The sequence below is a fragment of the Natator depressus genome, chromosome 11 (assembly GCF_965152275.1).
Source record: "Natator depressus isolate rNatDep1 chromosome 11, rNatDep2.hap1, whole genome shotgun sequence".
In the NCBI taxonomy this organism is placed as follows: Eukaryota; Metazoa; Chordata; order Testudines; family Cheloniidae; genus Natator; species Natator depressus.
In genome coordinates, this window is record NC_134244.1 from 13,145,062 (window position 1) to 13,376,632 (window position 231,571).

The window sequence follows — 231,571 nt, forward strand, 5'->3', positions numbered from 1 at the left end:
TACACAACTATGGAGATGCCTCTATCTGGGATGACGATCTTTCAGGATCAGAAAGTAGTAGTGAATGGCATAGTGGTGAATTCCTGAGTCCCGGCATGGTGTGCTGGAGATGGCAATGACAATGCTGGTTAATGCTTCCTGCCACATGTAAGTGGCCAAGACCTCCAGCAATATTCAAGAGGGGTTGGCAATTGTCCCATCAAAACTGACCACGCAAGAACATATAGTCTATACTGGCGAATCTCTTCCTGTGACCTGCTTGCGGCCCAATCAGCACACAGCTGCAGCCTATGTGACAGCCTCGGGGCCATACAGGGAGTATATATATTGTGTGGATGCGACCCACATAACGCACAGAGAGCTGCATATGCAGCCCACAACGATAAATAGGTTCAGAACCACTGGTCTATATAGACACTTCATTATAGCAGCATTTTGGTCTGTTCTGCTAATAATTTTGTAACTGTGGACAATTTAAGAATTAAGCCAAGGGCAGGGATTTCAGAACTGTTCCTAAGGTGTAAAAGGTATTTTGTGGGTTCTGCAGATTGCATCATGGCCGTGCATACTTCACAAAGTATGCATTTTCTAAAGTGCATTTGTTATGTGGACCTTATTAGCAACATGGAAACTGCCGTTAAAAAGAGAATATCCCCTCCAAAATTTGGCAAAGCCACCAGTAGTTGCCAAGACCAACAAATATGGAGTTTCTAAGCCAAGGTAGGAAAAATGTCACAGAAATTGACCCCAGTTTAATTTTTACACTTTTGTCTCTTCCAAGTTTTGTTAGATTTGATTAAACCTTTCCAAAAAAGCTTTTCCTTGGTAAGGAAACGGTACATATGAAACTCACATGGCTCCATTCTATCAAAAGATAGGGTGGGGCCAAAAATGAACTTTTAATGGTAATCTAGTTTCAACCTTAGCCAGACACTAGCTTCTTTACATAAATAGCAAGTCAGTCACTTCGTGATTTTTAAAAACATTAAACCCAACTTTGGAGCCTAATCTCTGCAATGTTCTTTTAAGGCCCGAACAGTGCAAAAATCTGAACCCAAATATGGAGCAATAGTTTTCAAAATCTAAAATAAAGTATTTTGCAAAATAAACAAACACAACAAAAATATCAAAGAGCAGTTTTATTTAGCATATTTGGCACAAAGCTTACAAGAACTGTTTTGTTCCCTTCTCAAATTTAAGACAACTAGCAAGAAAAAAAGGCATATAATACATTTAGTAAGTTGTACAGCATGTGAAATATGGGGGAAAAGAGGCACCAGAAAGATCTATCAAACAAAATCAAAGTGCATGAAAAATATTTACTCCAAGTGCCTCCTGGTATTGGATTAAGGCACCAATACTCTAGAATGTTTACTCGATACTCTAGATGAGCAGTTCCTGGTTCCTGTAATGTACAAGTCCTTACTTTACTTGTTATAGGACCTGACTACTACAGTTCTTTAAAATGGAATGATTTTGTATCTCTGTAAATATTAAAAGGAGAGACTCTTTCTGCTCAACATCACTTCTCAGAGGATGACAGATTTGTCATGATCATGTGCCTTGAAACGGTAGAGGAGCTAAAAGTATAAACTGATGTTTAACCTTTTAAATAATTCAGATCTTAGCCTACTCCAGCTCTTAATGATTTAAGAGCATAAAATGCCACAGCAAAACACAGAATCTGGTATTGGGAAAATTAATGGATACATTATATAAGGTCTATTGTATAGCGAATTTTAAAGACTTTTGGCATACATTAAATCAGTATCTGATAATTAGTGTTATTTGTAGTATATAATAAACAAACATATGTGACTCAAGTGAATATTATAGCAAATCTTCTTTTGGATTACTCATTAGGTCTGGCAAATTCCACAAAATTCCAGGGGCATTTTAAACACGTAGAAAAGCCCCATGAAACAGTAGGGGTGGGGTTTCTTAGTTTTGTTTTTGGTATAATTAGAAACAGCATCTCATATTTAAGATTCTGCAAAGCTAGCAAGAAATAAAAATGCTTGGCTCTTGAACAAATCGTATCATAAAGACAAATAGCTCAGTCTAACAGATTACATTTATTCATCTGCCATTTAAAATGTTACAGCCAAAACACTAAAGAACCACATTCATGTAGGTACTTGTAAAATCAGTTCAAGGTATGTATCTGCAATATTGAAACATGGTGTTTCAAGAGCCAAGCAAAGCCTATTCAGACTGGTGATTTGCAGAACACCATGAATCTTAAATATTCAAAAGAAAACCAGCATATTTGATGTTCCACGTATTCATTTTAAAGGTGACTATTTCTACAGAGCTAAACTATAACTGCAGTTTTGAAAACAGGGCCACATTTATACCTGGGATAAGCAGTTTCCATAAAATGAGTTGAAGTTGCACCTGATTACACCAGGTGTGAGTCTGGCCCTGTTGCTCAGTTGGGTCATTACTCCTTTACTAGTAGTAGAAAATTAGACGACAGACCAATGTCAGTATTAATATTCTAATGGGACACAGTAACTGAGGAGTATGGTAGAGAACTGTTGTTCAATTCCTCTACTGTAGAGGGTATGAAAAAAAATCTCAGAAGTTTGAGACTGTGTTTAACCTGAATTTTGAAAAAACAAATTTCTCCATGGAGATGCACAGGCATGTAACTATGAACCCTAAGCAGTACAATGAATTTCTGTTTTTGTTTTCTTATGGTGTAAACCTCAAGAACACAACTGTGTGTGCGCCATTAAAAAGCAAACAAACAAACAAAAAAACCCAACCCTAGAGTATTACAAATCCTAACCAGCAAGGGCTGAAAGCGGGCATTGGGAGATGGTCTAATACGGAATGTGATGGTTCAGAAGATACACACAGAGAACAGTTCAGTTGTGTATGACACTATACTTTTTTGGGTTAGTCTGGACTTTCCCTAAAGCCTTTGCCTCAATGTACAGCTGCAGCTTTCATTAACCCCTTTGCCCTCAATTATTTGCTACATGTAAAATATGCCACAAAGTGACTGTTAGGGACTAACGATTTAAGGACATTTCCTTTTTGTCCTCTATTAACACAACTACAATCAGCATAAAGAAAACTGCGTTTACTCAACTCATTTATTTCATGATTTACATGTAGATCATGTAGCAACTTAGTATCCATGATTGTGCACTTGTGCTTCTGTTCTCTGGCACTTTGTTGAGAAGAAATTATTTTCTGGATAATCACATCTTGCTGAAGCACTCCTTTGCGTTTGTCCAAACTTGAATTCCCTTTAAAAAAAAAAAAAAAGTGATTTTTGCTTATTCTAAACAAAGGAACCTTGCAACAAACAAATAAATGTGTCACGTTTGCCTACATTACCTGTAGACTTAAGTCATGCAAAACTCCCACTAATAGGGAAAAAAAGGGTACTCACCTTTGTAACTGTTGTTCTTCGAGATGTGTTGCTTGTATTCATTCCAATTAGGTGTGCGCATGCTGCATGCACGGCCGTCGGAGAATTTTTACCCTAGCAACACCCGGTGGGTTGGCTGTGGAGCCCCCTGGAGTGGCGCCTTCATGGCGCTCGATATATACCCCAGCCGACCCAGCGCCTCCTGAGTTCCTTCTTGCTGGCTACTCCGACAGAGGGGAAGGGGGGCAGGTTTGGAATGAATATGAGCAACACATCCCAAAGAACAAGTTACAAAAGGGGAGTAACCGTTTTTTCTTCAAGTGCTTGCTCATATCAATTCCAATTAGGTGACTCCCGAGCCTTACCTAGGCAGTTGGGTTGGAGTGAAGCAATGTGGACTGTAGGACCGCTCTACCAAACGCCGCGTTGTCTCTGGTGTGCCGGATGATGGCAAAGTGCAAAGCAAAAGTGTGTACCGAGGACCAAGTTCCGGCTCTGCAGATCTCCTGGATTGGCACCTGGGCCAGAAAAGCTGCCAACGAGGCCTGGGCCCTTGTGGAGCAAACAGTGAGGGGTGGGGTTGGTAGACTGGCCAGATCATAGCAAGCGCGGATGCAGGACGTGATCCATGAAGAGATCCGCTGAGTGGAGACCGGGAGGCCCTTCATCTCGTCTGCCACCACAAAGGAGAGCTGGGTTGTCTTCCTGAATGGCTTCGTACGCTCAATGTAGAAGGCAAGGGCCTTACGGACATTGAGGGAGTGCAGCCGCTGTTCCTGGCGACTGGCACGCAGTTTGGGATAAAAAACCAGGAGAAAAATGTCCTGGCTGATATGGAAGACCGATACCACCTTGGGAAGAAAGGCCGGGTGAGGCCGAAGCTGCATCTTATATTTATGGAAGATCGTGTAGGGTGGTTCCGAGGTAAGGGCTCTGAGCTCAGAGACACGCCGTGCCAACGTGATTGCGACAAGGAAAGCCATTTTCCAGGAGAGGTAGAGGAGGGAGCAGGTGGCCAGTGGCTCAAATGAGAGCCCTGTGAGTCTGGGGAAAACCAGGTTAAGGTCCCATGTGGGGATTGGCTGTCAAACCTGTGGGTAGACACGGTTCAGGCCCTTGAGGAACCTGCCAACCACAGGATTGGCAAAGATGGAGCGGCCATTCGCGCCCGGGTGAAAAGCCGAGATGGCCGCAAGGTGAACTCTGACAGAGGATGCCGCCAGACCCTGCTGTTTTAGGTCCAGGAGATACTTCAAAATAAGAGGCACGGATGCCTGGAGAGTCTGAACCTCCTGAATAAGGAGTTGCTCGTGAGAAGGATCCCTGAAGAGGGACGGGGAAGGAGGGTGGGAGGGTGGGGAGGAAGAAAATTGGAGAGAGTATTCCGCTTCCACCGTGCGGAGGACCCAGCGGTCCATGGTTATACAAAACCAAGCACGGTGGAAATGAGATAAACGATTCAAGAAAGGTGGGGTAGGATCCTGAACAAGGTCCAGTACACCGCCCCCGGGCGTCCCTTCAAAAAGCCTGTTCTGAGCCCGACGAAGGCTTGGCGGGCCCTGGCCTTGCCCAGACGGGGGTTTGGAGGGCTTTCTCCTGCCATTACACCCCCGCCTTCTATAGATATCCTGCCTTGGCCGAGGATAGGAGCATTGTTGCAGCTGCTGCAGTTTGACGGGTTTCCACTGAGTAGCCGGTGTGTGCATGCCCAGGGACTTCATTATCGCCCTTGAGTCCTTAAGGCTTTGTAGCCTTAAATCGGTCTTTTCCGAAAACAGGCCCTCTCCATCAAAGGGAAAGTCCTGCAGTGTTTGCTTAGGTTCTGGTGGCAGGCTGGAGGCTCTGACTCCAGGTGGCTATGGTCCAAATGGCAACGGGGAGAAACGCAACCCCGCCTCGGATCCCGAAGAACGAGAAGAGGAACGTGAGGGCCAGGGTGGTGCCAAGCGGATCTGCGCTGGGTCACGTCGACAAGGCAATGGGGAACAATGCCGCGACGCTGGGAAGCGGTGCCGGGACCTGCACCGGTACCTGGAACGGCGCCTGGATCTGGATCTGGGCCGAGATGATGACCGGTATTGAGAGTGGCATCAAGTCTGGGATCTGCCTCTCGATGACAACCAGCAGACAGAGCGGTACCGCGATCGGGACCAGCGCGGGGAGTTGGAGCGGTGCCGCGAGTATGACCGGCACTGCGAAGGAGAGCGTTGCCGGGACTGCGAGCAGCGTCAGGACTGTGAGTGGTGTCGGGAGTGGAAATGGTGCCAAAAATGGGATCGGTGCTGCAGCTCGACCGACAGTGCTGACGGGTGGATTAGGACTGACTTGCCCTGGGACAGTGCTGCACGTACATGCACCGGTGCCTTGGCATGAGGCTGAGGGGATGCCGATGCAGTCATGGCAATAAGATCCCTTGCAGCCGCAAAGGTATCCGGGATAGATGGCAACCGGACCTCAACCACGCTGTGTGTCGGGGAGTCCAGAGGTACTGGACTCAACGACCTCCCCTCGGGGCCAGAGTCAACGGTACTGAAGCTGTAGGCTGTGCCCCTAGACGCTCTCCTGTGGGACTCATCTTCATGGGCAGTTCCAGGGAGGCTGGTTTCTGTGGAGGTGTGCCACCCTTTTCTGGCTTTCAGTGCCACTTCTGGCCATGAGAACGGGAGCGGTGCTGGGCCGATGATGTCGGTTGTGGTGCCAGGGAGCACCGGTGCTGCGGGTCTCAATCAGAGTCCAACCACGGTGCTGTTCCTACTGCTGCCACCAAGGCGCTGCTCACCCAGGCGCTTGGTGCTGGATCTTGGCGCACCACAGGAGGCTGAGGGCTAAGAGCTGCCTTCATGAGGAGCTGCTTTAAACGAAAGTCCCGCTCCTTCTGAGTCTGGGGACAAAACCCTTTGCAGATCCTGCACTTCTCTGCTTGATGAAACTCCCCCAGACACTTCAGGCAAGAGTGTCATGGGGTCGCCCGCTGGCATGGGCTTAGAGCAGGAACCGCAGGGCTTGAATCCCAGAGCCTTGGGCATGAGCCCAAGAGGAGAACTGGGGAAAGACCTCCCAACCCCACTAACACTATGTAAACCAAGTGTAATGAACTATAACTATCAACTATTAGGTATACCGTAGGGAGAGTGGAGAACAGCGAAGCAGGACTCCACAGTTCCAACAACCATCACAGGCGGTAAGAAGAAACTGAGCAGGCACTGGGTTGCCTGGGGTATATATCGAGCACCATGAAGGCGCCACTCCAGGGGGCTCCACAGCCAACCCATCGGGTGTTGCTAGGGTAAAAATTCTCCGACGGCCGTGCACACCTAATTGGAATCGATATGAGGAAGTAGTCGAAGAAGAACTTTACATATATAAGGATGGGGAAAAGACTGAGGATTTGGTCCACACTGTTTAATGCATACTGTTACCAACACAGGAGAATCTCTCTTAACCTCAGTGCATGCCAGGAAGAGAGAGAGGAGGCAGCAAGTATATGGCATCTTGCATGCAAGGTAGACTATGCTGCAGCTCCTACTCTATTGATTTCCAGCCTTCTGCAATAGCAGTTCTCCCATTTGTTACAGATCCGTCCCTGGGTCCCCTACTACTATTTACATATTTGTCCTGTCTGTCAGAAGCAAAACCTACCTTTTTGCACATACTAATCTGCATCACAGCATAATTTATGAGGGCTTCTTTCAAGTCATGATTCTTTTGCTCTTTGAAGCGTTCAATATCTGCCCAGGCACTTTTCACAAACTCTCTGAAATGAGAACAATATAGTTTTGTCAATGTGAGTGTTTTTAAAAAAATACTTAATATATTATGGGCCCCAGCCAGCTGCTACTGAATTTACTGGGAGAAGGACTCTGCCTTTGTCAATACCTGAAGTGCTACACTTTTACAGTCTACGAGTTGGATCACAGTAATTTCTATGCACCTCGGATGGGATCCTCATTTTATACTTTTACTTGCTCTAATATTGGAATGTGTGTCACAATAATTCATGTAGTCCTTCAGAGATTTTTAATCGCAAATCACATAATTTTTTATAACTGGAGACTTTCACAGATAGATCTGACTGAAGTTAATCTATGTGGCCACAGAACTAAATTCATAATGAATTTATATTCAGAGCCTTGCCAGGCTCACTAAATACTTCTGTGCCAGTGCTCTGGTGAGGGGCTTTGGGCCTCAGCATCCTCTTAGATCATCTCATTTCCTGTAAGAATCCTGTAGTAGACCATCTTAAAATTCACTTGTCACGAGCATTTAAGTCAGTAATTGATGATTGCTTGAATGTTTGCAAAAAGTGGACACAAGCTTAACTGAAGCAAATTTATTTCAGAATGGAATACTCCCTTTTCTTGTTTGTCTGCAATATTTGCCTCCAGCTCTACTTAACCAGAACAGGGGCAAGTTCATACACTAAAGTAACCCATAGCTTACTGTTTGTACTGGACTTCGCAAACTAGACAAGTATTTGTTTGAAAACTGTTTCCTGAGCTATAAAAGCAGACGTCCAGCACTTCTGTCAAGATGATTAAGGAATTCAATTTACCATGTCCTAATTTCTATTGAGTATTTTGTTGTTTTGAACTGCGTATGAACTGGTCTGTTTCTTATCTTTTGGTATGTGAGGATTACAGCTAACAGATAGCACACTCATCTTTCCTATAATAAAAATGAATGTGTTCGGACACAAATATATAGGTTTTGGAATGTGAGCTCCTACTAGTTAGAATACTAAGAATCAGTCATTCAAATGTAGCTTGCTGAAACATTTAATCACAAACAGAAGTCAACTATCCTTCATACAAAACTTTCTAAGGAATTATTAGCTTTAATGTCAGGAGCCATATTTATAGACTGAACTAAAACTACACCTGAATTCTACATTCAAGTAGCCACTAGAAAGCTCAAATCCTCAGTTGCTTACAGCCCACCTGTTAAATATATTACCAGCTGAACATAAAACAAGAACTCAGCCATTAAATGGGTTCAGTAACTGGAAAAGCGATCAGTTCTTATATAAGCTACGCTCTCAGACCAGGAGCTAACTGAGTGTACTGTACTTAATTTCACAACTTGCAAATGACAGGAATTTTTATAGACAGCTCGTAAACACCAAGAATATATTAAAAACTCCACCTTTACCTGCCCTCCACATTTTTAGATTTCAATTGTTCTTCCCCTTCATGTATCTGTTCTTCTAGAACCTTTATCTTGCCTTCTCTTTGCTCAGGAGTTTCCTGACCAAACAGTTTGCTCGTCATTCCCTTTAGAGAAAATGTTCTCAGAGTCTAAAATCAAACAGAAAAATGCTCTTTGCTTTGTTCCAGTAGAATGATAATAATTATTTGGCTGGTGGAGTTCAGACACTGACATAAAGGGCTCTTCCATTTGAAAAATGTACTACTGCTAGGTGGGTGCAAGAGGCATGGTAGTTCAAATTAAAACCAATAATTAAACAAACCTATATTAACTCCTATTTATTAAAAATTGTCTATCTGAAACTTCACATAAAGTCTCTAACCTCTTCAAAAACTGCCTTCAAATTACTTCCATTGCTGTACGCAGTGTTGTAGCTGTGTTGGTCCCAGGACATTAGAGAGAGACATGGTGGGTGAGGTAATATCTTTTGTTGGACAAACTTCTGTTGGAGAGAGAGACAAGCTTTCAAACTTACACAGAACTCTTCTTCAGGTTTGGGAACGTACCCAAAGAAGAGCTCTGTGTAAGCTTGAAAGCTTGTCTCTCTCACCCACAGAATTTGGTCCAGTAAAAGGTATTACCTCACCCACTTTCTCTCTTCAAATACTTTCATAGGTAAGAGTCTTATGGCCTGATCCACTGACCACCGGACTCAAGGGAATGACTCCCACTGATTTTAATGGGCTTCATTCTGGGCCCATATTTAATTAATTTGTATTCAGTCACCAATTTCTTATCTTCAAGTAATATTTCTTGTCATATTATATGAAAAAACAGTAAAATATTTCTACATTAAAATATTAATAACTTTAGCAGTAATTGTTTACTCTGTTTATTTACCTTTCAGATTAAATGCAAATATCTGTTTTTAGATATTATCTAACTTCAGCCATTTTTCCTGGGGAGGCGGGGGAAGGGGGAACCTAACATTTCATAATGGGGATGTTAAGCTTTTAAAAGGTACAACAAAGATTTTTTTCCCTCAGATGACTGTAACTAACCAGAAACTTTGGTCTTTGTAGTATTCTATTTCATTTCATTTGAAACACTTCAGATCACCTTACCTACGAGCCTGCATTTGCTAGGTCTTAATAAAAATAAGCCCTGCACAAACTGTATAAATCACCATGAAAATAAATTACTGTAAACCACTAAAAGATCTACAGCTCACGTGATACTTGTCATCATAACCAGCTGTCCGCATGTTATCTATCTGTTAAATGCCATTTAGATGTCACCCTAACTTGTTTAGCTCTCTAAAAAAAAGAAAAAGAAAAAAAATCCAAGTCTTGAAGAAGAAAATGGAAAACAGGCTCACTCCTGTTGCCAGTTCTTCACACTGTTGTTTTTTAGATGCCAGGTCCTGAGCAGCCATTTCCAAGTCATACTGCATTAGTTCATGTTTCCTGCAAACAGCCCTGAAAACATAATCAGTGAGCGATTTGTCATGTAATATTTTGTCTTGCTACGTTTTTACCACCTTCTAAGCTTTAAAAAAACAGTAAAAATGGGTTTTTTTAGCATAAGTCGTGTTCAGTTATTTATCTAGCCTGTATTTAATAGCCCTATAACAGTAAACATAACTCTGGCGCAAGCCTGCTAAATTACAAAATTTCTGGTGTGTTAAGTGATTTTATATTTCAGTGACCCTAAGCATATTCTCCTGCTGCTCCTTCTTCCATAAGCTCATACTAAGATTTTGCATGCCATATAAAACCATCCTCTATCTAAGGACATCCTTGTAAAGTGGTTTCATTCAACATGTTACAGTAAAAATTCCAATAGCAGGAAACAGTTTACATGTCACTTTGGACATTGTGCCTGTGTGACAGGAATGATGCACATTAATCTTAAGAAAACGTCTTTCATTGTAACTTAACCCAGAGTCTCCAAATTCCTTAGAGTGTACTAAAATTTTGTTTGTTTGTAAAAAGTGATAACTGTACCTAAATGTATACAGCGCCTTTCATTCAGAAGGATCTCAATGTGCTTTGCAAACTTTACAAATGGATTTGCAAACACAAGTGTTGCCACTTCCTTAGTGAATGTGGCAACTGTAACAGGTCACAGCAACAGCACACATGACTTTAGGGCAGGAAGGAGTATTAGGGGAGGCTAGGGAGGCAGAATGTATCTGTCACAACAGGAAGTTATTTGGGAAACTTAAAAAAAACTCCCATGGCTAGTTTTGAACAGCTGTAAGTGGTCAGAGACTTTCTTTTGTGTCTCATAATGGAAGATGGCATCTCTAGCAGAAGATTGTCCTGCAGCAGCATGCTGAGGCATTGATTCAAAAGGGATGAGCACAGCTTAATCAACATACAGCATTACTTCTTAGAGCACCTGGATTTTGCCTGGAGGTTCTGCCATTGAATTACTAACCAGCTAAGCGATACTTAACTCTGATTGGCTTACTGGGCAATAAAAGATGCAAACAAATAAAAGATGCAAGGTATTTGCAGACTTCAGAACGTAACTGTGTAATGTTTTCTTCAAAAGTAAAAATTGTGAAGGATACAGACAGAAGTCTGCAGAGCATGTATCAAAATAAAGCGACAGAAGTACAGGGATTCCAATCTTTTATGTTAATATACTTACCGCAGAGCTTCTGCATAGAAAAGATATTCTTTTAGCTGATCTGCATAATGCTCTTCCTCTTCCAATATGTCGTCAATAGAAGCTGCATACCTGGTAAAGTACAACCTTTGGTTAAACAGAAGAATCCCTGATTTTGCTTCTTAAATTATTTAAATACTGTAAAAGGGAAAGAACCCTATTTCTTAGCGGTAATCATAAGTTACCTTAAAAGTGTTCTTTATTGTTGGATTTAAAAGGTATATTTTAATGCCAAACAGACTAATATAAACACTCCTGAAGGCCTGTTTCTTAAGTTATTACTACAATGAAGTGATAAATCTTACACTAGTCAAACGTTTTCTGCTGAAGAGGAGGCTGTTTTTATTACAGGAAAAGGAAAAAAATACAACTGGCTAAAGTAATTTATTCCTTTTCTTCAGTGATTTTTCAACAGGCAGCAGCAAAGTGAAAAATATTCATAAATTTCAGAGTGAGCATGGCATCTTTAAGGTTTGGTGAAGTGAACTTGATGCCTTCTAAAATGCTAGAGGCAACACTTAAGAGGTGGGTTTTACTTGACCCTCAGTCAATGGTGATGGAAACAATGGCATTTGAGAGTCCTCAGCACTTTGCAGAATCAAGCCTTTTAGTTCCTGAAGTAGAAAGTTCAACAAGCTATGCTTCACAAAGCAGAATGTCAGTTCAGACTAGCAGCTATATACGCAAGTCTTTGAGGAGCATATTTTCCAAAGTCCTCAGTATTGCCCTAACTGCGCCTCTTGTAGTCACTGGGAGTTTTACCACTGCTCCCATTGACTTCAATGGAGCAGCGTTAGGCTGATGCAGAGACGTTTTGAAAAATCCCACCCCCTACTGTGCATGGCAGAAAGTGACTTTTTAAATGTACAATCACTTAAAAAAGGTAAGAAATATTGTCTGACAGCTTTCAATGGGCTCCTGTTGTTTGAAAAAAGTTAGTGTTTTCAAGCATACTTAGGGACAGAAGAATCTCTGTAAAATGGTTACTGCACATATCTTCTCGTGTACGTTTTGAGTTGTATCTGCTTAGCCTACTGACAGAAATAAGCGTTTACTGTTGTCAGCAACACAGAGCCAATGCAGCTGGGATGAATGAGCTGTGTTATATTCCACCTCCTGTAGCATCAACAAAATCAACTAAGTTTGGATTCTAGAGTCTTTGTTGCAAAACCTAAAGCAGAAAGTATAAAAGCCCACCAAAATTACAACAAAATATGGAAGTAACAAAACTGCCAATCACCACCACGTTCTGAGGTTTCATGTTATTCCTTGCATCCAATACTTCATGTGTGTCTTTCACATTGTAAGATCTTGGGCAATCTCTTCTCCTATCTGTGTTTGTGAAGCAACCAGCACAAAAGGGACCACTGGGCACTTGTCACCGGGTAAGGCATCTTCATACCAAGCACTACCCATGCCTGGTTTTCTTTCTAAATCATGGAATTTTGAGGGACAGGGAGCAGGTGATAAAGTCAGGCCTGCTGGCATATGTAAATGACAGCTGTTCTCAGCAGGGAGGCTCTCAAGGAACTAGGGAAGGACTGGTAGTGGCTCCCAAGCTGAAAGGGAGCTGGGAGTGTGATCTGGAAGAGAGCTGGGAGTTCCTCTATTGAGATTCCTGTAGGAAACAACTGTGGCTGTTAGGTCTGCCCTGTCAAGGGACAGGGTAAGGAGCCCAAGGAGGGATACAGCCAGAAGTTGGGAAGCAAATCAGGGGGCCTGCTGGAAGGTGATGTGAGCCCTTATAGATGAAAAGTGAAAGTCAGTCATGTTTGGGAGAACTATTTGTAGTTTCTAGTTGGGGGACTATGGAATCCTGAGGAGAAGACATGTATAGGAACCCCTCTGCCCAATCCAAGGGCTTGAATATAGAATCAAAAAAATGTAGGGCTGGAAGAGGTTAGCTAGTCCAGCCCCGTGGGCTGAGGAACCTAGACCTAGACCATCCCCGACAGGTGTTTGTCCAAACTGTTCTTAAAAATTTCCAATGATGAGGATTCTACAACCTCCCTTGGAAGCCTACCCCAGAGCGTAACTATCCTTATTGTTAGTAATTTTTTCCTAATAGCTAACTTGAATCTCCCTTGCTTAGATCAAGTCCTTTACTACTTGTCCTACCTTCAGTGGACATGGGGAACAATTGATCACAGACCTCCTTATAACAGTCCTGAATATATTTGAAGATCGTTATCACGTCCCTCCTCAGTCTTCCTTTCTCAAGACTAACCATGGCCAGATTTGTAAGCTTTCTGCATAGGTCAGGTTTTCCAAACCTTTTATCATTTTTGTTGCTCTCCTCTGAACTCTCTCCAGTTTGTCCACAGCTGCCTCCTGTGTCTTACATACAACACTGCTGTTAATACATCCCAGAATGTTATTAGCCTTTTTTGCAATTGCATCATATGTTGGTTCACATTCAATTTGTGATCCACTGTAACCCCGAGATCCTTTTGTGCAGTACTACTGTCTAGCCAGTTATTCCCAATGTTGTAGGTGTATATTTGATTTTTCCCATCCTAAATGTAGTACTTTGCACTTGTCTTTATTGAATTTGATCTTGTTGATCTCAAACCAATACAATATATAATTTGCATATTAATAAACCAGAGTCTAGGAGTGAGATTTTGTTCTGGACTGTGACTGTTGTGTGCATGATTTTATAGAAGGGGAGAACTGAGGTACAGCACATCCAAGAAGGGTCCAGGCAAGGTGACCTTGTGACAGAAGTCCGATAATGTGTCAACAGCTTGCATTTCAAAGGAGGTAGGAAGGATACAGGGATAAATTAAATAGAAGTAAAAACACACCGCACTGGGAGCTGGAGCAGGGAACATGTTTCAGTGCTATCTTTAATTACTGTCTGGTGCTCTAGATACATGGCTTTTTATGTGGCCACAAAAGCAACACTTTTGTGGTCCTGTTCAGAGTTTAAAGCCCACCAGTAATGTACAGCCAAGGAGGTGAGAGAAGGCTCTGGGCTTGAACCCCAAGCATGTTGAGAAGGTGCTGTCTTTGAGCCTGAAGGGGTATGGCTGATCTCCTGCATAATAATCCATAAAAGGGCAATGGCATCTGCCCAGTTTTGTGAGAGAGGAGCATTACCACTGTGTCTGTACCAAGACTTGAATTTAAGGCTCTGTGGATTTTTTTTAAAAGTTCCTAAAACAAAAGAGTTGGGATTTTTTTAGGGCTACAGATGGACTGTACTTCAGTTGCAGCCAAGTTTTTCAAGGGAAGATTTATGACTGAATGCTAGGAGTTGTTCTGCCCAACTCCCACCTAAACATACCCTAGAGCAGAATTTATACCAAAACTTAAATCATGATTTGACAAAGTAGTAGGTCAGCAGAAGCTGCACTTCTGACTATTTGAACCCAAATTTGCACACTTTAGGCCAAAACAGGTTAAACAAATCATGGAAATCCCCAAAGAGAAAGGGAAATGCATGGCAGTGAGCATGCTTCTACTAACAGTAAAATAAATGTTTCAGAGCTAAAACTTTCCAACATACTAGATTCACCTCATAGTCAATGGGAGTTGTGCAGCTAAAATGCTCTTGTTATACTTTAAACAAATTATTGTAGGTTGTCAGTTGATTATGGCGCAGCAATGCCAGAAAGGCTGGAGTCAAGTTTCTAAATTTAGGGGGGGTCATTCATGTAACTGCTGACTGCACATGGGACAAATCAAGGGATAGAAAAAATGGATGGCACCATGAAAACTAATACACATACAGACACTCCCCCCATACTACACAACTATGTGGCTTCTTAAATAATAATGAGTTAAATAAAAGGGACAGAAACGTTTGACTCACCATCAAAAATACTAGTAAAAATGAAGCTGGTATAAGCAGGACATGTGCAGAATAGTTTTAAATGTATCGTAGGGACAGGTTTAGATATTTATAATGTATACTTCCTGCTCAGAAACCATACTCTTTGTGCAACACTCCATACTACTTCCCATAACATTAGCTTTGGAGGGGAGGGAGAGTAGGGGAAGAAGAATTGTACTGCTCAATTATTTTTCCAGTTGATCCTGGAGGTGGGAGGGGAAAAAAAACAAACAAAAAAACCCAACTTGTGAGTCATACACTGAGACCCTTGAACAGGGATTTCACTACACACACCGTGAACTCCCCCATTCTCTCTCGCCCTCCCCATTACCCCCATGGTCAACTAATTACATGCAGTGTTGCCAATTTAGTCGTTTTCCAGTCCCCCCTGTAAATTCGAATATCATGTCTAATTTCAATTCCTGGGGAAGACGGTCTCTGAATCTCACAACTGTTGTCTCTGAACCTCACAATTGCTGTCTCCAGTAAAAAAAGAGCTAGAGAGGCCACTTCCGGGATCACCTGTTTGTTAGAGCAGAGAGGAAAACTATGCCATCAGAGGTCACCTTTGATTGTCATTCATTAAAGCATGGACTGATATAGGCTACCCTGGGAACTCTCCACCACCATCACTCTGGGTCTTCAACACTTAACAATGTAAAGGGCAGAAGTCTTAGGTGTTAAGTCTTACAACCCCCTTGTGCCTCTAAACTGCTGTTTTATGGTAAAGTGGAGCAGATATAAACTGGTGGGGTATAATCTCTTGAATGAGGTATATGTTCTATTTGCTTTGCTTTATTTGATTAAAATATCTTCTCAACATTCTGACATCACAGCACGGTGCATGTTGATGTACGACAAAAGGGAAGCTAGGCAGGTTCAAGTAAGTTTTCATTTATCTGCAGTACTTGTTCACGCAACTGAAAATAAATTGATTTCTATGGGACTATTCAAATTTTGCAGTATTGTAATAAATATTTAACACTGCACTCCATTTCCTTATTCTTTCTATGCCCTTTTATTTGGGGTTACTTCTTGTAATGGGATTTCAGCTGTATAATAAAACTATTTTAACATTAACCATAAAAAGGTTTTTAAACATGGAAATAAATGCTTCTATGTTTCATTCCTAAACACTCATATTATTTAAGGATGTGATAAAAAATTCTCACTTTTTAAACCAAACGCTAATTTTGAGAATTCACTGTTAAACTAGCTTCTCCATAAAATTCTATCTGGCAGCAGGAATCTCAAAATTTATATCCCTTACTAAAACTGGACAAGGGCATTAACTTACAATACAGATGTAAACTGGCATCATAAAATAGTATTACTGGCAACCTAAAAGTTTTCTCATGATTCACTTTTAAAATAAGATTATCTTTTCCAATTAAAAGAGAAAATAGTCTCCTAGTTCCATTTGCAAAGCCACAGAACTCCTGAATTGGTTAAACAACTACTCTACCAGTGATTATGATTTTGTCAAGTAGAAGGAACCAGAGAGAGACTGAATAAAAATTTCTCTACTATGTTTATTATTGCATAAAAAGTAAAACTAGGCAAACAAAAAAAATTCCCTATTGCTGTAGTACAGATACTATAAGCAATCCAAAGTGCTAAACAGGTTATTTTTTATTTTGAGGGTTCTGTTCTCCTTGTTTCATGTACATAATAACCATCATTGAATCCAATGGAAGTTAAACTTACGTAGTAAGGGACAAACAGATACCCTTGTTGTGCTCAGTAGTGATTCCTGGTTACAACCACTATTTATTTCAGGGTGGTATTTGAAATTATTTTGGACTCCACTAAATAAGCCTTGGGTGCTGAACAGTTAAAAACAAAAAGTCACTTAAACTTTTTGTTAAGTACAAATTAGTGTACCATCTACTGCATGGTGCAAAGCATTCCTGCCAAAAACAAATGGCTCTCATCAGGTCTGCAGTACATTACAGTTTAATTCCACTAGTTTCTGGCATAGCAGCTTAAAAGAAAAGCTGGAAGAATTCCAAACACCTCTATAGTTTCAAAATAATAATAAAAAGTAACCCCTCTGACTCTCCTGAGGCCCTTTGAGCTACTTAATACAGTACATGGACTCTAAAAACAGCCCACATCCAAAAGTCACTGAAATGTTGTGTACCCAATAGTAATATACCTCTCCCCCAAAGTTTTCTCAGTACATTTCTTATAGAATTCCCTGCCCCCCCTTAATATATGTGCATCTGGCATACATCAAACTATCAGATATTCACTCAGTACTTACACATCCATGTGATGGCCAGCACTCTGCAGCCCATCCCCCATCTCCTTTTCTATTGCACTCCATTCACTAGAGAAAAAAGCAAATCCAATGAGAAACAACATCACACATGAAGTTAAGGGAAGTTAATAATCAGCATCCTGTAAATAGTTTCTTTCCAGGTGATATTTGAATGGAAACTGCCTCAAAAGTTGTACCCAGCCAAACTGCTTTTCTACCTCTAAGCAGCAGCACTGAACACAATTTAATAGTGAGACAGTTTTAAAGCATTCTGGTCAGGAGTTGCCCCTGCTCCATCCCTCCCCAGACACAGACACACACACACACACACACACACAGAGGGTTGTTGTTTTTTTAGTTCTAGTTCAAGAGGCAGGCATGAAAAGAACCTTCTTTTAGTAGTTAAGGAGATTAAGAGAAATATTTTCTAACAGAATTGCAACACAAGGTTCATTCCTTTGTGTTGACACTTTTAGCGCCACTATCTGCAATACAAATGGTCTGTAAAGCTATACTACAAAATCTCAATATGGGAATGCTGTTGTTTTTTTTTAACTAATAAGAGAATAATCATTATACACGAGCAACACATCATCAGACAGAAACCTGCCACATCATACACTGGAAAAACTGATGGATTTATAGCATTCACAGTAGACTGGAGTCTCACTTCTGAAATAAGACTCTCCAAACCGGATTTTTTTCTTAGGATCACTGTATATTGTTGACTATTTCTATAAATAGGTAAAAATCACTAAAGCTCCACTCCACTAAAGAAGCCTAGAGTTACCAAACAATCATATTTTATTTATATGGAGAGATAGATGAGATAAATGATTAAGTGAATGTCAGTTTATGGATAATGCAGCCACCAAAACTGGAGTGGAGATGGCAAGCACTTAGAAGTTCACCACAAGTAAATCACAATTATGTGTTAAACTCATTATCTCTTAACTCTGCACATGTTATTTGGTTTTATCTGTTATCCTAAAAATGTACCTCCTTCCCCATCTCTTAAATATAGAATGTACTTTTAGTTATCCTCCTCTTTGTGTAATTTATGTCTAGTATTTATTGTTCTATACTTTACATACAATTTAAATAAATTCTACTCTGTTAATGTTGACATTTGTTTATCCTTGTGTTATTACAAAAATGCACCTAATTTAATTTAAAACCCCCAACCAGAAAGACATCTGCAATCCATTAACCTGGTGAATTAAATATAGCACTTGTACAGACTGTATAAGCAGGAGGTTCCCCTTAACCAGAAGTTAGATTCTTTAATTCTCCAGCGAGATGGAAAACTTGAGCATGCAACTCAGGCACATAAATCAAAAACTATTCGTTAATTCAACTTCTAAAACGTGTACTAGAATATACCTGAGAGACTGTTGATTTTTTAATGTATTGAAAGGATCGGGATACCTTTCACCACTACAGATACAAAGTAACAATTTATGAACTATATAAAATAAATTAATAGGAAGCATTCTGAAGGAACAAACAGTTTAGAACTACACCTCTACCCCAATATAACACGATCCGATATAACACAAATTCAGATATAATGCGGTAAAGCAAAAATGGTTTTCTGTCTCATCTACAACATTGGTTCTCAAACTGGGGGTCACAACCCGGTTATGTGGGGGGTCTTGAGCCCCAACTCTGGTAGGGATGCGTGGCTGCAAGCCCCGACCCCGGGCTTGATGTGAAGGACGACATCAGATGCGCCCTTTCTAAAGCAACACCAAGAATAAAACTTCTTGTGTCAAGTACTGTATTAATAACGGATATGCTCGAGGCCAAAGCAAGTTTGATATAATACAGTTTCACCTATAACGCGGTAAGATTTTTTGGCTCCCGAGGATCGTGTTATATCGGGGTACAGGTGTAATAAAAAAGACAATAATCATGAAGTTATATTATAAATAAATAAAATAACTTCATCCAGTTCAAACTTAAAAAGTTCAGCAAAGGTAGAGAGATCTGTGTCAAATACAACAATTTGTCAGTGTCTTAGTACTGAGCAGTGACACTTTCCAATGCACATATTTAGTAAAACAAAATATATCAAAGTTTACATTCCAAAAATAAGGATAAATAAGCTTCATCCATTACTTGCAAACTATCTAAGCTTCAGGAAACTAGGTTATGTATTTTAAAAACCTGTTCTGATTCTTACCTGAACACTCTCCCATAATTCCCATGCACTTTGTATACACCATAGAGACGGTCTGCCACTCTCTAAAACAAACATTTGTAAGTCAGTTTTTTGGACAAGCCCATTTCTTTTATATGCAGTTTACTAGCTTCTTGTAAAACATACATATCTTCAGCAAAGACTAATGTTTACTGATTAACCCTTCAGGTCTACAGCTGTAATTTCTCAACAGCAGTATACGAGATGAAAATGTTATTTTATAAAGGCTAAAGCAGAGCTCTGACTTGTCTTTTAAGATCAACAGTATAACTTTTTTTTTTAAATCAATGGCTTCAAACTCTACTGAAAGTAACACTTAGACCATTCTATGTATGAGAATCTACAGAAATGCCCTCATACTGTCTATACAGAGAGTCAATCAGCCACTCTAGTTAGATCACCAACAACCGAGTTAACGTGAGGCGTGATTCATTTCACCTGTATAATGACGACGTAAGCGGACATCACACAGGGGGAATGTATGTGTGTGTCAGGGGGTTGGGAGAAGAGGGTGTATATGAAAATAGGAAGACAAAAATCTACACTTCAGTTCGGAGTTGTGGTTAAGCCTCTTCCTCTCTCTCACCCTGCATGGCCACTTCCCCATGCAGTCCTAAGAAAGGGCTTAAAAATTAACTGCAAAGGAAAGCTGGGTTTGTTCAGAGAAAAGAAACTTCAAGGCTTTTCCATACAGGATGAAGAATCCGAAAAGGCACAAGCCTATTTTTTTCTTTGTAATACAATACTACAAAGAATGGGAAAGGAAGAGTCAACTCATCACAACACTTGTTGCTAACGCTAGAAATCAATTCATGCGTTCAGAGAATCAGAAACCTGCACATGCTATGCTGTTGGTAACTATACAGTTATTGATCTTTCCCTCTACTTTACACTGAACTCTGAAGCACAACTTATTTTTGTCCTTCACAATTATTAAAGCACTGTTTGAGACGTCAGTGAGTTAAACAGAAGCTTTATAAAAGCCATAATTATTCATGTGTCAAAGAGGTAAAAAGGAAATAAGTTAGAACACTGTCACATAGCTCACACACACATGTACTGGCAGGAAGGCAAGTTACTGGAATACAAGCAATTAATCCTCTAAAGTGCCTCCACTCGACAGGGCAATCAATTACAATCCTCCCCTACAGCACACTTTCACCCAAAAGTAAACCCCTGTTGAACACACTAAGAACTAGTATCGTGCTCCCTGTTACCAGGGTTGTAATTTCCTATTTCCTTCTCTGTTTTGTATTTTTTAAGCTTGTGTTTTCAAGCCATAGTAGACAGCCATCCTGATTCCATGACATGATGGTTCTAATCATTCTAAAGGACATTATTCATTATAAACTGGTCTGTAAGATGAAAAATGTTGTGGGGAACTTGCATAACTCGTGAATTCACACCACAAGCTCTAGAAAACACAATATTATATGTCTATGTTCCAGAAAACTCCATGCCATTCTAACTCCTTTTTGCCACGTGAGAGAAAGGCAGAATCCCACTAACTGCACAGTGGGGATCCAACATTTTCTAGTTGATGTGGGCTTCTGGCCCCCTTGCTTCTTCCTCCAGTGGCAACACCTATGAAGGAGATGAAGTAATACTATTCTGCTCATCTCCCTTTCTTCTGAATTGTAATTGAAGATATGCATGTTACTCTCAGGTAACAGTCTACTTCACACTTCTCACTATTTCTGTGAAATATTCAACGTTATGCTGCAGATTTTGATAGAACATGCAACAAACTGGGGTCTACAAACACTCCAAATCACTACAGGTCTTGTCTATTACTTTGGGCGTGACACTGATGTATCAACTTTGAGTCCCAAGGTTCTATTGTCCCAGCTGAGCTCCAACCATCCCTCTTCCCAATTCCCCGAGTGACATTCACGGGGTTTTAAATTGCCAATATGATGATAAGTTACTGCATGTAAACTATTCTACAAGACAGAATAAAGCAATGAGCTAAACAACAGCATTATGAATGTTTGTGGAAGCATTTGTAAGCATTTTTTTAAACTAGAAATCTGTGGTGTAAGTATGGTCTTTTTCCAGTGACTATCATAACATGAATAATTCAGATTGGGGAACAATATTGGAGATAAACGTTTCACACTGCATCACTCCAAGCACATTTAGAATTCCTTCCCCCAAAAGTGTATTGTTATAAAATAATCTCTCCCCCGCCCCGCCCCCCCCCAAAAAACACGGGACAGTACAACAAACCAATTTCAAGTGAAGAATACATACATCCGTTTTCTCTATTGACTGAAGAAGAAATGCTGTCTTATAAATATATTATACTATTTGTCAGGACACACATGGGAAATACTTACAGCTCTGACTCGCAGAAGGTGTGATATGACAGACTGCAGTTCATCGCTGTAGTGTTTTAGCTCAGTAAATCTCCTGGGAACAGGAAACAGATAGTACATCATTAGCTATCACAAAAGCAAGCTTTCACAAATTGTAAGATAGAGCAACAACACAACAGCTGGCGACACTGAGCTTGACTTATGTTAAAGTGGAATTAGCTGTGGATTCCTAGAAAATGACAACAGAATCAAACTCCTTTTTAGCAAAGAATTACACACATGCAAAACTACTGTACTTTTATACAATAACAGTAAAGGTTCAGATCAATTCATATGCCATAAATCTAAGAAATAAATATAAACAGCAGAGGTTTTTTTCTGAAAGACTGCTGTATCTGGTTTTTTTAAGAGCACTTATGAAGTGGAATGTTATTTGATAGATATGATCTAAAGAGCAGGAAGAAACTTTTCATTTAAAATCCCATTTGATGGGTTTTATGCTTACTAATGAAAAACTGTTTAAATTCTTTTGAAGTTGATAAAATATTACCTGTACTTACAATGTGCCTTTCATGCAAGGATCTCGAACTCTAAAAAACATTAAATTAGCCTCAGAATACACCTAGGTGGTGTGTAAAATGGATATAATATCCATGGCTAAGCTGAACCCCAGAGCAGTTTGCTGACTTGCGAAAAGCCTCAAGAGGGGGTTATTTACTCCTGTGCAGATGCCCAGCACAAGACCTATACACCATTTAAGACCAACTTAAACCCTATTTTGAAGCCTTAGATTGTGCAAAGGCATGCATATTATCCAGAGTGAAAGTAAAGAATAGGAACTCAAGAATTGACTAACTACTGAATGATAATCTGTCAATTACTGTGTGAAAAAAAATCCAGGCGAAGATTTTAAAAATAAACAAACAACAGATGCCTAAAGTTAGGCTTCTAAATTCTTAATTAGGCACCTATATATAAGTGATCTGATTTCAGAAATGCTTAGAACCCAGCAGGTCTCATTGAAAAAAAAAAACAAGCCACTTATTTAGGTGGCTAATTATGAATATAAGAACCAAAATTTCAGCACCCATTTAAAAAAACCAAACTTTGCTTACACCACATGTTTCTAATATTTAGGAAATTGCGTCTCATGACATCCCATGACAGAAAAGGTCATTTATAGGCATTCTATGATTTCTACGCCTAAAGAGAGTTTTCCACAAAAATGTATGGCATATTAGGGTTAAAGTGTACAGTTTCTTTCAAAACATTTAAAGACCAGCAGAGAAATTATAGCAGGAAACACAAATATAGCCATTGGTGGATGTCGGGCAATCCTTTTACCTTACGTTTTATAAAATATATGCCAGCGCAGTGTGTCAGACAGCTTCAGACATGAATGGTGAAGATATCTCAAGTAAATCAAGTACATAAGAACAGCCATACTGAGTCAGACCAAAGGTCCATCTAGCCCAGTATCCTATCTTCCGACACTGGCCAATGCCAGGTGCCCCAGAGGGAATGAAAAGAACAGGTAGTCATCCAAGCTTCTGGCAAACAGAGGCTAGGGACACCATCCCTGCCCATCCTGGCTAACAGCCATTAATGGACCCATCCTCCATGAATTTATCTCGATCTTTTTTGAACCCTGTTATAGTCTTGGCCCTCACAATATTCTCTGACAAGGAGTTCCACAGGTTGACTGTGCATTGTGTGAAGAAATACTTCCTTTTTTGTTTGTTAAACCTGCTGCTTATTAATTTCATTTGGTGACCCCCTAGTTCTTGTGTTATGAGGAGGAGTAAATTAACACTTCCTTATTTACTTTCTCCATTCCAGTCATGATTTTATAGACCTCAATCATATCCCCACTTAGTCATCTCTTTTCCAAGCTGAAGAGTCCCAGTCTTATTAATGTCTCCTCAGACGGAAGCTGTTCTATACCTCTAATCATTTTTGTTGCCCTTTTCTGAATCTTTTCCAATTCCAATATATCTTTTTTGAGATGGGGCAACCACATCTGCATGCAGTATTCAAGATGTGGGCGGACCATGGATTGATATAGAGGCAATATGATACTTTCTGTCATATTATCTATCCCTTTCTTAATGATGTCCAACATTCTGTTCACTTTTTTGACTGCCGCTGCACAGTGAGTGGATGTTTTCAGAGAACTATCCACAATGACTCCAAGATTTCTTTCTTGAGTGGTAACAGCTAATTTAGACCCCATCATTTTATATGTATAGTTGGGATTATGTTTTCCAATGTGCATTACTTTGCATTTATCAACATTGAATTTCATCCGCCATTTTGTTGCCCAGTCACCTAGTTTTGAGTGATCCTATTGTAGCTCTTCGCTGTCTGCCAGGGACTTAATTATCTTGAGTAGTTTTGTATCATCTGCAAATTTTGCCACCTCACTGTTTACCCCTTTTTCCAGATCATTTATGAATATGTTGAATAAGACTGGGCCCAGTATAGAGCCGTGGAGGACACCACTATTTACCTCTCTCCATTCTGAAAACTGACCATTTATTCCTCCCCTTGGTTTCCTAGTTTTAACCCGTTACCAATCCATGAGAGGACCTTCCGTCTTATCCCATGTCTTATCCCCTTATCCCTACTACGGCCATGCCACTCTAGCATTTCTAGTGCAGCCAAACCTTTAGCAAAGTACGACTTTCAATGCAGATGAAAAGCAGGTAACTTGAGTCAGATTCTGCTGCTTTTACAGTCGCTTTTCAGACTAGAACCACATTTTAATAGAGATACTACCACGTAAAAAGTCACTTCTGAATGAAAATACTTCACCTACTATTACTACGAGTCATACTTAAGTTTACTATAACGATACTATAACTACTGTAAATGAAAGACACCAGAGAATTTCTCCCTTTTATTTCCAATTATTTTGTGCATTTGACAGTGAAAGTTACTATAAGTATGGTCAATTTTCCCTTCACAAAACAATAGGGGAGTAAAAGGTATTTTTGAGAATAGGTATATAGGGCAAAAAGAAACCACAAATGGCATGGGGACTCAGGCTCAAGTATACTATTGAGAATCACATGAGTTCAGCTGCCATAAGCTATTGTCTAATATGGCTCAGCCACAGTGAAATTTCCCAGATCCTTTTTATTCTGTTTCGGAAAGTAGCTAGCATGAGAATTGTTATCTAGTGGACTTTATGAAAAAGGAACAATGCCCCACTGGGAAAGCAATTTTTGACTGGATTTGAAGTACAGAAGGAAGACAACAGGAGGTTTGCAACAAAACTGGATTAGAGAATTTCGTGGAAATGTCACTGCAAATTTATTTTTGAGCAACAGAAGAGCACATTTTTATCACCACTGACCCCTTCAATAAAAACCACTCAGCCTACCAGAAGACTGGTTTTGGTTTTGTTCCAAACCAACTTCAGTAGTTAGACTTTTAAAATGCTATGTTACTATCCAACTTTTACGGTTGGTTTAAATTAAGGATTGAGAAACCTACTGATACTTACTACCTCAGGAACTAAGCCTACTAGTCAAGCGAAAGATACTGGTGCTCCCACACTTCCAAAACCAACCTCCTAACTGCCAACTCACCCTTTGCTGTACAAATGAATAAAACAGACTGTGTATGTAATTATAACATTTCAATCAGCTATTTAATAAACTTGTAAAAATGTTACTTGCAATAAGAGCTAGCGGCACCACGGAATAGCAGGAAAAAAAGTGTCCCATATATTAGTTGTTGAATTTCCCCAATACCTATTGGATAATATATTTGTCAAATAGCATTTGGTCAGCCATTGAGCAGGCTGAATATCACAATTATTTGGCAAATAAATTTGTTAAATATTGGTAACATCCCTAATATAACAAATTTGATAAATATTATTCAACAGACTCTATGCTACTCTTGCTTTTATTACACGTTCTTTCCACTCCTGTCTGTATTCTACTTTTTCTTTCCAAAACCAGATCATAATGCATCTTTTCCTTAGCAGCATTTAGTATCAATTTACTCATCTTACAGTCATAGAAGGGACCATCAGATCATCTAGTCTGACTTCCCGTATACCACAGGCCACTAATATCACCTACCTCTCTCTTTTGCTTTCCCTTCCCCTACACTGTGTTCTTTCCTCCATGTCCCCTTTCCAAATCTCTCTCTACAAATACTGCATTTCTCTTTTTTGTGTTACCTCAATTTCTCCCTCCCATACTAAGGAGGCTGGTAAAATTTCCAAGCCCTAAAAACAAGAAGACTAACACTACTACTCACAGACTAATAAAAAAAAGATTTTGGGGAGGGGAAGATAATATCCAAACAGGGGCCCAATTCCACTTTCAGATGCTGGAAAAGGGGAAGGTGTCATCTCTTGACACGGCTTCAGAATTCCATCCTTCAGATTCTAATAGATTTTAAGTAGCACCATATTGTTGTAAGGGAGAAGTAGCACTCTGTCTCTTGGTTCCCTCTGTCCAGTGTCAGACTATCCTGGGTGCTGCAGGAATGTCTGCTACTTTACCCCCCTCCCACTCTCCTAGGGGCTTCAGAGAGAATATCCTGTATCAGTGATTCCAAATGTTCTACTGAGGGGATGCACCAACTGCATTTTGTCTTTTTGTTGTTGTTGTTACTCACCATTACATATATGCACCCTCCACCCTGGCACTACAACCCTAATCCTAGCTCACTCAGAAGGCTGGGGGGCGGGGGGGGGGAGTTGGAGAGCGAGCCTACCTGCAGCAGCTGCTTCTGTCTCATGGGGCTGGGCCCAGCTCCTCACTCCAAGTGTTGCGACCTGGTGCACATGGTCTCAGCACCACTGCAGTTTGGGGAAGCCCAAACGTGAGTGGCACTGAAACCATGTGCGCCAGGTCGCAATACCTAGAGCAGGGAGACAGGCCCAGCCCAATGGAAAAGGTGTCGCCGCTGTGGGGTGAATGCAGAGCAGGCTACTTCTCCAACACCACACTCCCCACTCATCTGTGGCTTCCTTTCCACACCGGCTGGGAGAAGTGTATGTTTGCCGAGGCCAGGGCCCAGCAATGGGTTAATCCAGCCCTGAACACAGTGAACCGTCCACAGGTGCCAACTCTGTGGGCACCCAGAGCACCCACAGAAAAAATTAGTGGATGCTTAGCACCCACCGGCAGCCAGCTCCCCCCTTCCCTCCCAGCACCTCCCATGATCAGCTGTTCTGCGGCGTGCAGGAGGCGCTGGGGGGGTGGGGGAGAAGCGGGGACGGGTGCGCTCGGGGGAGGGTGCAGAACTGGGTGGGAAGAGGCGGAGCGGGGGCAGAGAAGGGTCAGGGCCTAGAGGGAAAGGGTGGAGTGGGGGCAGGGCCTGGGGTTGAGCACCCCCAGAGACAGGAAGAAGCTGGCACCTCTGGAACCGTCTGACACTTTTCTGCGACCCACTGTTTGGAATACCACTGTCCTATACTATCCTCCTCCGGCCGAAATGAGGAGCGTCTGCTACTATATACTATATACTTTGCACTTCAGCCTCTGTTAATGGGCCTCCTATCCATCTAATAACCCCAGTGCCTGCCTCTACAGCTACCCACAGCTTCCCAAGACATGGTAGACTGAAATTGATCTGGTTTCCAATAACAGCTGTGAAAACTGGCAGCTTGGGAACTGCAGCACTGGCAAGTGCATATATTTGTGTGTGCGCACAAGAGAGATATTGGCTATGTATGCTTGCAGATTCAGGAAGGTACCACTGCATTAATTTGCGAAGGTTTCTTTGCAAACAAAGCCTAGATTTGTTTTTCTGTTTTTTTTAAATAAAAGCTTCGATTCTGCATAAGGTGATGGCATTTCCCTTAAGAGTTTACTGCTCTCCCTGTGAACTGGGTTTTTCAAACCGCTTTTCACTGCCCCTTATTGGGTTTGTTAAGGAGGTTGAAAAAGTGTACAGATAGCATACATTCAGAAAGGAAAAATTACATAGATAGCATACACTGTCATTCGTAATTACACCTGTAACTAGTATGAAAAATCTTACCTGTCTGGGTTTTTCACTCTGAATGTTGCATTAAGAGCTTTTAACCTGGACTCTGCCTGAAAAAAAATAAAAGTGTTATAATACAATTATATTTCAAAAACATCAAGCAACAATTTCTCTTTCCTGGCAGCCACAGTAGAAAGCTGCAGTTTTCTGTCATAATACTTCATCAAAAATTTCAAACATATTGAACAAATCTGACAAGTGAGAAAGCTAATGTCAGTCTGCTTTTAGAGAAAAGGCTAGAAAACGAAACTGTTCTGTGAACTAGCATGTAAACAGTATCCAGTATCATTAAACTAGTATAATCATAAACCTCAGCAAAATATTCTTTTCTTAAAATGTTACACAAACCACAAAATTAAGATATATAACCCTACATTCTTTTCAGGTGATGCAAGTAGGCCTAAGGCTATATGGACAAATTTTTTTATATATTTTTCAAACCAAATAAAACCAATAGTGGAAATGACCTTTATATGCTCTGAATTACAAAAACAGTTCCCCAATGGCATCAAACACAAACCTATTGTGTGCTCTCATTTTAAGAGTTACTGTAGAGGAAAACTATATTATATAAGAGTCAGCTTTTGATGCAGTGTTCTTTTTCGATAGGAAACTGCTATACTGAATCACAAATTGGATCACTGGATTTTCTTCAGTAAAAAGTAATTGCTTTAATTAAACTTTCTGCTCTGTTTCTGAGAAAAATGTTATTCTACCAGTGCCTGCAACAGAAGTATGGAATTCCCAACACTAATTCTTGCTTTTGTGTTTTAAATGTTTTAAGAATTTAGTTAGAATTAATCAGTTTTTGTGTTTACTCTGCAAAAGAGCAACACATCTCCACTTATTTTATTTGTTTTACTGTAATTCCTATTACTATAATACCTACATGTCCTGGTCATTGGGGCCCGAGTGTGCTAGACACTGTACACACATAACAAAAAGTCAGTCCCTGCCTCAGATAGTAAGGCATGTCTACATGGAGACACTCAAGAAAATTAAGACAAATTAACTAAAGGTAAGAGGTCCTAAATTAGAGCACAATCCCTGTGTGGATGCTCTCCTTCACAAGTTGCCTGAGTTCACTTTAGCTTAATCCTCCTTCAAATTAAAAGAGGTAGGTTTAAAAGAACCACGACTTCTGGTGCAAAAGGCTCAGTAAGAGTGATAATTCACAAGTGTACCTTCTGACAGAAAGAGTTTTTAGCAATGATGTTTGCTATAGGAATAATATTTTATGCATCAATTGTAGCAAAGTCAGCAACTCTTAAGAGCAGTTTTAAGAACTTATTTAGCAACTGATTCCAGTAGAACCCAGTGCTCGCTTGGAGTTAGAGTACAAAGTTTCGCTTCATAAGCCTCTCCGTAAATTCTATTTATGAGATTGGCACCAGAACGAGACTGTTCTGCCTCCCATCACATTGTGTCCAAGCTGTACCGTGTTTGAATTTCACTGTAATATCCTTGACACTGGGATCTCATCTCATGTTGGTAGAGTGCTGAATACAACGTCTGAGCTCAATTAAAAAGTAATTTTGCTATTGCGATTGGCATGACAGCTACTGATGAGTATTATACAAAGTGTGGTCAAGGAATAAAAAGGAGTTACTTTCCAGCAGTAACTCTGCTTTTCCAAACATTCTACAGACTGAGGGAGCAAACATCCCAAACCCCCCATAGTCATCTCTCAGCGTGCAAAGGAAGGGGTTTTTAAATTTTATTTAAGAATAGATTGGCTAGTTTTCAACAAAGATAAGTGACAGGTGTCAAGACTCAATTCTACTCAAAGGTGTCTGGCAACATCTTGGTCACGAGATCTGTTTCCTCTGAGCAGTCTGACTCATACTTGCTTACTTTATGGACAAAAGTATTTACACTACTTTATATACAGCTGTTCGAACTACAGAGCTAAAAGAGCTCTCTGAAAGAGCAAGACAGTCAATTCTACTCTGGGTTGTAAATGCATCATCAAAAGGATTAACTAAATTCTAATTACAGGACCAAATTCTGCCCTCATTTACACATACGTAATCTTTCAAAGCCAATGGAGTTTCACAGGTGTAACTGAGGAAACAATTTGTCCTGCAGAATCTTTACTATTGATGATGCACAAGAAGGAAACAATACAGCCTGACTTCTTGTGCATCGTCAGTCTGGCCATTTTTTACACACTTATTTCACAAAAAATCATACTACAAGCTAGCTAAGGGTTACTATAAAGCTAGAGCAAGTTTATGTAAGGTTTCTGGACAGACATTTCTGTAAATTGAGAGTACGTGCAAAAAGAATTTACAGAGGTGGTTAAATGGAGTGAATACTTGAAGTGGAATTGGCTGTCAACTGAGACTAAGTCAAGTAGCTTTCACACACACACACAAGCAAAAACTGGATGACAATATGGAATATAGCAGTTAAAAAGAGGTATTGCCTTTGTGCTCAGGCGTAGCCAGTGCAGTTTTGTTAAGGGTTTTTTTTTTTTGGGGGGGGGGGGGGGGGGAGGCTGCGAGGGCGGGGAGAAAAGAATTGTACACCATGTTTTTCCTCCTCTAGATTAACTATGACTGGGGTGGGAGGTGGGGAAGATAGTGCAATTGTGTTTTGCCCTCTCAGAGCAAAAAATTTTCAAAGAACATTCAAACACATATTCTAAATTGCAGTATTTTGGAGGCGGGGAAACGCATTACAGCTGGCAGAGACAGAATTCTAACCCTGAGTAGTCAGGGTAATCCAAAATAAATCGTTCTGGTTTAAACACAGGATCTTCATCTGTTCGACTAGTGTATTGCAGTGTCTGGACTGTGCTATCTAATTAGTCTGCAAACCCATTGGTGTCACAGAACAATGACAGCAAATGGGCCCATGACTCGCCTCTGGTCCTACACAACTACGCACTCCAAGTATAAATCTGCCTCTGATATTATTATTAAGCTACCATAAGGAACCAAATCAATCTGCTTACTAAAGACCTTTTATTTTTACATTCAGCACAGAAACTGAATGTATAATTAAAAGCTTTAGCAAAGGAAAGAGAAAGGCTCCATTCCCCATTATTTTATAAAAAATTCCTTAGAGAAACAGGGATTCCATAGAGAAAATAACCATGCACACTGTCAGAAATCTAGAGAGTGGAATGGTGATTGTCTCATCTTACATTTTACTTAAGATACCATCTGTCCTTAGACAATTGTTTATTTTGAATATTTTGCAGTAATTTAACTGTTGTTCTCTGGGTTCCTTCTTCCCCTCTCAAGTAACTTACATTTTAATAAAGGTAAATGAACTGACGAGGCCATGTATCTGACAATTTGTGTAACAGAAACTATATTTTTCTTACTTGCTCTTACATGCCATAATTTTCTCCTTTCTCCCACTATTATTCTGGAGTATCTATGTTGAGTTATTCCTAAGAGTTTAATAAAAACTTTTATTATGCCCTTCCCACCATTCTCAATGCAACTAACTAAAACTGCCCACACTGCTGTTCTCAAACACAGCTTAAAACAGAAGCTTTCATTAATTGATGATTTTGGGGTACAACATACATATGATGTCATTTAAAAATATGAGTTAGCGGTGTCTACCATCTGAATGCTTTGCAAATTATGATGTGCTATCAGTAATTTTAAAGGATGGTTCAGAAAACTGTCTTCCGCAGTTTTAACACTTAAAGAAGCAGTGCAGGGATAGGATCAAGTTTTTCCAAAAGGTCTGTCAAGCAGATGTTACATCCACATATCAGCCCATAAATAATCAAGAGGTTAATAAAAGCATGGTAATTCTTGCAATTCAAATGAATACAAAGGAAAACCATTGCAAATGTTATTCCTATTTCTTAAAATTTTTAATTTTTTACCTTTTTAATATTCCCCTGTAACCCCTTCTCTCTCATTGTTTCCCTCTACTATTAAGAGAATATATATTATATATATATATATATATTTCTTCCTGAATTTACAGCCTAGCTCCTTGGATGATAACTTGGCCTTTCTTTAATAAGGAATACGTATCTTCTTGTTCACCTGTTTTTTTCCACTGAACATTGACAGTACCCTTAATCACGACGTGGAAAATCCCACTCTCCATTATGTGGTTGAGTTCCCTAAATGCCTCAATGTACTGAATGAATACAGATCTTGTGACAAACTTTTTAATTAAAAAAAGAAAAAGTCCACTTTCAAGACTCCAGTGCCATAAAGAAACTAGAATGATAGTCCTAGATGCCTAGCAGTGTTAGAAGAGACACCCCAAGACAAAGGTCTACCACAAATCCACAGCATGCTTAACCATAATTCTGTGTCAAAGACCCTATATTCTGCAGCAGCTTCAGATAAATAAAAGCTCCGTTTTCATTTAATGGAAAAATTACACAAAAGGAATATTGTACTAGTGTACTATTTAATTAAATCTTAAATTCAATTTATTTTACCCTGCCTCTACATTTTTGATTTTCAATTGGTTGCAGAATTTTTTACTGAACGTACATCGTGGCACTGAAGATGTGGTCTGTATGTGCTGTGTGTGTTGGAAGGGAAGGAAGCTAGAGGTTGTGGTAGGTGGATAGGGGACAGGTGCAGATTTTCACACCATGCAGACAGTTTGAAATTATGGGATATGGACATCAGCAGGATGTGTCCGGTAATACAATCAGCAGTGAATTAAGTCAAATTGCCATTATCAGTAGGTGCCAGCATTAAACTTCCTTGTGATTAATGGGGACAGATCACACCCCAGAATTATTTTTTCAGGCTTTCAGCAGATTCAGGACAACAGTACTTCATCTGTTTATACTTAGTTCACATTTGAAAGGTTTTCTTTGCAACCAAGCGAATTAGAGACTATATATTTAAGATGAAGGCTTAGATTCATGCACACTATATTTTGCACCCACAGAAGCAGAGTACATATGGCTATGCCCAAAAGTTGCATCTGTCAGCAGATTCCCATGTACCCATACTTTGCCTGTGTACTAATGTAACACTCAGTCACCTATTTCTGCCTGTCCTCCACCAGTTTTTCCTCTCCCATTACCTTCTGCAATCAGTATGTAGGTGGCTCTTGTTAGGAGTCTGTCCTAACTGGGTGTTCAATTTTCTTCTCAACTGTCTCCTATAAGTTCCCTTCAAGGATTTATTGCAGTGACTTCCTCAAAACTAATTAAAATTCAAATGGTCTAATTAAGCAAGTAAAATTCTGCATAAACATATCTAATCCGAGACTCAGCAACAGTTGAACCAGGTAGGTATTACTTAGATTACTTCCATTGCTAGGGAGCACCGTCCTTTCTCCCATCTGACCCTTTTGGCTACTCGTCCTGTCAGAGACTTCCTCCTTGGTCTTGGCCATTTCTGCTTCTCTTCTGTTGTCTTGCTCAGGTTTCTTTGAGGTACCTAACTTATCATACCAAACCCCAGGCTCTGTTTCAAAATTAATTCAGGACTGTATTCAGAGCTTCGGCCGAAGCATTTCAGAGTTATTTGTACGTTCCACCACACCACTCCAAATAAGCACCCTCTCCTTCAAGGCTGTCAGCCTTTAGAGCTGGCCTTTACAGTCCTGCTTTGGCATGTTATTTGTCTCAGTTGGTGTCACTCTGAAACCAGCTCAGTCTGCTTATAAAAATACACGGGTCATAATTCTTAATATTAATTCTATGCTGCATCAAATATGAAACATGGGCAGATTAACTGACCTGTCACAGCTTCACTTATGAACTCTGGTAATTATCTGTTACATAATACCAGTACTACACCGTTTCCTTATATGGTCAAAATTATGCAGTTTGTCATGGGCCTGCTATTTTTAAACACAACAGCAAGCATAACTCTGCAGAGACTGAATTATGGTCTTTAATTGTGGTCAGAACAGTTCACAGGGTTACAACGTTCACTACACAAATGCATACAATTACCTTTAACTGAAACCCGGTCTCGTTCACCATTTCTTTCCATCCACCTTCCTAAAAATAAAAGTTTCACTTCAGTAAACTTCACTAATAAACATATGGCACGCACAGTCTATGTGAGACATGATAATAGCACCATTTCTACGCAGAAAAGACATTGGAGAATCCTCTTTGGGTTATGTGGGAACCACAAGCATCCAAACATGGGCTCAGTCCCACTCACTAGACCAAGTTCTAAAAAAAGGTACGTCAAGGAAATCTTCCTTTCAATGTCTGGACTTAGAATAATGGGTCATTCCATACGACAGGTTTTATGTTTACCCACCATCCCCTCTTTACAACTTCTCCCCTTCACTATGTGACACCAGCAGGCTGCATTATCCTGCGTACTTAAGAAGATTCTTGTCTGACAAGCAATTCACACTTTATAGGAAGAGGGGTAATGGCAGAGTCACTTCTTTAATGTTCCCAGCCATCACCAACGCCAGGATTGAGACTGAGTTGAGGCCTCAATCTGCCTCATTTCTAGCTCATTATACGACTGGCTAAGCCATCAGATCAACAAGACCAAATGAATGAACCAGTTTTCAAAACAGTATACCTCAAAAATAGGGCACATTAATTTTTTTTTTTAAAAGTGTCTTAAGTAAGAAACTGAAGTAGTCAAGATGGCAATGTTCACATTGAAAATTTAAAACTGTTCTTTTGTATTGTCTGGGTAATTCAGATGATAAACATTCAGCATGTTAACAGAATGTTCCTCCTAATAACCCACAGCAGAATACTCTAAATGTTCTAAGCTGAACTGTAATAGAGAAACTTTCACAAATAAGAAACAATATTAAGAAAGCAGAGGCAAATACCATACATGCCACTTTCCTGTAAGTTTTAATTACATTTGTCTTCATCAAGCCAATCTTCCTGTGATGATCACTATTAGCAGTTACAAAATTTGATCCTAGACTTACACTAGATATTCAGTTGCAGGGTGATGGCAACAAAAAAAAAAAGTTCAATCTTATCTGAGCAGAAGAAAGGAGACTAATTCTTATCAGACTGTACCTAGGATACTGCACACAGTCCTGGACCCTGACTTTACAACAAAGACAATTCTTGACACAATGGAGTAAATTCAGAGAAAAGCAAGAAAAAAGGATTAAAGAGCTGGAGGAATTAATCATAAAAATGTAGGGCTGGAAGGGATCTCAGAAGAAGTCCAGCCGCCTGTAATGTATCAAGAAAGATTAAAAAGAACTAATGATGTAGCTTGCCTAAGTAAAAACTAAGTGGGAGATGCGAAAATGAAATAATTCAACCACGTAAATACCAAAATAGACTTGAAGAATTATACTGTATGGTACAAGAGGGTATGTATGTGTAACTATGAATCATGAAAAGTGTTCATTAATTTCATCCCAATGTGTAAAATGCAATATCACAACCTACTAGGCACACAAAGCAATTAAAATAATAATATTACCTCAATAAGAACACAAAACTCTGAGTCAAAAAAGAAATTTCAGTCACAGCTTTACAACATGACCTGAACATCAGTAAGTTCTAGTTCGGTTCTTTCCCCACAGTGGACACTCTAGGACTGTCAGTGAGAGCATTCCAGTTGATCACAACTGTCAGACTGGAGCATGAAATAGCCAAGATCCAAACCATGTAAGGTTTAATAGATTAGTCAGTTGCATCCAAACTGCTCATCCCCTCAAAAAAACAACAAACTGGAAGTCAGTGCAATAAATGCTGCAACATGTCCAATATGCTAAATATTTAAATTTAGTGTCAGGAAAGACTTCCTGAGTTACATTAAGTTGTGGAATAAAGTTCCAAGGGAGGTGGTAATCTCATCCCCTAATAGCCTCAGAATGAGACTGGAAAAAGAATTATAAGGCACATTGTAAAGCACAACTGTGTACTGACAGGAGGTAGATTAGATAATCTAAACACTTTTCCTCCTTTAATTTGTTAATGCAGAAGTAGAGCAGGCAATAATTTATAAGTCACTGAAGAAAAGCTACTAGTGTTTAATATTTAAAAGCTGAATAACTAAGTAAAAGTGGAGGGAAGTACTTAGAAATAAAGAATGCCTTTCTACAATACCTGTGTTAAAAAGGAATAAAAAATTTTGTCCTGACAAATGACGGGATGTGAAGCCACACGTATTAGAAAGTTTTCCAAACCAATCCTTCGTCGTTCCACAAAGTCTGGATCCATGTTATCCGCTGATAACTTATGCCAAACAAACTCAGCCTGTGTGAACAGAATAGAATTAAGAGCAGCTAAATTTAGTGCTAAATGTAAGGCAAAGTGAGTTGAAGTTTCAACTTCCTTACCCTTTTTTCTGGCAAAGGTGGAACAACAATATGTGGATAGTTAACTAACAAATAATTCCTCAGCAACTCAAATTCACTGTATCGCCTCCAAAGGGAGTCTGGTGGGGAGCATTGTCCTTCAGTCTGTGACTCAACAGCTCTGAAAAATAAAATATCCCAACTGAGTGTTACTGATTTTTTCCCAAGACCATCAGTACAATTGTTACAATTCAGACATCAATTATATATATAATTTAATATATTATATATATTAAAAAAAAATCATAGTAACCCACTTGTGATTACTTTAATAATTTAACATACTTCAGTATTTAAGATTATACTTTAAAAGGGACATCAAGTTATTTCACAAAGCTACCTGAACTTTCTTTTAAACCTACTACTGGTATAAATATCCCTCAAGATTTTTACATTTACCAGTAACTGGAAGATTTGAGATTCCCCCTTCCCCAGTTTTCCTGTTTGTTTATTCTGTGTATTTCGCTTCACTCATCAGATAGTCAGTTAGGGCCCAATCCACCAAACAGTTATGCATATGAGTAACTGTACTCATGCGAGTACACTTATTACGCACAGCAGTAAGCACTGTGGTTTCAATCTTCTAAGGACCTCTAGCCCTCAAGTCCCACAGACTTCTTGAGGAGTCAAAGGCCCTCAGAACTTAACAGGAGTTTTTTGCACATTGCAGGATTGAGTTTTATGCTTGATATAAGTAAGTGTTCACTGGCTCAGCCCCATAATTAAAAAATCAGTTTTCCCTATTTGTTTGGATCTTCACACAGCAACTGGGGAGAAAACACACATTTTAAAACACATATGTAAGTGCAATTCTAAAGCCACAAAGATGTTTAAACAGGCCTCAGAAATAAGTGTAGTACCTGAAAGATCTTTTAAGTTGACTAGACTTCAAGATGGTGTCCTTTTGCTATTCAGAGGATTTAAGAGTTTACAGTCCAAAAAAACCCAAACCCAAATTAAAACAAACGGGCTAAAGGAAGGGTAAGCAGGTACAACATAAAAATAAAGTAGTCAGCGCAACTGGTTAAATCTTGATAATACAACCCATCTCCTCACCCGCCCCAAAAATATTGTATTTTGTTATTTTCATTAGATACATAATCTGCCCAACTGCCCCATAGCTTTGCTATCATTAGTCAGCTAATTTCTTGATGGCATCATGGTAGAAGCGCATCTTCAGATGGGATTTAAATGTGGAAAATGTAGTGGCTTTCTGAACCGGTTCTGAGGAGTGTTCCATGTGTGTAAAAAGCAGCATGTAAAGAAAGTGCAGAGATGGATGAAGGAGAAGCAAAGAGAGAAGAAAACCCTGAGCGTTGTAGTTAGTAGTGTTGGTGACTCCCTAGCATTCTGTCTTTGAGTCAATATAGTAAGAGGACATTGTGCCATTAAAAGCACTAGTTTTTTTAGAAAACATAAACCTGAGATCCTTACTACTCGTGGTTATTCAAGAGTCCATGTCTTTCTGCAAAAAACAGTAACGTATTTTTACTTTGGTGCACTTTGCTAATTTCGGTGTAATTATATTCTACATATAGATTTAATTGGAAACAGTATTCGTCACTTCCTGTGATAAAACTGTTGTACAGTGTTGTCATGCACTTTCACACAGCTGACTTGTTCAGTCCCAAAAGTGGCTGTATTTCAGTGCTGGGTTTAAAGAATTTCTGTATTGCTACAGATTGTAAAGCATTCTGGGATCCTTTGGGATGAAAAACTATATACACATCTAATATATTAATAATAAAAGAAGTATGTACTAAATAACCCCCATCCTCCAACACACACCGGAAATTCTGCTATATTGCAACAGTACACGTTAGAATTTAACCAGAAAATATTACTGATATGTTGCTCACCTATAAAGCACCATACAGTGCAGTGGTGGGCAACCTGCGGCCCACAGACCGCATGCAGCCTGTCCGGGTAATCTGCTGGCTAGCCACGAAACAGTTTGTTTACACTGCACCACCCGCAGCTCCCAGTGGCCGCAGTTTGCCGTTCCTGGCCAATGAGAGCTGCGGAAAGTGGTGCAGGCCACAGGGACGTGCTGGCCGCTGCTTCCCGCAGCTCCCATTGGCCAGGAACGGCGAACCACGGCTACTGGGAGCTGCGAGCAGCCGTGCCTGTGGACAGTCAGTGTAAACAAACTGTCTCACGGCCTGCCAGCAGGTTACTCTGATGGGCCGCAGGTTGCCCACCACTGATAAAGTTAAATATGCACATGCAGAGAGAAAGTCAAAACAGGGCCCTCAATGTGCAGACCTACAGTAGACTTAAAAATATCACTGCTTTTTATTAAGTGACCAAATTTAATTTTTCTAAGCAGCAGTAAATGCATTCTGGGAACTGCTGGTATAAACTTACAGTGAGTACTATTAACCCTGCCATGGGATTACCAGCTGTAAAGACTTAATAGTACTCAGCAGTACAGTGTACCATTTCTTCCAGCAGATTTAAAGCTGTACAATGTCAAGTTTGAACCTGCTCCTATCCATTGTTTCTAACTGTGGAGAAAGATTTTTTTTAAATCTATACCGCAAAAATCACTTTTTTTTTTTATATAATCCAATCAACTCTCAGTGCTATTTAAAACCTGGGTTTACATCTTCCACTTTCCAAATCTCTCAAGACCAAGACCAATAGTATCAGTGAGTCAGCACTGGAAAATCTGCACACCAGCTTGCACCTTTCAAGGGTGTCTCTGGATAGCAGCAGTCTTCAGCTAAAAACGCTGCAAATCCTTTCCCTAAATGAGCCATAAATATGCTTTTATATCATTAAAAAAATTATCTTCCCACAGAGATACTAGAAAGTCATCCAGGCTTTGGTAATACTACATTTATAAAGGCTGCAGCTGGAATTCAGTATGGCTCTCCATCACTCCTTAAGATAAAGTTAAGGAGTTTGTCTTCCATGTCTGGATCTGCCCTTAAATAATTAATAGACTAGAGTGTGCTGCTTTTTCCCCTTGTTCGTCAGCCTTCTAAAATAATTGCTCTGTTATACCCAGTGTTGCCAACTCTCACAATTTTATCACGTGTCTCAACATTTGGTGTTTTTCTTAAACCTCAGCTCCTACAGTCAAGCGTCAACTTTCATTTAAAAAAAAGTCACTAGCCCCCATGGTTGAGGAAAAGAGCCAGAAAACGTGACCCAACTGTAATCTAAAGACTCATATCAGAAGGCTAAGAAAATGTACCCAGAACTTATTATTTTAAAAATATTTCATGATTTTCAGACATGACTCATGATTTTTGAATGCCTGAAACTGGCAATACTGTATATCTTCTATTAATGAATCAGGAGGACAGTACTTTGACTTTCCTTAAAGCTTGCTTCCAAGATATCCATTCATTTTATTAATATTGAATTAAAACTCAAGATATCGAGTGGGATCACTTAGTATTATTTTACTCATGTCGTATTCTGTCTAGGCATTGACAAAATGGTCCAAGTCACTATAATATTTGAATACTCTCATGTTAAGGACCGCAGCCTTAACATGACAAGAGAATCATAGAATATCAGGGTTGGAAGGGACCTCAGGAGGTCATCTAGTCCACCCCCTGCTCAAAGCTGGACCAACCCCAACTAAATCATCCCAGCCAGGGCTTTGTCAAGCCTGACCATAAAATCTTAGAAGGAAGGAGATTCCACTACCTCCCTAGGTAACCCATTTCAGTGCTTCACTACCCTCCTAGTGAAAAAGTTTTTCTTAATATCCAACCTAAACCTCCCCCCCTGCAACTTGAGACCATTACTTCTTGTTCTGTCATCAGCTACCACTGAGAACAGTCTAGATCCATCCTCTTTGGAACCCCCTTTCAGGTAGTTGAAAGCAGCTATCAAATCCTCCCTCATTCTTCTCTTCTGCAGACTAAATAATCCCAGTTCCCTCAGCCTCTCCTCATAAGTCATGTGCTCCAGCCCCCTAATAATTTCTGTTGCCCTCTGCTGGACTCCTTCCAATTTTTCCACATCCTTCTTGTAGTGAGGGGCCCAAAACAGGACACAGTACTCCAGATGAAGCCTCACCAATGCCGAATAGAGGGCAACGATCACGTCCCTCGATTTGCTGGCAATGCTCTTACTTATACAGCCCAGAATGCTGTTAGCCTTCTTGGCAACAAGGGCACACCGTTGACTCATATCCAGCTTCTCATCCACTGTAACCCCTAGGTCCTTTTCTGCAGAACTGCTGCCTAGCCACTCGATCCCTAGTCTGTAGCAGTGCATGGGATTCTTTAGTCTTAAGTGCAGGACTCTGCACTTATCCTTGTTGAACCTCATCAGATTTCTTTTGGCCCAATCCTCTAATTTGTCTAGGTCCCTCTGTATCCTATCCCTACCCTCCAGGGTATCTACCAGTCCTCCCAGTTTAGTGTCATCTGCAAACTTGCTGAGGGTGCAATCCACGCCATCCTCCAGATCGTTAATAAAGATATTGAACAAAACCGGCCCCAGGACTGACACTTGGGGCACTCCACTTGATACCGGCTGCCAACTAGACATGGAGCCACTGATCACTATCTGTTGAGCCCGACGATCTAGCCAGCTTTCTATCCACCTTATAGGCCATTCATCCAGCCCATACTTCTTTAACTTGCTGGCAAGAATACTGTGGGAGACCATATCAAAAGCTTTGCTAAAGTCAAGGAATAACACGTCCACTGCTTTCCTCTCATCCACAGAGCCAGTTTTCTCGTCATTGAAGGCAATTAGGTTAGTCAGGAATGACTTGCCCTTGGTGAATGCATGCTGACTGTTCCTGATCACAGAATGTTCTATTATAAAGCTAAGCTCTGACTGATTCCCATGAGAATCAATATAAACTAGGCAAGGGCATATTAAACTAGAAGCAGTTACATAAAAATGACATAGAAGGAGGCAAAGCTAGAATAATATTTCGTCTAGATAATACTTAGCCCTGCCATGAGTGCAGGGGACTGAACTGACCTTTCGAAGTCCCTTCCAGTCCTATGATTCTAGAAGGCTGCAGAGGAGGGTCATTTGGACCAAGGACCTAACTGTTGTTTCTTCATTTCTCACAATACTCCCATTGTATCAGCTTTGAAATGGACTGGTTGGCTCTAGCAAATATTCTTAAGGAATTACAATCTAACATGCATTGTTCCTAGTATTCATCAGTCCACTTATGGGGGGGGGGGGGAAATCACACCTCTAAATGAGAGACTAAATTGAAAGCATTAAAAAAAAAAGTGTGTGGGGGGGGAAGGTCACCTAAATCAACCCGTTACTTCCTACCCCCACAGCCCTCAACAGCAGAAGCACAAGCTTAGTCTACCTGCATGGAGAGAAAGAGGAATTACATATACTGCTTAAATTACTGGTTAAGGAGTCTGCACCAAGACAGAGTACCTATGTTTGTGGAAGTTGTCTCATCCGATGAAGTGAGCTGTAGCTCACGACAGCTTATGCTCAAATAAATTTGTTAGTCTCTAAGGTGCCACAAGTCCTCCTTTTCTTATTATTTGTGTTATGGTAGCACCCAAAGCCCCAGTCACAATCAGGGTCCGGTTGTGCTAGGTGCCATATACACATATAGCAAGACAGTTTGTGCCCTAAAAAGCTTACAATCAAATAAGAATATAAGAGTAAACTAAAAAGGCAAAAGACAAAGGATAGTGATCAGTATGAATGACACAGATCAGGTTAGTTCCCTTTCCTTTTCGTTTGTTATGGGGCAAGGAAGAAAGCTGGGGGGGAAGCCTGGCAGCAGAGGAACTGTGCTATGGGAGGGTTGGGAGGAGGGTAGGGCAGGCAACCAACAACCACACAGAAAATAACGTCCAGATTTCAAATTCTGAAAAGCTGCCTGCTAACATCACAAGCATCCAGACACTCGGGCAGCGTTTCTCACATGCAGCCACCAGGGGCTTTTCTTGCGGCCACAGCCTCCTGGGCAGTGATGGGGGGGGGGGGAGGAGGGAGAGCAGCAGTGGTTGGGCCCTACCCCCCTCTGCAGACACAAAAGCTGGAAGAGCAGGCAACAGGTGAGAGTTCCCCACCTTTCCAGGGACAGTGGGTTCGGGCTTCAGCCCTGGAAAGGCGGGTAGCAGGCAGTAGGCTCCAGCCACGGAGCTTCGTTCCCTGGCCGCAAGGTCGTGGGCTCTGACCCCAAGCTCACCCCCATATCACTCCTGGGCTCTGCTGCCTCCCCCATCACCTCTGGCCCCCGCTGACTCTGTACCCACCTCCCCATCCAGGGCTTAATTTGTCTCCGGACTTGCCGGGGCTGAATAAGTCTGCTGTGAAAAGTAATATCTCTATGTTAGTTAATATCACTTTTCACAGCAGCCTGAGTGGCCAGCAAATTGTTTTTGTTTGTTTGTTTTAAAGAAACCAAAAAACAAAAGAAACAACAAGAAAAAAGACAAGAACATGCGAAGCACCTTATTTGTGTTTCTATTCTGTTTAGGTCCAGTAAACAATAACACACCTGTACATTATTTTTATTATTGAGTCTGCAAAAAATATCCTACATAAATAAATTACAATGATTTGGACATGTACTGTATGTGTGTGTATTTATTTGTTTTTCCTAAAGTTAATTAAGTATTTTAGGAAAAATGTCAGAGCGGCCACCAGCAAGACTTGGTAGCCACACTCTAGGCCACCAAAAATGTGTTGTGAGAACCCCTGCACTAGAGTCCTTGAGTACGCTTCCCCCATGCTCCCTCCTTCTGCTATTCCCAAATGTAGCTGGGGAAATCCCAGTTCCTTCCTGGGGCTTCCTCTATGATTGGGGGGAGGGAGGGCTGTCTCCACCTTGGAAGGGCTTGCTCCCTCCTCTATATGTCTAGGGAGGATGAATTCTCCCACTCACAAAAGCCTAGGTCTGAACACAGAAGCCAATGGACTGAATGTTCTCATCCCTAGAGGTGGTCACTCCAGATTAAGTATCGAGGTATACTAACATGACAGTATTCTATGGAGATGACTTCAGTTTCCAGAGCTTTAATCAGGTACCCCCCACAAGCATTAAATTCCTTTACCATATTTAAAAAAAATAAAAATGCAATCCTACAAGACTTATGCTTCTCAAGCCTATTATTCAACTAACTTTAATACTCGTCCTAAAGCATAAACTCTTTAACTAACATTTACAGCTATTTATAGTTCAAAATATTCTTTGCTGCAGTGAATAGTTAAAAGACAAAACACCATCTCTACTTTTCCCCCCAATTTTTTTGATAGGCTAAGAAGAAATGGATGATATGTAACTTGGAAAAATACACAGAACTGGAGAGTTTGAGTGGGATAAGACTGGGAAAAGTAAGAGCGGATGCTTTTGCAGAACTTTGATGGACAAAAACCATACAGGTTTCAGAGTAACAGCCGTGTTAGTCTGTATTCGTAAAAAGAAAAGGAGTACTTGTGGCACCTTAGAGACTAACCAGTTTATTTGAGCATGAGCTTTCGTGAGCTACAGCTCACTTCATCGGATGCATAGCATATCGTGGAAACTGCAGAAGACATTATATACACACAGAGACCATGAAACAAAACTTCCTCCCACCCCACTCTCCTGCTGGTAACAGCTTATCTAAAGTGATCTTCAAGTAGGGCCATTTCCAGCACAAATCCAGGTTTTCTCACCCTTCCCCCCCCCCCCCCCACATACACACATACAAACTCACTCTCCTGCTGGTAATAGCCCATCCCCCTTTGAAACCTCTCTTTATAATGCGCATGATAATCAAGGTGGGTCATTTCCAGCACTAATCCAGGTTTTCTCACCCCCCCCAACCCCCCCACACACACCCCCCTCCAAAAACCACACACACAAACTCACTCTCCTGCTGGCAATAGCTCATCTTACAATGTGCACACAAAAAAACTTCAAATCCAGACTCCAGCGAGAAACTGCTGAATTGGAATTCATTTGCAAATTGGATACTATTAATTTGGGCTTGAATAGAGACTGGGAGTGGCTAAGTCATTATGCAAGGTAGCCTATCTCCCCTTGTTTTTTTCCTACAAAACCCCCCCCCAAGACGTTCTGGTTAAACTTGGATTATTGCTGTGCACATTGTAAGATGAGCTATTGCCAGCAGGAGAGTGAGTTTGTGTGTGTGGTTTTTGGAGGGGGGTGTGTGGGGGGGGTTGGGGGGGTGAGAAAACCTGGATTAGTGCTGGAAATGACCCACCTTGATTATCATGCGCATTATAAAGAGAGGTTTCAAAGAGGGATGGGCTATTACCAGCAGGAGAGTGAGTTTGTATGTGTGTATGTGGGGGGGGGGGGGAAGGGTGAGAAAACCTGGATTTGTGCTGGAAATGGCCCTACTTGAAGATCATTTTAGATAAGCTGTTACCAGCAGGAGAGTGGGGTGGGAGGAAGTTTTGTTTCATGGTCTCTGTGTGTATATAATGTCTTCTGCAGTTTCCACGATATGCTATGCATCCGATGAAGTGAGCTGTAGCTCACGAAAGCTCATGCTCAAATAAACTGGTTAGTCTCTAAGGTGCCACAAGTACTCCTTTTCTTTTTTCTTTTTAAAAACCATACAAATCTTGATTGTGAACCTTCATCCACAGAATTGGCTTTTTCAATAAGGTACTAATGAGGGACTGGAATTTTGTGGGGATGGATTTGGGAGAAGCAGGCAAGATGGGAGAAAGCATTTTTTAATCTTATAAAATATGTCTCCACATGGCTGCATTATGAAGCCATAAAATGTCACCGATTACAAGAATCCTTCTCCCGAGGATCTTGTTCCAAAAGGAAGTAGAAATTCACAGAGGTACTCATTACACTTAATACCTTCATTACCATCTAATTTTTGAGGCCACATTATGAACTCCATCATAAAATGCAAGTATTGTAGACCCAGCTTCAATTAAGATCATAATCACTTGTTGACATTCAATCAAACTTTTCAATTTGTTTTGGTTTTAAAAATACAATATAATGCTTGTACAATGTTCAGATAGGAAAACCATATGTTTCCCCTCAAAGTACAGTTCTAACAATACACTTTATTCATTGGCTGAACCAGCCTGCCTGGAAAAAATTAAATGACAAAAATTAAAACCTTCAACTTTTACCTTCATAACTGATGTTATCATAAGTGATTAGGAGATTAGGTTACTCTAAAAGCCACATTCCTTTACCCTAATTCAAAGCGCCAATGTGAAAAATTTAGCTCATCTACTTAACTTCTTCCCATTTGCTATATAAACTAATGATCTGAAATGAGCCATTAAACAGTTCTTAATGTAATACAAAGAGAAATTACTGCAGGAATCTTAAATGAGAAAGGAAGGAAACATATGAGCTTTATTTCCTTGTAAAACAAACAGCCCCCTTTAAGCTACATGGTTAAGCTAACTGTTTAAGCTACATGGTTAGGTTTTGCCTTTGATCTTTCAGGACTGGAGCAATAAATGACACTGTTGCTCCACTGAAGCACACCGTGTTGATCCTCTATATAGATGCTGTATATGTGTACCCTTTAGAAGAGTCATGCAGTCCTTCCTTCACTACCTCTCCAAAAATGGATCTCTATATTGGGATCTCATGACAAACAGAATAAAACCATTAAGGTACAGTAATGTCAAACACCATTTGAAAGTTACCAATCACAGTGTGCATATAATCACATATTGATAAAAGGTAGTTTTGTTGGCAGAAAACACTTTTGCATCCCAAGAATCACCAACTGGCAAAAAACAAACAAAAAACCCGCCCAAAAACAAGGTTAGCAGGGTTCACCCCCCTAAATCCCCTGAATAAGAATTTAGGACAAGGGTCAAGTCAACACATGGACTGAACCTGTGCCTCCAGCAGTGGAAAGATATTTAAAAAAAAACCATACAGACACAAACTTACCATGTTTAGTTCAGTATTATCTTAGATTTAGCAGATATTCTTACTATACATCATGAATAGTCATCCTGCCTAATGGAGAGATCATACTTTGTTACTTTTCTTTTTAGTAAAGCCTGCATTCTACCATCTTTATATGTTACATCATACCTATCTGGTCATATGCCTTCATCATGAAATCTGAAAACCTATGTCAGTGCTGATGTACTATACTGCCCCCATGGAATAATACAGAATTGTGAAACTTAATTTCTGTTCCATGGAGAAGACAGAAACCCTCACAATACTGTGGTGTAGGGGATAGGGCACTGAGGAGGAGCCAGCAGGCTATGACTCCAGGATCACTTCTCTCACTATCTGTACTTATATATACTTTAAAACCCCTTAAAGTTAAGCAATGGCTCTGATCCCAGACCCTTGGGGGAGGCAAGTATAATTTCTTCCATTTTACAAATAATTTAGCTGAGAGCTTACAAGATCATTTCTACCAGAACTAGAAACAAAACTTGGGTCAAAGCCATGCTGCCCAACTGGCTTTCCTACTGAATGCAACAAACTAAGGTACTTGGCTATCCTGTCTAACTACTACACCACACTCTTCCCAGAAGCGTGACTAGAATCCAGGAATCCTGATACCTGACTATTTGCTATGGTGGTAGAATGTTATGTGTTACAGTACTTCCCCCTCTACTGGCTGGTCTACATGAAGGCTAAAACTTTATACTTTAGCTCAAGTAGCAGGGGTCTTTAAGTCTTTGGTTCAAACCCTGCCAACAACCCAAGTGACGGTGTCCTTATTGTTGCATATGATAGAAATTCTATTTTTCCAGTTTTCTTTTTAAGACAACTAGATTTAAAAAGAGAACCACCCTTGAGCAGATTCCATGGTTAAAAGCCATTACAGTTTGTCAGCTGTGGCAGTATGGAACACAGGTGGACCACATTTCATTCACCCGTCTCACATTTCAGTTGTTTCTATCAAACACTGGCAGGTTTAAAAGCTGCCAAAGAGAGCTGTCATCAAACAAAATCACTTATATCAACATTTTCAGTACCTAAAGCTCTTTTATTTAAATTTAAAATTGCCTGGTTTTTCAGAGGTGCTGAATACTTGCATTTCCTCCGGCATGAAATAGGAGTTGCAGGTGCTCAGCATCTCTGAAAATCAGGCAACTATTATTTAGGTGCCCGACTTTTAGGCACCCATGTTCACCCTAGCGTCTCTGCCTCATTTGTACAATGCGGATGGCATTTACCTACTTATCTCAGAGGGATACTGCAAAGACAGGTGTATGTTTATCAAGTGCTTTGAAGAGGACAAGTGCTCTGACAGTGATTTTATGGAAGCTGCGATACGGATACACTTTCTCAGGACTGTTAGAAAATAGAAAACTGAAGAAAAAAGTTTTATCCGTAAGATCTTTTGAGTCAATGCTATCAATGTAAACCAAGAATTTAAATAAAATGGGATCCCTTTGGGAAGTCCGACATCTGAGATGCAGTGGACTTTCGCAGCCTACAGTGCTGCAATGTGTTGTCAGAGAAAGAAATCCACACCAAGTTTTCTAATTGTCACTGATAAACAACAGATCAATAAGGAAATCCCATCAGATGATGGTGTGGGTGAAACTTTAGGAAAAGGATGTATGCAGTGAATTTTAAAGGAAGATGGAGATACTATCACTTGCATTTTGAAACAAACCAGTTAGTGGGTTTCATTGACGCCCAGTGATAGTTTGAAACACATTAGGTCTTCTCATGGCTCAGTTTAGGGTGATCAGATGTCCCGATTTTATAGGGACAGTCCCGATATTTGGGGCTTTTTCTTATATAGGCTCCTATTACCCCCCACCCTCTGTCCCAATTTTTCACACTTGCTGTCTGGTCACCCTAGCTCAGTTTGTATATGTGCCCAGCTTGGTATATTTCCAATAGCCACATACTTATCTTCCATTACCAAGGCACATTCATAAGAACGCCCATATTGTCCATCTAGCCCAATATCCTGTCTTCTGACAGTGGCCAATGCCAGGTGCCCAGAGGGAATGAACAGAATAGGCAATCATCAAGTGATCCATTCCCTGTCGCTCATTCTGGCAAACAGAAGCTAGGGACACCATCCCTGCCCATCCTGGCTAATAGCCATTGATGGACCCATCCTCCATGAATTTATCTAGCTCTTTCTTGAACCCTGTTATAGTCCTGGCCTTCACAACATCCTCTGGCAAAGAGTTCCACAGGTTGTTTGCGTTTTGTGTGAAGAAATACTTCCTTTTGTTTTAAACCCGCTGCCTATTAATTTCATTTGATGACCCCTAGCTCTTGTGTTAAGAGAATGAGTAAATAGCACTTCCTTATTTACTTTCTCTACACCAGCCATGATTGTATAGACCTCAATCATATCCCCACTTAGTCGTCTCTTTTCCAAGCTGAAGAGTCCCAGTCTTATTAATCTCTCCTCAGACGGAAGCTGTTCCATACCCCTAATCATTTTTGTTGCTCTTTTCTGAACCCTTTCCAATTCCAACATATCTTTTTTGAGCTGGGACGACCACATCTGCACGCAGTATTCAAGATGTGGGCATACCATGGATTGATCTGGAGGCAATATGATATTTTCTGTCTTATTATCTATCACTTTCTTAATATTCCCAACATTCTATTCGCTTTTTGGACTGCCGCTGCCGCATTCAAGTTTAGTTCACTCTTAGTTATTTGTACAATTTGACTTAAAAAAAAAAACACCACCACCCCATATTTAAAACCTGGACAGTGGAAACCTTGGAACCCATGGATAATCGTAAATATAATGCAACTGTTATTGAATGTTCTTCTTTCATACTATTGTGAACAAATTTTATTCCTTAGCTACAGAACAATAAAATATCCTATTATCTTCAGGAATATTGTGAAGCCCACTCAAAATTTACAAGCTCAGTATGAAGCCAGTTTAATAGCTTGCAATTACATTTGTACTGGGAAGCCAGCACTCCTTGCAAACAGAATGGGACAAATCCACATTTTCAGTATTTGTCTGACAACTGTGTAATTGGCCTTAGTAGTTGCTGGCCACTGAATAAGAATCTGAGTGGTAATGAGTGGGAACATGGGCAATGAGAGACATCTCTGGCACTGGGAAAGAGCTGCGCAAGCAAAAGTGATGGGAACTGGAGAAGGCATCAGCATGGTTTGGAGCTGTATAGAGAGACTAGAGTTGTGCTAACAACTGATTTTCCAGCTTGGCCGAACCAGAAAAAAAAAACTGTTTCAGGTCAAACATTTCATTTAACCCAAAATATTTTATTTAAAGGATTTTCCTTTATATCAGTCTGAACACAAAAAGATCAAAATGCTTGTTTTGAAATTATTGAAATAGAATGGTTCGTTTTTTTCAGAATTGTTTTGGTATTTTCAGCCACAACAATTCGTGAATTTGACATTGATTTGCAAAATATTTTGGTCAACCTAAAATATGCATTTTTTGGCAAAAAAGTGTTATCTGAAAATTTTGCCCAGCTCTAACAGAGGCACACCAGAGTGCACTTCATATCACATAGCCACTAGAACTATTCAAATATTGCCCCTCCCTAGCTGTCAAATAAAAATACCATTTTGCCAGTAATTGTATCTGAATAAAAGATTCAAACACATCCCTAACTTTAATATAGTACATTTTAAAGAAAAAAATCCTATAGTTTTATAAACGTACATGTAACCAACTACCCAAAGCTACAGTAGTGGGAAATATGTATGTTACTCCCATAAATACAAATAAAGCAGGAATTTCTCTTCTGGAGCCTTTGTTTTATGAAGTTAAACTTCCAAAGTGAGAGAGAACCTCATGTACTCTATTAACATATACAGGCATGATGCACAAAAAAGATGTCATGACCTATTCTTAGAATTGAGGATAATATATAAAAAAGTATTCCTGCATGAGTATGTTTTAGCTTTACAGTATCAACAATCAGTGTGAAATAAATTATCCTACAAAGGAATGTTTGAAAGCCATTACAAATTAAAGAGCCACTTAACGGGGTGCCTCATATCCTGGGAAATGTCACTTAGACGTTGCAATTTAAACTTCTCACAATATATGAATTTAGTATCTGTGTAAAAGATCATTAAACTTTGTTAGTTTCACAAAGTTCTATGCAGACCTCACCTTTCCAGATTTACTCATAAAATATACATACATATACATGCTACTGATGTCAATGGCAACAGGTATAGTACCCTATCTAGGGCTGGATAGTGAACCTTTTACTTTTTTGAATAGCAGCAATCTCCACAAGCTGTCTCATTTATGGGACCACTTAGGGAATAAAGTGCTTTCCAAAATGAGTAAAGGTATCAAAGTGGCTCTTCGACAGGGGGAAATCTATCTTGTGAAAAAGTCTGACCTGTTTTTTTTTGTTTTTTTTGTTTTTTTTTTTTTTTACAATTGTTCACTACTGCTTGAACATTTAAAATTGCAAATAGTCTTCACTGCATAGACAGAAATGTGTTTGCCATATCTGCATTACGTATATAGTTAATAGTACTTGATTTGAAAAACCGTTTAAGCAACAAAAACTATTTCCACTTAAAAACAACAAAAGTATGCCTGAACTGGTACTTGGTAAGAGGAGTAGGTTAATTAAATACTTACTTTAAAATGCCCCTCAAAGAGGAAAACATTAATTTGATTTCATCAGTACCATTTTTTTTTTAAAAGATAAATTTAGCATACAGCTAAATGCTATGAGTTTTGACTTAAGTAGCGCGATTCAAAATATATGATATCCCTTTGCTTTACTATATGCCAAATAAGTCAAATCATTATTTTCAGCCACAATGTACATTCTGACCAAGCACATTTCACCCCGAAAATCAAGCACGCATCAAGGAAGGTTGTTGTTTAACAGTGTCAAAAAATCTTTCAGATGCACCTTCCAAAAAACACAGAATGAACAGTTATCTACAATATGGATTACAGCTGCTCATCCAGAGGGCATGTCTACACTAGCAGCCAGATCAACGGGCAGCGATAGATCCATCCAGGGTCTATTTATCGTGTCTAGTATTGATAAATCGACCGTCGATTGCCCTAGCCTCGACTCCGGTACTCCAATGAGAAGCGCAAGGGGAATCGTCGACATACCGCAGTGAAGACACCACGGTAAGTAGATCTAAGTACTAACTAAGATCGATCTCCCCCCATAGTGTAGACCAGCCCAGAGTTTCTCTAACCCTTTGTCACCTGCCAAATTTTCACATAAAAAGTTGAACTATTTCCTATATAAATAGATACTGTATAATTGAAAGCAGAAACTAACCCAGTTCTCTAACTGTAACTGCACTTGGACTCTAAATGGGAGTTTTAAAGAAATAATGTATAATCAGAAGCTATTGTACCTTTTTTAAAAAATAGCTTATCTACTAACCTACTTTCATCTTAGTTCTTATTACCCACCTTGTCTCAATGAGGTAAGCAGTGTAGGTTTCTTGCATGTTCATGGCATTTCTTCCAGTCCGTTTTTCTGCTTCTGAGACAGTGATCTCTATTTTCTTTGACAAACAATCTTCCATCATCTTAGAAGAAAAATTACAAGAGTCACACAAGTCATTTAAGAAAGAAATATCTATCAATTCCTTCCTCCTTTCCCCCCATCCCTATTGTTTAAGTAGTAAGGCCTCAATCCTGCAGAGACTTTCCTCACATGCTTAACATGCTGTGAACAGTACTACTGATAACGAGTAAAGTTAAGCATATATGTAAGTCTTTGAAACACCAGAGCCTAAGTTTTAATGACTTTCTTCTTGCCTCACATGTAGAATTCCCACACTTACTCTTCAGTCAAGAGACAAGTAGCCACTTTATTAGCTTTTCCCAATGTAACGCTGAGAATTATTTTATTATTTATCTTGCAGCAGCACTTAGAAGCCCCAGGCACGAACCAGGACCTCACTGTGCTAGCGCTGTGCAAACACAGAACAAAAAGACAGTTCCTGTCCCAAAGAGCTTACAATACAAAGACAAGAGACAACAGGTGGATACAGACAGATGGGGAAGCACAAGAAAAAGAGCGAGAATATTGGTCAGTCTGACTGGCAGGCAGCAATCTCAGCACATCAGCTGTCTGACCATCGCCAAGTTGTTGTAGGCTTTATGGTAAAGGAGCGTTTTAAGGAAGGATTGGAAGAAGGTCAATAAGATAGCTTTGCACATGCTTACAGGGAACTCCTCCCAAGCACGAGGGGCAGGACAGACAAAGCATAAAGGTGCTTATTTGAACATTTAACAAGTGGATGATGAAAACTGGCGCCAATGGTAGAGTGGAGGCAGGAAGCAACATCTCAATAGCATATGGTAGGCTATGAAGGGCCTTGAAAATAAAAACCAATTTATGTTTGATGTGATGCAGAAAGAGGAGTCAGTGGAGGCATGCAAAGAGAGGGGTGATCTGGTCAAAGCAATGAGCTACGAAAGTGATTTTTTGCAGCAGTACTGTGAATGGATCTGTGTGGGGAGAGACTGCATTTGGTGCTCTGCAGCAACTAACCTCTCCTACTCTACTCCAAAATGTAATCCTGCAGCTACTATTTTTTCAAGTGAAAGGTTCATGCCATAAGCAACCTTAGAAATTACAGAAAACCTCAGCTCTCATGTAGAAAGAAATGCATGCACATATAAAGACACCTTCATCTATTGGAAGTTGCAAAGAGTGTCAACAGAAAACAGATTTACCATACATACAAATACAAATGCATTTTTCTTTAGCAGGGGTTCTGCTAAAAGATGGTTTTATCACTGAACTTTTGGAGGGGAAAAAAGTTTAATTTCTACAATATGAACAACCAAAGTTAGATAATACAGCAATAAAAACCAGTGGCAGCCGGCCTAAACTTTCACTCCCTTTGGAGCCAGCATTAGTGAAAGACTTTCAGGAAATTACCAGTATAGAAAAGCAGAATGTGGCATTTGTTGAATAGTATAAAATTCTACACAACAGTTTAAGACAAACTATAACAAAAAACAAAAGCCTTGATCTACTGAAACTACATTCTCCCTGCGTAAACTCACCCTGAAATTAGTCAAGTTGAATTTGGGTAGGTCGCTGACACTAGCACCACTATCTCTTCGGTGATTTTTAAACAAGAGCTAGATATGCTAGTATCAGTGTCCAGCCCAAATTCAACTTGACTGATTTCAGGGAGTTTATATGGAATCTGGTCAGGACCTTGGTTTGTCATTTCAGCCAGAGACAGACCTAGATGACAGACTCATAGCAGTGGTGGGTTTTTTTATTTATTTATTTTTAGTTGCTATAAAGATATACTGTAAAGTGATACATATGAGCTGTCCTACCCAGCATTACATGCTGGAAAAAGCAGAATGTGGTTATGTAAATTATGGTCTAAGACCAACAAAAATATTCCAGGAAATGTAGAAAAAACAATCTAGCAAAGGATGTGCTAGGAATCTTATATTATACAAGCACGTTGCAGCACAAGTTTCTAAAAGTGCTCTGTATCATCACCCAAATGAGGAACAGGCTGTACGGCTGAAATAGAGGCCACAAACCCCGTGTACCTGTTCATAGATTATAAAGCCAGAAGGGACGACGCAGTGATCATCTAGTCTACATAGGCCATCAGACTTTCCTGAATTAATTCCTGTTTGAACAAGATCATAACTTTTAGAAAAACATTCAATCTTGATTTTAAAAATGGTCAGTGATGGAAAATCCACCACAACCCCTTGTAAATTGTTCCAATGGTTAATTATCCTCACTGTTAAAATGTACACCTTATTTCCAGTCTGAATTTGCCTTGCTTCAGCTTCCAGCGATTGGATCTTGTTATACCTTTGTCTGCTAGACTGAAGAACCAATTATCAAATTTTTTGTTCCGTATGCAGTGGATACTGGGGCCACTGGAGGTGCGTAAACATGGACCATCCCCAGTGTGTCCTTTTGGGTCAGTCACTGGAGACATTTTCTGCAACACATAAGGGTTGTGTAAGCACTTGCCTTGCTGCCTGCAGCAGCTTGGAGTTGCAGGGTACCCCCAAGGGCAGCTGCTGAGTCACCGGGGAACCCCTCGTAGCAGCCAAGCTGCCAGGTGTGGCGGGAGACCCCAGAACTAGTGATGGATGCTGGACCCTTCTCCCTCCTCATTTTGTCACAGATATTTTTAGTAAAAGTCATGGACAGGTTACAGGCTTCCCTGAATTTTTCTTTATTGCCCGTGACCTGTCCGTGACTTTTACTAAAAATATTTGTGACAAAATCTTTACTAATCATAATTAAAGCTATCTTCTATTCCCCCCACTTCCCACCACACCCAGCTCCTTTAATCAGATCACTTAGCCCTGGTCTACACTGGGGGGGGGGGGGGGGGGGGGAGGGAAATTGATCTAAATAACGTAGCTGAAGTCGACGTACTTAGATCGACTTACCGTGGTGTCTTCACTGAGGTGAGTCGACTGTTGACGCTCCCCCGTCGACTCTGCCTGCACCTCTCGCGGCGCTGGAGTACAGGAGTTGACAGGAGAGTGCTTGGGGATCGATTTATCGCGTCTAGACTAGACGTGATAAATCGATCCCCGCTGGGTCGATCGCTGCCCGCCAATCCGGCGGGTAGTGAAGGCATACCCTTAGAATTATAGGCTCTATATTATTTGTGAAAGTGGTACTTTAGAAGCAGATTATGTATCAGCCACCCCTGAAAGAGTGCTATTTAAGAGTAACTAAAGAATGAACAAACAGAATTCTTAATATTTAATAATCAGATAGTGACCCTTCCACGAGGCATCTGTTTCAGGAAGCTTTACATTTCCTACCATATCCCTGCTGTCCTGAGGCTTTGCTTCATCTATAATGAAGAAGTTACTTTAAGACTCTAGAGCAGAGTTTGCGAGTCTCCTCAAAGGACTTTTTCATTTAAATTTTTGAACGAAATTCTTTGTTAATAGTTTTCATAAAAACAAGGTTACTTAGAAAGAGCCAAAGAATTTTAAGATCCTAGTCTGACAATGCAATAAAGATCTATATGTAGAGTGAACTAAACAATCTTTTGCCACTGCAGTACAGGCTTACGTCTACTACAACGGTTTATGTGACGTGCCCTATAGGTTCAGCCAATTTTCAAGCCACTATTAAAGAATCACATGGGTGAGAGTATCAGGAACACCTGGGTACGCCTTAATTTTGCATACATATAGCTAACACTTATTTTCCTGTAAAACACTAGCTTTCATTCACATAATTTTTTTTGTTAAAATAGTTTCTCTAATATAGACAGGGCCAGCTGCGCGAAGTTTGTAGTATAAGCTCACCTGAATACTGATAAATCACCAGCAGACTACACTATGTAAGCCATGAAAGTAGACTAGGTGTGTCATTAAACTATCATTTTGAATTGGTTTCCTGACAGTCATCCTAATGAAACAGGCATGCCATTTACTAGGAGCCAACAAGATGCATCCCAATCTATTTTAAAAGTTGTTTTAGTATCTTTTTAAAAGATATGACTATCAGGTAAGATCATCAGTGATAAGTTCCAAGTTATCATTGTTCCAACTCCTTTACACAAATTTCTGTTTTATTTAAAAAACAAAGAAAATGATGAATACACATAGGTTCGGTGGTCAAAATTCACAGTTAGTGGGAATAAACGTGTGAGCAGAGGAAATCAGAAAGAAAAGTCTAAAGTTATTTTAATATAATTTTGTTTGTTATAATACCTTTCTACTGTACCTTCCACCCAAGAGTCTAAAAGTGCTTCACATGTGTAGTGAGTTCAGCCTCCACCCAAGGGTCTAAAAGTGCTTCACAAGTGTAGTGAGTTTAGCCTCAAAAGGCCCCTGAGAAGTAGGTAAGTGTAATCCCCATTTTATAGATGGGAAAACAAGGCTGTAATAGATGTAAAAGAATCATAGAACTGGAAGGGACCTCGAGAGGTCGTGAAGTCCACCCCCCTGCACTCGTGGCAGAACTAATTATCTAGACCATTCCTGGCAGGTGTTTGTCTAACCTGCTCTTAAAAATCTCCAATGATGGAGATTCCACAACCTCCGTAGGCAACTTATTCCAATGCTTAACCACCCTGACAATTAGGAAGTTGCAATTTAAGCCCATTGCTTCTTGTCCTATCCTCAGCGGTTAACAAAAACAATTTTTCTTCCTCCTCCTTGTAAAAACTTGTAATATACTTGAAAACTGTTATCATGTCCCCCTCTCTTTTCCACACTAAACAAACCCAATTTTTTCAGTCTTCCCTCATAGCTCATGTTTTCTAGACCTTTAATCATTTTTGTCGCTTTTCTCTGGACTCTCTCCAATTTGTCCACATCCTTCTTGAAATGTGGAGCCCAGAACTGGACACAATACTCCAGTTGAGGCCTAATCAGCACAAAGTACGGTAGAAGAATTACTTCTTGCTTACCACACTCCTGCTAATACATCCCAGAATGAGGTTCACTTTTTTTTTTTGCAATAGCATAACACTATGGGTCAACTATGACCCCCAAATCCCTTTCTGCAGTACTCCTTCCTAGACAGTCATTTCCCATTTAGTATGTGTGCAACTGATTGTTCCATCCTAAATGGAGTACTTTGCATTTGTCCTTATTGAATTTCATCCTATTTACTTCAGATCATTTTTCCAGTCTGTCAGGCCATTTTGAATTTTAATCCTATCCTTCAAAGCACTTGCAGCCCCTCCCAGCTTGGTATCGTCCACAAACTTTATAAGTGTACTCTCGATGCCATTATCTAAATCACTGATGAAGATATTGAACAGAATCAGACCCAGAATTGATCCCTGTGGGACCCCACTTGGTATGCCCTTCCAGCTTGACTGTGAACCACTGATAACTACTCTCTTGGAATGGTTTTCCAATCACTTATGCACCAACCTTATAGTAGCTCCATCTAGGTTGTATTTCCCTAGTATGTTTATGACATTATGCGAGACAGTATCAAAAGCCTTACTAAAATTAAGATATACCACATCTGCTGCTTCCCCGCATCCAAAAGTCTTGTTGCCCTATCAAAGAAATCTATCAGGGTGGTTTGTCACTATTTGTTTTTGACAAATCCATGCTGACTGTTATTTATCGCTTTATGATCTTCTAGATGTTTGCAAATTGATTGCTTAATTATTTGCTCCATTATTTTTCTGGGTACAGAAATTAAGCTGACTGGTCTGTAATTCCCCGGGTTGTCCCTATTTCCTTTTTTATAGATGGGCACTATATTTGTTACAGATATAATGTCACAGATGGGAAGTCAAGGCACAAAGATTTAGCTTCTACAGTAAATAAGGGGCAGCCACTCTATGCAGTATTTATGGCAAGCACAAATCAGATGTGAGCACACAAAGGCAGGATCTTAGCACCACAGGAAGAAGCGTTAAGTAGGAGCAGTGGTTTAGTTGTGACATTGGCGGGAAGAGGGAGTCAGACAAAGGTCCTGGCATTACAGAGAGAGAGGGGGAAGATTCGGCGGAGGCCAAGACAAGGCACAAGCCAGTTAGCAGGTGGCAAAGGAAGCTCCCAAGGAAGAATTCACAAGAGGACAGGTGACTTAGGGGGAGGCACTTTCCACCTGTCGAGGCTGCTGCGCTCGCCCCTCACCCAGGACTCAGGCCACTATCCGTGCCCCGCTCTGCCCAGGCCTCCCGCCAGCTGGGCCTGGGCTCCTCTCTCCTGCCCTGGAGAGCAGGAGAGCGCCCGGCCCCGCTCCACGCAACCCTCTGCCCCAAGAGGCCGCTCTCAGACCGGCCGCCAGCGGCAGGAAAGAGCGGCGCTCGGCAGAGGCGCCTAGGCCGGAGCGGAGCCCGGCCGCCTCCTCGTCCTCAGCCGGGCCGCCCCCGCTTGCGGGTCGCCCGGCCCCCTCACCGTGCCCGCTGCTCCGCCGTCCGGCTCCTCCGCCGCGGGCCCGCTGCCCGGCTCAGCCTCGCCCGCCTGGCAGCCGTCGCTAGCGCCGAGCGGCTCGGCCTCCGCGCTCTCCATGGGAATGGGGGCTCGGCTCCCCCTCCGCGCAGGCGCTCAGCCGCGGCGCCTCCCGGGGCTGAGACCGGCTCGGCTGGGCCAACTCATCGCAGGGCCGGGGAGAACCGCCCCAGGCCTCCCCTCGGGTCCCGGAGCCCCCGGCTCCTCCTGGCTCTCCCCGCCGGGATCCCCCGGCCAGTGACCCGGGGTGACGGGATGCAGCCCCCAGTCCCGTCCCCCCCCCCGCCGGGATCCCCCGGCCAGTGACCCGGGGTGACGGGGTGCAGCCCCCAGTCCCGCCGGGATCCCCCGGCCAGTGACCCGGGGTGACGGGGTGCAGCCCCCAGTCCCATCCCCCCCCCGCCGGGATCCCCCGGCCAGTGACCCAGGGTGACGGGGTGCAGCCCCCAGTCCCGCCGGGATCCCCCGGCCAGTGACCCGGGGTGACGGGGTGCAGCCCCCAGTCCCATCCCCCCCCCCGCCGGGATCCCCCGGCCAGTGACCCGGGGTGACGGGGTGCAGCCCCCAGTCCCATCCCCCCCCCCCGCCGGGATCCCCCGGCCAGTGACCCAGGGTGACAGGGTGCAGCCCCCAGTCCCGCCGGGATCCCCCGGCCAGTGACCCGGGGTGACGGGGTGCAGCCCCCAGTCCCATCCCCCCCCCCTGCCGGGATCCCCCGGCCAGTGACCCGGGGTGACGGGGTGCAGCCCCCAGTCCCATCCCCCCCCCCGCCGGGATCCCCCGGCCAGTGACCCGGGGTGACGGGGTGCAGCCCCCAGTCCCGCCGGGATCCCTCAGCCAGTGACCCGGGGTGACGGGGTGCAGCCCCCAGTCCCGCTCCCCTCTCCCCCGCCGGGATCCCCCGGCCAGTGACCCGGGGTGACGGGGTGCAGCCCCCAGTCCCCTCCCCCGCCGGGATCCCCCGGCCAGTGACCCGGGGTGACGGGGTGCAGCCCCCAGTCCCCTCCCCCGCCGGGATCCCCCGGCCAGTGACCCGGGGTGACGGGGTGCAGCCCCCAGCCCCCGCCCCCCCGGGATCCCCCGGCCAGTGACCCGGGGTGACGGGGTGCAGCCCCCAGTCCCCTCGCCCGCCGGGATCCCCCGGCCAGTGACCCGGGGTGACGGGGTGCAGCCCCCAGTCCCGTCCCCCCCCGCCAGGATCCCCCAGCCAGTGACCCGGGGTGACGGGGTGCAGCCCCCAGTCCCGTGCCCTCCCCCCTCCGGGATCCCCCGGCCACTGACCCGGGGTGACGGGGTGCAACCCCCAGTCCCCTCCCCCGCCGGGATCCCCCGGCCAGTGACCCGGGGTGATGGGGTGCAGCCCCCAGTCCCGTCCCCCCGCGCCGGGATCCCCCGGCCAGTGACCCGGGGTGATGGGGTGCAGCCCCCAGTCCCGTCCCCCCGCGCCGGGATCCCCCGGCCAGTGACCCGGGGCGACGGGGTGCAGCCCCCAGTCCACCCCCCCCCGCCGGGATCCCCCGGCCAGTGACCCGGGGCGACGGGATGCAGCCCCCAGTCCTGTCCCCCCGCGCCGGGATCCCCTGGCCAGTGACCCAGGGCGACGGGGTGCAGCCCCTAGTGCCCACCCCCCGCCGGGATCCCCCGGCCAGTGATCCGGGTGACGGGGTGCAGCCCCCAGTCCGTCCCCCCCGGGATCCCCCGGCCAGTGACCTGGAGTGACGGGGTGCAGCCCCCAGTCCCGTCCCGTCCCTCCACCGCTGGGATCCCCTGGCCAGTGACCCAGGGTGATGGGGTGCAGCCCCCAGTCCCGTCCCCCCGCGCCGGGATCCCCCGGCCAGTGACCCGGGGTGATGGGGTGTAGCCCCCAATCACCACGTTGGAAGGGCCCAGCCACACCCTGGACATGGGAGCAATCAACAGCGCTATCAATAGCTGTCAATAAACGTGCTCCAACTGCAACAAACTAATAATGGGGCTGGTGATAAAATCACAAACTCATAATGCATAGGCTAGATATTTATTAATCATGCAGATTGGAGAATAATTACTAAGGATTCTGATCGCCGGTCAGGGATAAATTAATGATATGTTAACGGCCAGCACAAAAGGCTATCAATTATCTTTCATGATTGAAATGTTGCCATTGTTACATCCCTGCTGTGACTCCAGCCAGCTGTCCTACTGGAACAGAGGAGCTGGTCAACTCCAATAGCAATTGTGGATGTATAATTACATTACTAAGCCCTGTATTGTACTGATCGTCATTTTTGCATTATCGTTCTCTTCATTAGGTCATTGTTTTATTATTGGTTAATAACAAAATAGCTGCTAATGTTAGTTAAGAGCTGTGGGATATTGGCGACATATTCAGTGGACTATCATTCTGACCACCTCACCCTCACTTTGAATCCCTCTACTCAGTGCTTTTTCTGAAGGGGAACAAGCAAGCTTCTGATCCTGACCTTTATAAATGTTCACAATTTAGCTACTCTTATAGCTTCCCTCCAAACTGTCTCCATGGCCTGTTTGCCCATTTCTTCTGTTTTACCCCTTATACATGACATACCCTTCCTGAAATAGTCTATAAACCCTGTTCTACAAAGCCCTGCTCAAAACTCACATCTACCATGATGCCTACAGGAAAGTACTAACTGATAACAGCTAGGTACATGGCCAGTAGAGGCTTCTGATATTTATCTCACTCAGTTGGCCTTTAAACTAATGTTCTTGTTACTACTTACTTTGTCCTCCTTCCACATTCCTTCTGATTGTTGCACCTGGTCTTAATTAGATTATAAACACTATCTTTTCCTACATGTACATATAATATTTGGCAGAATGGGGTCCTGATCTCAGTTAGGGCCTCTGGGCACTATTATAATACAAATAATAATAAATAATTAAGCTGAATATCTTTCACTGTCACTTGAGAAGTAAAACTGTGTTTCATTGTTCTTTCAGTGGGCACAACTTCAGCATTAACCACAGCTGAACTTGCACATATTCTTCATCAATAATTTATCTTTTTCTCCCAGCTGCATTTCAGATAAACCCCCAAACCTTCTTCACAGAACTGTGGATGAATATCCTGCATCTGGGTTCTATTCTGTTGTCTTCAATGTTTGTTCAAATTTCTTCTCAGATGAATTGTTATCTCACCCCTTCTTTCTAGCAGGATGGAGTTTCCCAAGCTTTTTCACTGAAGGGTTTCTTGGAGTGAAAGCCTTTTACAAATATGTGAGCTGCTGCTATGTCCTTTGAATATGATTGATTTAAGATTTGTTTTATAACCCCAACGTCCAGTTTAGATGTAAATGCATGATTGTACACTGTAGCACAAAATCTGTTTTCCATTACGGTGTGGTTGTCAGTATGTTTACTCAAGATATACATTAAGATACATATCCTGTATCCATTACATTTGCATTTAAAGGATGTGCATACTCCAAAATTTTTCTGATCTATATCAGTAATATAATTGAAATTCTTTAGTGAAACCTATATACAATATCAAATTTGTTTTTATTATGAAAACAGTGCTATCAGTAAAAAAGTAATAATACACATATCACCTCTTCCAATTATTTCAAAAGCGCTTTACTAGTGAATTCTCTTAATACCCTTGTGAGAGAGGTAAACATTATTATATCTGTTTTACAGACAGATAAACTGAGGCACAGAAAGAGATCAAGTGACTTGCTTGATCACATTAACTGAGATGGCAATAGAATTGCAAAGTCATGGGTCTTAGTTCTGAGCTCTTATCAATAGACAACACGGCTTCTCTGTGAATACGTGTAACACAGGAAAAACATAGGGCCAGATTTTGCCATCATTATTCATGTTGAATAGTACTCTTTAATTATAAAAGAAAAAATATCACTTGCAGCTTGGACTCAGTTAAAAATACTGTGAGTTTTGCTACCTAATTTTGATGCTGAAGTATATGAACTGCACTTGATGGCCTAGTCTTCCATCAATGCATGAGGGATGTAGAGACATTCATCTCAAAGACAGTTACATAGGCATTATTCGACTACCTTTCTCAGGCAAAAGTCCCACTAAAGGCAATGGGAAATTTGCCTGATTAAAGACTGCAGTGCCAGGGCTGGGATTTGTAAATAGGAATTTACCACTACTGGTAATTGTTTTCATGCTGTCACAGTTACAGGACCAATGGCATTTGGGACTCCTTTAGTCCTTTGTGAGTGCCCCCCTTAGGTGACAGGCCTGGCTTTCTGCATCTCCTTCTGGGCAGAACCCCACAGTTCAACCACACCGGGATAGGGTTTCTGGGCATCAATCATGTTAAAATGACAGGCCCAACTCAGTTTGGCAACTTTGATCCCTTTTACTTTAGGGACTTGTGACCAGGGAGGTGGTTAAAGTGACGAAAAAACCCCATCTTTTTAAAAACAAAGTAGTTATTTATTCATTCACCCAAAAGGTACAAAGCACACATAGCAAATGCTAAAAACAATCAAGGTCAACATGTATATTTCCATTTACCTAACCCTTAATCTTTCCTTATAAGCTTTCATACATTTCAGATAGCCCAGTACCTCCATGTCTGGGTTATAAGAAGCAGACTGCTTGTTGCATTATTTTATTATCATTATTTATTATTTGTATTATCATAGTGCCTAGGAGTCCCACCCCCATTGTGCTATGTGCCATACCAACAGAGAACAAAAAGACAGTCCCTGCCCCAAAGACCTTACAATTTAAGTATAAGATAAGAGACAAAAGATAGGGGAGTACAAGGAAACAATGAGACAATATTTGTCAGCATGACCACCGCTGGTGTCAGCACACCAACAGCCTAACCATTGTCACATTTTTTGTAAGCCTCAGAGCACAGTAGTGTATTAAGGAGGGTTTTTGAAGGAGGAGAATGAGTTAGTTTTGGGGATGTTTATGGGGGATCCCAAGAATGAGGGCAGCATGAAAGAAAGCACCAAGGTGCTTGTTTGAAAATTTAGGTGGGTGATGGAGGCTGACATCATGGTCCAGTCAGAGGCTGGAGTTGACTTTTTGATACTGAATGAGAGATGATAGGGTGGGGATAGGTCATGAAGTGCCTTGAAAGTGAAGACAAGTAGCTTATGTTTGATACATTAGGGAAGAGAGAGAGATAGTGAAGGGTTGTAAAGAGAGGGGTGACATGGTCAAAGCCACAGGCTAGGAGAATGATCTTTACAACCGCATTCTGAATAGATATCAGCAGGGCAAGACTGCATTTGTCAAGGTCAGAGAACAGGATAGAGCAGTAACTGAAATGGGAGACGATGAGAGCCTGGACGAGAGTTTAGCTGTGCGGATTGACAGGAAAGGCCCCATCGTACAGATGTGATGTTGAAAGAATCTGCAAGATTGAGGCATAATCCGAATGTGAGGAGCTAGAGTCAAGTTCCAGTTCCAGATGACACTCAGATTACAGGCCTGAATGACAGGTAGGGTGGTAGTGTTGTCCACAATGGCTGAGAAAGGAGGTTGTGACAGATATGGCTATTTCCTGCAATATCTTTAGAAGATCTTAATATATTAAATGTATGTATTGTTGTGGGCAGGGATTATATATAATTCCATGGAAGAGGGAGACCATAGCCCACTAAGAACACTGGGGAATAATTAGAAAAATTCACTCAGGTTGTAACACCTCCTATGAGGTCCCACCAGCTGGTAAGACTTGCAAATACTGGTTCAAACTGCATTCTCCAGAGACCAACAGACAAAGCAAGGACTGTGCTTGCTCAGGGAGATAGAGAAGCTACAGAAACAGCAAACCCAATAATAATGGGGGATTTCAGCTATCCCATATTCACTGGGAAGATGGCACCTCAGAATGGGATGCATGCAGAGATAAAATTTCTAGACACCATTAATGACAGCTTCTTAGAGCAGCTAGTCCTGGAATCCACAAGGGAACAGAAAATTCTTGATTTAGTCTTAAGTGGCACACCGGATCTGGTCCAAGAGGTGAATATAGTTGAACCACTTGGTAATAGTGACCATAGTGTAATTAAATTTAACATCCTTGTTAAAGAAACTCAACACAGTAGCATGTAACTTCAACCAGCAAAAGATAGAAAAACTAACAGTAAAAAAGATTTTTAAGTACATCAGAAGCAGGAAGCCTGCTAAATAATCAGTGGGGTCACTGGACGATTGAGGTATGAAAAGGAGCACTCAAGGAAGACAAGGCCATTGCAGAGAAGCTAAATGAATTCTTTGAATCAGTCTTCACTGGACAGAATGTGAGGGAGATTCCTGCACCTGAGCCATTCTTTTTAAGTGACAGATCTGAGGAACTATCTTGGATTGAGGAGTCAATACGGCAGGTTTTGGAACAAATTGATAAATTAAACAGTAATAAGTCACCAGACCAGACTGTATTCACGCAAGAATTCTCAAGGAACTCAAATATGATTGAAGAACTGGTATGTAACCTATCGCTTAGCTCAGCCACTCTACCAGATGACTGGAGGTCTGTTACTGTGGTGCAAATTTTTTTAAAAGGATCTAGAGGCACTCCTGGCAATTACAGGTCAGTAAGCCAAACTTCAGTACCTGGAAAATTGGTTGAAATGATTGTAAACAACAGAATTATCAGACAGAGATGAACATGATATGTTGGGGAAGAGTCAACAGAGGTTTTGCAAGGGAAAGTCATGCCTCACCAAACTATTAGAATTATTTGAGGAGGTGAACAAACATGTGGATAAGGGTGATTCATTGGATATAGTGTACTTGGACTTTCAGAAAGCCTTTGACAAGGTCCCTCACCAACGGCTCTTAAGTAAGGTAAGGAGTCATGGGATAAGAGGGAAAGTCCTCTCATAGATAAGTAACTGGTTAAAAGATAGGAAACAATGGATAGGAATAAACAGTCAGTTTTCACAGTGGAGAGAGGTAAATAGCAGGATTCCCCCAAAGATCTGTATTGTGCTGTCCAACATATTCATACATGATCTGAAAAAAAGGGTAAACAGTGAGGTGGCAAAGTTTGCAGTCAATACAAAATTACTCAAGATAGTTAAGTCCAAAGCAGATATCAAAGAGTTACAAAGAGATCTCACAAAACTGTGTGAATGGGCAACAAAATGGCAGATGAAATTCAAATGTTGACAAATGCAAAGTAATGCACATTGGAAAACATAATCCCAAGTATTCATATAAAATGATGGGGTCTAAATTATCTGTTACCACTCAAGAAACAGATCTCGGGGTCCTCGTGGATAGTTCTCTGCAAATATCTGCCTAATGTGTAGCAGCAGTGAAAAAAGCTAACAATGTTAGGAACCATTAGGAACGTGATAGATAAGAAGACAATAAATATCATAATACCACACTATATATCCATGGTACCTTACACCTTGAATACTGTGTGCAGTCTGGCTACACCATCTCAAAAAAAGATACATCAGAAATTTAAAAAGTACAAAGAAGGGCAAGAAAAATTATTAGAGGTATGGAATAGCTTCCATATTAGGAGAGATGAAAAAGACTGGGACTGTCTTTGCTTAGGAAAGAGATGACTGAGGGGGGATATGATAAATAAATAGATAGATAGGGTATAGAGGTCTATAAAATCGTGAATGGTGTGGAGAAAGTGAATAAGGAAGTGTTATTTATCCCTTCACATAACACATGAACCAGGGGTCACCCAATGAAATTAATAGGCAGCAGAGATCTACTTAAATCACAGAGAAATCACATATTTTTCACTGGTTGGTCAGTGCATAAAAAGCAGATTTTGTGGATGTATTCATACAGTTGTATATTCCATGCCACCCTTACTTCAGCACTGCTGCTGGCGGAGATGCTGTCCTCAGAGTAGGGCACCCGGCCGGCAGCTGCCACTCTCCTGCTGCCCAGCTCGGAAAGCTCTCCACTTTGCCTTTGGAGCTGGGCGGCCAGAGAGCAGCAGCTGCTGGCCAGGCGCCCAGAAGGAGGATGGGGCATAAACCACTACAGACACAAAGAAGGGGGGAATGGTCAAATAAGTTTGAGAACCACTGCCCTAATGATTAGTATCCTCCTTTTGGTCCTAGGTTTAGCCTTGGGAAGAGTAAACCATTTTTAGCTTGGCTGGCACTAGTAGAGTGTATTCCCCCAAACAGATTCCTTATTGTTTGTGCAAGGACTCATCTATGTCATTGTTTTACCTCTCTTGCTTGGTTCCTTTGACGATCCCTTTTGATCTAATTCCAAAGCAAGTAGCCTATTGTAACAAACACACAGAAGCATGCACCATATTCATAAAAAATAATATAGATATTCTGCAGTTTGTCAGACACCCTAATTTGCATTAGCGCTATTTACAGCTTCAAAACTATGTGTATTTTTCTTTTTAAGGGGCTTTTTAGAAGCATCTAAAATGAAACAATAAAGATTGCAAAAGATTTTTAAATCCACCATTCTATTGCTGAGAAATTAAAAAAAAAAAAAAAAAGAACAAGCCACTAGGCTTTCTGCACGTCCCAATAATATTTGTACGGTCAGTAACCAAAGCAGGAAACAACTAACTGGCAAATCTTATTCCCAAAGATATGACGTACGTATTTGTACAGCACCTAGTTCAATGGAGCCCTGGTCCATGACTGGAGCTCCTAGGCACTACAACAATACAAATCAATAATAATAATGATAATGTATAATGATGATACAATATACTGGCTCAGGGAAATTGGCCTTGGCTCCCCATCCCTAATGGTTGGCTCCAGAAAACATAAAGCCTGCTATTTGCTAATAACAGTAGTTCTGTAGCCCGAGATGCTAGTGGCTTGTCCTTTTGGTGCTGAAGGGCCTATGTTTGAGCCCCACTGAAGACCGTGGTATCTGTATGCATGTGGCCATGTTTGTTATAATGATAAACGAGGCAGAAATGTATGTTCTTTAAGAGACACTGGGGTGAAGAATCACTGTTAGGGAATTGCCAAAAATAAACAGTAAAAAATCCTTGATAGCCTGCTTTAGCATGCAAGAATGCATGAGAGAGGGAAGGAGGAAGCCTAATAGGACCAAAAAGAGAAATCCTTCACCCAAAGAACCTCATGGATGTGTTTGTATATGAATTGAGTAACTATGTGAAGGGGCCATTAAGATAGCAATAAAAGCAAAAATCAAGCTAAGCACCCAGACAGGGAAGCAGAAACTCATAAAAAGAAAATAATTAGAGAGGAACTGGAGGACTTTCAGAGAAAAGAAGGGACCAAGTCACTTTGAACTCACTTTGTCCCACTCACTTTGAACTCAACGGGAGTTTTGCCATGGTCTTCAATAAGAGCAAAACTGGGCCCATAAATACCAACTAGAGAGCCAAAACCAACTCAGAGTTTTGAAAGTAGCCAGAAGTGATCACCAATGGCACAAACAAGGCTTTGCTGAAAACTGTCCAAAAAGCAGCAAGGAGGAAGAAGCAAGAGAAACCCAAAGCCTTATGGGAAGAAGCCAAACAGAAATGGGAAACAATGGAACAGAAAAGGAGATTAGGGATAGCATAGTGGGGCAAACTGTGCCCTGATTTAGGCTTTGTGCATCTTCAGTGAACTGAATGAAGTTGTACAAGGTCTACAACAAGGCAAACCCTATAGAGGAAAATAACACACACAGCAACATAGGAGAAAGTAATGCCATGCACCTCCAATAGGTGTCAACCATCAGATAGGCATACATGAAAAGCAATGCAATCCATTCGGTGATATGAACAAGAGGTGTGTTAGGTGATGTGTGAGACTAGTGTGTGCGAGGCTAAGGAGAAATAGGTGTGGCAGTGCAAAAAACAGCATAATATGCCCCGCATTCAAAAATTAATAAGTTTATCCCTGATAAGGAATCACTGGAATAAGCTGTACATAACTATTCTCCATGACCACTTAAATGTCACCACAGCAGATGTTGAAAGAGCTGCACCAAGAGAATGAAAAATGACAAAGCCCAACTAAGGTTAGGGTTTTCTCATAGATGATGTCAGGGAACCCATATAAAAAGCAAGCCATATAACCCATTTGTATAATTTCAGTAACAAAGCCCCAGTAATTAGGAGCACTGCAATAGGAGTGGACATTCAGCACAGAATCAGAACAAGTATCCTTATGAACAAAAGATGGATCAGGCTGTTGGACTTGATCCTGCATCACTATCTCAGGCAAATCTTAGAGTTTGAGAACTGCTAGAATAGAATATGGCCCAATGTTTTTAATTCCAGGTGAGACAGACAAGGGAGGTGATTGGATCACCTTCTGTTGGTGGAAGGGACAAGCTTTCGAGATTCACAGATCTTCTTCAGATCTAAGGAAGGTAACCAGAGAATAAATACAGGACAGAGTGTTAAGTGTAGCGGATTCACACATGCTGTCGGAGATCACTTAAAATGAAGTGGGCAATTCAGGGTTAGCAGGCAGTAGTAGGGTGTTTTACAAATTGTTGTAATGAGCCATAAAACCAATGTCTCTGTTAAGTCCCTAGTTTTTAGTGTCTAGCAGAGTTATGAATTTAAGCTCCCAGGTTCATCTTTGGAAGGTGTTGTGCAGGTTTCTGTTGAGGACAAGGACTGAGAGATCAGATATGGATTGATCGCTCTGTGAAAAGTGTTCCCCCAGAGGTGATGTGGTGTTTTTATCATTTATCATTTTTCTGTCTGAGTCCATTTCAAAGTGTAGCGATTGCCTCGTTTCACCCACGTTAGGGCATTTAGAGCACTGGATGAGATACACCACATGTTGTGATAGGCATGTGTAGGACCTGTGGATCTTGAAAGGTGTTTGTGGGAAGTATTGATTATCATAATAGTGGAGATATGTCTGCAGGTTTCGCAGAGGTTGGGGGTTTATTTGAAGGCCAATTGTCATTTGTCCAGCTGTCATTCTGAACCCACTGCTGATAGCAGCTATCTTGCTAAGAAAGTACCATCATACAAGGCGGTGGCTGGTTGGAAGCTCAGTGGGAGAGACTGAGACAAGGTTCCATTCTGCTTTATTATTTGATGAACAACCATTGAAAGGACTTGACTACTTTAAAATTACACATTTGGGGTTGGATTTACTCTGGCTGACACAGGGAGGTGTCAGTTATACCTTTCTGTGCCAGCTGATTTTCTCTGCACTGGGGGAGGAAGGGTGATTCACATGAAAGAAAGGCCAGCAGTGTTGTTGCCTGGCTGTTCATAGGTTTACCACCCGGAGCGCCTGCTAACATTCCTCATAGCTGCTTTGTCTATGACCAGTCCCAGACAGTACTACCCACTGGGGTAGATACCCCCTCTGGTGAAGGAGAGATTGAAACCACTTTCTGTTACCACAACCTCTTCCTGTGGCAATTTTTTTTATTGCCAGTTTCCTTAGTTCCACCAAGGCTAAATCTGGCCCTTTGTTTAAATACACAATGCATTATTTCAGGTGGCTGAAGTCTGATTTTGGTTCTTTAGTAAACTGTCTTTCAGTCTCTAAGTGAGAATTTAGGAAAAACCACTCCCACAATGCAATTTAAAATTATCCTGCAGAAATCTTTTTGACCGAGCTCAAAATCCAGCCTTCAGTATGTCCTGAGTTATGAGGTTGTCCAGACCTCTAATAGAGGAACAGGGGAGTTTACACCAAAAGGCATAAACAAGTCAACAATTAAAAAAACACCATTTATCTCCTCCTCCTCCCCAACGTCTTGTTCCAAAGTTCATTGTGTTCTGTCACTGAAGCAAAGCACTGGAATATAAATTAAAGCCCTTTGGGCCAAATCCTGAAGGTGTTACTCACTTCTTACTCATTCCTTAGCCAGGCAAAGTGCCCAGTAAGTTTGGGGTTTTTTTCTTGCATACAGTCTGAAAAATAAGGGAGGACTTCAGCCCTGAGCTATTTGTGAGGCAGAGGCCTGGTCTAGTGGTTTGAGCAGAAAGCCAAAAAAGTACTAAGCTATAAGCCTGGCTCTGAAACCAATTCACTCCATGTCCTTGGGAGAGTAACTTAATCTCCCTTTCTCAGTTTCCTCATCTGAAAAATATATGTAAAATATTTTGCTTGTCTACACAGCGAGTTAGTGCATGGCAAGCCATGGTGGGAACCTACAGCACAAAACTTGACATTCACTCACACCCCGTGTGGTCACAGCTCCAGAGTTGCCATGCACTGTCATGCTGTGTAGACAAGCCCTTATTGACAATAAATAGCATCAGCTCAGCAGACATAAATATAAAACATAGGTTATTGGAGAACTTCATCTAAGCTTATTAAAACAAAAATCTGAAAGCAGACAAAAAAGTGTCAAGGCCACACACACTCTGGAGCAATGCAGGCTGTGGGCCCCAGGAACGGGAGGTTTGCCTACAGAGAAGCTCAGTAGCGCTGGCCACTTACAAACCGCACTGTGCCAAGGGCTAGGGAAGATCTGATTAAAGCAGCATTAGAAATGGTTAGGGCAGCCCCAAGAGAGGCAGGGCCGAGCCAGCTGGATGTTGCTTTGAGTCAGCATTTCTTCCAGACAACCTCCACCAGCAGGGCTATTACAGAACCCCAACTGGATCTTAAAGATGCCATCCCACAGGAGAACCCTGCATCCAGGGTGCCCTGCATCCAGGGTGAGCACCCTCCATTTCCAGCTCAGGTGGGTGAATCTGACCCAGGAATCTTTTCCTAAAATTATATTGCACAGCCATATTGTTATGTATTTTCCTGTATTCCACACTCTTGCCCTTTAATGTTCCATCTATCTCCTATTTTTAGTTTTCAGAGAAGATGAACGCAAAGTGTAAAAGCTGGATCTTGGCTGGGAATGCTCCTAAACATTGTAGCATTCACAGTAGGGTTTGTTTTGGTTCATAAAAAGTTAGGGATCATTTGGATTCACATGCAGGTTCAGATTTCAAACATGCCTGTACTGTAGTTTGTGGGTATTTTGATCTAGGTCTTTAGTCCAGGGCTATCACTAGTTTTCTAGCTTCTGATCATTAGAAAATTCCATTGCTGCAATTTTGCTGTACTCGGAGCTACTGACTGTATAGTGACCTTGTCTTGTCAGTGTCCACCACTGTTTAAAGTTCTTTTGGGCTCCTGCTGGGGACTTCGTTTCTCTCCAAGTTTTCCTTCTCCGCAGGAGATTCTTCCTGGTTTTAAAGAGTTTTAAACATCCATCATGAATAATCTGTGACATTTCCAAGAAAAGCCTGCCTGCTTCTGACTTCCACGCACACAAAAAACACACAGTGCTCAAGCCTGGAAACCGAAGGGCCAAACAGAAATTAACTGTCGACCTTTTGAACTGCACTAATTCTGAAATGAGAGGGAGTCAGTGATCTGCTCAAAGAATCCCTGGTTAAAAAATCAGTATTTCAATATATAGATTGGACAATAATTCCTTTTAAAAATGTTATTAAATATTTGCTCATACTTAGACATACAGGGCCAGAGACTAAGCTGGTGTAAATCAGCATAGCTCAGTTGTAATCAAAATTATACCAATTTACACCAGCTGACAATCTGACTCAATTTATTCTTAGGCAGAATCATATTCTCCAGTTTGTATTTCTTGGGAAAGTTCTCAACTGTTGTAGATCTCTACATATTTAGACACTGCCCCTAGCAAAGAATTCTAAACATTTCAGCCTCCAGTTCAAAACTTCCCTCCTTATTCCATAGATTTTAATGGCAGAAGGGATCATTATGGTTATCTAGTCTGACTTCCTGCATAACACAGGCTATACAAGTTCACACAGTAATTTCTGAATCAAAGCCATAACTGCTGGTTGGGCTACTGCAGCGTGTCTTGTAGAAAAACATCCAGTCATGGTTTAAAAACTTCAAGTGCTGGAGAATAATTTTCACTTCTGCCACCAGGGCTTCTTCAGGATTCAAACTCAAACCCACCGAGGCTATAAGCAAGATACAATCTGCTAAGTTAGGCAGTCCTTCACAGAGTTACTCCCATTGCATCATAGACTTTGCCTCTCTGGGCCTCTCCCAGGCTCCTCTGCTTATCCAGTTTGGCCTCCTTTCTTTCTCTTCAGCTCTGGTCAATTTCACCACTATCAATCCTAGAGCCTTCTCCTCTGCAGTTCATGCTGTGTAGAACAGCCATGTTATATTTCTTTACCTCATTGGCTCTCCATCTAATTTCAGTACTCTTGTTTTTCCTCCCTTAATATCTCCCTTCCTTTCTGTTGTATTTCTAGCGGTATAATGTTTACAGATAACTCCATAAACCTTGATGGATGCAGTTTATATGCGAATGCCATTCCATATTATTAATATTATTTATTTGTATTATCATAGCACTTATGAGCCCCAGTCATTTACCAGGACTCCATTGTGCTAGGTCTGTACAAACACAGAACAAAAAGACAGTCCCTACCCCAAAGAGCTAACAATCTAAGTGTAAGACAAGAGACAATAGATGGATACAGACAGATGGGAGAGTACAAGGAAACAATGAGACAGTATTGGTCATCATGACCGCCAGTGGTCTCAGCAAAGCAGCCACCTCATCATTATCCAGTTTTTGTAGACATCACAGCAAAGTAGAGGTGCTGGCTTGGGTGGGGATAGACTGTGATGGGCCTTGAATGTGAAGATAAGTATAAGGACCTGATGTTTCATTTCTTATTGAAGCTAAACTCTGATATATATCATCAGCAACACACACACACAAAAAGTTTAATGAACTGTAAAATGGGTAAGTGAAAAATCATAGCTTTACAGTATAAATACATAGTACTATGTATCAATAACTGCAGAACATGAGTCTCAAATTAGAGTAACTTTTTGGCTCTAAAAGAATGGATATCATCACTTCTTTCTCCGTCATGGTAAATTACTCTGGTCACGACTTTAGCATATTTTCAGGGCAGTGTGTTTCAGAGGATAGAAGACAGGACCGGGAGTCAGGACACTTGAGTTTTATTCCCATTTTTCCCACAGACGGCCTGTGTTAATAACTGGGGCAAGCCAGTTCTTTTCTAGGTACCAGAGTTTCGCCATCTGTAAAGTGGGGAGAATATTCCTTACAGACCTTTGAAAAACAGTTTGAGATCTTGGGAAGAAAAACACTGCATAAATGCTAAGCATTATTATTTTAGTTTCTAACTCAGGAAAGCATTTTAATATGTGCTTAACTCCCATTGAATCAATGGAACTTTAAGATATGCATAAAGTTAAGCATGCGCTGAAGTGCCCTTTCTGAAGAGGTATGTTGTCCTGAATCCTGCAATTACACATTTTTAAACAAATAATTTTACAAATGTATTGACAAAAGTAGAGTTAAGGTGAGAAAAGTGGTATATTAGCAATTCTCAGTGTATTGAACGTCACAGTCTGGGTTTTATTCTAATGAATAGAAGTGAAGTGCTCTTCAAAGATCCTTGGACAATGTGGAGTTTGAAGCAGCTGAACATTGTCATCAGAAAATCAAACTCTGCTCTCAGAGCCAGAGTTCTTCCCCCAGGCTCTCCTCCCCCCCCCCCCCCCCATATTTGTATATAGTCAGAGAGGAGAGTCAGGCTTAGTTTGTTCATAAACTCCAGTTCCTGGGCGGACCCCACACACAGCTGGATTTGAAACAGCTGGATCCGCCTTCCCTGCAAGTTTAGCCAGGAGCCTCACAAGCCTGGGAGCTTTGGGTTGGGAGCAAAATAATCACAGACTGGCTGCACTGGTGGAGGATGAATTGATCAAAACTGTGAAGCTGGGTTTCCAGTTGCTGGCAGGATACAGAAAATGGGTTACTGGAAGAGGCTGGGTCTGATTTCTCTACTGCTGCTGTCCTTCTGTGAGTAGAAAAACGTTTCTGGTAGGCAATGTTAAGCAGCATATTCATAGAGTTCATTTATTTTGTCTTTCCTCCAGCAGACAGATAATCATTGATTTCTACCCTAATGACCATTAGCTAGAGGGTTTGAAATAGCTGAGATTTTAGTACAATACTCAAGCAGTAATGCTGGCTTGGAAATCAGCAATAAATTCTCTTCTAACAAATGGTAAACATTAGATTTGGATGTAAGTTTCTGCATGCACTTCTGAGCTGCTCAGAGATGTCAGTGTTTACAGTGCAAAAATATATATATAGGTCAATGTTACTTCTTGGAAGGTTTTATTTTATTTGAGCACAATAAAAGCAACCGAGATGTACAGTTGAATGATTTGACTTCAGCTGTGTCCAGATGCGGAGATGTTTGCAGCGTAGACTTTTTTTTTTTGTAATCAGCCCCAGTTTTATGTGCAGGATTAATCAAACTATTAAAGAAAGGGGGTGGGGAGACTCTGCAGCAACATCTGGTTATTCAGCAAACCATTCCAGCACTTATGTAAAGATTTCTTTGTAATAATACTCTGGTTGGGTTTCTATACCACTCTTAATACTGCAGATAAACTCCCTACACCAGGATTTGAAAATGTACCTCTCTATGCTCTAAATTCTCTTGTTTAAATCTTAATGATAGCTTCACGATGAGGAATAGATCTGTATATAAATGGGTGTTATATACACATCCAGTAAGTATGTATACATGTCTCTTTGTATATGCAGCACCTATATGTATGTATACATACACATCTATATATAGTGTATATTTATAGATTCGTGCAAACACTGGAACTTTCTTATGGTGAAATCTTTTTTAAACACAGATTACTTTTGCTCAATATATAAATTTCACTGACTGGAATTGCTCTTATCTCAATGCAGTGACGCACTGGGATTTTTATTTCACTTTGTTCACATCCAAGTGAAGTGGTTGGGGGGATCTATCTCCAAATTCACTTTTAGTGGGTCCCAATGTCTACAGAAAAGGGAATGAAATATGATAGACAGATAATGTGTGTGTGTTCAAATATGACATCATTGCAACTAATGAATCATAGAGAGCCAAACCAGGGATTTGAGTATATATAGTTAGAGTAAGATTTTCAAAGAGTTGCACAAAATTTTACTTGTGATACTAACAATAAGCTGGCAGATAAAACCCTAACTATTGCTATAACGTAGGGGGGACAGGATGTTACATTGGAAAGTGACTATGAAAATAAACCAAATTTTTAGCAGAACTAACTGAAGTACTGAAGTTAGTATTTTAATCACAGTATTGAATTATTGTTGGTAAGAAAGGAAACCTCTAATTATCCTTGAGAAATGCCCAATTTTAAAGTTATTTAATTCATGGTTTTCCTCATAAAAGACAAACTTTTAATCTGAAAAGAGTCAAACCAAAAGACATTGCCATTACTAAACTAATCTGAAAGGTTAAATGACTGATATGTCAACAAAGTTAATGTTATTCAATTAATTTTGAGTGTTTAAATATATAATGTCTCAGGGAGGAAAAAGCCAGAATCTCTTTTACTGGATTTAGTTCAACAATGCTATATTTAAAGTGCTGCCTCCTGTTCTCTGATGCATGCAGTTAAGATCAGCTGTACAGTAATGCTGAGATTTTTTAAAGCGTTTAAGGAAATTAGTGCCCAAATCCCATTGTTGTTAATCGGAATCAGGCACCTAACACCCTTAGACTCCTTTGAAATTCCCAGCCCAAATTACCAAAATGTTTTAAAATAAGTATTTGATCACCCTTAAAGCGACAAATTCCCCAAACCATGTTGATTAATTGTAAAAGGGCATCTGGATTAACTGTTTAGTGGCAACCGGAAATTAACTCCTCTCAGCATAAATGGCACATCCTTAATCATATAATAAAGAAAATGGGCTGGATTCCATCTCAATTACCAGCGTAATCCCATGAATTTCAGTCTTTATCATCACAAAATAATAGAAATGCAGGGCTGGAAGGGGCGTCAAGAGGTTATGTAGTCCACTTTAGGGACATTACTATGGATTTACACTGGTGCTGTAGAGAACCATATTTGGTGCATTATCAGCTTCTAACAGTCTTTTCCATATTACTTTCATCAGTCACTAGATAATGTAAATGAATATTTTCATCTGTATGTGATGAAAGCAAGGATTGTAGTTTGATGTACAGTTATGAATGTAATAGAGGATTTCCATAATTCTCTCTAGTAAATTATACAAAGACACACAAGATTCTGCTCAAAATTTTATCCTTAATATTTTTTCCTTGTTGTGGCTGCTTTTGGAAGAGCATTAAAGCTGAATGTGAAGACAGGAAACTTCTCAGTGGCGTCCCAGCAAAATTTGATACTTGACTACATTATTAACTTACGGAACTCCAGTTCTGGAAAGCTAGGAATCCTTTTGCACATGGAGTGCGGGTTGTGCCCAGTTGTGGAATCCAGATTTTTAAAGGAATATTGACGGAACATTGAAGGGCTCAGAAAAGAGTTACAAGAATGATTCAAGGTCTGAAGAACCTGCCTTACAGTGAGAGGCTAAAGAAGATCCATCTATTTAGTTTATCCAAGAGACAGTTAAGAGGTGACTTAATCAGTCTGTAACGGAGAGAAAATTTCTGATAGTAGAGGGCTCTTTAATCCAGCAGAAAGCCATAATGAGATCCACTTGCTAGAAACTGAAACTAGACAAATTCAAAGCGAAATAAAGTGCAGATTTTTTAAAGTGAGGGTAATTACCCATTGGAACAACATGAATTGTAAGATTGGATCTCTTTCTAAACTGGGAGGAGAGGTAGATACGCTGGAGGGTAGGGATAGGATACAGAGGGACCTAGACAAATTAGAGGATTGGGCCAAAAGAAATCTGATGCGGTTCAACAAGGACAAGTGCAGAATCCTGCACTTAGGACGGAAGAATCCCATGCACCGCTACAGACTAGGGACCGAATGGCTAGGCAGCAGTTCTGCAGAAAAGGACCTAGGGGTTACAGTGGACAAGAAGCTGGATATGAGTCAACAGTGTGTCCTTGTTGCCAAGAAGGCCAATGGCATTTTGGGATGTATAAGTAGGGGCATTGCCAGCAGATTGAAGGATGTGATCATTCCTCTCTATTAGACATTGGTGAGGCCTCATCTGGAGTACTGTGTCCAGTTTTGGGCCCCACACTACAAGAAGGATGTGAAAAAATTGGAAAGCATCCAGCGGAGAGCAACAAAAGTAATTAGGGGACTGGAACACATGACTTGTGGGGAGAGGCTGAGGGAACTGGATTTGTTTAGTCTGCGGAAGAGAAGAATGAGGGGTATTTGATAGCTGCTTTCAACTACCTGAAAGGGGGTTCCAAAGAGGATGGATCTAGACTGTTCTCAGTGGTAGCAGATGACAGAACAAGGAGTAATGGTCTCAAGTTGCAGTGGGGGAGGTTTAGGTTGGATATTAGGAAAATCTTTTTCACTAGGAGGGTGGTGAAGCACTGGAATGTGTTACCTAGGGAGGTGGTGGAATCTGCTTCCTTGGAGGTTTTTAAGGTCAGGCTTGACAAAGCCCTGGCTGGGATGATTTAGTTGGGGATTGTTCCTGCTTTGAGCAGGGGGTTGGACTAGATGACCTCCTGAGGTCTCTTCCAACCCTGATATTCTATGATTCTACAAAGATATGCTCTAGCTCAACCAAAAGTTATGGGCTTGATGCAGGAATTACTGGGTGAAATGCTAATGCTTGTGTTATACAGGAGGTCAGAATAGTTTATCATAATGGTGCCTTCTGGTCTTAAAATCTATGAATATGTTCTTGGAAATATGTAACTGGTGTAGTGACATCTGTCTGCATTTGCAATGGGGCATCTGAGCGCCCAAGGAGGGAATCAAGCTCAGGAAGTCCAGCAGGGGATGTGAGCCTCACCAAGAGAAAGCCAAGCTGAGCTAATAGGTGTACTTGGATCTCACCTACGGCAAACTGAGCCCAAGGATTCTAGAGGGTGTGCATGATCATTCTTGGAATATCTGCACAATATATAGTGAATGCTGTCTCATGTGGGCAGAGCTTATTTTGTGTCTGGAGCTCAGAAAAGTATCTCTCCCCCCCCTCAGTTCATCTCAAGGGTAATATTTTGGATGGCCTTTGCTACAAACAACACCCAGCATAATTCACAATTCTGCCAAGCAGCTTGTTTCTAATACTGGGTCAGCTCAGTTTTTTTAATGGACTCACATCATTTGCTTGTGTCACATAAGACTCAGCATAAGAGCCTATACTTTATCAGTAAACCCTCCTGAGAAAGGACTGATTCCAATGGAAGTCACTGATGCTCAGCAGTTCTGTGCAGTAAATAATCAGGTTATTGTCATCCTTGCAATCAGTGACTCTCAATATTGTTGTCTCATGTGATAGTGACTTTCATGGTCCTTTCTTCTCCTGCTTAGCCCCATTTCTGTAGAGTACCCTTTCTACAAGAGTCACAGATGTATAGTTTTCTTTTCCTTAACTCAGCTTTCTCATATTAATTCCCAGTATAGGCCACAGTGCATTAGTGTAATATTTTTGTTCATTTTAATTTTGTGTTCCCTTGATTTTAGTAATTTAGAGCCACATTGACCCTTAAATAGGAATAATCCATACAAGGAAGAGGAAACTCCCCGGGCCTAATTCTATTCTCACTTAAACTAGTGTAAAACTGGCATAACTCTACTGACTGCACTGATATCTACCCGCGCCTGCTGACAGCCTGAAATAGTAGCTCTGAGAGACAGATGGACTGCACCTAACCATCCCAATGAGGTGTTAACTCTGAAGCCTAATAGCAGCATAAATGTCAACATTTCAAACTATTTCACTGATGATCAAAGTGTAAGACCTCCTGTAGAAGGACTCCACTCACTTGGTTCCAAGTAAGGGCACTGTCATCTGAGTAGCTGTCATCAGGGTTTTAGCAACAGTCATGGGGCTACTGGAACCTTGAGAAGGGGGCTTCTAGAAGGATGTTGGGTACCAGATTAAAGAATGTGTGGCACCTCTAGCGGGCAAAGCAGTTGGTACACCCTGAGTGCACCCTCTAGTCCCCTCCCCCAGAACTTCATTTGCAGGGAAACCCAGAGTACCCCATTTACACTAATGGGAGTGACCTGATTTGTTAATAAGATGCACACATGGACTTTGTATAAACTCACAAGAGGTAAGAATCTGAAAATAGATTACTGTAAAAAAAGGCTGACTGCCTTTACTGCATTAGGTAATTGTAGGCTAACATTATAACCCCTAAGATCCAAACCCCCCCCCCCAAATGGATCTCCCTTATGCAAAACTAAATTCAACGCACATTATGGGTTAGCTAAGAATGCTGACTAGTCAATGGCAAGAAAACATTCAGTCATAAGTGCTCAAAATTGCTCTGTTTGTAGGTGGGGATAAGAGACTCCAGTAATGGGGCAGGATACAAGATGCACAACGTTCTCTCGGGAACTCCTGCCTCTCTGTATGAGGGTGAGCTGGGAGAGCCCACCCTAAACTGTAGCAGGAGGCTACCTAGATCCACTTGTGGTGAGTCTCTCCTCCCTTGGTCTCTGAAGTTCTCACAAGCTGTAAACAGGGATCTTCGGTTCATTGTGGCAGCAGCAAGGACTGGTACTTGCAGAGAATAAGCCAGGAGCTCTGGCTATGCCTACAGTGCCCGCACGTGATTCTCCCAACTTTGGGGCTGTTTATCCTCAGCCTTTCAGACTTCCTCCCTTTGGGTAAATGGTCATATTTGCAAGGGTAGCTGAATTTATGACCCCTCTTCCGGTTTCTTGAGTGCGTCCTGTCAGGTCTCAGGCCTTGGGCCTTTACCTCTCTTGGGATATAATCCTACAATTCTCCCATTCGTAGACTGTCCCTAGGCTACAGTACTTTATGGATTAGCTGTGCTTACCTAGAAAGACTAACTGGGTTTGGGCACCAGAGGTTCTTTGCTTCAGGAGTCTGGATTACAGTGACCCAAAACAGCCCTCCTATAACAAAGTATTGCTTAATCTTAACAATAAGGCCAAAACCTGGCATAAGAGAAGATTTATTAAACAAAAAAAGGTCTACAAGCATGTCTATCTTGCGCCAGACCCCTAACTTCTGGGAGACTAGGTTTCATTCTGTTCCTCTTAACTCTCCTTCCCCTCTCCTTGAGGGACTGTCTTTTAAAATCCAGCCAAAACCCTTTGTTTTCAATTTAACAGGCCCTTTTTATTCTACTGCCCAAAAAACAATCTGGTGACCTCAGAAGGGTGGTGGTGGTGATGGACTTTCAGAGTAAAGGCGCGTGCATTGTACCTTAAGTGTTGGGAGCTGTATGGCTAGCTGAAGCCATTGTTCCCTTTCCTGCTTACATGCAGCCAGCCTCTTGAACGAACCCCACATATTCATGCGGTAAACCCTCTTACAACAAGCAGCCAAACATATAGAATATAGAGTATTCATAAATTACCACAGGCAGCTCCAAAGCTGTCACAGAAACATCCCTAGTATTTGTTCTGAGATCTCTGGTGACCTATCCCAGGCTCCTCAGGCTGCTTTCCGAAGAGGAGGGGCTCTTGTTTCTATGGCAGTTGGAGTCAAAACCAGTGTTCCAGGAAGGCTTTGGAGACCATTTCTGCCCTGGATTCACTGTTGCAAGTTTACATGGCAACTCTTTCCCACAGCTCTGCAGGAAAACACTAGTAGGCTGCACAGACACCCGAAACACACACAAGACAGGAGAGGGATGATCATATTGCGAAGACTAGCCCAATCTACTCCCGATGGCATCTCATTTTGATACCATACATGAGTGGGTTGTAGGTGGAGCTTAGGAGAGGAGACACTTTCCTTTGTAAAACAGGTTGAGACCTACATCGCTGAATTAGCATTATAATACCTTAATATATTTAGTAGTAGTAGTATTCCCTGCCTTAGCATGACCTCTAAATGTATCCATTTGTACTGGCCCACTTCGACCACTACTTTGAAAAGAGTAGATGGGGAGATATTCTATGCATGTTAAGGCACAAAATAAGGCAACAGAGGGATTCAAATGGTTATTCCTGGATTTTTTTTTTTTTTAAAAAGGTGGGAGATCAAAACAGAACCAACCCACATTTTACCAGTGAAGGGGAGGCACTATTGTTTGAAAGGAGGCATGGGTACCCAGGTGGGTAGTTGGTGCACATTTCTCATTTAAATACTTCTGCTGTGAGGTGGGGGGGCGGGCGTGTTTTGTTTTTGGCACATGTGAATTTGTTTTCACTTTTTGCAAAGGGAGCTGTTGCTCTTACGAGGATTTGACTTTATTTATTTTTGCTATTACATTAATAGCCAGAAATGCCCAAGAGCAAATTAGCACCATCAAAACTTTCACTGATTCCCCCTTCAATCTGATAATGGATTAAAGGACCAATCAATGGTTTCTGCCCATAGTTAGCTTTGTGTCCGTGGGGGAGAAAAATATTTGATTCTTTGGGCAGCTTCTGCCTTCTTGTAAAGGAAACCTGACACCGACGTTATGAAAAGGCTGAATGAGAGCTGGATTAAAACAACAGCTCTTAGGTAAGCAAATAAAAAGGAATAGGAATTTATTCAACCCTTCAGAAGGCTGAGAACAATCTTGAAGATGCATGGCCAGATGCATGGGTCCAACCAGGTTATGATTGGCTCAGGAATAAATAGGGACAGGGGCACGTGGTTCTAACTCATCTTTATATCCCCTTCCCTGCCCCCTCCCCATCATACTGGGATGAGACAGAGACTGTTTTAGCCCTTGGTATAACTTAAAGCAGCCTCAGGGCTACTCTAAATTACCCTGACAGTAATGGTTCCCTAGAGCTGTTCCAACTGGCCCAGGATTGCTTGAGTGCAATTTGCTCTGTTCACTATCCCTTATGCCTGCAGAATTCCCCCTAATTGTGGGGCAGGGAGCAGGTGGGATACTACTGGTTATGTTAGCTTTATGCCACGCAGGAATTTCCCCTGCCTTTCCAGCTATTTTATGCTGCCTGAGCAGTGCAACACAACCAGAAGGTGGAACAGGGATCTAGATTTGAAGCAGGATGGTCACAACTAAAGCGGTTTGGAAAATGTTTTTATTATTTTCTGTGAAAAAGTTTGAAAAAAAATGAAGTTTTTCATTTTTGTAGAAATTTTGTTATGGAATTTCTCAGGTTTACATAAAAATAAAAATCAAACCCCAAAGTTTTAAGATTTTGGACACCCAAAAACTGGAAAAAAATATCGTTGTCAAAATTTCCATTTAATACAAAAGTCATTCTTTTGTTTAAAAATGTTCAGCCAACTCTAGTTACAACACATGTCAATTTTATCAGTTCCTTATCAAAGTCCATAATGTATTTACTCCTCAGATGCACTGATCATGAAATGAGCACTCACTGGCTTAAAAAAAATTTTTTTAAAGGGGACTCTTGAAGTGTTCCTGTATTCTGAAGTAATGCCAACATCTATTGTCTACCCTGATTTATATAGTTTTTTGTAAGCTCCACGAAGCTCCACCGTTTGTCTAGTGTGTCTCTCTGAAGATGTTTTTTCTCCCTCCTTGCAATGATTCATCATCATGTTTGCTTTCAATCTGTTCCTTTATGTATTTGTATTGTAATCTGGAATAAAATGAATGCACCCCACTGTGGACTGTCATGTTTTATTAGATGTGCAACATCCCACATCTTCATAAAAAAGAAGTACCCACAGTACATTAAGCATAGCTCAGCAAACTACCCTGACGGGGACTGAGATGAAACAATTGGTGTCCATGACTTGGAATGGTCTCTGAACTACACCATCTTGCTCCTCTGTTTACATCAAAAGGTTCAATGCCCAGTGCCAAATGTAAGAGAAACAAAAATAAATTTAAAGAATAAAACCTACCTCTAGAAAAGACAAGCATTTATTAGGGGCAATAGACCAGTCAACCACCTATGGCATTATCAAATCTGTGTGCACCAAGAGAAGATAGTTGGACCCAGACTATGTGCTAAGGTCCCCAACAGGCTCTTCAGGGCCTTGAAGGATTGGGCTAGTGGGTCATAACTGGCTCAGCCTTGCTATTCTGTAGTTCCCTGAATGCCAGGAAAACAATCCTGATCCTGCCTGCCTCTGTCCAGAGGAAGAGAATTAACTCTTTCCTCACCAATCTCCAGAAAGGATCCAAAAGCCCCATCATAGGCATGTTTCTGTTCTTCAAGTGGTCCTTCTATTTAGCATAGACAACATCAGTTCTTACTGTCAACTGCTGATAGCTGTTTGCCTTTTCAGAAGATCAGACATGTGAGCGCTCACAGGTCTTGCATCCACCACTGCAGGCTCTGCTCCAAACAATTGCACTGAACAGGATTTACCCCTGCAAACAGTTATTGCCCTGCAGCCATTGGTAGTGTTTAGCTTCCCTGTGATAAGCCACAGACATGCCTAACAAGCTAAACTACAGCTGATTTATACTGGAGCAACTGCATCTTGTCTTTTGGGAAATTAATTTATCCAGCTGTACATCGCAATCTTCCATTTTACAGCAAGCTGACAATCATTGCCTGCATCGATGCTGGCAGTTTTAAAATGTACCTTAATTGAAATGTTATTCTTGACAAGACAGAATTGTGTATAATCAGATTTAAACATCTTTTTATCATTTTACACAGTGCACAATTTGCACCTATTAATAAGAACAGACTGCACTAAAGATCCTAGCTACAGTGCCAGTTCTGGCAGCTGCTGCATTTCACTTCACTTTTCCACTCTCCTCTATGTTGTAGAGAGAGAACTCTGCTAAAACACTTGGGCTGGGACTTTCTATGGGGCCTAAAATTTCACTTGCCCTCTTCTGCCTGGGGCAGTGTGGCAAAGTCTCTTACCTCTGACTGTGGAGGTTGAGGATCAGTTTTCCTCTCCCTGAGTAGTTTAGTCCTCCAGCCAAGACAAAAACTCCACCTTCTTCTGGAGTGCACAAAAAGCAATCGACCAACAGCAGCTCGATCAGCCATTCTTCGTCCCACTCTCCCCCTCTTGGCTGTCCATTGAAGGCTTTTATCAGTCTTCCCTCAGGATCTTGTTCTGAGAAACAGATCGAGGTTTGGTGAGGTCTTTTCCCCATGGTGCAGGGAAGTGAAAAGAACTTCTGCCTGCCTTTGCACAGTCTCATGCAGGGCCACCAGCCTCCCTCAAGGATGCATCAATCCTCAACCCTATGCCAGGTTCTGACAGCAGTACCTTCTGGCAGGCCCTGAGAGTTCACAGAGAGCTCATGCCTTTTCTCTTGTGTCAGCGCCAGACCTAAAGCTGTAAGTGACAAAGCAGCCATCTGCTCCGCCGTCAAACTATTGGTTCTCCCTCTCTTTCCTATACACTTATATAGCCCCCATCACAGTAGTAACCAACTCACAATCTTCAATGTATTTATCCTCACAACACCCCTGTGAGGTAGGGAAGAGCTGTTACAAATGGGGATCTGAGGCGCAGAGATACGACGTGACATCTCTAAAGTCTCCACTTCACTTCACTTTCACCAGATCTCGTTTTATCCAAAGCAGTAACATCTGAGTTGTGGGTGAGGGTGGTGGATAAGAGGTTCTAGTTTGGACCCATCTCATTAACTCTCTGCAGCTACTGGTGTGTACTTGCACATAACAAACAGGGTGGTTTTAAGAGCTATAATGCACAATACCTGGGACAGAAAGGTTACTGAGATTTTCACACAGTGCTTTTGTCACTTCAGCCAGTATTTCACAAACCAGGTAGCTTTACTCTGTATTTTGCATTCACGGTGGAGAATGTGTGTGCTCACTTTAAAGATATTGTACCACCAAGACGAATGTATACCTTGGCTGTTTATCATATATCTGTAACCCATTTCCTCCCCTTCCTAGTGCTCTTTATATCCTCACGTGTCAGTCAATTGCAGCATGTAAGCTTCAGTCCTGCAGCTTTGTATGTGCGTGGGATTACTAACACGGACAACATTATTCATGTGAAGAAATGCTTGCAGTACCAGAACCTTAAGACTGTAAATTCTTCGATGAAACTTGAATCATGTGTGTTTTTTTAAGTGCCTACGATACCTCTGGGCTCTATAAAACTAATAATAATAATGTGCAAAGGGCAGCATTCTACATGGATATTGCTTTTAAAAAACCTCTCTTTTGTTTTAATCATTTTAATGAAATAAAAACGCACCTGCATTTGCACATGCAGAGCAAATCTCTATGTCCAAGCCAGTCAGCAATCTGCAAGAAATCAGGACATGAAAATAAAGATTTGCTTATGTCTTTGCTTGCTAAATTATTTTACACTAAGAGAATCTAAAAGCCAGCATCCCAAGTTAGAAGACACTGATTCAATTGTCCTTTCAACGAAGTGATTTTTTCCATGTTTGAAATGTCCCAAATTTAGCCGAACCATTCCATGAGAGATAGCAGGGTCCTTCCTCTTACAACAGGAAGTGATAATACATCCAGCTACTACCAATACGTGGGTGATTAATTCAATTCTTTCCAAATCATAGACCCATGGAATAGACCCATCCACAGAAGCAAGAGCAATGGATCCTGTGGGAGTTTAGTTCCTGTTATGCCTTTAATTTGTCAACAGGCATCTTTCCAGGATTGCTGGAAAATACTCTAGGACATTCTCACCAGATGGGCAGGAAGGTAACTTTCAGGTTGCATTCCCTCCAACACACGTTCAATCCAGTTTTGTATATTTGTTCTATGCTTGCGTGTTTGTAAAACACCATCAGCGGAGGAGGAGTGAGAGATCCCGTTCCATATATCTTCATCAGCACTATCCCCTATGGCACGTAAGGCCTCAGCTTGGAAAGAATTTGTTTAACAAAACCGTTGTTTAGTGATATACTCATTGGAGCATGTTTCAGGGATAACTTGCCGAGCAGGAGCAGGGTTGGTAAAACAAATAACTGTTGCAGAACAGGGACCAGATTATGAGCTGCAGCTCTGAGTGACATAGCCTGGGGCATGTGGGGGACACAGCAGTGGCTATGTGCCACCTTTCTATCCCCAGTTCAGGGCTTTTCTGGTGGCTGGGGTGACTGCTGCTCACAGTTCCAAATGTAGCAATCCCGAAGTCCAGAATAGCCAGAGTGTGGAGTTCTCTGGCCACACCCCTCCCAATATGCCCCTTCCTATCTATCTCTGCCATGCACCTATACCAGGGACTGCGAGACAGGGTATGTCATGGGGATTCTACTCACTGCTGGGATGCCCCCTTATGGCTGTGTCCTGGGACTAGCTCTGCTCAGACTGATGCTCCCATCCGTCTCTCACTCGCGTCATATCCCTTTTCTAGGAGACTCAGTGCTTCCTCTTTGTCACTTGGCCCTCCGTCTTCGTGGCCTGGCCCTCCGGCCTGGTCACTATACAGTTTTCCCCTTCCAGGGTAACAAAGTCTCACTGAACCCACTGTCCGGGTGCCATTCCAGGCAGTCTTCCCAAAAAAGACTGTGTGATTTTCCCTATGGTTAGTAGGGGAATCCAAGCCCACCTGCTATTCCAGGTGCCAGCCCAGGAACCCTATGCCCAGCAACCACAGTCTGCTCCAGCTCACACCTTCTTGCTCTTTCCCTGGGCTCTTTCCTACCTGTCTTCCCTATCTTCTAGATCCCCCACTGGGTTACTACTGGAGCTTCCTCTGCTCCCTATGGCTACTTCACCCTCTCTTGGGTTCTTCCCAGAGTCTGTATTCCAAGGCAGGATCCCAGGGCTTAAGAACATAAGAACATAAGAATGGCCATACTTGGTCAGACCAATGGTCCATCTAGCCCAGTATCCTGTCTTCTGACAGTGGCTGGTGCCAGATGCTTCAGAGGCAATGAACAGAACAGGGCAATTTTTGAGTGATCCATCCCCTGTCGTCCAGTCCTAGACTCTAGCAATCAAAGGTTTTGGGACACCGAGATCATGAGGTTGCACCCCTGACCATCTTGGCTAATTGTCATTGATGGACCAATCCTCCATGAACTTATCTAATTCTTTTTGGAACCCAGATATAGTTTTGGCCTTCACAACATCCCCTGGCAACCAGTTCCACATGCTGACTGTGGATTGTGTGAAGTAGTACTTCCTTTTGTTTGTTTTAAACCTGCTACCTATTAATTTCATTGGGTGACCCCTAGTTTGTATGTTATGTCAAAGGGTAAATAACACTTCCCTATTCATTTTCTCCACACCATTCATAATTTTATAGACCTCGATCATATCCCCCCTCAGTCATCTCTTTCCCAAGCTGAATAGTCCCTGTTTTTTTAATCTCTCCTCAGATGGAAGCTGTTCCATCTCCCTCATCATTTTTCTTGCCCTTCTCTGTACTTTTTCCATTTCTAATATATCTTTTTGAGATGGTGCAACCAGAACTGCACACAATATTCAAGGTGTGCACGTAACATGGAGTTATATAGAGGCATTATGATATCTTCGGTCATCTTATCTATTCCTTTCCTAATGGTTCCTAACATGCTGCTAGCCTTTTTGACCACTACAGCACATTGAGCAAATGTTTTCAGAGAACTAGCCACAACGATGTCAAGATCTCTTTCTTGGTAACAGAAATTTAGACCCCGTCATGTTGTGTGTGTAGTTAGGATTATGTTTTCCAGTGTGCATTACTTTGAATTTCAGCATTGCCGTCATCTGGTTTTGTGAGATCCTCTCGTAACTCTTCGCAGTCTGCTTTGGACTTTACTATCTTGAGTAATTTTGTAGTGTCTGCAAACTTTGCCACCTCACTCTTTACCCCTTTTTCCAGATAATTTATGAATACTTGCACAGCATAGGTCCCAGCAGTACAGATCCTTGGGTGACGCTGCTATTTATCTCTCTCCACTGTGAAAACTGACCTTTTATTCCTTTATTTCCTATCTTTTAATGATTACTTATCAATGAGGAGGCCTTCCCTCTTATCCCATGACTCCTTATTTTTCTTAAGAGCTTTTGGTGAGGGACCTTGTCAAAGGCTTTCTTAAAGTCCAAGGGTCACCCTTGTCCACCTGGTGGTTGACCCCTTAGAACTTCTCCTTGCCTTTAGCCAACTCCCCTCTTCTCCAGGGAGTGACTGCAGAGTTCCTCCCTGCAGCCCTTCTCCTACACCAACTTCCTCTCTTTATAAACTTATCCCAGCTCAACCCCAGCAGGCTTAATCAGTCATAAGGCTTTAGCAGTCCCTGGCTTTCTGCCAGGTGCAGCCTATAGCTTAATTGGCCTGTTTTACCTGTTTGGGCCTTGTGTGGGGTGGGCACCCCATCACAGGGCATCATAGAGCCACCTATGTTACTCTTGTGCCACATTTATGGCACAGGAATGCCCTGAAAGGGAATCCACCTGTGTTCCATCCCCTGAAAGGGAATCCACCTGTGTTCCATCCCCTTTACCCAAACACCACATATATGAGCTGCGTAGTTGGCAGGAAACACTAATTGCCATGGTTTGTCTGTGAGGATGTTCTGCTTCCACACTGGAAGTGCAATTTCATCCTCGCCATTCCAGGCTGCTCCCCCACGTCAATTCCTTTGTCCATAGCCCATGTATTCAGGCTATGCTTAGGGACCAGGTTTGCACACACACAATACTCCCATTAAATTCAGTGGCTAGTTTTGTGTGCAGAAGACTTGCAGGCACTTTTTGAGGAGTTTTCTCTTAAGAAATAGTCTTCTTTGTGCAGAGATGTTTCTTTCTTTCCGGGATGCATTCAGCTAAAATTCTTTTTGTTATGCATTCTCCCACACGGCGTATGACGATGATCCACACCAACATGGGATTGTCGTTGCTAATTTACATTTTTCACAGATTTGCCCAATTGGTCACAATCAGAAAAGTATTTGAATCAAGGAATATGCGTAAACAAAGCTACAATTTTAAAAGGTGACTTTCATGCCTCAATTTTTGGGTGCCCCAACCTGAGACTCCCTGCAGGGGCCTTATTTTTAGAGTATGGGTGCCTTGCACTTTCTGAAAATGAGACCCCTTTAAGGTGTCTCCAACTCAACAACTGAAAATCACTTAACACTTTTGAAAATTTCAACCAATATACTTAGGAATTTACAAATGTAAGGCCTGTTACTGAGTACGCTCATATCCACTGACTTCAGCAACTAAAGTCCAGGTTAGTGGACTTTATTTTAAGTGTGGTTTATCTAGAGAAAAAACAAGACAGAAAGAAAAAAGAACTATCATTCCACATACCTGGAAGAGGAAACTATTCTCACTTATCACCACCAACTATCAATTGATTTAATTCATCATTTGTGTTTCTTGCAAAAAATGGAAAATACGGATGACCTGCTCAGTATCACTGTACAGTGACAGTTAAGAATATTCCACATTAAAATTTATGATAGTCTGGCTGTATTTAGACATAAGAGTTTTTCACACCAGTTTCCAAAGGGAAACTATGTTTCACTGTTTTTCTTGCATATCATTTATATTATTAATTTATTGGCAAAAATATGTACATTATGTCTGGGTAAATCAGATTTAATTATTTTCCATGACACATTACTATAAAAGGCAATGAACACCTATTGAGAGAAAGAGGATCATAATTTAATCTTGTGTATACATATACAAATTGTAATTAATATTTTGTAATAATACTTTGCAGTGTTATAGTGCCTTCCATGTGAGGATGTCAAAGTGTTTTACAAATATTAATTAATTAAGCCTCACAACATCTTGGTAAAGTAGGGAAGTGTTAGTAGCCTCATTTTAAGGCACAGCGTTGATCAGTTGGCCATATACCTGCGCATTCAAAAGTTTGGGTCTCTTAAGTTCAACTTTTACTTTCAGTTTCTTGGTTTGGGCTTGATTGGTTTGTTTTTTTCAGGAGGTTTGGAGCATAGTTGGTTTTAATAATTACAGTGCCCTTATAAAGGTGTTTTTTTTAAAACCTTTATGTTATGGATATGTATTCTCAACTTTAACTTCAATTTAACAACATTTTTGTCTGGTACAACAGGATAAAGTATTTGGTATCTTGTAGGCTATAATATTTACAAATAAAGCAGGTAAACCTTTTATTGACCAGTTCTTTTAGTTGGTTGAAAAACAGGAAATTTTTGCAAAAATTGTAACATTTCTTGTACAAAAATTTGAAATTATGAAAAAATTCCATCAGCTTTCTTTCCAGGTGTGGGCACATGGGCCTGGTGGGAATGTTAAGATGAAGTACTATACCAATGCAAATAAATTATGACTGTTCATAACACCTCAGAAGAAGATCTTTAGGAAGGAAATTTCTATATTTTTCAGCTTGTTGAGACTGTTATTTCCACGTTAGGGTAGAAACGTAGAAGTGTTTTATTAGATATGAAGGAATAGTCAGTGTTAGACCTTTCTGACAAAAGTACATTTATTTACATCACTGTAAATAATCAAAAGGATTGAAAGATGCTGAAGTTAGTGGATCACTCAGTTATAACAACTACTCCATTCCAGCATGTCTTTGCTGGCTCATCAAAGTCCTCCTAACAGATGGTAAATAGAACGTGTGCCAGGAATTTTCAAACACTCCCCAGGAAGTTCATCTAAATCATCAGTAAACCATTTGCACTTGAAACAGAGCAAACTCTGTTGCCCAAATGTGACCCAGATAATGTTTCTGTTATGTTTACCTATTCTGAGGATATCTTTAGGGTTTTTTTTTTATTGCCCTTTTTGTTCTCCTACTTCCATCTGCTCCTGCAGAGCTAGGAAAATACACACAATGCTCAGTTCCTGGGCAAAAAAATATAGAAATATTTTTCTTAAGATCAAGGTGGTCAAGGCATAGCAGCCGGTGGGCCAAATACAGCTCACTTTGTTCTGCTTTTGGCCTCTTGCTACTTTCACCATTAATACGGGCAGGAGGTGGCCTACAAAGACTAGAGCTCCCTGGTCAGTGTCTTATTGAGAATGGGGTTTGAATGAAGGTGAGCTGGTTGAGACAAAATCATCCAATCTGACCTTTTGTTGGTAGCCCAGAAGAAACAAGCAGAAAAAGACAGAGCTGGTGTTAGTTCCCTCCTTTTGCCACTCAGGTTTGCAACCTGTATTTTATCTAAGTATCTTATATGGGCCCTATCATTTTTGTATCTGAATGCCTCAGACTCATTAATATATTTATCCTCACAACACCCTTGCAATGTAGGGAAGTGCTAGTACCCCCATATTACAGAGGAAGAACTGAGGCACAGAGAGATTAAGTGACTTGCCTGAGATCACACAGGAAGTCTGTAGCAAAGCAGAAAATTGAATCCAGGTTTCTCCAGTGCCATGCTAATGCCCTAACCATTGGACTGTCTTCAGCAGCTTCTAGACATCCTGATAGTAGTTCAAGACAAAAGCACTTCATGGCATTTGTACCAGCCAGTAGATTGTAGTTTTTCTTTCTCATGGGGTCCTCACCTCAATGACCCATGATTTAGCCACTTGGAGATGGGATTATTGCCATGTGCTCTTCATGGGGCTGCCGTTTCTTCTTTCTAGTCGTGATATGGTGTATTCTGAGGTGTTGGCTTTAGTCTGTAAAGTCGTAAATGGGTAGGGGTCGTTGGAGAGCTGGTAGAATTTCATGAGTATATTGTCGTTATTCAACCAGCTCTAGGTCCTGGTCACCTCAGGGACCTTCAAGTTACACTGCAAGGCCCTTCTGTATTCTCTCAGGCTTTTCTAGGTGGACCTGAAGGGGAGGAAAATGAGGTAAGAGTGTCTAGGGGGGAGTAATTGAAGAGTTTTAGGTTGGAGGGGCTCTAGGTTGTTCTTAGCTTTTGGATATTGGTATGACATTATTATAAAGAGTTTACACATGACTTTGGGTGAGCACATGTTAATAAACTGAAGTACACACACATAATGAGATGGATCATTGCTTCTAGGATCCGTGGGTTGTATCTCCATATTAAAGATGATGATAGACATATTCTGCTCCATTTTCACTAAATTAGGCAATTAGACATGGTCCTCTAGCAACTGGCAAGCAGCCCCTATGGCCCCCTAGTTGGACAAAGTTTGCATACCATGGTTTACATAGTAACTATTCACATTTGAATTTCATAGTACTGTAATTAACATACAGCTGCTACATTTTTAACAGGTTAGGAACAATTATCACAGGGTAAACCCACAATTGCTTTTCTCCTCCATGCCAGTTTACATCACATGGTAATTGCTTTCGGACATACCGAATGTAATTACAAAGTAATCTGCAAGTGCCAGTACACGCTATGCAGTTACATGGTATTAAAACAATATTAAGTTGTCATGTCATTAAAGAGCAGTTATCTAATATTTATGTCCTGTGTGACTAGAAGTATTACTGTAATTTCTACCACTGTGCTGACATACAACCCAACTATGGCCAGATTTTCAATGGGATTTACTGGGTGTTGAGCACTTTTGAAAACGTGGTGCCTACTAACCTCAGGGGTGTAACTGTGTATCAGGAATTATAACCACCCATGCCTTGTTTTAGAACAACTTTGCTCATTTGATGTGTTACAGGCAGAGTGCCAACCTCTTGTAATACTCATGTTGAATTGTGAATTCACCCAGGGCCAATTCCCACTTGCTCTCCTGTTGTCATGTCCCATATACTGAAGTAGGATCCTATCAGATGCCCTGATTAAATTGTTCCTTCCCCGAGATGGTGATTTTTATTATTTAGGACTAGTCAAAGTAACTTAGTCTGGCACAGGAATCACCTATAGGGAGCCATGGGCAATCATTTTAAAATTACACCACCACAACAGAACAACATTCTGTTACAAGTTATTATATTATTTTTCAACCTAGTAAGGCCCCGATTCAGCAAAGCACTCAAGCATGTGCTTAATTTTAATTACTTGACTTAGTTGTTTGCCAAATAGGGATGTAATTAAGTATATGCATAAAGTTAAGCCAGTGCTTAACAGGTTTGCTGAATCTGGACCTTATTGAGTTGAGAAACAATGGTAGTGACTCAGAACAGAACAAAATGTTGGAGTGCTTTGATTAACCAGGTCCTGAAAAACAAAATATTTGCAGACATTTCTGTGAATAATTTCTAGCAACATTTTCCAATGCGCCTGTCTTTCTAGTAAAAAGATTTCAATCAGCTCTGTATGAAACTAAAATATAAGTGGCTACAGTAAAATTTGCTTAAACATCAAACTATGGAGATTCCTGTGGGGTTTGCCATACTCCTGTCACTCGATGCTGAAGAAACATCACTCCTGAAACAGCCTGAGGTTGAGTTACATTGATTTAGGTTGACTGGTGCCCTCAAAATGTATGTAAATTCTATACCTCTTGTTGGTTGCATTCATATCCTTTCTGGGTCTGATCCAAAGACCACTGAATTTAATAGGTGTCTTTCCACTGACTTTAATGGACTTTCTATCAGGTCCTCCTTAACTTCAAAATCTCAGATACATAGGTTGTTGTTTTTCTTTTTTATAGGTCTTCCTTTGCCCACTAATGGTTACATTTTAACAAAAAAAATTGCTTTAAGTAAAACACAAATCATAAATCAGTATACCCACATTTTAATGAACATGGGAAAGGATCCATAAAAAAGGGAAAGATTGCTTCATTACAATAAATGTTATTACTTTAATCATCTAAACCAAAAGAATAAATATAGAATATTACCTTCTAATTGCTTGTAGTTTAATACAGCCCAATCCTTCCATAACTTTATTCCTAAGGGGTAGTAATTGGAGCCTGAATGAGGAGCAAGAGGGAAAAGCATCCTGTAATTATTCTTTTGAATTTGAAAAAGGATTTCAGTTCAGCCCATTCATGACCCTTTTGCATTTACTTTCCACAAACATTTTATCAGCACAGGTTTGCTAGCACGAACGGTCATAGAAAATGAATTCAAACTTGAATATTCAGCCAAAGCAAATAAATTATATATTTGATTCTAATATTCAAAGTTCAAAATGCACCCTGGGGTGGTAAGCTAGTTACAGCATGTTAAGCATTGGATAAATCCAAAAGAAATATTAATAAAACAAATCATCCAAGCAGGGAAGAGAACCAGTACCATGATTTAGGTCACTAGCCAACAAACCACAAATGCCAATGTCCTTTGCCATCATCTGCTTGTGAACTAGTCGCACGATGGGAAAAAAAATGTACATACTCCTGTACAATGAATACGTTAAGAACGATCAGTTTGCAATTGCACCATACGTTTTGGGTAGCTTGTCACAGCCCTTTCTCAGCTACACAGGGGAGCAAAGGCACCCCCCACACACATTCCCCTGCTCAGATTGTGACTCCAGCTACCACCCGATATTCCCTGCAAGCAAGTGGGTGGGGCATGAGACGAGCCCTGGCTGTGTCCTGCCCCATATCAAATAGTTGCCTCCTCTCTGCCCCCAGACCAAGCGCAGGGAAGGAATCGTGACTGCCTGAGGCTTCGCTGCTCCTGGGATGACCCAGGTTGTTCTTCCCCTTCCTAGCAAATCACAGTCTAGCCTTCTGAGCACAGCAGAGGCAAAATCTGAGGATTAACTGACTTGCCTTGCATTAGTCACTCAGCTCAAGGTGCAGGCAATGGGCCTGATTTTTAAAGGTAATTAGGTGCCTAAAGATGCACCTGGGCACCTAGTGGGATTTTCAGAAGCGCCTGGACATCTAACTCCCCAATGGGAGATGAATATCTGCATCTTTAGGTGCCTAAATGCCTTTACAGATCTGGCCGTATGGCCCAAACATGCTTCTCTAGTAGCATTGCCTGGTGGGGAGGATGCTGGAAGTGCTGCAACACACAAGGGAGACCAGAGGTGGTTACCAAGCTAGGCAGCACCTTGTGCACGCTGCTCCTGTTTAACAACCCCCCCCCCCCCCCCGAGGTTTTCATGACCCCAAACTCTGTGCAGGAAGAATTTGGCTGGAGTCATGTATTACGCCTTGTGTGTACCTATTATACACAAAGCTGAGGAGGACTGGTAGGAAGTTGTGTTCAAGGATCCCATAAGGGGGGAGGGCACAATACAGAAGGGGCAGCACTAGGAGAGAGGGAACAGCAGCAGCTTTGCGTCTGGATTCTGGGCTGCTGTGTGGGTAAAATGGCACCCCAGAGGCTGCTCTAACTTACAGTAGCCTCCCCAGAGCTGCCTATGGGCTGCAAAGCCACCTGGAATCCCCCATAGTGCTCAGTGCTCTGGGCACGCACCCTCCCAGCACTACACCCTCTGCAGGGAGGAGGGGCAATATAATGTTGATTACATTGGCCCTACTTTTCTCCTGCTCGGAAGTAATTCTCCCTCAACCCCATGCAACACCCATATGGCCCTTAGATACCACGGCAACAGGCACCAGAATCAGGCTCTGAATCGGCAAACCAACGACTGGTTGTGTTGGTTTCGTTTGGGCTATTCCCAATGCACGCCTGTTAGCTAAGGGCCTCACGGCAGGAGATCACAGCAGGACAAGAGAAGAGCTGGTGACAATGCTATGAAGATGGCTCTATCCTTTAGAGAGACTACAGCAGTCAGTTACCGTTAGCTCTTCAGTCCCAGCCACCTGTGCAAATTCTGATCTGTAGCCAACACGCTGAGCTCTGTCGAACTTAAACTTAACAGCTATCTGATCAAAGGGCTACAGTGCATCACAGTCCGCTCCTAATGGCTGGCAGGCGTTGGGTCATTTCTCCTCCTAGCCCTCCCAGGGCCACCTCCCTTTCCTCTCCCCCAGCCTGCCACCACGTAGCCCCTCTCCCCTGTCCTACAGTATGCAAGCCCTTCATCCGAGGACTGGTCAGCCACCATCCAGGCCCACTCACTTATCCCTTCCCCTCCCTTGACTGCCTGTTCAGCAGCCCCTGCTTCCCGCCTCCTTCTTAGCGCTCACTTTGGGGATTCCCCACACTCACCTGCCTGCCTCTTCCACTCCCCATTACACCTCTTCCACCAATGGCCCCTAGTTGTTCAGTGTGACCGCTTGGGACTTCCTCACGACTCATCCCACCTGCTCAGGAAGTGCCTATCTGCCATGATTCCGGCTACTAACCAGCCAGAGAGAAAATGTGGGTGTGTGTGTGTGTGAGAAAGGGTCAATTCCTATACTTTCAAAGTTCAAGCTGACTGTCTAAATGACTCCTCACGCTAGCTTGCAGCCAAGCGGAGCGAAAACAACAACAGTTTTAGTTTACAACCGTCCTTATTTCATGTGCAGAGTTCATACGATGGAAAACAATTGCCAGAGCGTGCAAAGTACAATCATTTCTCCTCAATGATATGGCAATTGCTTCATTATTACTGGAAAAATGTGAACTCTAGCTGCACGTTGTATATGTGTGTGTATGTGCTATTCATTGCACTGCAAAGGGTGGACCGGTGGAATCCAGAAATAAAAAAATGACTCAGAGGCTGTAGGCTCGATGAGTCAGTCAGCACTGTTGTTGTTTTCAAACGAAAAAGGAGGGTGCCCAATATGGAAAATAATCATCAGTACCACTGTGCTGCAACAAACCTATCATAATGCAGCGGCACTCTGGTGAGACCGCCCCCGGGAATTCTATATTCAGTACTGGGCACCTTATTACCAGGAAGAGGGAGACAAACTAGTGGGAGTTCAGAAAAAGAACAACATCTGTGAGTAAGGGGGCTGGTGGGATTGGCTTAAATGGAAAGCCTCGAAGAACTTAGCATTGTGTATCTTGCAGCCCTTTCTCACGCAAGAATCAAAGGGACTATTTATGTGATCAAAAATTTTCCAGGATCAGCCTTTTAAATATGGATAGCTGGCTATATGACAACTAAGGGAGGAGGGATATAATAATTGCCTGCACATGTTCCAAGGAGAGGGAATAACTACCGAAGAACCTCAGAGAACGGAGGTTGTTCGTAACTCTGAACAAAACTTTATGGTGGTTCTTTCAAAAGTTTACAACTGAACATTGACTCAATAACGCTTTGAAACTTAACTATGCAGAAGAAAAATGCTGCTTTTAACCATCTTAATTTAAATGAAACAAGCACAGAAACAGTTTCCTTCCCTTGTCAAATCTTTTTTTATTTTTAAACTTTCCCTTTATTTTTTAGTAGTGTACATTTATTTGCTTTTTTCTTTTGGTCTCTGCTGCTGCCTGATTGCGTACTTCCAGTTCCAAATGAGGTGTGTGATTGACTGGTCAGTTCGTAATTCTGGTGTTCGTCACTCTGAGGTTCTCTTCTATTCCGGGCGATACAAGGGGACATGACTAGACGCAATGGGATGAAATTCAGAATAGGAAAATTTAGACTTAATAGCAGGAAAAAAAATTCCTTACAATGGAATAATCTGCCTAAGGAAGAAGTGGAAACTCCATTGCTCAGGACACTTAACATCAGACTGGGCAAAGCACTAAAAAATAGTAAGATGTAATGCAGGAATGGTTCACTGGGGATCAGCTAGATGACAGGCAGTAACAGCAACTAAATATTATGTTGAGGAGCACATTAAAGAATACCATAGACAGATAGATTAGATAATACATCTTCTCTATCTTTAATTTCTATGCTCCTGTGATTTCAAGAGCTGGAGAACAACTGCATGAGCCAAATAAATTGAAGTGAAACATAAGATAATCCTTGCATATCATTCTGGGCTTACTCCTGCTTTCTGTTAGCTAGAATGATGCCCTTGACTGCGCTGGTACTGACTGCAGAAATCGCATGCAGAGTTTGATGTTTGTTTTGTGACATTGCACCCATATGTTACCGTATAAAACTTCATCATATAATGATAAACTGTCATGAGGCAAATGCCGCATGCAAAGCCCAGTAATTACAATGGCGCTTAAACATGAGTGATTAGAAATACAATAGATTAGACAGCCAGACAGGAGGGAGATGATATTCTACAGATCTCCATTATTCCTATTTTGCAGCAGGCTTGAGAACTTTCCTGGTCTAGCCCTTGCACATCAGCATTTATTTTGTAATAGGACTAAGCCTTACTTACAAAACACTCCAATTTAAAGAAGATACTTTTAAGAACAAAAGATAAATGACAGAATAAGTCAGTTACTATCCTACCTTTGAAAAAGGTCCAGCTAGTCCACAAAGGGTATACTGCATGTCTGACTTGGCCTTAGGAAGCACCGTGTCTAATGCAATCAAAATCAACCCTTTTTATTCACCAGGGTACATTATGGACTCACTCCAGCCTTCACAAGTGCACTAGTTTATTGTATAGGGCAACGTGAGGGCAGGATTCAGTTGTATGGACCAAATGAAGTTCAAGCAACACCATAGGTGCTGGAACTAAGGGTGCGGGGGGAGGGGCAACTGCACCCCCTGGCTCTAAGTGGTTTCCATTATGTACAGAGTTTACAGTTTGGTTCAATGGCTCTCAGTACCCTCACGATAAAAATTGTTCCAGCAACACTGAGAATTCTAATAGAAGATGTTCTTTGCACATCATGGGGTAGCCTGGAAAATTTGCTTCTGAATCTCTCCAACTCAAATAATTTGGTCTGCCCTCCCCTTGATACCCATGTGTATATATGGAGTCTAAAAGTATCTATGAGAGGAACAGACATTTGAAAATAATGGGCTCTTCAGTCTAGCAGACAAAGGAATAACAAGATCCAATGGCTCAAGTGGAAGCTAGACAAATTCAGACTAGATAAAAGGAACAAATTTTTAACAATGAGAGTAACAGCCATTAAAACAATTTTCCAAGTGCCTGGTGGGTTCCCCATCACTGACAATTTTTAAATCAAGATTGGATGTTTTTCTAAAAGATTTACTCTAGTTCAAATTGGAATTAATTCAGGGAAACCCTATGGCCTGTATTATGGAGGAAAGTCAGACTAGAGGGTAACAATGGTCCCTTCTGGCCTTGTAATTTCTCAGTGTACAAATCTATTGGGGATCAGGAATATAGGAATTGTCACACTGGATCTAGTCCAGTATCTTGTCTCTGACACTGGACATCATGAAAGGAACCCTGCAGTAGGCAGTTATGGAAAAACTTGCTGATGGGGAAAGTTTCTAGCTCTCTCACATGGATCAAAGGGAAGCTAGATCCCATTGGCTTTTCTTTTCTTTTTAATATTGAGAAACAAATACAGTGTATAAGAGGGAAAGAATCATTCTCAGAATAATTTTATGAGTAGCTCTATTATATAGCTGTGTCATTAGTCACATGATGAAATCCAATTCTGAAGTCTAATCCTGGGCTCAGATACACATGTACACCTCATGAAAATGTGCCTCAATCCATGCTTTTGAGAAGTGCAGGGAATCCTGTGCATTAAGCAGCAGCTCTGTATGATCCCAGTGCCATTAAACGTGTGTGCGTCTTCCTCATCGGTGTCTGACTGGGCTCCAATCTGATGTGGTTTGACCCCACGTGAGAGGCCTTAGCTTTGCATCCCAGTTATTCATTGCCTATTGTCTCAGACAGGCATATTAGGAACAAATAGGCCAAGTGAAAATTACTGTATACACATGAGGAAATAAACAATGTGCACAAGTCTCCTCCAAAGCATGTTCAGTGAGAAGCTGCCTTGCTGCCATGTCATTTGACACAGCTGTCAGTTAAAGCAAAGACCCAAACATGAAATCTAGGCCTTGGGGACACCATGTGGCTTTGGGACACTCTCCGGGGCATTTTGTCTCTATTCATCAATAAATGGCTCACACTCATCAACACCTTCTAATGGATGTATAAAGCTCCACTTGGTACTTCAGTGCCATGTGGAGAGCCCAGTTTTCAAAAGTAGGCACATGTGAAATTAATTGCATAGCACATGTCATTTTTTCAGCTGGAAGATGCCTTTTGCTTCACTGGCACATATGCTATATACTACAAATTCTTTGCCATCCTTACTGGTTATCATTTGGGGCCAATGATATTGTGACTTTGCGGAAGGCCCAGCACAGACATTACACGATATGCAGCCAAACTGTGATATGGGACCTGTTTGAGATGTGCTGTGGAAGATGATTGCTCCCTTGTGTGGTCCCAGTGACTTCAACCATCACTGTGTTATCCAAGCACCTCCCCCTAGTGCATTCAGATTATCCACTGGGAGCCTGATGTTTCAGGGACTGAATTAAGTCTATTGAGGTGCACAAGATCAGTGCAGAGAGCTGCTGGAAAAGCGATTTTAGGTCACCATATAAACAGGAAGAATATGGTGCATCATGTGTAGAAAACAAGTATCTTAAAGGTAGGGCCATCCTTACCCATATGCAAAGTACGCAGCTGCTTAGGGCACTAGGAAATTTGGGGCACCAAATTTCATGGTGCCCTACGCAGCTGTGTGGTGCTCCAGCTCTTCCCCAGGGCCCCCGCCCTGCTCTGCCCAGCCCCCACTCCCCCAAGCTCTGCAGCAGGGCTGGGCCTGCACTCACCAGCGGCAGGAAGTGCAGTGACCAGCCCCAGCCGTGCTGTGGGGTGGTTCCCCCCTGCCCTCTAAGCCAGCCCCACCCCTCCCCACAGAGGCCTGGGGCCCCCCACATGCCTGCAGGGAGACTGCATAGGGCCCCAGAATTGCTAGGGATGGCCCTGCTTAAAGGGAACTGTGATGGGTTCCCTCTTCCAGCCAGGCTTTTCCTGGAGTGATGAGACCTGTTGGTGAATTAAGCAGCACACAGGTACACCAAAGTACCGTCACCATGAGTGTTTATTGATTGTCTCCTTCATAAACTCCAGTACAAACTACAGCCACATAGTAACAGAGAATTCTTTCCCATGTGTCTGGCTAGTGGGTCTTGCCCACATGCCCAGGGTCTAATGGATTGCCATATTTGGGGTCAGAAAGGAATTTTCCCCTGGGTCAAATTGGCAGAGACTTTGGGGATTTTTTGCCTTCCTCTGCAGCATAGGGTATGGGTCACTTGCAGGTTTAAACTAGTGTAAATGGTGAATTCTCTGTAACTTGAAGTCTTTAAATCATGATTTGCATGTAACTCAGCCAGAGGTTAGGAGTCTATTACAGGAGTGGATGGGTGAGGTTCTGTGCAGGAGGTCAGGCTAGATGATCATGATGCTCCCTTCTGACCTCAAAGGCTGAGGCTGTGAGTAACAGTTATGAGGAGCCCCTTTCCCGCTCCCAGGGTTGGCCTTTTATACTTCCTGCTTTCCCACCTGGGCTCTCCAGCTGGTGAGCTAATTACCTCATTAACTCATCAGACTACCAGCAAGTGTAAATGCTCCCTTCTATCTTAGAACACCCAGGGCACTGGGTGTGTTTAAGTCAGTGGTCTCCAAACTTTTTGGCTCGCGCACCCCCAGGGTGAAGACAGGAAGACCTGCTGCAGACTCGCCGCCAATGGAAGAAGACGGGAAGACCCGCTGCAGGTGGGCTGCCGGAGGGGAACACCAGCCCTGGACGTGCAGAGCTGCCACCGAAGAAAAAAATGGCGGAGTGCCGTCCGGCGGCGCTTCTGCTGCCGCGCACCCCTTGGGATCATCTCCTGCACCCTCTAGGGTGCACGCACCCCAGTTTGGAGACCACTGTTCTAAGTGACCAGGGTGCTGGCTTCCAGAGAGCCCAATTTGAAGCTGTTAACAGCACCCTGTCACAGGGATAAATGTAAGTGCAAAAATGGTAGAACATGGGCCCCTCTGGGCTGAGGTGAGCAATAGCACACAGGCAACAGGGTAGAACATGGCCCTCTCAAAGCTACTGATAGAATGGTCTTCTATACAGATGGAACACAGGCCCCTTAAAGCAACTGAAAAGCAAACTTTAAAGCCCCTTGGCAGTGGTATCAATTCTGCTGCTCCAGTAAGAGAAACCCCAAAACTTTTTCGTGCTTCATGTCTGTGTTCCAATGCTTAGTCAGCTCTTATCCTATCTGGAACAGCTCCTGATTCATAGCAACCAACACCAAAAGGCATGAACCTGTTCCCATACACAAGGACACAAAAAATTACTGTGGAGGAAGAGACAAAGCACAAAGTAACCCACCTATTGGTGACTTCAGACCACCCTTCCAAACGTTGTTTCACAGTAACTTTGACTAACTATTATTTTATTGGCTCACATCACGTCCTTATGGCTTCAATTTATTTTTTGGAAAACCCACCCTGCATTTAATTAGTTTATAGTCCGTTCCAAGTTTTGCTTATCCAGTTTTTTTTTTTTTTGAAGTTTTTATTTTGATGTTTAGCATTTGCCTCAGGAACATCTGGAACCCCTTTATGGAAGCGTATTGTTACTTTTACTGCTTGTGCAGCTTTATTAAATCATCTGAGTATTAATACTGAAAGTGTTCATCTGGGTCTAATTAGGACTACTCTGAGTGATGTGGCAGCTAAATTGTGCCTACGAGCTAATTGTTCAGGGACACAAAGTTCTGAGGGAACTTTTGGTGGGTTTCTTTCTCTTTATTAACAAGTAAAAATAAGTGTAGGTGTTCCTGCCATAATCTCTCTCAGAAAAGATAATGGAATCCATGAAAAACAGTTTAGGACAATCTCCACAGAATTTTGACTCATTGCAACATTATTTCTGGATCTTATTTACATAATTATATTAGGCTTTTTTTAAAACGGATATTTGCATTTATTTCTTCATTTTGCAGTACAAATGACACTGCCAAATAGTTAGTTCCTCCACAGGCACTGGTACAATATTGTCTGGTTAAACAAGCTGGGGCCCTGAGCCTGCAAATCAATATGAATGTGCAGGGTCTGACTGCATGTGGTGTTTTGCAGGACAGGGGCATAAACAAACAACAAACCATTCTTTAGAGACTGTGGTATGCCTGCGCATGCGTGTGCACACACACACACACACACACACACACACACTTCAGCAACTATTAAAATTGCACGTAGTCCATTCACTACTCCATTCCAGTATTTACAGTCACAAAACATTGTTTCCAAGCAAACACATAGGGAGCAATGTCCATTTCAGAGCAACTGCACCTGTATTCCCCCTCCGCGGTCCACAAAGGGCAACTACTTCAGGCTTCCAGATGTCACCTCTGTTGGGCAGAGAACCTTATCTCACTTCCTCCTGACCTCCTGGATTTGAAGGCCACACAGCTCCCTGCCTTACTCTGTTTAATCCCCAGCAAGCCAGACTGCCTAAAAGGCCAGTGTTTGTGCCTGGCTTTCTTTCCAAGGGCTGTGACCAGTGTATCACCCAATACTATAAGTTACGACATAGCTTCTTCTAAGCAAGTACATTTATTCTTAAGTAAAAGCATGACAGAGAAAACATGCTAAAACAAAAGGCATGCTAAGTGTGCCAGGTCACCTCTCACTCCAGCCTCAGGCTCTGCTAGGTTTTAGTCCTTCAAAACACAAGTGGATTTTTCCCATGGTTACAAGTTCATGTGGCTTAGATCCAGATCCAAAACCACTTCTTTATACAGCTTTGGCCTTTGATCTTGGCCTTCTGTGACAGGCAGTCAGAGAATGACCCTCACCTCAGGGAATAGCTTCAAAAGGCTGGAGTTTTGCATAATCAGAATTGCGATAATTTGCATTAATTTCTCTCAACACTTATTGTCCCAAGTTAGTCTTTTGAACTCCGAGGTCTCACATTTGTCACATCTCCCCACTAGAAATGTTACATACTATCCTGGCCCACAATAATACAAGGAGGTCTTTCCGGGATATTGTGGGGAATTGCCATATCTGTCACAAGCAGAATGTAAACAGGCTAATACATGGACTGAAGTGGGGACTAATGAAATGAACACTGGACTGGAAGCCAGGAGCTCCTGGTTCTGTCACTGGCTATCTTTTATGCCTCAGTTTCACCATCTGTAACAAGAATAATAATGCTTATCTATCTTGTATGGGTGCAGTAACAGTTTTTGAAGATAGAAAGCACCACACAATTGCTGAGTATAATTACTGATCCACCTTCACAACTCCTATTGACTGTAACAGGGGTTATTCACAGGAATGGCAGTAAATCAAGCATGATCTATTAGTGTCTTTCTTAGTAAAAAGATCCAAAAATTCTAAAGGGAGGCCCCCAGATCTTCACACATGGAAACTTTCATTTTCTTTTCATTTTACCCCCATACCTTGTGTGCTTCCTCTCCTTTGCAGACAACGGAGGAACAATAGTCTTCCAGTCTGAGTTTCCCCGGGTGGATATTTGACACAGGCTGGCTCAAGCACTGTCTTGTTCACTGGGCTTCAGGGAGGATATCTGTAAAGAAAAGCACAGAGCCTTCCCACTTGATCTAGCTTTTCAGCATAGCCTGTCACCAACGTTCTAGCTTCGTCTCCTGAGGAAGGCAGTCATCACCCAAATTCTATCTGCATCACGCTCTTCACCTAGATCCACCAGGGAGTGCTTGCAATGAGCCCTCCTGCAGCAAAGTTGGGAGCTGGATTCCAATTTCTCCACAGTTGTAGTGACAGAGGGCCAGACTCAGTTACACTAAGATCACTCCTGTAAATGTGTAAAGGGACCTTAAAGGGGGCATCAAGTATATTTACATTTATATAAAATGAGAATCAGACCTAGAGAGAGAGATGAGCTGGTGAGATCCAGACTTGGATCAACTCTTTAAAGCTAAGAGGTGTTTGGAGCCAGGGTTTCAGTTCTGGTCAGTTTTAGGAGGTCCAGTATCAGTGTTCAAAACAGTGTGCTTGGGAGGTTATCCTCAAATCCTGGTCTCACTGAGGTCATCAGCAAAATTGGCTTCAATAGGGCCAGGAGCTGGCCCAAAATGCAGAACTCTTGGTATCAGTTTGTACCAAAGTTTTATAGTAACCTTGCCTATCTTCTTGGTTTGATCCCCCCACCCCTCCCAAATTCCCATCTCACAGTCACAATGCTGCTTCTTGGAGACATCCTTGCTGTGTGGCATTTTAACTCTTTCATAGGTCAATTAAAAAAAATTCCTCTTCCCAGCCTATGGAATCAACAGATTTGTCTACTCCAGCCAGGCTTCCTTCTTGGTTGTGAACACTGGTTTAAGATACGAAGCCACGGAAGCTTGTAAATGGTTTATTTCTGTGTGTAAGGGTCCCAAGTGTTCTTTTATTGATGCACATCAGAGGGGCAGCAGAGCTGATGGAAGGATCACACTAGGCACACGAGATGGTGTTAGAGCAGCCTGCACGCCTTAGATTTGGGAAGCAAGGAAGCTAAAATCCCTTAATGCCATGAGGCATCTTTCCACTCCCTCTCTAATTCACAGATTGTCTTTGGGGTTTTCTCCCCCAGGTGCAGGTTACCTATGTTTAGACAACAGGATGCCTGTAAGTTCACTGGTGGATAACTGGTCTACACTAGGGGGGATCGATCTAAGATACGCAACTTCAGCTACAAGAATAGCGTAGCTGAAGTCAACATATCTTAGATCGACTTAGAATCACTTACTTCGCACCCACGCGGTGTGGGATCGACAGCCGCCACTCCCCCGTCGACTCCGCTTCCGCCTCTTGCCATGGTGGAGTTCCGGAGTCGACAGCAGAGCGATCAGGGATTGATTTATCGCATCTACACTAGATGTGATAAATCAGTCCCCGATAGATCGATCGCTACCCGCCGATCCAGCGGGTAGTGTAGACATGGAACATCCAAGGCTAAGTACTTTCACCAGATGTGTGTCAATAGGAACCTCTGGCACACATCCCAGGGCAGAATTTGACTTTTTTGTAGAATAAACTTTAGATAATTAATGATGGAAAACTTTGAACTCCATACGACCCAGATGAAGAGGACACAAAGATACTGGAGAAGGATGACTTTATTCTCAGCTGAGGCACTCAGTTATCACAGTGATGGGTGTGATATCAATTCCTAGAGAGAATGTTATTACACTGGATTTTTGGCACTGCTATCCAAAATATAAAGTGACAATAACTAAGATACTTGGGGCCACATTTTCAGGAGCTCGGAGTTAGGCACTGAAGAGAAGAGGTCGGCTGCCCAAAGTGCTCAGCAGCTGGAAGATCCGATTGATAGGGACTGCACTGAGGATGCCTTATTGAGAACAGTGGCAGCTGCAGGGTGATCAGCATAGTTGAGTACCTGGTCACTTCATGCAGGTGCCTAAATATGAGCCCTTTGGAGAAATCTGGACACAAAGCACATTCTGCCTGGGGTACTTTAATATTATACTTTAATACAGACAACCCAAGCAACCGAAAATTAGGACTCCGTATATATTAACTGGCCTTTTATTTTGCTATGGTCTGCTACTAGATAAGATTAAAAGGAACAAATCCTTTCTCTGACACAGCAAAATAAGGCACAATACAACTGCGGCATCCCCCGCTAACATACCGTAGGGCTGGTGGCATCGGTGCTTCTTTTAAAGAGTTCCTGAAGTAAGTTCTTAATTCACTGACACTTGGCATTCAAAGACCTGATCCTGAAAATCCGTACTCCTGTGAGGAGTTAGGCAACTTAGGCAAGAGGTACCTTTGAGATCAGTGGGACGGCTCATGTGAGTAGGGCCTAGCTAGGTGAGTGGGAGTTTGCAGGATTGGGGCTTTATTTTGAAAATTAAGTTTCAGACTAGCCCTTTGGAACAATAAACACGTGAACACAGGGCCAAAGTTTTCAAATCTGGGTGCCTAAAGTTAGGCTCCTAAATTAGAGTGTCCTGATTTTCAAAGGCTAAGATTTTCAGAGTCACATAGGGGATTTGGAAACCCATTACCCATGAAAATTAATGGGATGTTAATATTAAGGCTATAAAACCAATCACTGTCACAGCAGAACCAGGCAGAGTGGGGTTTTACTGGGAATTGGGTGTCCAAATCTCTTTGGTAGTTTTGAAAATCTCATTGTGAAGTGGAGAGAGCTGACAGCTCTCATCGAAATCAGTGAGGATTTTAGATACTCAGCGCCTTTGCAAATCAGGCTGCGTTAATTCGGTGCCTACATTTGGGCCATTTTTTAAAAACACTTCCTTGATGGCTCTTGTGGTTGCCTTTTTAAAATCAAAAACAAACAGCTTTCCAACAGGAAGTTTAAATTTAGCTGAGATTTATTCCTTAACCTAAAATAGTTCCTTCAGCTCTGGTACAAAAATAAATAGGATTTTGTACCCATGCCATATACACAGCAGCTACTGCACGCCTGCTGAAACTATTTCTTCATCGTGGTGTGTTTAGAATAAGGACTCTCTACACAACGGTAACCTGTGCTGCGGAAAGTGCCACGCAACAAACCAAAGGCTTTAAATGAGAGGGGGGCTCTCCCCTTGAAAAGTCTGGGTCCAGAGTGAAATCCAGAAAACGCTCCCCACACACACACAAAAGTTCAGCATTGTTCAGAAGAGAGGTTTTGGGCTGGCCCATTAGAAGGGTCAGAGACACGAGCTAACTTCAGATTCAGACCAACATTTCCAACCTCCTCATCCTGTCCCTAAATTCAGGGGCATTTGGAAGAAAGGCTGTGATTCGCTCTTATCTCTCAACACCCATCAAAGGGAAAACAACCCTAATCTTTAGCTCCGCTATAGCGCTTCTCCTCTGCAGACCTCAAAGCATTTTATAAAGGAATTTTCTTTGTCTCCATTTTACAGATGGAGTAACAGAGGCGAAGTGATCACGGTCAAGGTCACACATTGAGTGAACGTAGCATTCCAATTAAAAATCGGTGCATTATACTAAATCCAGTGTAACCGCTGTGTAAAAACAATAAAAGTACAAAGAGAGGATGACACAATGACAGTGCTGGGGGTGGGTGTGTGGTCTGGTGGTGGGCCCAGGCCCAGCCTCAGTGCAGGGCCTGCTCTCCTTTGCAAGAGTAGTGAGACACCCAACCCAAGATGTGATGGGGGACGTGGCTCCACTCAGCATCTGTTCCCAGCTGCTCAGAAACTCCCTGCCATGAGCCCAGTGCCCTGCCCCGTGTCCCTGTTGCCTGGAGACTGGGACACACCGAGTCCCATGGCACTCCCTCTGGCAGATTTTGCCCTTTGGGCCTCTGTAGAGACTGACATCACTATGCAGCAACGTGGCCAGGAGGAGCGCCACCATGGCCTGGGCTATGGAGCCAGGTGCAGCTTCTTGTGCAAAGGAGGAAATTAAGCTGCCTGTTCCCACCCTGGGTGTTTTTGCACCCTTGGTTTTCTGATTTCTGTGGGTGTATTGGAATCCATGAACCCCCAATAAAGTATGTCCCTCCCCCACTGCCTAGTGGGTCAGTGGCAGAGCCAGGAATAGAACCCATGTCTCCTAATTCTCAGTCCAGTGCAGTATCCACTGGACTACCCTATCTTCGGTAGCTCAGAATTTTCAACTTTGAAATAAGCACTCTCCAGCAGGACCTGCTTCCTTGGTGCTCATGTAACTGCAGCTGCTGTCTGTGAATTCTGGCCTAATACACTTGACCTAAGAGTTCAGCAAAGGAAAATGATAAACAAGCGCACTTACAAACACCAGAGTCAGCTCGGGCTTGTGTGCAGGGTTCCCTCTCCCCTCCTGTGGTTATGTGAATCACACATTTTTTTTTCATAGGCAAACTAAGTGCCAGCTAAGACTCGAGACAAGAATGACAAAGAAAATCGATAACTCAGAGGCTTTGTTTCTATTTGCAGCATGTTCTGCCAGGGCACGAAGAAATCTGAAGACCAACTTGTGTAAATGGTGTGACTCCACCTCCCCAGTGTGTGGGGAAAAGGTGTGCTACAGCAACTGTCATCTGAACTCCTATTGTGAGAGTCCATATGAAATCTGTGTGGCCATATGGTAAGCAACAACCCTATTACCAATGTGCTTTCTGTATGCGACACGAAGCGGGGATTTTCCCTTGTTATATTGTATGGCAGTCTTACTGTTGAGCCTATATGAATTTTACTGTTTTGCATGAATACTGTGTGCCTCAGTTTCCCTGTGTATTGCACCAATGTGGTGGGATAAGGGTGTGTGACTTTGAGACCCTCAAGGGCAGGCGATGCTGCTCCAGCTGCATTGCCCTTTGTACTCTGAGACCCAGGAGAGGGATGCAACCAGGTGACGACCAGGTGACACTTTGCCTGGGAAGCAAGACAAAGACGACGAGGAGGAGCATCAGGTGTGTCAGAGGTCGGGAGCATCAGGCATGTCAGAGGTCAGGTTGCTGGAACCTGGGTAGCCTGCTTGTGGGGACTGGAAGAGGGGGAGTCCAGCCCAGGGTCCCCCAAGATGAACTTGAATGAAAGTCACTGATTTCTGTGCTAACAAGCTCTGTTCTACGCTGTGTTGTTGTCGACTAATAAACCTTCCAGTTTACGCTGGTTGAGAGTCACTGCTAACTGCAGAGTTGGGGTGCAGGGCCCTCTGGCTTCCCCAGGAACCCTGCATGGCGAGACTCACTGCGGGAAGCGCACGGTGTGGAAAGGGACGCTGCACGCTCCGAGGTCAGACCCAGGAAGGTGGAAGCTGTGGAAGCTTCTTGCCCGGGTGACCATATGCTCAGAAAGAGGAGGCAGCATGCTCCCGCAGAGTCCTGGCTGGCTTCCTACGGAGCAGTTCCAGAGCATTGGCCCAATGACTCCCTGACAGTATGGCAAAAAGTATCTGAATTATTTACAGAGCAAAAGAAGGACCAGTGTGAAATGATGGCTTTTTAGCATGCTACACATATTATATACACACGCACAGGACACATTCTCCATTAATCTTCTTCCCCACCTACCCCCCCGCTCCGATTCATTCTACTGTATTCACAATTGCAATTTGCACGGATACAATTTGAGACTTTCAAATGCACTATATATGAAATTTCACTACATTCAAGTTTACTATTGGCCAAATCCTGCAACCCTACTCCAGCAGGGCTCCCATGAATTTAACCTTGCAAGCAAGTTCTATGGGGCCAGATCCTCAAATCCTTCCTCACAGCCTGATATGTCAAACTCTTACTTTTGTGGGCAGTCTTCGTTCACATTAGAAGACACTGAATAATTCACTCATGGCTTTAGCACTTGGAATAATGCAGCCATCACAAACTCATATCAATCAAACCTCTGCAGCGTGGGGCATGGGTCACTTGCTGGAGGATTCTCTGCACCTTGAAGTCTTTAAACCACGATTTGAGGACTTCAGTAGCTCAGACATAGGTGAGAGGTTTGTTACAGGAGTGGGTGGATGAGATTCTGTGGCCTGCGTTGTGCAGGAGGTCAGACTAGATGATCATAATGGTCCCTTCTGACCTTAATATTTATGAGTCTATGCCCTCCTACAGGTCAGGTATTTCACGTTTGATGGCTATATGGACAGATACAGACTTTACGTAACACAATATAAAAGTGCATGCAGCCAGTGCCATAACACTCGGCAGAAATTGTAGCCCTGCACCCAAACAGAGGATCCAATGGTCCCTTATGACCTTGGAACCTATGAATCTCCTATTCACGATAAAGGGAGATGCTGTGATTGGCTGGGCCAGTCAATTTGTAGTTTCATATTAGCTAGCAGGTTGAGATAAATTCTAGGCTCCTCATAGCCTTCACCTCGACCTGCTAATTAGTGTCAAAGCTGCAAATTGCTTAGTCTTCACTATGGCTTTCCCTTCAGTTAGTCACCATGTGTTAGCTAACACGAGGTGTAAACACACCTTTTTTCTAAGTGAAGACAAGGCCTTAAAGTCTGAAAACAAAACTGAGTCTCTCTCTGGGGAACAGTAACCATGAGACATTTCATTGGCTCTATCAGGAGAAGCCCACAGTTGCCGGAGAAACCAAAACACCATTAATTGTCTCACGTGGAATCAGACCGTAAATCCTTTGCAAATCACTCATCTTGTCTGGTGAGGAAGTCACCTGGTGGCCACAGGATAACAGATCCTTGTTAATAAATCACTAAGGAAGAGGCAGGTATGTTTCTGTGAGCTGTGACAGAGTCAGAGGTACGAAAGCCTGTCACCACACAGCCTCACCTCTCTTTCCTCCTCCTCCTCAGCATCTTCACTTGCCAGGAGTTTGTTAGCACTTTATCTTATCCTGCGCTGGCAAGCTGTTAGCAGTCTGCCACAGAGGATACAGCTTGTTCTGTTTTGTGAAACTCAGATTTCCTGTGTGAAGACCCCCCGGAAGACATTGATCTCTCAGGGGCCAATCAACTGAAGTCAATACAGACTCCTACTGACTAGAGTGGGCTTCAGATCCCATCTTCTATTGACATCTTAAGTGACCTTTCCTCATCTTTTGTTTGGTACCCAGCTTTACATCAATAGTGTTTTCTCCCGTATGCTCCAGATGTAAGTGACAAGTTCACCCCCAAAATAAAATCTTGTTCTCAATGACCCAGAAGGAAGATCATTATTGTAACTTTCAGAATTATTTCCCTCAAGGTTATTGGGGGCCTCCTTGATGTGCTAGGTCAGGTGTCCTTTGGCATTCAGATTTCAGGATTGTAGTTAGGTTTTCCACATAGGGTAGTGGTTAAAAAAAAGAGCAGATCTGGGTTCTATCCCTGGCTCTACCACTGACTTTCTGAGAGACGTTGAACAAGTCATGGAACCTCTTTGCACCTCATTTACCCCACTTTGCGATCCCAGGATGGGAGATGCTTGCGAGTGCAGAACATCATGAGTGCAAAGGTAATTATGTTTATAGTTTCTTTATGCACAGGAACTCCCAGGATGCATGTCCTAGCCTCGTCTTTTCAAGGTCTCCATATGGTCTCCAATGCCTTGATGCCTGAAATCTATTTGTTAGTAAACACAGATTGCCATAGAGCAGCAGCCCAGTCCAAACCCAATGAAGCAATGGACTTTGAAACAGGCATTCGGTCTCTTAGAAGCACATTGCACTCACCCACTCTGGAGAGACGTGTGGTGGGTACCTTCAGTCTCCACCCCCCCCCCCCCCCGAGTGGGGAAAGCATCCAGCTGACAACTTGCCCATTGCAGGGTTTCTTTGCCACTCTTGGTGCTGAGCATGGCAGAGGCCCGTCTGAAAGAGTTACATGCTCACACAGTCCTAGCAGTGGTAAATGTGACATGGAAAAAGCGCCTGTTTTCACTGGAGATTGTGGCACGGTTACCTCAGTCACTCTCGGGGGCTGGCTTTGCTTTGGCTTTTCATTTCCTTCCAAATTTGTGTTCTTGACATGCTGATAAAAGCTGGTTTTGAAAGAAAAACTCCAGAGCCCAAAGAAAACACGATGACTCAGTTTCGTGGTTAAGCTCTTCCCCCTGGAGATCGTTGTTAGTGCTCTCTGCAAAGCGCCAGGGACACACATCTAATTCTGGAATGCTGCTTTCACAGTTACTAACAGGAAACCATTCTATTAGCTGTTAAATAGATATGGCTCGATACAGCACACACACATGCGCCACCCATTAGAGCTGGAACAATCTCCCAGTTAATAGCTGCCAAACGCCCACCCTCCGCTCCTTAAAAAAAAGTCTGAGGCCTTATGAGGCACTCCAGCTGTAATGACCATACAGCAGGGTACCCCCATGGAGCGGGGCCATTCATGTTACTCACCATCCAGCCCTGTGTACATCTGTGGTGCTATACAAAGGATGCTATTTTGCGCTTTGAGAGCACCGGCTATCTGAGGATCTCAGGGAGCTTTACTGACATTTAGTTCACAATACCCGTGAGGTGAAATGAAGTACAGACGCACAGAGAATTTAAGTATCCAGATCTCACAGGGAGTCTGTGGCAGAGCCAGGAATATTGTTCTGGTCTCCTGACTCCCATTCCTGTGTCTCAGCCCCAATGTTTCTGACCTTATAACGAATACTGGTATATGCACAAATTCATACTGTTCCCTCTCAGAGCAGTATCAGGCACCTCGTCTTCAAAAAGATCTTCACAAAGTTGCTCCTCCTCTGACCTCTCTTCTCTTACCCTGATCACCTTTTCACTTAGCCCAAGTTGCTTCTCTGGGGAGGTACTCCTTTGTATTTTTTGCCCACATCCACCTTCATACCTTATTTTGTTCTGACTGATATCCCAAGAATAATGCCACACTCTAGCTTCCAAGTCCCAGATCCTCAAAAGGTATCTAGGCTCCTAACTTCTACTGATTACCTTTGAGGGTCTGGGCCCAAGTGACTACCTGACCATAGTGTCGTAATCAGATACTACAGTGATGGAGGCCATGTACCAAGCCAGACTCCTGTACCTATCGGTCATTCTAATCTACATAAGTTCTCATACAATGTTTAGCAAACTAGTTTCTGAGCCCATGCATCCTCCTCCTAAAGCACTTCTCAAGGTGCGTTAAATTACTGTAGTCTCTGATATTTTATTATTAAATTAATTTATTTCAGAAGTAACACTTGGTTACCACCAAGACACATGCACCAAGCATCCAAGGGCCTACATAACCATATGTTCTCTTACCATTTCCTGTTTGTTCTCAGCTTAATCTAATCTTCATCTATATTGTAAAGCACTACGTATATTGTGATGATATACAAGCAATAAACAATAACTAAAAATGGACCTAAGCTATCGAATTTGGATCTAGATCTGAACTCTCTTAATGCCTGCACAAAGGATTTCCATTGAATTTAACAGGAACCCCAGATATTCTCTATAGAGCAAAATTTGTAGCACGTTAGAAGAATGTTTGACATCATAACAAGACATAATATAGAATACTAATTTAAAATAAAACCTCAAGGTACAGACTATTGCTATAATAGCTTTGGCCCAATTCTGCCAACCTTATTCATGTGAGTTATTCCACTGAAGTGAACGCAGCTTCTTGAGCAAGTTTTCAGGATCAGGTCCTTAAATATTTTAACTATTCTTATTGTTGACTAAAACAACACAGCTACAGGGGTTTCAGAAAATTCATCAATATTTAATTCAAAATGCATGATGTTCAAACAAATGCATTAATTCCAGAAAGTAAAATCTCTTGAGAAGTCAATTACTACTGATATTATAATACGATTTCTATAAGAATGGCCATACTGGATCAGACCAAAGGTCCATCTAGCCCAGTATCCTGTCTTCTGACAGTGGCCAATGCCAGGTGCCCCAAAGGGAATGAACACAACAGATAATCACCATAATCACATACTGGGCATGCTCAGGGCCCTATTACCTGCACGTTATAATTTGGTCAATCAAAAGGTCAAGACATCTCTAGAAACAGTAAAAAGAGTGTCCAAAGGCTAGTTATGTCCTCTCTAGAATGAAAGCCAGATATGGAATGGTCATTCAAGGATGGAATGTTAAACCTAGCAATACCTAAAGATGCAGGTAGGTGCCTAAAGACCTTTAAAAATCTGGCCCTTAGACACGTGAAAATATTCCACAAAGTCCCTGTTAAAAAGGCTGGCAATCTATGGTACTAAAAGTAAATGAACTCTGTCCATTAAAAACATTGTTTAACTGGAGCACTGTACAACTCTAGGATTGATTACATTGTAACACCTCATATAACAACATCATCAAGAATTATTCCTCTGATAAGGTTTATTGCATGCATTTTCAGGGCATTGCTCACTGTATTACTTGGGTGTAGTTAAATGGTGCAGTCATGTTTAAAAAACCCTCAGTCATTGCCTTCCACATAGAAACCCACTGAAAGGGGAAATTCTCCTGGAACCTCCAAGACATCAAGGTCTCAGTTTCCTCTGAATTGTCCCATTTGGAGTAAGGAGAAACAAGGATATTTGCCCCTTAAACCATGGCTGTTCTGAGATCCAGAGGGAAATCCTGCATTCTAAGAACCTCCACAACATTCCATCTTTCATGGCAGTACAGCTCTTTCCAAAGCCATTGTCCTTTGCAGGCCGTTGCTGGTGGCTATCCCTGAAGCCTCCCTCAGGGGATGTCTAGATGGCAAATACTAGGAGATAATGCTCAGAAGGGACATCACCCATTCTTTCTGCTCAGTAGTTACTCAGTACCTGAATCCGTTATGTAAACCTGGGCACAACACACATACTGGGCATGCTCAGGGCCCTTTTTCCTGCATGTTATAATTTTGTCAAATCAAAAGGTCAAGACATCTCTAGAAACAGTGAAGAGTTATCCAAAAAGACTAGTTCTGTCCCCTATGGAATGAAAGCCAGACATGGGGTGGTCATTCAAGGACAGCATGTTAAACCTAGCAATTAAACCACAAACTTGGTGACCAAACTGAGGAAGAGTCCAGAAAATACCATTTATTGGCTCCACCTGAAAAAGAAGAATGAAATAGAAGTGCTTATCCAAGTACCTTTTTCTGAGTGAACATTTCTATCAGCTAAATTACTGGCACATCTTGGAGAGCAGAGATTTGAATCATCACCACCACTAGCTGCAGACACATCATCATGTATTAGTATCTCTTGGTGCTACCACAATACAATTGTTGGACCCTGCTCAGGTTTCTCTTTGGGAACCTGTGACAGCTTTCATTTGCAGTGATACAGAAACAGTTTCTAAAAACTAAGCATAATTTATTTTGCACCAAAGGTTACACAGTGATTAAGAGAAGTAGATTTAAAATAGCAAAGAGACCCACTCGCATATTGACTTACCTAAGCTTAACCTCTCTATCTGTAGCTCCAGGGAGTCTGGTTTATTCCCCATCTTGGAGTTAGGAGAAATGGCCCACTCTGCTTGCAGCTCTCTCACTGTCTCTGAATAGCTCAGTCACACAGTCAGCCTTTTCACTAATGCATGCTGGCCAGCCTCTCGCAGCTCACCACACACCCCAATCCCTACCTTTTCTAGGTTCTGTGAGCTTTTTGAGTTCCCTTTGATCTCAAACTTAGCCTTGGGAAGGGTTAAACTTCCTAGCCTGGACGGAGCCAGCCATTGTTACCTTAACTCCTATGTTCTGCCGCCATTAACGGCCCAGCCATTGTTACTTTAAATCCTTTGAAGCTATGTATGGGAGGCTGACTTTACCTCTATCATTGTTCTAACTTTCCTGCTAAGCTCTGTAACAGCCTCCTTTGATTTAGCTCTGTGCAGTCAAGCAGGCTGCAGTGCAAAACTGAACTGGGAAACGGAGTCACACAATATTCAGAAGAGATAATACAGACATTTTCCCAGCTTTTCACACATGGAGCAGCTACAAAGAGTTGGGCACCAAGCGTATCATTCCAGCAGACCTGGTTTCGAAGCAGGATCATGTAACAACAAGTGTCAATCTCATTATAGTCACCAGAAGATATTTGACCACATCACATAATGCCACACTACCCATGAAATCTGCCTTAGTGAAAAGCTCCCTCTCAGGGAAGACAATGTGCTGGAATAATACTTTACATTACAAGTAGGACTGTCAAGCAATTAAAAAAATTAATCGCAATTAATCGCACTGTTAAACAATAATGGAACACCATTTATTTAAAGGTTTTTGGGTGTTTTCTACATTTTCAAATATATTGATTTCAGTTACAACACAGAATACAAAGTGTACAGTGCTCACTTTATATTTTTGATTACAAATATTTGTACTGTAAAAAGCAAAATAGTATATTTCAATTTACCTAATACACGTACTGTAGTGCAATCTCTTTATAATGAAAATTGAACTTACAAATGTAGAACTATATACAAAAAGTAACTGCATTCAAAATAAAACAATATAAAACTTTAGAACCTAGAAGTCCACTCAGTCCTACCTTCTTTGCATTTTGTCAAATCTGCTGTGAAAGTGTTCTTAAAACAAACGTGTGCTGGGTCATCATCAGAGACTGCTATAACATGAAACACATGGCAGAATGTGGGTAAAACAGAACAGGAGACATACAATTCTCCCCCAAGGAGTTCTGTCAGAAATGTAATTAACATTTTTTTAAGGAGCATCGTCAGCATGGAAGCATGTCCTCTGGAATGGTGGTCGAAGCATGAAAGGGCATATGAATGTTTAGCATATCTGGCATGTAAATATCTTGCGATGCCAGCTTCAAAAGTGCCATGTGAATGCCTGTTCTCACTTTCAGGTGACATTGAAACTAAGAAGCAGTCAGCAGTATCTCCCGTAAATGTAAACGAAATTGTTTGTCTTAGCAATTGGCAGAACAAGAAGTTGGACTGAGTGGACTTGTAGACTCTAAAGTTTTACATTGTTTTGTTTTTGAGTGCAATTATGTAACCAAAAAAATCTACATTTGTAAGTTACACTTTAACGATAAAGAGATTGCACTACAGTACTCGTATGAGATGAACTGAAAAATACTATTTCTTTTGTTTATTGTTTTTACAGTGCAAATATTTGTAATAAAAATATAAAGTGAGCACTGTACACATTGTATTCTGTGTTGTAATAGAAATCAATATATTTGAAAATGTAGAAAAACATCCAAAAATATTTAATTTCAATTGGTATTCTATTGTTAAACAGTGCGATTAATCGCAATTAATTTTTTTATTGTAGTTAATTTTTTTTAAGTTAATTGCATGAGTTAACTGTGATCAATCAACAGCACTAGTTACAAGCCATGAATGCAGGGCACTGAAAGAGCTCTGAATATAGACTATGCAAATTCACAATGCCTCGGTAGACTTTGCAATGGTAACTAGATCAAGTCTTGGACTCATTGAAGTCAATGGCAAAACCCCCATTAACCTTGATGGGACCAGGATGTGGCTCCTTTCCCGTGGCACAGAGAGGAGTCCCTTTGAGTGGAGGCACCAAGCACCAAGAACAGAAGCCAGAACCTGAACCATGTGAGGAGAGGGGAGAAGCTGCTCCAAATAATAATAGTGATAGCAAGTATCAGGGCAAGAAAAGGAAGAAGGCTTAAGCCACAGCTTGGGGGGAAGGGCTACACACAGCGTACCACCATATTTTCTTTTCTACAAAAATCCCAAAAAGAAGTTGACACAGTAACTAAGTATGAGAGAGAGAGAACATTTAGTGATGTGTCACGATGAACCAGGCACATAAATGCCGATTTACAACCTAATTCAGAAGGGTGCTAAACAGCAATGAGTTGGAGTTCAGAACTCTCAGGATCAGATCCTACCATCATAGTGAAAATAGGTGGACCACATTTAAAAGCTCACTGCTTTGCACTGTCAGGAGGGGTCCATGGACTATTGGAAGAGTTGCATTATTCAATCAATATGTGAAGGATGCAGCTTCTTCCTTGAACTTCTGGAATCAATTGTCTAGATCCTCAACCTGACGTAAATCAGCTTAGTTCCATTTAAGGCAAAGGAGCTATCTGATAACCCCACATTGCATTACAGATAATTAACCAATGAGTAATCTACTGATAATAACTGGATTCTTTGACCCATATCTTGCTATTGATCTCTATTGTAAATTTTCCATTGACATACAAGAAAAGTGTAACATTTTTTTCAATGTCTTTCTACACCAGTGGTTTTCAACCAGGCATACACATACCCCTGGGGGTATGCAGAGATCTTCCAAGGGGTACATCAACTCATCTAGATATTTGTCTAATTTTACAACAGGCTACATAAAAAACACTAGCAAGTCAGCAAAAGCTAAAATTTCATATGACACCTTGTTTATACTGCTCTATATATTATACATTGAATACAAGTACAATATTTATATTCCCATTGATTTATTTTACAAGGATGTGGTAAAATTGGGACAGTAAGTAATTTCTCAGTAATAGTGTGCTGTGACACTTGTATTTTCATGTCTGATTTTGTAAGTGAGTAGTTTAAGTGAGGTGAAACTTGGGGGTACGCAAGACAACTCAGACTCCTGAAAGGGGTACAGTAGTCTGGAAAGGTTGAGGGCTATTGCTCTACACCAGGGATCTCAAACTCAAGTCACCATGAGAACCACATGAGGACTAGTACATTGACCCAAGGGCCGCATCACTGAAACCTTTTCATACAACGATACAAAAGTATAGTCAAAAATGAAAAAAATGAAGAGTAATATAGTTTGCTATTAAAAATTAATGTATTAACTTTAAAATTGTAATGCAAAAAGTCAGTGCTAATTTCAACCGTCATTTCAAACCCCCCATTCCAACCCTTTCCCCAAATCCCCCACCCCCACTCCACTCCCTCCATGAGGCCCCACCCCTTCCCCACCCCCATTCCAACCCCTTCCCCAAAGTCCCCACCCCAACTCAACCCCCTCCCTGCCCTTATTCCAACCCCTTCCCCAAATCCCCACCCTGGTCCCGACTCTTCTCCGCCTTCTCCCCTGAGCATGCAGCATCCCCGCTCCTCCCTCCTGGAAAGTCCTAAGCACCATCAAAACAGCTGTTTGGTGGTGGGAAGTGCTGGGAGGTAGGCGGAGGAGCGGGGAGGAGAAGGGGGTACAGAAGGTGATGGGAGCTTGGCTGCCGGTGGAGTCAATGCCTATGGCAGGCCGCAGTAAATAACTCCGCAGGCCACGTGTTTGAGATCCCTGCTCTGCACCATACCCATTACAAACAATCCATACATCACATGGTATCAAACTAACAAGCAGCCCAGGTTTGAGATGATTTTATCATACTGGTCTATTGTATATTTTTTGGATGCAGAGATTTTGGCCTGATGCATTGTTGATTCCTTGCATATTTTCAGGAAGCAAGACAATGACAGCATTAAGATCAGCACTCTGTGCCACAACCCACAGCTGCCAGTAGAAAATGTAATGGTTCCAAATTACAACACCTCACGGTGCATCATGACCCATCAGTCTAGTGAGGAAGGAATATTTTACATCTGTGGTTGTGTGGATGAACAGGAATGCAACGATAAACTCATATTTGAAAACCACACCAATGGTGAGTATTTATTATTATTATTATTTTTTAATGAAGGCATGTCACTTTAAAGGTGCACTACTCCCACTGGAAGCCGCAGCCCTCAGCACTTTTGAAAACCAGATTAATAGGTATTAAGATCAGAGAGGACCATTAGATCTTCTATCCTGACCTCCTGAATGTCACAGGCTATAAAGTTTCATGCCGTTATCCCTGCACTGAGTCCAATAACTTGCACTTGATTAAAACAGATCTTCCAGAAAGGCATCCAGTCTTGAACTGAAGTCATCAAGAGATGGAGAGTCCACCATTGGCCTGTGTTTCCTGTGGCACAAGGGGCTCAGATTAGAAACTGAAAGTCTGAGGCACCCACACTTAGTCAACACTTCTGAAAATTTTAGCTACAATAAATCATGAAATTCTAGAGCAAGTTCTACCGAGATACACCCATGAAATCCCACTGATGTCAGGGTGTGTCTTCACTTCAAAAAAGGTAGTGTTTTTAAAAACCACAGGATAACTAACATCTGTGACTTATCCTTTTCTAAAATCCCCGTGGAGACAAGACACTGCAGTTTTTACTGTAAGGTAGCTAGGGGAGGTCAACACTAAACCCCTGACTACAGTTCACCTCACCCAGTTTACTTCATGGTACAACTATAGAGCCTTGTCTCCATTAGGATTTTAGAGCAGGATCGCTCGCACACATTAGTTCACCTTTTGGGGGCAAAGCCTCACAGGAATTGCCCAGGTGTAAATGAGAGCAGAAAAAAAAAGTTACTAACCTTTTATAACTGTTGTTCTTTGAGATGTATTGCATATGTCCACTCCACTCAGTTGCTGGAAATTTTTTTACTCAGTGGTACCTGTGGGGGCAGCTCAAACAACTTCTGCAGCCGTGTGATGCTGGGGATGGTATAAAGGGCCCAGATGACCCTTTACCCACTCCGTTCCTTCTTTCCGGAAACTCCAGTGCCAAGGGTGGGGGAGGGGGGGTTGTGTCATGGAATGGACATGTGCAACACATCTCGCAGAACAATTATGAAAGGTTAGTAACCGTTTTTGCTTCAAGTGATTGCACATGTGCATTCCACTCTTGGTGGCTGCCAAGCAGTTAAATAGGCTGGGGAATCAGAGTTCATGGTCACAAAGACTGCAATACAGATCAACCAAATTTGGCATCATCTCTTGAATGCTGAATGGCGGCGCAATGGCAGGAGAAAGTGTGCACAGATGACCAGGTTGCTGCTTTGCTAATGTCCAGGATACAGATCTGCACTGGAATGCTGTTGAGGATGCCTGATATCTTGCAGAGTGGGCAGTCAGCTTGTCTGGGAGAGAGACACCTGCCAGATCATAACACATGTGGATACAAGAAGTTATCCGAAATGAAATTCTCTGTGTGGAGATTGAAAGACCTTTCAATTCTGTCCACTATGGCCATGAACAGTTGGGTGGGCTGCCAAAATGGTTTGGTCCTGACTATGGGCTTGGCTATACTTGCAGATGTAGAGTGCTTTGGGTTAAACCAGCCTTCGTACAGCGCAGTAGGGAAAGCGCTGCAGTCTGTCCACGCTGACAGCTGAAAGTGCACTGGCGTGGCCACATTTGCAGCACTTGCTGCTGCATTGGGAGCGGTGCATTATGGGCAGCTATCCCACCGTTCAAGTGGCTGCAAAGTGCTTTTCAAATGGCGAGGGAGTGGGTGGAGTGTGTTCTGTATATGTGGGGGGGAGCGAAAGTGGGTTTTTGGGGTGCTGAGAGTGTTTCAGCATGCTGTCTTGTAAGTACAGATCCCGCGGGGGGGCCCCCCCCGCCCCAAAGCAAACAGCTGTTTGTTTTTTTTCTCAGCGCTGATAAGCAGCCAGCATGCCGCAGAAAAGGAAGTTTGAAAGGGCCCCTTTCGCATTCCTGCCGGAGTTCACAAAGACAAGAGAGGCCACTTCAGTTAATGGGATTATGGGACGTTTCCAGAGGGCAACCAGAGCACTGTAATGCAACTCCTCGTTCACACGAACGCTGTAGCGTCTCACCCAATACGCAGCACACCTTATCCCTCTCGGGGAGGTGGAATACCAGCAGCGCTCTAGCCAGGGAGTCAGAGCGCTCTACGTGCCTTGCCAGTGTGGACGGGGAGTGAGTTAGAGCGCTCTGGGTGGCTTTATTGCGGTATAACGTGCAAGCGTAGCCAAGGCCTATGTAATTGCCAGTGCTTGTCTTACGCCCACTGTATATATCTGTTGCTCCTCCCTATTTGTATGTGGCTTGGGGTAAAATGCAGGAAAGTAAATTGATTTATTGATATAAAAATCTGAAACTACCTTAGAGAGAAACTTCAGAGGAGGGCATAAGTACATCTTCTCCTCACAGGAGACACTGTATGGTGGTTCAGATGTAAGAGAATGCAGTTCGGAGACTCTTCTAGCAGAAGTGATAGCAATTAGGAAAACCACCTTCCAGCAAAAGGTGTAGTAAGGAGCATGTTGCAAGAGGCTCAGTTGGTGGCCCCATAAAGTTTAGACAAAACGAAGTTCAAGTCCCAACGGGAAATGAGTTCCCTTAGTTGAGGGTACAATCTTTACAGTCCTTTAAGGAACCTAATTGTCATATCATTAGGAAAACAGAACAGTTATCTACCTGAGAGTGGAAAGCTGTCAGGTGAGCCTTAATAGAGAAAATCCCTAACAACACTAACTGTGAATTTTTAGAGTAAGCAAATCATTTTTATGAATGTAAATGATGCTAAATTTGCAGGTCTTTACAGTTTCCAAAGCCAAATATAGCAGGTACATGAACTTCAGGGAGCTGGGGGAGGAGGGGAAGAGAAGTCCAAAGCGAAGTCCAAATGCTGATATCTGCGTATATCATTTTACACAAAAATGGTGACTGGCTCTGCGGAAATGCCACTGCCACCAAATATTTTCACAAAACGTATTGTGTTGCCAAATGATATATAAAAATGTTATAAATTGAAACAATAAGGTTTCAGGCTAGTCAGTCATAGAATCATAGAAGATTAGGGGTGGAAGAGACCTCAGGAGGTCATCTAGTCCAACCCCTACTCAAAGCAGGACCAACCCCAACTAAATCCTCCCAGCCAGGGTTTTGTCAAGCTGGGCCTTAAAAACCTCTAAGGATGGAGATTCCACCGCCTCCCTAGGTAACCCATACCAGTGCTTCACCACCCTCCTAGTGAAATAGTTTTTCCTCATATCCAACCTCCCCTACTTGCTCCTTGTTCTATCATCTGCCACCACTGAGAACAGCCAAACTCCATCCTCTTTGGAACCTCCCTTCAGATAGTTGAAGGTTGCTATCAAATCTCCTCTCACTTCTGCAGACTAAATAAGCCCAGTTCCCTCAGCCTCTCCTGTGCCCCAGACCCCTAATAATTTTTTGTTGCCCTCTGCTGGACGCTTTCCAATTTGTCCACATACTTTCTGTAGTGGGGGGCCCAAAACGGGATGCAATACTCCAGATGTGGCCTCACCAGTGCCGAATAGAGGGGAATAATCACTTCCCTCAATCTGCTGCCAGTGCTCCTGCTAAAGCAGCCCAATATGCCATTAGCCTTCTTGGCAACAAGGGCACACTGCTGACTCTCATCCAGCTTCTCGTCCACTGTAACCCACAGGTCCTTTTCTGCAGAACTGCCACTTAGCCAGTCAGTCCCCAGCCTGTAGCAGTGCATGGGATTCTTCCATCCTAAGTGCAGAACTCAGCACTAGTCCTTATTGAACCTCATCAGATTTCTTTTGGTCCAATCCTCCAATTTGTCTAGGTGACTCTGTACCCTGTTCCTACCCTCCAGCATATCTACGTCTCTCCCCCGCTTAGTGTCATCTGTGAACTTGCTGAAGGTGCAATCCATCCCATCATCCAGATCATTAATGAAGATGTTGAACAAAACCAGCACCAGGACCGACCCCTGGGGCACTCCGCTTGATACCAGCTGCCAACTAGAAATCGAGCTGTTGATCACTACCAGTTGAGCTCGACAATCTAGCCAGCTTTCTATCCACCTTATAGTCAATTCATCCAATCCACACTCTTAACTTGCTGGCATGAATACTGTGGGAGACCATATCAAAACCTTTGGTAAAGTCAAGATATATCACTTCCCCATAGCCACAGAGCCAGTTATCTCATCATAGAAGGCAATCAGGTAATCGCTCTTCTGCTTTTATTTATTATCTGCCCATCTTGCCAATGATAACTTTGCAAGACCCAGACTTGATGCATCTCCTTACAAATTGTTCATATCTTCTTATATGATTTTAAAAGATTGTTTGCATTTTGTTTTTTCAAATTTTAACCTTAAATATTAGAGAGACAAAATCTGATTAAAGACAAATGATTATGAAGGAAATGACTAAAGCAGATAAGCATTTTTCCAAAGCAATTTTCCATTTATTTACAGTCTTAGGGCCAGCCTTCATTAAGGAAATCTGGGACTCCCAGTGTGACACTGCACTAGTGTAGAAGAAAATTTGCAGTGGAATGATTTACTCTGGTAATTCGCTGGGACTAAGCTACACAAATGCAACATGTCTACATTGGAGCTCATCAGTGATCCCATTACATGTGCAGATGTGTCATTTCCTCTCCTCCCCTCCCACAAGCTATGCTTGAGAACCCCAGCCTAGGAAGCAAGGCGCTGGTGGTGGAAATTGAAATGATGCATTCAGAAGATGCCATTTCTTGTTAAATATTGAGGTGACTTCTCAAAACGTTGTGCTGATGGAGCTTGGCCTAGGAGTTCGAATTCACATCAGACAGGGATTGAATTAAATGGCCAGTAACGCACTGCAATATTTGGTTTTCAACGTGCTGCCTGTGTTTTCAGGGAAAAAAAATCTACACATTTAGTGGCCCCACTCACATCTGGGGATTTTGCAGCATGGAGGAACATCATTGTTAAGGAATTGGCAAAAGTTATGCTCACAGCTCTGACTATTTGTTAGCAGGATTCATGCATGTAATTCCCTAAAAAAAAAAAAACACCCTGAAAATTCTTTACTCGCACTCTGTTGAACTTCAGCTTTTCAAAGAGGTGATCATATCCATCGGGTAAACCCTTCAGAGCAGTAGGTGATACCCACGCCTAGCACTTTCCAAAACCAACATTTTCCTGGGTTAGTTACCGATTTATAGCCCTTTGGGCTGATCTTGTGGTTTGAACCTGATGCCTATTGTAAAAATACTCTCACAGCTTTGCAGAAATTAGCTGCAATGGATTTTTTTGGAATTTGCCAAGTAAAACAAGCCAAGGGATCCGTTTTTCCAGAGCCTGAATTATAAACTGTACACGGAGGTCAAACAGCGGGGGATTTTGCTTAAGGAATGCATGTTATATTCCTTCCCCTCAGTTATTGTACTTGGCAGAAAAATATCCGAGTAAGATTTTACTTGAATATCTCTACTGAAGTCAGCATTTTTACTCCAGGAATTGCAAACATCAAAGGATCAGCTAATTATATGTTGTGTGAGGGTCTTCTTCAAGTGATCTGAATGCTGAGAGGGATTTTTTTAAAAACATTCTTGGTCAATATTTGGGTGAAACATTTTTGTTTTTCATATTTTGTTAAAGTTTTTCTATGGGCAGTCAGATTAAATGTCAAATTATATTCATTCACACTAGCAGTAATGCCAGGAACTAACTCTCTCTCATCATTCTGATTCAGATATCTTTGCTCATTTTTAATAGCGCCCTGCTACAAGAGTAGATTCACCGAATTCAATAGAAATACTGTGCAGTAAGATACTCCTCTGTTAATACTGGCAGAATTTAGCCCGATATAAGACTGCATCTAATGCACTGACAGAAGAGTCTCGTTCTCCATTCCACCTTAATCCACAGCTTTATCTCCATTAACAATTTACATTTGATTAGAACACCATTGGTTTTGACTGTTTTGCAAAGGGCTTCTGTTTATGAACCAGATTCCCAGATCCAAACTATCCCAATCTTTGAGGTGTTCAAAATGCCAATCCAGACTTTCCAGCTTTGTTTCATTATTGGCTTTCAGATCACTGGAAGGTTTGTGCACGTAGTTTATAATAAATCAGTTTTAATAGGTCCAAGATGTTGATGAACTAATATACACATGGGTGGTGTGCACATTGCATAATCAAAGGATGTAGACGAACCAACCAACAAGATTTCCTGACATGACCTCAGTGAGGATGCTGCATATCAAGGCCACTTGGGACTTCACGGAGGCTTTGTGTGCAAGTAGTCACAGGTTGAATCCCACCTCATCTGTTACAGAGAAGATGAATGTTCTCATACCTTGAAATTCGGTGAGAGAGTGTGGCCTAACAGAACACTGGACTGGTACCCAGGTGCCCTGAGTGCTATTCTTGGTGCTGCCACTGGCCTGCTGGTTGACTTTGTCACTTCACCTCTTTGTACCTCAGTTTCCCTATATGGGAATAATGATACTCACCTCCTTTGTAAAGTGCTTTGAGGTGTACTGATGAAAAGTGCTATATAAGAACTCAACATTATCATCTTACAAGAAACCTCTACCATTTGAGCTAAGACAGCATAGGTACTGGAACTAGGGGTGCTGCTGCACCCCCTGGCTTGAAGTGGTTTCCATTATATACAGGGTTTACAGCTTGGTTCAATGGCTCTCAGCATCCCCACGATATACATTGTTTCAGCTCCCCTGTAAGACAGAATTTGCTAGCTTACAAGACCTCTGGCCAACAGTTGAGCAGTTCTGATTCCATCCAGTAGAGGGCAGTGGGGCACATACACTCACTGAGCTAGTGCACGAAAATACTAATTTTTGGAACCCTCACCAAGTTGCACAAGCTAAATGTAAGGCCTAAAGCTAGCTGACAGCGTCCCTTTAATAATCAGAGAGAGGTGAATTCTTACCCTCAGAGTTACGGGCAGCGTGTATTATGTCCTTGGCAATACTTAGTTAACTAGCTCCCATTTTTCTCCCCAGGCACTACCAAAACTAGCTGTTGCAGGTATTTTATAGCAGCAGATTCTTATTCATTTTCCTTTCTGCAGGATACTCCATGCTGCAGAGCAAAGAGGTCATTCCTGTAGCAGCAATAAGCCTGCTCCCCCCTCTGCTCGTGGCTGTCATGATAACGGTGATATTTTACCTCTGCCGCACCCAGAAGCGGAGAAAGAGAGCCAAGGACTGGGGTCAGAAGCACACACAGCACCAGGCTTTGCCCAAGCCAGGAAAAGCTGCTGAGGACGATGAGAAATTATCTGTGATGACAGATGACAATCACTCCAGCATGAACTTCACCTGCGCCAACAGCATCAACCATAACACCGAGCTGCTGCCCATTGAGCTGGATGAGATAGTGGGGAAAGGCCAGTTTGCCGAGGTCTGGAGGGCCAAGCTGAACCACACCACTTCGGGGCAATACGAGACAGTAGCTGTTAAGATTTTCCCATGCGAGGAATATTCCTCTTGGAAAAACGAAAGCCAGATCTTTACAGATGCCAGCCTCAAGCATGAGAGCGTCCTTCAGTTCCTTACAGCAGAGGACAGAGGGTCTGGGCCCCGGAAGGAATACTGGCTCATCACTGCCTACCATAGCAGGGGCAACCTGAAGGACTATCTGTCCCGACACATTCTGAGCTGGATAGACTTACAAAAAATGGCCAGCTCCCTGGTGAACGGCGTGGCCCACCTGCACAGCGACTACACTGCCTGTGGCAGGCCAAAGATCCCAATCGCTCACCGGGATATCAAAAGCACCAACATCCTGGTGAAGAGCGAATGGGAGTGCGTGATTTGTGATTTCGGCATTGCTCTAAAGCTAGACCCTTCCTTAACAGCGGATGACTTTGCTAACAGTGGGCAGGTGAGTGAAGCCAAAGCTGGGTTATTGACTTAACTTTACAGAAATTCTTGGCGTCACTTAACAATACATCTCAAGTATTCCATAAGCTGAAAACCACATGCTGCCAAATGCAAGGCTATGCTGGAAATGAGACAAGGTGTTTGGGGAGAGGGGAAATATGAGAACTTTATGAATTTGCCCACATGCCATTTAGATTTAAAGCAGAAATCTAACAAACTAGAGTTGCTCATCTGATCAATGTGCTCAGTCTTGGACTGGGATGTGTTTAGGCATACCTGCAAACCATGATGCTATCTTTAAAATTACACACAAACCCAGTACAGTCATTGATCTTCTTCAGGCCCCAGGGAGGGAGTTTAGATGTTTCATTGCATAGTAATGTTTAATGATGATGATGATAACGCACATAAACTATCTACTGTAGCTTTTCTAAAAGAGCTGGTGCAGGAGTGAGACTCAGATACCCTGTGATGGGGCCCACCTGCGGAGTCATTAGGCAGACAGTGCGTGGTCATTGAACTCCCTGTGGCTGCTCATAATGAAGCTGAACAGGAGGAAGAGAGGTTGGGAAACCATCTTATATACTCCTAGTGCTTGGCAGTTGGTGTTAGTTTGCTCCTGAGCAAGAACAATCAGGCCACGAAGATGTTTCAGTGTTTTTCACCTACTCAACTCAGTTGTAACGTGACAGGTACTTACCATGCTGCAGCTGCTCTCAGATATATTTGCTAATCTCTGTTCTTTTTCTGGCTAGGTTGGCACTGCCAGGTACATGGCTCCTGAGGTTCTAGAGTCTAGAGTGAATCTGGAAGACCTGGAGTCCTTCAAACAAATGGACGTCTACTCCATGGCCCTGGTTTTATGGGAAATGGCCTCCAGGTGTGAGGTTGTAGGAGGTAGGAAAACTGCATAGTCCCATGTATTCCCTTCTTTCTAGAACCAAAGGCCATACGAGCTAGCCCCAGCATTTTTGTAACTGAATCACCTTTAGACAACAGTTTCCGTGCTCTCTTCCCACAAAGCAACAATCAGTCCAGTACATCTCCCATTGACACAATCCTGCTGCTCATCTCACATACAGCTCCATCTTGGATGCTCAGCAGTTCCTGAGGGGTGCTGGGCACCAATGGAAGTTAGATTCTCCAGCACCTGGTAGTATCAGGCCTGCGATCTGCTAAGCATTCCCTGCTTGCTATATGCCAGCTGCAGAATGGTCTTCAGGCACAGGTTCTCAGAAGCCATGATGGTGTGCAGGATAAACAAATGCCCATGGAGAAAAGAGCAGGATCTCCACGTTAGTTCCCCATTTTTGGAGGCTGTTGTCCATGGTGATGGAATTCTACAAAGGGAAGGGAATGGGAACAAGAGAAAAAGGTGGGTCTAAAAAGAGCTCCTGGGTGAATCCTAGCCCCACTGGAATCAATGGGAGTTTCCCTAATTGACTTCAGAGGAGCCAGGATTTTATCCCACGCCTCCAAGCAGGCCCATAACCAGCCAAATAAACATACGTGCACAGAGCAGAGCCCTACAGGGGCTCCGCCCAGTTTCTAAAAATGACATGATTTCGACTAGAGACTGATGGGATCCTAGGGGCTCTCACCCCCCCCCCCAAAAATGTGAAGCACCCAGTGAAGACTTCTGCATTTCAGAGGCAGATTATACACATGTGAGTGCAGACAGTGAGCTAGCCAGGGAATTAACTAGCTCACCAGAGGCAAGTTATGTTCTATTAAAATAACAACAAACATTATCAAAGCCACGAGGCCCTGAATATACACATTTCCCATCAGCCAGGCACATAGAAACATTGCAAACTGCATTAACAACAATGCAAATATATATATATATATATATATATATATATATATATATATATATATATATATATTAAGAACCAAAGCAGGCTCCCCGTCCCTTTAGACAACACCATGAAGCTCATCTACCTCCCATCCAAAAGCAGTTCACAAGCTCGGGCATCCTACCCAGTCATGTTCCCATGACATTTTGATCAGTATTTATTTCATTGTCATGTCCTGGCACCAATCTTTCTGTACAACAATTGACTATGATTCTTAAGTTTTCTCCTTTTCCTTCTCTGCCTCTCTTTCCTTCAGGCTTTCAGCTTTCCCCCGTTTTCCTTATGATTAATTCCCCCCCGACCTCCATCCAAATCTCCCCATTCGCCTCAGCCCTCTCTCCCCGCCATCCATACCCCCTCCTGCATTCTCTGATCTCTCCTGGCCTCCTTTTATGCCCCCACAATTCACTCCAGTCCCCTTTCCCATGCCCTGCCCAGGGAGATGGAATCCTTCCTGGAACAGAGGAGACTCTCACATCGAAAAAGAGGACCATTGCTAGGATCTGGGATGGGAGAAAGCAATGGAGATCCTACCCTCCTCTTTCAGCAATCCCTACACAAACCAAGGGGGTAGCAAGAAATGCCATTCTTTGCCATGAAAGCTGCCCGAGAACCCTCCCCTCCGCTACACCACAGAGCAAAAGAGAAAAAGGCTCACAAGGCTCACATAAAAGGGAAAATGAGTCTGACTTACAATTGCTGTGGCATCTAGAAACCTCCCACCATTCACCTTTTTAACTTGATACATACGGATATAAAAGCACCTCAAAAATCTGAAAATTAAAGGCTGAAGCGAGTCACTGTATCTTACACCCTTCCTGACAAAAGCTTAGCTGGCGAAAAGAGAGTTTTGCACCGTATTCTGAAGGGTAAGTCTCTCAACTCCCTATGCCACAAGAGGGAGCTATTTCCACAGCTCTGGAGTCTCCATCGGGAACACTTCCCGGTCTCCTACTCTCAAGAGGGCACATGTACAGTCTGCGAGTGGGTCTCCGCGCCCAAAGTCACTCTCTGAAAACACTTACCGAATCTGTGATGAAATAGTGCCGTCACAAGGAGGCAGGAGGCCAAAAGCAAAAAATCCTTTCCAACAAAAAGATTCTGAAATGTTTTAAATTTTTTTTTTTTTTAATTAAGAATCAGTGTTTTCTCCTCCTGCCTTTTCATTTGCAACTCCACGGAGGTCACGTACAGCAGGGGCTGCTGTCATGTTTTTGCAAGTTTAAATTCAGTGGGGGAAGGGGTCATTTTAAGTTAATGATGAACCAAAAGTTAAGCCTGAACCAAAACCCTGCTCCAACACTCCTGACCTTTGAGGCCATTAAGCTCTGCATCCAAACTTTGTGGCTCTAGACCGGTCTACAAAAATCATACTCTTTCTGGTTCAGTGCCATGGACAGCAGCCAGATCAACAAACACATGCATACCACCAAACCATGAAAGACATCCGGTAATGCTCCTTTGATTTATCACCTAGAGATAAAAAGTTACGAGCTACCTTTTGGGTCGAAAGTCCAGGAGCAACCCTGTGTGGATACCATGAGAGACATTGTGCTGCACGGCAGAGGGCGCCCAGAGATACCTTGCAACTGGCTAGTGCATCAGGTAAATAGTAAATCAAAGAAAAGACTATAGCAACCCAAGTCATCTATACATTGCCCTGACTTGGAATGGACATGATTATTCTTGAATGACAATATCAGTACATCTATGGTCCAAATCACCTGAATCACAAAGACACTGGAGGAAGGGGGTGTTTCATAATTGGCTAAGTAACTTAGGAACTCCTAAATCATGTAAGCACTTTTGAAAAAAATCCCACCCCATTCTGCAACTTAGCTCATTTGAGAAAGAGACTCGATGTTAGGAGCCAAACCTATAGCTTAGAGCAAGTCACCTGTACACACTGTGCAATTGCTCACTTAATTCACAGGGTATTGGTTTCTGCTTCCTAAATGGAGGTCCTCTAAACCCACAAAGAGTTTTCAAGATGGCCACACACAACACTTGCAGAATAAAATCTGAGCCCTGCATTTGCTACATTTTGCATGAGCCTCTCTGTAACAAAACACTATTTGTATAAACACTCGTAGGAATGGAAATAACCATGCTGTAAACAGTGTCAAAATGAATCTGTGGCTTCTAGCTGGAAGAAAGTTTGTGAGCACATTTTTGGCAATGTTCACTCAGCTGCTATAACTTGCATTTGAAGCCAGTCATTAGCCCTCAAATCTCACAACTACGTTCTTTAAATTTTTGAACATAGGGTGCAGATCTGCACCCTACCTGCTTTTAGGTAAAATTTGGAACTGCAGATAAAATATGCACCTATTGAGGCTATGCCAAGCTAGATTCCAAAGGCCCAGCTCTCCCTCGATTGATTTTTATTAAGCTGAGAAAGTGTTGTGTTTCAGATCATGATCCTTATCTTCCCCTGGCACATTAGAGTTAGTTCTCCTAAAATGCGTGTGTGACAGCCATCTGCTGGGAGGAAAATAGAACATGTGTTTATTCATTCTACAACTATTTCCCACCCCACTACCACCAAAGGTCCTGTGATGTCGGGGTCGGGCCTGATGGCTACAGGAGAGTAATAGAAGGCAGATGTATTAGCCCCAGGTTAAGTAGGTCCCTTTTCCCTGGGTAAGGTAACAGAACAATCAGGAACTTTCTGGAGACAATTAAGACAGACAGGCTGATTAGAACACCTGCAGCCGATCAAGAAGCTGCTAGAATCAATTAAGGCAGGCTAATCAGGGCACCTGGGTTTAAAAAGGAGCTCACTTCAGTTTGTGGTGCGCGTGTAAGGAGCTGGGAGCAAGAGGCGCTAGGAGCTGAGAGAGTGAGAATGCATACTATTGGAGGACTGAGGAGTACAAGCATTATCAGACACCAGGAGGAAGGTCCTATGGTGAGGATAAAGAAGGAGTTGGGAGGAGGCCATGGGGAAGTAGCCCAGGGAGTTGTAGCTGTCGCACAGCTGTTCCAGGAGGCACTCTAGACAGCTGCATTCCACAGGGCCCTGGGCTGGAACCCGGAGTAGAGGGCGGGCCCGGGTTCCCCCCAAACCTCCCAACTCCTGGTCAGACACAGGAGGAGTTGACCTGGTCAGACACAGGAGGAGTTCACAAAAACGGCCAAACTGAGGGCTGCCGTGAAGCTTCAAGGCGAGCAAATCCGCCAATAAGCACAAGACCCACCAAGGTACAGGAGGAACTTTGTCACAGTCCCTACTACTTAGAGGAACATTATCCATTTGATACTTAGAGACTGGCACAAGTTACTCATTTTAATGGGAGTTACCCCCAACCCTCCCATGAAGGAAAAATGAGAACAGGCTCTAAGTTCAATGCCCTGCTCAAAATGCCAGCTCTTTTTGTCCTGACCATTTTAGGCTGAGATTATCAAAGGCACCTAAATGAGTTAGCCACCCAGATCTGGTGCCTAAAACTCCCTTAGACTGTAGGAAATTCCAACTTTAACATAAAGCTGCTAAAACAACCACAGACACATTTACTACCCTATATTGTAAATGTGACATGACTCAAATGTAAAATCAGGTTGAATTAAAAAAAAAATTATATATATCTAGTTGTGCCATTAGAAAAGCAAGAAGAAACTTTTTTCAACTTGCTTCTTGTCCTCTTAGCCTAGAAGTCGCCTGTTTTAAAGGATCTAATTTATTTCTAAACTAACTTTTTTCTAAAAACAAAATGTTTATTGCAGGGTAAAATAAGACATTTGGGAGAGTGGTAGACAATCTACTACTTAATCAATACAACTAGGACAGATGGCAAAACTGGGTTCTATCTGTGGAAACTTTATTAAAAGATTAGGTTGAAATTTGTTCATTGTTAAGTGAATGTAAATCTTTTCAGTAAGACAAATACATGAATTATTTTAGGAGGTATTGAAATGTGGTCTCTATCACTTTAAGTAGACAACTCCATTCTCTCTAACTTTTGTCATCCCGATGTATGTTCCTTCATCGGAAGACAGACTGGTCTGAGATTTGTGTGAGGGGTCAGAAAAGGATATCGAGAGTATTGGAGAAATACTTCAAGATATAATATTTATCTTTAGCATTAGGGTCCTTGAGGTTTTTAGCGATATTGTAATTGTGAATGCACAGAATACACAAATCCACTGAAAACTATGAACACGTTTTATTTAGAAGAATTTCCTCTTTCCAATAGTGTCTGTTGCAAATTTGACATGATGATGTAAAATGCAGTAGCATGAATTAGGAATTGTGGGGTGAAAGGAAGGTTAGACACAGCTTCTGTGCAGTTGTTAGCTCACAGAAAAAATTATTGGCCAGTCAACTGCCATTTTATTTCTACACCTGACAGTTCTGGTCTCTTTTTAAAGCACTATAGGATAAAAAGTAATCGGCTGTACAGAGCTTTGGCTATTATAATGGAAAGACTAATGTGCTAGAGAGTGCACTGACAAGCCTGGGTGAAACAGTATTTCCTCTGGTGGTCAGTAAACAAACCTTTTGCTTGTGTATCACTATGTTTTTTGGCATGATTTCCTGGGGAGAAAACGGCAGTACAGCACACTGGATTTTAAAAAGGGTAAGTTTAGGGAAGACGAACTGCTCTGGTAAAGTCATTTCTTCTCTGCACAGAGAGGCATCGTGCTCCAGGGGATGCGGCCCAGGAATGCATGTCAGGAGACCTGGGTTCTAGTCTGAGCTTTACAGCCGGCCTGCTGTATGACCTTGGGCAAGTCACTTCACCTCTCTGAGCCTATTCTGCTATCCACCTTTTGAAGGCTCCAACCCCCTAGACAAAACGGATGAAAGGAGACTAAGGGAGTTGAGCACTTAACTCCCTTAAGCTCCTTTAAAAATCTCCCTCTTAGGTTAAAAACTTTGAGTCAGTTTAGCTATGAGACTAGGTAATGCCTAGCACAGTGAGAGGCCCCATCTGAGACGGGGATTCTAGGTGTTCCTGTAATACAAATATTAAGTAATAATTAGAATGGCAGCATTTACCACCAGTTATGACCCAACAGTATCTGTGAAACCGCTGTTTCCTGTGTACTTAGAATGGGAAATAACTGCAGTAACACTGAGACAATTACAGGTTTCAGAGTAACAGCCGTGTTAGTCTGCATTCGCAAAAAGAAAAGGAGTACTTGTGGCACCTTAGAGACTAACCAATTTATTTGAGCATAAGCATCCGATGCATCCGATAAGTGAGCTGTAGCTCACGAAAGCTTATGCTCAAATAAATTGGTTAGTCTCTAAGGTGCCACAAGTCCTCCTTTTCTTATTGAGACAATCACCTAAAGCACCGTAATCCTAGAATTTCAAAATGCGGATTTCCCATGCCTCTCTCTCCTGACCCTACAAACCTGATCTCAGATCATCTCGTTTCAGGGAATGCACTTTCTGTGCGACACCATCACAGAGTGTTGGGACCATGACCCCGAGGCTCGCCTTACAGCCCATTGTGTGGCGGAACGGTTCAATCTGATGGCACAAATGGACTGTGATGACATCCTCAACAACAATACAGACAATGAAGGCAGCAAAACAGCCCCTCTAAGTGGGGAACAGTGACGGGAATAGAAATACCCAGTAACAGGAAGAAATGAAAGCCTCGTATCAAAAACAAACAAGGAGATAAAAGACAAACATGTGGCTCTAAAAAATAAACAGACCTCAATTCATTTTCCTAAAATGAACTAAGAGCTAGTTTATAACTTATTTATCGGACCTTTCACCCCATAAGTACAATGCAAAGAGCCCTGGGATCAATACTTTGGCTAAAGTGCCACATTGTTTAGAAATTTATTATTTTGTACTTAAGCGTACAATGTTAATACATTTTCTTTATTATTTTAAAATTAATGTTTAACCTTTATTAATAAGCACCTGGATTCCACCTCTATTCCTTTAAGTTTATTTTTTTCATGTTCATTCTTGCACCACTGAACTTTACCCCTAATTTTCTAGGGTTTCAAACCTCAGGTGTTAGACAGGAGCTCATTAAAACAGGCATGGTCTCCGACTACCCATTCAGAGATCAGCCAGCCCTTTTCATATTGCAAGGAGATACCTGAAATTAGATTAGCAAAAGCCTGATTGGCTTTAACACCAATGCATCTTTTTCCAATGTATAATTCCTGGGAATACTTGACTTTTCCAGCTGTGAGTTAAGAGTACAAAGTTACTTGGCTAAAAAAAACGAACAAGAACAATTCAGAGAATGTGGTTCAACTCTAAATAGCACTTATGCGGAATGTCAGCTAAGTATTAATTTCAAGTCACATGTCTCCTGACTCCCAGCTATCTTCTAAATCAAACTAAAGAAGATATATTGTAACAGCACGTGCACTTTAACAGTGATATCGGCAAGATGACTGGGGAGAAGGTCTAGTTCATCTCCACCTTCTGTGATCTAAGAGTCAAGTGGCAAATGACATGAAGGTTGGTGGGGCTTGGACCTTCCTTTCCAATTACAGCAATACTGTGTTGGGCTCCTCCCCTCTACTGGAAAGGCTCTTAGCTGAATGGCAGAAGATAAGGTAAGTCACGCCCCACTTCCAAACCTCTTCATTGACCCAAACCCTGCTCCTCTCCTCCACACACACACTCCGATGCACAGCGAGGACTGAAAGGCAATGAGAAGAGTGTGGCTCTGCTGTGCAAGGAAGCCTGCAAGCTCCGGCACGATAAAGTCATCTCCACGAAGGCAATGTATGGGGTGGCATTCAGAGGGGCACGTTGCCCATAAGTCTGCAACTGCATGGATCTACCGTGGGGTAAGAAAGGGTGGGAAAGAGCAGCACAATGGCTGTGCGGGATTTTGCAATCTTTGATATTGGGAGGGATTCTGTATAAAGCCTCCTGACTCTGGATTTGCACCGCTTCAGTGGAGTGTGACCTAAATTAAAAAGGGTCCTCCCTCCTAGATCCTCCCAGCTGTGTTTCCATCTCTCTCTCAGGTTCTTACATGGGGCAAAGCAGAGAGACTGTCTGAGTATAGATGTGGGTGTCACAGAAGCATCAATTCTAGGGAATGTTTTTATTGAAAAGGTTTTCTAGGTATTCTGGTGGGCACCTATTTTAAACCTCCATCTCATAGCCCCTGGCCACGCGCTGTGGTTCAATCCTCTCCCCTGACTCCTCTCTACCTCCTCCTCTTGCTTGGGACTTGGGGCCTTCTTTCAAGCGGCTCTCTGCACTTGGAACAGCTTCCCTTCTCCCATTTACCAGGAGCATCCTCCCTTTCCCTCTGCACCTCATTTCTTTCAGCCACTAATCACAATTCTGATGTAACCCACTCCCTCTCTTACCACCGATTACACAGAAAGAGCAAGACAGCCGTCTACAGCGTACACATAGGAAAGAAAAGTTGAAACTGCCACTCCCACATCTAAGGGCTGCAGGTGGCTAATATGAATTCTGCATTAGCTTTTGCAGCTCCAAGTTTGAAACTGACACTGAGGAACAAACAGTGCAACTCACAGAATAAGTATAAACTTAAGATGCTTCCAAAGGCATCCTGAACTCTCTCTCACAAGGGGAGCTGTATCCCCCAAAGCGTGGGGGGAAGCAGAACACTGTAACCAAGAGTAAAGCCTACTTATCATATCCTAGGGTTGAAGTCCAATTCCTTTGCAAAGTGAGTATACATAGTCTGTGCACGATCCTGTAAAGAGCACGTGGGGGGGGGGGGGGGGGAATTTTGCCTGAAAACAAGAACTCTATTTATATGCCACTTTTCTTTCCTGTTTTGTTTTCAAGAAAACAAAGTGAAACCAAAGTTTTCAAGCTTAGGTGCCTAAAGTCAGGCATCTGAGTAAAGCAGAATGCTCAGCACCCAGCGCTTTCACTGAGTTAATGAGTTGTGGGCACTCAGCACCTCTGAAAACAAGGTCACTTATTTAACCGCTCAAATCCATATTTAGGCACAGAAGCAGCTTAGGAAAAGTTAATATTTTACATACACTGGGGGAAGAGAGTCCCCAGGGATCCTCATGTAAAGTCATTATGCTTGATACAGCCAAGATCGAGACACTAATTTCAGTGCTACCATCCATCTTTGCCCCATTTACAGCCATTTTATCAACAAATCACACAATGTATGGTTTCTATACATCCGCACTTGCTTAGGGGACATCTATTCTCCTTGGCCAATTATCTAGCAAGTTTGTATTTCTGGTCAGTAAATTGCCTTTGAAGATTACCATCCCACTGATATTTCACTGGCTATTTAAGAAAGTTGTGACTGTCACTTTCTATTTAGTCCCAATTTTCCAAGAATAGCTGAAACTAAACATTTGTGTTTAGTTATATTGCTGTCTGCTTTCAGACTGAAAGTGATTGTTTCTATTGATTTTGTCCAAATGTTTCACTGAAATACTTCTAACGGTCCAGGAAAGAAACATTGACACACGAAAAATAGTATGTAGACACCTGATTCTTCACCTTCGATGTCAATGGAAATTTTGTCATTGACTTAAACAAGTGCAAGATCAAGCCCCACCAGAAAGAGGGAGGATGGAACATAGGCCCAAATATTGCATTGTGCTGGGCCCCCACAGCGCTCCACTGTATGGAACTGTAGGATCAGAACCACAGACAGGGCTTGAAGGTTTGCTTACAAAGTAGCAACAAATACTTCCCTCCACTGCAGGATTTACAGGGCGGAATTCTGTGGCCTGTGTTCTGCAGGAGGTCAGACCAGATGGTTGTAGCAGTCCCTTCTCATCTAATCCTCCGAAAATCTATCAACATAGATCAAAAATTGTATCTTATGATTTGACTAAGATTCTTAAAGGAGTAACGTAAAATTCATATTGTTTGAATCTAATAGTCAATAGTAAGAATTATGGAAAATGGTCCACAATTATCATTACATCCTTTATCTCCCCAGCAGAACTGACAAACTGCTTTAACACGCTGTAGCTGTAGCCGTGTTGGTTCCAGGATACTAGCTTTAAGACAGGAGTTAAAATCCAGAACATTAAACCTCTTCCAGCTATGGATGATGATCACCTGAACAACAGAGGAAATGACTTTTCAACACCTTCATGTTGAAGGAGTCTTGCCTTGCATATTAAAAAGACAATTCCTTTAGCAATCAATGTTGTTCCATTTGGTACACTATCGATATTAGCTACAGTGATATTAATGTGAAACCAGTCATACCAAGTGGGAGAAATCTGACTAAAAACCAGAAAATAAGAAAAGCCATCAAGGTTAAGACTGAAATGTCACCTGAACTCACCCCCTTTATAAACAGGTATCCAGGAGTGGCTCCAGGTCACGTTTTTAAGTAGGGGATTGTAACTTGCTTTAACTGCATGTGCTTATTAACAGAGGACACTTTTGAAGGAGGAACTTGGTCTCCTGCTATAGCAGCTCAGGTATTTAAATTAAGATCTGCTGTGGCTGCTGCTGCTTTGAAGCCTGGACTGTGCGCTACCAGACTGGCCCTTGCAGGAATCCTGTGTCACAAAGCCTGTTTTTTTTTTAATTAATAGCTGTGAACTAAGCATCAAATTAGGAGGAAGGCTCAGTTTATTTTACTGATTTCCCCTGCCTGCAACAGCAGGTCTAGACCCCAGAACCAGAAGAACTGCTTGACCTAGTCTATGTCCACACCTTGGTGTCCTGGGTTACATGATGATCTCAAAGGGAAAATCACCACCACTTGCAGCATGGGTCCTGACATATATAAGAAGGATGCACACTCATGCTCCAAGCCAGGCAGGAACCCCCACTCTCCACAGTGGAGTTCCTGCTCCGTCCATGGGACCTGGTTAATAGCCTATGAACTGCTGCCACTCTTCGGCACATGGCTGGAGGGAGAATGGCCACACCCAGGATGGGACAGCACCACCTCAGCAGAGAACCCTCTGGAGTGCTGGGTTGAGTCAGGGTCAGGGTCCTCTCCAGTGCCTTCTGGTGGGATGTCCCCAGACAGCAGCCAAATGCTGGGGAAGGTGGTATCAGAAGGTGCCCCGCTCTGATGAGTCACAGGATAGTGGTGGGGGTGTCTGCCACTACTGGTCTTGAAGGTCACCCTTCTCACCTTCCGGGCTGGATGTGGTACACGAGCAAGGAAACCTCAGGGCGCCACAAAGCCAGCAGAGAACTCTGTACATTTCCTTCCACCACAGCAGACCCCTCGCTACCATTATCCCTTGCCACTTACTTCTCTACTAGGGGCTGAAGCCTCCCTCCTTCTCCTGGACAGTTCCCAACCCAGCCAAAGAAGGGAGTAGGCAGCCAAGGAGGGGGGAGACCCCACATTTCAGATGGATTTTTCATAGGTAGCCCCTGCCACCACCATCCCAAGGGCCCTGGATTGCCCTAACTGAGCACTGGCAGTGACAGAGTTAGCCGTGTAATGCTATTAGCATGTGCATAAAAGCTAGGGGAAATAGCTGGGGACAATACAGTGGGTAAAGGATAAAGTTTCTGCATTCACTCTGATTTCTTTGCTTCTGTGGATTTAACAAACAGACCCTTGCACACCATTACCATGTCATTAAGCCTGTTATTAATAGGCTCTCTCTATATTCCTTTAAGACACATTCATAGATGGAGCAGTAAGAGTGTACACTGACAATAAGCACAGCCTGTCAATCGAAAATCCTGAGTGAACCATTAAAAAAAGCTTTAAAACCAACAGATATTCTGTTTTCTTTACATCTTAATATTTTGGCTAGTATAAAGTGTGTGTTTTTATAATAACGATTAGTCGAAATTACAGCAACATTGCCTTTAAAATAAATTAAGATTTATTTTTCAAACACAATGGCACTACAGGGAACTAAGCCAGTAGTTTCAGTTTTTAACATTACTCCTTCTCTGAATTTAAGACACGCTAAACAATTTATTTCAAAATTTGTAAGGAAAAATAGAGGGTATTCTATACAAAGTTAGAAGCATATAGTTTACACAGGGCCTAAACTGCACACGCCTCTTCAGAAGGAAGTTACTCTGACAGGTACGGGTGGTCAGATACTACGGCTTGGGGAGGCCGTGGAAATATGGCTAGACATACATGAAAGAATGATGTACGCACAATATTCATCCTAATCACCGGGACTCTGGGAAAACAGACAAAACAAGCTAATCATTTTGTAGTTTTATTTTTCCCCCCCATTTTTCCTCACACACGGACTCTTTATGACTTATATTCAGAGCAAAATGTACAAGGGAATCAAAGTAGTTGTGCATAAACCCAAACTTTTTTTTACTTTTTTTTTGCGCACAATTTACAGTTTTTTGTTGCATGTTAACATGGTTATTTAAATTTTCTTTGATGCCTTCTTACATTCTTATGTCTTCAATGGAAAACATCTTACCAGATCACACAGTTACGAGTTCTCACGATGATGGAACAGGTCAAGCCATTTACAATGGCTGGTGAGTGGCAGATAATGTTATATACACTGATTGGAAGACTACATCAGAAGAAAAAACAGAGTAAGGCACCACTCTTGGAAAATTAAGGTAGCTTGTAGTAACAATAATGAAAGACAATCAGTACCACTCTTAATTGCCAGCAATTCTTAGACTTCAATAAAATACTTACACTATAAAAAATGAAGGATGTTTGTACCTGAATACACTTTCCTGATATCTGATTGTATGTACATTAAAACACAGTCTCCAGCAAAATAAGCCTTTTCATGTACTATGAAAAAACCAAACCACAGTCCCTGTGTTCAATGGTCACATTTAACTGCTTTTTTTGTTGTTCTGAACAAATATACAAAGGAGAAAAATCAAACCAATCCAATGGACAGCATGTAACACTGGCACTTCACCTCCAAGATGATCCCATGCACGGAGATGAAGAAATTAATACAACCGTGGTTTTATGGTTGCTGTTCAGTTTGAAAGCCTTAGTCCTTGGGGCGGGGGGGCTAAACTTCCTTACATTTGCAATGTGAGCAAATCCTAAACAGTCACTCAGAAAGTGAGATTTAATAAAATTAGGAGCTGAAAAGTGTTCTGAATTACTCTTCCAATTCAATTCTTTCAAGTATACTAAAATGTTTCAGAGGAAAAAATGTCTCCATGGTTACAATTCCAATCAATTTTATAAATCCTTAAAAAAAACGAGTAGTCTCTACTTAGCTTCCACATCCCTCCAGGGCATGCACACATTCCTTCTGAAGGAAAAAAGTCTTGTCAAATCCAGATGATTCTTAACACTGATTCCAGGTGCAGCTTCTGAAACCTCCTCCAGGTTTCTGTCAGGAGGTTAATCGCCGGTATACAAGCAACAAAACACTTTTTTTTTTTTGTTTACATGGGTACTGAGTATTTCACAGTTATTGAACAGAGCTCAGTGCACAGATTCTCAGAAAAGGTTCATGTGTCACTCCAAAGGTAAAGCCATTGAAGCAACAACATGTCATCTGACTTCTGCTGTTCAGGAAGTCAAATGGTTTATATCTTAGGCAGCTTACAGTAGGACCTGCTTAAAAGATTACATAATTCAGATAAAATCGTTTGGATCATACAAAAACAAGTTGGTGAACATACCTGGCAAGGTGGTCTCTACACCTTTGATTATGTGTAACCTTTAAAGTGCCCTAGTATTGTATTCCTTTACGCTCATTTGAATTTGTGCAATTATAAAAACAGGGGACACAGTGTTATTTACTGTGTTTTGAGAGTGACAGAGATTAGAGAAACAGAGAAACAGAGGAACTCATCCTGAAGAGTCTTATCTAGTTAGTGTCCATTTGCTGAGTCTGTATGGTGGGGACTGTTTTCCAAAGGGGATTATAATACACCCAGCCATCTCCCTGCAATTCAAATGGGGGGAAAAAAAAAGGTTACACAGAATTATAATAAAAGAATTCACATAGAAAAGTATTTTGTGATGCCAGGCGTCGGACTGACAGCACTGGAAACTAGAGGTACACAGCTTATGTATACCATAGATACCAGTGCAAGCTTCCCCACAGTCTCTGCTCTGGAGAGACCATCTCTAGGGATGAGGATATCTAAGGGCTTGGCACACGCTCTGTCTGAGTGTGGACAAGCTAGGATGTAAATCTACAGTGCACTAGTCTGCCACACACTAAGTCACAGTGTGAGCCCTATTATCATGCACTAGACTAGAAGGTCTGTAGTGCACCTTGATATCTGGCTGTTTTAAACAGAATATGCCAAAGTGCTCTACAGAACTTTCAGGGTGTGATAGTAGTGTCCACACGGCCAGTTAGCACACAGAAAGTTAATGCACTGCAGATTTACAGACCCTGGCTTGTCACACAGTAACTGACCATGTAGACAAGCCTTAAGAAATCATGCTCATTCCAGTCAAGTAAAGTATTCTGCTGGGACTAACAGCAGCAGTCAGCCCTAACTGATGTAGGTATGAAGATGGAACCCTGGCACCCTGTGGTCTGGATTGAGACCAGCAGCTTATTTTGCAAAGGCTCAGCAAACAGCCATCAGAGAGAAATGGCTTGTGCTCACAAGCAAATTGTGCTACATTTGAACTGATGATCTGGAGATGAAATGGTTCTGGATCTTATTTACCCTACTCTGAGCCACCCAGTATCTCAAATTCTGCTTTCAAATGAAATATCTGAAAACAATGTTGTTTTTTAAAACCACACAACCTGCATTTCTCCTGTCAACAGTCACTCAGGGATGCAATTAAAACAAACTACTTGATTAAAAAACATTCTTAGTCTGAAATATTTACTTCTTGCGTTCACAAGTTAATTGAAAGGTAGCAGTTTCCTTGTGCGGTGAAAATTTTTGTACGCAAGAGTGATATTCTCTCCCAAATTTAAAATTTTATCTAGTTAAGTCATTCTCTCTCTTTGCTCACTTTGCCACAGATAAATAAATACACATCAGTGAAAGTTTTCAAAAACCAAAAGTCAAAGTTTATTTAGATTTTTAGATAACACTCTGAGATCAAAGAGGCTACTTAAGCAAAGTTTCTGAACCATGAGAGATGGGGATTTGTTACTGAGGGTATGTCTACAATGCAATTAGACACCCATGGCTGCCCCATGCCATCGGACTTGGGCTCCAGCAAAGGGTCTTTTTAACTGTGGTGTGGACATTCAGGCTCGGGGACTTTCCCACCTTGCAGGGTCTTAGAGATTGGGCTGCAGCCTGAATGTCTGCATCGCAATTAAACAGCCCCTTAGCCCGAGTCAGCTGTGTAGACATATCCTGGGTGAAAAGGAATACTCTGTAGTGGTCCATTTGATTTAGCTTTAGAATACCCTGCAGTTTGTGGTTCAGAACCATATCTAGTTCTAAATATTTTAAACCTTCTGCTGAACTGGAGATAGTACAGTAAAATATGAAAAGCAAGAAACTGTTGCATTTGTGATCACACAAATTTGTCACAATATGGATCTGAAGCTCCACAGCATAGCTAAAATATACACCTCTATTCCCTCCACAGAGGAGGGCCACGCTGCCTACCTCAGCAGCTGCTAGTTTCCACATAGGAAAGAAAATCTGCTCTAAAGCGGTCACACCAGAAATTCCTAGTCTTTTGGGGCACCTTTTACAGATAACCAGGATAACAGCTTGATCATGCTCCAACCATTGAATGGACAAGCTGCATTAAAACCTGAAATCTACATTAACCAAAAGCTGATGAAGAGCTGGTAGTCACAATGATGTTTTTGTTTTATATGCACCCGGTGCAATCAGCTCCAATAGCTTCCTTTGTGTTTTGCTCAGGTATTCATGGTCCACTTTTAAACCACATCACAGTTTCCATGTGTCTCAGCTGAATTGTAAAAGTTGTTTACTTTTGAAAGAAGTTAAGCCACACAAAGAAACGCTTGCAGTTGTGGGGTCATAATTGCAAAACCAGGGAGCGCTGTGAGCTAGTAGATGTTCTCCTGCATGCTAGGGGTTTGGGTGCTCTTAAACCATCCGGCTGTTTTACAAGGCAATCCAGATTCCCCAAAAGATGAACTCTGAAGCAAAAGGCCAAGTACTTTACCCTGACAGAAGACTCAGATTGAACAGCAACTGGCTGCTCTAGGATTGATATTGTGCATATAATTTCTTATAACAGCTAGCAAAATGAAAAGTGAGTGAGTGAGTGAGTGAGTGAGTGTCCCACATTAAGAATGACAGAGAACCAGCAGGCAAAGGAAGGAAGAGGGAGCTCCCCTCAGGGCTCTAAAGGGATTTTTTCAAGTTAGATGCTTAATAACCAAGTTCTTGGGACAGCTTGAGAGGGTTAGAGGTAATAAATACCCCATTCAAGTCATATGATTTCTTAAACCACTTGGTAAGTTAGTATAGAAGACTACTATTTTTCTAGTGCTGGTTACTCTGGGTGAAAAATACATTAGTGCTCTGGAAATAGAGTCACTGTATATTTTTATGCCTTTACAGAAACTTATCAAAGGCTACTGTTTCCATTTTTATTATTTATGAGCAAGGAACTAGGTCCTTAACACTTATGTTTCGTGCACAGAAGTTCTTTACCAACAACCATTTAGCTTTAGAGTCACCCAGTGTGGAATGAAAGAATCATAACATAAGAATAGCCTTGTATAGAAATGCATTGACTGATATTTAATTAAATGTATTATATGATCCAAGGCCCTATGGCATGCTGTCATCAGCATTCCCTAGAATGTCCTCTATAGGCTCACGACCTGCACGTTAATACACATGCTCATATGTGCATTTACAATACATACATTTTACTCACACACAGTAGTTACTTACTTCTTTAACAAAGTATTTTGTGCTCCACGGTGTCTCTGTTTCAGCACGAAGTCTCTCTTCATTTCTCTGCCGTTCCTCAAGGGCTCGCTTATGCTCTGTTGCTTTATCTATGTCTCCATCCTTCAGAGACTCTGTTACATGTTGCCACAGTCGCCTACAAATCAGAAGGAAGGCTACAATTTAGTCATGGGTATTTTTAGTAAAAGTCATGGACAGGTCACAGGCAATAAACAAAAATTCATGGCCCATGACCTGTCCATGACATAGACTATAAATATCCGTGACTAAATCTTGGGGGGACTTGGGAGGCGGGGGGCCGCTGCTGTGGGGGGGGAGGTGGGGAAAGGGGCAGGGCCAACAGCACCAGCTGTCAGGGGTCATCAAAGCAGCGGCTGCTTGGGTAGTCTCAGGGCCAACCACACCAGCCGCTGCTCAGGTGGTCCCCAGGGCCAGCTTCCCGGTGCCACCCAAGCAGCAGCCGGTGTGGCTGGCTGTGGGGTCACCCGAGAGGCTGGCTGCAGAGCTGCCCCAACAGAGGCCAGTCTAGCTGTCCCCAGAGCCAGCTGATTGGGCTGCCCTGGGGTCAGCCGCACTGGCCACTGCAGAAGTCCCAGAAAGTCATGGAATCCATGACTTCTGTGACCTCCGTGACAGACACAGAGTCCTAATCAGAAGCTTTAATTGATTTCACATTTTTCAGTGCCTTCCTGGATTGCAGTCACTTGACTTACAGAACTGGTGTACAGCAGGTGACATTATTTCACAATTATACTCCAACCTCTTCTCTGGCATGCCAAATTAATGTAAAATAGAACAGGATTGAGAGGCACAAGAAAAAAAAGGAGCTCGTAATTTAGTCCTCTAGGTTAACATTAAACTGCTCTCGACTGCAATGCTAGATTGGCACATAAATGAAAAGGTCTAGGAATTTTCAGCCTAATCCCAAATGGACATTTGTATGCATCTTAAAACTGCCACACAAAAGTTTTGTTTCTGCTGAGGACAGCCCCTGTAAAGAACTGCTGGGCTGCAGAGACGAATATTATTTGCACTGTGTAATGTCCAAAGGCTTAAGACGGAGGTCTTCCTATAGCAGGCACTGTATGTACTCGTAAGACAGTAATCATCTGTGCCCTGAATATGCAGTTTAAATAGCACTTGTCTGCACTATGTCTAGCTCTAAGCAGTGTTATCCATTCCTGAATATTCAAGATCACTTTGGCTCTACTGGACCCACACACTACCCAGTTTGGATATTTAAGTCTGTAGATTTCTCCTTGGCAGCCTGGTTTGTAAGTTGAGGAATTCCATAAATTTTATAGAACAATTAAACAGATGTAAATTTTTTTTATTATTATTATTAATTATTATTATTATTATTATTATTACCTAGACTCAAATGGCCCTTGCTTCTCTAGGGGCCGTACTCGTTTTCTTGTCACTGACAGTTTTGTCAAGTCCACATACTTGGTCTCTCCGTTGCTGTAGGTGAATTCAAGCACACTATTCCATTCACCTTGCACTCTGCAGGCTACAGTGTTTGTTGCATTCTGCTTTACTTCACCTGTGACTCTGGAAAACAAAAAACAACAACAACAACAACAAAAAGACCACAACTGAGAACAGACTACTAGGGCCTATTCTGACATTTCATTTTGGAAGAAACTGCAAGCTAGTCTTTCACACATTCTAAATTTTTAAGTCAGTTACTTAAAGTATGCATTTGCATTGAGAAGCTGGGAGGGGGAATAATGAAAAAGTCATTTTTCTATTATTCTTGTGATATTACCCAACAGAACTCAGCTTTTTGGCTTTAACTTAAAACTTGTAAGCCTTTTCACAGGAGAACTGAGCTGAAAAGAAACTGACATATGGGTTACACTCGTAAACCATTACTACAGTTCATATTTTTCTCCTGGATATCAAGCTTGATATTTAACATAAATAATATTTGATATTTATGTTAACAAGCTAACTCTCTCTGTAGAACAATTATCTTCACCTGCTAGTCCTGTAGGCCACTTGCTCTTTATTTTTTAAGTTTATAATGCAAGTATCGCATTAAAAAAGAGACAATGAGGCAAGAACAGAGGGGAAGATAAATACAAAACTAAGGAGTCGGACTTGGAGATCTGTGTTCCATTCCTGGCTCTGCCAGAGACTTCCTGGGTGACTAAGAGCAACCAGGGTGCTGAGATGGATTCATGCTTCGTACAACATTTGGACCCTCAGACAGAAGGTGCTATATATACACACAGTATTATCATCACTCCCATGAGTGCATACTTGTGTGGAAAAAACAAAACAAAACAAAAAAAAACACATGCCCAAAGAACGCATGACAATGGATTTACAATGAAGTGACACTGGAAAGGGAGACTCGAAAGCTTGATTGACCCAGTCAAACTTAGCAACAAATAGCCAAATTTCCCCACCCTTTCATGCAGTGAAGATTCATTCTCCCTTATGAGAGTGAAGGAGTGAGGGTTTGCTAGCAATTCAGACAAGACAAGTGGTCTCTCAGCTGCATGGAGTTCAAGGCTTCACTGGGGATGCCAGCCCCTACCTTACGTACCTCCAGTTATCTGTACAGAATGGATCTACACCATCGTTACTCCCCAGGTTCTCTTTCCCACTGGAAACGAGGTTTGTTCAGTGGTGACACTGCCACTGATCCCCAGCCACATCTACATTCTGTGGGACTCAGTGTGTGAAGTTACCGTAGCATTAACTTTAGTTACATATATGGTACTCTGAACCACCAAGTGCAAGGAAAGGAAACCAGGTGCCACTTACAGAGCAGAAAAGGGCTGGCTACTGGCCATATATGACTAGATGAGAATTCCCCTGTGGGATGGAAAGCTCTCAGCTGGCACAACGTTAGTATAGCCCGTACACCTCTCCTGGCCCAAGTGTAGGTGACATGCCAGGGCTGAGCTGGAGCACAACTGCACTCCAGCAGTTCTCAGGTGATTGATGCCAGCTGACGCAGATTAAAACAACATCGCCATGTTTGCCCTAAGCTACACCGGGACTGTGGCTGGAGCTGCACAAGGCGGACAGTGGCTGCCTGGAAGCCCACCCCTCTCTCCCACACTAAGCAGATCTCAGCACACGAGAGAATCCGGCCCACTGTGTTTTACCTGTGGGAATACTGCATATTTTTATAAGTCTTTACCAATGTTTGAACAATAAGTTTAATTTTACCCATATGAAAAATTTTGGAGTAGTTACCGGAATATTAGACTGAACAGAATTGATGCATCTTAGCTATACATTTGTAGTTGAGAAGGACACAATGCAAGAGTCAGACGAACATTAAACTTGAAAATCGTATTTTCATGTGAAGGTTTATTTTACCAGTTAGCATGGCTCTCCCTACGGTGTATCGATAAAGTGGGTTAAACGGTTTTTGAGAACAACTACGAAGTACCAGTCCATTGATTTTATGCTGTTTTTGCATCCTCTGCGACTTTTACACATCACTGAAACTACTCTACATTATGAAATTTTCATTTCTCTCAATTATATCTCTAAACAGACTGGTGCACTCTGAGTGAATTACAGACTAAGATGGCCAGTATTTGTGTTTACACATTTCATGTGTTTATCAGCTTCATATTTAAACTGTAATACAGTTAACTGACACTGGATGCTTGTACAATTTGAGATATCACAGTGTCAATCACAAATTGGTATCTTTGCTTGACTTAAAGGTAAAGCTAACTGGGATTTTAGCTCAATCATGGGTCTTCACAAGTGAGTGATATTCTGCACACTGTTAGTGATCATTTTGACCTAAATTTCTTCCTATTAACATTACCTTGCACTGCACAACCATTCCCAGTCCTGAATATCATGCAACCTATGGCAGAACAAGTTTCAGCAAAGATACCACGTATGTCTTGATACTGGGTTTTTTAATCATCTAGACGACATTCATATTACTCTGTTGAATATTACTATCCTCAGCAATTCAACTGGGTACAGTGCAATCTTATCTGGCACAGGGCTGACAAACAGATATCCAACCAATGTCTTACAGCAAGGGTCACTCAAACCAAATCGATAACAGTTGCTGTCACAGCAACATTCACTAGCGGCCCATGTCACTATAACAACGCTGCTACTTGGTCTCGTAGAGCGATTGCTTAGGGTAATGTCCAAATACCATAATTTCAGAATTTCACTGAAAATATGTTCATGCAACTGTGGCTATATCAATGATAAATGGGACACCAAATAGACCCTCTATGTAAGAGTTTCTAATTTTATGTAGCAATATACTACACCACATAATCACCACTGTATACCACAGAAACATTCCTCCCAAATCACTAACCAGTACAACAACAACAAAATTTGTTAAACACACACAGGTAAAGAAAATGCCATAACAAAATGATTACAAAGTTGGAGACACAATACATATGGTATGAATAAAAAGCAAATAGTATGCTATTTAAGTAATTTTAAAAATTATGACAAACAAAAAGAACAGGTAAACTTCAATTATCAAAATACCCTGGAGGACACATGAAACCTGTCAACATAATTAGATTTTCATCTTCCATATGAATCTTGGGATTTAGGGACAAATATGTTTTACAAACCCAACTATCTGCATTAATTGCTCCTAGGAGAAGTAGGAGAAATCCACTTGATGCTATCTAACTGACATATGCACCTGCCTGCAGATTTCTGTGCCCACCAGGGTACTACCCTGGCACCATGGGTCCTCAAGTTTGAGATGCTTTTTACCTTTTATTAAGATAGCCTCCCTAAACTGTTTCTCTGCAACAGCAAATTGCAGAGTCGCAATAAACTGTCAAAGCAAATTACACTTAAAAGCCTTTATTGTTCAGGCCTGTTGGACTAAACATGGAAAAAATATGAAATATTTAAGTAAGGGTTTTTAACAACAAGCACTGTGTTCAGTGGATGGTTGAACAATGAACATGTGATGTCAGATAACAGAGCACATTAAGGGCCAGAAACTGTTTCACTACAGGACTCCTTTCTATATTTTTCCTTCTTCCATCATTTGAGTGTCTGCATCTTTGTATGGGAGTCTCAAGATCACTTATCTTACTATACTATGTCTTAAAAGGGATATCATCAGTGTTAATGGGCCCCCAAAGCCATCTAACTTCTCTCTTCCCTTGAATCCAAAATGTCTTAATGTAAAACTCATTCCCAGCCTTTACCTTCATATCACATACAAAGCCTGAGTAAGTGTGTGGGAAACAGAATAGAGACTATGGGGAGAGACTCCAACCCCCAACACTGCACAGCATGCAGTGCATCACATCCTCAGTGTCTACTAAAGCCTTTGGAATGGAATAGCAATGACCACAATGGGTTTTTGGGGGATAATTTAGTGTTATTAATATTTACACGGATTATAGCTTTTGTATTGTATTCACCCCTTTTCTGTATTTAATGAAATTTCATTCATATTTTATTCAATATTACAGAAGTCTGTAAATGTTTCTGTACTAAATATTCCTGGTCATGAGACATGCTTTCAGTTAAAACTTATCATTGGCACCCCACTCTCCTTCTCAGGCTAACAACCTTGCAGGGTTTTGGTTTTTGTTTTTAATTTGGTTTTTACTGCAAGTTGGAGATTCTTTCATCAAAACAGTAATAGTACTTTGATAACTCAGATAGAAAGTGCAATATAAATACAATGTGCTCTACAAACATTAAACTTCACACCATCCTTTTGAGGTAGATATGTCATGCATGTTTCACACACACAGTAAAACAAGGCAGAGCAAGATTAAATGGCTTGCCCAGTCACAAACAAGTCATTGGCAGAGCCAGGAATGAAAACCTAAAAGTCCGGTCTCCTGATCACCTGAACTGGGTGCATGGGTGCACACACGCAGATACTCACAGCCTCGAATTTAACTGACTAATTAGCAATGAAACAGTCTTTTGCTTGTGACATTTGTGTGGGTGGGCCATGCAATATGCCTCATAACTCCACAACCCCTCAACAGTTTCAAGAATAGGAAAAAAAAAAATGCATCACTGAATACAGTTTTCTTAGCACAAGGCTACTCAGCATGCAAACAGATGGTGACAAAAAACAGAGGCAAGGTATTCATTTACACAGTTTGAGCGATACAATATAGGGAGTTCATTAAAATATAAATGAGTGTACTTACCGGTGCAGTTTGCCACCATAGAATGGTTTGGTATGGAAAGTAATGCTTGCAGAATACCCAGTTTTTGCACAATTAACATTGACCTTTCCTCCCAATTCTACCCAAGGAACAGTTAAAATTGATCGAGCATATGCACAAGGTAGAGAAAACGTGTATTCCTCTCCATATTCCAAAAGACTTAAGAGTCCTGCATGCAAAAATAAGAGAGTGTCATCAAAACGTTTCCAATTTATAGTACTGAGGCAAGTGGTTGTTGAAGGAAACACATCTAACACTCTCAGTAAAACTATCACAATTACAGATTCCAGACACAAAAAGAATTTTGTTAACCCCACAGTGCCATTAGTTAGGTTGTACAACAGACAAGTGCAGACACTGGGTATCATGGGTACCGGTATATTTGCTGTTAGCCTTGAAAACCCACATCCCTCATGTTACAGGTTCAAAAACATGATCCTAAAAACTTAGCTGCTACTATGCCTATACAGCACCAACTGTTCACTTGTAACAGTTCTATTGCTATAATGGTGAGAGTGTCACACTCTGGAACCATACTACAAGCATGAGATGAGCAATGAGTTACCGAAGCCAGAGAATTTGGAGTTTGATGTTCACATTGCACTTCCCTACCACAAGAATAGATGGTACATTCCACCTTTCCTGAAGGGGTGTAGCAGCCTGTGTCCTCCTTCCTGTCGCTTCCTTTTTCATTACTGACTTATAAATGAACACAACTATCTCCTGACTGCTATTCATGTAAGTCATTACAATTAATTTTAAAGTGATAACTGTCTCTTAAAAAAAAAAAAGGAGAAGAAAATGATTTTGTGCTGTGCATATGCCAGCTGATGCCTCCTGTAGCCTTAGGTCACTGTGTTTCTTCTGACACTTGATTTTCACAATTTCTCTTGTATCCTTGTCTTTTTCAGGTTCATCACTTAAACCTTAACTGTCATCACACAGTCTTCTGCTCCATCCATGCCTTCTCCGTAGCTGACAGAGACCCTTAAGAAGGCAGCTTTTCACCTCCAAAATGCTGAGGGAATCACACCCCCCATGTGAGTTAGGCACAGCTCCTCTCACCTCATGGGCAGATGAGAGAGGCATCAAGTTTTAAAGAAACTGCCTCAGGGCAAACTTCAAATCTTTGAAGAACAGCAGTGCAGAGATGCTCACATGCTCTGTTAAACTGTCTGGAAGGAGACTTCTGCTCCAGGAGTTGCTTTCCTCAGACTCAAAACACTGATTTACGTGTTCCTTGCCTATCCTCATTTTATCAGGAGTGCAGATTATATTCAAACATCTGTGAGTCAGAGTAATTGGGGCAACACAAACATGAAGGATAAAAAGAGCTGAGATGGCATCTCCAGTTCAAAACCAGCAAATTGGCGAGTTATATTAAGGGAAAATGGAATCCTGGGATAATGAGCAACATTCTTATTAAAGGGATCCCATTATTAAATGTAAAGAAAATTTAAAGAATCGAAGTGTAAAATATGTTTAGATACAGCAACAGAAAAGTTAACATTTATGTTAAGTATTTTATGTTGTACATTCTAATTTGGTTTGTGCTTTGGAGACATAATAAAAAAGTTAGTTTAGATTGTACAAATTGTACTTTTGCTTCAAAACCTCATGTTGTGTTTCTAGATACATAGTCTTGCTTTTCTGCAATACTATAGCCCCGTGGAGGTTTGTGATCTTACACAATCTTTTGATTGTTTCTGCCATGTACATGTGGCATCTTCTGTACTCCGTAATAAACAAATATGTCATCTAACAACAGGACTTTAAGGTTTCTCAGATTCTCTTTCTCAAGGTAAATGGAGGAGACCCAGGGGTATTTTGTTAAAAAAACAAAAACAAACAAACAAAACCAAACCACCTTAAAATACCCTATAAACAACCCTGCAAATGAATTCTTTTGAAAATCCTATAGATGAAACTACTGAGCAAAATTCATTTTTTATTCTGACACTGGAGTTCACAGAACTTAATTTTATATTTATCCAACTGATATTTTTAACCACCTTCCAATTCTGCAGTGAATAAATTACTCACCTTCACCAACCATTGTTACTCCTATTGACATTCCCAAGAATTTACTTTTTGTCCAGACATGAGCATTTACACACATCTTCTTCTCTACACATTCAGCATAAAACCCTGAGACGGGAGGATGATGGGACACTTGCTCAGCTACAAATCTCACTGTATAGTAGTCTGGCTCCACTTGGCCCTCTGGCTCTTGTGAAAGAGTGGCTTGCTCTGAGAGGGAGTGGGATGAAGAGTTACTATTTGAGTCAGAGGGTACTTCGCCCTTAGCCATCCTCCAAGAGCAGTGAAACGTTTCTCCGATGATTGGATTGTATGGTTTCTTAGCAATTGCTCCTTTGCGACCTTCATGAAATGAAGTGAGATAATATTCAACAAAGCGGATCATCCTCTCCTCCGGGGTTGCTCCATTTGTGATTGCAATGAAGAGGTCCGGGTGAGACATGAAGTCTGCATACATCTCCAGCAAAGAACGTTTCTCTAAAATAAAAGTTGGAAGAACCACCTGAAATAAAGACAAAAAACCATAACAACTTAAAAGTAAGTAGACTATATATTTATGAACAAATTCTTGAAGTCATCACAATACAAAAGGAATGGGAAATAGGGATACGATACTTTTAACAGAGATGCAAAGTCCATTCTGGCACCAATAAGCAAAATGTTCTCAGGATAAAGGGAATGACATGAAAAAGAAAGTTTTAAACTTATTTTTAATGAAAGACTTAACACAAAAAGCAACGCAACAAACTTATGGTGGAGTAAACACCAAAACTTAACAGAACTTACTCAAAAATGGGAAACAGCCATAAAGGAAGGGAAAACATGACTGACAATTTGTTATGAGGAAAAGGGGAAGAATAAAAACAAACCTGAACTTAACTACCTTATTATCAATGGCAGTAAGGACCAAGTTATGGGAGAACTAAACTGAACCCTGATTGAGCAGGGATAGTAAAAATGTGGCCTATGGGTACCTTCATCTTTAATGCAGGAATGCAAGCTCCACCAAGCAGACCACCACTCAGATCAGAGAAACTTGAAAAACCTAATCTCGCATGGTGAGGAGAAAGCTTTTCTGGCCAAATATACTCAACTTTGCAGAGTCTAACCTTTAATTTTAAAAAAGTTTCTAGTCTAGTTGCAAAGAAAATCTCCCCATCTTCCACGTATAAACTAAGAATACATCAGTGGCAGCCTAATCATCCCAGATCTGCAAAAAACAGTTCCAGTGTCTCTGCTTCCGTACCATGCTTCCCCAAGCCATGCAGAGGGACAACGAATTAGTTTTGTCAAGTCTTCACTGCTGCTACTCCGATCCTCCAGGGAAGCAGTGAAACTGACAAGTAGCTGCCAATTTCTTTCTGCTACCTTTAGATAAAGTTCTGAGCAGCAGGAAAGCTGTGGGTGGGAGGTCAAGATAGCAGAGACCTCTTACTTCCCAGCAGCAAACAGAAAACAGAGAATGAAAGAGTAGCAGAACTCCATTGCTTGTGAATGCCAGGATGCTCTGGGGCTGGGAACTGAATGAAAGAACATTCATTCTCCTTTCTAACAGCCAGATGAGGATTGGAAAAAAGGGAACTCATATTTATAAGACTTGCTAGCCAGAGACTGCTAAAGAAGATACACACACAAAGCTTATGCTCAAATAAATTGGTTAGTCTCTAAGGTGCCACAAGTACTCCTTTTCTTTTTGCGAATACAGACTAACAGGGCTGTTACTCTGAAATACACAAAGCTGGTTCTAGAGTCAGCCCCTTCCTCTCTCCCAGCAGTTGGGGGGAAGGTTGCCCCTGGATGACTCCTTTTGTATTCGTCTTGAGCCCTCTAGTTACTAAGAATCTGGTGAAACCTCCAACCCCTTTGTGTTAGGGTGTGGAGGTGAGGGGATGTGAGAGTGGTATGCAGATGTGTCAAAAGTGGAGGCAGAGGAAGAGAAAATATTGGAGAGAAGTAAAGAAAGTAGGGAGAGAAAGAGCTGCAAAGAAGGAGAGAAAGGGGATGAAGAGAGAAAATTTCATCTCTCTCTTTACACACACACAGTTACAGCATACAGCTGTTACTTTAAACTGTAGGGAGGTGACTTTAGGGTGGTACGGTAAGCTATATTTTATATATCTCTCTCTCTCTCTCTCACTGGCTAGTAGGCATCAGATACGTGTTTCAAGTCCTGCAGATCAGGCTGAAGTTGGGACCTGAAGTCTCTGCAGGCTGAAACTCTGTACAGAAATAGCTACTATCTATTCCATTTTACACAAAATAGGTGCGTTTCCACAAGTTCCTAGCAAATTGCCATATGGCATTTGGATGGACAAAGCTTAAGTGTCACTTCACTTCCACTACAGCCAGCTTTCACACCTTGGTTACTTACTCTTGTTAAATCCATGCCAAGTTTCAGCTGAGATAGGAGATGTAAGATAACACTGCGCTGTTCTTCCACTGCTCCAAGGTCATCCTCTTTGTTAACACATGTATCCTCCAGCTCCTCATCTGGATTTATTTCTTCAGGTTCCTAGTGTGAGAAATCCACAGTCACAAGTGTCATTTCAAAGACCTAATGAACTAAAAAGGTGAAGCTTAGCCTGTGCCTCATGGGGCAGGAGAAGCAACTCTAAAAAAAACCTCAGAGAAATCTCTCAGACTGGGAATGGTCTCAAATGAGCTTCCACAGAAAACCAGACCATTATATTACCACAAGTGTTCCACTTCTCTTTCTGCTGATGCTACACCATGTTGTACTCACAAATGAAAGACAGTGCAGAGGTTTTTAAGAACAGGTTGAACACACACCTGCCAATGGTCTAGGTTTACTTAGTCCTGCCTCAGAGCAGGGGGCTGGAGTTGATGACATCTTTGAGGTCACTTCCAGCCTTATGTTTCTATTATCCTATAAATCTAAGAAGTCACTGAGGGTAATTATATTCCAATCACAGACAATGTAGTAATCAAAACACGTCTTACATACTTGCCCTACGTTTAAATCCTTTGGTGAGATAAATGAACCTAGAATGAACTTTGTAAAGGTAAGGAGTTATTCATCTTAAGGGTAATTCTGCTTCTTGGCCTATAGGGGTTGCTATCTGTCTGTATTACGGAAAGAAAAGTCTACGTGAATAGAATCATAGACTATCAGAGTTGGAAGGGACCTCAGAAGGTCATCTAGTCCAACCCCCTGCTCAAAGCAGGGCCAATCCCCAATTTTTGCCCCCGATCCCTAAATGGCCCCCTCAAGGATTGAACTCACAATGGGTTTTAAATACTTAATTTCAACCTAGTCTATATTTTTAGGTTTCTTATACAAACTCTAATGAAAGATATTATAAAACAGAAAAGTAAGTCGATATTGTTACATGCATATAGAATAATAATTACCCTAAACATATAATCTTTCCCAAAGAGTTGTTTAGTGTCATACACACACAATTCTCAGAAACCAAGTTGCCTACAACCGCAACTTAAAAACCTGTTTCACAATCTTCATTATTCTTGTATTTTACAAGAATGTTTTTGCACTTCAAAATAATTGATAATTTAGAGTATTGACAATACAACAGAATTCAACATCTTTTTAACTGCTCTGAAGTCAATTGATTAGTTTTTTCAATATAAAGATTGAAAAAGAAAAATGCAATATCATCTAGGAAAATAAGTTATAAAATACTTCTAACAACTAGTTTCCCTCATCTACCCTCTGCTGAGCAATTTTCAAAAGTAGTTTATACTGTAAATACTTAGAAAAATCCAATTTATTCACTGCACACTGATTTCTAATATTAAAATGACACTAACTGGAATAATGTGTGCATTTAAATATTTTGAACTGATGCTTTAATTTGCGCCTTCCCCATACCTCTTAACACATTTTATTCATATTTCACCCTGCAGCTGTTTACTAGAAAAAGACAGACTTGTCTACAAACCAACAAAACATTTAATTCAGAAGTGGTCCTCCTTTTTCTACTCAAATGTCTGTACAGGGGGGGTGGGAACCTTCATTGTATAAAAATATTGCTAAATATCTGCAGATAATCCTGCAAGCAAAAACATTCCTCACAGAATTTGGGCTGTCACATTACCTTACCCTTGTTAGATGGCAGGGCTCTGGCACAGACTGCTCCTCTATGACAGATGCTGGCTTGTTTGGCTCTGATGAAAAATTTTGAGCTGCTCCATTTTTGAAATGGTTTGACAAAGATATCTTTGGTTCCAACCAACTGATCGTTGTCCCTGAAGCAAAAGAAAGTGTGCGCTGAAACTTATTCATACTCTGGGAGTTCAATAAAAGATGTTTTCGAGTAAGCACTTTTTGAAAAAGCTGCAAGCAGTTAACCTTGTTCAAAAAACAAGGTAAGTGCACCAGGACAACACCTTCTTTGATCATTAGCATGAGCAATGTGATTGGGCAGCTGTAATATATGCAACTTGTACTGGAGAATAAGATCATGTTATAAAAGGTGTAATCAGACACTAGAAAAAGAACCCAATCTAACTGGAATGTTATGTAACCACTTGGATAAGTTTTTGCACCAATTAAAGAAATGGGAGCAATAGCTCATTCTCAAACTTCTGTCAGTTTCAGAAATCGAGGCTAAAACAAAACTATATTTTAGCATTGTTTCCTCTGGAAAAAGTACTTGTCTTTTCTCAGTTGAAGGAACATGCTATGCTGAATAAATAATAGCCGCTCAAAGAGATAGCAGCAGTACCTGGAAAGCTGTCACCCACTAATTTAATGATTCAGGTGTCTAGTTACTCTCAGCTAGTCTATCAGAATGGATACAATTCCTCATCAATAATGAAAATGTTCCATTTTATTTCAAAGCCTAATGTACAGTAGACACCAATAAAGTTCTATTAAAAACACATACAAATGTTATGAGACAAACATTCTGGCTATAACACGAACCCAGAAGCAAAAGAATTAGTAACAACTTGGAATCTTCTGTCCATAATTCCGTATTCTGCATTTAGGTAAATTAAAAGAAATTAGGGAAGTTCAGGAAATAAAACAACATATTGGACATTTCTATCCTTATACACTATAACCTCAATTATCCAAACTTCCCTTACCGGAAACGAGGTCATGTCCCTGACTTAAGCTGGGGACAGGAACCTGCTTCAGATAACATGGGTTTCATGTAAAGGAGGATCAGAAAAATGGAGTAGCCTTTTTATGAGGGCAATTTGTGTGCATGGGTGCTGGAACTAGGGGCGAGACAACGTCCCTCGGCTTGAAGTGGTTTCCATCATTTACAGGGTTTACAGTTTTGTTCAATGGCTTTCAGCACTCCCACTAGAAAAACTGTTCCAAAGCCACTGTTTGTGTGATAGAGTTGTCTAAAACATCTTAGCTAAACAGTTTTACCTGGACTCAGTAGTAAAACTCAGCTTTGTGTGGCAAGATTTAATCTTCATGGAAACAAGAAGAATATTACCATTGCTTGCATTAGCATCTAGATAAACAGTAATCTCTCATCAGTCTGTCAACCTTTTTTGTGTCAGAAATTATACTTTCAGCATGTTAATTGACAGGATAACTTCCTTCCTTTTTTAAAAAAAACAGTACATTTCCTCCTCTTATCCTTGAGAAACCTACACAGGTTGCATATAATCCATCTTGGTTGATCTGTATACTTATTTATTCAAATTTAAGCAGTATTTCCTTTTCTGCTCTTACTCAGAGATTTTTAGTCCACCTTACTACTTATTTCAAACTTGTTTTAGCTTTGTGTGTTTGATTTTTAAGAATTAAGTATTTCAAATCTTTTTCTCTAAATAGAATTTCATTTTATCCTCTATTAATGGACAGGTTTGCCCTCTAATACTTCTTCCTCAACCAGGACAATGTATTATATTCCCCTTAGCCAAAGTAGCAGACATGAACCTATTCTACATTTTTGCTGTCCCTCTCTTCCCTTACAAGCCTTAAATTAATACCATGTATTCTTGCTTGATTGCCTTCGCTTTTTCCCAGTTCCAGTGCAGATTTCTTTTTTACCTCCGATTTTAGAACAATGCCTTGTGACACCACATTGCCAGTTCTTATTTCCTGCTTTTTTATTCTTCACGGGAATTGTAGTTTGTGAGCTCTAAAATTTGTTTTTCTGACAACTAAACACAATTTTATCTGATGCATTATGAATCCATTCTGTATTTTGCAGAATTCAGGTCAACAGTTTGAAGCCTTCCAATAACCTACACATTCTCAAACTTCACAATTAAAATATCTTGTAATTTGCAGTTCACCTTGACAGTAGGTCCAGGCATTTTTTTATTCATACTCTCGTTCAGTCCTGAGGGTGTGTAGCAGATGCCCACTGTCATATCTAACTTGTATTCCTTGTATTCTAACTCAAGACGTTTACCACCACATTCACAGATTCATAGATACCAAGGCCAGATGAGATTGTTATTATCTAGTTCTTAGCTATCAAATTGTATCTTGCTTTTAAGTACTTTTTCCACCTCTTCTGCACTACTCAGTTATACACACCCAGTAGGTCTTTGTCTATTTAGTATCACTTCTAGTTTGTTATATCCTGCATTTCTAGCATTAGACATGCTGACACATTTAGCCTTCTTCATCTAATCAAAGAAGTTACAGCAGGAAATGGCCTATTAGGCCATCCAGCCCATCTTTCTAAAGCTTTTATTATTTTCTAAATCTTTCCATCTTTTATTTAGGAACTTCATCTTCACCTTAATTTGTATGTCAAAAGTCCGTAACAGATCATTTGGGTTAAGCAAGAAATCCTTAACCTTCCATAAACAAGTTTTAAAGCTTGCCTAAAGACTCTGCAATTCAGGTCAGTACCCCTCTTAGTTAAGTGGAGGTCATCCAATCCAAATAGGCTTTCATCAAAGCCGACATTCCAATGCTTAAAGAATTGCAACCCTTTTTCTCTATACCTGCAATACAGGCATTCTTTTGTACCCACTTCCAGTCTTTTCCTTCCTTCTTGATTTTCTGAGAAAAATCACATGCACTGCTCCCATCTTCAGTTCTTCCCACGGGCTCCTAAAATATTTCATGATTAAGGATGGTTCTCTTGGGCAGTGTTTGTTTCCACACAAACTATAATCGTAAAGAATTCTAGTGACTTTTCATTGATTTGCTACCCTTATTGTGGCGTCGTTAGCCTTAGCACCTGATAGGCAATATACCATGAAAGTTCTGAATGATATTTTTAATGGAGAAAAAACATGCACACCAACCTACATCACTGTTCAACTTTTTCCTGTTCAGTGATTTTTAACACCACCAAAAAACAATTCACAGATTACAACTTCCCCACAAAGATGCATATAAAATGCTGTCATTCAAGTGGTCCAAATGGGACTGCACTTCTCCCAGATCTCCCCCTGGAACCGTAACGGCTCCAAATTTTCTAACATTAGCAGTACACAAGATTAAGAACTAAGAGAAAGCCCTTCTGCTCTTTGGCCAATCTGCACTTGAAGGTTTAATCAGTATCTCCAGCCCCTTATATTAAAAATCCTATTTTTTATGAGAAGTAGTTAATCTGCATGCAGTAGCTGCTTTTTAACAGGAAACAATTTTCCCAAGTACAGTGGGTTTTTTAGTTTGTTGTAAGTTAAAGCCACAAAAAGAGTCAAAGTTTTGGACAAGCACCTTTCAAATTTCCATCTTAAAAATTAAACCTTGAAGTTACAAAGGCACAAAGATGGTTTACCCCTACAACATAGTTGTTTAAAACCACACCGTCTAATTTTTGTTTAAAGTGAGCTAAAAATAACTATTACTGTACAATTCATCAGTTCTTGTTGCAAAAAACAGTTCAGCATAGCTGGGAATCTCAAAATATACATAATGCAAAACATACTACAATACTTTTAATATATTCCCATCATGTAAGTAACTTCACTAGTTTATTACAATAATCATCAAGAGGCTGGTATAATTGTAGCTATTCAGTAGAAACCATTTGCTTCCCTAAAAGCTTTTACAAACACAAAAACACCCAATAGATACACGAAAATTAACATATTAATGTATAAAGAGACTCACAAAAGGAAAAGGCACATATTCAAATGTGCACAAATTAAGTGAACACAGTTCTGGTAAACATCTGCTTGCATGAAAATGAACAATTAGAGACAAACATGCTCTGTGCACACACAGGCACAGCATATTGTTCCATAACAATTACTAATTGAAGAAATCATCTTTTCTAATTTAAGAGACAGGGTAATTTTATATTCAACCCAATCTGAAGTTTCTGATAAGATGATTTCTGCCTCAAAAAGGCGCATAGCTTAACATCCCTTATCTACTATTCCTGTAAAAACTGGATTAAGCTAAATCAAAGTAGGAGTAGCCATATACAAACTTGAATGGTGAAAGCTTGTGCATAGACAAGGCCTAGAATTAGAACTTAATGTTTGTAGTGTAAAATTTTAAAATATAGGCTATGTTCATGTCACTACTTCAGAGTGACACTAAAGTTCTAAAATAGAACAGTGATAGAATTCACTGGAGCAATTTCTTTTTCTTTTTTTTTTTTTTTAAACCCAAACAGAAGAAAATTATGTTTTTTAAAACCCCTGACACAGTTCATGCCCCAAAGAATTTGCAAGCCCATAAAATTTTGCCTCCATCATCACTGCTGACAAGCATGCTATGCACATATTGGTTCCAGCCACACCCACAGGCGCTGACTTCCCCCCTTTCCCGTGATTGCTCGGCCCCCCCTCTACTCCCAGCCCCGCCCCCACTCCACCCCTTCCATGAGGCTCCGCCCCATGTCTTCTCTCCCCTTCCCCAAAGTCTCCGCCCCAACCCCACCCCCTCCATGCCCCTATTCCAACTCCTTCCCCAAGTCCCCGCCCCAACCTCGCCTCCTCCCCTGAGTGTACCACATTCATGCTCCTCCCCCTCCCTCCCCAGAGTGTGCTAACATTGCCAAACAGCTGTTTGACGGTGGCAAGGCAGGAAGCGCTGGGAGGTAGGCGGAGCACTCAGGGGAGGGGGAGGATGTAGAGGGGTTGGGGGGGGGGGGTGAGAGGAGCTTGGCTGCCAGTAGGTGCAGAGCACCCACTAATTTTTCCCCATCGGTGCTCCAGCCCCGGAGCACCCATGGAGTCAGCACCTATGCTACACCCCAGAGGTAGCCTCATTTTTGTGGTGCTGCATGCACAATAATTTTTAACATGCTCTGAGATCCTTGAAAATGAAAAGCAGCTGTATAAATGTAACTGCATGTTACTGCACGTTGTGATACCTTGTGAAATAAGAGGCATGCTGAAATGAGAGCAACAAGTTTTGACAAAGTCTGAGCCACAACAGTAATCCTAATCTTCACTACAAGATAATTTGTCATTAAGATTTTTTTGCATTAAATAGGTATATATTAAATACTGTTCTTAATCTTTTGCTTTGATCAGCTAACATTCTGATTTATAACAATGCATATCAGGGAAAATGCAACCTCGATGGAACTACTATAAGGTGAGTGCAAAACTGGTCGGAAAACCGTTCCTAGAGAGTAGTTATCAGTGGTTCACAGTCATGCTGGAGGGGCATAATGAGTGGGGTCCCGCAGGGATCAGTTCTGGGTCTGTTCAATACCTTCATCAATGATTTAGATAATGGCATACAGAGTACACTTAAGTTTGTGGATGATACCAAGCTGGGAGGGGTTGCAAGTGCTTTGGAGAATAGGATTAAAACTCAAAATGATCTGGACAAATTGGAGAAATGGTCTGAAGTAAATAGGATGAAATTCAATAAGGACAAATGCAAAGTACTCCATTTAGGAAGGAACAATCCCATTTTGTGTGTGAGCAACTGAAATGACTGCCTAGGAAGGAGTACTGCGGAAAGGGATCTGGGAGTCATAGTGGACCACAAACTAAATGAGAGTCAACGGTGTAACGCTATTGCAAAAAAAGTGAACATCCTTCTGGGATGTATTAGCAGGAGTGTGGTAAGCAAGACACGAGAGGTAATATTTCTGCTCTACTCCAAGCTGATTAGGCCTCAACTGGAGTATTGTGTCCAGGTCTGGGTGCCACATTTCATGAAGGACGTGGACAAATTAGAGAGAGTCCAGAGAAGAGCGACAAAAATTAGTAAAGTCTAGAAAACATGACATATGAGGGAAGACTGAAAAAAACTGGGTTTGTTTAGTCTGGAAAAGAGAAGACAGAGGGGACAGGATAACAATTTTCAAGTATGTAAAAGGTTGTTACATGGAGGAGGAAGAAAAATATGTTTTTTCTTAACCGCTGAGGATAGGACAAGAAGCAATGGGCTTAAATTGCAGCAAGGGAGGTTTAGGTTGGACATAAGGAAAAGCTTCCTGTCAGGGTGGATAAGATCCAGAATAAATTGCCTAAGGAGGTTGTGGAATCTCTGTTATTGGAGATTTTTAAGAGCAGGTTAGACACAAACCTGTTAGCAATGGTCTAGATAATACTTAGTCCTGCCACGAGTGCAGGGGACTGGACTTGATGACCTCTCGAGGTCCCTTACAGTCCTATGATAGTATGATTTTGAGTGTGTTTGTTTTTTTTTAAAATGAATTTTAGGGAACCTGAAATGTCTTGAGAACACTAATGGCTGAGAAAGGAAATGACAAATTAGCTTTAAAGGGCTTCTGCTGAAAGATGTAGAAGGAATCAAAGGTAATGGGAAGGTTCCATGATTCCCACCATCAGGCAACATTTGAAAATAAATATCCACTAACTGCTCCTGTCAATTTAATGGTCTATAAGACATCATGAACACCTCTGGCTCAACAAACCTATGCACCACTACAGACTAGGGACCGAATGGCTAGGCAGCAGTTCTGCAGAAAAGGACCTAGGGGTTACAGTGGACGAGAAGCTGGTTACGAGTCAACAGTGTGCCCTTGTTGCCAAGAAGGCCAATGGCATTTGGGATGTATAAGTAAGGGCATTGCCAGCAGATCGAGGGACGTGATCGTTCCCCTCTATTCGACATTGGTGAGGCCTCATCTGGAGTACTGTGTCCAGTTTTGGGCCCCACACTACAAGAAGGATGTGGGAAAAATTGGAAAACATCCAGCGGAGGGCAACAAAAATGATTATGGGACTGGAACACATGACTTATGAGGAGAGGCTGAGGGAACTGGGATTGTTTAGTCTGCGGAAGAGAAGAATGAGGGATATTTGATAGCTGCTTTCAACTGCCTGAAAGGGGGTTCCAAAGAGGATGGATCTAGACTGTTCTCAGTGGTAGCGGATGACAGAACGAGGAGTAATGGTCTCAAGTTGCAGTGGGGGAGGCTTAGGTTGGATATTAGGAAAAAAACTTTCACTAGGAGGGCGGTGAAACACTGGAATGCGTTACCTAGGGAGGTGGTGGAATCTCCTTCCTTAGAAGTTTTTAAGGTCAGGCTTGACAAAGCCCTGGCTGGGATGATTTAGTTGGGCTTGGTCCTGCTTTGAGCAGGGGGTTGGACTAGATGACCTCCTGAGGTCCCTTCCAACCCTGATATTCTAGGATTCTATGAAACAAGGGGCTAGATTGAGCCTTTAGTCTTAGTACTGTGTAGAGAGCGGCACGTAGCCATGCCTCCCCAAGAAGAGCAGTAGAAAGGACTGTGACTCAATCATACCTCTCCAGTTCATCCCTTTCCCGGGAAAAAGAGTAAGTTGCACCCCACACCTCATGCCTGGAGATGAACATGGGCTACACCTTTGCCTGATCTCCACCCCACTATTCACATAAGAAGGAAGAGTCCTGACAGCACTACTGTGGTCACAAAGACTGGAGAGTTACACTTCCCACCACCTATGCGATTGCTTCAGGACTAGAGACAACCTGGCCTAAAAAAAAGTAATCATGCAGGAACATAAGAACTGCCATACTGAATCAGACTAGTGATCCAACTAACCCGGTACCAAGTCTCTACCAGAGGCTGCTTCAGAGGAAGGTGAAAGAAACCTTGCAGGAGGCAGTTTTGGGATAACCAACCCACAGGAAGATAAATTCAGTAGAATAAGCATTTCAATTAAAATCAATTAATTCTAGGCTTTATGCTTCTGTCACACAGAATGTAGACCTTTACCTTAATCCATGACCTACCTGGTAAGGATCCCTTTTGCTGCGATGCATGTTGTAGTTGGAGAATATGGAAGCAGTCATTTAAGCAGTTCATAGTTGCCATGGAAGTTGCTTTCAGCATTAACAGGTCTGGATCCAAGGATGTAAGGTGACCAGAGGCAGGAAGGCATTCTATGTTTCTAATCAAGTCTCTATGCTGTCCCTCAGCCTGAGACATCATCTATCAAACAAAACAGTGCTGGTGTCAGAGAAGATTATACACATTTTTGTGGTATACAGCTATACTGAAGTGCTTCGCAAACAGACAACCCTGAAGAATATTACAAACTTAATATAAGTCCCAAAGAATTAATAAGAATTGGTTTTATATGTGTCAAAAATAAAAGTACATCTTGTCACCTAAAATGTATACTTAAAGATGAATTTATATTTTTCTTTTGCAGTTTAACACATTTCTGTGCTGTGCCCCCAATAAACCCTCCACAAAATGCATGCCACAAGTCCCATGCAGTCCATGGTATTTATTGTATTACAGTTACACAGTGAGAGAATATAACAAGACGATTTTACAAAGTGAAAAAGAAATCCAAACATATTAATCTTATTAAGTGCTGAGTGCTCTCCATGCTTGGTTGATACATACATACAACACTGAAAACCATGCTTTATATAGAACACAGTAGCAAGCTCACAGCTCACTGCTCTAAGAACATGGAAGCTGACACACTATCTTGTGGAATCAATGGGATGGGTAAGGGTGCTCAGTACCTTACAGGATAGGATGTATTCAGTGCCTTAAAGGGTCAGGCACTAAATTACACAGACAGTTTGGCTCAAAAAAGTAATCACTTACATGTAAAATATGCATGACAGGTTGAAAAACAAGCCTTCCTGTAGTCAGTGGATTTCCTCCCTCTCCCCTCCCCTGTTCTTCCCATGCTGCTCCTTCCCCCAGAGCAAGGTTAGACAACACTTTCAACTCTACAGCCTGCACCATAGTTACCATCAGTGAAGCTACAACAGTGACTAATTATTGGTCCTACATTTTGCAGTGAAGCCTAAAAAAGGCACACGCATTCATACACAGTATAGTGTTGGGAAAACTAAACAATTTGTAGGTGAAAAAAATCACTCAGACAAAATATTGCACAGGTTTTCTGTGATCACAGGTACTCTCTCTCTTTCTGGGTAGAGGCAACAAATGGAATACTAAGAAGAATCCTGCTGCTCTCTGGATTCTTACAAATTTCTGTTAACTGCCTGAACACAAAAATAGAATTGCAAGAAAATCTTTTTCCTTTGCCTGTCATGTGCTTATGTCACATTCATGCACGTGTCTGATTTCAAACTGGCTGGTTAGGTTTTCAGTTTACCAACTTTGACAGTATCCTTTCACTCTGTTTTCTATCAGCCTCCTAATACAGAGTCTCTACTAGGCAGCTGGTTTTAGATTTCAAAGAAATATTTAAACAATATTGTACATCAGCAAATCACAAAGACTGTTTGACAAGCTCACAGTATTATTTGGTAACACTATATTACTATGTCTTTTGCCAACAACAGACTACCTAACACCAGGTACTCTACAATACACATGTCAAATCCACCTCTTCTTGTCACAGTGTTCTCTAATTGTCTTACATGTGAGCTTTTCAACTGTCCTGTGCACAGTAATGCTGCAAACTAGATTTCAGGATCAATCATGCCATCGAGGTGCTTAACTAACCAACAAACAACAAAAAGAAAAGGAGTACTTGTGGCACCTTAGAGACTAACCAATTTATTTGAGCATAAGCTTTCGTGAGCTACAGCTCACTTCATCGGATGCATACTGTGGAAAATACAGAAGATTTGCTCGCCATGCAAGCGGAATGAGAACAGCTGCACTCAACACAGTGAAAGCATTCACAGGAAAGTACTTAAATCGCCCAGACATATCTACTCTTAAAAACAGAGCATTCTTTCAAGGATTCTAAAACTTTCCCTCACTCAACCAGGCTCATATACAACAACAGTTCCCACTCAGTTCAAAACTATCAACCTGTCCAAAAAGTACACTTGCCATATTTCCTAAGAAAAGAGCACATCCAGAAGTACTGCTGCTCAGAGTAAAGTGGTCTCTTCTCTTAGACCTCTTGCTTTATAGTGCAAGCAACTACCTCAAGGTTTCCAAAGCACCAATACAACATACAGATTCAGTTAAGAGCCAAGAAAGTCAGGAAGTTGATGTTTTGTGCAGTTTGGGGTTATTTGTGGTCTTATTATGTGCAGATTTTATACAATTTAAAGGAGGATTGTGTAATGAGCATTTAGAAAGACTGGTTCTTCCACAGACTCTTGAACTGAGACTGCAACTAGTCAAGCCATGGTATATCCAAGTATAGCATTCACAAATGAACATATACAAGTTTATATAAGGTTAAAGAAGGTTAAGGGGTGACTTGATTACAGTCTATAAGTATCTACCTGGGGAACAAATGTTTAATATAGGGCTCTCCATCTAGCTGAGAAAGGTTAACACAATCCAATAGCTGGAAGTTGACACTACACAAATTCAGACTGCATATAAGGTGGGGGGTTTTTTTTGTTTTGTTTTTTTTTTAAATGGTCAGAGTAATTAACCACTGGAAAAATTTACCAAAGGTCCTGGTGGAGTATCCATCATTCACAATTTTTAAATCAAACTCAGATGCTTTTCTAAAAGATATGTTCTAGGAATTATTTTTGGGAAGTTCTAAGGTCTGTGTTATACAAGAGGTCAGACTAGATGATCACAATGATCGCTTCTGGCCTTAGAATTTACCAATTTATGACGTATGTATGTGTTATAAATTCTGACACAGAACTTTTAGACATGCCTATCAACCAAGCAACAACACACTGAGGAAAAGAAAAGCAGTCTGCTTAACACATCTAGATTAATAACCAACACTCATGATCCCTTGTCTTTATTTTATTTTAAAAGTCTCATCTTTAAAACGGTGGCTTTTTATCTTTTCTTCACATCTTTCTTCTGCTTTTTGTATTTTACAAGCAAACTTTAGAAATCACATTGATGGCCCTACATATTTGTTGTCCTACTTTGTAAGTGACACATGTGTAAACAGTTACCAGAAGATCTGTGAAATACAGGTCCCTTAGAATCATGCTTTACTCTACCTATAACTTATAATATTCTCATCCCTTTCATAAAGTCTCCTTCCTTCCTTTTCTACTTTCTCCCCCCCCTCTTTTTTTTGGGGGGCGGGGTAGGGGTGGTACAGAGATATTTATGAGGTTAAATTCTCTTTTCCTTAATCCTTTTCTGTGAAACGGGAGCAGTGGAAAGGTCTCTCTTATGTGCACCATGTGTGCAAGCTGACCTAAAACTAACTTAATACTGTAAACACAAAAGAGCTACTGGGCTCTCACAAGGTGTGTTTTAAAGAGAGCATGTATCTACTAAACTAACACACTCACCACCTAAAATAGTTTGAACATAACACCTGCAATTTGAGATAGATGTGTTGATTCAGGCCTACCACTTTAAGGGCTGCCTGGCACGCTGGACAAGTCCGCAGCCATTTGGGGCACTGAAGTCTGAGGGGGCTTGTGTTGGAGAAAAGACTGTTGAGAAGGGCTATGTGGAGACTATGATGGGTGGACAGCACTATCTAGGACACACAGTATAGGGAGAGGAAAAGATGGGCAAGGTTTCACCTTCAGGGGAGACATGTAGATGAAGACAAGCTCCACTGTGATGATCCACAGGCAGTTCACAACAAGGAACTTCTCTTCAGCCTCACTTCTCTGACCCACACTTGTCCACAGCATTTTAAAGTAGAATGAGGTATTAGAACTGGTGGGGAAGGCGATGTGGGAGGCATGAGGGAAGAGTAGAGATGTGGGAGAGGATGGGGCTAAGAAAGGCATGAGGGAGATGAGGGGCACAAGGATTGTTCATGTTAAGGCAATTTCCACACTAACGAAATCTGGTAACTGACAGCTAAAGGATGCTTAAATGCATTTTTTATTCAAACAATACCCAGTTAAATCAGGAGTCTCCTCCACACCAATCTAAGTTTGCTTGCCTTACTACCCAATCCCCAAACATACTGAGACTCCCTGGTAAACTTCCCTTACTATTCCAACATATAACCAACCATCACACACATCAAATTCCTCTCTGCCACACTCAGATGCACCTTAGCTTCAATCTCACTCAACCTGAATTCTTACACTTCCTAATTTCTGAGGGCTTGATTCTGCAAACTTTATGTTTAACAGATTCTATCTAGTATGGAACGTAAGAGTTGTACAAAAAAACCCTCCGACACTCTCAGCCTACCTCCCTGATTGAGGCTGTGTTTAGCAGAGAGAGTCAGGAGGAAAGAGAGATTGTGGGCAGAGTCCACTCACCCTGACAATCTTCCCAATTTGTGGTCCCTCTTATTGTCCTCCAACATCACAAATGCCCACACTGTGCCTAGCTATGCCCTCCAGCCTCCCTGCTGGCAATCCCAGACTGATGGACCACCTGTTTGTGGTTTGGGACTCTCCTCTCGTGAGCTACTGAAAATCTGCTGCCTACAGAAGCAGCTACTTCAGAAGCAAAGCTGGTAACTTTACTCCAGAGAGACACCTCTTACCTAGGGTGACTAGATGTCCCAGTTTTATAGGGACAGTCCCAATATTTGGGGCTTTGTCTTACATAGTCGCCTATTACCCCCATCCCCGGTCCCGATTTGTCACACTTGCTGTCTGGTCACCCTGCTCTTACCAGACACCTAATTCATTGATATGGTGCAAGGAAGCAGAGAAAAGGGAACAAAGGTATCTTAAGCTTCACTTTAGGCAATACTGGGGACCAAGTTCTTCCCTCAGATACATATGCACTTAAATCAATAGAAGTCAAGCCCATTTATTCAGTGGCAAAATTATGACTTTTTACATTCACAAGCCTTACTTCCTCTCCCTTACATAAGGCTAACTTGTAATACCCTATAACAAAAGAAAGCTACGGATAAATTATTTAACCCTACTCTAACAAGATGAAAAGGCCAAAGATAAAACAGTTAACTCTTTTCATACACAGACCCCGGAGTCCATTACACAGCAACATCCCATACATTGCATTATCCCTACCTTCTATTAGAAAGTAAACAGGAGGATAGTTGTTCATTCATGGACCATAACTGCCTAGGAGTCAGAACCTTCTCCCTTCAGAATTTGTTCCCTGCTCTCAAAACTCCAGTGTTTCATGATGCTTACAGGAACTGCTGAGCCTGTTAGCAACCAAATAGAATGCAGGGATTTAAAGAGACCAAACCCTGCCATTTCTATCACTTTCCTTATATTTTCGTCTCATAAAGCAAGAATTCTTTACAAATATCTGTCTGTGACCCAGGTTTCTCTCAGTTCTATGGACTAAAGAAGTAGCGCATGCCATAACAGAAAGGAAACATTACTGGTAGGCAATTTGCATATTTCAGAATGTGCTGTGACAAAACTTTAGCTACAAGGAGAGATCCTTGTCCAAATACAGGCACCTAAAGGAACCTTGCAGATTGATTAGTCTGTAGATTATAAGGATGCATAACTGGTCAGAAGACCTCTATTTACATATGGAAAGTAGAAGCATTTTTTATCTTGTGGCACTGGAAAGATGTTTTAAAGTGAAAGTGGGTAAGTGTACACTGCAAATAAACCCCCACAGCAGCAAGTCTCAGAGCTCGGGTCAAGTAACTCAATCATGGGGCACCCTGTCCCCCGCCCACAGGATTTTAGAGCCTGGGTTCCAGCCCAAGTGGGAACATCTACACTAGTATTTTTAGCCCTGTAATGCAAGACCCGCAAACCCAAGTCAGTTAACCCAGGCTCTGAGATTCGCTATCACAGCTTGTAGGGAGTTCTTGTTTTTTTATGCAGTGTAGATGTACTCAGCATGTCTACACCTTGGACTGCTTTTCCAGACCAACATGTTCCTTGAGTTGATCCACTCCTAACCAGCTGTAAGGAAGGGTAAAATTAGATTCCATGAATTCTGTAGCTGTATTTTTCTGAATTATATACCACATCTAAAACAATAATTTTGAATGATGCAATGTGGAATTTTTGATTTTTTACACAGAAATGTCACAATAAGTGATGGAATATTTGGATCCATTTCATGAATACTGCCAATGTTTTTGTTTCAAGATATTTGTGGGATCAGGATCTGTATGCAGATTAAGGGGGAAGGATGCATTTTCAAGACTGATTTCACCTTGTAATATATTTTCTAAGAGCCATGCTATTAGCGTTGGTACTCATATTGGCAGTCTAGTCACTGGCTCTTCAATATCTCAGCCATCTCTCCACCACTTTAGCAAGATACCTTCTTGCTACGGTACGTTGACAGCCAAGGCTCTTCCAGAAATCTTTAACAAAGGAATTTGATTCTTGTGACTGTGGAATGCCCAGTCTATGACAGTTTGCCAAGCCTCACACTCAACATGTTCCTTTTATAAACTTGCCTCTACTGCAAGGTCTACAATAATCTTATAATTAAAAGGGGAAAGAAAAACTAATTAACGCTTGCTCACCTATTGATTCCCTAGTACAGTATATCCCATTTTCTGTGCATCTACCTTTTAGTGGCCAAAAACATCTGTAACCCACACACCTGGGTGTGGTGTTCTGTCCCATCTAGTGGCACCGAGACCACTTAGAGAGATTAATGAGTCTGCTCTACAGCCTTAGCTAAGGTCCATATGGCTTTTAGCTCATGCAGTAGAGGCTCATGGATTTAGCTCCAGAAGTCCCAGGTTTGACCCCACCCACCAATGACCAGGGTCTGTCGGTGTTACACATCTTTTGTTTAATGCAATGTGATCAGCACAATACATTACAACTATTATTAGTCGTGATAATACTAATATTGATAATACTAGTAATAGGCCCACACTAGTTAGAGATCTTATGAGAAGGAAGAACGATTCAATTTGCAGAGCCCATTTTAAGAGATTCAGTGGGCAACACATGTTGATTGGCACTGGAAGGGAAAGTTGATGGCAGAACAACAGGAGACAGAAAAAGATCTTGGATGGACAATGTGGTATCCTGGATGGATCAAAAGGACTATTCATCCACAAAAGATTAGCAGAGGATCATACAGAACAGGCTAGCATGGTTGCAAACCTCCAGTAATAGATATGCCCCATAAGAAGAACAACAGATAATTGATACTGGTGAGCGGTGCAACAAGTTTTCCTTTTAGAGATATGTTAGATGTAAGTGATATTTAAAAACATTTAATCAACATATATTTGCAACTTTTTATATTGGCGACAGGGATGGAAGGATACAAAAAAGGATTGTCATGCACCGCAGTACTCACCCCTTTTACCAAAGTATACCATTCATCCAGATTTAGTATTCAGTGGAATCATATTGCTGGCTTGCATCTTTTTCTTTGCTTTCCCCTCTCAATCACACTTTGAGGTTTTGGCCATAAAACTTTGTAACATTACTTTTTGTATATTAGCAGCAAAATTCTATGATACGAACCAAACTGATTCCTCCTCCGTCCTATGAAGGTCATGAAAAAAAAAGTTCTGCCCTTAAAGAAGTCAACTCTTCCAAGGCTTGAGAGGGGGAAGAAAGGAAGAAGTATGTGATATGACATCTTCTTGAGCTGTAATGCTAGGACTAGCAGGGACAGGAATATGTGATAAACAATCTTCAGCGTCAGGACGTTATAACAGCTAACAGCACCGAAGTCACCTCCCACCCAACAATTTAAATAATAAAAATGACATTTATAAAGAACCTTTAATGCCGAAGCACTTTAATGCCGAAGCATATTTAAAGTGAGATAAAAAAAATACATTCTGATCACTTCCACCACCACTGAAATACTGCCAGCTCTGGGGTGGGAACACTGCAGCTCTTTAACCTCAAACAGCAAAACACTAGCAGTTGAGGCCAATTTAGGAATACTATAACCACCAAATTATCAGGGTTTCTGTGTCATCCAAAGTAGTAAGGACAATAATATGTTGGTTCTCTCTCATTCTCAAAGTAATTTATTTAAATTTTGATTCATACAAACCTCTCTAACATCTACGAGGTGGTCTGGCTGCAGAATAGGAACTCTCTTTCCTGCTGGCAACTTGTGATGTCCAACATTAAAAAAAGAAACTGGATTTTGGCTGGGTCTCCTCTGAACACCAGGAGAGTTGCCACTTCCTTGGGATGCAAGAGAGAAGCTGCGAGATTTCAGTGGAGGATTGTTCTAGTAAATAAACAAGAATATAAAGAAATTTAAAATTCCTCACACTCAACAAATATTTCATTAGGTACATAAATCAGAATATAAAATCAAGAATTAAATAAAGTGAGGGAAAGCTAGCTTAACTCACTGTTTTTTCAACTACTCTGGTAATTAATGTGCACAAAGCGTTAAGAGAGGAAGTTATCTGTTCCTTTGTGCTATTTCCTGATAATTGTCTTGCTCCACTGCTTAAGTCAGCTTGTATTTGCTTACATGCAACCCAGAAATTGCGCTGAAACAATATACGTCACTTTATATGATTAGGAAGTAGGCCTTTCGATTCAGGTTTGAGCTCTGCAGGAAGATTAACATGTAAACTGAGAGGCAACAGACTACGCAGGGGTGAACCTGACATTTAATAGAGAAGAATTTCATTTACAACCATTTAGAAGACAAAGTGAAACACATGCAGGACTTGTCTACACTTACAGTGCCGCAGCACTTCGTGAACACGCTACCTACACTGACAGGAAAGTTTCTCCCATCGGCGTAGGTACTCAACCTCCAGGAGAGTTGGTAGCTATGTTGATAGGAGAATCCCTCCCTCTGTCTACACCAGGGGTTAGGTCGGTATAACTATGTCGCTCAGGGATGTGGATTTTATACCATAGTTATAACAACATAAGTTTGTAACATAGACCAGGGCGCAATCTCTTTATGATAGGGGAGTCACAAGGAGTTAATCCTGTTTTAGAAGAATCTTAGAGTTTTGGATTTTTTTCCCCCCCTCCCCAGATTTTAGGTTAAATGAAGCAAAAATTTAAGAATATACTTCTATAACGTACAGTCCACGTATAACGTACAGTCCACGTATACACTAAATCAACGAAGTGTTGAAAATGGATTGTGAAAGGAGCTAGCAGGCCTTAATCATCAGGCTTGCTAGAAAGTCCTCTCAAGGAACATGGACTTATGGAGTTGCCTTTTAAAAAAAGAAATCTAATTCAGGAGAATTAATTTGGACAAACAAATTTTCCTTTTAAACAAGCCAAGCAAAAAATGAAAATTACAACTGGAAATCTGAGCTACAATTCAAAACTCAAGTTCTAAAACCAAGAAATTTAGGACCAAAAGCTGTATTCAATATAGCCACACTCCCTGAGTTTTTCAAGTATTGAAAACTATCCAGATAGCAAAACTTTAGTAGAAATGTATGGGGGGGGGGGGCAAATACAAAAACAGCCTAAGTACAATAATGTGGTGGAGCTGACTTCTTGTCTTACGAGATAACATTCACCCTTGCTGCAGCAAGATATCCTTGTTAAATAAAAGAATGTGACCTCCCCACAAACATTTTCACCTTGATGAATGTCTGCATTGTATCACTGCCATAAATGAACTCCTGAAGTCTTATTCCTTCACCCTCAATTCACTCAGGGTCATACCTTTAAAATGGACCTGCTAAAATTAGGAACTGCAAGACACAGTGAACAATACCTTTTCATCAGATGTCTGCTATGCTACTCCCCGTCTAGTCAGCAGGTCAATACAGGAATTAGTTTACAAAACTTAAAAACTAAATAAAAATAAACACTGACTTTTTAAAAAACAAACAAACAACATTTCTAGAAATGCCTTAGGAGTAAAATATTGTTTTTAAAATCACTGAAAATTAAAATAAAAGCAACAGGTGATTTATAGCATGTTGCTAGAACAATTTTATTGTACACTTGAGGTTAGGACACAAACGTTAACTCAAGTCACTAAACTTCAAGTTTCATCCTAAAATGTACCTGTAAAATATATCTGGTATAAACAACCAAGGAAGGGGAAATCAAGCTCCAACCATTAGTCCTTTTATGGCCCTTTCCTCAGGGCTTGTGGGGTTACCCACAAAACAAAAGCAAACCATGAAAAACACTCAGCTTTAAAACCCCCAGAAGCTTCAGCTTCCTCTTCCTTTTATACTCTGTACTATCAGCAATATGACCAGCTGGGATCTGTTAACCCTTCACAGGCTGCAGTACCTTCACCAGTTCATAGTATCATATTACATATCTTAGGAAAAGGCCATTTCTACTCCAGACTATATGTCAAGTGTACTCAGCCACACTCATGTTTCCTCTTTAAGTATTGGGAACTTTTCAGATTTCTCCTTAACCTTATCTGGCTCATGGATTAATAGAATTATCAGTTTTCAATTACTTTTACCACAGACCCTAACTGATAAAGAACATGAATATTTTCTCTCATATGTTTTTATTCAAGAACACAACAAAATCATGCAGTACCTTTCCAATTGCTTCCGTGTGATGCTGCGTGCATATCTGAAGCCTGCTAACCCAATGCTGCCGTTCTTTAGCATCAGTGGCTGATAAAAAACAAAAATAATTTTATAGGAACAAAAATTAAAGTATAGGCAAGAGTACAGATAATTTTTCTTATTCCTTTAAAATAACACTAATGTAGCACTAGTACACGATAAGCTTTTTCTCTCTCTCTGGGTAAAGAGAGAAACCAAATTAAACTATTTATATAGTGCATGGAACCAATACCATATCCTGGTTTTATTGTCCTTCAGAAGGAATGTACAATTTCCTCTTTGGTAAATCTACACATGATACAAGGAAACATACACAGGTCAGGAAGAATGCAATGGTGAGCCTCAAGGGAACAGGAACAAAAAGACTTTAGCCCAAATTTCCATAAAAGTCTTTTCCCTGGCTCTAGACTAAGATGCCTGTATAGCAGTGGTTCCCAATCACTGATTCAAGTATCAGTACTGATACTTGAAGCTTTTTTCCATTGGAATTATTGGCTGGCTCTCTTCCCACCAGCAAAAGTTACCTAACATAAGTTATGAAACACTGAAATATAGAATTTAAGGGACTGTCTATTAAGGTTCCTCCCCATTTATGGTCTTTATGGTCAGATTTATGGTCTTGGACCAATCACCATCCCATAGATTTTAGGGCGCCACACAAAAAATTAGGATATTATATTCTGTGTGTGCAGTTTTGTTCATATGTTTCTAAAGCAAACAAAGAGACAACCAAACACAAAACTACAACCACATATAGGAGGCAGGAGTATACTCTAGTGGAAAAATCTTCTGTCCAAGAACTTAAGTCATACCTCTTAGTTTATACTGCTCTCCACTAGCAGCATTAACGGTGAAGGTATGCGAGTCTTCATCGCTGGGTGAAATTACAGCTCCAGCTAGCTGCAAAGTACCTCTGGGCTTTTGATTTCTAGACTGTTCATTCACGAAGTACTCCAGCAGGCCAGCTTCATTGTTTAAAACAAAAAATCTGTGATTGTGATAAAAAGTCCATTTATAAAATAAAACTAACACACATTTTTAATATAAATAATCATCACCCAACCAAAACTATCTCCACATAAGTTTGGGGAGAATTCGTTTTTGTTTTAATCGGACCATGAGACATCAAATGGTTTATGCAAATACCACAATTTGCCAACACAACCTCACCAAATATACTAGCAACAGCTTAAAATTGCCCAAGATTAGACTCATACAAAGATTCTTTAAAGATCAAACCTTTGCATGGTATGCGTGAACTGTCACTAAGTAAATTAAAAGTACATTTATGATACTTCAGGAACGCAGTCTTGGAAGACTTAGCACTGTGCGTATGAGAAACTTTAAGACAAAGCAATACCAGCTACAAAGATAGGGGAGTGTAGTTTCCATCACTGGACCAATGCTAGTTAGGAATAGACACACTCACAACTTATGCAGCACACAATAGAAGGTATTTCAACAGGTGTCCTTAGCTCAACTCTCTGCCACTACTGTTGTGCAACATACTGCGTTAGACAGCTTGTGCCTCCAACCACAACGTTGGTTGTATTGTTGTAGTGCCATGAAAAGTTTGAGAAAGCGTTGCTGAATACCCCCCCTTACACACATACATCACAACAACCAAAAAAGGCCATTGAAATGCTTAGTAGTCCTTCTCTGCTTTTCATTAATCTCTCAGTCACATGCTAAAACAAAATGTTATCCCTAATATGGATGTAGCAGGTCCATCTCTTATCTACTTGTTGGTTTAATCCATATTAAATCTGAAAAATACATAAAAGTATTTTCCATTATGTTAATTGCTTAGCAGAAAAAAAAAACTGTGTGAAAAACATATCGATTTAGATAATGTCAATCAACCTTGTTAAAAAAATGCTACAAAAAAACCAAAAATCAGACTTACCGATATTGCCAGCCAGTGACGAGATTGGTATATTTCATTAAATAGCCATAAATATTTTCCATGTGATCACTGTTAGAAAAACAACAAGACAAAAACCAGTCAGATGAGACCAAATAAACTAACAATTAAAACCGTTAAAGTAGAAGATCTAGATTTTCATTTATGCAGTCTAAAGTCCACTTTCAGCAAACTGCTCAAAAATTTATTTTAAGAAGGAGAATTTGTTTGAATTTGTTTTTGCAGGCTTACTGCAGAATAAAGAAACTTTAAGCAGACTTATTGGACTATCAGTAAAACTAAAGAATGAAAATTTTCAATATTGTTGAAGCAATGAAAGACAGTCTGGATCCGTAACATAAAATAGACACTTCTGGACACGTTTATGATGCTTCAATATTAAGTAGTCAATATACTATTTATGACACCTGCCTGCCTACCCACCCCTCTTCTCTCTGGGGGGGGGGGGGTGGGGAGGGGGGCATAGTTTTGAGTTTCTACACAAAATTAATTTTTACCACCTTAAAAAAGACCCATATTAATCTCAGTAATTAAAAAGAAATCTGTCATTAGGCACTACTAATTAAGTAAATAAAGTTCTATTTATGTTGAATTTCCAGAACCATCAAACAACTACACTAAAACTGCCATATTGCAAATAGAGAAGATGCTCTGAGAAACCCAAGAGATAGTTTCAGATCACATTAAGAAATACTTTAAAGTATTAAAATGTCTTCACCATTTGTTTTACAACAATTTGGCACAAAAGATGAACAAATAACTTCTCTTCTGGGGCCCAAATCTGTAAGAAGCTCAGCGCTATCTCCCAGTGAAGACAAGAGGCAATGAGGGCAGTCAGTACTTTGCAATATTAAGCTCCATATACAGAACTATTAGTATATATTTTCAATTAATAAATATTTGCCAAAATAGTTACTCACTCTGAATGTACTTGTTAGGGATGGTCTTCTTATGAGACCAGATCAGAGTTGTATTACAGTAATTCCTGTAGGCCCCATTGTGCTAGGCACCATGCACACACACACAGTGAAATATAGTTACTGCGGAAGAGGTTACAATCCAAATAGACAAGACAAAGGGTGGAAGAAGTTCTCAATTTTACAGTGGGGGAATTGAGGCATAGAAAGATTAAGTGACTTGCCTACCATCATAGAGGAAATATGCAGCAGAACCAGGAACTGAACCCAGGTCTCATAAGACTGCAATCATTGGCTGCAATTGTTTACTTTTATAGAGAATTATAAAGATAATTCTCTAATAATATTTTCATCATAGTTAAACCTCTAATTAAATCTCAAACGTTTGCCTTATTATAGTAGTTGATGGTTCTTACATTTCCCGGAATTCAGAATATATGGGAACACCTTACCTAGATAACTTACTGATAAGTAAACAAGTTTTTCATCTTTACTAAAAGAACATATGCTGGCAGAATATGGCTACTGAAGTCAATGGATTAATGTAAAATCCATTCATTAACAAAAAGACTGCTAAGCACAGTGGAAAATCTTTGTCTGTATGCACAAATCAATCTGTTGCCTACATTTTGTTTCCAAAAGATTTCACTAATATGACAATGTTAAACTGTTTATGTATGTGAAATTCTTACTATTTCAACATTATGTAGAAAAATTACACCCAATTACATCTTAAAGTCTTTTTTATGACATACCTAATCGGACAATCCAAAGTAACATGCTAAGTCACTATTCCAGTAAGAGGTCTTGCTGACTTGGTCTCTATGAAGGTATTCAGTTTATGAATAATACTCTTAATTTTTCTTTTTTGCAGAGGAAATCAAAACAAGCGGCACTAATTCTTTCACCCAATTATAGTACATTAAAAATGGCACATCTGAAGCACAGAGCTTTAACGAAAAAAAAAAGTAGGGCAATTTAATTTTATGTAGCAACTGGCTTGTGACCTATAAAACACAAGTGGCTATAGTTGCATGTGGTCATATAGCGTTACAAAACTAGGTCTACATAGGGCTGAGGAGAGGCTCCTAGTCTACCAGACAGACAATCTCTTTCCTAAAGGCATCATGATTTTGCTAAAGCAGCTGGATAATTAACTCTATCACACACAAAATGTAGAAACTGTGTTGGAGGACACAAATGACTGCAACTTTTAATAAATGAGGACCTATTTTTCCCCTTTGGTAGTCTCCATCAAAGTTCTTTCCTTTCAGAACTGTGCCCAGAGAGCATGTAAATAACTGACAAAACATAAGGACTGAAACATTCATCTTAGAGAGAGAACATGAGAAAGAATTGCCTAACAATATTGAAAATCTACCAACATTTCTCATGTCAAAAAGTATTCTATAGAAACCCAGTGACTGGTTCCTTTCCCAACTCCATCCATTCTGCACAGAAACAGGTCATTCAAGCCTCCTTTTCATTAGAGAATTGCAGCGCAGCAACTTAAACAGGTGTGACAGAACCAATACAAGTTGCAATATTGTGAGTGTGAAAAATTAGCTCCATCCTGTTTCAAACAGTACACCATGTCCCCACACAGGCCCCCCCCCCCCTTTTAAATATCGTACAGCCTCAGAATTGTTCCCCCAGCCCACAATTCCATGAATGCCTCCTTGGACCCAGTTAATAACTTCCATGGTATGGGTCTATTAACAACATTTCATGTTTTTGGTTTGTCCGGTGGACGTTTTGAATGGTTCCATCCTACATCTGAGGATCTACATGAGTCATGAGACACTAGAAGATGCCACGGTGGAGGAGGTCCAGCAACTCCTGCCACACCACTCCTAGGCTTCAAGGCCTGGTATACAGTATGAATTCCACCGTCTTTGGGTGACGCTGCTTGCGGATTTTGTGTGCGTGTGCACACACATTTATTTGATCTTTTCATGTTGAAAACAGTTTATTCCCCTCCCCCACCTTTCATAGCTGCAACAACAATTCCATTCCCCAGTGTTTTCTTCTAGGAGGGAGAGACAGGTATGCTCTAGATCTGGAGGGAAGACATCTTTTTGGGTCCCTCATTATGGCCTATAGTAAGTTCCTCATCTTCCCTTCCCCAGGTAATGCTGTCAAGGATCCTGAGGATGATTCACTCTTCGAAGAGTGAGGAGAATAACAGGTGCTGGAGAACCCAGGGGAGTTAAGTACATATACACAAGTTAAGTAGAAGAGTGAGTTGCCTGTCTATGTAACCTCTAACTAATGATCCTTTTGTGTTTTCTGTTTTAAACTGCTCAGGAGTACAGAGATGCTGCTCGGGCAGCGAACTGACTGTCGTGACAACTTCCAGTAAAGTAAATTCATTGAGGTATGTGCCGGACACTAACCAACCGCTGCTTGTGTCCTTTCTATATAGCAAGAGAATCCCTGTGGACAAAGTCTACATGTTTTAGAAAGTGTTACTGAAGATGTATTTTTCATTCTACAGTTGTAACTTCCTCTGCTGCTGCCCTGGAGGTTGGGGCAGTAAACCTGGAGGGTGGAGGAAGCAATGGGCAGAGCTCAGACCTGCTGAGTACTGCCTGTGTTGCTCTTGAGCCTGCACACAGCCAGTAGGTAAGTGCTCTGAGCTGCTGAAGGTGTCACTGACGCATGGGTACAGGCACTGTAGAATTGCACTGAAGACTATTTGCTGTTCTGAAGCCCATATTATAGAAATCAATTCGGTTGTCTTAGTCTAGTTCCTAATCAATAGATGTCTATGTGACACAAACATGCCAGAAACCATTAGAAGAATTACAGAGCTTTGACAGGTTTGGGAAATAATTATGTTCCCGCTTCTGTTTCTCCTCCAGAGTGGGATGCAGTAGCTGGGTGAGCATGATAGGAGGAATCTTGTGGTCCTATTGCAACTGCCATTCCTGCCTGTGTGGATAAACGGGACTTTAGTGTCTGCATAGAGCACTGGACTGACTACACCAAATTTCATTGCCCCTCCCCCATACAATCTATTTCGAAGCAATTCACTCAGCCTCTCTGAGAAATTCCTCACTTTAATCATGAGGAAACATGCCCTAAATAAGAGTTAGTCCATGATTCATTCTAAGATATAACTACAAAACATTTTAGTAGCAATATCTGCAGACAAGATCAAAACAGAACAGAGTGGGTTGGGCATGCTCTAATTAGAGCACAACAATCTCCTCCGCTCTTTCCCCCACACCCTATTTAAAAACAGAGCTTAATAGTTCATATCCAGCTGTTACCAGCAGAGTCACCCTTTTCTTCTATGTGGCAGCATTAAAGTAACATTGCAACAAAGAATCCCCAGTAAGATGGCAGACTATTTATAGTTGCTCAAACAATAGTACAGGTCTAAAACAAAACCATTCGGGGAAGAGAATCATGCGGTCATATATTCTTAGGGCCCTTCATTTTCAGTTCTTTTATTTAATTTTTCCCAGGAATTTATCTGTGTTTATTACTACGTTAACAAAAACAGATTAAAATCAGTGGAAAAAACTTAATAATTTTCTGCGTAAACATGGGGGGGTTATTTTGGTGGACGGAGGGACAGGGGTAAAAAGTATTCAGTAGAGTAATACTTTGATTAATTGAATTCAGTATGGTTTGCTGCAGAACCAAAACTCAAAACACAGTGCCACCTCTGAGTTTAAGAAAACAATACATCTCTAATCCCCAAATAAAACTTTTCATTTGAATAAACAGTTCACTGTTGTAGACTTAGAACTATTAGCCCATAAATATTTACATTTAATAATTGGGCCACACCATTTGCAGTGCATACGCTCAATTTCATGTTTTCCGGTTTCGGTTTTTTTTAAATTTTCAATTAGTTCCTTGTGGTCTGAAATGTCTTCTGATACAGATTTTCATTTTCTTTCCATTTTAGTGTGTCAGACCTTTAAACTTTATCTGCTAAGAGTTTGAATGTGTACGTAGTAGGTGTGAGATTCATCAGTACATTTAGAACTTGCGTGCCTGTTTGTTGTGTGTATCTTTTAGATTACTACACAGCCTTACTTTAACAGGCAGCTTGGCATATAGACAGACTAGTGTATTATCGTAATACATCTCTCTCTTGCAATGTATTGTATTTTCCTAATAAAGCAAGTTATTTTTTATATATTTGAATGATATAAAAGTAGGGTGAAAAATCGGAAAAAGAACAAATACTTTTTGTAAAACCCGGGACTTTTTCAGTAAAAATATCGGTTTCAACTGAAAACAAGGGACTTATATATTCTGAATACAGAATTTTTTTAAGGGAGAAACAGTAACGGAATAAACTGTCTGAAAATGCTTCCGAACTGCTACCATATTATTGGCACACACAAAAACAAAAAAGTATCAAGATTTGAAAAAGTTGCACTCATTTAGAGCTACCTAAACTTTGGTGAAGTTTTAATAACTTTGAACAGAAAAAAGGTGTTTTGAAATTTTAAAGGACAATCTTGCTTGTAAACATGTATGAAGTTCAATTTTTCAAAAGTTTGGTGTGAAACTTGTCTCCAATCTCCTTGGATTGGATTCACCACCACTTTTTCATGATATGAAACCAACTGCAGAACATAAATCAAGCCCTGCCTTTCATTTACACATCCCTTAGAACACCGCAAACTCAGAAAAAACAGAACCACCACCATGCTTCATGACACCAGAATTTAAATCATGCTTATGCTGTAAAATAAAATAAATAAATAAGTGTGAGGAAATTCAGAGTGGTAGCTTCTGCAAGCAACACCTCAAGATGAGGAAAGGAAACCAACCAGTAAAAGAATATGGCAATCCCCATACTATGTTTTGGAAATCACCTTATTGGATTATGATGGTGAATCAGATGGTTTAAAAAAATTAATGAAAATACATAAGTAACAGTGAAACAGAGCTGTGATCGTCCCAGTCCGAGGACACTGACTGAAACATAGGGAAGTGCAGCTCAGCAGATGAATACATAAGGGAAGTGACTTGGAGACTTTCACAGTGGGATTAAGTTAACTTCTAGTGAGTAACAGTGGAATTTACCTTAACCCCACATGGAGTCTCCAGCCTCCCACACATTCACCTACACTGAGCAGCACTTTTCACAAACTGTGCCAGCAGACGACATTTCCCGAGTACAGTAGGAGCAACATAGTCCCCATCACCTTAGTAGCTGACCAACTCACAATCTTTAATATATTTATCCTTACAGCACCCCTGTGAGGTAGAGAAGTGCTATTATTCCCATTTTACAGAGATTAAATAACTTGCCCAAGGTCAGACATGAAGTTTGTGGCAGAGCAGGAAATTCCACCTCGGTCTCCCACAACCCAAGCTAACCAATGAACCATCCACTCCCTCATCAAGATACACCCAGTAAGATACACAATTAAGGATATAATTAAAGTATGGCTGGAAAAATTTACCCAACATATATCAGCCCCATGACTAAGCCTCCTCACCAGGTTTAAAACTACTTTTGTTGCCACGCCAAAGTCATGCCCTCTTTAAACAGAAGTATGTGCGCACAGTTCATTCTGTACTATCATGGAAACCAGGATGGATAAAAATCCATGATTTAAAAAAAAAAAATCAGTTTTTATTTAAATCGGTTTTTTGGATAAAATGCTTTTTGAGGAAAAAACCTGTCTAAACATAGTTTTAATTAAGATATATCTTTGAGCTATAATGTCTCATCATGGAATAGGGATTATAAATTCTAATTCTATAGTATGTGACAATATATTCATGTAATGTTTAAGAAAAGTTTTGTAAACAAGTTTTGTAAACAATAGTTCATGGATTAAGGACCCCATTTTATGGGGTTCCAAGAGCTTCTGTATAGATTATTTAGGTTAATTTATCTACCCAATGGGACTCAGTGCTCAGTCTAGAAGATACCATCAGAGATGCTTAGTTTTGCAGTTCTCAAACTGTGGATTTGTGTCTCAAGAGATAACATGCTTGTTAACAGCAAAAATGTTTGGGGAGAGAGAGAGAGAGAGACAAAGAGAGAAATAACAGACATCATCCCTATTGTCCCTCTGCAAGTTTGTGTACAGAGTCAATCCCTTACCTCTCTCTCTAAAAGTGCAAAGTTTCAAAAAGTTCAATGAATAGAAGATGGTTGGGGTGGAATAGATCTAGAGAAGAAGTCTGGAGATAAATGTGAGAAGGGAGGGACAGGCAGTAGAAACAAAAGTGAAACTGTTTGAGCAGCATATTCCAGAAGCCTTGAGGTCTTTTTGAGTGTAGCCTTCATTGAGTTGAGATCTACCGTACCATTCTCTCACTAGAAGGGGAAACCTATTATGGCAGTAGGCCATAATAGAGACCCAGTTCGGGAATAAGAGCCATTCAAGAAATATATGTTTGCTGATGAGGTTTTAAAGAAAGTCACACCAGTGAACTGGTGGAAGTCACCTAAGCACTTGGATTCAGACACTGTTGAAGTGATAATCTCACTTTTAACAGCAGTAACTTCTTCTGCTGGTGTAGGAAGATGATTTTCTCTCTTTGGACTAATTCATTCCAAATTGAGAAATCGTTTGGGACCTGAAAAAAGCAGGAAAGCTTGTTTTTCTTTTCCAGATTATGAACAAACAGGAAAATGAAGGTGAAGACGACTGAGTCAGCTGCAGAAGCCAATATTTTAAGTTTCTCATGTTAACCTGGCTGACACAGTCTATTAATTTTTTTTAAATATTTCATTTAACTATTTTAGTTAACAGTTTTAACAAAAATATTCAAGTTTTTTTTAAAATCAAGTTTGACTAAATTCAAAAATTCATGCGCTTGTTTTGTTAAAATATTATGTTTGCTGTTGAAGAAAAAAAATCCAGAATACATAATGTTGTTGTTTTAGTTACATAAAACAAATTTAAATGGTGATCACCTCCTAATACAGCATGGCAAGAAAATCCTCCAAATATTAATGATTAACCTGTTGAATTGGAGATAGTTCACCTCCCAATGACTTCATAAATATCTGCTTCAATTACCTTTGGCTTAAAAAAAAAAAATACAGCACTATTTTATTGGGTGGAAAATAACAATACTTATGCTCTTTTCAGGGATCTGCAGAATGCTTTTAATATTCTAGAATTTGGTCTGGAAATTCAGGCATTAGCTTGGTCACAGATTAACTGAATAATGGAAAATAGGTGGTAAAACATCAGAAAAAAAAAATAGGGTTGTCCTTAAAGTCTTTATCAGGGCACTTCATGGATCAATATTAAGACCCCATCTTTATATTTTTATTATATTATATATAAAAATATATAAAAATAATGACCTTCTTGTACAATTCACTCTAAATCTGTGATATGCGTATTTGATTCAGTTATTTGTAACAGTGAAAAAGTGAGTGAAGAGTTCAAAGTGACTTGGGAAAGGATTTTGTGTATCAGTAATATGAACTCTACACTATCCTGTTAAGTGGATAGTAACTTGAAATTGTTACAACCGTTCATAACTTATCTAAGTTTCAGGAGTAAATACACTTGGATGTAAGTATTTCTAAGTCCTGACAAGCTTCAGAGGGATAGTCCTGTGGCACCTTATAGACCAACAGATGTATTGGAGCATGAGCTTTCGTGGGTGAATACAAAAGTCCTGACAATATTCTCAGGCCCATAAACAAAATTAAGACAACCCATGTCTCAACAATCATTTAATCTAGAAGACTATATTTTCAAGAATATTAATACAATTGGTTCCACTGTATTACAAAAGATGAGTTATGTATACAGTAAAAGTATCAGCAGAATTACAGCACAAACATTTTGTAGATGTTTCATCCCAAAATAGGATATACTGGGAACAGGACAATGTGGCCCAATTCCGACTGGGGCCTTTGGATACCACCACAGTATAAATATTTACTATTAAAGCTATGATTTTGGTACAGAGGTCACAGAAATTGTGAATCTAAATAAAATTAGTTAAATTCTGGAAATGGCTGTGGGAAGAAGAGGGGAGTGCTGCAGAGCTAGGCCCAGCTTCCTGCTCCATGTGTTTCTATCTGGCACCACTCAGGTTTTCAGTATCCACCCCTCTTGTAGCTGGAGGAGGAGGGACAGATGGGCCAAATCAGAATGCCACTGCAACCTAGCGCATGGGGTCACACCACCAATCAAATTTGGCCCATCTACCCCTCCATCTACAGAGCGGCGGATACCCAAAGTTTAGAGGCATCAGGTCTCGTGCCCAGAGTGGGGAGCTGGGTCCAGGAACTGCTGATGCAGGGTCAACTTGCTCTCAAACCCTCCCCTGACCCAAACTTTTCCAAGATTTCACTGACTATATATTTAGGCCACCAAGGACATGAAATGTCTTTTCTGTGGAATGCCTTGAATGAGAAGTACATGGCTAATCTGCCTAAAAGCAAAACCACACTGCCCCTGCCAGGAATGTTGGTGACCTTCCTGTGACTTTTCCTTGAAGCTCTGCCGTGAAATTTACTAAAACTTCTTGTGCCAAAATCTTAGCCTCATTTACTGCTCTTCTGTAGTAGTCGTAGTCTGCCACTTTTATTATAATAAATGTCAAATATATTATACAGGTAGGCATGTGTTGCAATGAAATCCTTGCACCTATTTTAGAGAAAGCCAACAAGAACTCATTTTGCACTCCTCTGTGAAGCCTTTATTTTGCTTTTTGAGATTCCTCGGTGTGCAATAACTGCTTTTACAAAATATGTCCATATATCATAAAACAAGATTGAACCCTTATGCATTCCCTTGATAAACAAGCTTCAGGCCCAAACTTGTATACAGTATTTATATGGAAATGTTGATCTTTGATAGTTCTTAGCTAATGGAATTTATTTATAAACTTTGCAAGGACACCACCACCACAGCACCTGCTCATGTCAGACCATGTTTATCTTCACACCATCATTCTAAGTAAGGGCGGTATTACCCCCATTACACTTAGAGAACTGCAGAACAGAAGACTGAGTTACTTGCCCAACATAACACAGGAAGTTTGTGGCAGAGAAAAAACAGAGAGCAAATCTGAGCCACAGTCCAGTGTCTTAGCCACAAAACCATCCTTCCCTTGGAATCGCTCCAGGCTGCTAAAGTTAGGCAGCTCCTCATATACAGCACTTTCCACCTCCTTTACACACACCCCTCTGAGATAGGTAAGAATTATCCCCATTTTACTGATGGGCAAACACCACCACTCAAGTACCTTTTCCTAACAAGCTAGATTCCTTCATAGCCCACACACTCCCTTGAAGAAAAAAAGGGGGGGAAGCCTCAGATGTTTTTCAAGAGACAGATTTTAGATACCTAAACAGTTATGTCCAAGGATCATTAAAATGTAAAACTATTTTTCCACAGCCTACTATCATTAGTCCATTTGTATTATTACTGTTGGCCCTCTGTCAAGTGACAGCAGATGTCAAAGCCTTGCAGGCCAGCTTCCTGTTGTTGGAGAAATCAGTGATGATAAACCGGGATATATTCTTTGTGCAACTTGTTTACTTCACACTATATATAGCAGTGCTTGAACACAGGTGGTCACAAAAGGCATGCAGGCAGGCGTCATTCAAGAAACTCAGCCAAAACACCAATGCCCAGTTCCAAGGAGCAAATATGCTTCAAAAACTGACCTCAGTAAGGCAGATTAAAGCAGAGCGCAAACTCCCAATCTGCTTGCCATGGCTCTCCACACAAAAAAATAATCTACTATAAAAAATTAACATTGATGCAACATTTCAGCAGACTGAGAAGTGCTTCCATGCTAAGAGAAAACTTGAAGACTAACAGCAAGATCTGACGACTCCCATCACAACACTTATTTATTACAGGATAATACATGAAGGCACCTCCAGGATCAGGGCCCCATTGTACTCAGCTATGTACGAACACAGGAAACCAGAGTCTCATCCACCGAGACCTTACATGTTGCCTTCAATTCGACTGTAACAAAGTGAGTAAAAAAAAAACCAAACAAACAAATAGCAGGAAAAGGGAGAGAAGAAGAGGGTATACGCAGCTAATAGAATGCACAACCCTATGTTTTTGAAAAATGTAAACTAAGTAACGGTTTTAAAAATTCCTAATTGAAAGGTAATACCCCGATCTCACTTAACATTTGCTCATCTAAAATCTCAGGAAAAGTGTGCAGGGGCTTGCTGACTATATTAGTTTATTCCCCTTGCATATGGACTGTCCAAAAGTTTCCATCTACATAGCATTATTAGTTCTCTTTTAAAAAAGCGGGGGGGGGGGGGGGGGGGGGGGGAGAGAGACAAAACCACCCCACTACTTCCTCTGAGGATAGGTTCCTAGAACTGTGGTGCCACACCCATGCGATACTGGGAAGCCACCCAAATCTCAAGAGTTCTCCTTTTCCGTCTTTTGGGCATGGGTGGGACCCTATAGGCATCAAGTGAGAGACAGCAGAAGTTGCTTGATCATTTAAAGAGCATATACTCTGACATCCTATTTTTTTCTCAAAAGCTATTTAGAAGGGGGGAAAACACTAAGATTCACTGTGCAATTCACCAGCATTTCAATAGTCAACTGCAAACTGGAAGCAGCGGTTCCTGTTCCATCATTTAGACTTGTGGCAGAAGAAGTTGTATTTTTCACACTTACTGGTTTCTGTGGCAATCAGCACATTCTCCTCCACTCAGTCAAAATACAGGGCAAGCAGATCTAGGAAACAAGTTCCTCTAGGGCAGTGGTTCTCAACCAGCGGTACCCAGAGGTCTTCCAGGAGGCACATCATCTAGATATCTGCCTAGTTTTACAACAGGCTACATAAAAAGCACTAGCAAAGTCAGTACAAACTAAAATTTCATACAGACAATTACTTGTTTATACTGCTCTACTATATACTGAAATGTAAGTACAATATTTATATTCCAATTGATGTATAATTATATGATAAAAATAAGAAAATAAGCAATTTTTCAGTAACAGTGTGTTGTGACGCTTTTGTATTTTTATGTCTGATTTTGAAAGCCAGTAGTTTTAAGTGAGATGAAATTTGGGAGTACAGAAAAACAAATCAGATTCCTGAAAGGGATACAGTAGACAGACGGTTGAGAGCCACTGCTCTAGGATACTTAAGGAACTAACTGAAGCAATCTCAAAACCATTAGCAATTATTTCAAGAATTCATGGAGGATGAATGAGATCCCAGAGGACGGGAAATGGGTAAACACAGTATCTGTTGGTAAATATGGGACCACATTACAGAGGAATTACAGACCATCAGTCAGGCTAACTCCGACACCTGGAAAGATACTGGAACAAATTACTGATCGATCAATTTGTAAGCACCTAGATGATAAGAGGGTTATAAGGAATAGCCAGCAATCATGTTAAATCAGCCTCATTTCCTTCTTTGACAGGGTTACTGGCCTAGTGGATGGGGCCGGGAGAGGGTGGGAAGCTGTAGACAAAATATATTTTGATTTTAGTAAGGCTTTTGACACAGTCCCACATGACAGTCTCATAAGCAAACTAGGGAAATGTGGTCTAGATGAAATTACCATAAGGTGGGCGCACAACCTTTTGAAAGACCATACTCAGAGTAGTTAGCAATGATTCACTATCAAAATTGGAGGGTGTATCTAATGGAGTCCAGCAGGAGTCAGTCCTGGGCCTGGCACTATTCCATATTTTCATTAATGACTTTGATAAATGGAGTGGAGAGTAAGCTTATAAGATTTGCGGACAACACCAAACTGGGAGGTGTTGCAAGCACTTCGGAGGGCAGGATAGGAATTCAAAATGATCTTGACAAATTGGAGAGTTGGTCTGCAATTAAGAAGCTGACATTCAATAAATTGCCAAATACTTCACATAGGAAGGAAAAATCAAATATACAACTACAAATGGAGAATCACTAGCTAGGTAGTAACACTGCTGAAAAGGAGCTGAGGGTTATAGAGGATCACAAACTGAATATGAGTCAACAACATGATGCAGTCATGAAAAGGCTAATATCACTGAACAGGAGTTTCATGTGTAAGACATGGGAGGTAACTTTCCCCACTCTGCTTGGCACCGGTGAGGCCTCAGCTGGAGTACTCTGTCCAATTCTGGACACCACACTTTAGGTAAGATGTGGACAAATAGAGAGAGTCCAGCAGAGAGCAATGAAAATGATAAAAAAAAGTTTAGAAAACCTGACCTCTGAGGACAGAGTAAAAAAAAAATTCTCCATGTCCACTGAAGGTAGGACAAGAAGTAATGGGCTTAATCTGCAGCAAAGGAGATCGAGGTTAGAAAGGCTTCCTTCCAAGAGAGATTGTGGAATCCTCATCACTGGATGTTTTTAAGAACAGATTGGATAAACACCTGTCATGGATGGTTTAGGTTTACTCGGTCCTGCCTCAAGGTGGGGGACTGGACTGGATAACCTGGGAGTGGGCAAACTATGGCCTGCCAGCCGTTTTAATCTGGCCCTCGAGCTCCAGCTAGGGAGCAGAGTCTGGGTCTTACCCTGATCCTGCGCTCCAGCCGGGGAGCAGGGTCGGGAGCCACTCTTCGTGGTTCCCGGAAGCAGCAGCATGTCTCCCCTCAGGCTTCTACTTGTAGGGGCATCCAGGGAGCTCCACTCCACACACTGCCCCAAGCGCCACCTCCACAGCTCCCATTGGCCGGGAATCACGGCCATTGGGAGCTGCAGGGGCGGCGTCTGTGGATGGGGCAGCGTGCAGCAGAGCCACCTGGCCATGCTTCTGCATAGGACCCAGAGCGGGGACATACCGCTGCTTCCGGGAGCCACTTGAGGTAAGCGTTGCCCAGAGCCTGCACCCCAAGCCACTCCCCCGCACCCCAACCCCCTGCCGAAGCCCTGATCCTCCCCCCCCAGCCCCTCGGCCCCAGCCTGGACCACCCTCCTGCACCCCCAAACCCTCCCCAGAGCCTGCACACCCAGCCAGAGCCCTCACACCACACACCCCTGTCCCAGCCCTCCCGCACACTGAGCTCTTCATTTCTGGCCCCACCCCAGATCCCACACCCACTCCCACACCCCAACCCCAAATTTCGTGAGCATCCATGGCCCACCATACAATTTCTATATCCAGATGTGGCCCTCGGGGCAAAAAGTTTGCCCACCCCTGTGATAACCTCTCAAGGGCTCTCCCTTAACTTTTCTAGGATTCTGCAACACAAAGACATCAATAATTTGGGGACAACACAAAGTAAGCCTCTAGAAGTGCTGCAAGACACTTATTTCAGTTAAACACACTGCTTACCCCTTTCCATTTATAAATGTTTCAAGCTATAACCTACGACCTACAAGAGATCATCCCTCTTTGTTCTAAGTTCAAACTGAGAGGATTTGCTATTACATTAGATTCTAGGTCAATAACACTGCTCTGTTTTTGTAGCAAGGCTGAAATCCTAATATGTTATAAGATATTAATATTTCTGTACCCACTGAAAGCGCCAGTATGCACTGGGAGAAAAGAGTTATTCCCCCTGAAAACTTATTGTCAACAGGAATTTTAAATCAGCCCTAAGTGTTTTGAAATACCATTCTGCCTGAACTTGCAAGACAGGGGGGGAAAGGATGCATAGTAATACCTACTGTCCATTATATTAATGAAACTCCTTAAGTGACCACGCTAACTCTGCTCTGTTTGCTAATTTCTGCCCTGCATCAAAGACCCTATACCCAATGAATAAAAAGCAAAACAAAATGCTCTCATTGGACAGCTGTAAAATGGCCTGTTTAACTGCACTGTCATTTAGAAGGCTCTTTAGCACTCAAAATATATCTGCCATACAAACACACTGAAGTGGGTGTTTAAACAAGCAATTTAATTTCTGCTTACATTAATACTGAAACTACTCTGTAAATACATCTAAATTTAGCAAAGACTCCTCCCACATACACAACTATGATCATCAATTCAAAATGAACTCTAAAGTAAATCTATGGACGACACTGGCTTACAGTATCAGAAGTACTGGAGATTTCAGAAGCCTCAATTTGAGGCATTTTAAAGAGGCCCAATTTTCATAGGGTACATTCTCAGCACTTTCTGAAAAACAGGACCCTTTAAAATATCTCAAATTGAGCACCTAAAAATGGAGACATGCAAAACCACTAGCCATTTTTGAAAATCCTGTGGTTGTATTATCTGGCTTCTGAAGACCACCATTAAAATCATCATCAATACAGTCTGGCGTATACATCTAGATAAAATGAACTGCAAGGTTTTGGAGATGGATGTGTCAAACAAACGTCCCAAGATGCCAACATTTCAATAGTATGGTTATGTTACACAGTGGAGCACAGAAATTGTTACTGTCTGCATAGGTATAGCTTCATTATTTTTATATCAACAAATTTCCCTTTGAGTCTGGTACCACAAATTAAGCAATGCACAACTTCACTTAGTAATTGCAGTTTCTGATAAATATCAACAAAACATTCACTTGCTAGTCTCCTGACATCAATTTCATTAAGTTCAGAAGGTGAATCAAAGCTGCTCTACTCAGAGTTACGTTACAACACAAAATTTGCTTCTATGCATTTTATTGGAATTAAATGTCAGGCTTATTCTTGAAACTAAATAAAAAGGATTTCACTTTTAGAGTAATGGACCCTAAGCAATAATTATGCACAGAAATAGGCAAAACAACAAATCTCTAAAAGAAAAGGAGTACTTGTGGCACCTTAGAGACTAACAAATTTATCTGAGCATAAGATTTCATGAGCTACAGCTTATGCTCAAATAAATTTGTTAGTCTCTAAGGTGCCACAAGTACTCCTTTTCTTTTTGCGGATACAAACGAACACAGCTGCTACTCTGAAACAAATCTCTATAAAGCGTATCTAGGTTAGCACAAGCATGGCCCAGAACAATGGTTTGCTCTGCAGCTCCTATGTCTCTTTTCACAACTGCATTTCTTGCTAAACAATAGTACGTAGTAGGTCCCAGACTACCAAGAAACATGAGAGGGTTTTCTTGTAACTGTAAAACTACCGTATCCCGGAATAATACTGATACTCTACATGGCTGTTAGAGACTTTGCAGCAAACATCAAGTCATAAGCAATCTGAATAGCCTACATCTTATCAATTATGCAACCGATTGACATCCGCTATTAAGTCCTTTCACCATCCCCTAAACCACCTTTGGAAGAATCTTGGAAGAAAAATAATTAACTGTTAAGTGCCACATCTCAGAAATGGTTCTGAATCAAGACTCTCAGATTCATTGGTTTTATTCTCTGTGTGTGTCAGCTGAAAAGCACCTAACAATGCTAAATTCATTTTACAACAAACTGCAATTTGTCTGGATACTCAGAGGACTGTTTCAAATACTACGCATACACACCACAAAATTAAAAGTTAAAAAAACATTAAGGTTGCAAAGTCAAGCACTCAAAAGCTAGGAAATGCCAGAATTAAGGTTGCCTTTGCAATTTTAATTTGACCTCCATGATAGTGTTTAATTACATGGGGTTTTTTTGCCATACCTCATTCAGAGTACAGAATAGACTGTGCTCATTTAACAGCTATTCAATATTGTGTTTTCTCCTCCTTGCTCAATGTGTGGCCCCATGCCTTATTTGCTGTACATTATTCAAACCTTGCTCTGAAGACAGAATTATTAAATGTCCCCATGGGCTTTTCTATAGTGTGCATCACTGTAGTATCTAAGTGCTTCACAAACACTAATTTATTTTCACAACACCCTGGTGAGATGAGAGGTATTATCCCCATTTCACAGATGGAGAACTGAGGCACCGAGAGATCAAGGTCAAAATTATCCACTAAGTTTGGATGCCCAATTTGAGATGTCCAAGACCTGATTTTTCACTGTACATAGCATTATATAGTATTTTATATATTCAAAGCACAGCTCCCATTGACTTCAGTTGCAGCTCTAAGTGCTCAGAACTTCTGAAAACCCAAGCCTCAGAATCTGGGTGCTTGACTTGAGAAAATAAAGAACACACAATTAATGACCACAAGTGAAAAGTTTGGTTTAAGCAATGACTAGCATCACACAGAAGTTCTGTGGCAAAAACAGAGATGGAGCCCGCCCAGTGTAGATGCAGTGTTCGGGGTATCTAGCTGCTAAAATCTAAGATGTCTCTACAGAGCATGTGCACACTGCAATTTCGCAAAGGCATATAACTTGGCCAAATTTGGGCAGATTTTCACAGAGTTAGTACACAAAGGTCACCACCTGCCAAATTTCAAGGCTCTGCTCCAAAGCATGGGGGAGCTAACAGCTTTTTCAAAGAAAGGATTTCCAGAATTTCTTAACATGGGCAAAACAATGTATTTTTCCCTAGCATCATTCTCAAACGGCTAAACTTCTCCCCAGAAATAATCTGCCTCAGGCAGCCACCTAGCACAGAAAATTTCAGTCTAAATGGTTAAAGTTTGGCAAAGTTACAAGCAACTAAAAACAGGGTCTTATAACGGAAAGCGTTAGGCAACTGTAATGATAGCCGATGCTACCAGCTGCACCTATAATCTAAGGAACATGTATCATGATAGAATGCTCAGGATAAGTCAGAGTCCTGTATACATTCCCTATGTTTCAGGGAACTATTCTATTCTTTGTATGTTCTTATACTGTATACATAACTGTAATTGTCAAGTGTTTTCCTATAGTACATTATGTGACATGACAAACATCTGCCATGCATGGTTTGTTCTCCCCAAGGGGAGAATTTCTTATGTTGTGCGTAGTGGAACGTTTTGTTTTGGTAATATTTTTACTCTTAATGTACATGTAGTTATGTGTTTACATTAAAGAAGACAAGGTTGAAGACCTTGCACTTGTAGTGAAAAGGTAATGAGATTTGTGACGGTCCTTGGTTCCCATGGGAATTCATTCCACAGGAAGCCATCAACAGCACAAATGATCTGATCTCTCAGAATGACATGTTAAAAACATTTCCCCTGTACATTCTATTTAGTTTTAATATCTAGTGCTCTTGGGTCAAATCACTAAGACAAATATTCTGCTATGATATAGTCAACAGAGCCTTTTGCACGTTCCTGCCCCCATGGGTTCTACGGCCTTCACTTTCAGGGCCCTACCTGGTGAAGACGCTCAATGGCAGCAAGACCTGGATAACACTCTTAGCAACCACTCATCAGCCCTGACAAGCCAGTGGAGAGGAACATTCAGCGCTCCCTCCCCTTTGGCCCACTTCACGTATAATTGGGCCCAGGTATTTTTCTTCTTTGTAGCAGACAGCTAACCGTAGGAGTTGCACCTCTGAGTGTCTGTCCTAAGTCCTTTAGCCATTCTTTCATAATCCTGTCCACTTTTTTAAACACCAGCCAGGTTCACTGCTCATACGTCAACATCCTGTGTGACCTTCCCTTTGTTCCACCCATCTAGTGCTTTAGTTCGTGCATAAACATGAACATAAACTTGCCTACACTGGGGAAATGCTTTCTGTTATAACATTTGTTAACACAATGTTAAAGACTCAAGGTAAACAAGAAAGGTTGTGTTTTAAAAATCTCATCATATTAATAATTGTGAACCCAGGATGGACCCTAAGGTTAACCACAACCAGCTGACAATTTTAAACTCGACAGTCCTTGTCTATATTGAGTGATAAGTTGTGCTTAACTCCTTTGTGAATATGAATTACAACTAGGCCTGCCAAGTGATTAATCACGCAATTAAAAAAAATGATTAAAATGTTAACACCATTAATCGCATTAAACAATACCATTTATTTAAATATTTTTGGATGTTTCCTACATTTTCAAATGTATTGATTTCAATTACAACACAGAATAGGAAGTGTACAGTGCTCACTTTATATTTATTTTTGATTGCAAATATTTGCACTGTAAACAAAAAAGTATTTCTCATGTCATTTAATACAAGTACTGTAGTCCAAACTCTATCATGAAAGTTGAACTTACAAATGTAGAATTATGTACGAAAAAAACTTGCATTCAAAAATAAAACAATGTAAAACTTTAGCGCCTGTAAGTCCAATCAGTCCTACTTCTTGTTCAGCCAATCACTCAGACAAACAAATTTGTTTACATTGCCGGAAGATAATGCTGCCCGCTTCTTGTTTACAATGTCACCTGAAAGTGAGAACAGGCATTTGCATGGCACTGTTGTAGCCGGGGTCGTAAGATAGTTACATGCCAGATGCGCTAAAGATTCCTATGTCCCTTGGTGCTTCAACCACCATTCCAGAGGACATGTCCATGCTGATGATGGGTTCTGCTCGATAACGATCCAAAGGAGTGCGGACCAACGCCTGTTCATTTCATCATCTGAGTCAGATGCCACCTGCACAAGGTTGATTTTCTTTTTTGGTGGTTTGGGTTCTGTAATTTCCGCATCAAAGTATTGCTCTTTTAAGACTTCTGAAAGCATGCTCCACAACCCATCCCCCTCAGATTTTGGAAGGCACTTCAGATTCTTAAATCTTGGGTCGAGTGCTGTAGCTATCTTTAGAAATTTCACATTGGTATCTTCTTTGCATTTCGTCAAATTTGCAGTGAAAGTGTTCTCAAAACAAACAACATACTGGGTCATCATCCGAGACTGCTATAACATTAAATATATGGCAGAATGTGGGTAAGACAGAGCAGGAGACATACAATTCTTCCCCAAGGAGATCAGTCACAAATTTAATTGACGCATTATTTTTTTAAATGAGCGTCATCAGCATGGAAGCATGTCCTCTGTAACGATGGCCAAAGCATGAAGAGGCATATGAATCTTTAGCGCATCTGGCACGTAAATAATTTGCGACACCAGCTACAACAGTGCCATGCAAATGCCTGTTCTCACTTTAGGTGCATTGTAATTAAGAAGTGGGCAGCACTATCTCCCATAAATGTAAACTAACTTGTTTGTCTTGGCAATTAGCTGAACAAGAAGTAGGACTGAGTGGGCTTGTAAACTGTAAAGTGTTACATTGTTTTGTTTCTGAGAGCAGTTATGTAAAAAAAAAAAACTACATTAGTAAGTTGCAAATTCATAAGAAAGATTGCACTACAGTACTTGAATGAGGTGAATTGAAAAATACTATTTCTTTTGTTTACATATATTTGCACTGTAAAAATGATAATCAAAAATAATATAAAGTGAGCACTGTACACTTTGTATTCTGCGTTGTAATTGAAATAGATTATATTTGAAAATGTAGAAAAAAATCCAAAAATATGTAATAAATTTCCATTGGTATTCTATTGTTTAACAGTGCGATTAATCACAATTAATTTTTTAAATTGTGATTAATTTTTTTGAATAAATTCGCATGAGTTAACTGCGATTGATAGCCCTGTAACATGGTGCAGTCTCTCAGTACAGAGAAGTCAAAAATTAAGATAAGCAGCATCAAGCATTAAGTCTTTTCAGCCATCCCCGCTGACAAATCACAATGACTGACTGCATGCCAATGCAGATCCCCAAGACCAAGGCTTGCCAATGCAGCTCCCAACAGACAATATTTAAACAGTGATGCTGTAACTCCATGCTGGCATGTAATTATTTATTATCACAGGTGCACACTGTGCTTTACAGCCTGCTTGAGTGTATTACTTTGTAAGTGGGTAAATTAATTTGTCTTATTGGGTTTTTTTAAATAAAAGATTTATTAACTTTTGCATGATCCAGGGCACGAGTATATTGTGCCGTAGAGGAGATCAGTCATGAAAAAAGCAACTTCTCAGAGATTTCAAGGGGAAGGAGGTCACTGGATACATAGGAAGAGTGAGTCTGTAACAGGCATAGGGGTGACACACAAAAAAGGCACAGAGTTGCAAATGGGAAGAGACTATGGGGAAAGTGAAGAGCAGGCACTATGCAGGAAAAGGAAAGCAAAAAATGGAAAGGGAAGGAGAAAGATGAGCTTTAAACAGGAGAAAGCACATACTAATTTTAACTTTAATAATAAAGGATTTTAAAAAGCCACACACATTAAGAATTAAGGCCCAAGTTTTCCAATGACTATCTGGATGCCTCAAGTTTTTGGTACCCAACTTGAGCCACCTTAAAGGGTCCCAATTTTCAAAGGGTTGGGGGCTCAGCACTTTCTGAAAGCCAGGCATCTTTAAGATGTGTTAAGATGAACACCTAAAAATTGAAGCATCCAAATTTCTAATCATTTGAAACTTTAGAGCTAAGGCATTTAACCAATAGGAAAGCAGTATGAAAACACAGGAAAGGTAAAGGTAGAAGGAGAGAGAGGGCGATGCCAATTGGTGACTTACTTCTTGATGTCACAATTCTAGCACCCAACTATGAGTTTTTTTAAGGGCATCGGTAACAGAGAAACAAAGGGAGGGGAAAGAAGAAAAGCAAGAAGGGGACAGAGGAGATGCAAGCATGCCAGCTCTAAAACAGACTTATCAGGTAATAATAATCTGTCATTTCGCCTCTCTCTGTGAAAGGCGCTGTGGGCTGGCTGCTGCAAAACAATAGAAGTTTAGAATAATAATTTGAAATCACCACCAAAAAAAATCCACAGATAAGGAGTCTAAGAAGTTTTACCTTTAAACAGAACAGAGCAGAGATGATAACAAGAGAGAACAGGTAGGGACAAGAGTTAGAGTGGAAGTTACAAAGAAGTGGCGTAAGAAAACTGGTCACTAAAACTGATGCATTTGAACTTCCTTACTCATCACAATACTAGGGACCTTGACTTTAATGGAAGCCCTGGCTTATTCTCAAAAATCCAATCTTAATCAAATCAGTTAGTACTAGCTATGCAATTCTGATGCACTGCACAGCTAAAACTTAGTTATAATGTTGACATAAGTATATAACAAAAAGAAAATCAGAGTTGGGAATCAAGGGTCAATCTACTGCAGAGGTTAGAGAATAACCAACCAGTGCTCTCAAATACTATGTGTGCTGCAATGACTGAGTTTACTTGGTTTCCCTAATTTAATTTAGGGTCTTAAAAGGCAGACCAGTAGGCTTAAAAATGGTCATTTTGGGGGTTCAGATACTCTGGTGATGGGCATGTTATAAGAGCCTACAGATATTAGATAGATCCCTCGGGGGGAGACTCTCTGATCTTTCAGATTAACTCCAACTCATCCAAACTTCACTAGAAAGGATTCTTATCAAAGTCAAACCCAAGAGGCAAATCACCTTAATTTCAAAATATATGCCTTAGCTGTTAGTTAATTTTAGATCTGATTAAAAGATGGTTTTTAATGTATTTCTTGGTCTTTCACTGCCTTACACATTTTTCTTCCTACTCATAGCTTGAAATGCAAGAATGTTGAACTTTTTAATCTCCTCAAAAACTTTACTCCAAGACATCTGGGAGCAAGGCTTTTGTTTGCTGTGTCCATTGCCTTTAGATTTCACTTCCTGCAATATTTCTCTAAAGACTGCATAGTCAGTGTGCATTTTAAAAAATGCAGAATATATATTTCTTTACCTTTCAGCCACAAGTTATTCCATGTCCTTAATGCCTGCACATCTGCTCAACAATAGAAGCAATCCTCATGTCAAGGTCAGTACAGTTAGTTTACAATATATAACCCATTACAATCAAATACTGTTCTGTATAAAAAAGGTGGATACAAGATCTAACCTAACCTATTTTGACTAATATTTAAAATGTAATACTTTTAATACTTTAAATGTAATGCCATTTAAACGGTCAGTCACTTTCTCAGTTTGCAAAAGTCTTACAAACAGCATTATTGTTATTTAGAATTTTTATTACAATAGTGTGTAGGAACACCAGTCAAGGATCAAGGACTTACTGTACACATGTGTAACAAAGATGGTGCCTATCCCAGAGAGCTCATAATCTACGGGGGGGGAGAATATTAAATGGCAGAAAGGGGAATATGAATGCAAAACAAAAACAAAAAAAGAAGAGGAATTTCACAGCAAACATAGCACCCAAATCTATTTTTAATTGTTTTGTTTTTAATGGACCAGCTTTCAACTTGATATTCTCTACTGAATTTTTTTTTTTTTTTTTTTTTTTTTTTAAGATTTTTCCCGCCCTGCCTCCACAACCACTGAATTTACCTTTTACAGTTTAATTTGTCAGGCACGTTGGTAACACTGTTTTTCTTTTCTTTTAAAAATGGCATACACTTACTGTTCAACTGAATATTTATGACATCAAAGGTCTCAACATTTGAGAGAGAAAAGTCTCTGCGTTTTATAGGGGGGAAAGGGAGTAGTTTCCACCTATCATCAGTCAGTGAAAAGTATGCTGTTTCAATATAAATTATAGAGGTTTTAGTAAAACTCTGAAAGACACTGCATGGTCAAATTTGGCCTGTAGTTTAAGTTTTGGGAGGAAGTGAGGAGAAAACAACCTTTTTCGAAAGTTAAGACAAATAAAAATGTTGCCATGTTTTGATTTTTTTAAAAACCAACAAACATTTCCTTATAGCATTTGCAACTCAAATATTGCAGCTTTGTGCTAATGCACAAGAACTTGAAAACGTAACTGACTGGAAACTAACATATTTTCATTGTCCAAGCTGACAGAAATGCAAAAAAGTGAACAGCATAAACACTGAATAGTTGATTTAAAAAATAATTTAATCTGAGAATACTATAGCTTTAATACTATAACTAGTATAGGTTAATATTTCTAACAAGCTTTGGGAACTAAGCATCAATATTAATACGAGCCTAAATAAAATACAGACGCAATATAATTAAATCCACGGCCATGTTATTCCACGCAAATGGAATGACTAGGTGTGATTTTATCTCACTCTTCATAGGTATTACAGTACTGTTGACAACCATTTTATAGAGTAAGATCATTTTAAGATCAAAAGAAGCTTTACAAGTGGAAACCAGCAGCATCCTTGGTTTCCAATTGCAACAGACAAATGTCACAAATGACATGTTGTTGCCATGAAACAGATGTATAAAATTTCACAACAGCACAAATAATCTAAAAGTTTTTTCTCTGTGCAAGACAACTGATTTCACAAAGGTGACTTCTCAATCAAGAAAATTAAATTCACTTAGTAGAAACAAGGAACTGATTAGACAGGTTCATTAACCACAGAGTTACCTTGTAAACCCTAAATATCACGGTAAGATCTGGAACAACTCAAATAATTAAAAATCAAAGAAGCTGAAATGATTTGGGATTAATTTCCATCTCTCACATAGTAGTCTCTCTAACTTCAGCTTCCTGATTTTATTAATTATGCTAATAAAATTACAACAACGGATTTACATGGAGTAAAAGTGAACATATTGTCCTAAAATGAGATGACAAATGAATAAGTATGTAGGTCAGTCAGATTTACTTGAGATCTTTGCTTCTGACTTCCCATTCCGTCTCCTCTCTCCAGCCTCCTTTTCTCTCCTGTTCAGCTCTGTGTCTCTGACCTTTGAGGTCCTGGGGACTATCCCCCCCGCAAAGGAAGGCTGGTTCCCCCCACGTTTTGTTCCCTCTGGGGTTACAGTATTACATCACAAGGCAGTCGGGGTCTGGAGGGAGGCTGTTACCCCAAGCGAGATGCACCTGGGAAAGCAGGATACCCGCAAATAGCTCACACAAGGGATCCCCTTCACCCCCTTTCCTTAGGGGATGGTCGCCAGGCCACCAGAGCAGGACCTACCTGTATTGCCAGCCCTTGGCGCTGCCGCCCCGGCTGCCGGGGCTCCTGCTGCTGTTCTGGGCCGGGAGCGGGATCTCCAGCTTCGCTTCGCTCTCGGACACCCTCATGGCTGCGGCCGAGGCCGACTCCCCACTTTGCATGGCACCGTTTGTAAGCCACCCGACCCAGGAGAGATCCGAAGGGCCCTACGCCCCAGGCGCCGCTCCCACAGCACCCCGCAGGGGGCAGCGGGTCTCCGCGGGAAGCCAGCGGCCCAGGCGCGGGAGGGGGAGACTCTGGACAAGGGGGCGGCGCAGGCCCCGGGGTGCAGCCGTCACCGGGACAGAGGAACCGGCTGGAGCTCAGCAGCTGCTCCGCTCCCTCCCTCTCGGCCTCCTCGCTCCCTGCCGCCCGGCGCTGGGCTCCCCGTGGCACAAGCTCCGCTCCCTGGCTGCGCCTGAGCCACCGCCCACGCCAGGCCCCCGCTCCGGCCGCGGGGCTCGGCCGCGCCCGCCTCCTGTGGGCTCCAGGTCCCGCCCCGCCCGCCCGCTGCTCCCCACCCACCGGGGTCCGGCCTCAGCGTGCGGCGGACGGAGACACAGAGCCCGCTCGGCTGGGCTGGGCCCGCCGCCGCCGTCCTCCCTGCGCCCAGAGAGCGCCAGCGCCGCCTCCCCTTCCGGGTCAGCCGCCCGGCGCGGGGAGGGAAGGCTGGGCTGCCATCTTTGTCACGGGCAGGGAGGGGAGAGGCAGGGACCTGCTGACCGCTCCCCAGGCGGGGCACCTCCCTCCGGCACCCCCAGGCGGGGCACCGCCCTCCTTCACAGCGCCCCCGGTCCCGCCCTCCCCAGGAGAAGGGGGCGATTCTCTGTCACGCCAGCACCCCCACCCAGGGGTGCTGGCACAAAGTGTATCCTGGGGTTAAAGAGACCCCTTGAACCAAACCGTATGATGGAAGCCCTGGGCAGCAGCCTCCCCAGCACCCCCACCCTGGTACTGCCCCCCCCAGGGGGAAGGGGGCGCCTCCCTCCTTCACAGCAGCTCCTTGGGGCGAAGGGGGACGATCCCATTCTGGGACAGGAGCCACCTCTGTGGGGAGCGGTTTGACGGGCAAGGGGTTGGAGAGAGCCTTTGCAGGGTGTGTTTCAGTCAGACCCTGAGACGCTCCTGCATTCAGGGTGCCACGGCAGCGTGGAAACCTGCTTGTGGGAGTCTGGAAGCCAGCCCTCTGGAAACATGCAAGCTTGTCCCCGGGTCATGCTGGCGGTTCCAGCCATGTCAACACAAACAAGTTTAACCTGTACCTCAGTCTGCTAAGGGTGGCAATCCTGTCTATGGTACTTACCCAGCTGTCAAGGTTCCTTCCCCACTCTGAACGCTAGGGTACAGATGTGGGGACCTGCATGAAAACCTCCTAAGCTTATCTTTACCAGCTTAGGTCAAAACTTCCCCAAGGTACAAAATATTCCACCCTTTGTCCTTGGATTGGCCGCTACCACCACCAAACAAATACTGGTTACTGGGGAAGAGCTGTTTGGAAACGTCTTTCCCCCCCCAAATACGTCCCAAAACCTTGCACCCCACTTCCTGGACAAGGTTTGGTAAAAAACCTCACCAATTTGCCTAGGTGACTACAGACCCAGACCCTTGGATCTTAAGAACAATGAACAATCCTCCCAACACTTGCACTCCCCCTTTCCTGGGAAATGTTGGATACAAAGCCTCACCAATTTGCATAGGTGACCACAGACCCAAACCCTTGGATCTGAGAACAATGAAAAAGCATTCAGTTTTCTTACAAGAAGATTTTTAATAGAAATAGGAGTAAATAGAAGTAAAGAAATCCCCTCTGTAAAATCAGGATGGTAGATACCTTACAGGGTAATTAGATTCAAAACAGAGAGAACCCCTCTAGGCAAAACCTTAAGTTACAAAAAAGATACACAGACAGAAATAGTTATTCTATTCAGCACAATTCTTTTCTCAGCCATTTAAAGAAATCATAATCTAACACATAGCTAGATTACTTACTAAAAGTTCTAAGACTCCATTCCTGGTCTATCCCCGGCAAAAACAGCATATAGACAGACAGAGACCCTTTGTTTCTCTCCCTCCTCCCAGCTTTTGAAAGTATCTTGTCTCCTCATTGACTAACCAATTTATTTGAGCATGAGCTTTCGTGAGCTATAGCTCACTTCATCGGATGCATATCTCCTGCTGGCAATAGCTCATCCGATGAAGTGAGCTGTAGCTCACGAAAGCTCATGCTCAAATAAATTGGTTAGTCTCTAAGGTGCCACAAGTCCTCCTTTTCTTTTTGCGAATACAGACTAACACGGCTGTTACTCTGAAACCTGTCTCCTCATTGGTCATTTTGGTCAGGTGCCAGCGAGGTTACCTTTAGCTTCTTAACCCTTTACAGGTGAGAGGAGTTTTCCTCTGGCCAGGAGGGATTTTAAAGGGGTTTACCCTTCCTTTTATATTTATGACACCAGCTCCCCTTGTCGCAGTATCTGAGCGCCTCAGACTCTATAGTATTTATCATCCCCACACCCCTGTGAAGTATGGAAGAGCTATTTATCCCTATTTTACAGATGGGGATAAAAATCACACAGGAAATCCGTGAGGGAGCAGCAACTCGAATCCAGATCTTCCAAGCCTAAGCAAGTGCCCTAACCACTTGCCCTTTCTTCTGCCCCATTGGGAGAGGGCTACAAACATTTGTTTTAAAAGTTACAAATAGGGCTATACCATAGATCTGGGGTGATACCTGTGTGGTAAACTGATTATTTGACTGATTAATTTGATAGTCTGACTGCCTGACCTGCACTCTGCCCTCTTTATCATCATCATCATGGGATGCCCTCTCTGTTCTGGTCCTCTGGATTTCCTCTTTTAAATCCCTCCTGCCCCACTTTTACAAGAGCCCAGTCACATATGTATCAGTTTCATGAATCTCTATGGAGAGAGGGGGTTGACTGTTGGGAGGGTCCAGTAAGGAGAATTGGAATTGGTGTGGAAGAAAGATAACGGATGAATAGGGGAGGGAAGGCAGGGCAAGGAGATTTAGTGTTTTTGCTTTGTTCTATTAAAGCCACATACAACAATGTAATTAGTAAGACTTGTGACTATTAGCATCCAGATCACTTTGGTTGGGAGATCTTTGTCTTTTTAAATTGTATCCCCATTCAGGGCAGGGAATGCGTCTTCCTCTGTGTTTGTACAGAGCATAGTCCAATGTGGCCACAATTCAGACCTGGTCCGCAAGGCACCACCATAACAAATATTAAATATTAATAAAAAATATTGTCATACTAAAATGCTGCCATATTCTCAATAAGCCGCACGTGATGGAAAACCATTGTGGAGTGGGGAGCATTATTTGAGAGGGCATTGTAACAACCAGACCTCACAGACCTGATGGCAGGTGTTTTGCTCATATTTGTGTTCCAAGGCTGTCATAGCACAAGGAAGGATGCAATTTACTCAAATGGTATAACTGGGCAACAAACCCCACACCTTCTAATCAAATCAACACATGGCTTCCCACAGAAAAGGTTTGTTTGTTTAGCAGTGACACACAGGTTCTTAATCTGGTTCACCATCTGGTTCAGCACCTCTGAATGAGCTGAGATGTGAAGGTATCTGGAGCACTGCATGTATCTGGAGCACTGCATCCACCCAGGCATATTTTGAATGTGTCTTTTTTTACTGTACATAGTATGGCATTTTTCAAATACAGTTCTGATTCAAATTAATTCAGACAGCTCAATGGCATTTGGATTTCCAAGGATTAAGTAAAATTTGAGGTTTTATAACTAAGCTAGCTATTATGTATGTATAATCCACTTCTGACCCCTGAATAGAATCCAAATAGCTCCACTCTGTTACAGGCCCTGTAATGCTAAGGGTTAAAGGACAGTCTCTCTTAGTTCAATTAGTTGAGGCTTATGTAGCAAGGGTTTCTGTCCCTGTTGCTGCTGTAAAGTTGGGAATGGCTGTGGTATACAGGATAGCAACAATCGTAAAGCCCTAAGTAGCCCCTGATTTGTTACACTGGCGTGAGCACTGAAATTTAAACTCCTCTGTACCCTAGACATTCAAGGGCAGCCTCTGTCCAATGGGGAGAATATGTGCTCTCCCCTCATGTTTGTTGTATCTAATTGTTGATTCTCTTCTTACACTTGGAGCAAAAGTTATTTGAGGGAGTGACCATATTTGTGTGTGTGTACAGTTCTAGCATGCTAGGTTTGGACTTCTAGGCACTACGGCAGTACAAATAATAGTGATGGACTAGCTAGTATGTACGTATACAACTCCTCTAATGAATAGAAAAAACTACTTAACTGTGTCATATTCTGCCAACAACTAACAGAGATTCTCCTTTAGCTCTGTTGGTAAGGGTCTGCTCTTTTGCAGTAGGAGGTTTTGAGTTTCACCACTGTGAAGTCCCAAATGGCCATGCTATGTAGCACAGTGACAATCCTAAATGTCTACAAATGTATTACGCTATTTTAATTTTATGAGTGCAAAAGAAGCACCTGAACAGTTTTTTAAAATCACGAAAAATTACTCTTTTCTCACAATCAGCCAAATGGAATTCTTTTATCCTTTCCAAATCTTTTTAACAACATTTTTAACTACTTGTTTTTTCAAGCCTTTTTTAACTGGTCCTTTTCTTTTTCCCCCCATCCTGATGTATGTCCCGGTAATACTGTTAGAACGAATACCTTAAGTAATATAATACAGGAAGAGACTGTAAATCCTTGGGACTGGGTTCCATATCTATACAGTGGCTAGTACAATGGGGTCATGACTCTAATAACACAGTGTTTTTAGGCACTACTGTAATATAAACAATAGAAAAAAGGTGATGGTACCCTATATTTCCAGGAGATAAGGATCTTAAATTGTTTCAGAGCTACAGGTTAAAATAAAGGTCAGCATGTGGGCAGCAAGTGTTTAAATTATTTTACCCTCAAATAAAAAAAGATCCAAATTGTATTGTGAGGACAGATTAAATAAGGGCTATCAGTTGTTACATTCTTCAGCCTGGCAACACCATTCTGGCTGGTTTTTGTTTACCTTATTTCCCTTTCAGGTTTCTTGCTACTGTTTGTTTGAGAAAATTAATCTTTTCTTGTATGGTTTAGGAAACTCTACATAGATAGGGAAAATAGACAGGAATATGCAATCCTTTAACCCTGCCAACAAAAAAAGCTAAAATTAAGTGCTGTTCTTACTTGGATAAAGAGCTCAATATTGTTTCAGATCTCTTGAGTTCAAAGGATGACATTTCTTTAACTAGATATCTTCCCGTGGTATCTGTCAAAGTCACTCTTTCCACATCAGTTTAGGTAATGGGCCTCACCAGATTGCAACCCTTTATAGAACACTCTTCTAGCCCTGGCTCTGACCTGTATTCTCTTTTGGAGGAAGCCTTTTGCTTAAAAAAAAAAAAAAAAAAAGCTATTGTTTTTGTTGATCAGTTGGTGCCCTCTAGTGAATGAGGGATGTTAAAGAAAATTGGATTTCAAATCAAGTACTACACCTCGAAGTCAAGGTTGATAATAGTGAAATAACAGCAACAGTTCCCCTTACAAAAAACAAAGAACTTATGAAGTGGCGGCAGAATGAAAAAGCAATACCAGACCATTAAGAGACTCAGTTTTTCTCCACAGGACAGGTAATCCCTGGGAACAGACATCTTCCTGTAAAAAGGCAGCAACCATACCCACCCCTAAAAATAGGTCTAACTCAGAACTCCTATGGCACTGTATGTATATGTTATAAATGTTTAAAATACTTGAAACACATGGCTGCATAGGCTGCACAGGACTAAGGATATTGTGAGAGCATTTATCCCAAATAAAAAAAATTCAGTACACAATTCTATCCCTTTAGAGCTGAAAGAGACACTTACCACTAGCAGCTCGCTTTATACTACACAAAGGCAATCTTGGGCCATGAGAATATCGGTGACATTCATAACATCCTTGCTTAATGAGGCAATAGAGTGAGGTTGGTCCTTCACTAGCATCCAGTATTAAAAGTGAAATTCTAGAACTTTACTTTGGGGCCAAATTCTTTTCCCTCACCAAAAGCCTGAATGAAAGGACCCAATGTGAGGGCTCTCCATAGTAACTGGGGGTGTGATTCCTCCCCCAGAGCTGAACACAGACTGAACGTATTGGAGCAGGAAGAGATGCAAAATTCCCTTGTTTTGTCTTTCTGCAGCCTCACCCCTCACTACAACAGAACCAGGCTGGTTTTACTGCGTTTTTGGCTTTGTGAACCCATGCAAAATTGGGCTGGGGGCCATAGAATTTCCACTGAAGAAATTCTCTGCCAAAAATAGCCCTCTCTCTGACCCTGCATTATAAGGAAAAACCTTGTATTTTAACACAGGCACATACTTGGAAAATTTTCTGCAACATGAAACACAAGAACTAAGTCAGAAATTTCATGTCCCTGATTCATTTCCTTCTGTTGTGGGCAACTGTTACTGAAAGGAACACAGTAACTTTTCACCTCTTTCCACTAGGCCCTTTGTAACTGCTGCTGCACCTGCACTGGGATGCTAATTCTGCCTGCAGTCTGTTACAACACAAGACTAAGGCAGTTGCTTCCTCCTGGGGGTATCCAGGACCTCTCAGAATCAGGCCCTGGGTTATAAGAATATAAATAAAGTATAGATTTGCTTTCATACATGATCAGTTAAAAAAAACTAGTTTAGGTGTTTACTTATGTCATTACTTGCAGTACCATGGAGTTCCATAATGTGGCATTAAAGAGATGTACAATCCCATAGCAGTGCAGGTAACAATATAACTAAAATAACAAATAGTCATCTTCTGTTGTCACACATATTAAATCAAATTTGCAATGATATGTAACCTGGTCATTACAAAAATTACCCAGGCCTGATCCTGATCACCCACTGACTTCATCTGAAATGAGCAGAAGTTGTGGGTTCTCCACACCTCTCTGAATTAGCTTTTCCTACAGTTCTCACTGGGGACTAGCCACATTCAAAGTTTTAAGTTTTCAAAATCAGCTGAGCTTCAGTTATTTGTGACCCAAAAAGTCTTATTTAAAAAAAAACAGGCGGCAAGATATTTCCCAATACACCCACAACAGCTGAACAAATTTCTCTCCAGTTTAAAAACAAATTACCTTTGGCTGAGACAAAGTTTAAACAGCCTGGCTAATTGCATTGTGTTCCCCTCGGGTAGCTGGTCCACACAGAAGAAAATGGTAGAAACCTATGCTTTGGTGCACATGGTCCTGGTGAAGAAAAGAAGCTACTCCACCTTCCTCACACTGAATTTTTTTCCCATGAGTACTAGTGAATTAGATAGTTACTCATTGATGAGAAAATGGGTGGCAAGATATCATTGTTAGTAGTGCTCTTGCCTGTGTTTGTAATCTTTGCAATGATTGATCAATAACTGACTATTAAGGTTAATCACTTACTCAGAGCAACTGGCATTTGGTCTATTAATAGTCTAAGAACACACATTTCTTGCTTCTTGTGACTCTCTAGCTGATGGCTATAATAAAGTAGAAACTGAGTGCAAGGGGTATTATTCAGAGCAATAGCACAAAATCTGAAGGGAAAATATAATTAAAAGAACAGCCTTGCCTCCTAAAATAACCTGCATACCAACTGGTATTCCCTGCCCCCATTACAAAAGTAGCCGAGTCAGTGTAACACAGAGCAGAATTTGACCTATAGTATTTTAAATTGCTGAAATGGCCTGGTGGAATTTCTAGGTTTCTGACCTTTATACAAACTAAGGAGCTTGGTTTTATTGGATACTGCTAATTCCCCATGTAGCTTTAATAGGCCAACACGTTTTGTAAATTATTTGTAATGGTTAGTAGCTACCCACTTTCTCATAATGTCCTCACTTTTCTTTCTTAAACCCAACCTTAGTCATATAGACATAGGGCCAAATGCTGCTCCCATTTACACTGGTGTACATCTAGAGTCACTCAATTGATTATGTAACTGAGTGCCATGGCCGAATTTGTCCAGAATTTGGCAGCAGTTCACTCTGTGTATGAAACTTCCCTCTTTTCCCTATTCCCCTTTCACCTCCTTCAAACTCAAGTTCTGCAATATTTCCAGTTCTGCTTAGCATTACTCATTGCCACGCTCTGTGCACATGCATCAAAGCATCAGCACATGAGCCTTGCTTGAAAATATAAATGGGACTAATTCAATGTGCTGGGAAGCTTTGGCACTGAAGCCCGTCCTTCTGTAGGATTTCATGCTTGGCAACTTAAGTAGCTCTCCTCACAAAAAAAGCACAGTCTAAGCAACGGGCTGTGCCTGTGCCCAACGGTGTTATGCAGAGACTGGGGGGCAAAATAAATCCTTCCTCCAGCCTATGGAACAGCTACTTCATAGCTGCTATTGCAGCTTCTGAGGTAACTGAATTCCTACCATGTGTGCATATGTTTGGGGAGGAGGTTTGCTGCTGGAACCACATGATGATGGGATCTCATGTTGATGTTAAGGTATGAGGACTCAGCAAACACTATAGGTGAATATCTATATGCAAGGTCAGACAAAAGTGAGAACTACAAACATGATGCAGGTGGGACAGACAAGACCATCCATGATCACTGTAGGCTGTTCATGTTTTTCACATAAGGTGTTAATGCACTTTCATAGAACCTCAGGGTGTCATCTAATCCAACCCCCTGCTCAAAGCAGGACCAATCCCCAATTTTTGCCCCAGATCCCTAAATGGCCCCCTCAAGGATTGAACTCACAACCCTGGCTTTAGCAGGCCAATGCTCAAATCACTGAGCTATTCCTTCCTTTCCTTGAAAGGCAACGGGGCGGCTCTTCCGCCTAGCAACGAGAGTGTTGGGGGCGTCGCTAAGGAGGGGGAAGCTGCCGGTGCTGGACATGGCGGAGCGAGTGCTGCGGGTGCAGGGCCGCGGAGCCCGGATCAGAGAGAAGCCAAACAAATTCCTTAGCAGCACCCAGAAAACTACTACAACTCACCATCTGAGCCTCAAAGGACCGGAAAAGAACCAGACACTGCACAGCAACTGGGAAGGAACTTCATTATTTAAAAAACAAATTGAAACTAGCTTATCTCCATATATAGAAGAGAGTCCCATCATTGATGACTTACAAGAAAGTTTGCGGAAACTTAAAGTTCAGGTGGACGGTTTGGCCTCAAGTCTGAGTTTTGACCCTCATCAAGATTATGCCATAGATTCTGGCCCTACAGTCAACTAGAGCACTTTTAATTCTACGTGGCCAAGATTTCATAATGGGACCTATGCGGAGGCAGACACTGGAGATTCACCAAAGCAATCTGCAGAGTCAGAGTGGTTTCTGAACCCAAGACATCTAGTCAAACCATTGGGAGAGTATCCAGCACTAACAAGCTTAGGCCTTCCGACATTCTCCACATCACCCGTCAACCATGTGCCAGGGCTCCTGGGGAGTGAGATTGCAAGTAGGAACTATGTGCCATCACTGGATCTTGCACATACAGAGTCTTTCCCAGTGAAGCTTGGTGCTCCTCATGTGATTGGAGTCAGGTCATCGTTGCCCCCTAAAATCCCGATGCAGGATCGCTCTCCTGAAAGGTCCCTCTCCCTTGATCGTTCTGGGACCAACCGATCCCGTTCATTCTCTCCAGCTCCCAAAAGAACCCGGTGGCTAAGATCTCGCTCACAGTCACCTAGAAAAACTATTCCATTGACTTGAGAGGAGCATTGTTGATCTTAATAATTGGGTAGACATGCACATCCCCCAGCACAGGCTGGTATAGTACTTCAGTTTTCTTTAAGCTATTTATTAAACCTAAATGGCTGACTGCATGAGCAAAGTGATCGGTTAAAAACTGATTGTCATCGAGTGAGCTACCAGTGCACAGTTATCAGCAAATAAAGGCTTCTTAATGAGTAAATCTGTCACTTTCATGTGCATGGAAGCATTGCAGACTATACAACTTCCCATCAGTGTACAACTGGATAAATACTTCTCTGTCAAAGTCATGAAATGCATCCATAAGCATAGCTGATAAAAGGGATGGAAAAGACTGTGGGAACCAGCACACAACCTTATTTGGTGCCATTAATGACCAGAAAAGGGTGTGATACCTTGCCATTTTCCACCACTCTGGCCATGATCCCATCATGGAAGGACCGAATGACAGAAATTAACTTAGGAGGACATCCAAAGATGAACAAAAAGTTGCCAAAGTCCCTCATGATTTTCAGAGTCAAAAACTTTAGCTAAGTCAACAAACACTGTATAAAGACCACAGTTTTGCTCTTAGCCCTTTTTCTGAAGCTGACGGAATGTGCAGATCATGTCCATAGTGCCCTATCCAGACCAAAATCCACACTGAGACTCGAGGATGGCGGCTTCCACAAGATAGTGTTAAATCTATTCCATATGACCCGTGCAAGAATTTTCCCAGGAAAATGACACAATGATTATCACAGTTTGCGCTACCACTCTTATGTTTATAGAGGTGCACAATGTTGGCATCCTTGAAATCCCATGGCACTGTCTCTTGCTCCCACATAATACGGAAGAGCCACATGAGGTGTCTTGCAGTGTGGTAGCCACCCTGCCTATAGATCTCTGCTGGAATGCCAGCTGGTTCATGTGCTTTCCTTTTTGACATTTGCTTGATTGCTGTGATAGTCTCATGTAAGGTGCGGGCTAGTGCAAGCGCTTCTTTTAATGGAAGTTGCGGAAGAGCATTAATTGCTTCCTCGGAAATGCTGGAAGGGAGATTGAGAAGGGAACTGAAATGTTCCATCCATCACTTAAGCATTTCTTTTTTGTTAGTTGAGTCAATTTTCATCCAGTGACCACATCTGGGTTATCTGACTGCACGTGGGGCCATACACAGCACAGAGGCCAGCAAAAGAGATTTTGGTATCTTTGTGGTCTGCTGCCAGTTGTAGCTCTATACTTTCTTTTCCCACCACCGGTATTTCATTTGCCGAAGTCTGATCTCAACCAGTCTTCTTAGCTGCTGAATCCTTGTCCTCTATGTAAGTTCTATGGATAACATGCTGTGAGTTCAAGAGCGGATATATTTCAGGGCCATTCTCATCAAACCCATCCTGATATTTCCTCTGAATGAAACCAAGAACTTCAGCAGCCATGTTATATGTTGTGTCTCAAAAGTGTTTCCAAGCTGTCTCAGCAACCACTGAGGCTTCTGTAATTGAGGAAAATGCTTCTATGACTTTCTGTTGGATCTTAGACTGTGTGTCACAGTGCTCCAGGCTGAAATTTGATTTTCTTCACAAGCTTGAGTCACTATCTATGCTGCTTGAGAGCAATACAGAGAAATATTTGACTTCTCACTAGTCTATGGTTCTGAGTAGCAGTCAGGCCTCTCATGATGTGAGTGAGCCAGACGTCCCTGAGATCTCTTCACCTACAGAACATATGCCAGTGTTTTGAACCAGGGAGCATCCAGGTCATCTTATACTTGTTGGTGATAACTAGATTGTATTCAGTGCATTTGGAAAGTAATAGCAAGCAGTTAGAGTACATATTACCTATTCTGTGATGACCTATCACATTGCCCCATGATGCATAGTGATGACCAACCGTGGCACTGAAATCACCTGAAATGATAAGCTTATCATTACATGGGACCAACCTGATGATGCTACCAAGAGTTTGATAGACATCCTCCTTATGCTCACCTGGATGGATCATTGTCAGTGTGTATGCACGGATGACAGAAACATAACAACCTTTAACAAGGCCTATACAAACAAGCATAAGTTTGTCATTAACAAGCTTTGGCAGTGACACAGGTTTGCGGGCCATTGAAGAGCCAATGGCAAATCACACACCACAGCATCTGCGTTCAGCCTCAGATTTGCCAATCCAGTAAAAGGTGTAATGAGAACTCACTCCTAGCTGTGGCTCGCCAGCAAGTCTTGGCGCACTGAGTGAAGCCAATAGCTATGTTGTACTGTGCCCCGCTATGCCCAGGTCCATTGCCTCTGTCGAGGCACATGAAAAAATTCCAAGTTTCAACATTTATTTGGGTTTTCTTTATATTTAGACTGCAGCAGACAGATGCGGAACTCTGACAGATTTGGGTGGAACAAGTGTTTTTTTAGAGATCTTTTTCCATCCCCTTCCCCAGTTGAGGAGAGCAGCACTGTCCCTAGATAGGGCTGTTCTGACACACAGGACAGATATGAACTTGGCATCTGCTTCAGTCTATGACAAATGGCCATCACTCTCAGGCCACCTATATGCAGGATTGTGACTCAGGAGCTGCTGTACCATCCTCTGCCTGTCTCCATCATCGGAGCACTTAGATTAAGAGGTTGCAGAGTCAGCCTTGTGTTGCTGAATTACCTGCACAGTGATTGGATTACAGTGGAAAAGATGGGTGCAGTTCCAGTGCCACTTTCTCGTCCACGCAAGCCACATGCCATACCGGTGCAGAAATTGCAAGGAATAGGGTGACAAACACGGGTGCAGATGTAAGTTCAGAATTCCTTCTCCTAGCGACTACCATTGAGCCCTCATAGTTCCTCCATATTTCCAGAGCTACTTCTGGAGGGGCCATTGCATAGCACCTATATGCCACCCTATAGCAGTGGTGGGCAACCTGCGGCCCATCGCTCCCTGCAGCGCCCATTGGCCGGGAACGGCGAACCGCGGCCACTAGGAGCTGTGGGGGGAGGGCCGTGCCTGCGGACGATCAACGTCAGCAAAATGTCTCGCGGCCTGCAGTCAGGTTACCTTGATGGGCCGCATGCAGCCCGTGGACTGCAGGTTGCCCACCACTGCCCTATAGGTTATAATTGGCTGCCGGCTTATTTGATGGTAGCCTCCATTCACCATGTCTAGTAACATCTTTGGGCATCTGTGGCATTTTATAAGGGCAGCAGCGCCTCCACTGTGCACTGTTGGCACTGCTGTCAGATTGTCTGGACCTGCTTATTCAACAGGTTTCCCTGCTTAAATCACAGCTACCCACCATATTTGGAGAGCGTTCTGCCATGCACAACCCGCAGATGCCTTCAGTGGCAGATGACGCTGCCCCTAGGAAAGTCACCCACATCTACATAGTTACAGATCAGCTGATCATGTCCCTTGCTATCACAACCCCCCTATATGTGCCGTCAGGGCTGTAGCTTGCCAAACTCAGTTGCACAGCATGTGAAATGCATACAATCCTCCTGCACCCCTGCATGTGCTGCCAGAATTATGCCCCTACACCTACGCAGCAGAACCTCACAGTCTCACTGCATCATATGTCTTGTGGAGGCAGGATTTCAGGATGACTTTTAGGCCCCCTCTGCATTACGACTACAACCTGGTTACAGAACCACAGTTAGGTACTATCTACACTACAGCCTTTAACCGTGTTGTCACTTGGTTAGGGGACAACTGTGTTGTGGCCAGATCCCTGGACGCTGTTGTAGCCAGTCTAGATGAGGCCTTCCACATAGTCTGATGTAGTCACTTAGTTGTGACTCCTGCTATTGGCAAAGCACCTCCCCAGGGGCCAGCAGTGATTTTGGAAGCAAGCCCAGTTTTTAAATTGGCAGCGTGTCAGTGCTGTTGTTAATAGCTGACTATGTGTACAAAGCCTTCGTTTTGGCCTCCAGCCTCTGCATGCTCCAGTCACACTGGAACCCTTCCCTGCCCTTTTCACTTATGCATATGCATACGTTGGCGGAGGGGGGGGTTTCCCAAGTCTCCCTTTGTGTGGAAAGGCCAAGCCACTCTTGCACAATGCGAGCATGTGACTGAAGCATGTCAGTTGAATTTGCTAATTTTGCACAAGCTAAGGAATTTGCTGCAGCCTTCCTCCAGAACTTTGCAGCTCATGAAATGGCTGTTTCTGTTGAGCCAAAAGGGATCACTTTCTTCCCTGATGGTAAACTCTGTAAAATGCTTTGACAGGGAGGCATGCTGGGAGCACAGGGACTGGAGCCAGCTGCTGCTGAGTTCTAATCCTGGCTCTGCCACTAGTTTATCAAACGGCTTTGAGTAAGTCACTTTTCAGCAGTGCTGAGCACCCCTATCTGCAAGAGCTGGCCAAGGCAGCACTTTGCAAATGAGGCCATTGGTGTCTAATGTTGAGCCCTCTAAAACTGAGATGGCTAGGATAAGAAGTATCCCTTGAAAATACGAGCCATAGTGACTTTGGTCTGATCCTGCAAGGGACTGAATGCTCTCAGCTCCCATTGAAATCAATGGAGAGGCAAAGTTTGTCTGTAGTGAGAGTGGAGGCTGCTCAGCATCTCTTGGGGGTACTCAGCACTTTGCGGGATCAAGCCCAAAGTCTTCCTTAATTCTCCCACCTGCAACATGGGGATAAATACTGGAGAGGGAGAGGAATTATTTAAGCTCAGTACCAATGTGGACACAAGAACAAATGGATATAAACTGGCCACCAGGAAGTTTAGACTTGAAATTAGACGAAGGTTTCTAACCATCAGAGGAGTGAAGTTTTGGAATAGCCTTCCAAGGGAAGCACTGGGGGCAAAAGATCTATCTGGCTTTAAGATTAAACTCGATAAGCTTATGGAGGAGATGGTATGATGGGATAACATGATTTTGGTAATTAATTGATCTTTAAATATTCATGGTAAATAGGCCTAATGGCCTGTGATGGGATGGGATCTGAGTTACCCAGGAAATAATTTTCTGTAGTATCTGGCTGGTGAATCTTGCCCATATGCTCAGGGTTTAGCTGATGGCCATATTTGGGGTCAGGAAGGAATTTTCCTCCAGGGCAGATTGGAAGAGGCCCTGGAGGTTTTTCGCCTTCCTCTGTAGCATGGGGCACAGGTCACTTGCTGGAGGATTCTCTGCTCCTTCAAGTCTTTAAACCACAATTTGAGGACTTCAATAGCTCAGACATAGGTGAGGTTTTTCAGGAGTGGGTGGGTGAGATTCTGTGGCCTGCATTGTGCAGGAGGTCAGACTAGATGATCATAGTGGTCCCTTCTGACCTTCGTATCTATGAATCTATGTATAACATTTAGCACCCTAACAGGAGGGTTGTCATCGCATTCCAGGATGCAGTCATGACTATTAAGGAGTTCTGACACCACTTGCCCTGCAACCTGGAGTGCCTCACAATGCTTTGCTGCTGTAGATCCCTGTGATGAGTTCGGTCACAGAGACCCCCTTGGGATTGTCACCTGACATGCTGAAGTTACCTCTGAGCCCATTTTCCCTGCCAGCTTGGGACTCCAGAACCCTGTCTTGTTGATCCAGACATGCTAGCCTGCTGCAACAAAGACCCAGGTCTGGTCCACACCCCCAAAGCTGCAGACTTTAACCAAAAACTGCTCAGCAGGTCACCTATCTCCAACACCCAGACCCCAATGGGATCCAAACCCCAAATAAATCCGTTTTACTCTGTATAAAGCTTATACTGGGTAAACTCATAAATTGTCTGCCCTCTATAACACTGATAGAGAGATATGCACAGCTGTTTGCTCCCCCAGGTTTTAATCACTTACTCTGGGCTAATTAATAAACAAAAGTGATTTTATTAAGTATAAAAAGTAGGATTTAAATGGTTTCAAGTAACAACAGACAAAACAAAGTAAGTCACCAAGCAAAATAAAGCAAAAACACGCAAGTCTAAGCCTAATACATTAAGAAACTGATTACAGGTAAAATCTCACCCTTAGAGATGTTCCAATAAGCTTCTTTCACAGACTAGACATCTTCCTAGTCTTGGCCCAATCCTTTCCCCTGGTACAGTCCTTGTTAGTTCCAGCAGACATCTTAGGTGGAAACTAGGGGTTTTCTCATGACCGGCATCCTTAGGTGATAAGCAGGGGTGTTCTCATGACTGCAGCCCCCTTTGTCCTGTTCCACCCCTTTTATAGCTTTGGCACAAGACAGGAATTTTTTGTCTCTCTGGGTCCCCACCCCTCCTTCTAAATGGAAAAGTACCAGATTTAAGATGGATTCCAGTATCATGTGACATGGTCACATGTCCCTTGAGACCCCAGCCTCCATTCTTCCTGGGCTGGCCCACATGTACACAGGAAGGTTTTGCAAGTAAACAGAGTCATTTACAGTTCATTGATTCTGAAGCACCCTTAATGGCTTTCACTAAATATGTTTACATCAGTAATACAAGTTTATATCTTATTTTTCTAACTCCAGACATAGAAATAATACATACAAACAAATAGGATGAACACATTCAGTAGATTAGAAGCTTTCTAATGATACCACACAAGGGGTATTTAGCATAAAGCATATTCCAGTTATGTCATATTCATAAGCATATTTCCATAAAGCATAGGAAGTGCAATGTCACAATCCCAACCTGGGCAGATCACATACAGCCAAACAGCCTGTAGGTCACATCCTGAGTGTCTGTGTACAGATGCAGCCTGCCAGCATGCTGCAGTCACACTCTGGCTCCCACAAGCCTTGGCTTACCACTTGCAGAGTGACCCCAACACACAGAGAGTCCCAAATTTTCCCCCAGAATGTGTGTTCTGCAGTGTCCAACCCTTTCTGGGACAGTTCGATATTTTAGGTCCATTACCCCTGTAAGGGAACAATATCCAACAGTTTGCTACTTTAATTGGAGTTACCCAAACAATTCAGTTTGAATGCAACACTGGATTAGTTTTGATTAAAAGTAAAACAAGTTTATTTAATTACAAAGATAGATTTTAAGTAAGTACAAGGCACTACAGTCAGAAATGCTTACAAGATAAAATGCTTCCTAGTGCTAAAACTTAACAAACTAGTTCATGGTGTCTGTGTATATAATAATGTCTTCTGCAATTTCCACAGTATGCATCTGATGAAGTGAGCTGTAGCTCACGAAAGCTCATGCTCAAATAAATTGGTTAGTCTCTAAGGTGCCACAAGTACTCCTTTTCTTTTTGCAAACTAGACTTGGTTCAAGATAATATCCTAACCACATGCTCCCAGCAACAGGGCTGACCAAATTTCAGGTCAGGATCTCTCCCAAAGTCAAATGGCTGCTTCTTTTGCCTACTTAGGTAAAAGAGAGAGAGAGAGAGACAGAGATAGGGAGTGCTACCTTGTGGTGTTTTTGCTCCAAACGTTTATAGTCCAGTCCCCTTTGAAAGGCATTTTCCTGAGGATTACCTCTAGATAAACTTCATTCCTGCTGCGAGGTTGGAGTCATGATGTCTCACAGTGAAAGAAGGTCCATGCTGCTGTTTGCTAAAATGTAGATCCATCTGTTTTTGCCTCCCTTCTTTGCCGAAATATGGCGACTTGACAGGAGATTGCCGAACAACTTTGGTGACACCTGGCTAGAGGAGTCAGCTTGTCCTCTGTCTTTGAAAAACAGATTTATCCACTCCCCAGACTTGTCTGGCAGCCACATTTTAGTTATAATTTCAGCTTATGTTTGTAACTTTATATATAATGTTGCTACACACATCTCACCATGATATTATTCACCAGTGAGTTATTAGTTTTGAAATGATACCTCACAGAGCATACTTTGTACAGAGATTATTACAATAGTGTGTAGGGTGTGAATACAGAGGTGCATTCGGTCACAGTTCCGAGTACATATTAGTTCATGTCTGTAAAATGCTTTGGCAATTAATAATGCTAATGTCTAAATGTGTCCAGCTGCATTCATTAGGGCATGCTAGATCTGTTCAACCAACATTGCTCATAACTTCATAGGACACCCTCCCAAACTCTGTTTTGACATATCCTAAATACCACTGAACAAAGAGTTAGTACCACTAAGAAAGTGCATTTGCTTTCTAATTTTGAAGAATTTTTGCAGATAGGTAACATCACATATTTGTCTTTGATAAGGTGTCCACATTTCACAACAGGACCCCTCAATTGTTTCCCTCTCACAACTTGACATTCAGACACGTTTATTCCCCAGCTGCGCACCAGGTCTCATGAATGCCCAGAATTCTTTGCTTCTAAAGCTTTAGAGAAGATCTGGTGTAACTGTTGGCATCATGAAGAGGACCAGTGTTAAATAATTAGGCAAAGTGACAACAGTGGAAACACAAAGAGCAGAAATAAGCTTGCAGCCCTTCTAGACAACTCATAGCTTCCCACTAGGCTCCATGACCTCCATGATAAATAAGGCTCTACATTATTCAGAGCTAACTGTAGCATTTTATATCAGTCCCGATTCTCACCCTGATTTGGAGACACCTGCTGGGAATATGACTGGCTGCTGCACGGTATGTCAGAGATCATTCCATTCACTCTCCTTCACAGGTTTCCTTGGTACCCTCATACTTTTTCTACCAGTGCCAGGTGGTTTCCTTCTTAAGTATCTCCTCCCATGTAGGGGATTATCGCACCCATAAATCTTTTCTCTTTTTGACTAGTTTTCAGTGTGTCTATTTTTGCAATGACTTGTACCTCAGATTTTGTCTGACATTGCCACTGGTTGAACTAGGAATAAGGGACGAGGAGGCTGTGAAAGAGAGAACCCATTTACACATCAATAATTTCAGGCACTAGCAAACATGTCAAGAGAAAACAAAAAAGGTGAAAGAATTTTTGCTTGAAGTCTGACATGTTTGAAGTGTAACCCTTCTGCCCGTCAGAGTTGGCAGCAACAAGGGCCGGGTTCAATATCTAGGGGATCCATTCCAATAACACAATGCAAACCGGCTCGAGCCCCCTCCCAGTGACCTGGGACAAATATATACCACCCCCGCTGGGCGCCTCCAAGAGGCAATACTTCCCCTCTTGGAAGCACCTAGTCTGAGTGTAGCAAAAAGCCTTTTAATAACAGAGAGAAACAATGTGGCATTATGTTGGGGAACCACCACCAACAGGATTCATAACACAACCCATGAGCAAAAAGAAAAGGAGTACTTGTGGCACCTTAGAGACTAACCAATTTATTTGAGCATAAGCTTTCGTGAGCTACAGTTCACTTCATCAGATGCATACTGTGGAAAGTGTAGAAGATCTTTTTATACACACAAAGCATGAAAAAATACCTCCCCCCACCCCACTCTCCTGCTGGTAATAGCTTATCTAAAGTGATCACTCTCCTTACAATGTGTATGATAATCAAGGTGGGCCATTTCCAGCACAAATCCAGGGTTTAACAAGAACGTCGGGGGGGGGGGGTAGGAAAAAACAAGGGGAAATAGGTTACCTTGCATAATGACTTAGCCACTCCCAGTCTCTATTCAAGCCTAAGTTAATTGTATCCAACAGCAAAAAACCCACCCCAAGCAAATTGGGGCATGCCCTTTCCCTTTGGTTCTTGAGTCCAGCAACCCCAAATCACCCAAAGTCCCAAAAGTCCAATGACCCAAAAGTCTCTGTCCCTGGTCAGGGCAGCCCCAGAGTTCGAAAGTTTATCTGCAGAGCTTTACCTCCCAACCTGGGTGAAGATGGGGGCGGGGGTAAAAGGCACCTTACATGATCTGAAGCTGACCTCTCCACAGCTCCATAGGCCTTCGCTTCGCTTCACTCCGCTCCGCTCCACTCTGGTCCGGTCCACTAGCTGCCCCACAAACTGCTTTGCTCAGCTCCGCGGCCCACAAGCAGTTCCCGCCGTCCCACAAACTGCTCCGCGTCCCACCAGTAGCTCCTGCCGTCCTATGAACTGCTCCACCAGCCTGTCCACAAGGCACTCCAGCCATCCCACAAACTGCTCCACAATATAGCTTCAGGCTCCCCCACTACTTAACACAACACTCAGTGATTTCAGCTCTTAGTCAGTTCAGCTCTTTGGTGAATTCAGCTGGTAGCAGGGGAGCCTCAGTGCTGGTGCACCATTAGCCCAAAGTGAGCTCAGCAGCCTGCAACTAGACTCCTAATGAAATCAAAATTAGCTCTGATATTCCACAGTGGAGAGAGGAGGACGTGCAATTAACATGTAAGGCCCTCACCAAGGGGCCTATGCCACCCAGTATTAATACTTGTCCCCAACCTCTCTCAATTCACAGAGTTTTGGAACCCATGACCCTTGCCTAGCAAGTGCTACTTAGTTGATGGTGAGTCCCTCCATCATAAGAAAAGGCCAAGTACAGTTCCAAGCACAGTTCCCATAATCAGGGTAATAACAATTTATTCTTCCTGCCCCAATAACAGAGACACTGGGGATCCCACAGCAGCCAAAGTGACCATTTGGGCAGCTATGGCCTCATTCTAGGCGGGGTGGGTGTGCCTATGCAAATGAGATCAGCCCCTGAAGTTCTTTTCCACAACTTGCCACACCTCACCACCAGATGTCAGGGTGGAGCTCATCCTGACACTGCTTACAGAAGCTTTCCCCAGAAGGAAAGTCCTTCTTTAGGGCTTGATCCTGAATAGTTCAGGTGTACAGAGGCAGGGTTGAACTATGAGTAGACAAGGAAGCTCAGAGGATTCCCAAACCCACAATAATGCTGTGTGGCCAAGTTGCTCCTGCCTACTAGCAGGAATGAGGCAAGAGAGGGGAATGTGTAGCATCATTGGCTTTATGAGGCTCATAAACTGAAGTTGCTGCAGACATGTCCATTCTCCACCTATATGCCACCCATTTTTACCTTGCACTTCTGAGAGAGAGTGGGGGCAGGATCTGTAAAGATATTTAGGCATCTAACTCCCTAATTTAGGTGCATTAAGCATCTAAATTCCTTTACATATCCTGGCAGCGCAAGGAGCTGGAGAATTACTTCTGATCCAGTCGTGCTTACCCTGCCTTTGTACTGGAGTGCCACAAACTTTCACATCCCACTGTGCACCAACCAGGGACTTACAGAATCAACAATCTAATACCAAGCAGCTGATGAGCCATCTATACATCGATGACTTAACAAGGCTGAGAAAACTGCAGTTTGAGTTTCAGGCTGTTGTGATGGCATTCTTCCATTTCAGTCCTCCAAAGCAGTGGCTCTCAACCTTTTCAGACTACTGTACCCCTTTCAGGAGTCTGATTTGTCTTGCATACCCCCAAGTTGCACCTCACTTAAAAACGACTTGCTTATAAAATCAGACATAAAAAAATACAAGTGTCACAGCACATTATTACTGAGGAATTGCTTACTGTCTCATCTTTACCATATAATTATAAAATAAATCAATTGGGATATAAATATTGTACTTACATTTCAGTGTATAGTATATAGAGCAGCAAAGTCATTGTCTATATGAAATTTTAGTTTGTACTGACTTAGCTAGTGCTTTTTATGTAGCCTGTTGTAAAAGTAGGCAAATATCTAGATGAATCGATGTACCCCCTGGAAGACCTCTGTGCACCCCCAAGGGTCCGCATACCCCTGGTTGAGAACCATTGCTCCAAAGGGTTCTCCAGTACAGAGGGGAGACAGCAGCTGATGTTTCCAATGTACAAAACAAGAAGAAAAAAGTCTGTTTTAAAATTCTGCCTTGTCCCAGGGTTTTCACCTATGTGTGCGCACACGCGCAGGGGGAGCAGACCATGTGAACCAGCTGTGGCGCTGCCAACTCCTATTATATCTTTTGTGAGTCCTGTGATTTTGCTGCATTTTTTTCCTTCATGTGATCTCACAGGAAGTGCCTGACAGCTCAGCAGTTTTGGCTGAATTACAGTGGATGCTTCAGTGGCCTCTGCCACTAGAGGCAGCTGTTGGTAGCCTGACCTCCTGCAGAGGCTGGACCTCCTGCAGAGGCTTCCCCTCCTGTGGAGAGCCAGGAAGCAGCAGCCCATGTGCCCCCTCCCCCCAACTCTCCTGCATAGTGCTGCATTGGGAAGGTGAAGGCTGGGAGAGGCAAAGGTGAGCAATGGGGTCATTGCTGAACAGAGCAGAGAGCTGCCTGGTATAACTAGGAACAGTTCTGGATTGTGCACTGTGAAGGCGATGTAAAGTTAAGTGTAAAAACATATATAACACAAACTCTCTTTGCATAAGTCTGAAGAACACCCGACCCCTTGCAAGGGGAATGCAGCCGGAACTTCACAGTTCAAACACTGAGGGCCTGGTTCTCCTCCCAGTTACAGCAAAATGGGGCCCTTTATCCGTTTTGCACCCTCCCTCCTCTCATGGATGCCTCTATAGGAAATGGAGTTGGGGGTGAGCCACTTTATGAGGCTGCTCCCTAAGTCACAGAGGAGCAATAAAAGACAAAGACCTTTTTTGTTTTGCATTCTGTTTCTCAATCTCTTTGAAAGTTAATGCATTTTATTAATATCTAGATTAAATTTACCCGTCACTGAGTGAATTCAGCTGCCTCAGTCACGACCCCCTCCTTCCTTCCTAAAAGCTTTTCATGCCTTGCTGCCCTCCTACACACTTTTGCAGAGTGGTTCCTATGGCAATGTTGGTATCTATTGTGACAGGGCAAGGCCAGATGGCTATAGAAAAGTAGTGGGAGATAGATATATTAGCTCCAGGCTAAACAAATCCCTGGTACCAGGATAAGTGAAATGGCAGCTGCTCCAGGTCAATTAAGACACCTGGGGCCAATTAAGAACTTTCCAGAAGGCAGGGAGAAGGCTAGGTTGATTGGGACACCTGAAGCCAATCAGGGGCTGGCTGAAACTAGTTAAAAGCCTCCCAGTTAGTCAGGTGGGTGTGCGTGTTAGGAGCTGTGGGAGGAAGTTGCGCTGTTGGAGAGGCTGAGCAGTACACACCATATCAGGCACAAGGAAGGAGGCCCTGAGGTAAGGGTGAAGTGGGGCTTGAGGAAGTGAGGGTTGCTGTGGGGGAAGTAGCCCAGGGAATTGTACATGTAATGTTTCTAAAAGGTCAGCTACCATAGCTGATACTATTAGGGTCCCTGGGCTGGAGCCCGGAGTAGAGGGTGGGCCTGGGCTCCCCCCCGACCTTTGCCCCCTGATTAATCACTGAGACTGGGAGACAACAGAGACTGTGCAAGGAAGGATAACTTCTCCTCACCTCCCTCGCTGGCTTATAATGAAAATGGCTCAGTAGACTGTGATCCTTGTCTCTAGAGAGAGAAGGGTTACGTGCAGGGTCATAGTGAGCCTCTGAGGCTAGTGAAATCCACCAGGAAACGTGGGACCCATGGAGGCAAGGACAGAGCTTTGTCACACTATCCATTTGCTGTACATCTCCCATTATCACGTTTACCTCCATGTAATCTGTGTTCAAGTGCAGTTTCTAGGTACATCACAACAGCCAGGTCAGTTTGGAAAATCAGCCAAAACCCATTCGTACTTTTGGTAGGCAAACCTGTGTTTCATGCTTGTTTGTGCTCGATTGATATGTTGTTGTATCAGCCCCGTTTAAGGGAGCTTGCTGTTATGCTCTTTCTGTTGCCAGCTGCCTTATTTCTTCTCCTTACCCTGCTCAATTGAAGTTGTACCTGCATCATAACTTCAAATGGTCATCTCCTCAGTCTCATCATGACTGGTGCTGCCTACAAGCTGTTTGCGCTCAGATTTTTGGGGAGTCTTTGCAGGTCTGTTCTAATCAGATCAAATGTTTCTTCAGCTTTTCATTCACAAGTGCTGAATGCCTTGCCCTCAGACAGGCCATTTTCCTTGAAACACCATAATACTCCTTTTTTATTTGTACAGAATTCTGTTTTGAATAGAGAATTATCTTTGGTTACTTTCCCATCCTCAAGTCTGCTTTGGCTATTTTCTAAATATTTGTCTAGTTCTGCAACAGTGCAGTAATATTGACCACGAACTTTACTTGCCCTGAAAGTGTTCTCTGTTGTGTTAGAGCAAGCGCCAACCTTGCAGGTGGAACTCCAGTGTCCATTCTACTCTCATTTTTTGGATTGCAGACAATTTCAGAAATTTTCCATGCTTGGTCTTCTCTACAGATACATTTTTGGGGAACCCTGAGGAAAATCAGATAAACAGTTTTTGAACCATTCTGGTGTGAAAAACACTTTCTCCATATGTTTCAATCAGAAATTGAGCACCCAACCGACTAAAATGAGTGAAGCTAAAACCCTCAGACTTGGGTTTTTTTTAATAGATCCCCTTAGTCATTACTCCCATAACCGCATTGGTCGTTGGGGCACCATCACTGATGAGCAATTAACCAATTGTCTCCACTCCTGATGATTTTATGTCAGTGCTTGAGTCTCTGCGAGGTCCATTCCTGTCCACTCTTTTATGTTGTCAATCCATCTCTTCTTCTGTCTACCTCTTCTTCTCTTCCCCTGTACTGTCCCTTGGAGGATGATCTTGGATAGGCCAGATGATCTTGTTACATGGCCATACCACTTCAGCTTGCACTTCTTCACAGTCGTCAGGAGGTCTTCATATGACCCAGGGCATTGGGTGATGATGTTGCGGACCTCTTCATTAGTGATGTGGTCGAAGCAGGCAATGCCCAGGATTTTACAAAAGTATCTCATCTCTACAACCTGTATTTTCTGTTCAAGTTCTGCTGTAAGGGTCCATGTCTTGCATGCATACAGAAAAATGGAGATGACCAATGCGTGCAGCAGTTTCAGCTTGGATTCCAGGGAGACGTTCTTATTCCTCCAAATTGCCACTGCTGCTGTTGTTTGCTCAGTTCTTGCCTGAATTTCTGCCTTGGATCCTTCATCATTGATGATTGCCCCCAAATACCTGAACTGTTTCACCGTCTCCAGCTCTTGTCCACGGACAGTGATATGTGAGCTGATTCCATCACGTTTGTTTGTCATCAGCTTGGTTTTCTCTGCACTGATTTCCATGCCATATTTTGCGGCGGTTTCATCCAATCAAATCGATCCCCTTAGTACCTGACAAAAATCAGTTCAGTAGTTTTAAAGTTACAAACATTTTAGATTGTAAGTTCCTTGGGAACAGGAGCTATCATTTACTCTATATTTGCAGTGTGCCGATCACAAAGGGGCCTTTAACTGACTGCAGACACTACCACAATATAAATGTTTAATAATAATTTTAAATCAGGTCTAACTGTGAGAGCAGAATCAAGTTGTAGATCCTTCATGCACCTTCACCCTCTCCTATGGGAGCCTCCGGAGGAAGTGTGCATTTCAATTTTATTTAAAATCACATTTCAAGTAGAGCTGGTCAAAATTTTTAGTGCAGACATTTACCTACCCAAAACATGATTTAATTAAAACTGAAAAATTTCTAGGGAAAATGTCAATTCTGATGGACAACTGTCAATCCTCCCACCCCCACGGAAGTATCGAAATGAAAATGTTCATTTTTAATGTAATTTGTTGTGGTTTCTTGATTTTTAAAAAAACCTATTGAAAATGCCAATTCAAAATAGTTTTTAATTTAAAATTTCTTGCAGGAAAAAAACTGGCTTTCTAACCAGCTCTAATTTCAAGTACACATTTGTTAAGGCTGTTCTTACATTGTTGCTGAAGCAATCAGACTTGTAAGGTCTTAGGCTGAATAGGTCTCTATTCATCAAGGAACTTACTTAAGGTCAGTTAAGGATGCCTCCATGTGATCTGCTGCAGCTGGGAGCCTATAATTCTTATAAACTCGGTAGGAGAGAGAACCCCCAAGTAGAGAACTTTCAGCAAAAGCCTGCTTGTTAAAAGAACTTGAAAACTCTGCAAAAGGAAAGTAGTAGGTCCTGATCAAGCAATTGACAAACATGGCTGATAAAGCCAGAGTAAGCTACCCAAGCCAAATAACTCTAAATTTCTCTTTCTCTCATTAGAATACACTTTAAAAAAAGAAAACAAAAATAAACTTTCTTCAATACAAAGTTTAGGTTGAAATATTGAGCACTCAGTCAGGACATTCCAAAAGTGATCCCTTGCTCTAGCCTTACCACTGCATTAACACTGTTTGTTTAAAATTTGCATTTACCCCAGGTCCACACTGAACCAGTGTTTACTGTCTCATGTTTGCTGATACATTCCATTGAGTTTTAACCGCTTATGGTAAGTAAAGTGCATCCATCTGCTGATGACATCTTTGGGGCAAAATCCTGGTTTTACTAGTGTGGGGCATGTGCTGGGGTTGGAGTTGAGTGGTATTGCAGAGGGTCCCTGCTACATGTCTGTCCAGGGCTGGATGTCTCAAGGGGGCATGCTCTATAGCCAGCTGGTCCCCCCACCCGTATATGCTTACTGTTTCTCCAAAGAAGTATGTACTCATGCGGGGGCAGAGGGGCCATGTTCTGTAGCCAGCTGGTCCCCCCACCCTCACTCCAGGGAGAGCTAAATTCATATTCTACAATCTACATGACTGTACTGGCTGAATGGAAGAGGCTCCCTGTGCCTTCTTCCCCCACAGTGCACCAGTGTAAAACAAGGCAGCACTGTACCCTTAGCTGCAGTTATAACTCCATACAATGTGACATGTCATACCGATATTGTGGGACAGATTCTCAGCTGGTGTAAATAAGTATCTCCCCACTAATTTCTATGGGATTACAATGATTTACACCAGCTGAGGGTCTGCTCTGTTTTAATCCATGTTGTTATTGTTCGGCCATCACCAGTAAGGGCAGGTCTACACTACAGTGGGGATCGACGCTTTCAGATCAATCCACCGGTGGTCGATTTAGCGGGTCTAGTAAAGATCTGCCAGATCGACTGCAGATCGCTCTCCAGTCGACCCCTGTACTCTAGCCCCGACGAGAAAAGTAAGGTAAGTCGATGGGAGATTTTCTCCCGTCGACCCCCCGTGGCGTAGACCACGCGGTAATTTGACCTAAGGTATGTCGACTCCAGCCACATTATTCATGTAGCTGGAGTTGCGTAGCGTAGGTCGACTTACCGCGGTACTGTAGACATAGCCTAAGTGGCAGCAGAGTCTAGCAACACATGACTCTTGCTATGCAGCTGTTTCTTCTCCTCCTACCCTTGCGGGAGTTTTCATCTAGTCTCCAGGTTGTATTAAGCATCTCTGAGCGTCAGTGCTAACCTGCAGCCATCAATGTGGGCCAGTGGCAGCACAAAGGTTTCTCCTTAAACTGGGGGAAATTAAAATACATGTTGCACTTTTATCCCTCTATTTCCACTGGACATTCTGGCCCAAATCATGACTGATGAGAGTAGTTCCTTTGAAGGCACCACAATTGTTTGGGTGAATCAGGAAAGTAGGGTCTAGCCTTCTGTATTCTTTGCCGATGTAATTGTCTTCTATCTGTTTTATCAGTAACCGATACTTACCGCAGTAGTGGTAGTGGGGCAAGGGGTAGAGAAAGATGATTTCCTTTCACTGAAGCACAGCACTGCATTCCTGTGCTTGAGGCACCAGAGAGTTCTGGGTGCCACATTTCAGGAAAGATGTGGACAAACTGAAGAAAGTCCAGAGAAGAGCAACAAAAACGATTAAATGTCTAGAAAACATGACCTGCGAGGGAAGATTGAAAAAATTGGGTTTGTTTAGTCTGGAAAAGAGAAGACTGAGGGGGGAACATGATAACAGTTTTCAAGTAGATAAAAAATTGTTACAAGGAGGAGGGAGAAGAATTGTTCTTCTTAAACTCTGATAATAGGACAAGAAGCAACGGGCTTAAATTGCAGCAAGGGAGGGTTAGGTTGGACATTAGGGAAAACTTCCTTACTGCCAGAGTGGTTAAGCACTGGAATAAATTGCCTAGAGAGGTTGTGGAATCTCCATCACTGGAGCTTTTTAAGAGCAGGTTAGACAAACACCTGTCAAGGATGATCTAGATAATACTTAGTCCTGCCATGAGTGCAGGGGACTGGACTAGATGACCTCTTGAGGTCCCTTCCAGTCCTATGATTCTATGATTGGAGGGGAATGAATATAGCAACACAGCTTTACTTTGAACTTACCTACACTATGTGACCTTGTCTGCCCTGGCATTTTTCTAAAAATCTCTCACTACTGCAGCTCCACCTGCATCAGTGGCTGGAGCACTGATATAGAGAAGACAGAGATATGGAGATATTTCACGACTGCATTGTTTAACCCTGTTCAGAGTAGTGCTAAAGAGACCACAGAATAGTCTACACTAGCAGGGCTGTTTCCACTGATTCACAGATTTTAAGGTCAGAAGGGACCATTGTGATCATCCAGTCTGACCTCCTGCATAACATAGGCCATAGAACCTCACCCAATGATTCCTACATCAAGCCCATATCTTCTGGCTGAGCTAGAACGTATCTTTTAGTATCAGAGGGGTAGCCATGTTTGTCTGTATCCACAAAAACAATGAGGAGTCCGGTGGCACCTTAAAGACAAATAAATCTGATAGTCTTTAAGGTGCCACTGGACTCCTCATATCTTGTAGAAACCACTGGTGGGGCTACACTGATGTAGCATGACAGTGAGAGAATGTAGGAAAAGACCTATGCTAGCTTCAGGGAGTCTCATCTGGGAGGTTTCAGAGTAATAGCCGTGTTAGTCTGTATTTTCAAAAAGAAAAGGAGGACTTGTGGCACCTTAGAGACTAACCAATTTATTTGAGCATAAGCTTTCGTGAGCCACAAGTACTCCTTTTCTTTTCTCATCTGGGAGATTCCCCTTACCTCTCCAACTTCTCCTAGACACGTATCATTACAATTAAATAGGACCTGTTACTTCTGTAGCAGCTGTTAAGACCTCAGCTCCATATAAGATGCTGTTGCCTTTGTAAAGTATGGCTGTTTAGAAGATGCACAATTGATTACCAGTGGGACTGGGTCTGATTGGAGGAGGTGTGGCAGAAGAGGCCTTGGGAGTTTAGTCTCTGTCTTCACTTTGTTAAACAGACTGAGCTTTTATCTACGTAATGGCCCAGTGACTTATGTTTGCAGTGTGTGTGCTTGTGTTAAAATAGCCTTTCTGGATTTGATATAATTCCATTCAATAAAAGAGCCTTCATCTTACCTCATAAAATAACAACTACTATCTCTGTGGTCTGCAATTCCATGACTGTGGAATTTGCTACAGCACCCATCTCTTGCTGCAGTCTGGAATCTAAGCCTTCCATTAAGATAACCTTTCAAATGTGAACAAGGTGTAAACTGATGCAGTGCTGTCTGCAGACAGCCTGAAACAATAGTTCTGAACTGTAAATGGTCCTGATCATCTCGGTGGATTGGTGACATCACAGTCAAAAGATGACAATTCAAATGTCAAGACAGTGAAGTATTTCACAAGCTGATAACTTCAGCAGTAGCATGCAACTAATGTGCTTACCCCCCAATCCCAGACTGCCACCCCATGTCTTCCCAGGTGCTGGAGGATCCAGTTGTCCCCTATCTAGCTGCCAAAACCTCCAGGTTCCTCCCTGACAGTTCCCATGAATCTGCTGAATCAGCAGCCTATTGCAAACTGAAATGTATGGCAGCATAAACATAGGGGCTACTGGACTGATTGAATTATTCATCTTTATAGTTAATTCAAAGCTGTTACCTTTTTAATTTAAATGAAGCTGTCACGGAATTTCCAGTTTGCTGCACCAGAGTGCCACATAAACTAGGGAATTTGTTATGTTGCAGGTTCAGATTTAATAAGTCATGATGTCAAATAAATAAAACTTCAACTGAGTTAGTTAAGACAGACCATCAAGCAATACTTAATGCAGTACTATACAGAATATAGCAAAGGAAACATACATACTAAATCTAAGAGTAGAGAAGTGAGGCAGCCTACCTGAGTTCCCTTCAGACAAGCTCCCTGAAACTCACCTCTTGTAGACTGTTCAGAACAAAGAAAAGTCCTCTCATGTTTGATCTTATTTTGAATCAATAAGCCAATGATATTTGTAATTAATTTATCACTGCTAGGACCATGGTTAGCTCTTAATGCTTAGACATTAACCCATACCTTAATGTTTTGCTGAGACATTGATTATAGAACACATCTCCTAGCCTATTTTGTCAATTACAAGTTGTTCAATTACAGAACATTTA

At 41.8% G+C, this 231,571-nt stretch overlaps 3 protein-coding genes and 1 long non-coding RNA gene across 7 annotated transcripts; 1 reads left to right on the forward strand and 3 right to left on the reverse strand.

Annotated features, from left to right (window-relative positions):
• Positions 1-1,159: 1,159 nt before the first annotated feature.
• Positions 1,160-83,695, reverse strand: SNX4 (sorting nexin 4). 4 transcript variants are annotated; one of them, XM_074967186.1, is made up of 14 exons: positions 83,552-83,695; positions 51,417-51,535; positions 36,088-36,226; positions 35,855-36,004; positions 33,752-33,799; positions 27,838-27,893; positions 21,850-21,922; positions 19,493-19,554; positions 17,311-17,376; positions 11,189-11,278; positions 9,909-10,008; positions 8,534-8,679; positions 7,025-7,139; positions 1,160-3,260 (listed from the first exon to the last, which is right to left on the reverse strand). In XM_074967186.1, the coding sequence occupies exons 1-14, from the start codon at positions 83,678-83,680 to the stop codon at positions 3,213-3,215; spliced, it is 1,341 nt and encodes a 446-aa protein (XP_074823287.1). In that variant the 5' UTR covers positions 83,681-83,695; the 3' UTR covers positions 1,160-3,212. The 4 variants fall into 4 exon arrangements, with proteins under 4 accessions (XP_074823287.1, XP_074823288.1, XP_074823289.1 ...); XM_074967187.1 differs by lacking the exon at positions 83,552-83,695 and adding an exon at positions 57,849-57,992; XM_074967188.1 differs by lacking the exon at positions 83,552-83,695 and adding an exon at positions 53,538-53,620.
• On the forward strand, positions 73,433-134,668 carry LOC141995786 (TGF-beta receptor type-2-like). The gene is made up of 7 exons (XM_074967185.1): positions 73,433-73,655; positions 108,142-108,292; positions 119,005-119,207; positions 126,217-127,031; positions 127,786-127,927; positions 130,367-130,494; positions 134,279-134,668. Exons 1-7 carry the CDS (start codon positions 73,604-73,606, stop codon positions 134,459-134,461), a joined length of 1,674 nt encoding a protein of 557 aa, XP_074823286.1. The 5' UTR covers positions 73,433-73,603; the 3' UTR covers positions 134,462-134,668.
• On the reverse strand, positions 96,679-128,328 carry LOC141995788 (uncharacterized). The gene is made up of 3 exons (XR_012641401.1): positions 127,731-128,328; positions 103,657-103,784; positions 96,679-96,869 (listed from the first exon to the last, which is right to left on the reverse strand). It is a non-coding gene; the product is annotated as an uncharacterized LOC141995788 (long non-coding RNA).
• Positions 134,669-139,726: 5,058 nt separating the features above from the next.
• Positions 139,727-202,302, reverse strand: OSBPL11 (oxysterol binding protein like 11). Its single transcript, XM_074967190.1, has 13 exons — positions 201,859-202,302; positions 177,353-177,421; positions 176,259-176,434; positions 175,415-175,494; positions 172,962-173,144; positions 164,912-165,110; positions 156,920-157,065; positions 155,210-155,350; positions 152,842-153,340; positions 150,781-150,967; positions 145,994-146,176; positions 144,605-144,758; positions 139,727-141,681 (listed from the first exon to the last, which is right to left on the reverse strand). The coding sequence occupies exons 1-13, from the start codon at positions 201,996-201,998 to the stop codon at positions 141,604-141,606; spliced, it is 2,235 nt and encodes a 744-aa protein (XP_074823291.1). The 5' UTR covers positions 201,999-202,302; the 3' UTR covers positions 139,727-141,603.
• Positions 202,303-231,571: the final 29,269 nt, after the last annotated feature.

Coding starts and splice junctions, on each gene's coding strand:
- SNX4 (XM_074967186.1), bottom strand. CDS start 83,680: ATGGCTGATCGAGCTGCTGTTGGTCGATTGCTTTTTGTGCACTCCAGA. Junction 27,894..33,751: donor AGACCGGGTTTCAGTTAAAG/GTAATTGTATGC, acceptor ATTTTTTTTCAG/GCAGAGTCCAGGTTAAAAGC. Junction 21,923..27,837: donor AGAGTGAAAAACCCAGACAG/GTAAGATTTTTC, acceptor TCCTGTTCCCAG/GAGATTTACTGAGCTAAAAC.
- LOC141995786 (XM_074967185.1), top strand. CDS start 73,604: ATGGGTTACTGGAAGAGGCTGGGTCTGATTTCTCTACTGCTGCTGTCC. Junction 73,656..108,141: donor TCTACTGCTGCTGTCCTTCT/GTGAGTAGAAAA, acceptor TTCTATTTGCAG/CATGTTCTGCCAGGGCACGA. Junction 127,032..127,785: donor ACTTTGCTAACAGTGGGCAG/GTGAGTGAAGCC, acceptor TTTTCTGGCTAG/GTTGGCACTGCCAGGTACAT.
- OSBPL11 (XM_074967190.1), bottom strand. CDS start 201,998: ATGCAAAGTGGGGAGTCGGCCTCGGCCGCAGCCATGAGGGTGTCCGAG. Junction 177,422..201,858: donor GCCAAGGGCTGGCAATACAG/GTAGGTCCTGCT, acceptor TTTTTCTAACAG/TGATCACATGGAAAATATTT. Junction 165,111..172,961: donor ACCTCGTAGATGTTAGAGAG/GTTTGTATGAAT, acceptor TTTGTTTGATAG/ATGATGTCTCAGGCTGAGGG.